Source organism: Hoplias malabaricus, chromosome Y (assembly GCF_029633855.1).
Source record: "Hoplias malabaricus isolate fHopMal1 chromosome Y, fHopMal1.hap1, whole genome shotgun sequence".
Classification (NCBI taxonomy): Eukaryota; Metazoa; Chordata; class Actinopteri; order Characiformes; family Erythrinidae; genus Hoplias; species Hoplias malabaricus.
In genome coordinates this window covers 70,175,174-70,463,531 of record NC_089820.1, presented here as the reverse complement: position 1 = coordinate 70,463,531, position 288,358 = coordinate 70,175,174, and the positions used below count along the sequence as shown (strand labels likewise).

At 40.0% G+C, this 288,358-nt stretch overlaps 6 protein-coding genes, 1 long non-coding RNA gene and 1 pseudogene across 10 annotated transcripts in view; 5 read left to right on the top strand and 3 right to left on the bottom strand.

Moving 5' to 3' along the window:
• LOC136678165 (bromodomain and WD repeat-containing protein 3-like) overlaps positions 1–4,263 on the bottom strand; it is a 61,151-nt gene extending 56,888 nt beyond the window's left edge. The window contains exons 1-3 of the mRNA XM_066656089.1: positions 4,157–4,263; positions 3,900–3,965; positions 3,760–3,818 (exon numbers count right to left, since the gene is read on the bottom strand). Of these exons, the coding sequence (XP_066512186.1) occupies positions 3,760–3,818; positions 3,900–3,936 (96 nt within the window). The 5' untranslated portion in view covers positions 3,937–3,965; positions 4,157–4,263. The remainder of the gene's footprint in view (positions 1–3,759; positions 3,819–3,899; positions 3,966–4,156) is intronic.
• A 12,272-nt stretch (positions 4,264–16,535) lies between these two features.
• LOC136679388 (guided entry of tail-anchored proteins factor 1-like) lies at positions 16,536–33,736 on the top strand. Its single transcript, XM_066657889.1, has 5 exons — positions 16,536–16,673; positions 25,650–25,815; positions 29,417–29,484; positions 32,397–32,511; positions 33,095–33,736. The coding sequence occupies exons 1-5, from the start codon at positions 16,584–16,586 to the stop codon at positions 33,166–33,168; spliced, it is 513 nt and encodes a 170-aa protein (XP_066513986.1). The 5' UTR covers positions 16,536–16,583; the 3' UTR covers positions 33,169–33,736.
• Positions 33,737–70,596: 36,860 nt separating this feature from the next.
• Positions 70,597–79,643, top strand: LOC136678516 (myosin-6-like; annotated as a pseudogene).
• A 30,246-nt stretch (positions 79,644–109,889) lies between these two features.
• LOC136678515 (myosin-7-like) lies at positions 109,890–160,625 on the bottom strand. The gene is given in 25 exon segments (XM_066656563.1): positions 109,890–110,339; positions 110,434–110,524; positions 110,623–110,768; positions 110,841–111,017; positions 111,096–111,329; positions 111,414–111,669; positions 111,781–111,917; positions 112,007–112,130; positions 112,228–112,433; positions 117,844–117,923; positions 119,134–119,443; positions 119,594–119,764; positions 128,565–128,714; positions 128,795–128,915; positions 129,022–129,158; positions 129,353–129,456; positions 129,539–129,637; positions 129,952–130,015; positions 130,103–130,195; positions 130,335–130,440; positions 131,516–131,543; positions 155,717–155,873; positions 155,960–156,071; positions 156,073–156,098; positions 160,425–160,625. Coding segments are annotated over 25 exon segments (3,780 nt in total).
• On the top strand, positions 140,493–142,014 carry LOC136677776 (uncharacterized). Its single transcript, XR_010796428.1, has 4 exons — positions 140,493–140,744; positions 140,855–140,920; positions 141,019–141,094; positions 141,180–142,014. It is a non-coding gene; the product is annotated as an uncharacterized lncRNA (long non-coding RNA).
• Positions 160,626–186,734: 26,109 nt separating the features above from the next.
• On the top strand, positions 186,735–189,592 carry LOC136677732 (fat storage-inducing transmembrane protein 1-like). The gene is made up of 2 exons (XM_066655331.1): positions 186,735–186,913; positions 188,953–189,592. The coding sequence occupies exons 1-2, from the start codon at positions 186,735–186,737 to the stop codon at positions 189,590–189,592; spliced, it is 819 nt and encodes a 272-aa protein (XP_066511428.1).
• A 13,788-nt stretch (positions 189,593–203,380) lies between these two features.
• LOC136678598 (phosphatidylinositol 4,5-bisphosphate 3-kinase catalytic subunit beta isoform-like) lies at positions 203,381–253,705 on the bottom strand. 3 transcript variants are annotated; one of them, XM_066656643.1, is made up of 24 exons: positions 253,420–253,705; positions 240,135–240,196; positions 236,697–236,880; positions 234,347–234,575; positions 231,755–231,975; positions 231,444–231,626; positions 229,551–229,718; positions 229,042–229,131; positions 228,659–228,910; positions 228,467–228,563; positions 226,788–226,918; positions 221,582–221,632; positions 219,216–219,404; positions 218,566–218,687; positions 218,063–218,206; positions 216,282–216,381; positions 214,534–214,724; positions 214,321–214,430; positions 214,107–214,185; positions 212,876–213,043; positions 211,330–211,453; positions 211,097–211,242; positions 209,203–209,335; positions 203,381–208,432 (listed from the first exon to the last, which is right to left on the bottom strand). In XM_066656643.1, exons 3-24 carry the CDS (start codon positions 236,844–236,846, stop codon positions 208,301–208,303), a joined length of 3,210 nt encoding a protein of 1,069 aa, XP_066512740.1. In that variant the 5' UTR covers positions 236,847–236,880; positions 240,135–240,196; positions 253,420–253,705; the 3' UTR covers positions 203,381–208,300. The 3 variants fall into 3 exon arrangements, with proteins under 3 accessions (XP_066512740.1, XP_066512742.1, XP_066512741.1); XM_066656645.1 differs by having other exon boundaries at positions 211,348–211,453; XM_066656644.1 differs by having other exon boundaries at positions 228,659–228,904.
• A 21,330-nt stretch (positions 253,706–275,035) lies between these two features.
• LOC136679106 (ribonuclease P protein subunit p40-like) lies at positions 275,036–280,743 on the top strand. Of its 2 annotated transcripts, XM_066657408.1 has the most exons (9): positions 275,112–275,235; positions 275,323–275,392; positions 275,800–275,944; positions 276,034–276,102; positions 276,333–276,428; positions 277,807–277,932; positions 279,837–280,032; positions 280,126–280,260; positions 280,347–280,742. In XM_066657408.1, the coding sequence occupies exons 3-9, from the start codon at positions 275,842–275,844 to the stop codon at positions 280,543–280,545; spliced, it is 924 nt and encodes a 307-aa protein (XP_066513505.1). In that variant the 5' UTR covers positions 275,112–275,235; positions 275,323–275,392; positions 275,800–275,841; the 3' UTR covers positions 280,546–280,742. The 2 variants fall into 2 exon arrangements, with proteins under 2 accessions (XP_066513504.1, XP_066513505.1); XM_066657407.1 differs by lacking the exon at positions 275,323–275,392 and having other exon boundaries at positions 275,036–275,235; positions 280,347–280,743.
• Positions 280,744–288,358: the final 7,615 nt, after the last annotated feature.

Here is a 288,358-nt window from a genome sequence, read left to right as displayed (position 1 = left end):
AACACACACCCCCTACACCTTAATCACACACATACCTACACCTTAATCACACACACACACCTACACCTTAATCACACACACACACACACACCCTACACCTTAATCACACACACACACACACACACACCCCTACACCTTAATCACACACACACACACAACCTACTCCTTAATACACACACACACACCCCTACACCTTAATCACACACACACACACCCCTACACCTTAATCACACACACACCCACACCTACACCTTATCACACACACACACACCCCTACACCTTAATCACAACACACACACACACCCCTACACCTTAATCACACACACACACACACACACACCCTACACCTTAATCACACACACACACCACCACCCTACACCTTAATCACACACACACACACCCCTACACCTTAATCACACACACACACACACCTACCTATCACACATATACACTACACACCCCCACACCTTAATCACACATACACCTTAATCACACACACCTACACCTTAATCACACATACACCTTAATCTCACACACACCTACACCTTAATCACACACACACACACCTACACCTTAATCACACACACACACACCTACACCTTAATCACACACACACACACCTACACCTTAATCACACACACACACACCTACACCTTAATCACACACACCTACACCTTAATCACACACACACACACACCCCTACACCTTAATCACACACACACACACACACCTACACCTTAATCACACACACACACACAGCACACCTTAATCACACACACACACCTTAATCACACACACACACACCCCTACACCTTAATCACACACACACACACCTACACCTTAATCACACAAAAACACACACCTACACCTTAATCACACATATACACACACCCCTACGAACTTAATCACACATACACCTTAATCTCACACACACCTACACCTTATCACACATATACACACCCCTACACCTTAATCACACATACACCTTAATCTCACACACACACCTTAATCACACACACACACACCCCTACACCTTAATCACACACACACACACACACCTACACCTTAATCACACACACACACACACCTACACCTTAATCACACACACACCTTAATCACACATATACACACCCCTACACCTTAATCACACATATATACACACACACCTACACCTTAATTACACACACACACCTACATCTTAATCACACACACACACACCCCTACACCTTAATCACACACACACACCTTAATCACACACACACACCCCTACACCTTAATCACACACACCTACACCTTAATCACACACACACACACACCTACACCTTAATCACACATATACACACCCCTACACCTTAATGACACATATATACACACACACCTACACCTTAATTACACACACACACCTACACCTTAATCACACACACACACACACCCCTACACCTTAATCACACACACACACCCCTACACCTTAATCACACACACACACCCCTACACCTTAATCACACACACCTACACCTTAATCAACACACACCTACACATTAATCACACACACACACACACCTACACCTTAATCACACACACACCTTAATCACACATATACACACCCCTACACCTTAATCACACATATATACACACACACCTACACCTTAATTACACACACACACCTACACCTTAATCACACACACACACACCCCTACACCTTAATCACACACACACACCTTAATCACACACACACACCCCTACACCTTAATCACACACACCTACACCTTAATCACACACACCTACACCTTAATCACACACACCTACACCTTAATCACACATACCTACACCTTAATCACACACACACACCCCTACACCTTAATCACACACACCTTAATCAGCACACACCTACACCTTAATCACACATACCTACACCTTAATCACACACACACACCCCTACACCTTAATCACACACACCTTAATCACACACACACCCCTACACCTTAATCACACACACACCTTAATCACACACACACACCTACACCTTAATCACACACACCTACACCTTAATCACACACACCTACACCTTAATCACACACACACCTTAATCACACATATACACACCCCTACACCTTAATCACACATATATACACACACACCTACACCTTAATTACACACACACACCTACACCTTAATCACACACACACACACCCCTACACCTTAATCAACACACACCTTAATCACACACACACACCCCTACACCTTAATCACACACACACCTTAATCACACATATACACACCCCTACACCTTAATCACACATATATACACACACACCTACACCTTAATTACACACACACACCTACACCTTAATCACACACACACACACCCCTACACCTTAATCACACACACACACACCTACACCTTAATCACACACACCTACACCTTAATCACACACACACACTACACCTTAATCACACACACCTTAATCACACATATACACACACCTACACCTTAATCACACACACACACACACCTACACCTTAATCACACACACCCCTACACCTTAATCACACACACACCTTAATCACACACACACACCCCTACACCTTAATCACACACACCTACACCTTAATCACACACACCTACACCTTAATCACACACACCTACACCTTAATCACACATACCTACACCTTAATCACACACACACACCTACACCTTAATCACACATATACACACACCCCTACAGCTTAATCACACATACACCTTAATCTCACACACACCTACACTTAATCACACATATACACACCCCTACACCTTAATCACACATATACACACCCCTACACCTTAATCACACACACACACACCCCTACACCTTAATCACACACACACACACCCCTACACCTTAATCACACACACACACACACCCCTACACCTTAATCACACATATATACACACAGACCTACACCTTAATTACACACACACACACCTACACCTTAATCACACATATACACACACCCCCTACAGCTTAATCACACATACACCTTAATCTCACACACACCTACACTTTAATCACACATATACACACCCCTACACCTTAATCACACACACACACACCCCTACACCTTAATCACACATATATACACACACACCTACACCTTAATTACACACACACACACCTACACCTTAATCACACACACACACCTTAATCACACACACACACACCTACACCTTAATCACACATATATACACACACACACCTACACCTTAATCACACACACACACACCTTAATCACACACACACACACCTACACCTTAATCACACACACACACCTACACCTTAATCACACACACACACACACACCTACACCTTAATCACACACACACACACCTACACCTTAATCACACACACACACCTACACCTTAATCACACACACACACACACACACACACACACACACACCTACACCTTAATCACACATACACACACACACCTACACCTTAATCACACATACACACCTACACCTTAATCACTGTCTCTCTCTCTCACACACACACACACACACACCTACACCTTAATCTCTTACACACACCCCTACACCTTAATCACACACCTATCTAAATCACACACACACACACACATTAATAACACACCTGCCTACACATTAATCACACACACTCACTCGAAAAAAAAAAACCACACACACACACCTTAATCACACACAGTCCAGCACCAAACACACAATAAACAATTTAATGAAACCTACACAGACACAACCCACCTGTGCCGCGGTCCGGCAGGGTCCGGTGCTCAGGAACCGAGAGATGAGAAAATACAGCTCTACACAAGCAACACAAACACGGGATTTAAACCGGGTTTATTAAACACCGTCGATTTATCTCTGAAACAACCTGAACTCACCCGACTCCAGCGGAGAAACCGCCCTACTCCTGTCCATATTCTCGGCTGCGGCTCGGGAAATTATTCCTGTAAAACCGAGTTTATTTCAGAGAGATTTCGGCAGAAAAGTGAAATTCTGTTCAGTTTGGTCTCGGCCTTGGAGCAGGCCTCAGCTACACACAACACAGGAAACAGGGGGTGGGGAAATAAAAGTCCCCAAACAAAGACAATACACAATAAATACCGTGGTGTAAAAATCTACATCCTTAACAATTCACCTTCGCTCTCAGGAACAGAACCGCCGCGTCGGCCTCCATCTCTCCGATTTAAATCCGAATTCAGCTCCGAATCTCACAAGGTCGAACAGCGAGCAAGTCGATGACGTCACAGGCCCGTCAATGTGCGGGACTCCGGGTCTGACCAGTTTTATACCCCCAACACCCACAAATACACAGTCTTTCTCACACACTTCCAGCTCTTTTCAAGCATAATGTATTTCCTTCAGAAAATGCAAATCCATTTATAGTGCTTGAGAAGCAATATATTGTTATTCCTAATCTTATATTTTATTATAGTTCTTGAAAAGCACTATGTTGTCATTACTCTTCTGATTATATTTTAATATTATTATTATTATTCCTCATCTTCTTATATATTATTATTATTATTATATTACTTGAAAAACAGTTTTTATTCATCTTATATATTATTATTAATTTGGCTTGTCAAAGCCAAAGTTACTGTTCTTCGAAATCTTATTATTATTCTGTTTTTTCTTTTCTTCTTCTTATGTTCTGCGCTCAAAATGTAAAATGCTGCTGCTCCTATATTATTCAACCTAGAACCACAAAACTATACCAACTTGAGTTGCTTGCGATCCAACTTATGTATTTCAAATACGATCCCATGGTGTTACGTTTATAGAACAATCTATCTAATACTACCTTTAAAATACCACAAGCTTAAAAAGCCAATATATTTTGACTGCCACCTTAATAAAAATAATCCACATTAAAAATGCCCATTTTATTTAGACTTTCACCTAAAAAAAATGACCATTTCATATAATCCTTAAAACCTTAAAATGATCATTATTCTGACTGAAATTTAAAAATAAATCAACATTTTAAAAAATCCACCTTGGAAAAATGGTCATTTAAATGTTTTAATGTGACTGGCAAAATATAATGGTAAACTTTTTAAGGTGGTATTTATTTTAATGTGACTGTTTTATTCAGTCTAATAAAAACTATTGTTTAAAAAAATTATAATTTAAACGCAGTCATTTAAGAGATGTTCATGTTTCCTCTCAGGTGGACAGCAAACGTTTGGCCATTCAGCACAAATTACTTGGGGAAATGCACTATAGAGGTATTATTGTGATTGTTGGTGATGTAGCATGTATAAAGTTCACATGGAACTGGTGGCACTGAGCATGCATTAACAGTGCCAGTGGGGCTAGATACAGCCTTAGTCACCAGTGAGGCCAGTGTGGATTATGGTTGTTCATGTTAAAGGGTAAGGTAGGACTGTAAAGCGGATTGGAGTGGGGGTGCGTCTGGGAGCCATACTTCAATGTTGAGCCTTCTGGAGTTGTCGTGGGCTTAATTCAACAAAACACTGATGAGGGGATATGCTTACCTGATGACCCCTGTGAAAAGCTAGTGATAAAGTGGGTGGTTTGGGTACTCATGGGCTGGGCTCAATGACTAACCGTAATTGTTAAGGATAGCTTGTTGCTGATCAGATCTTAAATGGCCACAACAAACTTAGTGTTGAGATGTAGGATTCAAACAGCAGAAATTTTGTGGCTGCAGATAGGAAGAGAGTGTGGTGGGCCCTATGTGAAACTATTGGATTGGCATAGGATATTTTACATCTTTTCCTGTGTATAATTATAATGATTAATTATTCAGCCCTAATCCTCAGGATTGAACAGCCGTGTCCAAGATCTTCAGGCCATCGAGCGCTCTCTCCAGGCCACGGTGTTCAGGAACAGATCAGAACTGACTCTTCACAAACACATGGTCTTCTCCGTTATTACAGGTTTATTATAAAAACCAATCACAAAAACACAGCTCAAATACAACATTCAAAGAAGAAAAAAGCAAAACCAACAAAAACGTTTATTTTCTCAGTAAAGAAATTATTCCAAAGCTCACTGAGCCCTTTATATAGACAACACAAAAAAACTGCTTTATTTGCCACATTCATCAAAACACTGCCTTTACAGCTGAGCAAATTACTGCATATTCTAATTACAGAAAATGTTACTGCAGTGTTTCAGAAAAATTAAATGGATGTATCAGGGAAATAAACCCAGTGACACTGAAGTGAGTGAAGCTCCAGCTTCAGCCTGAAACAGAACTGATAAGGTTAATAGTCGATTAAGGGTAGCACAGATCATTAACAGCTGATCATCAGAAACACTGCATGATTATGGCAAGATTTCTGTTACGTCACATTAACAATCCGCTCATACATCCATTAAAGTTCAGCTCATGCTTAGACATAGACACGGTAACTTCCGGAACATAGTGAACCAGCAGATAATGTTAAACACACTTTAGGAATCAGACAAACCTTCTTTCTGACTGACAATTTTTGTTAAACACATGAAATTTTATTCAACTTAACTGAACATCAAATGTATTGTTTTATGTCCAATCAGAGCAGGATATATATATATATATATTTCTCTGATATGTTAAAAAAAAAGTCACTTAAAAAAAAGTCACACCTAAGAACATATCAGAGAAATTGTGACTGAAAACAGTATCAGAAGAAAAAAAATATCTGCAAAGTAAAGCTCATTTTGAACTGTGTACAATTAAAAAACATAATACAAGTCCAGGGGCGGCACGGTGTATGACTTACGTTGTGCGCTGCCCATCGCTTTTCATCGGAGAAAAAGAAAAAAAAAGAAGAAAAAACCGAACAAAAACAATAGGGCTCCAGCACTTGCAGTGCTTGGACCCCTAATAAAACATTAAAAACTAGTCGCGGCTCTTATTCTATAGCCCCGAGCTCACAGATCATTTGCGTCTTCCGAAGCCAATCAGCAGCCAGGAACGCTCTCCGACTCACCTCCAGTATCTGATTGGATCAAATAGTCAAGCGACAAAATTTTAAACCGAAACATATCAACGAGTGGTGAAGCTGGCTGTCAATCACAGATCCCACGGCCGCTATTGGCGAAAACGTTTCCATTTGCCGTTTGAAACTCCCGAGCGACAAAGTTGTTTATTTGCAATTGCTCCTACAGTTCAGTTCAAAGCGCCCTCCAGCAATTGACACTTTTCCACATTTTTACAGCTACTGGAAAAAAAAAAACATCTTCTGACCAGTTATTGAACATATATTTACCCTCACCAGCCTTAAATATACTTTTCTTTTGCATATTGCAGTTACGTCATCTGACGGTATGTTAGTGACCATGTAAATCACACTAAATTTATCTGTACCTTATTTACAAACAACATTTGATCTTAAAACAATACATTTTACATATATGCACACAATGTCTTAGGTATCATATTGGTAACCGTTTCATGTAATAAATTTCTGAGACCATGCAGAACTTGAAAAATCATGTGAACTCTCGTTGAAAGTGATGGGTGATTTTTCTTCACCTTACTGCTACAGATACAGCAGCATTTGACAGCAGTATATATATATATATATATATATATATATATATATATATATGAAATATTAACTGTTAAACATATATATATATATATGTTTAACAGTTAATATTTCCTATTTTTTCCACATCAAAAATAATTCAACTGAGGTTCCAGATAAAATAATCAGTTTACCTAGACAAATCAGTGTGTTTATTAGGGCACACCACATTGTGTTATTTTAAAAGATAGTGAGCTGAAATATTTGTATGCCCGGTTATGGATAAAATATTGTTTTCTGTATTTAAAATAACACAATGACACCAATGTTTAAAACGTCTTGTCTTATTTAAAGCAATACTATGTATAGTTTTACCTAAAAATAACAGCTTCAAAATTGTTATGATACACTGATGTGTAGTAAGGAGAGCTGCTTATTGAAAATGTAATAAGTGTAAAGAAGAGTGATGAAAGTAAGAAGAGTGATGAAAGTAAGAAAGGAGAGCATATTTTAAGGAAAGAATGTATCTATACATACAATCTTTAAACAGTGACATGACTCTTTTGTGGAAACTGAACCAAAGCCAGGTTTTCATGCTTATAAGTTGGGAAACATTGTCAGATTTAGGTCAGGTCAGACAGATTCCTGTGTCACAAGGCTACACACAGAACTGCAGAGCTTTGGACACCAACACATTTAACACAAATCTGAATCAGCTAATTTGGGCTGTGTTTCCCAACAGATTCCTAAGTAAGTTTGTGTCTACTTACTCAAAAATGAACAACTCACCCAACCCAATATTATATAATAATATATATAATAATATTGAGTTGGAGCCCCTAAAGTCTTATTGTGGAAAAATATTATTTACAGATTTAATTTGTTCCCTCAATTTTATAATCCATACCCTCAATTTAAAAATTATTTTCAGACAGACATGACATAGGCTTGACACAAGCATTTGATCTCCTGTTCATTCCTTATTTACACGTTACAACTATGTGTTTATAAACTAAAACAATGATAGTTCAGGTGACATGATATGTCATTCTCAAACAAATTATTCAATAAAATCCAATTTATCTGCTATTGTCATTACTTATCAATTACCACATGAAAATAAAATAAAACCTAACGGGGCTTCTCAACTGAGGAAAATGACAATATCATGCAATACTTTTTATCGTCCACAAGAGGGTCCTAAGATTGAATTTGACACCTCATTCAATATTTGACACTTCGGGGTTTTGTGACCTTGCAAGTCCATTATTGCTTTTCAGAACCTACTATTGCCCAATATGTCATGTCCATAACACAATGCATGCAATGTATGTTTGTAATTAATTAATATTCACATTATACTACTCCAATTGAAAGTGGATAGTTCCAGCTTTCATATTTTTTTATGTTTTTATTCATTTTATAAAACATTCATTCTTGGAAAAAAATGACAATAGCAGATTAATTGGATTTCATTGAATAGTTTGTTTGAGAATGAGATTTTGGCTGTGTCTATGTGCCGCACAACAGGAGCCCACTGTCCCACCTCCAGCTGAATGTGCTGCTCCAAACTCACTCAGCTAAAACAAATGGAGTTTTGTCTGATTAAAAATATTCACTCCCTCCTCTAACTATTAATGTTTAGCATGGTCGTAATGTGTAAATAAAGAGGAAACAGGAGAGATCAAATGCATAGCCTCTATCATGTCTGTCTGAAAAGGATGTATATATTGTTACGCTGTGCTGTATATGTGTGTGTGTGTGTTCTCTCTCTTTCTCTCACTATCTCTGAAAATGTATAGGTTCTGCAATCTGTTCCAGTCCATGTTTGTTCACCCGTCTAGAGTTCATTCCATGTTCCAGTTCGTGTGTTTGTTCATCGTCCTGAGTCCGGTCCACTATCCAGTCCATGTGTTGTCTGTCACCATTTCCGTCTACGTCATCCCGGCGGGAATCATAAATACGTCTCTGTGTACACTGTTAGAGAGCTTTGTTCTGTGCTGTGATTTGTATTGTGTATTTTGAATTCTGTTTGCCTGGTTTTGACTTTGATCCATTTCTATTTCGACTACGAGTTTGTTTTTGCCCTTTTTGATTAACTGATGCTAGAGCTATCTTTTGTAAATTATTGTAACACTGTGTATATATTCCACCAGAGTAGGGTTGGCTGCCGTTTGTTTTGGGAGTGGGTTTTGTGTGTGTTTTTGTGGATAGACAGGGAGGAAGGTAAGGTGTTGTCTTTTGTTTCCTTTTGTTTACACTTAGGTAAGTTAGAGCTGTTTGTGGGTCAGTTAGGAGGGGTGTTTGTTTGTTGTTTTTGTCGGCTACAGGCCACCCTGAAGTTCACTGGTGTTTGGTTTCATTGTAAATATCCCATCTACGATATATATATTCTATTCATTATACATTCTGTGTTTCCGTTTGTGTCCTTTTGCTTACCCATCCCTCATTCTGTTACGGCTCAACCCTAGACTGGGTCGTAACAATATATATATATATATATATATATATATATATATATATATAAAATGGACTGTCATTTTAAGGTTTTAAGAGTTATTTGAAGTGGTCATTTATTTAAGGTGGAAGTCTCATTTAAATGGGCATTTTTTAAGTGGAATTTTTTTAAGGATGAATTTTTAAAAGGGAGGGTCCCAGGCCCCATAGACTTCAATGTATTTTTTGATCGGGTGAGCACAACATTATTTAAAATGCTTTTATGTTTTTACACTGCCATAAAACAAACAATTCTTGCTCAATCTGCAAAGTTGCACCAAATAAATTGCCAAAGGGTTCTCTCTTGTACCATGTGATTAGTTTTTTAATGTGGGGTATGGTTTTCATATAACGCTTGTTCAAACAGGACATCGTCTTCTTGTAGGAAATCTATAGCAGAACTTTCCGAAACACTGACATTTAACTGTCAGTCACACTCAGACAATACACACAGACTCATAGAGCCTAATGAATAGGAATAACAGTATATCCCACTGACAAAAGGAAGCCCCAGATATATGTGGCTGGATTCTTAAGGTGGAATGTAAATTTCCAGCAGCAGTTTATTGAACAAAATAGGTTCACTGGAAAGAACCAAGGTTCCAAGAATCAGGAACGAAACTGATTCAAGAACCAGAGTTCATTTGTTGGAAAAGCGCTATGGCTGACAGCAACAAATTAGTGTTCCGATTGGTTAAATAAACCTCATGATCTGATTGGTCCAGCTAAAGCTTTCCTATTGGTCCATCAATTGGCAAACAAAATAGGGTCTTAAATCCGCAACTGCAAAAAGAGATTCACACACGCAGAGAAGGCGAATGTGTGGATTTTTCCACCACATTCAAAAACATTTGGAACCTTAAAAAGGTTTGCTCTTGCACATTTTAAGCCATTTGAGAGGTACTGATTCACACATTCACGACATTTGATTTACAAATGCAAATCTTTTTTTCATATTTGTGAATTTAAATTATTATTGTTGTTGTTGTTGTTTTAAATTTGTGCATTCCAATACATTTATGGATTTTAGTTTTACGTGTATGTAGTTGCTCAAATGCAGTTACAAAGTCCGTTAAATTTGTGAGTATTGTTTTACAAAATCTTTTTGACCATTTTTTGACACCGTAGGAATGAGCTAGCACCATGAGGAAGTTAGCTACATTGCCACAATGTATTTATTATTATTATTATTATTATTATTATTATTATTATTATTATTATTATTATTTCATTACTATTATTTCAAACAGAAGTTGAATTGATATTTGGTTAAAAAAATATTTGGTTGCATTTACAGATTAGATTATGTTTTTAGTGTAATTAATGAACACTGTTTTTGTGTGTGGGGTGGCATTTTTCTATGTTTGTTAGGACAAGATGTCCTTGCAAAGATAAGAGTTTCTTACCTTTTGTTTTACTGTCTGGACACTTTTTGGTCCTCTCAACTTTTTTACAATTGGTATTTTCATGTGAAAAATAAGAGTAAACAGGTCTATTTTTGGTTACTGAAGTTAATGTTAGGTAGTGTTATTTAGCATCATTTATCATTAGGGGTAAATAAAATTTAGAAGCGACATATAGAATTGCTGGGTGTGACTGTGCATGCACCTGGATCGATACACAGACTCTCACAAATATTGTAAGTACGAAAATAACATATTTTAAAACATTGGACTTTGAATACAATGTATTCAATGTACAGGGTGGGCCATTTATATGGATACACCTTAATAAAATGGGAATGGGGATCCAAAATGGCCGACTTCAAAATGGCCACCATGGTCACCACCCATCTTGAAAAGTTTCCCCCCTCCCATATACTAATGTGCCACAAACAGAAAGTTAATATCACCAACCATTCCCATTTTATTAAGGTGTATCCATATAAATGGCCCACCCTGTATTTAATTAATACTTTGATTATTAATTGTGATTTATAATCATAGTTAAACCTTAGTTGCTCTTTCAGTTAGCATGCTAGGTTAGTGATAGCTAGCCAGTAACGTTACCTCAGAACTTAAATGTCATCCATATCCCCTTGCGATTAATAATAATAATAATAAACATATGTCCATATGGCTGTGTCATATAGCTTCAGGGACCTGGAGGATGTGGGTTCAAGTCCCGCTCCAGGTGACTGTCTGTAAGGAGTTTGGTTTGTTCTCCCCGTGTCCAGGTGGGTTTCCTCTAGGTGCTCTGGCTTTCTCCTGCTGTCCAAAAACACGTTAGTAAGTGGATTGGTGACTCAAAATATGTTCGTGGGTGTGTGTGTGAGTGAACGTATGTTTGTCTGTGACATGCTGCCCCCTCCAGAGTGTGTTCCTGCCTTGTGCCCAATGATTCCGGGTAGGCTCAGGACCCACCGCGACTCTGAACTGGATAAGCAGTTACAGGCAATGAATGAATGATATTATAATTTTACACAAGATAAGATGTAAAATATCCTATGCCAATACATTAGAGCTTCACATAGGGCCCACCACACCCTCTTCCTATCTGCAGTCACCAAAATTCCTGTTGAATCCTAAACCTCAACACTATGGTTGTTGTGGCTGTTTATGATCTGATCAGCAACCAGCTGTCCGTAACAATTACAGTTACTCATTGAGCCCACTAGCTCTTCACAGGGGTCATCAGGTAGGCACCTCCTCTCTTTGGTGTTTTCCTGAATTAAGCCCACAACCTCCAGAAGGCTCAACAGTGAAGTTTGGTGTCCCAGACCCACCCCAATCCAAGCCAGTTTTACAATCCTACCTTACCCTTTACCATCAACAACCGTAAATCCACACTTGCCTCCCTGGTGACTAAGGCTGTACCTAGCCCCACTGACACTGTTAATGCGTGCTCAGCGCCACCAGTTCCATGTAAACTTTACATGCAACATCACCAACAATCCCAATAGCATCTCTACAGTGCATTTCCCCATGTAATCTGTGCTCTCCTTATCCACAACCACTGACTAGACCTTTCAGCTGTTTCTGATAACTCTTCCACAGCTGCCCTTATTTCCCCGCCCCTGATGCAGAACTGCTCAAGCAGGGATGTAGACGTTTTGGCTACAAATCCCCTAACACCTATCTCCACCGGTCTTACATGTGAGTGCCATTCATGTTCCCTCACCTCAGCCACCAAGTCTGCATACTTCGGCTTCTTCCTTTCGAATGTTTCATCTACTGCATCTTCAAATGGAACTGTTAACTCTATGAAATAAACTATCCATTTACTTTCAGAATAGCACACCATGTCTGGCCTCAGTGTAGTTAATGCAATGCACTCTGGGACCTGCAGCTTTTTTCCATCAGCCATTTCTAATCTTGTGCTTCACCCCATTTACCAATACTTGTAGTCTGCACATGTTCTCGAAAACATTCCCCCTTACACACAAACCTAACTATTTTATTACTACAGCTACTCGTCAATACATTAACCTCTAGTTGTTTGCTGTCCAAAAAACATGCTAAAACCCTTAGCACATGATTATGTCTCCATGTATACCGACCCTGTGTCAAACTAACTTTACAAGCTGATAGAATATGCTTCAGTGTGCCAACCCCTGTACATAATCCACAATTAGGGTCTTCACCTACCCACTGTCCAAGATTTTGCAGTGTTAGAAGCACGTCATAAGTTGCTCCCAGCAAAAACTTAATATGACATCACCCACAATTCTTGCCAAGAAATCTTCCGCTTCTCTGGATTCTCCCATCAAAGCCACTGGCCTTGTTTTGCCTGTGATGCTGCTTTTGCACACCGTGCTTCCTCTTCCTGCTCGCAAATTAAACTAGTTATCATTTGTCTTCTCTCTGGTGATGTGGCCTCACTAAAAGCTTTCCAAGAATCACAATTTACATAAACTCTTCACTGGTCTCTCCAGTACTGTAGCAATCATTTCTCCTTCCATCAAACATTTTCTAAAAATTTGTACATTCAGACATTATACCCATTTCTAATCACTGCCTTGATGTAACAAATTCCCGTGTACTAAAGCAAAACTGTATTTTCTCAAAGTATGCTTTAACTAGCCTATTAACCTTATCTGGCACCTGGAAGAATTCAAAAGCTTTCTACATGTGTTTATGTGGCACTGAGCCAAATGCATTAGCTAAATCTACTACTAAAGTTACTAGATTCACACTGTAATATACCATGAAAAATAGTTTATTGTACTATGATAATTTGTTTATTACCAGTATTGATAAAATGCAACCCAAGGGGGGATGCGACTCTCTTGCATATTTTCCTTTCGTTATGGACTGCCTTTAAGACATGGATGGCATCACACACAGCAAAGAACATGGAAAAGAAAAGCAAGACTGATAAGACCAATCTCGATCCATGAAAAATAATTTTTAATGTTATTTATTACTTTGGATATTACAAAAACAAACAACTTTTTGTGACTTTTCAACGACAGACAACCCCTCTTTTCACACTTTTATTTGACCTTTATGAGTCATTGTAACTGATTGCAATCTTAGTCGTAAAATACACTCATCTTCTCTCAAAACATGTTACATTAAAAATACTCATGAATCCAGTTTAGGTAGTTAAGTAGTGTTTCACAACAGGAATTAATTATTGTTACATTTTCCCCACATCAATTTACCCTGTTTTCCCATAAGTATATTTTATTTGTTTTCACAAAATGCAAAGGAATGTGGCTTAACCATGGGTGGGAAGTTGCCACTAAACCTATGCTATGTGTTCTTTATTTCATATTGCTACATTTTTTTTTACCTGTTTGCTGGTGGGGGTGTGTTGCAGTGTGTTGTGGGGGTTAATGGCGTTATAGGCTGTAGCTGATCTGTGATTCATATGATTTGACATGTGTGTTAATGTGTGAATAATTCTGAAACCTTAACTACAACAGTGTTGAACACAGTTTTACAGCCACTGGGACTGTTTAAAATAATTCCCTAAACCTTGATACAGAATTACAGTGAAAAGATGCATACAACATATTTATGTATCATAAAGGGAGTATGTGAAAAAACCTGTTACGTTATGTAGGCATAAAGTGCCATGAGACCCATATTAGATGGATTGTTCAGTTTTGATAAAAGTAAAATTACACAAACCCAAATATTTTTGACTAACCAAGATGTGGTACCAGTTTTAACAGAAACCTGCCAATTATATTTCAGCTATCACCCACAAATTTAAAACTTGCCCCACTCAGAATCATGAACAAAAACTGGGAAAGTAAATGAGCAAATGTACAGAGATCAACATTCTTCCTGACAACCTTGTTGGTTGATGATGCCACACCAGAGAAAGAGAGCAGGCTTACCTCCAAAATGATGGGAAGAAAAAGAACATAGACAAGGTATTCAAGAATGGAAAATACAATCTCACTCTGGAGAAATGTAGTAGTCAAGGAGCCGGTTCTTGTCTGTTGTAAAGAAGTCTCTTTTTTGGGAGAGTAAGTAAATGTTAATTTAGATTTACTTGTGTGATATTAAGTGCAAATTTAACACTTTTGATAGTGTAATGTAATATTCAATCAATACTGTAAATGTGTTCTTCGTTTTGTCTCTCTATCTTTCTCTCTCTTTCTGTCTTCTTCTCTAACGCCTCTTCAGGTTTAAGCTGAGTGCCAAAGAGATCTCCTGTATGGATCTGAAAAAAAATCCTCCTTTACGACATCTCTTGATACACATATAGCCATACTAATCAAAATGTACAGTGTACAGACCAGAGACAAGATAATAATTCTTAGACAATTTGATGATCAGGTGATTATGGGTAGATGTAATTCAGTATAGTTAGACCTGGAATATCTTTATGAACAAAACTGTTAATAAAACATTGTTTGCAGATTATACTGAAAATAAATACACGATTATAAAAGGCTATACATAATTTGTAAAAGTATTCATTAAATATCCAACAATGCTGGACACAAGCTCTTCAGGATCTGAGGTGAACATCCTTGGTTTACAGTAAACAGTTGTTGTTTACTGTTAGCTATTAAACAACAGAGTTGTACTGTTATTCTGTAGTTGTGCACTTAATATATGATTCTCATTCCATCTCCTGCATAGATTCTTGTTACAACTTCATTGGTCTCACAATGTACTTTCTTAACAAAGCTCCAAACACATAATGTCATTCTCAGATTCATTGTGAATTGGTTTTCCAGATGCTGTTACATGACAACATGTTAGGGAATGTATACTATAAAAAATGGTCGAAACCAAAGGTAATGTAAGATACGTGGTGATATAGTAATTACATTTTTGTATATTATTTATAAACAAATAGAGTACTGTTTCTAAAAAAACTTTATTTTAACCAATCTGGCAACTCAGTACCGTCTACGCTGACTGAAAAAAACTGTTTTAATAAAAGTCTTCGTCGTGGCTTGAATTAAAATTTAAAACAGGCTTTAATCGCTATTAAACAATCACAGTACTTCTGAAATTAAATATTAATCCACAGATTGCTGAACTGCTTAGAAACCATTCAGCTATAAACTCGAAACACGGTTCTTGTTTGAATTTTCCGTTCCACCTTAAGAGCCATTGCAGTTGCGGCGTTATTTAAGGTGCAAGGGATAATTTGATCAGAGGTGGCTGAACAATGGCTGCTGGCTACAACTGGCTCCTGGTGCTATGCTCTGTGTTTCTGTGTAATCTCGTTAAAACATGTTTACCGTCTATCTCCTCGTTTGTAAGTACAATAATTAAATGAAGGGTTTGAGGTTAAATGTCTCTCGTGAACGCTGACAGATGAAATCTGCGCGGTTCGATAGAGAAATGCTCATTCATAGCGGAGTCAATGGGTTCAGAAACCGGGCTCAGAACTGCAGGGTTCTTTTCCGCTGCAGCTGGCATTATCGCTTTATCCACAGAACCGGCTTCTTTGTTCTATACATTTACACGTAAACAGACACTGACAAAAAAGCAGCTAACGGCTATCTGGGGGTTCAATTACGACCTGGCTTACTATGGCAACAAAATCAAATCTGGCAACTTCTGTAGTATACGTTGTTTGGGAAAGATGTATTGACAGTAGTTGCTTTGGCAAGACTGTTAGACACTGAGCCGATCAGATTCTGTGTGGTGTGTGTAGCGTGTGATGTATCTGATTTAATGCGTGAGGTTTAGGTGATTGTGTTTGTGGTGGGTGTCTGTGAGGTGTGTCTGTTTCTATGAGATGTCAGAGGGTCTTTTTGCGATTATATGTAATGTGTGAGCCGTGCTCTTAAAATCGGACAGGCTTCTTCGGAGTAGTAATATATGTATTATCTTGATGCCCCTTACTTTGCTTGAGTTTTAACACAAAAAGTTTCATTTCTTTAGACCTCATTATATTAGTTTGTGTAATTTATTTTATGGCAGAGAACGACTGGTAAAAATAAACTGTAATATAGCCGAGTAGGTCTGTGCCATGTCAGATTGTTTGTGATGTGAGTAGCGTGTGATGTGTCTGACAGTCTGTGAGGTATTTTGGTTTCTGTGTGATGTGTGTAATGATAGGATATATGTGTGTGATATTAGTCATGTGTGAGCAACACTCTTAAAATCAGGCTCCTTCAGATTAGTAATATATATAATATCTTGATCTAAATGCCCCTATATCTCCTGGTCTCTTCTGCACTTTAAAATTATTGGTGTATAATACAACAAAAACTATACACTCCATCCTCTGTACTTAATCTCCCCAACTAGTGTATCTTCAGTATCTTCTCTCACCTGCCTTTGCTACTTTGCCACTGCTGCAGTATAAATGCTGCAACCTGTATGAGATAGTATTTTATTTTAAATTTTGCACTGCTGTGAAATTATGTGCACTGTGAGCTACAGTAACCTAAACCAAATTCCTTTTATGTGTGAGCATACATGGCCAATAAAACTTGATTTTGATTAATTTGCTTGTGTTTTAGTGCATATAGTTTATGCTGATCCACCTACGTAGACTGATTGACATGTTGCAGCAACAATTCAGCAACAATGGCCTTCACTGGAGCATCACTTGAAGCCCATTGGGCTTAGTAACAGTAGAAAGTACCAACAGTACAAAGTACCAGTAGTTGAGCAAGTTTCATTTCTTTAGACCTTATTATTTTTGTTTGTGTAATTTATTCATGGCAGAGAAAGATTGGCACAATAAACTGTAATATAGCCGAGTAGGTCTGTGCAAAGTCAGATTGTTTGTGATGTGTGTCTGACAGTCTGTGATGTGTGTCAGTGTCTGTGTGATGTGTGTACTCTCAGAGGGTCTGTGTGTGATATTAGTAATGTGTGAGCAGTGCTCTTAAAATTGGACAGGCTACTATAGAGTAGTTATATATATTCTGATCTAAATGCACCTTAATTTACTCGAGTTTTATCACAAATTGTTTATACAGATCCACCTACGTAGACTGATTGACATGTTGAAGGAACAATTCTGCAACATTGGCCTTCACTGTAGCATCAGTTGAGGTCCATTGGCTTAGTAATAGGAGAAAGTACCAACAGTAGAAAGTAGCAATAGTAGACCAAGTTTCACTTTAAACCTTATTTTCTGTGTACACAAATATCTTTCCTCTACTTCGCGGAAATTCGTTTTTCGCGGGTGGTCTTGGAATGCATCCCCCATGAAAAACGAATTTCTGCAAAGTAGAGGAAAGATATTTTTTTATGTATTTAACGCGTATTTGGACTTTTAAAACCCTCCCTTTGCATTAAACAGTCATTCTATGATGTTTTTCAGTTGGAACTACATGTGATATCCTATCAGTTTCTTTAATAGAGTCATTCCTAAGCTGTGATTTAGCGTAAGTAAATTTCACTCGGATGTGGAAAGATGCTATTCATCTTTCACGGTTTTCCTAGATTTTCCCTCAATATCTGCGATATAGCGGCCCCTTGAAAAATCTCGCAAAGTAGCGAATCCGCGAAAGATGAACCGTGAATTAGCGAGGAATTACTGTAATTCATTTTATGGCAGAGAAAGGTTAGTAAAATGAACTGTAATACAATTTGAAGAATAAAATAACTTTTTCATAAGCATGCCAAAATTATGCCCAATGGACTGGTAAGAGATCAAACAATCTTTCATATAAAAAATTAATTAATGTTGTCACAATACAAAATTATGACTTTCGATATTATGAAATACAAAATTATGAAATACAAAATTATGAAATACGATACCTGCCTAAATATCTCGATACAGATACTGAAACGATACCATTGTAAAGATCCTAAAACATTAGGAAATTTAATGTACTTTATCTACAAGCTGAGGGTGGTCGACAAAAGCTCTATCTGTTAAATGTGACGTCACACGTGACATTTCGCCATTTCTGGGTCCAATCTCGTCTTTGGCCCATGTCATACATTCATAAGATGCGTTTACTGTTTGAATAAAGCCGGATGCCTCAATCAATTATGTGACCTCAGTTCAGCAGTTCAGAAAAAGGAATACATTTAGCATAAAAGTAAGCAAACGTGACTTTGGCAGCACTTTTTGCACATTAGTTGCACATTCGATTTGCCGTCCAGACAGACTGTGCGGTTCCGTCTCTGGAGCAGACGAGCCACTTCGAGGGAGCTGGGTCTCCAGCGATGCTGGCACACACCGCCCCCCTGTGGTACTCATTGGAAATACCACTCTAATAAAAAAAAAAACTCCTTCTGGTTAAAGTACCGGTACTAACTATATGGGGTATTGTACCGTTTTTAATGACGAAGTATTGAGATACTTTTCTAGCACAATGTAGCACAATCTGGTGTCCTTACTACTGTCACATTTAAACATAATATTTCATTTGACTAAAAGCGATTTAATAATTATTGCATAGTCTGCTGAACAGTTATAGGCATTCTGTTTAGAAATGTAAATGAATGTAAACCAGTATCTGTATATTCACCTAACATGAGCATATGTGATATCATTACACTTCTAAGGACCTGAACTTTAACAATTATCAATAAAATGTTGGACTTTCATTACTGTGTGGCTACCAAGCCTCTTCAAATAACAGGGGTGGAGCATGAATTCCACACATCACACAAATACAGCTGTAACTCAGACATGCTTTCCCCAAAAACTCCAAAGCTTCACATGCATGACTAATATGAGGATCAGATGACATGATAATTTGATTAATTCAGAAAACACACTTAAAAATGTCTGTATATGCATTTTTGCCTCATAGAAAAAAGATCAATACTTAATTAAGTGGAAAGAAGTAAAATACACCTTAAAACTAATATATATGTTAATGTCAAATATACTGTTTTTCTATTAATTGATTTTGGCAGTGGAGATAAACCGTTCTTATATAATATAAAGCACTATTATACGTTTTTGAGTAAGTGTGAACATATCATACACCAATTGAACGGGCAGACTCTCAGGATCACAAGGATACTCTAAAATGTAGCACTAAGTTATTAAAGCTAAAATAATATTCCAAATTTCAGGTTTCTTCCTCCCCAAAAACAAAACCGCGGTGTCTCGAAACCTGAAGAGCCCACAAGCAGCTCACACACAAAGTTAACATAGCAGCGCTTACGTTAGGTTGTCACCTTCAAAGGAGTCCAAATTTGAGTCTCTCCATCAGACCGCTCATGAGTAATTCTCATGTTTGTGTCAAGTGAACTGATAAAAAAAAAAAAAAAAAAAGTACACATTTTTTAAAAAGATACAACATGATGCCCATGGTGCTTCACATAGCGTAGACTCTTGGCTTTCTAACGACATGTCAATCAAGTCTGTAGACGAATAAGAGGCAGAGTTATGGCGATGCGCGCCCAAGGAGGAGGGACAGACATTCAGTGGAACGCATACGTTTTCAGCGAACAGACCCAGACACCGCGAGAGAGACTCAAACGGTTCTATTTGGCAGCCACAAGATCCACAAACAATAATCAGGTCAATAAACATGTTTTAAAAGCTTAGATTTGCCCACTGAGGGCATTTAAATGTAAGAGGGGGTGTGTGGAAAGTTGCTTCGATCTATAGCCAATCAGCCTGCAGCTCTTGCCTTTTAACATGTCAGTAAAATTCCAGGGACTAGTTAGAAAAGTTCAAATTTAAACTTCCCACTGAGAAAATACGATGCATTTTTTGACAACATTTGCAATTACAAAGTTGTAAGGCCCTATGCAGAGTATACAGAGAATCAAATTGCATGTCGATATGCTTAATTTTCCCTAAGATGCCCATATTTTCTTGTTATTGCGCCCTCTAGTGGCTATCATTACAAATCTTTTTATAGACTTAGGAAGAGCCTCCAGGGACATACTATTCAAATCTCAGGATGATTGGACCTTGTTAAGGCTGTCAGACAGCTGCTGACATCTAATTGGCAGATGACGGTCACAATTTTGCTCATATCTTAATTGTCCTTTTATAGCCTTGCGAAGAGAAGCAGCATGCCAAATGGCAGTCCGATCTGCCTTGTGGATAATGAGATATAAACTTTTAGCATTTACAGCGCTCCCTATATGAATTTTAGCTCCATCTTTGACGTGCTACCTCAAAATCATGTCAATAAGTAGAAAATGAAATTTGAACACATTTGAGTAAAGTATGAAATTGTTATAGATGTTTAAGTAAAACATACGATAAGCCGAAGAGGTTCATTTGCATATGGTGGCCATTTTAAATAGAAATTTCAACAGGTTTTTATTTTTATAATTATTAAGCTCTCCTCCGAACTCCTGTGAACATTTTAACACTAAGCTCAAGGGAATTGGAGAAAAATCCACAGACTAGTTTGCAAAAGTAGGTTTTGCAAATCAGCTCAAAATCAAAGTGGGTGGAGCTTAATTTTGACTAATTCAGGGGAAAAAAGATTTTGCCTCTACACCTCATGGTGTAGGAGATATGGACCAAAAAGGCATTTTGCTTCACTATAATGCCAGCCTTCACTGCTTGAAGGTGTTTGGAAATGTTCCCGAGGTTAGTGAAGAATTGATTACATGAGTGGCTGCGGACACAATGAACAGAGCTATGTTTTGCAGTAGGGTGGTAGGAATGGGATCCAGTGGACAGAATGTAGGACGGCCACCTCTAAGAAGATTTGATACCTCGTCTTCTGTGAGAGGAGTGAATGAAGGGAAGGAAGCAGTAGGTTTAGGAGGATTCGAAGGGAGAGCTGGAGGCTGTGTAGAAGGGTCAGAAAACCAGCTGCTGATTGCAGCAACTTTGCTGGTGAAGAAGTCAGCAAATGCATCAGCAGTGAGGTTGGTTGCAGGGGGTGGAGGTGGAGGGTTCAGTAGAGACGCGAAGGTTGAAAACAGCTTCTGGGTGTCGGTAGCGTTGTTGATTTTGTCTTGGTAGAATTTCTTTTTTGCAGGGGTGACGTTTGATGAGAAGGCTGAGAGCAGAGATTGCAGTTGTGTCAGGTGTGATGGGTCTTTTGTTTTTCGCCATCTCCTCTCGGCAGCTCTAAGGTTAGTTCGCATTGATCGAAAGGAGTCAGTAAACCACGGGTGGGGCTGTATGGGTCTTGCATGTCTGGTAGTCAGAGGGCCCAGGTGATCCAAGCAGGAGCTCAGTGTTGTGCGGAGTGACTCTGTGGCGTCATTGACCTCAAGAGATGAGGAGGTGCTGGGGGGTGGGAAAGCAGAAGTCACAAGGGCAGAGGGTTGCTGAGGGATACAAGCATTGAGCTGAATAAAGTAATGGTCAAAGAGATGTAGAGGAGCAACTTTTACAGAGTTAATTAAGCAGTGTTTGGTGAGAATGAGATCAAGTGTATTACCTGCTTTGTGAGTTGAAGGGGTGCATACCTGCTGTAGCTCAAAGGAGTGGGTCAGAGAGAAGAAGTCAGCAGCGGCCGGAGTGTCTAGGTGGATGTTCATGTCACAGAGAATGAGCATGGGACAGTCATGTTCAGGGATGGATGAAAGCAGGGTGTCTAGTTCTTCTAGGAAATCGCCCAGTTGCCCTGGGGGACGATATACAACAACCACATACATTTTTACAGGTGCAGTCATCAGGATGGCATGGAATTCGAAGGAGCTGTACGAGACTGATGATTTGATCTGGGTATATTTCCAAGTGTTGGAAATCAACAGCCCCGTACCACCACCTCGTTTACCAGGCCGTGGGGTATGTGAGAATCTGTAGTTGATGGAGAGAGCAGTGGGGGTAGCGCTGGTTTCCGGTTTGATCCAAGTCTCAGTGAGGGCTAGGATGTCTAGCGAATGTTTGCATAGGCAGAGATTAAGTCTGCTTTGTTTACCGCAGACTGACATAGACCTATTGAGAAGGAATTGGTAATGGGTGGGGATGTGTGATATAGAGAGCGAAGGTTATCAAGGTTGCGTTTCCGTCTGTGGAAGTAAAAGCACCTGTGAGTTCCAGAGAGAACAGAGATGGGGTAGAGACACATTGTGCAAAGAGAAAAATTAGGCTTTGTTTGGTGGCCATGCTTGGGGAACATGATTGGTAGACAAGTTATGTCTTTACCCTAGAAAGGCTGAACACAAAGGCTGATGCTTCAGAGATCACTCTTTTTGTAATGGAGATCTCACACAGCTGTTCTGTGTTGGTGATTGATTGTCCCGGCTGAGACCGCCCACTGACAGTTTGGTAGAGGACAAAAGGCCTGAGGGAGTGGTCACAGCTGAAACTCCCTCGAGCTGATTGTTTCCCTAATTGAGGCAGTAGTGGTACTTAACACCTTTAGAATGGGTTTCAGTTGAGACTTAGTCAGGTGACTGGAGCCACAACACAGGAAGTCCACAAGATCAGTTAAGTTGGTAAATAAATACAGAATGCACAAGCATGCACTTACTCAGGTTTTTCCTTAAATCCCCTGCATTGTTGTAGTGCATGTGGTTTGTTATGCACAGGACACCATTTGTCTGGTCCATTGGTGGGTGTAGCTGTTATGTTTTGTTCACTGAGACAATTCTGTGATTTTTGTGATTCTCTCCAAACCTGTCCTTTTTTCTCCATTGATGGATAGTGACTGGATATTGAAGCTTGGGTCATTGTGTGCCTTTGCTTGTGTTTGAATAAACTGCAGAAAGACAGTAAATGGGGGGAAAATTTACTTTAAATTCCTGCTTGTAGAGTAAGCCTTCCATCATCCATCTGTCCTGTAGTCCATACGGCAGCTTTTCCACTATTGGACCAATGCCCCTTGCTGTATCGCGATAGGACAGTCCATGCAAGTATCCCTTTTCTTTAAAACTAATGTAGGAGCCAGAAGAAATACAGAATATATGAGGGGTTTCTTTAAAGTCATGTTAAACCAAGCATCTAGGAATGTATCAATTCATAGGATTCAGAATATAAGTCAAATGTTTTAGAGTACTTATTATTTGAAGTTGCATGGTCATATTTTTGTTCCAAGTGAGGGCACAGTTATCAGTGTTTCAAGTTTCGTTCTTAAGATAAGCTTTTTGAAGGATTTCTCACATGTTCCTTTTTAAACTTTTATTTGAAGTCCCAGTGTTTGGTTGTAATATCCATTCCATATTGAACATAGTAAAAGACATTTTTTAAAGTTGAAATTCCATGGTTTGACTTGATCAGTAAGACAGTCTATCTTGATAAGTCTTTGATAACAATGGTGAGTATGGTAGCCTTTGGCTCCCTCTGCTGATGAGATTATCTCAAGGTGTGAAAGAGGAGCTCTGTGTCTCTTGTCATGAATTTTAATTACAAAGGTGCTGACTGCAAGGTTGGGATGGCTAGGCCTGTTCCCCAATCTTCTTTGATTTTTAGAGAAACCAGACAGACCCGCTAACAAAGGCGTCTCTTTTGTGGCCTTAAGTAAGCACATATTACTTATAACTAAGTCTAGGTGTTCCCTACCCGTTTTAAGTACAGTTACATTATAAGGCTGATCAGATTTGCTCTCTTGCAGAAATTAACATGTTTTTCATCAACTGTGAGTGGTTTTAATGTTATGGTTGATCTGCTTATAACATACTAAATAAACTCTCTTTGTTCCTCACTTACTTGCACACTCATCTTTACACAAATATTTATAATCTGTTCGGGTCAAAGCATGTTTTTTCTTGAAAACATCATAACTGCATTTTAATCACCAGGCATTATATAATACTGTACATTATTATAATATATGTAAGTTCTCAGTGGACTCTCACTTAGGGTTAGATTTCTCCAGTGTTTTGATTTGAACAGCCTTGTGAGCCGCTGACCTCCAACGCTTTTTACCCCACAGCAGTAGCCATGTATGATTTACAGATCTCAAGATCTGCTGCCTTGGTTTAAGTGAGGCATTTGAGGAGTTGAAAATGGCAAACAATGAATAAAATAGCTGTGGCAAAGCCAGGAGATGTTTAGGAATATGTTAATGGAAATGCTGTAAACAAGAACTGGATCCAAACTTTTAGCAAAATTTGAGTTGCAACCCCAACGTTCAACATACTGCTTAAAATGTCTACATATTCAAGTTGCATTTCAATGTTATGTCAACATCATATTTCCAACCAAAAGTTTTTAATGTTGAAAATTGTTTGTGTTTAGGTTATGTGACCAAAATGTAACCTAAAAAGACGTCACATCAACATTTTGTGCCCACTGGGGTAACATTCTGCTATTAACACAGGACCCACACAGTCAAGTTTCCTTATTCATCTCAAGGTTTTCTCACAATTTCTGGTAGGTAACTTTGCCCTGTTTTTTATTTTTTATTTATTTTTTTACATTTTTTTTTTATAAAAGCTGTCCAGAGTCCTCCAGAAAGACGCAGCACAGGAAATGGAGATGCGAACTGAAATCCAGAACATGAGGCTGGAATTGTCTACCATCAACATGATGGACGAGTTTGCCCGGTATGCCAGGTTGGAGCGCAAGATCAACAAAACCACAGACAAGTTAAAGACCCATGGTATGAGGGAGTTTTATTGAATTCATTACACAGCAGTCTCTGAGCACATCTGAAATGGGAGGATGGGGAAAATAATTCCTTAAATAAAAATTCTGCTAGGAAATTATTTGGTACCAATTTAGAATAAGACCACTTATTAAGGTATATAAATATTTTACAGTCTGTTTATTAATGGTTATTGTTATTTCACATCTTTATATATATATATATATATATATATATATATATATTTATATATATATATATATATATATATATATATATATATATATATATATTATTATTAGGGCGGCACGGTGGCACAGCAGGTAGGGTTGCAGTCACACAGCTCCAGGTGCCTGGAGGTTGTGGGTTCGATTCCCGCTCCTGGTGACTGTCTGTGAGGAGTTGGTGTGTTCTCCCCGTGTCTGCGTGGGTTTCCTCCGGGTGCTCCGGTTTCCTCCCACTGTCCAAAAACACATGCACATTGGTAGGTGGATTGGCGACTCAAAAGTGTCCGTAGGTGTGAGTGTGTGAGTGAATGTGTGTGTGTCTGTGTTGCCCTGTGAAGGACTGGCGCCCCCTCCAGGGTGTATTCCCGCCTTGCGCACAATGATTCCAGGTAGGCTCTGGACCCACCGCGACCCTGAACTGGATAAGTGGTTACAGATAATGAATTAATTATTATTATTATTTATTATTATTATTATTCTCCAGGTTTCTGCAGTTAATACAGCCCGAATCGCTTAATGTATAGACTCCATTCAAACTGAGTTTCAAAGCTCTCAGCTCTGAGAGGTGTGCTGTGTATTTTTGGAGTTGATCTGATTTGTTGTTTTTAATATAATTGTGTTTAAAGATAAAAAAGTCCCCCATTAAAATGAAAGGGCAGAATATTCAGATTCAAATCTTAACTGCCATCTATGATGTCACAGTCACTCTCTGACTGCCACTGAGTCTCACAAACACAGCACAAATGCACGGCCCCTCTCCTCTCTCACAGACACACATTCACCTCTCCCAATACACTCACTCATACCCTGCCCCCAAACACACATACACAGGCAGAAACAATCACAGACACACATACACTGATCAACCATAACATACTGACCACCTTATCGTTTCTACACTCCCTGCCTCCTCTCTCAGCTCCACTGGCCTGACAGGAGAACTTTGTAGTTCTACAATTTCAACCTGTAGTCCATCTATTGCTTTAAATTTTTGTTTTTCAATGGTCAGGACCCCCAGAGGACCACCACAGTGCAGGCATGATTTGGGTGGTGGATCATTCTCAGCGCTGAGGACATTGACATGGTGGTGTGTTAGTGTGTGTTGTGCTGGTACAAGTGAATCAGACACAGACTCTTCCAGCTCTTATCAAACACAATTTATTTCAAATCTATGCACTAAAAACTATGGATTTTCAAATCTGATGATGTCACAGTCACTCCCAAAGTGCCACTGAGTCTCATAGACACAGCACACATGCACGGCACAGCCCCTCTCCTCTCTCACTAACACACAAATCAAATCAAATTTATTTGTATAGCGCTTTTTAGAACTGATGTTGTCACAAAACAGCTTCACAGAATTCCAGTTAGACAAAGATTTCACATGAAATGTAAAAAAACATTTCATGTCAACTTACCTCTCTCCACACACACACACACACACACACACACACTCAGGCAGAAACAGACACACACATACACTGATCATATTATGACCATCTCCTTATTTCTACACTCACTGTCGCCTCTCTCAGCTTAGAAAGTAGACTAGAAAGTAGAACTTTGTAGTTCTACAATTACAAAGTGTAGTCCATCTTTTCCAGAAACACTCACAGTTACACACACTCACACCCACAGTAACAGACACACATTGACACACACGCACAAATTTTCAGCTCTTTTCTATGGTTTTATTTTTGTACCACAATTCTGCCTGCGGGCGGATATTTTGAGCGAGCAAGGACGTTTCTGTGCGCGCGAGCGAATATCTTGAGTGAGCAAGAAGGTTTCTGCATGCACGCATAGATATCTTAAGAGAGCAAGAAGCTTTCTGTGCACCATAACCTCCCACTCACCCCCTGATAGCAAGGAGACGGCGGACCACTGTTGGCCCACTGAGGGCAAAGTTCGAGGTCCACTAGTGTTTTGCACAGCGTTTTCTGGGCGGACCGCTGGTGATTAAACAGAATTTTAGACAAAATGCCACATATTGTAGTACTTTTCCATTCACAGTTCGACTTACATTTTTTCCTTCATTAGTTTCTTTTGTTATCCTTTATAAATAAGATTAGTAAATAATTTTAATCCAGCACAGTGTCAACATTTTTAGCATAATCATTTTATATCAGGCTTATACTCATTTTTATATCGCTCATAGTTAATATTTGTATTAGTTTGTTTTCCAGAATAAATGTTTCTGTGAATGTAAAATCTGTTTGAGGAGATTAAAAATTCCTGTACAGGACAGTAATCTGAGTGGTCCGATGGTGGACCAGCAGTGGTCTACAGTCAGTGGTGTGCCAGGATTTTTGTGCCAATGGACCGATATATGCTCGCTTACTGGGTGCTGGAGACCGGTTTCCGGCCCCCCAGTCAGCGAGCATATATTGTATGTCCCTCCCACTTGGCAGTCAAGCCTTCCAATCAGAAATTACATTTGTCATTTGCTGTTTCTTATTGGGTGAAACTGAGGCACATTGTAATGGCTGTAAGTGTGGAGCGAGCGCGCAGGTCAGTGACATCGCACAAGCGGCAATATCCCTGCGCAGTAGCCTTCTTACTCGCTCAAGATATCCATGAGAATGCGCAGAATTGTGGCAAAAAAATAAAACCATACTTTTAAAGCACTACATATTTCATACATAACACAGACAAGGCAAAGGTGTTGTTGTTTGCCAAATAGTGGACCGTCATCCATCTACAGGTAAACCTCAGATCTTGCCCAATACTGATCTTACGTTGTCTTCTGCATCAGTCGACATGTTGGCTTCATCACATATTTGTTAATAGGTTTAACCATTTAATGAATTACGCATCAGCAGAGTGTCTTTATTCATTAATGAGAATGTGGTGTACCTTAACATGTGAAATGACTCCCATTCTCAGGTCTGAGCTTATTGATATATTGAGTAAGTTCTCTGACAGTTTCTGTATTACACAAAAACTATGTCACTGTCACACTTCCTATTTCTGTGTTACAAATGAATATTAATGACTTTTAAAGTGTTTACAATCTAATGTATAACTATGTAATAAACAGGCTTTAAAACCATTTATAAAACTTTGTAAGTGTAGTCTTACATTAAAGTGGTACCAATTATTCATATAAATCTGTAATAACACCAGATAACATCTGGTTTTATATTTAATATTTAATATTTAATATTACAACATATTAAGACTGTTCAGTTTGTTGGTTGTAAATAGAAGAGTGAGTTTTGTGTTCCCTGATGTAGGTTTTTTGTAAAGCTTCAGATGAAAAACACATCAGTCTTGTATCAGCTCATTTTACAAATTGTCTATTGTTTATAGAAGTTTTTGTCTGAAATCTTTTGAGCCAAAGGCTGTGAGAATGAAGGAGAATCATGTCTTTGTCTTTTTCTTTGCAGTGAAGTCGAGAACTGCTCAACAGGCTAAAATGAAATGGGTTGTTAACATTGTTTTCTACATTCTTCAGGTAAGTCCTAAATGTTCTGTTGTTTATTCAAAATTTTGTAATAATTAATTTGGGATATGCTGTGGTCTACCACTAGGTAAATGCACGCCGCTGGATGCAGCTCAAATTTAAAGTTGGGGTAGATTATAATCAGACTGGGTGTTTCACACAACACGACTGTTTTTGTTGATTTTTATAGATTGTAGTGTAGTAACAGTATTTGAGTTGGTTACGTTTAATGGTGATTATGACTTATAATAATAATAATTATTATTATTATTGAATTGAATGACAAAATTATTAACAATTTAATAGAGATGGAAATACTGTCAACGCTAGGCGAGTTCTCAGGATTTTCAGACTCTTAAGGAACAAACTCCACACACTGTATTATTTCAAATAATGGAAATGCTTTATTAAAAGGAATGATAACAGGTTGATAAACATAGCACAATCATCAAAATATCATGGAATCAATGCAGGTGAAACCAGTTCGAATTTAATAGTTGGCTAGGCTATATGACTTGTGAATAATGTGTTGCTAAATGATTTAATTAGGGTATGATTTTATCAAGAGACTTAATTCGACATCAGCTCTGAAGATGAGGAATTTGCTTACTTTTTTTCATGATTCAACCACTCGATGGGTACAGCAGCTCTTTTGAGGTGATTGGAGAGAGGTCCAGCCTGGCTCCGGCAGTTCTTTTTCGTTGGAGCGTTGAAGCTGGGTTTCGTGGGAGGTTGAGGCGTAGGCGTTGTCTCTTGCGAGGAGGGCCGCTTCAGGCGCCGTCAGAGCGTGGTGACGTCAGTTGAAGGATTTCCTCTGACTCGCTGTCCTGAGTGGGAGTCTCCTTCCAGATGGAAGGGGCGTCAGAATAAAAGTTCGCGGTTTTCCTCCTATCTTCAGAAGCTGCTTTACGAATTAATTAGCTAATACTTATTTTACGATTTCAGCGGTGGCCCTTATTCTGGCCAAAATAAGTTTCACCTGCTTTGATCAGTCGTAAAATTAAACTTGGATTGGGCTACAAACAACGAACACAAATGAGAAAAGAAAAAATTACTGACAATTAATCGACCGTTTACTCTTTTAGTTTCTGTATTGCACTGCTAACTGACACAGGGCGTCCCCTGTAAGTTGCATGAAGGTCTTTTTCTTTAAGAGTCCTTTTGGAAGAGTCGGCTTGTCAGCGTAGACGAGAAGAGAAAAAGTACAAGAGAAAATGCGAAGAAGGATAATGCGAAAAAGTCAAGAGAGTTCAAGAAGAGTATGAGACCTCCCAAATGAGCGTGACCACGCCACCTATAAAAAAGGGAGCTGCGAAAAATCGTTCATTTTACTGATGGTAATAAAGCTGGGATTCTTTAATCCTGGTCTCTAAGGCTTTGGTTGATCTTTTAGGCTTAATTGGGTCATAAACTTGGGGGTTCCACTTTACTGTCCAGAAGAAGAAGGGGGAGTAGTCATCTGGTGTCGTAAGTTTGAAGATGACCCCTCCCTGTCATCCTGGGGGTCACTGAAAAGTGTTCTGCTTAGCCTTTGCTATCAGATATAGGTGTGTGCGTGAGTTTGTGTGTGGAATGTAGTTCTTATCCACTTCTGGAGTGGAGAGTCAGAGTCCTAATTTTTCATTTCTTGATCTGGGTCCATACTCCACTACAAGAGACTGGAACACTACACGACTGGGAATAACACACTACACGACTGGGGATAACACACTACACAACCCCAAAATCCCCAACCAAACACACAAATCGTGTTTCCTAGGAGACACAGATAAATACGGACGTACAATGCTGCTATTTGTGTATATACACAAAGCTATGCACACAAAAAAAAATGGATGGGTACTGGAGATTTGTAGAAAAGCACATAGTTCCACCTTAAATGGGTCAGAAATATTAGCGGTAGCTGGGGTGCTGCATCATTTAAGGTGGAATTTAAATTTAGAATAAAATTGGAATAAAGGCTGTAACAGTGTGCTTTGTGGCTCACTATGTTCTCCTACAGGTAATACTCATTATTTGGGGAAGTGCTTCCAGCTCTATGTAATGTTTTGTAGTTTTTCATGGTTTTACAGTTTAATCTGTCCTCCACCTTCTGTGCTCTATTGTCATTGCCTGCTGAAGGGACTTGTTCAGAGTTGATTTTGTCGTGTTTACACTACGCAGCTACTTCCAAAGATGAGTCAAAATATCAAACATTTGATATGCTACAATTGGTCTAAGATTTTGAGGCAAAATTTTTTTAATTAGTTTAAAAGTCGTGTAATGTAAACCCAGCATGCCAAAGAACACTGACTGTATTCAAGCAACAAAGAAACACACTAACACAGGTCAGCAGGTGTTCTTGGAAAGTGCATTTATATGACAAATCGTGGCAAATATCCTCATGACGGTATAAAAAGCTGTTCAGTCAGGCTTAGTAAGATTATACCTTCCTACATGTACTTGTTACTCCATTGTGGATATTTTTTTTGTTCATGGCTCTGAAATTAAATAAAAAAATAAAATGTTTTAATGTGCAGTTAATAAAGAAGTAAATGTTGTTCATTCAAGCTTATTATATCTTATTAGCGATACAGAAAACTGCTTTAACAAAATAAAATATGTAGCAATATAAATATCTCAATTTATAGGCACTTATCTAGTAGTTAAGATATATAGAGTTGTAATCGGTACTCTGTATCAGCACATAATTCAACATGAAATATCGGTATCAGTATCGGAAGGGAAAAAATGGTATCGGTGCATTCCTACTCGCCACACTTTACGTGAACTTTAGTTTATTTCTTTATTGAGTGACAGTATGAAAAAAAGCAGATGAATGATAATGACCTGAGTGTGCTTTTATTTTCTATGCTGTATTACTGCAGTAAACTCAGAGTGATCTGTCTGAGCTTTACATTAATGCTGACACTTTCCCTTTCCAGGCAGCTCTTATGGTGTCTCTGATTTGGAAATATTACGCCGATCCAGTCACTGTGCTGCCTAGTAAGTGGATTTCTCCCCTGGAGAGACTGGTGGCCTTTCCTTCCGGAGTCACAGGTAAAGAGATCCCGAAGATGAATCAGAGTTCAGGTCTCACCTTGTATCTCAGCGGAGCACAGATATCATACTTTAAATACACACACACACAATCACATAGATATAATATTTAGAAACTGAAACTAAATACTGTTAAATCTACCTGGATTAAAGTGTGTGTGTGTGTGATTATATCCCTCCGCTCAGAAGCTGTCTGTGTGTGTGTGTGAGAGAGAGGGAGAGGGGTAGAGAAATGTGCATGCGTATTTGTCTGTGAGAGAGAGAGACAGGGAGTGAGTGTGTTAGCAGAAGCCCCATGTGTGTGTGAGACTTAATTTTATGAAAGTACTGTAAACGTGAATTACACTCAGCAGCAGGTAGGGGGAGCTCAGGAGACAAATACATTAGATTTTCAGTTATTAACAAATCCTTAATAAGTAGTAAAATTTTCAAGGTCATTCTTGCTATTTCATGTACAACCAGTGGTACGCGTATCACAGTTTGAGAACCACTGTAATAAACTATCAATCATCTGCTGTGTTTTTCAGGAACTGACTGTAACTGAATGCCATTTTAAGCTGGTGTCATATTTGTGTTTCTGTAGGTGGAGTTGGAATAACGTGTTGGCTGGTTGTCTGCAACAAAGTGGTGGCCATTGGTCTTCATTCCATCACCTAATTCCCGTTTGAAAAATGTCTGTCTCACAGAGAACGCACCTCTTTGTTTTAATGCAGTCGCTGCTCTCGGATCAGTGGAACATCTCAGGGAAGTGTGAACTGAGTTGGAAGTTACGGCACATTTCGGCATCTGTGTTTTTTCCTAAAATGTTAAACAGAAAGTGTGTGTTAAAATATTCCGAAGTTTGTTTTCATTTAGAAGATCATGATAACACAGAAAATGTGACTCGAGCAGCGATGTCTAGGCTTTAACTGATGGTCAGTAAACTGTGGGACACCAGTGAGGAGTAGAGGAGTGTTTATTCTTTTTGTTATTTGATGGGATGTAAACCTGCAGAGAGTCAATCTTGCTCTCTTTTCTCATGTAAATCAGTTAAGTTGTTTTTGTTTGTGGTTTCATGGTGATAAATAAAATTCTGTAACAGACACTGAAAATGTTGCACTGTGCTGAGGTAGGTTGTTCACGTGTGTGTGTGTGTGTGTGTGTGTGTGTCGATATAATGCATGAGCTTAGTGTATTTAATCAGTTGACGCCTGTTTCAGAAATATGAAATTGTTTGCTGCTTTACAAGTATATACGAGCTAATGATGTAACAGTATGTGAGTGATGTCCAGTTCATTCTCAGTAAACACAAATGAAAGGAAAGACAGTGTGAGTATATTCAAAAATATTCCTCATAGATCAACAATAATCTCTGTAGCTGGATGTTCATGACTCTTTGACCTGGTCTCAGTCTTTGAGTCAGGATTAATACAGGACTAAGACCAGTATAAACTAGCAAGGGCCCATGGTGTTACACATCACACTCTTCTTGTTTATTAATACTGGAAAACGAAATGAATGCTGTGAAAAATTTGTGCGTGTAAAATTTAAATGAAACAAAATGATGCCAGGACTCCCTTTGCCCCCGTTCTGTGCCCAATGGGCATTGCACCACACCCCTACTCTGGAAATTGTGAGTGGAGAGCCCACTTGATCCTCTAATGTTGCCCTTTTGAACTGAGCCCACCTGGGTCATGTGGGCTGCCCGGCCACCAGGCGCTCGCCATCAGACACTAACCCCAGGCTTGGCTCCAGGGGTAGGTCCCGGTAACCCTCTTCCGGGCAGGGTACACTTAGTTTTAAATGTTGTAGTCATAGGGATGCTTCTTGGATCGTGTTTATCACTCCAGACCTGTTCACCATGGGAGCCCCTACAGGGAGCTAACAGCTCCCGACAACGTAGCCCTGGAAATCATTAGAACACAAAAGCCATGACAAGGCCCAGATCTAGGAAATGTAAACAAGATACATTTTTCATCTAATAACATACTTAAACATATCATAAGCTGCGATTGCACTACCCATAAAGAGAATGCTACAAACAGTTATACAGAACCTTTTTTGTGTTAATCATAATTTATTTGTGGTAATCATATATAAAGGCAAATAAGAACCTCAAATTAAAAATAAAAATCCAGGTATCCAATATCCAAGTCAAATATAAAAACAATTTTGGTAAGTTATATTTACAAATATTTGTGATTGGCCCAGAAATGTGACATATTCTTCTTCTCAAATGTATATGTGTGTGTTAAAAAAAATCTATGCATAAAATAATCATCATATAAAATAATTATTTAATAAATGATAAAATATATTATGTACTGAACTACACATGTGAATGAAATAAATATATTATCCTGTTAAGGTACAATACACTATAGTATACTATACTATAAGTATACTTTTCCAAGTCCAAGTCCTTTTGTGTACTATTAGGTGGCTGTTATGGTGAACAGAATTGAGTCAAAACATGTACACTTTCAGTAATCAGTTATAACATTTAAATATCTTACTAATCCTTGTTCAACAAATGTTTTGCACTGCCCCAAATGTGTAACTTGTTCTCTTTGGATATTCCAAGTCCAATGCATACAACACTTCAAAAAGCATCATGAGGGCAAAGACTCTGTTACCACTATTCACTTGATGACAGTGGCCACGTTCATGTCTGTGGTGTTGCCTAAGCGAGGTCATCTTCCATCACGTCGATGATAATTTTTTTCTCCTCTTGATTGCTATCCTAAGTAAAAAAAATGCTCACTTAAAATTTTAATGACATTTTTTCTAAATCATGTTAGAGTAAACATGTAAAAAAATATCTTGGTGCTACAGTACTTTCTGGTTCATTTCATATTGGTCACTAACCTTGCACATTTGATAACAAAAACCATTGAGGGGGATTACAATCCTAAAATGATCACTTCCAACATTACACACAAACACTCATACTTACAGAACATTCATAATATTGATCTACTATACCATGCAAAAATCACAAACCACACATTTGTTATTTATTATTATTATTACTATTACTGAAAATGTTGTGCTCCAACACAGAGCATTAGTTGACAGATTAGTAGGTATATATATATGGAAGTACTTCAGAAAACAGGTTGAATAAAAATAATTGTATGAATATTTACTGAAGTACAAATGGCTTATATTTGTTGTGTGTGCAATTTTCAAACAGTGAAAATTTTGAGCTATACAAATAATGACATACAAATAATGTCACTGTGGAGACATTCAATCAAAATATATTAAACAACCCATATTTATTTCCAAAGCATTGTTAAAAAAAATCATATTTATTATTTAGTGGATATTATTTCAGTCTCATAATTTCACTTTAGGACTTCTGATGGTTGAGTTCAGATTGAAAATTTGCTTTTCTGGGCCCCAGAGGAACAGCAGAAGACAGCCGCGTGTCCAGCGGATAAGATTTTGTCAGAGATTGAAGTGTGTGCAAAATGTAAATAAAAATTCAAATACATGCAAATTACTTAAAACCTATATTTAATTTCAAATACATTAAATTTGTAGTGTAGAAACATTATTTGGATTATGTATGCTTAATTGTAGTTAATTATAGATTATTATTGTTATTATTAACACTCTGAAAAAAAAACTATTAGAAATTTGATTACAATCCCCATTAGAATGTGGGTTTATTCTAGGATTTTCAGAATCTTCTCAATGAACAAACTTTACACACCCAATATCACTTCATATTATAAAGGATACTATATTGGTATAAACAATAATCACTTAATCCACATAGTACTATTATTAAATGTCATAGACTAAATCAGCAGATGAAACCCCTCTTATGAGTCTCAATAATAATATGAAGGTGATATCGGTTATGTGTGACTAAATATGACCTAACTCTAGGTTAACTAGTGATTATATTTATGTTTATCAAGGGACTCGTTAGGCACCAACTCGTAAAATGAGATTTGAGGCTTACTTTGACATTGTCTCACCAGCCTACGAACCAGCGAATCTGTTGAGTAGAGATGATCCAGACCTTGACTGGTCCTGCACCGCCATGGGTACGTGAGAGTGGTGTAGTCAAGGAGGGATTCCCTCCAGGATAGGTGGGCCGCTTCTGTGCCATTCTCCTAAGCAGTAGTGATGTAGTCTGTGTTCTTTATCTGGGTGAGCAGATGATGTCGCTGTTCTGGTTGGGAGTCTGCACTACAGCTGGCAGGTCATTAATCCGCTTCAGAATGTGTGTCTGGAGTCCATGGAAATAAGTTTTCAAATGCTTTGATCGGCCTTTAGTAGAAGGCTTTACTGGGTAATAAAAGAAAACCAAACAACTAAACTCAAATCAAATCAAATCAAATCAAATTTATTTATATAGCGCTTTTCACAACTGATGTTGTCACAAAGCAGCTTCACAGAATTCCAGTAAGACAAAGATTTGACATGAAATGTAAAAACAAATGTAAACCCTCAAGTGAGCAAGCCAGGGGCGACAGTGGCAAGGAAAAACTCCCCCAGCTGAGGAAGAAACCTTGGGAGGAACCAAGGCTCACAAGGGGTGACCCATCCTCCTCTGGTCAATCTACTGGTGATGATAGTTAGTAGTCCATGAGAACTTCAGTAGGGACAGCTTCAAGGCACTTGGTGGTTGCTGGAGCGTGGGCAGCTGGTCTGAAGCGTGGAGGAGGGTCTCGACAGTCATCCATCAGTGTCCAGACAGACAGGTGGGCAGTCGTTTACTCGGAAAGATGTAAAGGGATGGAATTAGTTTTGAACTGTTTTGTGTTTGTAAAGTAGAAAATATGAAAATTTCCAGAGTGTGGCTAATGACTCCAGCAGATCTGACTATGACAGCTTTAACTAAAAGGAGAGAACCAGGAGGACACACAGACATGGGAGCATCCTGAAACACTGGCATCCCTCCGCTCCACCGTCAACAAACCTGAGTGATCGCGAGAAGCGGCGGGACGACAGCACCAGCGTCTCAGTTTACTATAATTCCCTGTGTCCATGGACCCCCCAGATCTGCCGCCTTTATCTATGGGGGAGCATTAGCTACCAAAAGATAAACTAAACAAATGTGTTTTTAGCCTAGATTTGAAGATTGCGACTGTGTCTGAGTCCCGAACATTTTCTGGAAGATTGTAAATATAATGAAAGGGCGCTTAAATATTAATATGTGACTGTCATCTGATTTGGGTCTTGAGTTCCACATTAATTTAATTTACTCATTTTGCTTAGGATGATAGTAGTGGATAAAACCTCTTTTATATTTTAGTGTCGGTTTCTTTCCTGGATTAATAAATTGAGTGCATTAATATGAGTATACAAAGACTATTCTAGTTATTACAGATTAATTCATACACACTTAGGTTGAGGAAGGAATTAATCTACTTCTTGTTACGGACGTTCATTCAAAATCATTCACACACGGTTACATACACTTTAGATTGGAATAAATACATGTAAAGATCTCTATAGATATGTATTTAGGGAAGAGAGAGAGAGAGAGAGAGAGAGAGAGAGAGAGAGAGAGAGAACAAAGCAAGTTTTGTGAAGTAATGTTTTCCAAATGTCCAACAAATGACATCATTGCTGGTCCATGTTGTTTTTCTCCCAGTTTTTATTACCAATGTCTGATTTCAACTACACATTAAAAAAAAAGGTCCTTACCATTGAGTGTAGTATCAGTTTGATTGTCACATAAAGTCCTGTCGATTGATGTAGGTGCTTTCTTAGTAGGTGTTTTCTTAGTAGGAAAGAAGATTTTTAATATTAAGATCACAACAGCTCTCTTTTAGAAAAGGGCTGAGAGAGAGGTCATTTTAACTTCTCATTTGACTCGTCTGCTGGTTCCTTTGAGACTGGGCCTGACAGTTAGGGTGAGAAACTGTTTTGGGAAAGCCCTGGGCTTCATCATGTGACATGTTTATGAGTTAGTTATCAGGATATGGTCGAAGAGAATGGGTGATAATGTTGGATCACATGATTGACTCCTCTGTAGAAAGAGATATTTGATGGGCTATGGTTAACAGCCTAACAGCTAATGATCATAACTCCGGAACAGACCACTTAGTGTGAGGGCAGCCCTTCTTATGCACATCACATGGTTAAACTAGGAGGGGGATTTTCTGGTCTCCAAAAAGACAATGTGTGTGGCGGTTGTTTTATTGCAGTCCTTGAGTTGAGGAGCATAGGATTCCGGTGTGATTTGGAGGGCAGAGGGAGAACCTTGGATGTCTTGATCAAATCATTTGAATAATCCATAATCCTGCAGATGACAGGCCTATTTTGTCCTCTTTCCACTACACATTCAAAATTTTGAAGTTGAGAAAGTTTGTTTTTTGAAAAATATTTGGTCATTTTGAATATGATGCCAGGAACCTGTTCCAAAAAAGTAAGGACGGGGTGTTTATCACTCTGTTGCATCATCTCTTATTTTAACCACACACTGTAAGCATCTGGGAACTGAGGAGACTAGTTGTGTTAGTTCTGAAAATGAACTATTTTCCTGATTCTTGCATGTTACAGGATTTCAGCTGCACATTTTTTATCTCATAATGCACCAGTTGTTTTCAGTGGGGACTGGATTAGTTTAGCTCCATGACAAGCAGTCTAAGCAGTCATGTTGTTGTAATGCATGCAGAATAGATTGGGCTTATCTTACAAACAAGGCGTTTTCCAGAAATCAATGCCTTGATGGCAGCTTGTAGCTTCAAAACTTTCAGAATTAATGTGCCTTCACAGATTTGCAAGTCACCCATGCCATGTGCACTAATGTATCCTCATACCATCATGGAAACTGTGTGTTCATAAAAAGCCACTCACCATCTGCCTCTCTGAGCTGACCTGTTACCTGTTAACATTTAAAAAAGAAAAAAAAATTGTATAACCCCTTTCCCGATACTCACACTTGGACCCTCGTTGCCCTCATTTTGTGCATGCCCACCTAAATGTGCAAGGCTTTAGGGTGTCCCAAATCTTTTAGATTCTTCAGCAAGGATGCTCACGAGTGCCTTCTATGTGAAGTTGATGTGCCCCTCCTGTAAGACTGGAGCTGATGACATTTTCATGAAGGGAATTACCCATGTTCTATTACAAGCATGTGATATTCCTCACAGAAACACCAAAACCAATGTGGTTTGTCATGTTTTTAAAATGTTAAGGTAAAAGCTCTGTTTAACTGTACTGATATAAACATAACACCAAGTAGTTCAGTTCATAATAATAGTTTATTTTAAATTTAGTAGATGCAAGTTCCTTTAGATTTGATCAAATAGAAGTAATACTTGATAAAATAACAGGGCATTGCTGTAAACACTTGAAGGGTGCTAGTGTCCCATTCTTTCCTTAACACTCCAACCCCTTGAATACTTGAAACCTTAGACCCCTTTCACTTACCCTTCAACACCCTCATCAAACTGCACACTTTCATGAAGGCCTTAGGGTAAAAAATTGGGACTGAGGGCATCCCGTGATTTTTACAGAACAAAATTTCAACTTGAATTTAATTAGGGTTGCACCAATACCACTTTTCCCCTTTCGATCCCGATACAGAGATTTCATGTTCAAGTGTCTGCCGATACAGAGTACCGCAACCAACTCTATCTACTATCTATAACTCTATCTATCTATATCTTAACTACTAGACAGATGCTAAATACAGATATTTATATTGTTATACTTACAGATTGTATTTTGTTAAAGCAGTGGTCTGCATCTGTAATAAAATATAATAAGCTTGAATAAACAACATTTACGATTGTTTTACATTACAAAAAGGTAAAAGTTTCAGAGCCATGAAAAAATAAATATTTCGACAGTGCAGTAACAAGTACAAATAGGAATACATAGTATAAACTGACTGAAAAGATTTTTACACTCTCATGGAGATATTTGTCACGACTGTGAAATGCACTTTAAGGCCTGCTGCAGACCTGTGTTAACGTGCTTCTTTGAGGTTGTTTGAAAGAAGTCAGTGTTCTTTGTCATGCCTTAAGCTGCGGTTACACTACACGACTTTTAGCCGATTCTAAATATTTTTGCCTCGTAATTGCGTTTCAGACCAGTTGCAACATATCAAACGTTTGATTCCTTTGACCCGACTTTGGACGTAGTCGTGTCGTTTAAACTCTCCACCAACTCAAGGCTGAACGAGTCCCTTCAATGGTCAATGAGAACAGAGCACAGAAAGTAAACACAGGCACGTGAAGTGGAGCTGTACAGTGAGGACAGATTAAACGGTAAAACAATGAAAAACTACCCCTTTCTTCCAACTGCATTCAAAATTTCCATTTCACCTTAAATGACACAAAACTGGCACGTGCTACCTTTAGCGCTGTTTCTGAACCTTTTAAGGTGGAATGTAAGGTGACCAGACGTCCTCTTTTCACCGGACATGTCCTCTTTTTGGGACCTAAAAAATTATAATTCACTTTAAGCCGAGCTCCACTCCATATCACAGTAGTTTACTGGAAGCTCGAACAGAAATGTGTTGAAAGTTGTTAAGGTAATTTATCATAGTTTCTTTTTCGTATTTGGAAGTGCTTCAGTGTCACACTAGCTTTTCACTTTCTCCTCTCTACAGGTGCTGGTCACAAAATTAGAATATCATGAAAAATTTGATTTATTTCAGTAATTCCATTCAAAAAGTGAAACTTGTATATTATACTCATTTAATTTTACACACAGACCAATAAATTGCAAGTGTTTATTTTTTTAATTTGATGATTATAACTGACAACTAATGAAAACCCCAAATTCAGTATCCAGTATTCAAGTCAAGTCAAGTGAGTTTTATTGTCAATTCTGCATAGGTACAGGACATACAAAGGATTGAAATTACTCTCCTCTCCAAGATGCAGTATCATTTAACAAAAATTAGACTAAATTCAACTGAGCTAAGTATATAAATATATGAAAGTGAACAAACAGAAGACAAGTGCAGAACAAACAATTCAGTATTCAGTATTACTTAAGACCAATTCAAAAAAGGATTTTTAGAAACGCTGGCCAACTGAAAATTGTGAATATGAAAAGTACGAGCATGAACAGCACTCAGTACTTAGTTGGGGCTCCTTTTGCCTGAATTACTGCAGCAACGTGGCGTGGCATGGAGTGGATCAGTCTGTGGCATTGCTCAGGTGTTATGAGAGCCCAGGTTGCTCTGATAGTGGCCTTCAGCTCTTCTGCATTGTTAGGTCTGGCGTATTGCGTCTTACTCTTCACAATACTGGGCCTCAAGCAACATGGATTCTGTGCCTCTCCCCTATTCCTCCAGACTCTGGGACCTCGATTTCCAAAGGAAATGCAAAATGTACTTTCATCAGAGAACATAACTTTGGACCACTCAGCCCTAGGTGAGACACTTCTGATGCTGTCTCTTGTTTAAGAGTGGCTTGACACAAGGAATGCGTGTCAATCTGCGTGAATCTCCCCCACATTTTTGAATGGGTTCTGTTTCACAATCCTCTCCATGGTGTGGTAATCCCTATTGCTTGTATACTTTTTTCTACATCTTTTCCTTCCCTTCGCCTCTCTATTAATGTGCTTGGACACAGAGCTCTGTGAACAGCCAGCCTCTTTAGCAAAGACCTTTTGTGTCTTGCCCTGCTTGTGTAAGGTGTCAGTGGTCATCTTTTGTACAGCTGTCAAGTGAGCAGTCTTCCCCATGATTGTGTAGCCTACAGAACTAGACTGAGAGACCATTTAAAGGCCCTTGCAGGCGTTTTGAGTTAATTAGCTGATTAGAGTGTGGCACCAGGTGTCTTCAATATTGAACCTTTTCACAATATTCAAATTTTCTGAGATACTGAATTTGGGGTTTTCATTAGTTGTCAGTTATAATCATCAAATTAAAAGAAATAAACACTTGAAATATATCAGTCTGTGTGTAATGAATAAGTAGAATATCACATTTGTAATAAAATCACCATACACATGGGCTTAGTAATATAACAGTATGAAACAGTATCAATAAACACATTTATATGTCTAAGGGCAGCATGTTGGTGCACACAGCTCCAGGGTCCTGGGGTTGTGAGTTTGAGTTCCACTCCAGGTGTCTGTCTGTGTGGAGTTTGGTTTGTTCTCAGCTGTAGTTGTTTCTCCACAGTCCAAAAACGCACATTGGTAGGTGGATTGGCAACTCAAAAGTGTCCCTAGGTGTGAGTAAGTGAATGTGTGAGACCCACCGTGACCTGAACTGGATAAGCGGTTATCATTCAATGAATGAATGACTGAATGAATATATCTGTCTACATGTGAAAGAGGATACAAATGTAGGCTTGGAGCAAGGCCTCAGTCTTATAAACCTGACAGTATAAACATGCAAGTTATTAGGCTTTTAAGGTAGATAAAGTAGGCTTAAGACAATGTCCTTTAACCCTTTTGCCCCTGTTCTTTCGCTATAAACCATCCTCCCTTAGACTTAGATTTAGACTTGACTTTATTGATCCCACATCGGGGAAATTCACTTGTTACAGCAGCACACAATCTTAGGCATTGGACAAGAAGTGGGAAAAACAGTAACGCAATAAAAATCAATGGAGAAAAAGACTTAAAAACTTACATAATCACAAACATATAACCCCTACAACCATACAGAGATGGTTGCACATGAGAAGTTATTGCACATGATTATTCACATTGTTGGGAAAAGGGCAGAAGTAGTAAAACTGGTAGTGCAAAGACAAATATATGCAAGATAATAGTATATATTATATATTGTGAGTGTATAATCTAACAGCAGTAGGTATGAATAACCTTCGGTATCTCTCCTTCCTACACTGTGGGTGTAACAGTTGTCTGCTAAAGGAGCTGCTCAAGGCCCCCACTGTCGCATATAGGTGGTGAGAGGGGTTATCCACAATCAGTTATCAGTTATTAGATATCAGTTTTGCTAGCATTCTCCTCTCCCCCACCTCCTCTATGGACTCCAGAGGACAGTCTAAGACTGAGCCAGCCCTTCTGACCAGTTTATTTAGCCTCTTCCTGTCCCTATCAGAGCTTCCACAGCCCCAACAGACCACAGCGTAGAAAATCACTGAAGCCACCGCAGTGTCATAAAAAGTCCTTAGCAGTGCCCTGCACACTCCAAAGGACTTCAGCCTCATCAGCAAGTGGAGACGACATTGACCCTTCTTGTACAAGACATCTGTTGGTAACGTAATCAGTGATCCATGCAGCCAGATGACAGTCGACACCAGCTCCCTCCAATTTCCCCCTAAGTAGTGATGGCTGGATTGTATTGAAAGCACTGGAAAAGTCAAAGAACAATACTCTTACATCACTCCCCGTGCCCTCTAAGTGCGAAAGTGATCGGTGTAGCAGGTAAGATGACAGCGTCCTCCACACCAATGCCTGGTCGATATGCGAACTGCAGGGGGTCCATCCCTCTATTTACCAGGTGTCGAGGGTGAATAAGGACAATTCTCTCCATGGTCTTCATTAGGTGAGAGGTTAGAGCTACTGGCCTGAAGTGGTTAGTCTCCCTAGGGTGCACAGTCTTTGGAACTGTTCCAGAAGTGGAACTCTTCTCAGACTGAGGCTCAGGTTAAAGATGTGTAGGAGTACCCCACAGAGCTGATCTGCACAGTCCTTAAGCAGCCTGGGGTTGATGCCATCAGGGCCAGCCGCCTTCCTCGTCTTTATTCTCCTAAGTTCCCTCTCTACCTGATCAGCTGTAATGGAGAAACGGCGGGGCGGGGGGTCTGTCTCCTGTTGAGTAAGGTCAGGGTTAAGGTGTGTGGATCAGTTCTGCCAGGAACACAGTGGGGTGGTGTACTGTGAGAGGGGAGCCATTGGTGACAGGGGCATTTGGGTGGAGGGGAGATTTAGGTGTTGAAAAAAAGATTCAACTCATTTGCCCAGTCCTGTCCTTCCGATTCAGGACCCCTCCCACCATTTTTTGCTTGGCCAGCCATGGTTTTCAGGCCTTTCCAGACCTCTCTAGTGTTGCACCCCTTGAGGCTCTCCTCCAGCTTCCTTCTGTATTTGTCCTTCCCCTTCCTTATCCCCATCTTCAGCTCCTTCTGCACTCTTCTAAGCTCCTCCTTGTCACCGGACTTAAAAAACCCTGTTCTTCTCATTTAACAGGGCTTTTAATTCAGGGGTCACTCATGGTTTATTGTTGGAAAAACACTGTACCTTCATGGTAGGCACAGTATTTTCTACACAGAAGTTAATGTAGTTTGTGATGCATACAGTCAAGCTGTCAATGTCTTCCTCGTGAGGTTCACATAACACATCCCAGTCCGTGGTGTCAAAACAGTCCCTCAGTGCGCTACTGGTTTCTTCAGATCAGATCCTTACATACCTCTTGATGGGTGGTTGTCTATTCACCACCGGTATGTATACAGGGGACAGAAGAACCAGGTTGTGATCAGAACGACCCAACGGGGGAAGGGGTGATGAACAATAAGCATCCTTAGTATTCACATACATTAGATCCAGGGTTTTATTGTCTGGTCTAACACTTAACATACTGAGTGAATGTTGGGAGAGTGGAGGACAGTGAAGCATGATTAAAGTCAGCAGAAATTAAAAGCAGGGATGTGACGTCTGAAGTTTTGACACTACAGTGTGTAAGCACTCGCAGGCTGTCACAGCATCGGCCGACGGGGGGATGTATACAATTATCGCGATAACATGCGATAATTCCCTCCGGAGATAATATGGCCGAATGCTAACTGCTAGCAGTTCAATGTCCTTACTGCAGTACTGCTCTTTCACCTAAGCGTGCCCCGAATTACACCATTTATGGTTCACAAACATTGCTAATCCTCCTTCTTTCCTCTTACCACTTTCCTTTACTTTCCTGTCCGCTCTCACACGTTGAAAACCTTCCAAAGTGACGTGTGAGTCCGGTGTGAATTCATTCAGCCAGGTCTCTGTGAAGCACATAATGCTGAAATCCCTGGCATTCCCTATGCAGCCTGGTTAGTGCCGTTGGCTCATCCATCTTATTAGGGAGAGATCTCACGTTCCCCATGATGACAGATGGTATACACGATTTATACCGTCTTTTCTTCTCCTGGAACTTCGTTCCAGCTCTGCACCCCTGTCTCCTTCTCCTTAGTTCCTCAGGGATCACCTGTCTCATCTCAGGGAGTACCTTGGTGCTACACAGTGCTAACAGCTGTTCTCGAGCGTAAACTATGGAGCCATGGCTGAAAAGGTCAGCTAATGCCAATTTAAGAATTCCCAACAAGAGAAAAATACAAATCTACAGTCTCATGAGTTGTCCATCCTTAAGTGTATATTTCTGACTAAGACTTGTGCCGGAAAAAACAAGAAAAAGGTGCAACAACATGCAAGAGCACATAAACATGCACGGAGCTACTGTAACTAGCTGCCATCCAAGCGGCGCCATCTTGCTTAATTTTAATGTTAATTTTTCAGCCTTAACATCTTAATCTTTCGTCCTCTAGTTTTCTCCCTTGTTCTTTCGCCCTTGTTCTTTCGCACTTGTTCTTTTGCCCTCTAGTGTTCGCCCTTGTTCTTTTGCTCTTGTTCTTTCGCACTTGTTCGTTTGCTCTTGTTCTCTTGGCCTTGTTCTTTCACCCTCTAGTGTTCGCTCCTGTTATTTTGTTTTCGTTCTTTCCCCCTTGTTCTTTCGCACTTGTTCTTTCGCCCTCTAGTGTTCGCCCTTGTTCTTTCACCCTAGTCTTTAGCCCTCTAGTGTTCGCCCTCGTTCTTTTGCTCTCCTTCCTTCGCCCTTGTTCTTTGGCCCTCTAGTGTTTGGCCCTCTAGTGTTTGGCCTTATTCTTTTGCCCTCTAGTGTTCGCACTTGTTATTTCGCCCTTTAATGTTCACCCTTGTTATTTCGCCCTTGTTCTTTCACTCTCATTCTTTTGCCCTCTAGTGCTCGCCCTTATTCATTCACCTTTGTTCTTTCGCCTTCATTCTTTCACTGTCTAGTGTTCGCCTTTGTTCTTTTGCTCATGTTCTTTTGCTCTCGTTCTTTCGCCCTCTAGTGTTCGCCCTTGTTCTTTTGCCCTTGTTCTCTTGCCCTTGTTCTTTCGCCCTCTAGTGTTCGCACTTTTTCTTTCGCCCTTTAGTGTTCACCCTTGTTATTTCGCCCTTGTTCTTTGGCCCTCTAGTGTTTGGCCTTATTCTTTCGCCCTCTAGTGTTCGCACTTGTTCTTTCGCCCTTTAGTGTTCACCCTTGTTATTTCGCCCTTGTTCTTTGGCCCTCTAGTGTTTGGCCTTGTTCTTTTGCTCTCATTCTTTTGCCCTCTAGTGCTCGCTCTTGTTTTTTTGCCCTTGTTCATTCACCTTTGTTCTTTCGTCTTCATTCTTTCACTGTCTAGTGTTCGCCTTTGTTCTTTTGCTCATGTTCTTTTTCACCCTTGTTCTTTCGCTTTTGGTCTTTTGCCCTTGTTCTTTTTCTCTCAACTGTTTCCATATTTATTTTTTGGACCCTAGGGTTTAGAGTTAGGGTTAAAGGTTAGGGTTAAGGTGTGCAAAAAGGGTTGGGTGGGCGGGGCTTAACTTCAGCAGTCAATGACTGTCTAAAACCATCAAAAATCAGAAGCAAGTGAGAAAAGGCGGAATGAAAGCTAAAACGGATTCTTTAAGAATAGATGATTATATACAAAAATATGCTCATTACAAACCTGTTTTTATAACTTTCAATATTAATGAATAATTTTCTCAATTACAAAATGTAATTCATTGATTATGGATTCTGTTTTTTGGTTTAGTACTTTAGAACCTATTTTGATGCCATACTTTGTTCACATAAAAGTGTATGTATAATGTTTACCAGATTCTGCTGAACTACAATGGGCTTCTTCAGTGTCACTAATAAGCTTTCTCAGGTCTAATAAAGCACACAGACCAACTGTCTCAGAGAGAACCAGCTTTACAATTCCATCATTATTAATTATAGTATTTTACTTTAAAAAATATTATTCTTTTATGTAATTCCATAAGATAATAAAGTCAATGTTTTAGTCATTTAGATCCATCAGTATTGAAACTGGTGGAGTCTGTGAGTGTGTGTGTGTGTGTGTGTGTGTGCCCGGAGGCAAGATGAATATATTAAGTTGCAGGGCAGAATTAGGACGATTAATATCCGTTAATAAATATCCAAAAAAGTGCCCTATGTTTCTGAGCAGTAAAAAGAGAATACAGACTGGAAATATATCTCCTCAGGGTCAGAGACCCTGTAGTTGTGCTACCTTGTCAAAATGTGCTTCCATGATGTGCTTTTATACATACAGTTGTTTAAATAAAATAGTAGATAAGCTAAATGTAGTGTATCAGGAGATGCTGCCTACAGACGTATAAGCAGGAGATATGCACAGCACAAATCCCCTTATTGAAGATATTATAAGAAATTGTTTCATAAGTTTTTACATTCAGTTTACAGTTTTGGAAATCTCAAGCATATAATAACAGTGAACTATGATTGTGTAATGCACAGGAGAAAAACATATTTTACACAAAAAACACTTGGAGACATTAAAAATTTTGGTCTGAGCATGCGCAGAGCAGCAAAGTAGCACATTTTGACAAGGCAGCAACTTGTCAGCACACTGGCTCAGTGACCACAGCCTGGCCATAGAGAAGGTATAAACAGTCCTGGTGGCCCAGAGATGAGAGAGTGTGTATTCTCTATGAGATGGAGACAGAGATGCACTTCCTCCTTCACTGTCAAAAATTCAAAACAACATGAGAACACTTCACAGACAGGTTTAAACAACTGATCCCCAACTATCACACAGACATGGAGAAATTAGTGTTAGTCCTGGAAGAGGGGCACACAGCCCCCCTAGCTGCACAGTGTGTATCAGCCTGTCAGCCAGTTTTTTGTTGTAATGCATGACAGTCATGCCAATAAAGCTATTTGAATCTGAATCTATATCACATTTCACATATAAATGTTAGGGGCGTGGGGTGCAGACTGACGGAGGGTGGACGCAAACGCTAATAACACAGACTTTATTTACCAAAGATAAATGAGACAAACATTAACAGACTAGGGGGCATGAAGTGGGCATGAAACGAGCATGAGAAACGAGGCAAACAACACGAAGAACAACTAACATAGCAAACCATACGAAGACCAACGCTAATGAAACAAGGAACAACTGACTTAGCAAAGAACAATGAACGACACCAGGAAGTGAGGGAAGGGGACTTAAATAACACAACAAACAAGAAACACCTGAAACGCATAACAAGGGTAAAGACGAGGAGGCGGAATAAAGGCGGGGCACGAACATAACCAAAACAAAGCCATGTGCGGAGAAAAGGAAAACAGACTAGACGAGACGAGGGCGTGACAATAAAAGTGTGTGCGTTTTTTTGTATGTTTGTGTGTGAGAGAGGGGTGCGCATGTGTATGGTTGTTTACATGTGTAAAGGCAGAGATGTTACAAATATTAATAAATAAACAGTCTGTAAAGGACTTCAGTTGAGGGTAAATAAGTAATGAGGACATGGCCCCTTCAAATAAGCCAGATTAAACCAGTGCCAGCCATGGAGCATTCCAGTTGGAGCTGGCTTAAACGGAGTCATTGAAACATGGACAGTCACAAACTCTAAGTATGACAATAAATTCTTTAAATATCATTTGATTTGAAAACAACATTTTATATGCGTTTAATGAAAATATTTTTGATAAATATGGGTTTTAATCAACATTTGCTTTGTCAGTTAGCAAAATAAGTGTTAGCCAGTAATGTTTAATCAATCACTACTTCAGGATGTAAACGTCTTCTATGTCTTAGCAAATTACACAATTAAAATAAAGGTTTTGCAGTTACTGAAAGACATCTATGATGAAAGATACTGCTTAAATTTGAATTGTAAAATGTTTTTAAATTTTTTTGTATGTTAGCAATTGCTAATGTTAGCTAGCATCCAGTTAAAATTTCTTCTGTTCCTCTTTAAACAGAGTGACAGTTATTTTCTGGTGAAAATTAATAGCTTCAACATTTAACACAGAACAGAAAAATCTAGTATGTTGCTTGTAAATATGGATTAACATTTAGTGCTAGTTTTGCTATGACCGATTGTATACATTTGTGTGTATGTTTTGAAAATAATATTGTAATAATGGGGGTGCATAGGAGTGGTCAAGGAGTGAGGGACGGAGGTAAGTGCAGGAGATTTTAATAACAATAACCAAACAGAAACTAGAAAGCGGGAAGCTAAACACAAGGGCAAAACACAAAGGAAGGCTAAACACAGAGCAAGTCTAAGGAACAGAGACATCAATCACAGAAAGCAAACATACTTACAATGACCCACCAACAGGAAACACTGACAAGGACTATATAAAGACAACACCAACAAGAAACACCTGGGCACTATTTAAGACACATGAAACTAGAAACACAAGGGAAGGGTATCACATGACCAGGGAACAAGCAGGAAGCAGACACAAGACGGGGAACAGTCACATGACAAGGGGAACACAAACAAGAAACAATATAGAACACAAAACTAAGCACATTATATATGTGCTTATATATATATATATTATAAGCACATATATAATGCTTATATAAGCTTTATATATTATGAAATCTAAATGTTTAAGTTTGATTTCAATATGCAGACTTTTAACTTTTGATGAAATAAATGGATTGTGACTGGAGTTGTAAGTTTTTGCAGTATAACGCATTATCATAGTAATTACCGCATCCTTGTTCCAAGTTGTGTGCATTCAATAACCTGTGACCTACAGACTCTCACTGATCCTGATCTAAACCCAAAAATAAACACACAACCACAAACTTTCCTGGTGTAAAGGCTAACATGAATATATGTGAAAATACGGCATAACGCTAGTGGTTGAGACAAACATGAACCTATGATATGTGTTCTATTTTGTGTGTTCTTGCTGTCTGATATGTTAATTAAACCTTTGGCTCATTTTGACATTGCCCCACTCAGAATTTTTAACAAATCATAAAAACTGAGAAACAGAAAATGAGCGAAAGATCAGATATTAACTTTCTTCCTGACAACCATGTTGGTTTAAATTATACCACAATGGAGAGAGTGAGGACATACCTCCTAAATGAAAGGTAGAAAAAGAATATGGACAAGAGTGTAAGGACTAAAATACAACCTTAATTCAAAAAAAAAAAAAAGTGGTTGACAAGCAGCTGCTATTCTCTGTTTTGAAAGAAAGATGGCCCTGCCTCTTCTTGAAAGAATATGTAAAGTGTTCCTTTAGATTTAGCTTACAGGTCTGTTTATTGAGAGCAAATTTAACACTGTATAGTGATATTCGATTGTAATATACTGATATTGTAAATGTGACCCCCCCACCCCCCTCCACACCCCCTCAAACACACACCTCTTTTGAGAATTCGCTTTGACAAACATGATGACCAGGTGATTATAGCTACATATAGATATTGATTATAGCTACATATAGATCTTTATTAACTAATTTGTTAGACTGGTTGTATGTTTTCTTTAAAATTATATGGAAAATAAACACACGGCTATAATAAAAAGGCTGCATTAAGCTTGTATTCATTGTATATATAGTCCATATCAAGGATGTTTAGCTCCCATCCTAGAGAATTGGTGTCCAGCAAATTTTCACGATTTCCTTGGTCAAACACAGAGTTCTACTCTTCTGTTAATTGTCTGGTTTATTTGGTCTTTTTAAGTGGGGAAATTTCCCAGCAGTGCTGGACACCGGCTCTTGATAGCTCTTGATAGAAATTAAAGCCCCAGATATGTGAATATTGGATGATGAAAATTAAATAGATAATTGGATTTAATAATATAAAAAATATTGTGCAAAATCAGAGAACACCATTTCATATATTTCATATATTTCTTGAGTCCAAAAGACCATTAAGTTTAAGTCATATACACTTTTAGAATTTTAGCTTACACAAATGCATCAATAACTAAATATAACATCAAATATATCAGTGTTTAGTGTGTAGTTGCATGTTATTTGTTTCAAAACATGGCGCTTGTCTTATAATACTGGCATAAATTAAATAACTTTTTTTTAGGGGGGTGGAACCATTTTAACAGTTATTTTTCAGAGGGCACTGTGTTTCAAGTGGTTGCTGGTGAATAAATTGATGGTTTATTAACCCTTTGGGGTCTAAGGACATTTTCTAAATTTTCTGAAATTTGCCTTTAAAGTAGTTGTATTATAATTATATTGCCCACATGTTTTATATCAAAATGTTCAGAACAATCTCAGCTCTCCCGTTATGAGATGCCCTAGAGATGTGACCTAGAGCATTTTATGAAGAGGTAAAAAAAATCTCTAACCCTGAAAACTTAAATCTTTAGAAAATCTTTATATTTCTTATGAAAACATACCTTTACTCATGTGGATGAATGGTTTTGGTTCAGTCACCTTTAATAAGGTGTTAAAATTAATGGTTAGGATGGTCTTCCATTAATTCCATTAATGGTCTTCTGGCCATTAAATGGTATTGCATGATAAATTACTTTTATAAAACATAAGATGAAAACTGCACATTGTTTGCTTGAGGCAGATTTCCAATTATCTGTCTTTAGTTACATAAATTACACTCCAATGGAAAGATCACAGTTCCAGCTTTCATATGACACCTTCATGCAAATATCTTAAAAAATAAAAGTTATAAAGCAGAGAATGTGACAATTACTTATCTGAAACCACTGGTGATTTCATGGAGCTGATGGACCCAAGACACATCTCGGATGGGGCACCAGTCAATCAAACAACACTTCATTCTTTCAAAAATTTACAACAATTTAAACAAACATGAAAATACTACATTTGTCCAGAGCATTCCGTGACAAGTTCAGGGATACCAAATTGAAGCAGATCGGACTTTTTGATCAAGAGATATTCAAGAAAAAAACACCCAATAAGAATCTGTCCATTTAAATATGCAAATTTACAGCCAATAGGGATCCAAGATTTATGCATGCTAATAAGCCTCAAAAAATATGCATGCCACTCATGTTTCCAACTGTATACCCTAACCCCTAATTATGCTCGAACTGGGGCTATATAAGGGGTCGCCTTCTCTCAGAGCCGTCAGTCTCTCACCATGGATAGCTGCCCGCTCTGCGAACAAGCCATTGCCACGGAGCTGACTTTCCACCAACTCGGACCGGACGACGTAGCCTTCCTCTGAGAACTGGACCGAAGCGGGGAGAATTTGTCACAGCTCGACTGCCCTCTCTGCGGCTTGCCGTCTCTCTCTTCGCCGGCTGATCACCTGGGCTCGGCGCATTCCCTCAAAGGCCTGACCCTTTGGATCGCTCTTTCTGCCGCTCGACGCCTTAGGACCATCCACCTTTTTCGTCGCCATCAGGAGGCTAAGCCGTTGAACTCTCCACCGCCCTCGGTATCCTGTTCCCCGAATTCAGCCTCGCCGGACCCACCGACGCCGGGCCAAGCCACGCCGGAGCGGGTCGACAGCGACTACCAACCAAGCGAGCCTTCCCCTGCCGAATCCACCTCGGACATGGATTCGGAGTGCGAACGTGCCACGGCAAACCTCCCAGGGGAGGCAGCTCGTGATCCCGCATCGGTTTCGGGACACCTACGCCAGCCGTTCGGTAGATGACTTCCAGAAGTTCTACCTCCGGGCCGACGCGTCACCGAAGGACATCGAAAATTCTCGCCAGCGACGGGGCCACGTTATCCGGTTCCTGCTTCACTGCGCCCCGGCTGGCTGCGAAATCACAGACCTGTCTTTCGTCCATCACACCACCGTTTCGACTTGGGTACAGAGCCTTCAGAAATTGGGTTACGCTTCGACCACTGTGAAGTGTTACCTGCACAGCGCCAAGGCATTCGTCTCGCACGTCACTGCCTTCGACCCAGAGACCGCCGGAGTCAGCCCTGAAGAGCTCCAGAGGCTGAAGCAGACCTTTGCCAAGGCTCATCGGGACATCGCACGCACGATTCTGGGCCATCGTCAGCGCGTGAAGAGAGTGAAGCTGAGTCGCTTGCCACCTCGATCGGATTTCAGGGTCTTCCTAAGCTGCGCTAAGATCCGAATCCCTGAGCTCATTGACGCAGCCCGAACGGGGGACACCGCCCGCCGCTCGACCCTACGGATGCTCCAGGGGTACCTACTCAGCATTTTGTCCGTCTTAACCGGCCACCGGTCCGTTGTATTTCTCAACCTCAGGTTGGAGAGTTGAGGCAAGCCAGCACCACGGATGGTGCCGGCTTCGTGGTTTACGTCCATCAGCATAAGACCAGCGCCTCGTTCAGTGACGCTCTCGTCTGCCAAAGAGCTGGCCTGGTTGACCGCCCTCAGCGACTTACACGGGGCCCGGGATGGGTTCATGTTCTTGGACCGGGGGAACCAGCTGCGCAAGCCAAACTCACTGCTTTGGATCGCGTGGACGGATGCAGGCCTCGGAGACGCGGTGGCCTTCAACCTGATCCGCACGGCTGTTTCAAATCAGGTGAGTGTTGAACTTAATCCGACTTATGTGGCTCTTGACCCGGCCTTCCTACTTCTGACACCTCGCCCCTCTGTTCCAGTTTTCGACTCTGCCAGCCGAAGATACAGATCAAGTGACGACAAGCATGTGTCAACTCCAACATCACCGCCCAGGCCTTCTACCGAGCCGGCCTCTCTGCGGCCGATGTGATGCGGGCTCGTGAGAAAGGGTCTTTCCACCCTCGAAGCGCCCTGAACCGGACCTCTCACCACTTCCTTGGGCTTTGCTATTCGCATCACCGGGGTCCATGGAAGTCTCGACTTAGAGGTTTTTAGACATCCAGAGGGGAGGCCACACAAACCATCCCCTTAGCCCAGAGGTGTGCCACTCCTCAGGCTTGAAATATGCATCACCGGGGTCTACGGAAGGCTGGACTTAGGTTTTGAAAACTTCCAGAGGGGAGGCCAGGCTTACATCCACCTAAGCCCGGAGGGCGTCACTCCTCGGGCTTTAAATTCGCATCACCGGGGTCTACGGAAGTCTCGACTTAGTTTTTTTTTAAACCTCCAGAGGGGAGGCCGGGCTTATCACCACCTTAGCCCAGAGGTGAGTCACTCCTCGGGCTTGAATTTCGCATCACCAAGGTCTAATGGAAGGCTGGACTTAGTTTTTGGGTCACTTCCAGGGAGATTAGGCGTAAAACTCACAATATTCAAGCCCAGAGACAAACCAGAGCCTTGGGCATGTCATAGTTACATAGGGTGTACCCAAACTTTCATTGTTTCAAAAGTAACCCTAATGTCCTTACGGCACCAGACTGGAAACACCCGTGCCCTTCGAATTTTGGACTCTCGAAGGTGCTCCTTTTCGGGCTTGCTACCAGGAAGAGGAGGGTCAAAATTTTTTCTAAGTTCAACCTTAAAATGTCCTACTGGTAGATCTGGCTTTTTTCACTTCACCAAAAAATGATGGCTGAATTGCATTTTCACATCTTAGACCATTTGAACGTTTCAATTGAATAAAAAAAAGGAATTGACCCCCCTTTTTAACAATGCCTTCCCGAATTTAGTTCACTATTCCCGGGGTGGAGAATTTCATTTTATGGGTGGTTCTCATCAGCCAATACAAAACTACACCTTCGGGGCTTAATTCAACACTGCCCGAAGCTCTGGTTCCCTAACTCGGCCTGGATTTCACTGTGGACCCCCACTCTGGAGCTTCCCATCGGCCAATACATTAAGAACACCTCTTCCTGGGCTTAGATAAGGCTTGCCCCTGGTCCCTACCTCCGGGGGCTTATTCCCCTAAATGCTCTGGTTCTCTGAGTCGGCCTGAATTTGAACGAACACCCCCCTAACTCCGGAGCTCCCTATCGGCCAATACATTAAGAACACCTCTTTCTGGGCTTAGGTAAGGCTTGCTCCTGGTCCCTATCTCCGGGGGCTTATTCCCCTAAATGCTCTGGTCCCCTGAGTCGGCCTAAATTTGAACGAAAACCCCCCTACCTCCGGAGCTTCCCATCGGCCAATACATAAAGAACACCTCTTTCTGGGCTTAGATAAAGCTTGCCCCCAGTCCCTACCTCCGGGGCCTTATTCCCCTAAATGCTCTGGTCCCCTGAGTCGGCCTAAATTTGAACGAAAACCCCCCTACCTCCGGAGCTTCCCATCGGCCAATACATTAAAACCACCTCTTCCTGGGCTAAGATAAGGCTTGCCCCCGGTCCCTACCTCCGGGGCCTTATTCACCCGAACGCCCTGGTCCCCTATCCCGGCCTGCATTTCAACGAACACCCCCTACCTCCGGAGGCTTCCCATCGGCCAATACATTAAGAACACCCCTTCCTGGGCTTAGATAAGGCTTGCGCCTGCTCCCTACCTCCGGGGCCTTATTCACCTAAATGCTCTGGTTCCCTGACCCGGCCTTATTCAAACCATCGCCCGCTCCTAACCTCCGGAGCTTCCTATCAGCCAATACATGTAGTAGGTAGGGACAGTGGGAACCTCGTTAATCCATTCATGCAGGTCACTAATTAGAAGACGAGGCATTTTGCTAGCTACAGCAGAGCGGGCTACTCTATTTCGGAGGTTTTAACGCTGCCCCCTGCAGCGCCGTTGATGTCTTGATCCATCTCGGCCCATCCTAGAGACAGACCTGACCGGGCCGGCTTATCCACCTCAGTCGAGGCCAGGCTGGTGCTCCTACCCAGTGTATTGTCACTGCGGTAGGGACTTTAAACCATCCCATCGTGCCATCGACCAACAGGAGACTGGTAGGTTATATTCTCGTCCACACTCTATAAGGAATATCCATATGCCATTACCTCATGAATCCAGGGGTCGGTGACCACTCAATGACATGCCACCAGAACAGTTCGTCCATTCAGCCAGGGAACTTAACCTATTCACGCCTCTGTTCCCAGCCTCATGGATCGACCGTCACCTACCTACTATCTAGCAAAACCACAGCCAAGGGAACGGGCTTGGCAGAATCAGCGGGGAAAGAAGACCCTGTTGAGCTTGACTCTAGTCTGTCACTGAGAGGCGACTTAAGGGGTGTAGAATAAGTGGGGGGCCTGCCGGGATCCGCACCGGGGGACCGTCCGTGAAATACCACTGCTCTTACCTTTACCTTTCTAACCCGGTGAGGGTGCAAGTGGGGACCGCTTGACTCGGCAGGGGTCCCTTGCTTTAATTGCTAAGCCCTGGGTGGGTCGCTTGGCAGTGAGTCCAATCCCCTGTGGGTCGGAGGTACACTCATGTTGCAGGCTTCCCACCTCGAGGTGAGTTCCTCCAGGGACAGTGACAGGTGGGGAGTTTGACTGGGGCGGTACACCTGTCAAAGCATAACGCAGGTGTCCTAAGGCGGGCTCAGGGAACGACAGAAACCTCCCATAGAGCATAAGGACAAAAGCCGGCTTGATCCTGATTTTCAGTATGAATACGGACCGTGAAAGCGGGGACTAACGTTCCTTCCGTCTGCTTTTTGGGTTTTAAGCTGGAGGTGTCAGAAAAGTTACCACAGGGATAACTGGCTTGTGGCGGCCAAGCGTTCATAGCGACGTCGCTGTTTGATCCTTCGATTTTGGCTCTTCCTATCATTGCGAAGCAGAATTCGCAAAGCGTTGGATTGTTGGATTGTTTAGACCGTCATGAGACAGGTTGGTTTTACCCTACTGATGTGACCGATGCTCCGATAGTAATCCTGCCCAGTACGAGAGGAACCGCAGGTTCGGATACTTGGTATTCGTGCTTGGCTGTGGAGCCAATGGTGCAAGGCTACCATCCGAGGGCTTACGACTGAATGCCTCTAAGTCGGAATCCCGCCTAGAAGGAGCGATACGTCCGTGCCCAAGTTCGATACGGTTGGTCCGGGATAGCCGCGGTGGGGGGCGGGGGATACTCCACCCCACCGCCGGTGACCAGAGCCGCACAAGACTGGAACCAGGGCCGGGGATTACTAACGCCTCGGTCCACCCTCCAGTCCCTAAGCGCATGTCCCTTGATCCGGTGTGCGAAATGACTCGTAAACGACCTGCTTCTGAGTGCGGGTGTCATAAGTGGCAGAGCGGGTGCATATACCGCGATCCATTGAAAGTCATCCCGTCCAAGCAAAACATTTGTTGGGGGAAGGCGAATGCCTAACCCCCTCCGGAGCAGTCCAGGTCTCGCAGTGGGTGAAATTGGACTTGAAAAATTGGAAAATTTTCGGGAACTCTGGTTCTCTACCAGTTAGACCAGTCTCTAACACCAGTTAGAGGGAGCCGGTGGTACTCCCCTACATAATCCTGGATGTAATTCAGGTCTCACAGTGGGCAGAATGAACTTAAAGGAATATTGCAGGAGCCAGGGGGGCCTCACCCCGGAGGTCCCATGGCCGATAAAAGTGCCTCGTGCGTGGGGCAATCGAGAACCGTGAAAGCCGCGGTGTTAAATTGGCAGGTCTCGCAGTGGGCAGAATGAGACTTAAAGGAATATTGACGGAGCCAGGAGGGCCTCCCCTGGAGGTCCCATGGCCAATAAAAGTGCCTCGGGCACAGGGCAATAGTGTAGGCCGCAGAGGTTCGACCGGTGCGCTAGGTTCCTGGAGGTCTGGCCCCGGAGGTTAGGTCCGGGGCGATGGTGGGAGTGAGGCTGAGTTGGGGGACCAGGGGTCGGGCATGGGTGTGGGCGTAGGTGGGGGGGTTTGAATGAGGCCGATTTAGGGGACCAGGGCTTGGGCGAGGGTATGGGATGAGGTGGGAGGCTTGTCCCCAGAGGTGGAGGCCGGGGGAAGCCTCCGGAGGCAGGGGGAGTTAGGTGAAATGCAGGCCGGGTTAGGGGACCAGGGCGTTGGGGTGAATAAGTCCCCGGAGGTAGGGACCAGGGGCAAGCCTTATCTAAGCCCAGGAAGGGGTGGTTTTAATGTATTGGCTGATAGGAAGCTCCGGAGGTTAGGAGCGGGCGATGGTTTGAATAAGGCCGGGTCAGGGAACCAGAGCATTTAGGTGAATAAGGCCCCGGAGGTAGGGAGCAGGCGCAAGCCTTATCTAAGCCCAGGAAGGGGTGTTCTTAATGTATTGGCCGATGGGAAGCCTCCGGAGGTAGGGGGTGTTCGTTGAAATGCAGGCCGGGATAGGGGACCAGGGCGTTCGGGTGAATAAGGCCCCGGAGGTAGGGACCGGGGGCAAGCCTTATCTTAGCCCAGGAAGAGGTGGTTTTAATGTATTGGCCGATTGGAAGCTCCGGAGGTAGGGACCGGGGCGATGGTGTGAATAAGGCCGACTGAGGGGACGAGAGCATTTAGGGGAATAAGGCCCCGGAGGTAGGGACCGGGGGCAAACTTTATCTAAGCCCAGAAAGAGTTGTTCTTTATGTATTGGCCGATGGGAAGCTCCGGAGGTAGGGGGGTTTTCGTTCAAATTTAGGCCGACTCAGGGGACCAGAGCATTTAGGGGAATAAGCCCCCGGAGATAGGGACCAGGAGCAAGCCTTACCTAAGCCCAGAAAGAGGTGTTCTTAATGTATTGGCCGATAGGGAGCTCCGGAGTTAGGGGGGTGTTCGTTCAAATTCAGGCCGACTCAGAGAACCAGAGCATTTAGGGGAATAAGCCCCCGGAGGTAGGGACCAGGGGCAAGCCTTATCTAAGCCCAGGAAGAGGTGTTCTTAATGTATTGGCCGATGGGAAGCTCCAGAGTGGGGGTCCACAGTGAAATCCAGGCCGAGTTAGGGAACCAGAGCTTCGGGCAGTGTTGAATTAAGCCCCGGAGGTGTAGTTTTGTATTGGCTGATGAGAACCACCCATAAAATGAAATTCTCCACCCCGGGAATAGTGAACTAAATTCGGGAAGGCATTGTTAAAAAGGGGGGTCAATTCCTTTTTTTTATTCAATTGAAACGTTCAAATGGTCTAAGATGTGAAAATGCAATTCAGCCATCATTTTTTGGTGAAGTGAAAAAAGCCAGATCTACCAGTAGGACATTTTAAGGTTGAACTTAGAAAAAATTTTGACCCTCCTCTTCCTGGTAGCAAGCCCGAAAAGGAGCACCTTTGAGAGCCCAAAATTCGAAGGGCACGGGTGTTTCCAGTCTGGTGCCGTAAGGACATTAGGGTTACTTTTGAAACGATGAAAGTTTGGGTACACCCTATGTAACTATGACATGCCCAAGGCTCTGGTTTGTCTCTGGGCTTGAATATTGTGAGTTTTACGCCTAATCTCCCTGGAAGTGACCCAAAAACTAAGTCCAGCCTTCCATTAGACCCTGGTGATGCGAAATTCAAGCCTGAGGAGTGACTCACCTCTGGGCTAAGGTGGTGATAAGCCCGGCCTCCCCTCTGGAGGTTTAAAAAAAAACTAAGTCGAGACTTCCGTAGACCCCGGTGATGCGAATTTAAAGCCCGAGGAGTGACGCCCTCCGGGCTTAGGTGGATGTAAGCCTGGCCTCCCCTCTGGAAGTTTTCAAAACCTAAGTCCAGCCTTCCGTAGACCCCGGTGATGCATATTTCAAGCCTGAGGAGTGGCACACCTCTGGGCTAAGGGGATGGTTTGTGTGGCCTCCCCTCTGGATGTCTAAAAACCTCTAAGTCGAGACTTCCATGGACCCCGGTGATGCGAATAGCAAAGCCCAAGGAAGTGGTGAGAGGTCCGGTTCAGGGCGCTTCGAGGGTGGAAAGACCCTTTCTCACGAGCCCGCATCACATCGGCCGCAGAGAGGCCGGCTCGGTAGAAGGCCTGGGCGGTGATGTTGGAGTTGACACATGCTTGTCGTCACTTGATCTGTATCTTCGGCTGGCAGAGTCGAAAACTGGAACAGAGGGGCGAGGTGTCAGAAGTAGGAAGGCCGGGTCAAGAGCCACATAAGTCGGATTAAGTTCAACACTCACCTGATTTGAAACAGCCGTGCGGATCAGGTTGAAGGCCACCGCGTCTCCGAGGCCTGCATCCGTCCACGCGATCCAAAGCAGTGAGTTTGGCTTGCGCAGCTGGTTCCCCCGGTCCAAGAACATGAACCCATCCCGGGCCCCGTGTAAGTCGCTGAGGGCGGTCAACCAGGCCAGCTCTTTGGCAGACGAGAGCGTCACTGAACGAGGCGCTGGTCTTATGCTGATGGACGTAAACCACGAAGCCGGCACCATCCGTGGTGCTGGCTTGCCTCAACTCTCCAACCTGAGGTTGAGAAATACAACGGACCGGTGGCCGGTTAAGACGGACAAAATGCTGAGTAGGTACCCCTGGAGCATCCGTAGGGTCGAGCGGCGGGCGGTGTCCCCCGTTCGGGCTGCGTCAATGAGCTCAGGGATTCGGATCTTAGCGCAGCTTAGGAAGACCCTGAAATCCGATCGAGGTGGCAAGCGACTCAGCTTCACTCTCTTCACGCGCTGACGATGGCCCAGAATCGTGCGTGCGATGTCCCGATGAGCCTTGGCAAAGGTCTGCTTCAGCCTCTGGAGCTCTTCAGGGCTGACTCCGGCGGTCTCTGGGTCGAAGGCAGTGACGTGCGAGACGAATGCCTTGGCGCTGTGCAGGTAACACTTCACAGTGGTCGAAGCGTAACCCAATTTCTGAAGGCTCTGTACCCAAGTCGAAACGGTGGTGTGATGGACGAAAGACAGGTCTGTGATTTCGCAGCCAGCCGGGGCGCAGTGAAGCAGGAACCGGATAACGTGGCCCCGTCGCTGGCGAGAATTTTCGATGTCCTTCGGTGACGCGTCGGCCCGGAGGTAGAACTTCTGGAAGTCATCTACCGAACGGCTGGCGTAGGTGTCCCGAAACCGATGCGGGATCACGAGCTGCCTCCCCTGGGAGGTTTGCCGTGGCACGTTCGCACTCCGAATCCATGTCCGAGGTGGATTCGGCAGGGGAAGGCTCGCTTGGTTGGTAGTCGCTGTCGACCCGCTCCGGCGTGGCTTGGCCCGGCGTGGGTGGGTCCGGCGAGGCTGAATTCGGGGAACAGGATACCGAGGGCGGTGGAGAGTTCAACGGCTTAGCCTCCTGATGGCGACGAAAAAGGTGGATGGTCCTAAGGCGTCGAGCGGCAGAAAGAGCGATCCAAAGGGTCAGGCCTTTGAGGGAATGCGCCGAGCCCAGGTGATCAGCCGGCGAAGAGAGAGACGGCAAGCCGCAGAGAGGGCAGTCGAGCTGTGACAAATTCTCCCCGCTTCGGTCCAGTTCTCAGAGGAAGGCTACGTCGTCCGGTCCGAGTTGGTGGAAAGTCAGCTCCGTGGCAATGGCTTGTTCGCAGAGCGGGCAGCTATCCGTGGTGAGAGACTGACGGCTCTGAGAGAAGGCGACCCCTTATATAGCCCCGGTTCGAGCATAATTAGGGGTTAGGGTATACAGTTGGAAACATAAGTGGCATGCATATTTTTTGAGGCTTATTAGCATGCATAAATCTTGGATCCCTATTGGCTGTAAATTTGCATATTTAAATGGACAGATTCTTATTGGGTGTTTTTTTCTTGAATATCTCTTGATCAAAAAGTCCGATCTGCTTCAATTTGGTATCCCTGAACTTGTCACGGAATGCTCTGGACAAATGTAGTATTTTCATGTTTGTTTAAATTGTTGTAAATTTTTGAAAGAATGAAGTGTTGTTTGATTGACTGGTGCCCCATCCGAGATGTGTCTTGGGTCCATCAGCTCCATGAAATCACCAGTGGTTTCAGATAAGTAATTGTCACATTCTCTGCTTTATAACTTTTATTTTTTAAGATATTTGCATGAAGGTGTCATATGAAAGCTGGAACTGTGATCTTTCCATTGGAGTGTAATTTATGTAACTAAAGACAGATAATTGGAAATCTGCCTCAAGCAAACAATGTGCAGTCCCTTATTTAAAAAAGTTTTCATCTTATGTTTTATAAAAGTAATTTATCATGCAATACCATTTAATGGCCAGAAGACCATTAATGGAATTAATGGAAGACCATCCTAACCATTAATTTTAACACCTTATTAAAGGTAACTGAACCAAAACCATTCATCCACATGAGTAAAGGTATGTTTTCATAAGAAATATAAAGATTTTCTAAAGATTTAAGTTTTCAGGGTTAGAGATTTTTTTTACCTCTTCATAAAATGCTCTAGGTCACATCTCTAGGGCATCTCATAACGGGAGAGCTGAGATTGTTCTGAACATTTTGATATAAAACATGTGGGCAATATAATTATAATACAACTACTTTAAAGGCAAATTTCAGAAAATTTAGAAAATGTCCTTAGACCCCAAAGGGTTAATAAACCATCAATTTATTCACCAGCAACCACTTGAAACACAGTGCCCTCTGAAAAATAACTGTTAAAATGGTTCCACCCCCCTAAAAAAAAGTTATTTAATTTATGCCAGTATTATAAGACAAGCGCCATGTTTTGAAACAAATAACATGCAACTACACACTAAACACTGATATATTTGATGTTATATTTAGTTATTGATGCATTTGTGTAAGCTAAAATTCTAAAAGTGTATATGACTTAAACTTAATGGTCTTTTGGACTCAAGAAATATATGAAATATATGAAATGGTGTTCTCTGATTTTGCACAATATTTTTTATATTATTAAATCCAATTATCTATTTAATTTTCATCATCCAATATTCACATATCTGGGGCTTTAATTTCTATCAAGAGCTATCAAGAGCCGGTGTCCAGCACTGCTGGGAAATTTCCCCACTTAAAAAGACCAAATAAACCAGACAATTAACAGAAGAGTAGAACTCTGTGTTTGACCAAGGAAATCGTGAAAATTTGCTGGACACCAATTCTCTAGGATGGGAGCTAAACATCCTTGATATGGACTATATATACAATGAATACAAGCTTAATGCAGCCTTTTTATTATAGCCGTGTGTTTATTTTCCATATAATTTTAAAGAAAACATACAACCAGTCTAACAAATTAGTTAATAAAGATCTATATGTAGCTATAATCAATATCTATATGTAGCTATAATCACCTGGTCATCATGTTTGTCAAAGCGAATTCTCAAAAGAGGTGTGTGTTTGAGGGGGTGTGGAGGGGGGTGGGGGGGTCACATTTACAATATCAGTATATTACAATCGAATATCACTATACAGTGTTAAATTTGCTCTCAATAAACAGACCTGTAAGCTAAATCTAAAGGAACACTTTACATGTTCTTTCAAGAGGCAGGGCCATCTTTCTTTCAAAACAGAGAATAGCAGCTGTTATAATAGTCAGCCACTTTTTTTTTTTGAATTAAGGTTGTATTTTAGTCCTTACACTCTTGTCCATATTCTTTTTCTACCTTTCATTTAGGAGGTATGTCCTCACTCTCTCCATTGTGGTATAATTTAAACCAACATGGTTGTCAGGAAGAAAGTTAATCTCTGATCTTTTGCTCATTTTCTGTTTCTCAGTTTTTATGATTTGTTAAAAATTCTGAGTGGGGCAATGTCAAAATGAGCCAAAGGTTTAATTAACATATCAGACAGCAAGAACACACAAAATAGAACACATATCATAGGTTCATGTTTGTCTCAACCACTAGCGTTATGCCGTATTTTCACATATATTCATGTTAGCCTTTACACCAGGAAAGTTTGTGGTTGTGTGTTTATTTTTGGGTTTAGATCAGGATCAGTGAGAGTCTGTAGGTCACAGGTTATTGAATGCACACAACTTGGAACAAGGATGTGGTAATTACTATGATAATGCGTTATACTGCAAAAACTTACAACTCCAGTCACAATCCATTTATTTCATCAAAAGTTAAAAGTCTGCATATTGAAATCAAACTTAAACATTTAGATTTCATAATATATAAAGCTTATATAAGCATTATATATGTGCTTATAATATATATATATATATAAGCACATATATAATGTGCTTAGTTTTGTGTTCTATATTGTTTCTTGTTTGTGTTCCCCTTGTCATGTGACTGTTCCCCGTCTTGTGTCTGCTTCCTGCTTGTTCCCTGATCATGTGATACCCTTCCCTTGTGTTTCTAGTTTCATGTGTCTTAAATAGTGCCCAGGTGTTTCTTGTTGGTGTTGTCTTCATATAGTCCTTGTCAGTGTTTCCTGTTGGTGGGTCATTGTAAGTATGTTTGCTTTCTGTGATTGATGTCTCTGTTCCTTAGACTTGCTCTGTGTTTAGCCTTCCTTTGTGTTTTGCCCTTGTGTTTAGCTTCCCGCTTTCTAGTTTCTGTTTGGTTATTAGGGTTCAAGCACTCAGTGCGTAGAACCCTATTGTTTTTGTACCGGTTTTTTTAGGGTTCAAGCACTCAGTGCGTAGAACCCTATTGTTTTTGTACCGGTTTTTCTTACTATTCTTTTTCTCCTGTAAAAGTCATTGTGCGGAAGAGACCGTACGTCGTACAGACTTCCCACTTGGAGGGTAGATGTAGTTTGTGTGCATCTCGGAGGACAACAAAAATTACACTGATTGGCCTAATGGTGGCGTTATAGCAAAGTGAAACGCATTTAGGTTCATATCTCCTACACCGTGAGACATAGAGACAAAATCTTTTTTTCCACTTATTCTTTGGGTCCTGACAAATCAAAAACGGGTTAGTCAAAATTTAATTTTTCCAAGGTTATTATCATGCTAATTTGCATAGTTTGCAAAGCCTACTTTTGCAAACTAGTCCGGGGATGTTTGTCCAATTCTCTTGAGCTTGGTGCCAAAATGTTCGCAGGAGTCTGAAGGTTAATAATTATCAAAAAAAAGTTTAAATTTGGATTCAATATGGCCAACATATGCAAATGAACCTCTTCGGCTTATCGTATGTTTTACTTACAAATTTATAACAGTTTCATACTTTACTCCAATGTGTTCAAATTTCATATTCTACTTCCAGATATGATTCTGAGATAGCATGTCAAATGAGGAGCCAATATTCATATAGGGGGCGCTGTAAATACTACAAGTGTATATCTCAGCATCCGCAAGGCGGATCGGACCGCCGTTTGGCATGCTGCTTCTGTGGGCAAGGCTATAAGGGGAAAATTAAGGACAATTAGATTCGGGCAAAAATGTGATCAGTTGTTAGCATCTGTTTGACTACCTTAACAAGGTCCAATCATCATGGGATTTGACTGGTATGTTCCTGGGAGCCCTCTCTAAGAGCATAAAAATGTTCGTAACGATAGCCATTAGGGGGCGCTATATCAAGAAAATATGATATTTCTCAGCGAAAATTAAGCGTATCGACACGCAGTTTACTTCTCTGTATACTCTGCAGAGGGCCTCACAACTTTATAGTTGCAAGTGTTGTCAAAAAATGCATTGTATTTTCTCAATTGCCAGTTGTTTAAAATTGAACTTTTTCAAACTAGTCCGTGGAATTTTGCTCTATTCCCAAATAATTGACCTTGTTAGAATCTGTAGAGCCTGTAGGTCAATAATTATCAAAAAAAGTTCAACATTTGGACAAACTTTTGTTGTAATTAATCAATAAATTGAAGTGTGTGGAGCTTTAAATATTCTTTCAGCTGTAACTCAAACAAATTAAGCCCAATCAAGACTAAATTTGACATACGTATGTAGGGCCTTACTATGAAGAAGCATATACAATATGACTCCAATCCACCAAAAGGGGGCGCTACAATTGGACAATAACTGATAATATTAGCTTTTTTGTGTTATAGCACCATCTAGGATTGCAGTGGTACCACAATTTAATCATGTCATCTGATCCTTATACTGATCAAGCATGTGCAGTTTTGAAATTTTTGGGGAAAGCTTTTTTGAGTTATAGGTGCATTTGTGATTTCTAGAATTAATGCTGGAGCTCTATTATTTGGAGGGGTCTGTAAGCCACATAGTGATGAAAGTTCAACATTTTATTGATAGTTATTATATACCAGGTCTTTAGGATTCCACTGATACCACATATGTCCATGTTAGGAAAATATCCATAGAGTAGTACTCCCTTAAACAGTTCTAACATGAAAGACTGTAACTGCTTAGCAACACTATGTTACAGTAGTAAATTCTTTCACCACCAGATAGAACTACAAAACTAAATATTGTTTTGTTGATCTATATGGAGGTTAAGATCCTATTCACCTGCAAAGGTTAATGGTCATACCATAATTAAAAATTATAAAGTCTTCTATACCTCTTCAAGTGGCCATTTACCCTCACCAGTCAGGAAATACCGTTTGTTATTGTGTGTTTTATTCTGATGTACTGAGTTTCTGATGTTTACACTTTTTTCTCACAGAGTACGGTGTCCCATTTAATGCCTGACATGTTAAAAGGCAAGAGCTGCACTCTGACTGGCTGTAGTGCGAGGCAACCTCCTCCCCCACACCGCCTCCTGCATTTAAATATTTTACATTTATATATAACTATTCTATAGTAGCCTGTCCAGAGCACAGGTTGCTCTGATAGTGGCCTTCAGCTCTTCTGCATTGTTGGGTCTGGCGTATTGCATCTTACTCTTCACAATACCCTGTAGATTTTCAATGGGGTTAAGGTCAGGCGTGTTTGTTGGCCAATTAAGAACAGTGAGACCATGGTCCTTAAAGCGGGTACTGGTAGCTTTGGCACTGTTTGCAAGTACCAAGTCCTGTTGGAAAATGAAACCTGCATCTCTATAAAGTTGGTCAGAGCAGGAAGCATGAAATGCCCTAAAACATCCTGGTAGACGGCTGCATTGATCTTGGCCCTCAGAAAACACAGTGGACCAACTCGAGCAGATGACATGGCAACCCAAACCATCACCAACTGTGGAAACTTTACACTGGCCCAAGCCACACGCTTCTGATGCTGTCTCTTGTTCAAGAGTGGGTTCACACAAGGAATGTGACGCTGAAACCCATGTCTTGCATACATCTGTGCATGGTGGTTCTTGAAGCGCTGACTCCAGCTGCAGTCCAGTCTTTGAGAATCTCCCTGACATTTTTGAATGGGTTTTATTTAACAATCCTCTACCACATCTTTTCTTCCCTTCTCCTCTCTATTAATGTGCTTGGACACAGAGTTCTGTGAACAGCCAGCATTTTTAGTAATGACCATTTGTGTCTTGCTCTGCTGGTGTAAGGTGTCAATGGTCATCTTTTGGACAACTGTCAAGTCAGCAGTCTTCCCCTTGATTGTGGAGCCTACAGAACTAGACTGAGAGACCATTTAAAGGCCTTTGCAGGTGTTTGAGTTAATTCACTGATTAGAGTGTCGCACCAGTTGTCTTCAATATTGAACCTTTTCACAAAATTCCAATTATAAATTGTCATTTATAATCATCAAATTAAAAGAAATAAACACTTGACATATATCAGTCTGTGAGTAATGAATGAGTATAATATACAAGTTTAACTCTTTGAATAGAATTACGGAAATAAATCAACTTTTTCATGATATTCTAATTTTATGACCAACACCTGTAATATTCAACTTTAAAGTAAGCACTGCTCACACATTATATACCTTACACAAAGACCCTCTTACATCACACACATCACTCAGAAACAAACACACCTCAGAGACTGTAGAACACAAGTCACACACACGAGCACCTATTACAAAAATAATCTGACACTGCACATACCTACTTGGCTCAATTTCTAACAATTTTGCCATAGCCACAAATGTCAATACATCCTCTCCCGATCAATTCATACTACAGGAGTTGTCAGATTTGACTTGACTGCCATATTAGGCCAGTTAGTGCTTGAACCCGCAGATAGCCGCTAGCGGCTCTAGTTGTTATTAAAATCTCCTGCACTTACCTCCCTCCCTCACTCCTTGACCACTCCTATGCACCCCCATTATTACAATATTATTTTCAAAACATACACACAAATGTATACAATCGGTCATAGCAAAACTAGCACTAAATGTTAATCCATATTTACAAGCAACATACTAGGTTTTTCTGTTCTGTGTTAAATGTTGAAGCTATTAATTTTCACCAGAAAATAACTGTCACTCTGTTTAAAGAGGAACAGAAGAAATTTTAACTGGATGCTAGCTAACATTAGCAATTGCTAATGTATCTTTCATCATAGATGTCTTTCAGTAACTGCAAAACCTTTATTTTAATTGTGTAATTTGCTAAGACATAGAAGACGTTTACATCCTGAAGTAGTGATTGATTAAACATTACTGGCTAACACTTATTTTGCTAACTGACAAATCAAATGATATTTAAAGAATTTATTGTCATACTTAGAGTTTGTGACTGTCCATGTTTCAATGACTCCGTTTAAGCCAGCTCCAACTGGAATGCTCCATGGCTGGCACTGGTTTAATCTGGCTTATTTGAAGGGGCCATGTCCTCATTACTTATTTACCCTCAACTGAAGTCCTTTACAGACTGTTTATTTATTAATATTTGTAACATCTCTGCCTTTACACATGTAAACAACCATACACATGCGCACCCCTCTCTCACACACAAACATACAAAAAAACGCACACACTTTTATTGTCACGCCCTCGTCTCGTCTAGTCTGTTTTCCTTTTCTCCGCACATGGCTTTGTTTTGGTTATGTTCGTGCCCCGCCTTTGTTCCGCCTCCTCGTCTTTACCCTTGTTATGCGTTTCAGGTGTTTCTTGTTTGTTGTGTTATTTAAGTCCCCTTCCCTCACTTCCTGGTGTCGTTCATTGTTCTTTGCTAAGTCAGTTGTTCCTTGTTTCGTTATATATTTCCAGTCTGTACTCTCTTTTTACTGCTCAGAAACATAGGGCACTTTTTTGGATATTTATTAACGGATATTAATCGTCCTAATTCTGCCCTGCAACTTAATATATTCATCTTGCCTCTGGGCTCACAGGCGCACACACACACACACACACACTCACAGACTCCACCAGTTTCAATACTGATGGATCTAAATGACTAAAACATTGACTTTATTATCTTATGGATTTACATAAAAGAATAATGGTGTTTAAAGTAAAATACTATAATTAATAATGATGGAATTGTAAAGCTGGTTCTCTCTGAGACAGTTGGTCTGTGTGCTTTATTAGACCTGAGAAAGCTTATTAGTGACATTGAAGAAGCCCATTGTAGTTCAGCAGAATCTGGTAAACATTATACATACACTTTTATGTGAACAAAGTATGGCGTCAAAATAGGTTCTAAAGTACTAAACCAAAAAACAGAATCCATAATCAATGAATTACATTTTGTAATTGAGAAAATTATTCATTAATATTGAAAGTTATAAAAACAGGTTTGTAATGAGCATATTTTTGTATGTAATCATCTATTCTTAAAGAATCCGTTTTAGCTTTCATTCCGCCTTTTCTCACTTGCTTCTTGCTTTTGACTTTTGATGGTTTTAGACAGTCATTGACTGCTGAAGTTAAGCCCCGCCCACCCAGCCCTTTTTGCACACCTTAACCCTAACCTTTAACCCTAACTCTAAACCCTAGGGTCCAAAAAATAAATATGGAAACAGTTGAGAGAAAAAGAACAAGGGCAAAAGACCAAAAGCGAAAGAACAAGGGTGAAAAAGAACATGAGCAAAAGAACAAAGGCGAACACTAGACAGTGAAAAAATGAAGACGAAAGAACAAAGGTGAATGAACAAGGGCAAAAAAACAAGGGCGAGCACTAGAGGGCAAAAGAATGAAAGCAAAAGAACAAGGCCAAACACTAGAGGGCCAAAGAACAAGGGCGAAATAACAAGGGTGAACACTAAAGGGCGAAAGAACAAGTGCGAACACTAGAGGGCGAAAGAACAAGGGCAAGAGAACAAGGGCAAATGAACAAGGGCGAACACTAGAGGGCGAAAGAATGAGAGCAAAAGAACATAAGCAAAAGAACAAAGGCGAACACTAGACAGTGAAAAAATGAAGGCGAAAGAACAAAGGTGAATGAACAAGGGCAAAAAAACAAGGGCGAGCACTAGAGGGCAAAAGAATGAATGAAAGAACAAGGGCGAAATAACAAGGGTGAACACAAAAGGGCGAAATAACAGGTGATACCACGAGAAGGTGGAGGCACACGATGCTTGCCCCGGAGTCCCTGGAGCAGGGTCCCCCCCCTGCTCACCTTAATGAACTCCGGGGTTTAGTACTCCCGCCGTTAACCCGAGCTTGGATGAATTTCTTCACTTTGACATTCAGAGCACTGGGCAGGAATCACATTGTGTCAACACCCGGCCAAGAGCCTTCACAATGCTGTGTTTTTATTAAACAGTCGGATTCCCCTGGTCTGCAGCAGTTCTAATTCGGCTGTTAGGTGCCGGTCGAGAGAACCGCCCCGGAGGTGTCACCCCCTGAGGAGAGAATCACACCCGATAGATCCACGATGCCTCAGCTCGTCGCACCCGGCTCCAGACTCACCGCTCCGGGCCCCCCAAGTCCCTACGGTCAGCGACGCATCCGCACACAACTCCCAAGTCTTCCCCCCACGTCCGAACGGGAGAACGGAAGGCCGAGCGCGCGAGTGTGGCCGGGACCCAGCGATGGGCCATGGAGCCCGTCCGACTTCGGGAAGGAAGGGCCGAAGATGAAACGCGCCGGAGGTTAGTCCCGAAGGACGCACCCCCGCCGGAGTCCCACCGACGACCACCTCCCACCGTCACCGACCAAGTCCCTAAGCACCACCGGCAGGGAACACCGGCTTCTTCGCGCAGCTGCGACCCACGCCCTTTAACCAACAGACGAGGGAGTCAAACCGGGCGCCGTGCGCTTTTGCGCGCATGACCCTCGGTTCAAGGGAGAACCGGAACAGTTCCCTGGAGCCAGGCCGTTCCAGGCCCTCGGCCTATGCTTCAGCTACCGGACCCGACCGAGCCCAGCCATTAGAGCCAATCCTTATCCCGAAGTTACGGATCTGTTTTGCCGAATTCCCTTACCTACATTGTTCAACACGCCAGAGGCTGTTCACCTTGGAGACCTGATGCGGATATGGGTACGGCCTGGGGGGAAATTCACTATACCTCCCCCGGATTTTCAAGGGCCGATGGCGAACGTCCCGGACGCCTCACAAATGCATGTGGCACCTTTCAGAGCGTTGAGCGTTGACCTTTCTCGGGACGATCCCATTCCAGGGCGCTCCAGCTCTTTAGCAAGGAGACAGAATCCTCCCCGGGGTCTCCACTGGCGTCTCCGGGTTCGTTTGCGTTACCGCCATGAGAGTGCCTCTCGGCACTCAATCTCCACCAATCCCAGGTTCGGGGATATTGGCCCGATCCCCTTTCGGTCAGCGAGAGACAGACGATAACATCGCCCCAGCATTTCCGAACGGCGCTCGCCTATCCCTTAGGACCGACTAACCCACGGCCAAGCGCTGTTGACGTGGAACCCTTCTCCACTTCGGCCTACAAAGATCCCATCTGAATATTTGCTACTACCACCAAGATCTGCACCCGCGGCGGCTCAAACCAGGCTCACGCCAGAGGCTTCGGCGCCACCGCGGCGGCCTTCCTACTCATCGCGGCATACGGTCCGTGTTTCAAACGGTGGGATTGTGACGCCTGCGATGGCCGGGTATGGGCCCGATGCTCCAGCGCCATCCATTTTCAGGGTCGGTTGATTCGGCAGGTGAGTTGTTACACACTCCTTAGCGGATTCCGACTTCCATGGCCACCGCCTCGCTGTCTATTTCAACCGACACCTTTCATGGGGTCTGATGAGCGTCACGTCGGGCGCCTTAACCCGCGCGTTCAGTTCATCCCGCAGCACCAGTTCTGCTTACCAAAAGTGGCCCACTTGGCACTGTCATTCGATGCCCGGCTCTGAGCCTGCGAGCTGGGCCTCTTACCCACTCTTAAAGTTTGAGAGTAGGACGAGGCCGTTTCGGCCCCGCGTCCTGCAATCAATGCTTTACCGGATAAAACTGAGTTTGGTGCCAGCTATCCTGAGGGAAACTTCGGAGGGAACCAGCTACTAGATGGTTCGTTTAGTCTTTCGCCCCTATACCCAGGTTGGACGACCGATTTGCACGTCAGGACCGCTACGGGCCTCCACGCAGGGTTTCCCCTGGCTTTGCCCTGCCCAGGCATAGTTCATCATCTTTCGGGTACCACCGCGTATGCTCTTGCTCCACTCTCCACTCGGTGGAGAGCAGGCCGGTGGTGTGCTATCAACCCACAATGGACGGGGTGTCTTAGATCCCACCTCAGCCGACACGCGCCGGCCTTCACCTTTGTTGCGCCTCCGGGGTTCAAGCCCTTTGACTCGCATACACGTTAGACTCCTTGGTCCGTGTTTCAAGATGGGTCGGTCGGGGTCCGAACTTAGCCGCTGACCTTAGGCTCTCGCTGTTGCGGGCCTAGCCCAGGGCTGAGGACAGCCCAGCCGGCCCGCTTCGGGCGAACGAGGGGGGGCCTCATCCCCATCCGATAGAGGGGAGAACGTGGAAAGGACATTCCTCCGCGGCCCCGACGTTAACGGCGAAGTCGGAGCGAGGGGCTATATCAGAACGCCCGTGTCCGGGGCTGTGGGCCCCATCTCCGGACGCACCTACCTTCACCCTTGGGCCCTTCCAAGCCTAACCGGAGCCGGTCGCGACTCACCACCACACGGGGAAATTACACTTGGCGGGTAGAGTCTTCATACGCCCGAGAGGCCCGATGTCGGGAGGTGGAACACAGAGCCGAGCAGGGAGTGGGGTCGCCCCCTCTCTCGCCCGGATGCACTCGCCTCCCAGTCACAGAACCTCACGAGCACGGGCCGTCTGCCCCGCTGAATCCCCCGGGGTGGTCTTCACGGTCCCCCGACCGTTTACCTCTCAACAGTTTCACGCTCTCTTGAACTCTCTCTTCAGAGTACTATTTTCAACTTTCCCTCACGGTACTTTGTTCGCTAACGATCTCGTGCCGGTATTTAGCCTTAGATGGAGTTTACCACCCACTTTGAGCTGCATTCACAAGCAACCCGACTCCGGGAAGCCCGATCTACCCGGCGGGATGCGGGACTCACTACCGGGCCTTCACCATCTATGGGGGGGGGCACATCATTGAAAGTCTTGGTCCCACGTCCGCACCGAGACTGAACGTTGGACTTCCGTACGCTACATTTCCGGGCCCACCCTGGTCAGGGGAAAGAGGGATTCAGCGCTGGGCTCTTCCCTCTTCGCTACTAGGGGAATCCTTGTTAGTTTCTTTTCCTCCGCTTACTGATATGCTTAAGTTCAGCAGGTTGTCTCGTCTGATCAGAGGGCGCGCTACGAGGCTGTTTTGCGGCCGCTCCCCCCCGGCCACTCGCCGTATTTCGGTGCCCACCCTCCGACGGCGGGGAGCCCGGATGGGACCCGGACATAATGGCTCTCCCTCTGTCCGGAGCTCTCACAATATGGGGGTTTAAGAACTGAGTCTGTAGAGAGGTTGAAATATCACAGCACGGGAAGGTTAATATTTACTCTGCTCTAATAAGCATAATTCAATGTATAAAACGGTTTAGAAATATGGTTAATTTATAAATACATCTGATTTACATGTGTTAAGGCAGGGAGAACACACCACCGTACAGCAAAGGGATACCCATTATGCTGTTATATAAAGTAATAATGAAGAAGGCTGTGGTATGCAAACACGGCGTTTAACAAAACTGTGATTGCTTCTATTTTTACCGACCAACTCTTCTCCCCTATTTATTCATGGTCAATTAAATTCTTATTACATTCATTCTCAATATTTTACAGCATTCTCATTTAATTAATATTTATATTTTGGAATAATCTACAGCTCTGTTCATCACTGAAAAAGTAGTATGAGGCTTGGTTGGAAGTATCACATCATAATAATATGTTGTGTATTTGCAGAAGATACTGACCTTTTGAATGGTAATGTATGTGGGTAAGAGTTTACCTTTTTCTTTGTTCAGCTAAAGAACTGCCTCTCGTCTGCGCAAACATATCAAACTCTTCATCTTCTGCAGTAGAAGGGAGCAAAAGAGAAAGAGAGATACAGATAGAGACAAAGATAAAGATAGTGATTGAGATTATTAATAGACATCAGCTTGAAAAACCAGAAAAACTTCGAACTGAACTGCGTTGGGCTGCTCTGTTTTTTCAAGGCTGGCGCGGTCACGCCTTAACGGGAGGAGTCCTCTTTCTGATTGGACACAAATTCAGTCTCACGTGACTCTCGCTAGGGGGAGAGAGTCGAAGGGGGTTTGAATCATTGATTCACACATAAAGAATATAAATTTCTCGTATCAAAATTCTTATACCTGTTATCAACATATAACAATGAGTACATTGGACTATTAATATCAGACAGTTACATAAGGTTTCATCTTTACGTCCCATTTATGATGCTATGCTGGGAAAGAATATTAATTCGTTTAATCCTATTCAGAGGTAGGATTTCTCTTCATGATAGGAACAGTCCACAATATACAACATTTCATTAGGAGATAGGCATTCATCTGAGGGTACAGAAAGTGACATTAATACATGGGTTTAATACACAAATAATCAGAGTTTGATTATTTTCCGCTATTGTTTTCCGGCGACTCCGAGCGAGGCGTAGTTTCGCCAGTGTCCATTTGGTGTCGCTGTTGATCCATGCTTCGGTTGAGTCAATGGGGTTCAATTCGAGGTCGCCCCTTTCTGAACATCTGTTGATTCCCGCGGCGATAACGAGACATTGAGGTGCCATTTCGTCATAAACGGGATTATAACCCTTCCTTGTGTTTGAGGTTCCTGTCTCTTAAAAGCATTATAAAATAGGGTAGGGGTACCGCAGTGTTTAAGTAGTGTGGCCTGGTATGGGAGAGGGGTACTGGAGTTACCACTCACAAGTTTAGTTGAGGAATTTAAATGTGCATCGGTGAGTCCTGAGGGGATTTTGTCAGGATTGAAAGATGCAGTGGTAAAAGCAGCAGTGCCCGTCACAAAAACTTGAAGGAAGTGGAATCCGAATGTGGCCATGCAGGTAGCCAGGAGCTCATTAGAACTAAGGAATGTGATTGGCTAGGTAAAATGCAGAAGAGCAGGCCTTGGGTCAGGAGATTCGTGGAAAGCTTTTAGTAAGGCCACATCACCAGAGAGAAGTCAAATGATGACCTTAACCCTAGCTTAAAATTTCTCAGTTGAATTCTAAAAATGCTCAATAAAATTTGAAGCAGAATTTTTCGTTGCTAAAATATTGCTAAAATATAGAACATTAATATTTACACATTATGTATACATTCTTTTTTAACATAGGAAGAAACTGGCTCAGCGTTTGCAGGATGCCGAAGAGGCTGTGGAAGCAGTCAATGCTAAATATTCCTCACTTGACAAGACCAAACATAGGCTTCAGAATGAAATTGAAGATCTCATGGTAGATATGGAGCAATCAAATGCAGCAGCTGCAGCCTTGGACAAAAAACAAAAAAACTTTGATAAGGTAGTTCTAGGCAACTATCATGTCAGTTTTTAAACTTTTACTCTATATATTTTATAATCTTTTTTAATTCATGAATCATCAATTTTAGAGTGCGATTGATAAGTGAATTTGAAGAATTGATGAGTAATTAATCAATAAGATGAGTGAATTTGTTGAATTGCATTTTAACAGATACTCGCTGAGTGGAAGCAGAAATATGAGGAGTCTCACTGTGAGTTAGAAAGCTCCCAGAACGAAGCCAGATCTCTGAGCACTGAGCTTTTCAAGCTGAAAAACTTGTATGAAGAATCTTTGGATCATTTAGAGACTCTCAAAAGGGAGAACAATATTGTCCAAGGTTTAATAATTTTATCACATCATAATTGTGCTTAATACGTATTAAGGAATCATTTGGGAATATCACACATTCTTAATGTTATGTCTTTTTCTCAGAGGAAATAACTGATTTAACCGAACAAGTTGGTGACAGTGGGAAGAGAGTGCATGAATTAGAGAAGATTCAAAAACAGCTGGAGCAAGAAAAATCAGAAATCCAAGCTGCCCTAGAGGAAGCAGAGGTAAGAACATAAGATGCAATTCAACCATGTATTACTACAAAGTAAATATGACTAAATATATTATACTTGTTTTATACCAGGGCTCTTTAGAGCATGAAGAAGGTAAAATCCTTAGAGCTCAGCTGGAATTTTACCAGATAAAGGCTGATATGGAACGCAAGTTAAATGAAAATGATGAGGAAATGGAACAGTCAAAAAGAAACTTTTTGAGGACAATTGACACACTGCAAAGCTCTTTGGAAGCAGAGACTCGCAGCAGGAATGAGGCTCTAAGAGTAAAGAAGAAGATGGAAGGAGATCTGAATGAGATGGAGATTCAGCTAAGTCAGGCCAACAGACATGCAACAGAGGCCCAAAAACAGCTGAAATGCCTCCATTCTAATCTCAAGGGAAGAAACAATACATATAAATGGGAATATATATGCATTATAACAAGTAAATAATAACAAATTTTCATTGTTTAGGAATGTCAGCTCCAGCTGGATGACTCTCTACATGCTAATGATGATCTGAAGGAGAATATTGCTTTAATAGAAAGACGTAATGTTCTGCTACAGGCAGAACTGGAGGAGCTCCGAAACATATTAGAGCAAACTGAGAGAGGTCGCAAACTTGCTGAGCAAGAACTTATTGATGTCAATGAGAGAGTGCAGCTTTTGCACTCACAGGTTCTGCATACATTTTTACAAATATTTATTTTTAATTGTGCCCTCTTCTATAAAGAATATCAATCATAACAATGGCTCTTTAATTTATAGAATACTAGCCTACTAAATCAAAAGAAGAAATTAGAAGCAGATGTTGCCCAGTTTCAGATTGAGATGGAGGAGGCAATACAAGAATGTAGGAATGCTGAGGAAAAAGCTAAAAAGGCCATTACTGATGCTGCCATGATGGCAGAGGAACTTAAGAAAGAGCAGGATACCAGTGCCCACCTGGAGCGTATGAAGAAGAACATGGAGCAAACAATTAATGACCTGCAGCACCGTTTAGATGAGGCAGAACAAATTGCTATGAAGGGGGGCAAGAAACAAATGCAGAATTTGGTGGCCAGGGTGAGTGTTTAAAGATCTACAGAGCCACTGAAAATACCAAAATATATATAAATGTGTATGTCAGTATACAAACCGGATTCCAAAAAAGTTGGGACACTAAAAAAATTTTGAATAAAAACTGAATGCAATGATGTGTAGATGGAAAATGTCAATATTTTATTCGTAATAGAACATAGATGACAGATCAAAAGTTTAATCTGAGTAAATGTAACATTTTAAAGGAAAAATATGTTGATTCAAAATTTCACAGTGTCAACAAAAAAAAGGAAGACCAATTAACACTAATTAGGTCAATTGACAACATGATTGGGTATAAAAAGAGCTTCTCAGAGTGTCAGTGTCTCTCTGAAGCCAAGATGGTAAGAGGATCACCAATTCCAGCATTGTTGTGCAGAAAGATAGTGCAGCAATACCAGAATGGTGTTACCCAGCGTAAAATAGCAAAGAATTTTAAGTTATCGTCATCAACCGTGCATAACATCATCAAAAGATTCCGAGAATCTGGAACAATTGCTGTGCGTAAGGGTCAAGGGCGTAAAACTCTACTGGATGATCATGATCTCCGGGCCCTTAAACATCACTGCACCTCAAACAGGAATGCCACTGTCAAGGAAATAACAGAATGGGCTCAGGAATACTTCCAGAAAGCATTGTCAGTGAACACAATCCACCTTGCCATCCGCCGTTACCAGCTGAAACTCTACAGTGCAAAGAGGAAGCTATTTCTAAGCAAGCTCCACAAGCTCAGACGTTTGCACTGGGCCAGGGGTCTTTTAAAATGGAGTGTGGCAAAATGGAAGACTGTTCTGTGGTCAGATGAGTCACGATTTGAAGTTCTTTATGGAACACTGGGACGCCATGGCATCCGGACCAGAGAGGACAAGGATAACCCAAGTTGTTATCAAGTTGTTATCAACGCATGAGTGCTTGTGGCATGGGCAGCTTGCATGTCTGGAAAGGCACCATTAATACAGAGAACTATGTTCAGGTTCTAGAACAACATATGCTCCCATCTAGACGTCATCTCTTTCAGGGAAGACCCTGCATTTTTCAACAAGATAATGCCAGACCACATTCTGCAGCAATCACAACATCATGGCTACGTGGGAGAAGGATTCGGGTACTGAAATGGCAGCCTGCAGTCCAGATCTTTCACCTGTAGAGAACATTTGGCGCATCATGAAGAGGAAGGTGTGATAAAGAAGGCCCAAGACGATTGAACAGTTAGAGGCCTGTATTAGACATGAATGGGAGAGCATTCCTATTTCTAAACTTGAGAAACTGGTCTCCTCTGTCCCCAGATGTCTGTTGAGTGTTGTAAGAAGAAGGGGGGATGCCACACAGTGGTAAAAAATGGCCTTGTCCCAAGTTTGAGATTTGTTGACGCCATGAAATTTTGAAACAACATATTTTTCCTTTAAAATGATACATTCTCTCACTTTAAACTTTTGATCTGTGATTTATGTTCTATTCTGAATATAATATTAGATGTTGGCACCTCCACATCATTGCATTCAGATTTTATTCACAATTTGTTTAGTGTCGCAACTTTTTTGGAATCCGATTTGTATATATATATATATATATATATATATATATATATATATATATATATATATATATATATATATATATTGTGAGTGTGTGTTCGCAGGGCATCACACACTCACACACTCACTAACACATAGGGACAAATGGAGGAAACCCATCTACAATTGTACACATGTTTGAGTTTCTCTAGCCATTTACATTTATTAAATTTAATGTCTGTTAGGTAAAAGAGCTGGAGAGTGAACTTGACACAGAGCAGAAAAAAAGCAGTGAATCTCTAAAGGGAATGCGTAAATATGAACGTCGTATAAAGGAGCTTTCCTACCAGGTTTGACTTAAATCTGTTACTAGAAGGACTAGACTAATATAAACATATTGCTGTAGTTTAATGTTGAATTTGTTTGACCTATAGACTGAAGAGGACCACAAGAATATATCCCGGCTTCAAGATTTGTTGGACAAGCTGCAACTTAAAGTTAAGGCCTACAAGAGAGCTGCTGAAGATGCTGTAAGTACACTTAATCAAACAATCTTACTGAGGTGCTCCTTGCTACATTTAACATATTTTTATTTTGAACCACTGAGACAGGAGGAACAGGCTAGTCTTCATCTTAGAAAGTTCCACAAATTGCAGCATGAGCTAGATGAAGCTGTGGAGAGGGCTGACATTGCTGAGTCCCAGGTCAACAAAATGCAGGCAAAGAGTCATGAAACAGGTTTAAAGGTGTGTATTTTTAATCAATAAAAAACAAATTACTTTATAGATATAATGCATATTGTTACTGAGATCATGTAGTTACTGACACTCTCCTCAACAATCTCTTTAAACAGAAAGGGTTTGATGAAGAATGAAGCAGTGGACTTTCTCAGAATCACTTGTTCCTTTAAATTAGTGCAGCCTTTAATCACTAATATCACCTTCTACTATTTTTGCATGTCTCATAAAATAAAGTAATACAAACATGTTATTTTCTATTAGTTGTTTAATTGTGAAGTTGAAGTTTTATCAGATGTCTATGGAGCATGAACTCAAAAAGAACATTTAATCTGGGAATTTTTAACATATAAACCATTTTTTTAATTGTTTGGCCTGGAGCTCCAAAAAAGCAGATAATTTCCTTACATATTCTAAAGAATAAATTTTTCTGAGAGATATGAGTGGGCTAATACATAAGAAGCCCAAATGGTTGCAAACTTATAAGAAACAACCAGCATATCTAAGGAACCATAGAGCCATAGATTATAGAAGTCTTCCTACATGTCCTAAAGTCTCCTTATTTCTGATTTGACCTCACTACTACTTCTATGTTACCTCTACATCTCCTATCTTCCCACTATGTCTGCTAAGCCTTCCTACATGTCCCAAAGACTGCCTGTAGCATTGTTCAAAAATATAACACATGACAGAGTATATTAAATGTAAAATGTTAAATAAATTATGCACTGCTCAAAATGGTTTACTTGTGTAAATTTTCCAATTTGGAGCCACATGCATATTCACCATCAACATGATTATAATGCTTTGGAATAGGTAAAGAAGCTTTCTGCTGTATTGGAACTGCAGCCAACAACTGTCTGCGAGGCGATGTATCGCATGAGACCTACCTATTAGGGCTGATTGGAAGCTTAACATTTCAGGGTCATTTGAATGTATGCAACTTGTGTTTGTACCTGGCACCTTGGGTCTGGGTTTGCTCCAGCTTCCCAATTTGGAACAGAGCACATGATTATACAGAATACAAGCCACAAATCATCCAAAGATCAGTGCAAGGAATCTAGCAGATGGTGTATGTTACAGGGATGCTGGGAAATAATTTGCATATTCACATCTGGCCTCAAACACAACTGAGAATTCACCATCAATGTGATTATTAGGAAGTTATATATCAGGCCTGTCTGGCCCTTGTTCAGAATATAGAGAGCTGGTGATATTTGTTTAATGAACTTTGCTGAGCTCTCTGGTTCTAAAGACATTGTGTGCTATCTGATTGCAAACATTTGGGATTCCAATGTAGTATGAGTGTCATTTGAATGAGTGCAAAATATGTTTTCAAGTTAAAACCTAATATTGAAATATTTTCCCCTGACTGATTGGGCCTGGGTTTGCTCACACCTGTTCCTTTATGAACAGAGCACACAATCATACAGAAAACAAGCCACAGGTCAGTACAAGAAGTCTGTTGTATGAACTAAAACACAGCAATGCTGGGAAATAATTTGCATATCCCCATCTTGCCTCAAACACAACAGAATATTCACCATTAACATGATTATTATAAAGTTAGATATCTGGCCTGTATGGCCTCTGTTCAGATCAGAAACAAAATGGCCAGGAGCTCTCTGATTCTAGACATATGGCACTTGTCTGCTATCAGTTTGCAACCATTTGGGGTTCCAGTGTTGAATAGGAAAGGTAAGGAAGCTATCTGCTTGATTGGAGCTACAGCCCAAATGACCTGGCAGGGCTGATCAATAATATAATTTCTGTGGGTTATTTCATTGGGTGCAACTTATGTTTTCATGTACTTACCTGACATTTAGCCACTTGCCCCTAACTGATAGGGGTTTGCTCCCACCTCCTCCTATTTTTTTGAACAAAGCCAACAATCATACAAGTAAAATAGCACAAATCAGTACAAGGACTTGTAGATGGCGTATGCATCTTTGAGGGGTTTCAAAATGTCTTTGGTATTGCAGTGATAAGGAACTGCTATTTCATATTTAAGGTTGCTGGTTCAAACCCAGCTCAATACAAATTGTTCATGAGCAGAGGTGTTTTACCTTTAGAAAAAAGGGTAATAAAACAAAGTAATGAAATAAAATGAACTAAAAACATTACAAAATAAACATAACAACAGCTCTGAGCTTGGGTCTACAACCCAACCACAGATCAGTACAAGGAATCTGGTGGATGGTGTATTAACTAAAACACAGGGATGCTGGGGCATAATTAGCATATCCATATCTAATATAAGTATTCACCATCAGTGCAATTATTATGAAGTGAAATATCAGGCCTGTCAAAGGTTGCTGGTCCAACCTCTCCTCAATACACCTTACACATAAGCACAGTAGTATTATGATGTTCCTTTGAAGAGGAGGATAATAAAACAAACTAATGAAAAAAAAAAAAACTAAAGACACAACACAATAAACAAAACAAGAGGTCTGCACTCAGGTCCACAACCCCCTTCCTGTCATGTAACAACATGTCTGATATGTTCTCACTAGTTACTCTGCAACCCCAGCCCAAAATATGTAGCAGGTCTGATCAGAATTTTAATACATGAAGGTCATTTTAATGAGTGCATGTTTTTATATTCAAACCTGACATTGATTGATTAATTGATTGAGCCACTTGTCCCTAACTCCTTGGGTCTGGGTTTGCTCCCATCTACTCAATTTGGAACAGAGCATTCAAACCTCCCAGCGCTGGGATCTTGGGTTCAAGTCCCATCTGGGTTGAGTTTCCATGTTCTCCCCGTGTCTGCATGGGTTTCCTCCGGGGGCTCCGGTTTCCTCTCACAGTCAAAAACATGGAGGGTAGGTAATAATAACTGTAATAACTGTCCTGGTTTGTGAGTTAATGAGTGTGAATGTGTGTGTGCCCAGATATGGATTGGCGCTCTGTCCTGGGTGAAATCCTCGTGCCCGATGCAGTCCTCCAGGTGGACGGTCGTTTCTGGTTGAGAGTACGCTGTGCGCGTTTGGCTGCCGCTTCTCGCCAGTGTTTGTGTGAATTGAGCGTTCTGAGCAGTGTAGATTGTAAAGCGTCCTTGGGTGTCTAGAAAGGCGCTATGTAAGTGTAACGATAATAATAATAATAATAACAATAACAGAACAGTACAAGGATTCTGGTGGATGGTGTATGAACTAAAACACAGGGATGCTGGGAAATAATTTGCATATCCACTTGTGGCCCACACACACACACACAAAACAACAACGTTTAGGGGTTTCAAAGCAGTTCTGGTAGTGCAGTGGTAAGAAACTACTCCATCATACTAAAGGTTGATGCATAAAACATTACAAAAACTAAAACACTACAAAATAAACATAACAACAACTCTGAGCCTGGGTCCACAACCCAAGCCACAGATCAGTACAAAGAATATGGTGGATGGTGTATTAACTAAAACACAGGGGTGCTGGGAAAAAAGTAGCATATCCACATCTGGCCTCAAACACAACAAAGTGTCAAAAGTTGCTGGTCCCAACTCTGCTCAATACAAATTGCACCACATAAGCACACTAGTATTTTGATGTTCCTTTGAAGAAAAGGATTAAAAAAAACACAACACAATAAATAAAACAAGAGCTCCGCACTCAGGTCTACAACTCCCTTCCCATCATGTAATAACATGTTTTGGAACAGAGCATACAACCCTACAGAAATCAAGCCTCAGATCATCCACAGACCTATACAAGGATTCTGGTGGATGGTGTACGACCAAAAACACAGGGATGCTGGGAAATAATTTGCATATCCACAGCTGGTCTCAAACACACACTCACACACACAAAAAAACAACAACTTTGAGTGGTTTCAAAGTGGCTCTGGTAGTGCAGTGGTAAGTCTCTATTCTATCATACTAAAGGTTGCTGGTTAAAACCCAGCTCAGTACAACTTGCTCATGAGTGCACTGTATTTTTGATGTTCCTTTTGAACACAACTTGGGTCCACAATCCAGGCCACAGACCAGTACAAGGTATCTGGTGGATGGTGTATTAATTAAAACAAAAGGGGAATGGTTAGTGAGCTGAAGGCCTAAGTGGAAGTGTTTTACTGAGGGGAGGGTGAAGACCTATGGGGAAGTGTTAAGGGTTAGTGAGGTGAAAGGCCTAAGGAGAAGGGCTTACTGAGCGGAGGGTGAAGAGTTAATGAGCTGAAGGCCTAAGGGGAAGGGTGAAGGGTTAGTGAGCCGAAGGCCTATATCTCAATGTTCTGTGTTAACACTAATGTGCGTCCAATATGTCCAATGTGTGTTTGCATTGATGAGTGGGCCCAATAACATTCTGAGTGAACCCTAGCGCATCCAAAATTGATTCAAATGCAATTTTAAGTGGATCATGATCCTTCTCAACGTGAATATTGAAATCACCAACAATTAAGGCCTTTTCTGAAACGATAACTTCACTTGAGAGAAAATCAGCACATTCACAAAGAAATTCTGTATAAGGGCCAGGAGGACGACAGATTGTGATGAGCATAAGAGTGCTGCTTTTTGATGCAGTAACTTTAAGAGTAAGCACTCCAAAGGATTGGAGCACCAGATTTTTGTGTTGTGTCTATGGGGGGGGGCATAAATTGTGACTACACCACCACCACGACCAGATGTTTGTGAGCAACTGTAATAGCTGAAGCCAGGGGGAGGGAACTCATTCAGGGCAATATATTCATTGGGTTTAGCCCATTTTTTGCAGAAACATAATGCATAAAGTTTGTTATTAGTAATATCACTGACAATGAGTGCTTTAGATGCTACAGATTGTATATTTAAAAATCCTAATTTAAAGCTGGAAGTGCTGAAATATTGCGTTCACTGCAGTGCCTTGGTGTTAATTCTAATTAGGCTGTTAAAACTGTTTTTTGGGCATCTGTTATATGTTTTGCAGGGAACAGACACAGTCTCAATGCTGAAGAATTTATTAGTGTTAATCAGAGTGGGTGATATGGACATGCTACTCATTATACTAACAGCAGAGAGATGGTCAGGTGGAACATTAGGAACTTTAATAGTACTTACCTGCTCGCTATCCAGTCCTACCTGACTGATGTGACTGGGAAGGACCTGATGGAGAATTCACTTATTCATAGATCAGGCATGGGACATTTCCCCAGCGGCAAAAATATACAGACATGTGACTGCAATAAACAAATAATATAGAAAACATGTGACTGTAATAAACAAATAATATAAAGACATGAGAATTATTTTAAACAAATGAGTTTTATGGCAAAAAATATTAAAATGGTCAAAAGGATACTTGAGTTTAAAAGGCCTGAACTCTGTGGCGAATGGTAGCATGAGATTGTTTGGTACAGCATGATAAGACATCCTTAGTAGATAAGGATACATTTTTAATTGGGCTCCTATGATACACTACTGCATACCTAGAAGATGAGGGTACCGTTTTAATTGGGGTTCTATGGAATGCAAATTAATTTAAAAAAATAGGAGGGGCGAGATGATCTCACCCCAAAAAGTGTATGTAAACTGTAGTTTTCAGTATGTCATTGTGAGTGAGTCTGCAGGAGGCCTTCTGTGATTGCTCTCCAAATAAAAAGCCTGCTGATCTTCCAAGAGGTCGTCTTCATTTTTCAAGAATTTTTTTAAGAACTAGAAACTTTTATTAGAATATTTTATTTTATAAATATTTATATTTTATTCTTTTAAGTATTATAGTTAGACTAGATACAAGATTAACATGTCGTGGTAACGACATTTTGGTGGCCCGTCCTAAGGGGACTCTCAGAGACCCCGACCAGTGGCAAAAGATTTTTATCAGCACCAGAAATTTTTGCATTTCGTTTTGGGGGTGAGAAAACCAACCTCATCGTAGCGCATACCTTAAAACGGGTAAGCAGAGCCTTTTTTCATATAAATTCTGCATATTGATGAGCTTGTCTCTCTCTGCCACAAAAAGTTGTAATGCAGTTTGATATGTAAAGAAGGCTTATTGGAAGAGAGGCATGATTAAAAAAAAAACTTTTGAGAAAAAGGAGTAAAAGAAAAAAAACAGCCAGAGAAAAGTCCAAAATGCAAAAATACAGTTGTTGGTCCTTTAAAAAGCTGCTGAGACTTACACAACAGAGTGGAAGCTCAGGAAAAAGGCCGCAAGCATAAAAAGACAAAAATAGTTAAAAAACCTTTGGCTGAATAAAAAGTAATAATAAGAAAAAGAAAGAGCTCAGAAAAGAATAGAGAAAAGAGAAGGAAAAATAAAAGTGCAAAGAAAGAGAGAGAAAAATGCGCATGGAAGGTACCAAGAGTTAAGTATTGTGTGTTTGTTTGTCTATGGATTAAGTAAGAAAATGCAACCAGCAGGAAGGCCTGTTTTGATTAGTATTATTGTGTTTTATGAAATAACAATAACACAGTTGAGAAATTTCAGAAGAATTTTGATTAATTTGGTAATTTACAGAAGAATAGGACCAAAAATTACAAGAACGAGTAAACAACTGGAGGGCTACAATTAAGAGACCGTCAATAATACTGTTGTTGTAGCAAGAACAGATGAAAAACTATGGAATTGTAGAATTAAGAGATTATTGGTATTAAAGAATTAATAGAAAATATGATGGGAATAGAATATGTTCAGCCTAGAAATTGCATTGATTATAAGTCTTTGAAAATATCAGTTATTTCTGTAGGAGCAGTCTATGTTAAACATAAAGCTTCAGGCAAGTCATTTAGTATTTGGCAGACAAGTGTGTGGAGACTGATTGAACTTTGGAATGGTGAGTGTTTAATTTACTCAAGCAAACCGTGGTTGAGCAAAATAGTGATAGGAAGTGATTTGTCAGTAAGGCTTATTGGTGTGAAATTTAATGTAAAATGTCCACTGTGGATGAGAACCTTGACTTACTAGTAGAAAGGCAAGGAATAAGGACTCATTTCTGGCTTGAAAAAACTTACAGGGACAGAACAGGTAAAGAGTGTTGGCAGTCTACAGAGTTGATAAATAACAAATTGTGGAAGCTTACAGACTTTCGTAATCTATATTTGTCACATGCTATGGTTCCATATTTGAGGTTGCCAGAAAAAAATAAGAATGATCTGGACTAAAAGTTTGTTAATGCCTTAATGAATGTTTTACTGTAGTGGAGTACAGACCAGATAACCAGATCGAAATGAAAAGTTTTGAATTAAACTTTTCCAGTCTGAATAAGACCTCTCGTCTGTGACAACATCCAACCTTCCACAGGACTGTTTGTGCCCGCGGGGGTGCAAAGCCCCACACACACGCACACACATAAGCTAAAACATCAAAGGACTTGAGAAGGACACTTTCAACACATGGCCCCAACGACCCCCTCTCTTCAGGAGATAACCTATTTTATAATGCTTTTAAGAGACAGGAACCTCAAACACAAGGAAGGGTTATAATCCCGTTTATGACGAAATGGCACCTCAATGTCTCGTTATCGCCGCGGGAATCAACAGATGTTCAGAAAGGGGCGACCTCGAATTGAACCCCATTGACTCAACCGAAGCATGGATCAACAGCGACACCAAATGGACACTGGCGAAACTACGCCTCGCTCGGAGTCGCCGGAAAACAATAGCGGAAAATAATCAAACTCTGATTATTTGTGTATTAAACCCATGTATTAATGTCACTTTCTGTACCCTCAGATGAATGCCTATCTCCTAATGAAATGTTGTATATTGTGGACTGTTCCTATCATGAAGAGAAATCCTACCTCTGAATAGGATTAAACGAATTAATATTCTTTCCCAGCATAGCATCATAAATGGGACGTAAAGATGAAACCTTATGTAACTGTCTGATATTAATAGTCCAATGTACTCATTGTTATATGTTGATAACAGGTATAAGAATTTTGATACGAGAAATTTATATTCTTTATGTGTGAATCAATGATTCAAACCCCCTTCGACTCTCTCCCCCTAGCGAGAGTCACGTGAGACTGAATTTGTGTCCAATCAGAAAGAGGACTCCTCCCGTTAAGGCGTGACCGCGCCAGCCTTGAAAAAACAGAGCAGCCCAACGCAGTTCAGTTTGAAGTTCTGAAGAGTTACGAGGGCTCGACAGAAGTAACGGACCACGAAAGAAAGCTGGAAAGAGAGGACGCCGACGAAAAACTTTGAACAACAAAGAAACACTTTCTTATCCACGACGACGACGAAACAAAAGAAAAACTCAGAGACTTCATTTAAAGCTTACGAGAGACGTCTCGAAATTAGCTAAGAGTATGAAGTTTTACTAATACGTCGAGTAATTTGAATATCTTTCTTTTCTTTTAATCTTGGTTATGTTTATTACCTATCGAAGTGTGATCTCACGAGTGATCAAAGCGGGTGAAACTTATTTGTGGCCAAAGTAAGGTATCAACCGTTTGAGTAATCGATAACAGATATATTAACGTTATAAGCTGATTCCTGAAGACATCAATCCTGGAAAGCTGAACAACGAGACTAGCTAATACTAGAGACTACGAGACTACGAGACTAGCTGAAAAAGCCTTTCCACTACGGTGGAAAACCAGCCACGCCTGTGAAAACCCAAAGGAGGGAAATCTCGATCGACGCAGCTCAGCTCGGAATCTAAAGTCTTCAACTCGACTGTAAAGAGATCCTCTATGAGCGGGCGAACGAGTAAGCTAGCTTATTTAACACCTTTTCAGTAGCTGATGTCTAGATAAACCCTCTTTATAATTTACCATTTATTAACCTTAGTTAGCAACAATTTAATCACAAGACAGTAGTGCCTAGCCCACCTTAAGGTCAAAATCGGTTTTCCCTGCTGTGATACCGTGAGAGGTTGTGCTATGTTAATTAAATACTTCTCTTTATTAATATAACTCTCATTATTTGAAATCACGGTGTTTGCAATTTGTTCGTTATTTTCCTGAAAATCCTGACGGACTCATTTAGCATGATTATTATTCATTCTCAAACTAATTATTAATGTTTTAATTGCTTAAGCCAATTATAAATCTTAATTAATTTCACTAAGTCAAATATCAGAGGTTGGAGGAGTTTGAATAAGGTCAAGGCTATAAAACAATTTATAAAAATTATATGTATGTATTTGTGGTGTACCTTACTACACTACATATACAACCAAATTATTTATTTATGGCGCCCACGCGAGGCCAGGAAAAAGGCTTTTAATGAACAAACTGTAAAAACACTGAAACAATATCAGCTTGGGTTTATGAAATACTTTCCGCTGTTTGTGTTGCTGAATAACGATTGAGATTCAAAGCTTGATGTGGGTAATTTCGTGTTGTGTTTGTTACTGCTGAAAAACTGTTCTGTGATATATACCGGTTAGAAAATAAGCTTGGTTGTTTTTGAAAGTGCACGCCTGCGCCATTTTGCATGCATTAAATTGAGGCCTGGGCACGTCTAAATTGCGCGAATCTCCGCTCTTAAGATTTTGCCTTCGGTTCGACCCCTTAGCCGCGAATCCCGGCAAGAGACCACCGAACCGAATACCCCCGTTCGTTTTAAACTGGGTCGCTACCAGCGTTAATAACGAGATCGCGCGCTAGGCGATTGGGAGGTTATTAAACAGCCGAAAATACGGCTTGTGTGAAGAGCAGTCTGCTCTCGTCAGCTGTTCCTGAAGGAGCTGAAACTAATGAGGGAAATTCAAAACGCCCCCAAAACAGAGGAAGACAAATTCCCTCTTGTGGTATAAGTGCGTAATTGCAGGGAAAAATACTTCATAACTAGGGTCTATTGAAGCGTGTCCTCCCGTGCTCCTCCTTGTGGTCAAGTGGTGCTACCCTTGACGTTTGATTCCCGTACACCCTCTAGTGGTTGGGAGGTTGTCCGCCGAGACAACATAAGTGTTAGCAGCCCTCTGGTGTTTAAAAGTTGTCATTACAGATGAAATTCTTTTAAAATACCTTAGTGTAAAATCTCTGTTCCCCTTTTAAAATTTTAAGTTTTATTTTTTTTGATAGAGTATCTGAGCGTTTAAAATCTTTATCCCATTTTAGATTTTAACTTGATAACACCCTCTAGTGTTGAAACTTCCCGCTACAGTGGAAAGTCCCATTTGTGTTATTGTGTCTGCTGGTGCCGTGTTGATTGGGATTCCCACCAGCGCCGACTGGTGTCCATTGCTGCTATTGCATTGTAACTTGCTTGTCGCCCTCTGGTGTCCTAGTCTGGTATTACAGTTTAAGTTCAACTTAAACACTGAAGCTCGCTGTTGCCATTCAGACTTACCTTCAGTACCCTCTGGTGGAGAAAACTTGCTATCGCAATTGAAATTGTTGACCAGTTCACACTAATAAGACCTGGTATCACAGCTCTAGTGGCTGTCTCTAAACTCTGCACATCTGAATAATTACAAGTAAAGGCTTGGAAGCATAATAAGTTGATACAACTACAGCAGACAGTGTGCAGTAATTAGAGATTGACACTCTGACCAGCATCACCAGTGATGTGATGCCTGGACTCGCAGAAACTGTACAGAGAACCTCACAGGCCCATCGTGACCACATGGTGGCTAAGTGGGTAGAGAACCACTTAACCGACATCCTCAAGGGCAAGCCCCGAACTGAGGCATTAGGTCAGATAGCCCTCCTCGCTGTAGTACAGCTCAGAGCCAGCGAACGTGAGCTTGAGGTAGCACGGCGACAGCAGGCAAAGGTAGAGGCAGAGTTAAGTCAACTTCAAAGCGAAATAGCTGAAGGGAACACACTGCCCCAGGTCACTCCTGTCGTGCCACCTAGTGCCGCTGTAGGAAGACAGGACCAGCAGGAAGATAGTGAGGATCAGGAACCAGACTCAGGGACCGTAACCTTTAGAGCTGCTGCAGCACCTCCTCTGGTATCAACGGGTATTTCACCTTCCCCTGTGTCTCCTGTCAGTCGTCCCTTACACCGCCCTGCTAGACCCAGAGCACTGCAACCCAGTGTCTGGTCCCCTCAACCTTTACCCTCTCATGGTCCCTCATATAAGGACCTAGATAAAATCGCGCGTAATATAACCCGCTTTGATCCCAAACCTGACGGTTCTAATGATATCTTTTCCTACCTAAAAGATATTGACTTCTACCTCCAAAGGTTCCCCGGGATCACCATAGATGACAGACTATATGTGATTAAACTGACCTCCAACCGAGACGTCAGCAACTTCATTGAACGTCAGCCAGACTATGTAAAAGCGCGATATGATGTGCTGTGCCAAGCATTGGAGGAAGAATTCTCCAATCACCTGTCACAGACCGGACTGGCCGCTGCTTTGAACATAAAACAGCAACGCCAGGAATCCCCTCAGCAATATTATAACCGACTCAGACAGGCGTACTTCGGACCTAGAAATGACTCCGGAATGGAGGAAGAGTTAAATTTCAAATCACTATTTATCCAAAACCTCCATCCCCACACCAGTCATCAGTTGGGAGTCTCAGCTTGCCCTCGCACCCTGTCTAGCAGACAGCTGCGCAATTTAGCACTCAGAGGTTTCCTAAAATCCCAACAAATTCCCAACAGGCGGTCCGAAACACCCCAAGTCTTCAATGTCGACTCCAACTCCCCACATTTAGAGTTAGAAGGTGCCACCCAGGCCGATCCACAAAGATCCGCCCTGGACCCTTCCTCCACTCCGTGGACTAGTGAGGGCCCGAAGCCTCATCCGCCCTCACACCAATACAAGCGCTACCCTCCTCGCAGGCCAGACAGAAATCACGACAAAGATTTCTGGAACCCTCGGGACAGGGCTGGGTATAGTCGTGACTATTACCCTGTAGAAAACCGCGGTGCGGGCCGTGGAAAACCATCACATCCCCATAAGGGATATGAGCGAACAGCTCCGAACCAGCTTTCTGATTCCTATAGAGAAAAGAAAGAAATACTGGTATCAAAATAAAGAAAATCACGCTAAAGACAAGCTTAAAGGCAAGGAACTCAGCTCTAAAGAGTTAGAGGACATCCGCCGAATGCTTGCAATGATTTGCAAAGAGAAAAAGAAAAAACCTGACGTTCTTTCTATCACCTCTTCGCGGTCTAACCCAAAGCCATCCTCTAACACCCCAGAAATGTTAGAGAGTTATGTAGGAGAAGTGACAAGCAAAGCTCCGTCTTGCAGCGCACCGTGCGATCTCCTCGTGACCCAAACAAACACTGAAAACCCGATGATACAGGGGGGTGACTTGCAACCACCCTCCAGTGCTGTTTTAGTTGTTCAGTTAGACGGTAAAGAAGGTTTAACGCCAAATGACCCTTCAGTCATTGAAGGCGACACACCCGTCCAACAATTCATGGGACACTTGACTGAGAAAGGGGTTGCACGCAAATTCTACTTGTCCACCATTGTGGAGAGAAGGCTAGTACATGAGGCCCTGTTGGACACTGCATCAGATGTCACGCTCATGTCTTCCGCCTTGTTCCACCAGGTTCGAGCCATTGCGCGGCGTGAAAATCGCGAGATACAGCTCCAAAACTGCTCTCTTAAAATTCAGCCGTATTCACATGCAGGCCTCACTATCCAATCTATGGCACTAATACACTTAGCCATTGGACCAATGACTTTAGTGCATCCTTCCTCATCGGCAAAGATCTCCTTAATCTCTTCGAACCACTGATTGACTTCAAAAGGTCAAAGATCTGGGCACAAGTGCGTGAGCCTTTACCCATCTGCACCCCACACCACCGGGAAGCTCAGTGTTGCCGTCTCGAAATCCGGCCTGAATCAATAGGAGATCCACCAAGTCAGATCCCTCACTTCGAGGAAGAGGAAACTGAGCCCATGGCAGCCACGCCAGAGACAGCAGTCTCTCCCTGGCCCCCTAGTGCCATGTTAGAACAACGGAACACATTCCTGTGCACTTTCACACAGCCGTCCACAACAGACGCTCCCGGCCTTCCCATCGTGAATGGTCTCACAATGCAGGACTATCATGTAGACAATGCAGTTCTGGCTCTATGGACCGACCAGTCCGCCATAAGCCAAACCCTCTTTAACACTCTGCGCCTCACTCAACCAAATATTCCTTTGGTGAGCAGTCCTTGTCGCTTTCCTCTTAACCTGACATCAAAAGCAATGTCACCCACTGATGGAATTTGCGCTTTAACCGTCCAGTGGAACAAAAGGGTAATCACCCATTATTTCTTGGTCGTCCCTAACTTGCCGCACGACGCTTACATTGGAAGTGACTTCTTGGTGCGCCTCGACGTCCACGTAGACACTCTCAATAGTGTACTGTGGTCTTTGACTGATGTTTCAACGGAAACCTGGTCCTCTGATCTCAGCAACCTAGGCTCGGGACAAACTATCCCCGAGGTATGTCAGGTCACTAACCAAGGTTCACTTGTGGTACCTGCGAATGCAGCAAATGTACCCATCCGCTTAGTCATGCGACCTGGCCAACACTTAAGCCACGCGCATGCACTTTTCCAACCATCACCTCAGTTCTTCGAACTAGGCCTCACCCTCGAAGCCACACCTTTGGTGGAGACGCGAGCAAGATCCACCTATCTATTCGTACGGAACGAAACCACTCAACCCTTAACAATCCCTCACTCATCCCCTCTGGGTTGGTTAATCAGTACAAAATTCCATGACTTCGAGTTGCGAATTCCGATCATAGGACCAATGCCTGAATCCCTGCTTCTTGACCATGCAGAATCAAAGGTGTTCTACACTCATCCGACACGAGCTGTTGCTCTCTTCTCAGCTCTGGACATGAGTAACGACGCCATTTGCAGGATAGATCTCGCTGACGACAATCAAATGACGATCACGGTTCTTTCCATAGATTCATCCCCGGAATCCTCCTGGGAACCATCTCTTCTTCCCGAAGCGGGAGAAAACACTTCAAATCCACGTACTTCAAAAGAACTATCTGACTCCGAATTTCGTATCCAAGTCGAACAAGTTCTAAAGGAGGCCGACGCCCTCCAAAGCAAAGAAGAATGTGAGAAACTCTGTGAAGCGCTCCTTAAATATCAAAAATCTTTTTCCAAAGATTCAACGGACTGTGGTCTCACTGACATTCATTCAGTACGCATTCCCACTCGTCCAGGAGCACCACCCACATTTGTCCGCCAATACAAAATTCCATTGGCATCCTATGAACCGGTACAAGAAATCATTGATGACTTGCTGGAAAAGGGCATAATTCGACCCTGTAACAGCACGTATTCGGCACCATTATGGCCCGTCATAAAACCAAATGGTAAATGGCGCTTAACCATCGACTATCGGAAACTAAATCAACAGGTTCCCTTGTCTCGATGGCCGATGACACAATTGGAGCAAGAACTTCCCTCGGTCCGAAACGCTAAATACTTTTCCACCATCGATGTAGCCTCTGGCTTCTGGACCATCCCGGTGCAAGCAGAAGACCAACACAAGCTCGCTTTCACTTTCGCAAACCGACAGTACACATTCACTCGGTGCCCTTTTGGATATGCCAACTCACCCGCGGAGTTTAATATTTTCTTAAAAAAAGCATGCCCTGATGCCCGCGAGCGAGGCACCCTCATATATGTGGACGACATACTCATGCGTAACCACTCCCTACAGGCACACATTGACGAGATTGATCATGTTCTTGACCAGCTTACAACAGCAGGTGCGAAAATATCACTCTCCAAATGTCAGTGGTGCAGAACAAAAGTGAATTACGTCGGTCTGCTCGTAAGCACTGATGGTGTTGAACCACAAGTGAGTCGAGTGCAAGGGGTAACAAACCTCGCAGCACCCACCAATCTTAAGGAACTCCGCAGTTTCTTAGGAGTATGCAACTACTCACGACAATTCATAGAGAACTATGCGGACCTAGCTCGTCCACTTTATGACCTCCTGAAAAAGGACACTTCGTTCATCTGGGGCGAAGCCCAGGAACATGCCATGCAGGCACTAAAATCGAAACTGTGCACGGCTCCATGCCTTGCCTATCCTGACAGTAGCAAAGAATTCTACCTAGAAGTAGGGTTCTCGGACCACTGTCTCAGCTCCGGTCTGTACCAATTACACGACAGAGACAAACGTGTCATAGCCTATGCTAGTAAAACTATGCTGGCTGCCGAAAACAAATACAGTGACTGCGAAAAAGCACTACTAGCAACAGTGTGGGCAGTCAAACATTTCTCCAACTACCTAGGTGGTCAGAAGGTGATTCTTGAAACTCATCATCAACCAGTCACTTTCCTAAACAGCCAACGAATTCGAGAGGGTGTAGTAACTAACGCTCGAGTAGCATCCTGGCTAATGGCTCTCCAAAGCTTTGACTTAGAGGTGCGTTACGCGCAAAACTACAAGAGCCCCCTAGGCACAGGCCTTGCTTCCTGCAGGCGATGCGAAGGAAACATTCCTTCCCAAGTGCCACAATCTCCAGAAACCCTCGTACCCACCATGGCTAACCACCACTATTTCGATCCTAACACATGCAAAGACCTTGTCACTGCGTATGTAGATGGTTGTTCGTTCCGCTGAGAACACACCCTGATGGCAGGGGTGGGTATTATCGGAATAAACGGATGGCCTCACGAACCCCTAAGTTTCAAATTGGGTGCTCAGTCCTCCCAATATGCTGAAATAGCAGGAATTCTCATCACAATCCAGTCTGCAGTCCAGAAAAGCGTAAAAACGTTGGTGATCTGCACAGACTCCAACTACGCGCGCCTAAGTTTCACATGCCACTTGAGACTGGAAAACCAACAACTACACCACGTCAAACAAAAAGCCAGTTAAACACAAAGAGCTATTCGCGGCATGCGAACACTTGGTAGACACACATGACCTGCAGATCTACTGGAAGAAAGTGAAGGGTCACTCCTGAGTCCCGGGAGATGACAAAGAATTCAATGATCAAGCAGATAGCTTAGCCAAACAAGGGGCCCGCGAAGGCACATCGTGGACATTCGATCCCTCCCTTTTTCCAAACCCACCCGACATCGAAGTCCTAGCTGTCACACGGTCTCGAACTGTAACGAAGGCGTCGCCTGACAATGCCAAAACTACCATTGTCTCTATTAACCCTGCTTTTTCAGACGCCGACTTAGTTACTCTCCAAGCTCGAGACCCATCAATTTCTAAAATGCTTAGCCATGTCTCTGACCCATCTACTAATCCAATCGCAGCACAGGATCTTGACACCATACCAGGCCTTAAAGACCTATACGGCGCCAGAGCGTCCCTCCAAGTCGTCAAAGGCTTGCTAGTTCATGCCACTGACTCGCACACTTCACCTACGTTCGTGGTTCCTCAGTGCCACAGGGGGGTGATGCTGATGCACGCCCATGACTCCCCATCTGCGGGACACAAAGGGGTCAAAGCAACACACCATGCGCTCAGGCAGGTGGCATATTGGCCCCACATGGTAAAAGATGTGGCTGACTACATTAAAGGCTGTCTGGTATGTTGCCAATTTCAACCCTCGAATCCTCTTCATAGAGCCCCTCTGCAAAAGAAAGGAGTATCCTTCCCTTGGTCAAACCTCCAGATAGACTGGGTTGGACCACTCACTCGAACAGTAAGAGGTAACAAGTACTTCCTCACAGTCACGTGTGCATTCACTAAATGGGTAGAATGCCTCCCCGCACCGAATGACACAGCGCTAACCACTGCATACTTACTGATGAACCATGTCTTCTCACGGTTTGGCCTACCCAGCCGTGTCGACTCTGACAGAGGGACACATTTCACAGCTGAGGTCATGCAGCAGCTCTGGCAACTCTTAGGAGTAAAAGCCAGCCTTCACATTAGCTACCATCCTCAAAGCTCAGGTCAGGTAGAGCGAGCCAACCGAACTGTTGTTAGCATACTGAAAAAGTACGTAGCAGCAAACCAACGAGACTGGGATGTCAAACTCCCCCTCGTACTGATGGCCATACGGGCGACCCCACACGACGCGGTCGGGGTCTCACCCTTTGAGTTGATGACAGGGTGACAAATGACTCTGCCTCTACATCTGTTATATCAGCCAGGTGAAGCTAGCATAGCCGTAGCCTACACCACTCATCAGTATATGGAGGACCTGCAGAAACACCTCAAAGCTACTTTCGCCTTTGCCCAGCAGAAACTGGAAAGAAGTGCAGAGGGTCGCAAAGCGTACTACGATCACAAAGCATCCCACGATGAACTCCAAACAGGGGACAAAGTATGGTACTACATCTTTGTCCAACCTGTTGGAAGGTCGCGAAAAACAGGGGGGAATTTGGCCCGCAAATTCCTACCCCGATGGTCCGGTCCCTATAAGATAACAGACAAACTGTCCCCCGTTGTTTACAGGATCAAAATAAACAAAGCTCGGGGCAGTACCGAATTCAAATGGGTCCACCGCAACCAAATCCGACCACACATAACCCCCATGGGACTTGTAGGGGATACTAACGCTTGTGTTAGATCATAAACGACAGAACCAAAGGCAGGAAGGGTGTTAGTTAACAAACAACTATAACCTTCTACTCACACCTTAGTTCTCCTATCCCTTTTCCCTTTTTCTCTCACTCTTTAGCAGGCAACGAGCTTCTAACCAGACTGAGGACACTCAGGGTGCAAGACCCTAGTCCCTCATCGTCAATTATTATAAAGTGTTTACCCTAGGAAAATTTTATCAAAAGGGGGGTATCGTGAAAATTTTATAATTTGTCTAAACGACTCGCCGTAAATACCCTAAATCTAACCATGAGCATCTCTTCCGGTAGGATGGCCCCGCTGCTCATTCTCCTGATCGTCGGCTCCCTAGGAACCGCCGTGCTCCCTGAAGTGATCGAACCAGGTCCTGACTCAGGAATAATACTGAAAGACCAGCCGGGACTGCTAATCACTAATTGCCGCCTCCATACCCAGAGAGTATTTGTACGGTTGAATCCCGCCGAAGCGTGTAGCAAAAACCTACCGATAACCACTCTGCAGACTGGCCGGAATGGAGTTAGATGGACTGAGGAAGCTATCAGCCATGCTGAAGCAGACGTAACTCACATGCTCCGCCAGCTACAAAAGTTTACCGTGACGCAATCAGAACTAAATGGTTTTAATAAACGACCTAAAGGCTTCATAGGCGGATTGCTAATGGCAGCTGCAACTGTGGGATCACTACTGAGTCTCAGAACGTCCGCCGTCAATGCCGTCAATGTAGCCACTGTTAAACGTCAAGTAGGGGAATTACAAACGGAAATTCCGAACATTAAAACCCAATTAGATAAACAGCAGCAGCACCTGCAAACCATTGGGCAAACCCTACGTGGCACCGTCGTAGTGCTCAACGCTCACAGTGTCGCCTTGAACAAAACGCTCCAGACAGTTAACTCCATGCTTTCAGTAGTACAACTTGACCTTGCCCACATCCAGCTTGTGAATATGTTATTGTCTGATATGCTACAAGAAATCAGCTCCTCGGTAGATAGCCTAGCCATGGGGAGAATTCCTCCCTACCTGGTGCCTCTATCCTTACTTATGGCCTTGTTAATAACCCTTTCCATCCTTTTTACTTCTGTGATTGAAACATCAAAAACTGTCAATGGCCACCTAATACGAGGCAGTAAGCCAAACTGCAGACACCACAATTTCATCTTCCCTGGCAAACATGATCTATCAATGCTATTAACAGCCTTCACCAGTTCAGCTTTTAGTCCCACAACTTGTTTTGTATCGTTTAGCGCTGCACTTTACCATCTACCTAAACTCCTCACTGCTCTTTCCAGTACTGTAGGGATCATCTAGTTACTCTTCCCGTGCTTGTCTCCACTGCTTAATAAGAGCCCTTAACTCCTGAATTAGTTTATCTATTTTTACTTGCTGTCTTGACCTTACTCTGTCTTGTCCCCTTTACTTTCTCTGCAACATACCAAACCTTGCCATTCTATATTCACAAATAACTATACCTAAACTATTCAATTTCTTCTCTGCTGATCCCTTCAAACCAGCCAATATACCTTTCAAATCATCATTGATACACTTCCACCCTACCTTATCTACTGCAGCTGGCCATTTTACCTTTATTCTCTGCCCAATTCCTTTCTCTTTCACCACTTGTTTCACCCTCTCCTGCTCTCCACCATCCTTCTGGTTAATATTAGATTCACTTTCCTGTAAATTTGTGCTGGTATTCTAGTAGTAGCAGAGGTGTTGATATCCTATGAACTGCTGGGAGTAACCTGTCGCTGGATTTCAGCCAACTGATTTGAACAACACCATAACAAATATTGATCAATGTGGAACCCCTGTACTCGTTTATCCAAGCACCTTCTCTTTCCTTGATGAATCCTTAGTCCTCTTATTGATGTCACCTTTTCCCATCTGCACACACAAACCTGCAACCTCTTTCCATTTCCTACCACCCCAGTTGCCTCTATGTTTCTCTCCTCTCTCATAGTGAAAGTCGTTCCATTGTTTGTAGCCATGTAATCCTCCTGTAAGTCTTCTTACACCCCTGCTCTTGCAGACTCAATGGGTATTGAATCTACCGGTGCTGGTCATAAAATTAGAATATCACGAAATAGTTGACTCATTTCAGTAATTCTATTCAAAAAGGGAAAGTTGTATAATTTACTCATTCTAACTGACAACTAATAAAAACCCCAAATTCAGTATCTCAGAGAATTAGAATATTGTGAAAAGGTTCAATATTGAAGACACTTGATGTCAGTCTAGTTCTGTAGGCTACACAATCATGGGGAAGACTGCTGACTTGACAGTTGTCCAAAAGATGACCATTGACACTTTACATAAGCAGGGCAAGTCACAAAAGGTCATTGCTAAAGAGGCTGGCTGTTCACAGAGCTCTGTGTCCAAGTGCATTAACACAGAGGTGAAGGGAAGGAAAAGATGTGGTAGAAAAAAAAGTGTACAAGCAATAGGGATCACCGCACCCTGGAGAGGATTGTGAAAAAAATAAAAAAAACTTTCAAAAATGTGGGAGAGATTCACAAAGACTGGACTGCAGCTGGAGTCAGTACTTCAAGAACCACCAAGCACAGATGCAAGACATGGGTTTCAGCTGTCACATTCCTTGTGTCAAGCCACACTTGAACAAGAGACAGCATCAGAAGCGTCTTGCTTCCAAAAAAGACTGGACTGCTGCTGAGTGGTCCAAAGTTATGTTCTCTGATGAAAGTAAATCTTGCCCAGAGTCTGGAAGAAGAAAGGAGAGGCACAGAATCCACATTGCTTGAGGTCCAGTGTAAAGTTTCCACAGTCAGTGATGGTTTGGGGGTGCCATGTCATGTAGAAAATCTATGGGGTATTGTGAAGAGTAAGATGCAATATGCCAGACCCAACAATGCAGAAGAGCTGAATACCACTATCAGAGCCACCTGGGCTCTCATAACACCTGAAAAGTGCCATAGACTGATCGACTCCATGCTACGATTCATTGCTGTAGTAATTCAGGCAAAAGGAGCCCCAACTAAGTATTGAGTGCTGTACATGCTCATACCTTTCATGTTCATACTTCAGTTGGCCAGCATTTCTAAAAATCCTTTTTTTGTATTGGTCTTAAGTAATATTCTAATTTTCTGAGATACTGAATTTGGGGATTTCATTAGTTGTCAATTATAATCATCAAATTAAAGAAATAAACACTTGAAATATATCAGTCTGTGTGTAATGAATGAGTATAATATACAAGTTTCACTTTTTTAATGGAATTACTGAAATAAATAAATTTTTTGATGATATTCTAATTTTCTAATCAGCACCTGTATATGTCTCATCGTAGCATTTATTGATTGCATCCACATGATTGATCACACCATGGCTGCTACTGCCATGGGTTACAAGCCCATGGCAGCACCACAAGGGTCTATTCCCCTATGTCAGCTGTCTCTCCAAGCTGCCACAATGTCTTTCCCCTGTTGTCAGCTGCTCTGTTCACAGCGGTCACTAGGTAACCTAGACAAGTGATTATAATCGTACACAAGATAAGATGTAAAATATTCTATGCCAATCCATTAGAGCTTCGCATAGGGCCCACCACACTCTCTTCCCTGAATATCTTGATTTGATTTATGAGTTTATAAAAATATACAGATTTACCGATATACCAAATTTTATTATTAGAAATTTAGATTGTTTATAATTAGAATTTAGATTGTAGGTCTTACTTGGCTTCTTCTAGTTCCTCTGTCCTCTGGATAGCATCAGTTTCATACTTTGTCCTCCACTGAGCCACTTCAGCATTAGCTTTAAAAAGACTCCGTTGCAGTTCTGCCTTTGCCTCTTGTTATATACACATGAAGACAACACGCCATGGCTTATGAATGGTAGAAAAACACTGCATAAATTTGGACAATATTGTTTAATCATTACTTTATTTTAAATAGAGGATGCCAGATATGTTATAGGTTTTCAAGTTTCAATATTCAAGATTTTTATTTTCATATGCACAGAGAAAAAAGCAGTTACACTGTACAATTAAATCCTTACTGTGCACTACCACCATGCAAATTAACTGACTTAATGTTCTAGTGTTTATTTTGAGAATGTGCATGATCTGCATTACTGGTCAGGTGCTAGAGTGAGTGGAGTATAAGGTGCAATGGTGGCTGGAGGAATTAAAACATTCTTACAAATAAATACATTTTCATGAAACTGTTCCATAACACTAAACTAAGACGTAAAATAAACATTCATCTCTGTTATGTCTCTTTCTAAAAAATCTTTAGATAATATGATTTTATGTTTAATTTTAAAAAGGACACAGATAAAAATAATTCAAAGGAAAAGAATATTTACAAACGAATTAATAACTGAAATGGCTGTACACTGAAAACCTTAGTGTTCAAAGTAATCAACTGGATTGAGAGATTCTAACTTATAATGTACTGAAAAGTTAAACTCAATTTAACAATTCAAATATGAATTCAATTTCTACATTTTGAGTGACCATGTAAAGTTTTGATCAAGCTGAGTCCTGTTTGGTTTTAAGTAAAAATAGCTGTATATGGGAGACTTAACTAAACTTAAATGTTATGAGTTTATGCAGCATGATGTCTGAATTCACAGAATTAGAACTAGTATGCTGAAATTTTCAGAAAGGATGGCTGATGGTCAGGGGATCGCTGCTTTTAGTGAATTCGGACAGGTTAATGAGTTTATTTCAATGCAAGGAGCAGTAGCCCAACAGGTAGAATTGCTGTCAAACAGCTTAACATTAACAACAGAGTTTAGTAAATTAAATTATATAATTGAATTAAATAAAAGTAATCAACAGCTAAATGGAGACCATAAGAGAAAAAAATTCTCAGGTGCCCTGTCTTTTCATTCAGTACCTGTTCAATTAACCAGACAAATCTCGAGTTACATTTCTGGTGGCCACTGAATTAAAATATATATATATACATATGGAAAGAAGATTATGCAGCTGCTGAACCATAGAAAATCTCTTTATAAAATTGGACAAAATGGTTTTGCAACAACCTAATTTTAAATAGAAGACAATTTTATGGGTGTGTGATAAAGCTCACCCCTTCACCATCGCAAAGTGAAATGGTGGGAGGTGTTCTCTATGGGTAGAGTCGGGCGAGAGGCCTGAGATGTTATAAGGTTGACTCGAAATAACACCGAGAGGTTCGATTTTTGGTTCCCTTCCACCTTTATTTACACACCAGACTTTATATTTCTATATACAATATATACATGCGCGCTCCTTGAGGACAAAAAAAAATAACAAAACAAAATTCTCTATTAGCAGAGACAAAAAGGATAAAGACAACTAAATCATGAGTCTTATTATGCCCTTAGGTTATGCTCCTCTCGCTATGGTCTAGCAGAGTCTCTCCTCTTTTACCCTTGTGTGGTATATATATATAGGTAGCCCCACCCCTTAGAATATACCATTCCCTTAAGAGGTAAAAGTTATTGTATCTTGGATACACAAGTTTCATAAACAATAAAAATAACAATGAACTAACAACTGTACCAAGATTCAATTACGACCATGGCATGTTTAACATTCATTCATAATATCACTATTTATTAGATAATATATTTTCCCTCTTCTAGATGCTAGTTCCCCCTTCCCTCTGTGGAGAATGGATTCAACCAGGTAAGTAAAACTCAGCATCAAGAGATAGTACTCTTTTCCCTCTCACATGACCCGTATGCAGGTGAGTAAGTACAGGTAAGCATACATAATGGTTTCTCTTGGTGATGTGTCACAGGTACTGTACATCATCACACACCCCCCTCCTTAAGCTCAACGCCTTCCCAGCGGCGGGACACGTAGTCAGCTGTTACATTTTGGGTACCTTTTTTATACCTTATAGTAAAACTTTAGAGCTGTAATGACAAGTACCATCGTGTGATTCTAGCATTAGAGTCTTTCATCCTTTGGATCCACTGCAAAGCTTTGTGGTCTGTCTCTAGAACAAAGTCATGTCCAAGCAAATAATACTTTAAAGAGTCAAGAGCCCATTTGATAGCGAGAGCCTCCTTCTCGATGGTAGAGTAGTTAGTCTCACGTGGAAACAGTTTCCTGCTTATATACAGGATAGGTTTTCTCTCATCGTCCTCCCCCTGTAATAAGACAGCACCCAACCCTGTACCTGATGCATCAGTTTGCACAATAAAAGGTTTCGAAAAATCAGGGCTAGCTAAAACTGGTTCCTGGCATAATGCATTTTTGAGGTCTTTAAAAGCATACTCACAGGTCTCTGTCCATTTAACCCTTTGAGGCATGTCCTTCTTGGTTAAATCCATCAGTGCTGCTGCTTTAGTTGAAAAATTAGGGATGAACCTGCGGTACCATCCCACAAGACCTAAAAATGAACGTACCCTCCTCTTTGTATTAGGTTGGGGTGTTGCCCTCACGGCCTCTACTTTGTCCACTTGAGGTCTAATTTGACCTCCGCCAAGGATGTAACCTAGATATGAGACCTCCTCACGAGCGAGATGACATTTGCTGGGGTTTGCTGTTAGACCTGCATCTGCGATCTTCCTCAGGACAATGCCTAGATGTTGTAGATGTTCTTCCCATGATGAACTGTAGATCACCACATCATCAATGTAAGCTGCCGCGAAGTCCTCCGTACCTCTGAGAACGTCGTCCATTAACCTCTGGAAGGTTGCAGCTGCACCGTGTAATCCGAATGGCATTGTACGGAAATGGTATAGTCCTGATGGTGTTCTAAATGCAGTCAGTTCTTTAGCGGACTGGCTGAGTGGAACTTGCCAGTATCCCTTGCATAAATCCACCGTGGACAGAACTTTAGCCTTCCCTAGCCTCTTTATTAGGTCATCTGCTCTTGGCATGGGATATGGGTCAAAAGCGGACACGGCGTTTAGCTTTGAAAAGTCAATGCAAAACCGTAAGCCTCCGTCTTTCTTGGGGACCAAGACGACAGGGCTGCACTATTCGCTCTTCGACGGTTCTATTACTCCCATTTTGATCATTGCTTCAACTTCTTTATTCAACTCTGGGACAAGTCGTGCTGGAACTCTGCAGTTGAACTGTCTAATCGGTTCATCTTTGATGAGTCTGATGTTATGCTGGGTCACGTCTGTTAATCCTGGTTCATCTGAGAAAAGCTTAGGTGGGACCACGTGTAGTAGTTCATTTTGTTGCTGTGATGTTAAGTGGGGCACCTTTGGAAGAACGGTACCTTCTTTTCTTGTGGGGAAATACTGTTCGGCCACCTCGTCTTCATCATGAACAGCCCTTATCCATAGCTGCTCCGAACTCTTATTCTCAGGCTCCTTCCAGGGTCTCAACATGTTAATGTGGAAGCTCTGAAATTTCTTCCGTCTGTCAGGCAGGTGGAGTTCATATGTAGTTTCTCCGACTTGTCTTTGCACTTTATATGGCCTCTGCCATTTGGCTAAAAGCCCAGTGTCACTGGTGGGTAGTAGAATAAGTACTTTCTGCCCGATTTGCAGAACTCTCTTCCTTGCCACTTTATCATACCAGTGTTTTTGCTGTTCTTGAGCCTTCTCCATGTTTTCATGGACAGTACTTGTCAATTGACTCAACTTGTCTCTGATCTTCAAGACATACGTTAAGATGTTCAGTTTCTGTTCACTCTTTTCACCTTCCCAAGCTTCTTTCTAGATGCTAGTTCCCCCTTCCCTCTGTGGAGAATGGATTCAACCAGGTAAGTAAAACTCAGCATCAAGAGATAGTACTCTTTTCCCTCTCACATGACCCGTATGCAGGTGAGTAAGTACAGGTAAGCATACATAATGGTTTCTCTTGGTGAAGTGTCACAGGTACTGTACATCATCACACACCCCCCTCCTTAAGCTCAACGCCTTCCCAGCGGCGGGACACGTAGTCAGCTGTTACATTTTGGGTACCTTTTTTATACCTTATAGTAAAACTTTAGAGCTGTAATGACAAGTACCATCGTGTGATTCTAGCATTAGAGTCTTTCATCCTTTGGATCCACTGCAAAGCTTTGTGGTCTGTCTCTAGAACAAAGTCATGTCCAAGCAAATAATACTTTAAAGAGTCAAGAGCCCATTTGATAGCGAGAGCCTCCTTCTCGATGGTAGAGTAGTTAGTCTCACGTGGAAACAGTTTCCTGCTTATATACAGGATAGGTTTTCTCTCATCGTCCTCCCCCTGTAATAAGACAGCACCCAACCCTGTACCTGATGCATCAGTTTGCACAATAAAAGGTTTCGAAAAATCAGGGCTAGCTAAAACTGGTTCCTGGCATAATGCATTTTTGAGGTCTTTAAAAGCATACTCACAGGTCTCTGTCCATTTAACCCTTTGAGGCATGTCCTTCTTGGTTAAATCCATCAGTGCTGCTGCTTTAGTTGAAAAATTAGGGATGAACCTGCGGTACCATCCCACAAGACCTAAAAATGAACGTACCCTCCTCTTTGTATTAGGTTGGGGTGTTGCCCTCACGGCCTCTACTTTGTCCACTTGAGGTCTAATTTGACCTCCGCCAAGGATGTAACCTAGATATGAGACCTCCTCACGAGTGAGATGACATTTGCTGGGGTTTGCTGTTAGACTTGCATCTGCTATCTTCCTCAGGACAATGCCTAGATGTTGTAGATGTTCTTCCCATGATGAACTGTAGATCACCACATCATCAATGTAAGCTGCCGCGAAGTCCTCCGTACCTCTGAGAACGTCGTCCATTAACCTCTGGAAGGTTGCAGCTGCACCGTGTAATCCGAATGGCATTGTACGGAAATGGTATAGTCCTGATGGTGTTCTAAATGCAGTCAGTTCTTTAGCGGACTGGCTGAGTGGAACTTGCCAGTATCCCTTGCATAAATCCACCGTGGACAGAACTTTAGCCTTCCCTAGCCTCTTTATTAGGTCATCTGCTCCATCGGACCTCTCACCTGTCTTCCGTAAAGGAGTTCAAACGGGGAAAAGCCGGTGGAAGCTTGAGGTACTTCACGATACGCGAACAGCACATAGGGTAACCACATGTCCCAATCTGTACCGTTGTTGTTCGTCACCTTCTGTAAAGCTTGTTTCAGAGTCTTATTGAAACGTTCCGTTAGCCCATCAGTTTGAGGGTGATATGGTGTGGTGTGAATACGTTTAATGCCTAATAGACCGTACACTTGCTTTATCTGTTTTGAAGTGAAGTTTGTGCCCCTGTCTGTCAATATCTCTTTCGGGATCCCTACTCTTGAAATAAGTTGTATCAGAGCATTGACAATTTGACGAGTTTTAATGTTTTTGAGGGCAAAAGCCTCTGGATATTTTGTCGCATAGTCGCATATTACTAAAATGTAACGGTTTCCGTTTTTTGTTCTAGGTAACGGCCCTACTACGTCCATTGCTATGCGAGAGAATGGTATGTCTATTATAGGCATGCTCACCATAGGCACCTTGTCTGACTTTTTTAGAGTTGCAGTGAGTTGACATTCCGGGCAATTATTGCAGTATTTAATCACATCTGCATACTGACCTGGCCAGTAAAATCTGTATGCTATGCGGCTGAATGTTTTAGCTTGCCCGAAGTGGCCTGCCCAGGGATCTGAATGTCCCATTTTAAGCACTTTCTCCCTAAGGCTTACCGGGAGTACTAGTTGCTCACCTTTATCAGTGATTCTATATAGTTTGTTATCTTTAATCGCTAAGTGGCAACCTTTATCAGAGATGTCACTATAGTGTTTGCTTTTTTCAAATAGTGGTTTAAAAGTTTCATCTAAATTTTGGAGTTGTTCAAAGTTAAAGGGTAAACTAATGTTATCTGTATCTGGCAGTTCTATTTTCTCCAGACATTTGGTTCCCATAACTTTAGCTTTTCTTACATCTCTCCTTGTCTTTTTTTTTAGTTTCTGCAGCATAAGGCAATTCCTTAAAATGTTCTGTGGTTTCTTTGGCTAAATTTTTTCTGCTTTGCCTGGTCACTACCATAGCCTCTGCCATTTTTATATTTTTATAGCTCAATAAATCAATCAAAATAGGAATGTCTCTGCCTAATATGATGGGATATGGAGCGTTTTGTACCACGCCTACGCGTACCAGGTAGGATTGCCCTTTAATGGATATATTAATAACCATGGTGCCATTTAGAATCATTTTCTAAACTGTGCTATATAGAACCATCTGTAGCACATTCTCCATCAATCTGAAGAACGCTTTCACAATGACACCCAGGCTCTTTTACCTGTGGGGAGGGGGAATTGTCAATGTCAAAACTGTTTTTTTTTGGGATGATCAATGTTTGGGATAATGTTGATTTGTGCCAATAAGAAGAACCTCAGTTTTGTCACTGTATAGTTTAAGAAGATTTGAAGAAAACCAAGATTTTATTTCTACCAAACAGTCAGTAAAGAAAAATAGGCAAGGTAGAGCTGGTAGCTGGTAGAGTCATCTGTGTACTAATGGAAATTAATATTTCATTTATTAGAAATATGGTCAAGGGTAAGGAGATTAATAATGAAGAGGAGAGGCCCCAGGACAGGCCCCTAGGGCACACCTGAAGTGACAGAAGAAGGCTGAGAAGTGAAAGCTAAGCTGAATGAACTGAGTGCAGGAGGAGAGGTATAATTTGAACCAATTTAGTGGTGTCTGAATAATACCAATGGAGAATAGTCTATTAAGTGTGGTGTGACAAATCATGTCAAATGCTGCACTCAGGTCAAGGAGGATGAGGATAGAGGGTAAGCCAGAATCAGATGCCATAAGGAGATCATTGGTCATTTTTATGGGAACAGTTTCTGTGCTATGGAGGGGCCAGAAACCAGATTGGAATTGTTCATACAGGTTGTTATAAGATAGTTAAGTGTTGAGTTGAGTTGTTACTATTGTCTCAAGAATTTTGGAAATGAAAGGTAGATTAGAAATTGGACCTGTTTTTTTTTTTTCAAGATTGGAATTATTACAGTGGTTTTAAATGATGCAGGAACAGTTCCAGTGGAAAGAGAGGAGTGAATAAGGGCAGAAATGAGAGGGACCAAAGAAGGGAGACCAGAAGTTTGGGAAGTGGGTCCAGCTGACAGGTGGATAGATTGAACTTATGGATGATAGCTGCAATTTCCGTGGTGATAGAGAGCTGGAAGAAATAAAAAGAATGGGCAGGAGGAGAAAGTTCAAAGATAATAGCAGATGTATGATGTGGCCAGAGATACTAGTGAATCCTCTGAATATTTTCTTCAAAAAATGACATGAGAGAGTTACAAAAATCTGTTGGATACAAGTAGAGAGCCTGGGGCTTAAGTGATAGTTTTATATAATGAAAACAGTGATTTGGTGTTACCTTCATTAGAACAGATTATACCAGTGTAGTAATTAGATTTGGTTTGAGCAATACAGTCTTTGTAGTGTAACATACGATTTTTGTAAACATCGTTGGGAAAAACTAATCCAGTTTTCCAGTGAGGCCACTCAAGTTGCCCTCCTTTGTCTTTCGTGAGCCGAAGTTCAGACCAGGGGTCAGAACGGGAAAAGACCTGGTTTTTAGCAGAGCAAGGGAGTTCAGTATACAAAGAAAGTCCAGTATTATAATGTGAAACATGCTCTTCAGGGGTGGCTAAATTATGAATTTCCACGAGGGAGTAAATACTGGAGGAGAGAGAATGCAAATTTATATCCTTAAAATTATGGAAAGAAATTAAGCATGGTGCTTGGTAATAGAGAAAGGGAGTCTGACATTAAATGAGAGGAAGTTATAGGGAGTTCATCTGCTGTATGGTCAAAAGGGGAGACACCAGAGCAGCAGATTATATCAAAGATGTGACCCTTAGAATGAGTGGGAACATCAGTGTATTGCTGAATTCCAAAGCCCTCAAGACAAGATGTAAAGTCTTTGATAAGATGGTTATTGATATGATCTACATGAATGTTAAAATCTCCCAGCACTATATTGTTTGGTGAGAGGGTGTACAGGTGAGTAAGCAGAGCGGCAAAATCATTTAGAAAGTTAATATTAGGTATTGGGGGATAATAAACAGTTGTAATGATGGGGGAAATAGATCCAGGCAGTTGACACACGATCTATTCAAAGGAGGAGAAGGCAGGAACAGACACTGGTGAAACTTTCCACTTATCGAAGTAAATTATTGCGAGACCTCCTTGCCATCTGGTGCCATGGCAGCTGTAAACAAACCCCGGAGGTCAGTGAGGAGATCCTGGATGTGATGTCCCTTGCTCGTAAATGAGTTAATGTTGAGCAGATCGAAATTGACAGTGGGGTTGCCACATTTGGCAGGAGTGTTAGCTAGGCAGGCTAGCACACTGTGGTCAGCAACCCGACCAATGTTGCATGGGGGACGACAAGAGACCAGATGGATTTTATTGATTTCGGCATGTCTTCTTGAACATTCCAGTAAGACCCATGGTGGATATATCTCCGGTGGGGCTGGAAGGTTATATCCGAGTGGAGGAGTAATGAAGCCGGCGGAAATGTGGACAGGTGGAAATGCATCCGAAGGAGCTAAACAGCAGAGTATTGGAGCAAACCTTTCATGGGTTGGTGAATAAATGGCAAAAGAAACCAGAGAAGCACAGACCAGCAGTGTAAACCTATCCAAACCAAAAAACTTACCAAAAACATGCTGAACCTTAGACACAATGCAACATGCCAGTCAGTCCATATGGATGTGATTGATACAAATTTTGAGGTACCATATAAAAGTTGTTAAATAATGATCTAAAGTGGTACACATGTTGCATTATGTTACCCTAAGAAATCATATATGAAAGCGATTCTTGCAAACATGGCCTTTAGTTCCAATAAAATAATTAGATGCCTTCATCCTCTGACATATATTCTGCGGCTGAGACCTTAGAGGAAGAAGCAGTTACACATGCTTTATATCTGTTTTCCTGCAAATCATACTTGTCGTTGTTCCTCAATCACTGTTACAAACAAGAGCTGCAATATAATGTGCAAAATTAATTTGAATATTGCTACTCCCAATGACATTTAAATATCACACCAGCCATTCATACTTCTTTTACTGTTGTAGAATTGTGATGTTTTTTTCCCTGCAGACTAGCAGAAATATAAAAACATGCTGCTTACTCAAGACAACACTCTAACAAAGTGTAGCAGTCAGTACATAGTAACTTAATGCATACCTTGGATTTGACAATTTGTTCCATACTGGAGACTACATCATCAAGTTCCAGTTTAAGCTCACTTTTCTCTTTCTCCAGTTTCTGTTTGATACTCTGCAGGTGGTCTATCTGCTCTCCAAGTTCAGCCACACTATCAGCATGTTTCTTTCTCAAAGTAGAAGCTGTGGCTTCATGTTGCAGAGTGGCCTCTTCAAGATCTCTGCGTAATTTCTGAAACTCAGCCTCCCGTTTCTTGTTCATCTCAATCTGGATAGCTGTAGCTCCTCCAGCCTCTTCCAGTCTCTCACTTATCTCCTCCAGCTCCCTAGCTAAGTCTGCCCTCTGTTTCTCTACCTTGCCCCTGGAAGCTCTTTCTGCCTCAAGTTCTTCTTCGAGCTCTTCAATTCGTGCCTAATACAAAGTAGGATGTTTTGAATTTGAAATTTCACATGTTAATTGACAAATATAGCCATTATATTTTACCATGATATATAATTTAATGCACCTGCAGCTCTTTTATTTTTTTCTGTAGTTGGACAATCATTGCTTGTTCGTCCTCATATTTAGAGTTAAGCTGGGTGATTTCAAAATCTTTCCTTAAAAAAACCCCACAAAAAACAGCTCGTCTCATAAAATACTGTTAAAATGTACTATTATTTAAGTGAGATTAAACATCTTTTCATTTTCATCTTACTTCTTAAGTCGCTCCTCCAACTGTTGTTTGTCATTTTCCAAGTCTATTATGCTTTCTTGAGTAAGCTTTAAGTCACCCTCAAGCTTTCTTTTTGCCCTTTCAAGATCTATACGAACCTTCTTTTCTTGCTCAAGGGATCTCTCCAACTATTGAAAAAAAATGTATTAAACTTTCTGATTTGTGAAGCAATCAATATAATGTTTTGTCATTGTACTTACATCATCTACTTGCTGCTCTAGTTTAACTTTGATTTTGGTGAGGGTACTGACTTTGTCCTCCTCACTCTGTAGGTCATCCAATGTTTGCTGATGAGCCTCTTGCAGGGCTTTTTTCTCCTTTGTTAGCTTAGTAATTATTTCATCCATTTCAGCCATTTCATCTGTCAGATTTTTTACCTATAATATAGTACATTTTTCTAAAAAATCTGCATTTCTTTATTAATATAATTTAAAAAGTTTATGATGTACAAAGACCTTATTTTCTGTGGCATGCTTCTCCTTCTCTACTTTAGCCAATGTCAGCTCAAGATCATCAATGTCTTTCTTGAACTCAGAACACTCATCTTCCAACGTCCTCTTTTTAGCAGTTAGCTCTGCATTAATCTCCTCCAGTCTCTCAGTGAGCTCTTTTATTTTGGCTTCCATTTGGATGTTGTTTTTTATTAGCCTTTCACACCTTTCCTCAGCATCACAGAGATTGTCTTGCTCCTGTTTAAATATCAAGAGAATATCAAGAAAATTTAAGCATTAATATTTTAAAGTAGTGTATTTTCCTTAAGTTAAAAAACTCACTGCCTGAACTTGAAGCTGGAGATCATTCTTTTCTTGGAGTAGAGAGACCATTTTCTCTTCAAGCTCCTTCTTACGGGATTCAGACTTGGCAAAAGCTTCTTTAAGCTTTAAAAACTCTTCTTTCATATTGGCCATTTCCTTTTCTGCCTCAGCAGACCTCAGTAAAGGTTTAATCTTGAAAAATAGCTTCATCCATGGCCAATTCTTGACACTCATGAATGCACGCACATTCCACTGGATAACAAGTAAGGCATCCCTTTGAGGATTAAAAAAACAATGCATAAGGGAAAGCACTTAGCATCATTATACTTCACAACAAACCTAATTTTAAAAATACATGAAAAAAATTGCTGAAAAAACGTGTTACCTGCGTTCCACCATCTTCATGTATTCAAGTCTTGAGAGAAGTCCACGTGCTCTAGCTTGGATTCCAGTGATAATTTTTGATAATCGCTCATCTTGCATTTCCTCCAACTGACCCAAAAGACCTGCTTTGAAGAACACCTGATAGAGGTGGAAAAAAGAAGGGAATACTTTGTTTTCAAAATGATTTTTCTTCTATGATTATTTTTCTTCAAATGACAATTTCTTACCTTAGTATGCCCAAACCTATATTGCTGAATATCTATATCAATTGAAGCTAACAACTTCTCAGCGCCCTTCCTGCTATCTATAAACTGACCTTCTGGGATGGCAGATGGATTCAGTATACGATATCTGTAAAGAATTGAAAACATAAATTGATCTTTTAATTCTATTTCAAAGACTTATGTTAGTGACTAGTAGCCTATGTCTTTTGGATAAATTCATATACCTTTGTTTGAAATCTCCATATAAGATTCTGTTGGGGAAACCCTTCCTGCATATTCTGATGCCCTCCAGCACACCATTGCACCGTAATTGATGCATAACCAGGGGTTTGTCCATGACACCAGGAGTCTTGGTTTCATTTGGAATGATACAGCGCACAAAATGTGGATGGGTTGAAAGCAGGTTTGTCATTAGCTTATTGAGATTTTCCTGTCAGTTAACAACATTATTATAATCAACAAGGGCTGTGCAATCATTAGAATGAATTCAATGAGTATTCATTTTGAACTTTTGTACTCTTGAATATTATGGAAGCCAGTCAATCTCAAAATAAAAATGAAAATGTAATATGTAAAATGGCAATTCATTAGAATAAAAAAATAAATTTATAACAAAAATGTATACCTTTGTAATAATAGTGAATAAACACAGTGAACATTGCACAGGACAGTAAATTTCAAATTAGTCTTTAGAAATGTTCCACAAAATAATTCCATTTGACATTAGATTAAATAATATTGACATTTGATTAACACATACAGTCAGACATTTTATGAGTAAAAAAATTTAAATTAAAATATATTTTTAGACTAAAATATTTTATGTCTTTTTTTAATAATGGTGCCAAAATTATAATTAATATGTTATTCATATCATTTCAATTGGTGTTTAGTAAAACTGTGGTATAATAATCTGCATTATACGCCTACCATCAAGCTAGAAAAATCTAATTTTAAATGTTAAAATGGAAAAAAACACCTCCTATTTTTGTATTTCCACATGCATGCATGTACAGCATGCCATTTGTGGCAACATATGGATATGGTGGTGAAACAGCTCCACACAGAACCTTTCTGAGGTATGTATAAGCATTGCACCAGTTTAAACAATCCCCTGACTTTTCAAATTAAATAATTTTTATTAAATTGAAGTGACATGAATTTGCAGGGTATATATAGGGCTGAGAGGAGGAGTTCAGGCGTGGTCCTACTCCCAAAATTATGTTATTACATAACTTCACTTTGCTAGTACGGACCACACCTGTAGAGGCTGAAATGGGGAGGTGAACTCAGAAGTCTTTTGGGGAAGAGTTCAGGGCGGCTTATGAATGCCGGACCCCCAAAAATTTACAGTAATGCTGGTCATTAAGTGCTACAGTATTCTGGTCAAGGGTTTGATTGGTGTCCTTATTGTGTGTAGGTGAATGAAAGGGGTTAGTGAGTCTTTGAATTAACTACCTTTAATAAACTGGTGCATGACTGAGTGTCATGTGAGACTGTAGAGAAATAGCATGAGTAAGTTGAATGTCCTTTATTGATAATGATAACGGAAATTCTAGTGTGACTGGTAATTTGAGTATTCAGATGCTGCAGCGGTAAAGGCGTGATGATTGCGAAATGTGATAGAGTCAGAGTTGGTCTTAAGATGGACAAGATCATCGCGTCGGCAGAAATCAAATAGATCAACAATAATAGAATTTTAAAGTATAACCAGCTAGATGTCATTAAGCTACGGTGTAACAATTAAAGTGACATTTATCTGGGGCCACCATGATAGTGCATCATGCTGGATGCACTGGACAAAGTGTTGCTACTTCAGTGTAATTGATGGTGATTGGGTAATAGTGAGGGGTCTGAGGCTGGCAAAAATAGGTGGAAAGTGGATTAGTGGCAGCGTTTAAGTACTACAGAGGGGCAGCATTAATAAAGCGAGATGTGCTTCGTTGGCAGGTGTGCCCTGGTGGTGCCTTTCCAATGGCATAGAGGGAATTGAGAATGGAATGGAGATCTAGAGGGATGAAAGATGAGGCCAGTTAAGAACCCCAAATAGGTCAGCACCGCAGGAAAGGCGAGATAGAGAGAAGGCAGTGTGTCACAAGGGAGAAAACTCTGAAAAGAGAAAAATCTAAAAGGTGCTGAGGAGCTCAACCAAGGAGGCAAGGTAGAAAGTTGACTCAAAGATAACGAAGATGCCTAGAGGGTGATGACAAACAGGTGCCAGAGGTGGTGTCAAGTGCCTGAGTGCTGGTCCAAGGTAACCTGGGGAGAGAGCATACGCTGGAACTTAGGGGCTAGATAGCAGCGTGGTTGTGGAGATAGGAGGACAGGTTGAAGGTCCACAGCGCCTGGAGGAATCCGTGTGAACAGTACCATAGGAGGCAGGGTGAGGTGCTGTCACTAGCCGAGAGATGAAAGATTAAGGTCCTCGCTGGCACGAGCTGGAAAGTTAGAAGCTGAGAGCGACAAGCATGTGAGAGGGTGAATTTCAGGTTGAAAGCCCGCAGCTGCTGGAAGAATTAGTACGAACAGTACCATAAGAGGCAGTGTGAGGTGCAGTCGCTAGGAGAAGCTTAGCTGCAAGCAGAAGCAGAAGGTAAGGTACAGTAGGAGAGAGTGCAAGCCGTACAGTGGACACAGGGCGCCATTTGTTTGTGAGGGGAAGGCATAGGGATGAGCGTACACAGCAGTTTCTGAGGAGAGTGCAAGCTGAGAAGTTGGAGGTGGGCGATGCGGCCGCAAAACTATGGGGTTGGGACAAAGGTCTGTGGCATGAGAGAGGAGGGCTGTAAAGGAAGAGGCAGGATGCAGCAAAACCACACGGGGAAGGGGATTAGGATGAAGGTCCACATCAGGAGAGAGGGTGTGCTGTAAAGGAAGAGGCGGGGTGCGGGACAGCCGCAAAGGAGAGGATTAGGACATGGCCCGTAACGGCACCCGAGAAGTCTATGAGACTTGGAGTAGTGCAGCAGCAAAGTCAGAGACTCGGAGTAGTGCAGCAGCAAAAAGTGGGGGACAAATGTCCAACGAAGCACCTGAAGACAGAGCAGGAGCTAGAAGCTGTAGAGTGTGAGCAGCAAGGCAGCACAGAGGAGGGTCCTGTACGAAAGTCCACAGCAGCATCTGAAAAGAGAGTATAAACTGGAAGCCGGAAGGTGGGAGAAGCACAGCAGCAGAGGAGTCAGGATGATGATTGTAATGTTAGAGGCAGGGTATGGCACGGCCGCAAATTGAAGAGGTTGGGATGAGCGTCCATGAAGAATGCAAGCTGTTGATGTAGAGGCTGGGAGAATGAGATGATAGGATGAGAGCGAATCTAGGGTGAGGAAGCTGTGCAGCAAGGAGACTGCATAGAATGCTCAGAGCGCCAGGCAGGAGGCAGGCCCGCAACAGCAACCTGTAGAGGGGGTGCGAGCTGGAAAGTATGATGCATAGAGCAGCAGCAGGGGTAGAGGGTGGGATGAAGAAACAGGGGGTGGGTGGGTGTAAAGAAAATGAATCAGCAATGAGCAAGCCATGCAGTGAGAAGACTGCATCGAGTGCCCAGAGTGCTGGAGGGGTGTGGGCTGGAAGGTCTGAGGCATGCAGCTGTGGCTGAAACGGGGGAAGAGGTGGGATGATGCGTAGAGTAGACCGCGTCAAGTGCTCAGAGTGCTGGACAGGAGACAGGCCCGCCGCAGCATCTATAGAGGGGTGCGGGCTAGAAGGTCTGAAGCATGCAGCTGCAACGGGGGAAGAGGTGGGATGGGATGAAAAGGGGAGGGGTGGGATGATGTGTAGAGACAGATGTAGAGGAAGAGAAAGGGAGGGGTGGGATGATGCGTAGAGACAGATGTAGTGGGAGAGAAAGGGAGGGGTGGAATGATGCGTAGAGACAGATGTAGAGGGAGAGAAAGGGAGGGGTGGGATGATGCGTAGAGACAGATGTAGAGGGAGAGAAAGGGAGGGGTGGGATGATGCGTAGAGACAGATGTAGAGGGAGAGAAAGGGAGGGGTGGGATGATGCATAGAGACAGATGTAGAAGGAGAGAAAGGAAGGGGTGGGATGATGCTTAGAGACAGATGTAGAGGGAGAGAAAGAGAGGGGTTACATCACTTTCTCTTAGTGATGGAAATTTCGGCTCTTTTTGGGGAGCCGGCTCTTTCGGCTCCTAAATGGCTCTTTGTTTTACCACTTATTTCCACTGGTACAGAACAATATTACCTACATTTTACAAAACTATATGGACAAAATATTATTGTTCAATGTTAAAAATAATTAGTGTTGCAATGGCCAATTGTTATGGCTGTTTTGTAATAACTCACTGATTGCACTCACATTCAATCGTATAGATAATTCAAGTATTTCTTGGAAGGCAGATTGGCATTCAGGAAAACCAAGTGTCTCAGCTCGGAGGGTTGGAGGTTTGGAGCTTGCTTGTTGTTCTCTGATTGGTTGAATGACAAGCCTTAGAAAAAAATGGCTCGGTCTTAAACGGGAACCGGCTTTCATTGTTCACTTACAAGAGCCGGCTCTTTGAACCGGTTCGTTCGCGATCGACACATCACTAGTTTCTCTCTTTAGCTGAGTGAACGAAGGGAACGCCACTGTTTCGGAGCACGTTACTGGAACGCCGAGGCTGTTCTACCGGAGAGGAGGAAATGGGAGTCTCAAGGCGCTGTAGAACTCGTAGCTGTGGAGCAGCAGCCGTGACGACGGTAGACTCGCGTTCCCCAAAACACGAGGCAGTCCCGTAGCACCGTAGCCGGAGATGAAGATAAGGGGAGGCTCGAAACCTTGCGCCAGCTTCGGAGGCAGATGCGGGCGGTCACACGGGAGGCCGAATGCAGCGGGAGGAGAAGCAGGAGAACAGAGCACCGATCCAGAGCGGGTAAGACAGCAGAGCATAGAATAGTTGAAGCGGTTGCAGGCGCGACAACGGCTGTACGTAACTTCGGATACCGGGCAGTCCCATAGCTGTTTAGCCGGAGCAAATTTAAAACAGGAGGCTCAGCGGGCTTGATAAAGGCCGAACACGGCTCCGAATATGGGGATCAGCAGGAATGACCCAGCGCGGAGGAGCGAGCTGACCTCGTAAAGCAGTCGAGATCCATCTCCTGAACTAAATGAGGCGGGTTTGTCCGACGCGGAAATGACGTGAATTTGCAGGGTGTGTATATATATATATATATATATATGGCTGAGAGGAGGAGTTCGGGCGTGGTCCTACTCCCAAAATTATGTTATTACATAACTTCACTTAATGTCACTTTTAGCCATTTCTCAAAACTAGTTTCACATATCAGATATATTACCCCTGCTGAGTTAAACATACAGATAATAAATAATTTAATTATTATAATTAATCTATTTTAAGAAATACATTTAATTTAAATAAAGATTAATTAAGCCTTTGAATAAGTCAGGGAAATGTAACAGTTCAAACTGCAAATGAAAACATTCATTCATTCATTATCTGTAACCGCTTATCCAGTTCAGGGTCGCGGTGGGTCCAGAGCCTACCTGGAATCATTGGGCACAAGGCAGGAATACACCCTGGAGGGCAAGGCAACACATTCACTCACACCTACGGACACTTTTCAGTCACCAATCCACCTACTGACGTGTGTTTTTGGACTGTAGGAGGAAACCGGAGCACCCAGAGGAAACCCACGCGGACACAGAGAGAACACACCAAGTCCTCACAGGCAGTCACCCGGAGCGGGAATCTAACCCACAACGTCCAGGCCCCTGGAGCTGTGTGACTGCGACACTACCTGCTGCGTCACCGTGCCGCCAAATGCAAACAGAATTATTGAATTGATATTTCAGCTTTGAGACTTGGATTCTTACTAACACATACCCTGTGAAGTGCAGATACAGTCTGGAAAGATGATCCTTTCTTTTTCTTTTCTTTTTTCCCACTAGCAGCATCAGTCATAGCTGAAATATAACATTGTTTGTAAGATAAGTATATTTTATTTTCTGCACTTTGAAACATGAGTTTTACTCCTAACATGGAACAGGGTGAAAAAGATAAATGTGTTCTGTTTTGTAGGTACCCCTTGTGAATTCCAAGTATTTTACTCCCTTCTGCCAAAAGATGTCCAGCTCTACTCAAAATTGTTTATTCATTCAAACTCTGTAACAGTTTATCCTGTTCAGGGTTGCAGTGGTTCTGAAGCCTACCCTTCCTTGGCAGGAACACATCCTGGATTAGGCATCACAGGACACAACAGTCCATCACGGGACACAACAGACACACCCACATTAGAAAATATTCTCATAGTGACCCAAGTCAGGGTTTGAACCCACAACCCCAGAACACTACAACTGTGTAAAAGTGACAATACCTGTTGCACCTTCCACACACAAAACATTTTTTTTCTGGCATTCATACCAAAAACATACTGTATTTAGCACTGCCAAACAGCCTCATTTAGTTAATACACCAATCAACCATAACATTAATACCACCACCTTGCTTCCACATTCATTGTGCATCTCCACATATAATACAGATGCACTGTAGTTCTACAATAACAGAGGGTAGTCTATCCATTGCTCTGCATATTTTGTTAGCCCCCCTTTCATCCTGTGCTTCAATGGTCAGGAACCCACATAGGTAGCAAGTCATTCTCAGAACTGCAATGACCCTGAAATGGTGGTGTTAGTGTGTTATACACATCAGTGCTGCTGATGTTTTTATACCTCTTAGGGACTTCTGTTGTGAGAAAAAACCCACCAGCCAAAAATACATACTACCAAAATAATACCTGCTCTGTGGTAGTCCTGAGGTGGAGCAACAGAGGTTCTACAATAAGCACATATACAATCAGTGTAGAAGGGAGTCATAGGAATATTATGGCTTATCTGTTTATTTACACTGAGCTGCCAAGGTATATTGGCCATTTTACATACCTAAAATACCCATACACTTCAGTGATTTAGAGTTACAGAATGTAGCCCAATTAATGCCTGCACTGTTATTTTCACTTTTTAATACTAATTAAACAATCAGAAACTAATGTGAATACTGTTTTTAGTGATTTTTAATATGGTCAGTTTCAATTCTTTTGGAAAAATAATAGGCACATGAACAATTTTTAGCCTGTATTACCCAATTCAAATAGAAACATTTCATTTAACATACCTGCGTCTGCACCAGCATAGTTTGCAAACAAGTGAGCTAGTAGCTTCAGTGAAGATTTTTGATATAGTCCAACGACAGTTTCATTTAATGGATCCTTGTTTTTTACGAGCCAGTTGTCAATGTTGTAGTCTACTGTGCCAGCATAATGAACCAAAGCAAAGTGAGCCTCTGCCTTGCCCTTGACAATCCTTGGTTTCTGGAAGTTGCTGGATTTCCCAAGATGGTTATCATAAAGCTTTGCTTTGAAGGTAGCATCTGTGGCTTTTGGGAACATGCATTCCTCTTCGAGAATTGACATTATACCCATGGGCTAAAAATATGAACTGAGTATGTCAGTAATGAGCTTAAACAGAATGTCACCAAGCAAAACATTAGCAAGCAAGCAAACAAACAAATGGGTGGATGGATGAATGTGTGAATGAATGGCTGCTACAAGCCATTAAAAAGAGCTATTACAAACCTTCTCAATCAGGTCAATACAGGCTTGCAAATCCATGCCAAAGTCTATGAATTCCCACTCTATACCTTCTTTCTTGTACTCCTCTTGTTCCAGGACAAACATGTGATGGTTGAAAAACTGTTGAAGTTTTTCATTTGTAAAGTTAATGCAGAGCTGCTCAAAAGTGTTAAACTGTAAATTAGAGAATATATGACATAATTTTAAAATTTATTTAACACAAGAGCACAATCTGACAATTTTTATAGACAGTACAAATTAGTACCAGAACCACAACCACACGTAAGTGAACAAGCTTTTGCTTCTTATGGGTCAAATTAAAATAGGCATTGTCACTATAATAATTTTATATAAATTAAATCAAGTAAATATGTATATTGTTGTAAAAACAATTTTATTACTTTGTGTTAGTGGACAAATATCCTTAAATGATTAGTTAAAATTAAGCATTTATAATTGTGTGAAATCTTGTATCTTATATGTACTCAGATGAATGATTAACCAGTATTTTAACCATGCATTTAAACAGTTTAGAATCTGCACACCTTCTGACATGCTGACTCAGTGTTTACACCTTTCTAAATTCTTAGACCTCTAACATTGAACAGATCTGCACTTAGGCTTGTAGTATAAATTACAAGTGTTAGTTAGGACAGTTGAACTTTAGGGCATCTCAGTGACCTTAAGTCCATTAGTGACCCCTCTGAATCTTGGTGACAGAAAAGGAATGTGGGAAATAAAACCTACAGTGTCAGAAGGGCATGATGAGTGTTTTGGGGTCATAGGTGCATGTGAAACTTGCACGCGAGAAACCTAACATGTACTAACATGTCTAATTATGCATATTAATATATGTTAATCAGCCAGAAACGCCTTGCCAGCAGGGTATACGTCATTTGGGGTATAAAACTGTGGAGTCAGATGCAATGAGTCAGAACTTTGCGTGGAAGGGCACTATGTTGCGTTTCTTATGTATTAGTTCTCCTGGATCCAGTATTAAAATAAATACTTTGATTTGCTTTGAACTTCACTCGACTGGTCTTTGTAAAACTTCCGGAACGAGCACGCCTCCCTCAGGAGAGAGGGTGTATTTTGGATCTTTTGGAGATCTTCTAAATTTTAATTACTTTGGGAACGGTCTAAAAAGACCATTAATTCTTCAATTGGTGACCCCGGACGTGCGGAAGTTTGAGAACAAGACCGACTTCGGACTCCTTTCCACTCGCGGCCGCAATTTATTGAGGTGGGTGAGCAGACCCTGTTTTATTCAAATTCTGCATATTGGAATTTCTAAATCAGAGTGGTGCGGAGGCCTGAAGGCGGTCTGGAGTGAGGTAATGAGCAAATCAATTTATTTTAAATATGTTTTTATAATTTGTTATTGGTTTATACTTTTGGGGTTGCTTGGTTATGGAATTTGAAATAGAATAGGTGGATGCTGTACCCATCATGGTATTTAAAATGGAATAGATGGATGTTGTACCCATCATGGAATTTAGAATAGAATAGATGGATGTTGTACCCATCATGGAATTTAGAATAGAATAGATGGATGCTGTACCCATCATGGTATTTAAAATGGAATAGATGGATGTTGTGCCCATCTGAGACAGAGTGGTGGCGTCCTCAGCTCGGAACCTGACGAGGATTCGTGTTAATTGCCTGGTCTAAGGGTAGGCCGTGAGAGTTTGTCTCCTCAGAAGTATATTAATATTCGCGGATGCTGTCCCCGCGTATTTATTAATTAATAATAGCAGCGGAAGTTGTCCCCGCGAAAAATAAAAAGAGCGGATGTTGTTCCCGCCACAATTTGTTGTATATTTTAATGAAATTTGATTGTGTATTCATGTTTTATGTCTGTTTGGAATTGCCTGTTATTCTTACAGGCTGTTATGTGACTGTCGTGTATGTTTTTGCTCGCTAGAGGGCGATAGAGGAGTGTCTTGCTGTGTATGTGTATGTGTGTGTGTCAGCTGAAACAATTTTTTTTTGGGAGAAAATGGAGAAAGTGGGGGACTGATCAACCCCCTTTTCTTCTGCGGTTGCTTTTGAGTGTGTGTGTGTGTGGAGAACTCTCCATGTGCTTTTTTATGTGAGTGTGTTTAGAGAAAAGGGGGGAAAGGACATCGCTGCCTAGAGAGTGTCAGAGAGAGAGTGTGTTTAAAGAGAACGGAAAGTGTCAGAAAGAGAGATTTAGAAATTAATAGGGAAAGAAATTTGTAATGGTATAAATTATGAGCTTCGTTCAAGGACAGTTATTTAAAGTATATGAACCTCAATAAAATGAGGGGTTTGTTTATCTATGACAATGAGCCTGAACGGAAGACGTTTTAAAACAAAATATATAAAGTAAAAATAAATGCGCTTTCTTGGAGACTATACATTAAGAAAATATAGACAATGATCTCCAGAAAGACGTTTTTAGAGGTTGAGAATAGGAGAAAGGTGAGCAAGGTGTAAAGCTGAGTAATTAATAGGATACATTGGGGTAACTGTAAGGTTTAAACATGGGAATTAAAGGGAAAATTGTTAATTGAACACTTGCTCTAATTTTGAATCTGGTTTCTTTTATATTGTTAATTTAGACTTGTGGTGGATAAAATATATTTTGTATTTTGTTTACTGCTTATTGTCCTGTACTGCAAAGAATATTATTTTTCAGGTTTAGTTTGCATTTTTTAACTATGGTAGTTCGTCTAAAAAAATATTTTCTGCCTCGGTTTCAATTTTTCGTTCATCATAACATATTTTGTAACTTGCTTGCTAAATTCAGTAGTTCATAAAATTTTGTTTTTGCTTGTTATAATATATCTTGTGATTTCACTGTGGCCTGTGGACTGTTGAGTGTGTCTGGAAATTTGTTTTCGTACCTTAAATATAGTCTTTTGTTTAATTCTGTGTTGTGAGCTCACTGTCCTGTCTTCCTAGCTTTTTTGTTGAGTACAAATTCTATTTCATATATTGGCGTGTTATTTGCTTATGACTTATAAGCTTTTTCGGTCAGTGGGTCGGTTTCATACTTCATGTAAATTAGGCTTGACTTGCTTTTAAATTCAATACTGTGTTTGAAGACAAGCTTATGTTTTCTATCCACCTGTGAAATTCTACACAGGGCTGAGGTGGTCATGCTTTTCTTGGCTGAGTTTCTAAACTTGACTATAAAACTTTGGACTTTTTCTTTTATATAAACTAAGGCGGACTGTGCTGAGAGCAGCGGCGGCTGCGTGGGCGATTTGCGTGGGTGCTGGGAAACTGTTTTAATTCACTCTGAATTGCAATGAAACCTAGCGGTGATAATTGATTTGCAATTAAAGGGTGAACTAGAACGAAGACCAATTTAGGTAAGGTCCAATTTTTTAATCAGCTTCTTACAGACACTATGGCTACTACTAGAGACTTACATAATGAATTAAAAGGCATTTACGGCGTGGGGAATTGGGAATGGAAACCGTTTGTACAACAAATTGAAATAATAAATGAGAGGATTAAAACAGGGAGAAATATATTTTAAAAAGCGGGATATTGTGCACAAAAGTGTGCTCCAGAGATTTGAAATATGGGCTAAATTACACACAGGGGAGAAAACTTCTTTAATCACCGGTATTAATCAGTTGAAAAGAGAGCAGGAGGAAAGATAATGTCAGGCTGAAGCAGAGGTTAGTAAGGCTAGCCTTTTCCAAAGACCTAAGGCAAATACAAGTTTAAAAATAGCTAAAACAGACATTGCGGAGCTTCTAAATTTTAAAATGGCATTCCTCAGTCTCATTCCGCAGCTCTTACTTTGAAAACAACAGGTCAGTCACACTCGAACGCCGTTTAACTCACTGCCGAGAACACGGAAGTGGACACTGAGTATATGAAGCACAAGGGGGAGGAGCCTACAGCTCCGCCTCCGCCATACAACCTAGGCCTCGTCACAACAGTTGATAATATCCTACCAGTCTTCAGTGTAGAATCGGGTAGAGTGAGTGTTTGGATGGACATCAAGGGTGGGGCTTTACTTCTGAGCAGCCAGCTCACAGAGTCAGAAACACAAACGTACACACATATGATCCATTCCAATTGCGAAAGCTACAAGTCAATTTTGAATCAACAAAAAGATATTAACACCGACTGTTCTGACATTATAGATGACAAGGGAAAGCATATAGAACAGGATAAACCGCGCCTTGTCGATAAATAAACACTGACAACACCATTTAAGAACCCGATGCCACGTAAAATTAAACAAAACATCAGGATTAAAGCAGATTTAGAGGGACATGTCATAACGGCTGACTATGATCAGGATGACGGACATATAGCAGATGATGAGGACACTGCGAATGGACGACGTGGTGGTAGACGGATTACTGATTTGAACAAAACATTGCGTGCCATGGAAAAATTCATATTAGAAGAACAGAGACAATTGGACTTAAAACAACAGACTTTAGAATGAGACATGCACACCTCAGACAAAACGGACATTTTGAGACGAAGCACCAGACCCCGACACCCGCCTGACAGGTATAGGACTGACACTAACGTCGACATTATGTTTCCATTAGTGGCCACTAGTATAGGAACATATAAATATGTACCATTATCATTGACTGATGCACAGACTTTGGCCGACCAGCTTACGCCTTTATGTAGTGGAGCGACTGCTTGGATTAGGAAGCTGGACAGTCTGACAGGTGGCATGACTTTAGCACTTGGGGATTTTAGAAACATTATTAAAAGATCGACTACTTCCATGGAAGCAGCTGAAATAGAGAAACAGGCTCAGACATTTACTCAACCTAACTATGATCTTTTCTATATGAACAAATATAAGGAAAAATTAGATAACAAAGACAAGGAGATACTTAAGTTACAAAGAGACCTACTAACTGTTCAACTAGCAGAAGCCAGGAAATCTATAAATGATAATAAAAAGCAAACAAAGTCTGACACCATGATGCCTATGACTGCACTGCCACATATGCAATCACCACAAACATTTATGAACACAAACACATACATGCCTACCCAATCAGGGCCACCACAAAACCCACCGTATAATTATGGATCAAGTCTATATTTCCCATATCAGCCCTACTAATGGGGCAGGGGGCGTGGTAATGGCAGGTGGAGGGGCAGGGTCCGCCGTCGGACAGGGGCGTGCCTAAGATGTGGAGCTTTGGACCACTGGGTAGCACAATGTGAGGCACCACACCCACAGGTGGCACCAAAATCGGAGCCATCACATCTTCCTGCTGGCCAATACAGCATGGAGCCGTGGGGTGGACATTGACGGGGTCAAGAGGAGCACCAGGACAGCAGGGCCAGGGCAGAACCCATGCTGTCTTTAACTGTGGGGGCCTCAGAAATCGTTTTTCTGGTAGACACGGGAGCCACATGGTCAGCCATCAACACAGTATTACCTGCACATCTGATGAGCGAACACACTGTGCAAGTAAGGGGCTTCTCGGGGACATCTACATCACTGCCAAAAACAAGACATTTGCCAGTCAGTACTGGTACACAGACTGTGTCACATTCATTTTTAATTGCATCACAAGCACCCTTGAACATTTGTGGTAGAGAATTGTTGATGAAAATGGGAGTTACTATTTTATGCCAACCTGATGGGATCACACTTACGTGGTTGGACAGACATAAAACTGTGGCAGTGGTGGGGTACACTGACGGTATGTACCTGATGAGACCTCAGCAGGATGAGTCGGTAGACATTTATTGGGGTTTAGTGACTGGACAGACAGACCCGTCACCACGACTCATTGCCTTGTTCCACCAGTGGTCGCCTTGGATTACAGCCATGGTACCCTACGTCTCTCCATTCGACCCATTCCATGTCACCCTGTTCTATGATGTAGGGGGAGATTTAACTTACTATGAAGCTTTTCAAACAGAATTAGAGGGTACACAGTGGTCGGTTGACACCACAGGGATTTATGTGGGTCCTGAAGGGGTGGCATCTCCTGTTTCACTAACACCACAACAACATTATTGGTATAAACTGTCTGACACGGCGGCACCACAAATTTCACTAGCTCTCCATCAGAGAAACGAGGCCAAGCAGTTGGGCCGTATGGTAAAAAGAGCAAATGAGGCCACGGATTGGGTCTGGACCCAGCTGCCTGGTGTCATGTTTTGCAGTCCACAAAGACATATCACATCACTGATAACTCACCCATCCTAGTCACATTGCACCATCAATTGCTGCCTAGACACCATGGTTGTGAGGACACTGATCATCCACAGACGGAGGTATTATTAGCATCTCTACCTGACACATTGTGGTCCATAGGGCCAGATGATGTAGGATAAACTAATCAGACACCTGTCTCTTTTTGTATGAATATTACACAACCAATTTGGATTGCCCAATATAACCACAAAACCAGAGACTGTGTAAGACATGTTAGCATTTTTAGAACTGACTGGTTACAGCAGACAATAAATTTCTGACTTTGTCGGACGAACATAACCTTTTAGGGACATGGTGAAATCTCTAGGGATGAGAAATTTGTCTGGTAAGCTCAATTGGACGGTGGAGTCTGAACAGGCGTTTATAGATGTTAAACAAACCTTATCTGTTGCAGTTGACTTACCCAGACCTGACTATTCATTACTTTTTACATGGATGTTTCTGAAACAGACACTGTGATTAATGGTGTACTGTTTCAGAAAAAGGGGGAATGCAGAACTGCTAGCAGTAATTTCAGCATTAGAAGTGGCACATATAGGAAAACAACAAAACACTGGAAAATCTAAAACAATGGTGGCACCCACACATGTCAGCATTAGTAGTTGATTACATCACTAAATGTCAGATTTGTAACACTCAGAACGTAACAAAAGCATTTAAAGTAGCTCCAGGAAGGTTTCCATTGCCAGATTCTCATGGACATGAGATTAAAATGGATTACACAGATATGGTTGACCCCATTAGGAGATATAGATATCTCCTGGTCGTTGTAGATAGATTCTCGGGGTGGGTGGAGGCATTCCCCACTCTGAGGGAAGATGCAAAATCAGTCTGTAAGTTTCTGATTAATTGTTGGATTTCGAACCATGAGTTTCCTAGGAAATTTTTATTTTATTTTATATTTTTTCAGATAACGGGAGTCATTTCACGAGTAAAACACTGCAGTGGGTGGAGCAGTCGTTGGGGCTGTGCCATGGCTATGGTTGTGTGTATCATCCTGCCTCACAAGGTCAGGTGGAGAGGATGAATCAAAATTTGAAAACCAAATTAACAAAAATCAAACTGACCACGGGCATGAATTGGCTTGATGCCCTTCAAATTGCTTTAATTAGTGTCTGTAGTTCAGTAAATAGAACTATAGGATTTACTCATTTTGAATTAGTGAGAGGCATGCCATTTCCGGGCCCCAACAATGCGCTTGCGTCCCCACAGAAACCACCTCAAGCAGAGTACCGACACCTATATGAAGAACTAAAAGCTGTTTGTAAAGATTTCTCTATACAGGTGCAAGAAACGGAGGAGAAGGATCCAGAAGTGACAGTCTCACCCTGGGTCCTCCTGAAGGTCATCAAGCGGAAGTGGTACGAACCTCGCTGGACAGGACCCTACCAGGTGACAGAGAGAACCAGTTGGGCAGTCCGGTTGAAGGGTAAAGGCTTATAGTGTTACCACCTCACACAGTGCAGAGCCGCACAGACACCTAACATTAAACATTCACTGAAGGAAAACAACACCTCAGAAGAGGCTGATCAAGCAGCCTCAACCAACATAGGGGCAGAATAATCCCCTGAGGCAGGGGCACGACAAGGAAAGTCTATCCTTGCCCCGAGCGCAGATCCCTACCAGCGGATGAAGAATACACTTTAACACATACACATATAGGGCTCATTGTAATCTCTTAGTCCAGAGAGTGAGTGGTAGGACAGAGGTGTCCACTCCTAACAGGAGCGGTGTAATTGCCCGCTACCACCACAATCTGCCATCACGCTCTACCTAAGTCACTCGCCAAGCCGGGGGTGACCTAGGCAGACCAATTTAACATTAATTGCTTACCATTTATATAAATGTATTGACCTGTCAGTTGGACAGGTCAAAAGGGGGAATTGTTGTAAAAACAATTTTATTACTTTGTGTTAGTGGACAAATATCCTTAAATGATTAGTTAAAATTAAGCATTTATAATTGTGTGAAATCTTGTATCTTATATGTACTCAGATGAATGATTAACCAGTATTTTAACCATGCATTTAAACAGTTTAGAATCTGCACACTAACTGGCATGCCGACTCAGTATTTACACCTTTCTAAATTCTTAGACCTCTAACATTGAACAGATCTGCACTTAGGCTTGTAGTATAAATTACAAGTGTTAGTTAGGACAGTTGAACTTTAGGGCATCTCAGTGACCTTAAGTCCATTAGTGACCCCTCTGAATCTTGGTGACAGAAAAGGAGTGTGGGAAATAAAACCTACAGTGTCAGAAGGGCATGATGAGTGTTTTGGGGTCATAGGTGCATGTGAAACTTGCACGCGAGAAACCTGAGTACTAACATGTCTAATTATGCATATTAATATATGTTAATCAGCCAGAAATGCCTTGCCAGCAGGGTATACGTCATTTGGGGTATAAAACTGTGGAGTCAGATGCAATGAGTCAGAACTTTGCGTGGAAGGGCACTAGGTTGCGTTTCTTATGTATTAGTTCTCCTGGATCCAGTATTAAAATAAATACTTTGATTTGCTTTGAACTTCACTCGACTGGTCTTTGTAAAACTTCCAGAACGAGCACGCCTCCCTCAGGAGAGAGGGTGTATTTTGGATCTTTTGGAGATCTTCTAAATTTTAATTACTTTGGGAACGGTCTAAAAAGACCATTAATTCTTCAATATGTTAGGTAAAATAATATGGCTACTCTGTACAGAAGGCAGTAATATAATAATAAAAAAACTATATAATGAAATTATACCAGTGAGCTTTTTTATGTTTTCTGGTACATACATCAAAAATCTCAAAGCCAGCAATGTCCAGTACACCAATGAAATACTGCCGTGGCTGCTTCGTCTCCAGAGTTTGGTTGATTCTCGCCACCATCCAGAGGAACATTCTTTCATACACTGCTTTGGATAGGGCCCCTACAGCATAATTCACCTGACAGAGGTGAGTGAGGTTTAATTTTATACAGTGTTAAACTTATTGCTATTTTTTTTTTTGGTCTGTTTTCTTTTTACCTGTTGGACATTTTGTCCTTTTGTCACCCACTCATTTCCTACTTTGACTCGTGGATGGCACAAACCTTTTATTAGATCAGCAGAGTTTAAACACATAAGATAAGCAGCTTTATCCGCATCTGGAGAAAAAATCATATTTTAATACTTACAAAGTTATAGTAAAAGTAAAATAGTTAGATTGTCTGTCATTGCAGGTATTTTTCATGTTAAATGCTTTATACAAATCTTCAGTTCCATCAGCTTCTGCCTGTTCTTCGCGCTGTTTATGCTTGAACTTCATGTTGCCATAGGGCATAATGGCTCCTGTCAACTTATACACAGAGTTTTTTTCTTCTTGATTGAAACCCAATACATCAAATGCATTCTGTGAAATCAGAAATTGAATGTTTATTATTCTTCTTGCTATGGGATAGTGTTAGTGTTGGGGATTAGATAAATGTAATGTGTATTACATAACAGAATGTATTTATACATTTTTTATTAGGTAATATGTATCTTCAACCAAATTATTGTGGTTATCAGTCTACATATAGTATGCAAATACTGCTCCGAACTTACATCTGTTGCAAGTAACTCATCAGCATCATCAATAGAAGGAACTGTAGTTTCTCCCTGAGAGATGAATGCATAATCATAGGGGTTTGGTGTCACTAGTAACATTTCTATTGGACAGAAAGAGGGAATGTACATTTGTGTGGAAAATAGACATATTTAAATGTTTTTAAGATTATTCTACGTACTTACCAAGAATCTCTGGTTTCTTGTTTGACAAGATTTGATAAAAAATATGATAGTCTCGTTCTGCCTTTAGCTGAAAGATCACACGTGACTTTTCTAGAAGATCTTAATAGAAAAAAATATATATAAATATCCAAATAAAATGTTACAGAAACTGTACTATGCAGATATAACATTGTGCCCATACTTTACTTAATATCCTTTGGCCATTTTTCAGGAGATATTTTGTTGAGATTACAGACAAAGAATTTGTTTGTCAGTAAATCATTAGATTATATCTAATATACAGTTTCTGACATTTTTCTTTTTTTTAATTAATATAATAAATATATGGAAGCAAGTATGGGTGGATGGCTTTAAATGATTCTAAATATTTAAAAAATTTGAGAGAAGTTGAAAAGGAGTGAGATATAACACACATGTTTCAATATCAGCTGATGCCAGTTTCCCTCTTGTATCAAAGTGGATTCTGATAAATTTACCCTGAAGGGAAAGATATAAAAACAGATAAAAATAATGAAATTAAATAATTTATAGATAACTGCGTTATATTAATAAACATTTACTTACAAATCTTGAAGAATTATCATTTCGGATAGTCTTGGCATTGCCAAAAGCTTCCAATGCAGGGTTGGCTTGGATAATTTGATCTTCCAATGTTCCCTGGAAAATGTACATCAAATTTTGAAATTACTTTAACCTTGAAATTTAATAGATAATAAATAGATTGTATTTTATTATTTTTGTATTACTTGTCAGAGTAGTTTAACTACTATTTTGTGAAAATTATGTAATTGAAAACCTTATTCTGAGCTACTGAATCCTTCTTTGTGCCACTTGCCGCAATGCTGGCAAAGTACTGAATCACTCTCTTAGTGTTTACAGTCTTCCCAGCACCTGATTCTCTACTGTAAATTCAAGAAAAATTAGGGATGCGTTATAACCCACCTATATTAATGAGCACTTTTACTGTATACAGTATTTTTTTTATTATTTTGTTGAACCATTAAATGTAAGTATATCTACAAGTGGAAGCCTAAAGAAAAATTACATGCACACTACAACAATATCTATTTGGTTCTATTCTAAGAGCCATTCTATTACAGATTTTTTGGAGTGATTACATATCAAAATACTGAGTATATAATATGAACATTTTGTACAGTAAATCCCTGTTTAATCCCAGAACATATTATTTAAAACAAGGGAAAACTGTCCCTTCCCCTAATCTCATCCAGTCTACAGCTGCTGTTCGATAGCTCTTTCCAAAGTTGGGCCTGACAATATACCTGGATAAGTACACTGGTATGGAAAATGCACTGTATTGGATCATAGGACCCTGCAGAGGATTGTGAAAATGGCAGGGGTGATCATCAGGCTCTTTTTACCCACCATTAAAACCACCGACTCCAAGTGCTGCATTTTTATATTGTCTTTCTGTCTTGTCTACAATACATTTGTAAATGTATCCCCTACATTTATTGATGAGTATGTTTTCTATTCGATGTATTTATTGTAAATTTGTAAAGGCCCAAGACGATTGAACAGTTAGAGGCCTGTATTAGACATGAATGGGAGAGCATTCCTATTTCTAAACTTGAGAAACTGGTCTCCTCTGTCCCCAGACGTCTGTTGAGTGTTGTAAGAAGAAGGGGGGATGCCACACAGTGGTAAAAAATGGCCTTGTCCCAACTTTTTTGGGATTGGTTGACGACATGAAATTTTGAATCAACATATTTTTCTCTTAAAATGATACATTCTCTCAGTTTAAACTTTTGATCTGTGATTTGTGTTCTATTCTGAATATAATATTAGATGTTGGCACCTCCACATCATTGCATTCAGTTTTTATTCACTGTTTGTTTAGTGTCTAGTGAACTTTTTTGGAATCCGGTTTGTAGGGCATAGATCTTAAAAACCTCAGAACTGTAATATCAACCAATAGAATATATTAATTTAAAAGAGATTTTATTAATAGCTTATGTAATCAGTATTGACTGGTTTTCGCGGTCTGAAAAAAAAAATTCATACATTATACATGCTTGACATGACAAATAATTTCAATAATGGAGCAGTTTTAACAAATGAAAATAACCATTTGCTTTTAGCAATATTTTAATGCCAAAATATCATATATGAATTCACTATTCAAAACGTAATCACAGAATTCTATTGTCTTTATGCAAAATATATAAATGCACCCTCAGACTTGCTTGGCTCAAACACAGATTCACTGTGCTTTCACTGGCTATGTTTACATGCAAATATTTTCCCCAATTGGACTGAATTCATTCAGATTATAGATTCTGTTTGAGGTGTTTATATGTACAGTCCACTCACTTCATTAAAATCACAGTTTATATGTATTCTACAAGTAATCAGAGCTGAAATGATGAACATGGACAGAGTAGCACTTAATATACACATTACTGTGGTTTGCTGTCTTTGAGGCTGCAGGCTACCTGAGTACTTTGAGACATTGGAAGAGAGAGAAAGGTCTTGTGCATGGACAGGCAGTGAGAGCTGGAGAGTTTCTTCTGAAAATAGTTAAAATAGTTTCCCTTGATTTTATAAAAATGTGAGTTGATGGAAGGATTTTTTTTTGCCATAGCCACCCCCGTCCAGCCTCCATGGAATCTTAAATGCTCAGTGCCATCTTTGGACAGATTAGATGTTTCCTGTAGCACTGTCAGGTAGCGCTGAGCATTTAGGATTTGGTTAATCCTGTAACAAACTGTAGCATGATATGATGAATGTGTATTAATTCCTAATAAGAAATTGTGACTTTCTGAGAGTTTTATTTTTTAAATACCCAAACTTTAGCTCGTTTCAGAGACATCTCCACACAAGCAGATGGAAGGTGAGATAAACCTCCAGAGCAGGCTCGTAAAACCCCCTCCAAGGACCCCTTTTTATAACTTAAGGACCCACAGGGTCAAGAAAAAATGCAGAGAGACACACAGACCCACCTTTATTCCATGTCCTCTTACACCTTTTTAAAGACTGTTAACTCTAAAAGACTCAAACATCCCAAAGTTCTTACCTGGAAAACAAGTGTATATGGGCACAAGGGGCAACAAGGGGCCTGGAGGTTGTGGGTTCGATTCCCGCTCCGGGTGACTGTCTGTGAGGAGTTGGTGTGTTCTCCCCGTGTCCGCGTGGGTTTCCTCCGGGTGCTCCGGTTTCCTCCCACAGTCCAAAAACACACGTTGCAGGTGGATTGGCGATTCGAAAGTGTCCGTAGGTGTGAGTGTGTGAGTGAATGTGTTGCCCTGTGAAGGACTTGCGTCCCCTCCAGGGTGTATTCCCGCCTTGCGCCCGATGATTCCAGGTAGGCTCTGGACCCCCCGCGACCCTAAATTGGATAAGCGGTTACAGATAATGGATGGATTATGTAGAACATGGTTGTCTTAATGATATTACTTTGTGTTAACATCTAATCTTTTATATTGCAAAAGTAGCCTTTTTCAAGGCTAAAGAGTAAAATGACTTGGGTTTATGAAATGACGTCAGGCGTCAGACTCATGGCTTTCTTAAACAGTCTTGGGCCCTTAAAGCGTGGTCCAGATAGAAACTACAGATTAAGAAAAGCTATTGTTTAACCCTAGCGAAATTTCAACGCCACACCCAGAGCCTGAAGGAAACCTTAGAACTCTGACCCTCAAATGGACGACAACGCCTCCAGACCAGCAATGACAAAGAAGACGGCCGCACGCACCCTCAAAATGATCTTCTGAGCTGAGGCCCCAGGAGAGACCTGCTTGGACTGTCTCTCACAAGGCGGCAGATCAACGATGATGAAGAATCCCCACAGAGACCTTCTGAATGCCACCAGCTCCGACAGCTGCGTCTGAAAGCCTCGGGAGAAAAGGAACGCCCGCGGCTGCCACCTCCAAGGCCTGCGTCTGCAATTCTCCAGGAAGTTGTGCTGGAAAGCACCGTCATCCATCTCCGGATACGTAGGGTCACATGGTCTCATGTCTCTCATGGCTCATGGGTTGGTACTGAAAGTTAGCTGGGATAAACAATAGCCTTTCTTAGAACTTAGGGTAATAATTATCATAGAGAAATTCCCTCATATATTAATCTCCCTGTTCCCTCATATATCGCTGTAATTCATTTCATTATCTGAATGTCTAATTAATATTCATTATTTGATATTACAATTAATAAACCAGTTGTATGATAAAACCAATCCTTGGTTATTTGTTTGTGTGTGCACCTTTCTTGTATGGAATTATAACTTCTAGTTCAGATTCAATTTCAGAGTCAAGAACCCACGGCAGGTCAATGAGCATAATTCATTAATAATAGTTAATTCTAGCTAATTCTGCTGTATATGTGAAGATGGCCTACTTGTCTAAGCTAAAATTAAGACAGGTAAGGACACTACATATTATCTAATGGCTCCCAAACATGGAGTTTAGCAAAATGAATTAAATAATTCATTATTAATAAAATAATAATTAATTATCATTGACTCCGCTATGTAGTGCTTATGCCACCGCAACGTGTGCATAACTATTTCCGCTACAAAACAAACAACAAAAGTTTTAAACTTTCTGTGCTGACAACACAATATATTTCTCATCTTCTTTGATATGCTACATGACCACCTTCCCTTTGGAAAAACTTGCCCTTGATCTGAAATAAAATAATGTTCTGAAATAAAATAGTGTTCTGTGACTTTTAAAAAGGAATAAGTATTTTGACACAGTTCTGAAATATACTGGCACTGACTTGGAGAGATATTAACTTTTGCCTAGTTTCTTCAGTGGTCTGCAGTGCTGCCCAGCCTGTGTATCACTTGCTATCAGCCCAGATATCCACTAGTTCTGGCGATGGCACATTTTGGGATTCATCCGGGACAGAGAACCACCCAGTCATGAAAGTGTGACCTACAGTGAGCTGACAGTGCCCGAAATTTTGAGGAAGGCTGCAGCACTTAGCATCATCTTGAAAGTAAATGTTACTGGTGTCCAGTCATTATGGCCACTCCTACACCAAGCCACACACAACTTTCACGTTTAAATGTGGACCAGTTACAGACTGTTATACAAGCAATTGATGATGGTGAATATGGACTAAGTTAGGCTGACTCATGTGAACTGTGACTTTATGAAATGATTGTAGATTATTTTAGAAATGAGAGACTGAGAGGCCTAGAAGATGAAGGCATGGCACAGCTTCTGTCCATCAATGACCTGCTCACTGACATTTTAACTAGCAATGTGAGTCTAACTACAAATACCCCAGGAACATCAAATGGCCACTTATCAAACAGGGTATGCCACTCTACCGCATCGCTCTGATGTCCCTCCAGCTTCACCTCCTTCGGAAGATACTGCGTCCATACACACACATCACAAACAAAGGACAAAGACATTCATCTATTACCCAGGTATCCTAGCTCACTGCAATCAGCCAGGCCTGCTATAATGTTGGTGGTGTTTTTTGGGTGTTTTTTGGGTGGTTTCTGAGGGTTGGGCAAAACTATCTTCCTACATTACTGATCAGTACAGTTCACAGATGTAGCTGCTCTGTTACCATGTTGCGAATTTAAGTTCCATGGTGTTCAAATCTCTGATGCAGTGTCTGAAATCTCTTGTAGTACCCTTTGAAAAGAACTGGAAGAAAGGTTTATGGAGTCTATTCATTTGTAAAGTGCTGCAGTTTTAAGGTCTTTGAAGATCTGTAACATTTGAACTCTGACGATCTGATTTTCGGCCTTTTGTGATTCTGTTTCAGATTTATATGAAAACATTGCAATACTATACACTTAGAATTATGTGTCTCAATGGGGCATCTTCATCATGACGGGTGCTCTATATGTCCAGTCAATAAATGGTTTTTATTTATTCCCTCTTCATAGGTGAGTAATTCTCTTCCTGCGCCATAGGTGAGTAATATAGACTTATTTTTTCTGTTTCATTTTTTCCCTTCAAACACGCTGTTCCACCTTAAAAGGCCAAAATTCCAAAATTCATTTGAAAAGCTTCAAAAATGGGAAAATATGTTTAAAAAAAAAAATAACACATTGAAAACAATAGGGCTGCTGGTGCAGGCTTTGTCTCCACTTCCATCTAATAATAACTTCCACCTAATAATAACAGTAAACACAGAAAACAATAGGGCTCAGGCTGTATTAAATACTCCAAAAAGCATAGGACTTTGCACCTCCTATGCTTACCTTGCTTGCATCTCCTGTGTTCAGGGTCTAATTATAAAGACACAGAACACTAAGGCCTTAACCGCGACCATGAAATGGGCAAGCGGAAAAGATGATGATGAGTAGGCGTTACCTACACCTCCAGTGCTTGGGCCCTAATTAGTCATTTTATTTTTCTGAGTGGTTTATGCGAATTTTGTTCCACTAAATATCCATGTGCAATCAGAAAGTAGCACATATTTTAGCATATTTGAGTAAATATGAGTGTAAGCCATGAAAATCTGAAGGTGAGCAGATTAAGTCTGAATATAAACTGTTAATCTGATTGAGCACATATCTATTTTGCATGAATGCTGTCATGAATAATGAGTGCTATATCAATAGCGCTTTCACATTTTAAAAATATGCTCCTGACATTTGGCATTAAAATAATGCCACTTGTGATCTGATAATAGAAGTATGCATTGATGAAATTGATCTTGATGTGTTCATTTTTGATGTGTTGATCCTGATGTGTTACACGTTTTACCCATTTTAACTGTCACTGAATTCCCTAAAATTTATACATTGATTTATTTGCTTGATAGAAGCACTAATGTTTAAGGTAATGTTTACTGATATTTTAATACTATGGAACTATAGTAAAATTTCTGTAAAGTGCTACACAGTAAGATACTTTATACTGACAGTATTTAACGGTAGCTAAAACGGTAGCAGGTTATGGTAAATTTTAAAGAACCTTTTTGCACTAAATGAAGCCACCCCCCTAGGCTATAATTATGCACATAGCCCAAGAATATCAGGCAAAGGAGGTGGAGTATGTGTAATTTACCAAAACACCCTAGAAATTAGTCTTAAACAATGTGACACCTTCTCTTCTTTTGAGGTTCTCTCCACTATTATTACAAATCCGGTCACAAAAAAGGACGCATTTTTATTATGCAACATTTACAGACCACCAGGGCCTTACTTAGAATTTCTGAAAGAATTCAGCGATTTTGCTACAAACCTAGCGGTGTGCAATCATAAAGTTATAATTGTAGGAGATTTCAATATCCATTTTGAGAAGGAAAGTGACCCACTAAAAAGGCATTTACCTCAATCTTAGACTCTATTGGTATTACTCAAAATGTAACAGGGCCTACACACTACTGCAGCCACACTTTAGACTTAGTTCTGACACTAGGTCTTAACATTGACAAAATTAATATCTTACCGCAATCCTCAGCAATCTCCGATCATTACTTAATTTCATATGAGCTACCTTTTAGCCATAATATATGTAAGAACCCTCGCTATTCTACAAGGCGTATAATAAAACCATCTACCGCCCTACAATTTATAGAAAACCTACCAGAACTATCGACCCCAGTTCCAACTCCATCAGACCCAATGGACCTAGATGTACTAACTGATTACCTAGAAAATACCTGTCGATCTACTTTAGAAAAGGTAGCACCACTTAAACATAAAAGTATAAGACAGAAAAAGCTCGCACCATGGTATAACGATAAGACCCGTACTTTAAAACAAACATTACAAAAACTAGAGCGGAAATGGCGATCAACCAAGCTTGAAGTGTTCCATTCTGCCTGGAAGGACAGCCTTATAGAGTATAGAAATGCCCTCACTAAAGCTCGCTCAGCATATCTGGCCTCACTGATCTCCAATAATAAAAATAATCCGAGAGCACTGTTTAGTGTGTTTTCTAGAATTACAAAAAATCAAGCAGGTTCTGAACAACTAATTCCAGCAACTCTCACCAGTAAAGATTTTATGGACTTTTTTAATAATAAAATTGAGAATATTAGACAACAAACTCAAGCCACAGGATCAAATCCATCCTGGCTGCCACCCGATGTGAATGATATAAAACATAATATAACTGTAAAAGAAAGACTTCAAACCTTTTACCCACTCCCACAATTAGAGAAGATTATCACCTCCGCAAACTGTACAACTTGCACACTTGATGCAATTCCCAAAAAGTTGCTTAAAGAAGTACTACCAACTATTATTGATCCTCTTTTAACTATAGTAAACTCATCCCTTAGTCTGGGACATGTACCCAAAGCTTTTAAAGTAGCAGTTATTAAACCTATGATCAAGAAACCAAATCTTGATGCTAGTACACTGTCTAATTACAGGCCTATTTCTAATTTGCCATTTCTGTCCAAGATCTTAGAAAGAGCTGTGGCCCAACAACTTAGTTCATATCTACATAAGAATCATATATATGAAAAATTCCAATCTGGATTCAGGCAACATCATAGTACAGAGACAGCTCTAGTCAAGATAACAAATGTTCTTCTTCTTGCCTCTGATCAAGGCCACATATCCCTGTTGGTGCTTCTTGACCTAAGTGCAGCCTTCGATACAATAGACCACAATATTCTCATAGAAAGGTTAGAAAACATGGTTGGAATCACAGGGACAGCCCTATTATGGTTCAAATCTTACTTAACGGAACGTTATCAATTCGTAAAAGTAAACAATCTAAATTCAAATTATTCTAAAGTAAGATTTGGAATTCCACAAGGCTCTATTTTAGGACCATTATTATTTACATTATACATGTTACCGCTAGGCACAGTTATAAGAAACCATGACATTAACTTTCACTGTTACGCAGACGACGCACAATTGTATATTTCAGCCAAGCCCGATGACAAACACAGATTAAAGAAAATAGAGGACTGTGTAAAAGACGTGAAAGGCTGGATGTTGCGTAACTTCCTCCTTCTAAACAGCAACAAAACAGAGGTCCTGCTTTTGGGTCCAAAAGTGGCAAGAAATAAATTATCAGATTTAATTTTAAATCTAGCTGACTTTCCAGTTAAACCTGGTTCAGCAGCAAAAAATCTTGGTGTCATAATTGACCCGGATTTATCATTTGATCAACACATAGGTAGTATCACTAGGACAGCTTTTTTACATCTTCGCAATATTGCTAAGATTAGAAATGCCTTATCCCTCCAGGACGCAGAAACATTAGTACATGCCTTTATTACTTCAAGGCTTGACTACTGTAACACACTACTGTCAGGATGCACCAGCAGCAATTTAAGAAAACTTCAACTAGTTCAAAATGCTGCAGCTAGGGTCCTCACTAAAACTAGAAAATTTGAACATATCAGCCCAGATTTATCATCACTTCATTGGCTGCCTGTTAAATTCCGCATTGACTACAAAATTTTGTTATTAACATATAAAGCTCTACATGGGCTTGCTCCTGAATATCTTCAAGATACAATTTCCTATTATGAGCCCCCACGTTCACTCAGATCACAAAATACTGGATTTTTAATTGTTCCCAGAATTCAGAAGGCCTCAGCTGGGGGAAGAGCCTTTCTTATAAAGCCCCCAGACTCTGGAATGATCTTCCAGAAAATGTTCAGGACTCAGACACAGTCGCAATCTTCAAATCTAGGCTAAAAACACATTTGTTTAGTTTATCTTTTGGTAGCTAATGCTCCCCCATAGATAAAGGCGGCAGATCCGGGGGGTCCATGGACACAGGGAATTATAGTAAACTGAGACGCTGGTGCTGTCGTTCCGCCGCTTCTCGCGATCACTCAGGTTTGTTGACGGTGGAGCGGAGGGATGCCAGTGTTTCAGGATGCTCCCGTGTCTGTGTGTCCTCCTGGTTCTCTCCTTTTAGTTAAAGCTGTCATAGTCAGATCTGCCGGAGTCATTAGCCACACTCTGGAAATTTTCATATTTTCTACTTTACAAACACAAAACAGTTCAAAACTAATTCCATCCCTTTACATCTTTCCGAGTAAACGACTGCCCACCTGTCTGTCTGGACACTGATGGATGACTGTCGAGACCCTCCTCCACGCTTCAGACCAGCTGCCCACGCTCCAGCAACCACCAAGTGCCTTGAAGCTGTCCCTTCACTGAAGTTCTCATGGACTACTAACTATCATCACCAGTAGATTGACCAGAGGAGGATGGGTCACCAGAGAGAGATATATGAGGCACTTTTTGTAACTTCGTTTTGACAGGTCATTTGGGCCAATCAGAGCGTGCCACGTCATCAAGCCCCGCCCCCTTTTGGGAGGGGAGTCCCGCCCCCTTGTCCAATCAGAAGCGTGTATTTGACAGGAAGTCCCGCCCTCTCGTCCAATCAGAAGCGTTTATTTGCTCGGAAGTCCCGCCCTGTCATCGACCAATCATAAGTGTGTATTTTCCCGCCCTTGTTCAAAAGTCCCGCCCTCGCTTCGTCCAATCGCAAGCGTGTATTTTACCCCCGGATTTCCCGCCCTCCCCTCAACCAATCATAAACGTGTATTTTAACCGTAATTCCCGCCCTTCGCTCTGTTTTATTATAGATATCTACGACCCCCCACGATGAACCCCTTTATCGCGCGCGCACATACGCGAGCCCCCCACCCCTTTATCGCGCACACACGCGCGCACAGGCTCTGTTTCATCACAGGTGTCAAGTCACGAGCTACGCTTTATCAGTCGCACACTCGCTACCGTAATCGCTAACGATCAACCACCCCACCCCTTTTATCGCGCGCACACACATAAGTGAACCCCCCACCCCTTTTATCGCGCGCACACACATAAGTGAACCCCCCACCCCTTTTATCGCGCGCACACACATAAGTGAACCCCCCACCACTTTGGAATTACAGGAATCGTCCAACGGTCTCAAACCCCCCCCCTCAAACGGTTATGACACACGCACGTACCCCCCACACACACACATACAGGGTATACATAAGTAAATTTTTTATTTTCTAACTCCAAGTTCTAAATGATTAATGGTGTTTTAGTGATTAAAGATTGTTTTAAAATCGTTCATTTTCTCCCCCGGTCTATGACCCACACCCCAAAACATACTGTTTTCATACGATAAAAAATGACATTTGAAGATGTCTTAACGCTGCCCCTCCTAAACCCTCCTCCTCGCTGTACGTCAGAAAAGTTTACGATAAGTGACTCAGTATATCTAGGAGCTCAAAAATCTACGCATTACACGCTGACATTCAACTTTGGATGATATACTGCTCGGACTGGAACCAAAAGGTAAGAACTGACATTTATAACGTAAAATAAGAATAATTTAAGAATATTACTTTATATTTCATTTTAAAAATTTTATATATTTATTTATTTATTTTATTTTTATTTTTTAGATTAAGAACAAACAAGAACAGACGTGATGGCTAATATTTTACAAGCTCCAAGACTAAGTCCTTAGGGTAAGTAAATATATATATATATTTATATATAAATGTGTATATATATATGTAATATGTATTTTATAATGTTATTCATGAAAATTTTCGTATCTCTTTAGTCAAACGTCCTAAACAGTTATGAACTGGAGACACCTCCTACTTGAACACATCCACTTATGATGAAGCTCTTCCCCTGTAAGTAAAGTACAATATGTTATTCATAATTTTGTGTGTATTTCCTAGTCCTAATTGAAGCTTTTTGTATTTTTTTCATCCTTAGATTTCAGTAAAAACAATCTGAAACTATTATGATGCTACTTTCTACGAATGCTGTCGTCTGTGAAGAGCCATCGACTGTTGACTCAAGAATGTAAAACTTATTTTATTTAATGTTTATTTATTCATTTGCTTTATTGTATTAGTCAAATGGCGCAAAAACGCCCTAACAACGAGGTTTTAAACAATGAAGCTAAGAAGCCTAACATCAGTCCTTTTTCACATGATTTAAATAGCACTCAGATAATCTGCGAACTAAAACGCAGTATTTCAAAATTAGAAACTAAATTGAATGAATACGAAACGTACACAACTCTGAATCCTTTTCTGTTAGAAGCTGTAAATCAGCTTAATGACAGTTTGTCAGTAAATCCAACCCAAAACTTTGAATGTTTAAAGTCTCCTGTTAATACCTCAGAAAATACAGCTAAAAGTTTGCATGATGTTTTCTTTGAACTGGAGCACAGCTTATCGAAATTACAAAACACACTCAATGAATACGACACGTGTACAACTCTGAATCCTTTTCTGTTAGATGCTGTAAAACAGCTTAATGACAGTTTGTCAGAACCTTCTAAGCCAACCACAGACTTTGAATGTTTAACGTCTCCTGTTAATACCTCAGAAAATAATCCTGAAATTTTGTCAGATTTTTTCTATGAACTAAATCAAAGTCTTTTGAGATTAAATGATAATCTGATAAACTTAAGTCAAAATTCATTAACCAGTCCTGATTATCATGACAATTCTCCTCCTTCACCTAATATTGAGAATAACCCCAATGACAATTCTCCTCCTCCATCACCTAATATTGAGAATAACCCCAATGACAATTCTCCTCCTCCTTCACCTAATATTGAGAATAACCCCAATGACAATTCTCCTCCTCCTTCACCTAATACTGAGAATAACCCCAATGACAATCCACCTGACGATGGTGATGTACAAACGGGAGGTGATCTTGACCCAAATATCAATATAAATCGCTTAGACAGATTCCGCACCACAGAAATTAGAAGAAGGATAAACTTTTTTTCTCTCGGTAACGTCGACAGCTTTGCAGAATTTTACAATTATGTTCTTGAGATTTTAAATGAAATGCTCAATGTTGCCAATGGTGAAATAGTTGGACCGAGTGATGGTGTGTTTGTAGAAATTCAGGGTGATTCGCTCAATGTTTCGTCGCGTGTTCAGATAAATGATGGGGGTATCGATCTGAATTCCTTTCTGATGTTGTTTGAAAACTCCATCCAGAGTAAATTTGAAATACTTTCCGATGAAACTTTACAATTAGTTATTCGGATTGTGCACGCTCCTCAGGGTGGAGGGAAAAAAAAGCTATCGGGTATCTTCAGCACAGATTTTATTCAGAAAAAGATGAAACATCTGTATGTTTTTCACAACAAAGATAACCTCTGTTTTGCCTTATGCGTTTCTCAAATATTGAATCCTGAGAAAAACATTTTCGAAGTAGAACAAATAGCGAGGCAACTGCAAAATGATGTAGGTTTATCCATAGATGAAATGGTTAGCTTTGCACATATCGCACGCTTTGAGCAACATTTGAACTGCAAAATCATAGTGTTGTACCGAAGTGATGAAAAGAAGGGGTATAGTTTGTTTCAGAACACTAACATGCCTCATGACAAAACCGTTTACCTGTTCTTGCAAGATAACCATTATTACGGCGTCAAAAATCTTAAAGGTGTTTTAGGTACATCCTATGTCTGCCCCTACTGTTCCACCGGCTTTAACAATCAGAAACATCACAAATGCGATTTTCATTGCAACGTATGTCTTGACAAAGACTGTCCTAAACGGTCTAAAAAGACTGTACAATGTGAAGATTGTCTAAGGGTTTGCAGATCGCAGTATTGTTATGATAAACATAAAACAGTGATCGATCCAAGCGGTGATCAAACTTTATGCAAAACTAGATTCTACTGCCCTAAATGCAATACCGTGCAGGATCAGAGTAAAGGATCGAAAAAGCATCAGTGTCAAACCAATCGTTGTAAAAACTGTGGAGCCAAAGTTGATTCAGAAATCACACATGAATGTTTTATGCAACCTATAATATTTGAAATTCCCGATGAAAAGTACGTCTTTTACGATTTTGAGACGAATCAAGAAACAGGTTACCACGTAGCTAATTATATATGTTGCATTGATTTCAAAGGTAGGGAGTGGACAGCAAAAGGGGACAATTGCGTGGCATCATTCTTTAGAAAGTATCGCAAGGAAAAGTATAAAAGTTATACATTCATAGCGCACAACGCTAGAGGGTATGATTCATACCTTTTGTTGAACCATTTAGTGAAGGAAGGTATCACCCCTAACATCATAGCGCAAGGTGGTAAAATCTTGTGTTTTCAAGATGTTGAGTATAAACAGAGATACATCGATAGTCTCTCTTTTCTCCCTATGAGACTGAGCGCTATTCCAAAGGCTATGGGGTTCACATCAGACAAAAAAGGTTATTTCCCACATTTTTGGAATACTGTGGAAAATCAGAATTATGTAGGACCTTATCCGAAACCCGAGTTCTACGGGGTAGACACCATGATGACCAAAGAAAGAGAAGAATTTTTTGAATGGTACAATACATGTACAGGAAAGCTCTTTCACTTTAAGGAAGAAATGGCTCAATATTGTAAGAACGACGTCCACATTCTGAGAAAAGGTTGTATAGCTTTCAGGGATGAGATACTTAGCAGTACAATGGTTGACCCGTTCAAATGCATCACCATAGCTAGTGTCTGTTTACAAATATTCAGAATCAACTTTCTGTCTGAAAACATTTTAGCTATCCCGCCATTAGATAATTACATCGACAGTCAGAAATCTTTCTCAACACCTTCCATACAATGGCTCGAGTACATCTCTGAGAGAGACAAGATCCCCATCCGACATGCCCTCAATGAAGGTGAGGTCAAATTCGGAAACTATTTTGTGGATGGTTATTATGACGACGGTAGTGAACGTAAGGCTTTTGAGTTTTTAGGATGTTTTTATCACGGATGTGATAAATGTTTTCCTTCAAATTTACCACATCCTCTAAGTAAGAGTTCACAATCCTTTGGGGATGTTTATCAAAATTCTATGGATAGAATTCAGACTTTACAAAACACTTTCAAACTGAACGTAACTATGATGTGGGAGCATACCTGGAATGAGATGAAAAGATCAAACCAGGATGTTAAATTGTTTATGTCCCGCTTTGACTTCCCTGAGCGCATAAAACCGCGAGATGCTCTGTTTGGTGGTCGAACAAACGCATTACATCTCCATTATGTAGCACAGCCCGGTGAAAGGATTGATTACTATGATTTCACGTCCCTCTATCCTTATGTAAATAAAACAAAGAGGTACCCCGTGGGTCACCCCACTATCATCTTTCGTGATTTCCAACCGTTGGAAAAATATTTTGGGCTTATTAGAGCAAAAGTTCTCCCCCCTAAGGGCTTGTGGGCCCCTGTTCTCCCTTATAGAGTGAAAAGCAAACTCTTGTTTCCTTTGTGTCGGACGTGTGCTGAACAACAAATGCAAAACTGTAAACACTCGGATGAGGAGAGGGCCCTGACAGGTAGTTGGTGTAGCGTTGAGGTGATGAAAGCCATTGAGAAGGGGTACAGAGTGTTGAAGGTGTTTGAAATATGGCACTTCCCTAATCATTCGAAATATTTGTTTACAGAATACATCGACAGGTTTCTGCAGACAAAACAGGAGAGTTCAGGTTATCCCTCCTGGGTGGTGAATGAGGCCGATAAAAAAGAGTACATTCAAAAGTATGAGGAGAATGAAGGGATCAAACTAGAACAATCACGCATTGAAGTTAATCCTGCGCAGAGATCTGTGGCTAAACTGGCTTTGAATTCTTTATGGGGAAAAATGTGTCAGAGAACAGACAGGACAAACACTACACTGATCAAAGACCCTAGTGAGTTTTTACAATTCATATTCTCGGATATGTATAACGTAAGTCATTTCTCCTTTCTGAATCAGGAGGTGGCATTGGTGCAGTGGCGTTACGCAGACGATAGATGTCTCAAACCGGGTAACGCTAATGTATTTATAGGTATTTTCACCACAGCCTATGCTAGACTTGAATTATACAATGTGATAGATCAACTACAGCAGAGATGCTTATACACGGATACTGACAGCGTCATTTTCAAAAGTAAAGAAGGTGACTGGATGCCTCCTCTAAGTGATTACTTAGGAGGCCTTACGAGTGAATTGGACACAGGTGATCAAATAGTAGAATTTGTCAGCGGGGGTCCGAAAACCTATGGTTACCGCACTCTCAAAGGGAAGACTACGATGAAAGTTAAGGGTATTACTTTAAACTACACCAATGGTGAAATTGTTAACTTGAAATCCTTGACAGAACTGGTTAATGAACATGTGAAAAATCCTAATTCTAACGCTGAAATTATGACTACCCACAATCAAATTGTGAGAGATAAAAGAGGCTTTCACTTAAAAAACAAATCACTGATGAAAAGGTTCAGAGTTGTGTACGATAAACGTGTTCTCTTACCCGATTTCACAACATTACCATACGGATATTAAATAACTAACTAAAAATGATTCATCCAAGGGGATTTGATTCTAGACTTCAGCTTCCTTTTTCTTGTATAGTGTGTGGACCAAGCAATAGTGGAAAATCTTTTTTTATCAAAATGTTGTTGGAAAATTGTAAGGATTCCATGTCAAAAACCCCGGATCAAATTGTATGGTGTTATACGTGCTGGCAACCTCTCTATGATGAACTGCTGAACAAAATAAACATACGTTTTGTTCAAGGAATACCCGACTCTTTGTGTGATGATGAACTCTTTCCACCGCACAAAACAAATTTATTGGTAATCGATGATCTGATGGAAACAGCTAGCAAGAACGAGGAGGTAGAGAAGGCTTTTACAAAATATACACACCACAGAAACCTGAGCGTCATCTACTTGGTTCAAAATCTGTTTTTTCAAGGAAAAAGTAGCAGAACCATCAACTTAAACACCAACTATATGGTGCTTTTTAAAAATCCTAGAGATAAACTACAGATAAGCATACTGGCACGTCAAATGTATCCGGGAAACAACAAATACTTTTTAGAATGTTACCAAGAAGCAACTGCTAGACCTTATGGGTATTTATTTGTAGATTTAAAAGCATCAACGCCAGATGAACTTCGTCTCAGGTCAGGATTGTTTGCGTGGGAGAATCCTGCAGTGTATATTCCAAAGAAAAAATTTGTAAAGTACTGAAAAATGTCTGCGCGTCTAAAGAGAAATGTTCAGATGTTGACATCTCTATTTCATGATACCCCTGGAGAAAGGAAGGTTATATTACGTAAAGCTTCCTCAGATCTCATATTAGCCATCTGCGAATTAGCCCTAAATCTATTGAGAGGAAACATACCTTTAACGTCTCGTCAATATCATCAGTTTAAAAGACAGAAAAAATTAATTCAACTATTTGCTAATAAAAAAACATCTGTGGAGACTAAAAGAAAATCTGTTAACCAATCCGGAGGATTTCTTCTCCCTTTATTAAGTGTCGCAATCCCCTTCATCAGCAGTTTAATAACATCTGGTCAGAGATAACATGGAAACCGCTGATAAGATGTATTTGGTGCCTCAACACCAGTTAGATAAACTTAAAAACATGACGAGTGGAAAAGAAACTGTTAGAAAAATGGTGGAAAATGATATAGACGATGTGATGCGTCATATATTGAACAGATCTGATTTGATTCCTTATGAAAAGGCTAAACTTTATGCATCAGCCTTGCAACGATTTTTAAACATCGTCAAACAGGGGGAAGAGGAAACGTCTCAAATAACCCTTTCCCTACCTACTGAAAATAAGCCGTCGACGGAGGCGACTGAAAATAAACCTTTGACTGAGGATTTACAAACAACCAAAGATGAAATTATTAAAGAGGTTATAGCAAATGTTCCAGCCAGAACCAGAAAAAATGCTTCTTACATCATGGAGAAAATATTAAAGTCTGATGATGTAGCTTCATGGAATGATGAAGGTGAATTTATTTTCAATGGTCAAACAGTAAAAGGATCACACATGTTGGATTTGATTAAAAATCTCACAGCTCCTCAAAAAGTATCTGATGACCGGAGACCTTTAGGCTGGGGTGAACTGTTACAAACTGTCGCTAACTTAAACATTCCATTTTCAACCATTCCTAATGCAGGGGTTAGACGAAAAATATCTGATGTTAAAAAATCCAAAACGTTGTATTCTACCCCTGCTTCCTCCCCTACAAGTTATGATTCCTCTAATCTTGAACCTGCTTTTAAATCTCCTAGATTTACCGCTTCAAACTGGTTGAATTTTTAATTATTCATATTGTAATTTTATTTCATAAATGATGAATCTTTGTAACAATTAATCATGTAATGTTTATCTTTATTTAAATAAAATGCAATTTCAATGATTTTACATGTGTCATCGTTATTATTTTATTTCAAATACAATGTAAATCTTTCACCAGAGTTAACACATTGAATACAATTCTTAACGTGTGTGTTATTTTTTCTAGGGTACATTTTTTTAACAAAAGCTACAACCATATCATCATTTCTTTTTAAATCATCACTATACATAGACATAATTTCATTTAAAGTATAACCTTTAGCTTTATGATATAAAAAGAATACACAATGTTGTCCGCAACAAACAGATTCGAACCTCTGCACTTGTTTAGAGTTATGTATTATTTCCAGACAGTTCCTTTTTAAAAAATAATAAATAGATTCAGGAAAGATGGGGGAATTTGGTCGATTTCCGTATGAATCGAAAAAATATCCTGTGGTTTCATTGATTATATATAAAGCCAGCCAGTGACCCCCTGGCATGTGGCTCGGGTCGGTATTTACGATGAACAAAGCAGGAAACTGCGTCAATCTGTTCTCGGGTAACTCATCACTAGCAAAAACACCGTAAAAGACTTTCTTAGAGACGGACAACTTCTCATCAACTCTGTAAGTTCTTCGGTATCCATGGTTATTGATAATCTATGAGAACGTTTCGACGACTATTGATTTCCAAAATTGAATCAAAACTGGCATACACAATTAGATTCACAGTCCTCGGAAGAGGGTTTCGAAATCTGAGTTCCAGTCTCATATTACCTGACTTTATTAAAGATAGATGCTGCCCACAGTCATCATCGGGTGTCAGGTTGAATGCGACCAGAGTGTAACCTTGGGTGTAGTCTTGTCTGTTTATAGACAACCCCTGATCTTTAAGTTGTTTTCCTGAAGCTAAAATTAAGGAATGAAACTCACGGACCACATTCCCGTTTTGAAAATCCGGCTGGAATGGCTTTGCAGGGTGTTGTGTCCCATCTACATACAGAGCTATAAACTCTGTATCGTAATGTTTAAAATTAAACGGATTTTTATTGTATACACCGCTGAAAGCGTCATTATCGACCATTCCGAAAATTAATGTTTTAGGAAGGGGTCCGAGGAACAGGTTCTCTTGGGTACAGATACGACTGCCTGCGGGTAGACTGAAGGTTTTCATAGAGACCCTCTCTAACGGATATTTAGCTGTAGCGTTAAGTAACGCCTGCGCATGACCCAGTTTCACAGCTGGAGAAACTGTTACTTTTTTCACAAACAGCGATGCTGAGAGTAATTTGAGATTGTAATCCCTCGGTCCTTCTTTCATTAGACAAAATTCCTCTTTACTTCGAACCATTTTAATTTTTAAATCAACTCCGTTTAGTAAAAGTTTATCTTGAAAAAATATATCAGAATGGATGTGCCCGATCAAATCAAAGGTTTTACTTTCTGAGCTAAAAAGAGCCCTGTTTTTTAATCCATTATTACGACCTTGAGGGTCGGTTACATCCATCTGACCGGCTGTATCTTTATAAAACAACCCGGTTGAAAATTGCGTTTGCAAGGCGTCTGCGCCATAATTCATGATACACTCCATTATTGATCTGTATGGGTAAGTATTGCTTGATTGACTGATGAGGCGATCCCCAAGCATAACATCTACTTGTGAAAATAGAGATGCTATGGGATAGTTAATCATTCCGACCTTGGCATCGTTAGCAATATTTGACCCGTCAGGATTTGTAATCTTACATCTTAGATGTAAAAAGGTGTTGTTCAAGTCCAGGTAGTCTTCTCCATTTCCTGCTACGTAAAACTCCAAGGGTCCGTTATCAGTCAAGGCGGAAAGTGGCGGTATTTCGACATAAGTATATTTTTCAATACTTGTTTGAGTGTAAGGTAACGTAAAAATGTCTAGCTCAGATTTGGTGCATTCAGTTGAAAGACTGTGTAAGAAAGCCATTGTATTAGAAAATGTTCAATCTTCTGCGTTTGATAGAAGAGGAGGAGGACGAAGCACGCTTGTTGTCTCTTCGTTTGTTCTTTTTCACTCTGCCTTTACTCTCTGCAAGCTTTCGCTTTTTATCTGTAATTACAACTCGCCTCCCAGGAGGCCTCTTAACATTCTTGCGCGCAATCGCAGCAATTCCTGATCCATCCTGTTTTTGATTCCTGTTAATAATGTTGCTCACAACGTCACTTACTATGCCTTGCGCGGCTGTTTTAAAATGCGGTTTTACAATAGATATACCCCTTTTAATAACAGGCACAGCCATCCTAAAAAGCGCTTTGAAGATTCCGCCTAACCCGGAACCATACATAGTCGGTGTTCCTTGATACCCCGGAAGACCACTTCCTGCTTGATTTGTATAATATTCTATAAGATTTCTGGGGTCCGTGTAGCTTATACCGGTCATTTTCAAACGCGAAATGAATGTTTTGCGGGTCTAAAGTGAAGTTTAGCGATGAATTTTCCGTAGAGAAAAGGAATATGTTGATTCTGGTCTGATTTAATTTCAATAACTATATCGTTTATAAAACTCTTGCTCACAGGTACGTAGTGTGGCTTGTCGTAAGTTATTGTGACAATTTCGTTGTTCTCACCGGTTATATGTACACATCTCAACAATGGTACAAAACTATCCCCTACCCTTTGATAATGAATAATATCTGTATACACGTACAGGGTGTAAAATCCTGCGCGGACGTCTACCGGATAGCGAGCCTCAGGTTCATCACGTGTAAGATTTTTCTTTGGTTCCAGACCTAATATAATTGATAGAATACCTTGAGCCCCCAGCGAATAACTTTTATCAGTTACCATACGTATTTTGTATGTATTAATATTATAATGGATTTTTATTTCAAGGCCTAACTTTTTTATAGATCTATTCATTTCCTGAACCAGAGCATCTATGTTGCTGTAATACCCCGGACTCATCTGACAGTTATAAAATTCTTTTTTCATTCCGTCATCGAATCGAACAAAAAATATGCTTTCCCACGCTGTCAACGAGTACCATGAATGAGGATATTGTACTTCAGTGAGAGACACCTCCCAGTCACCCGTCAATTCAATAGGCTTGGCAAATTTGGTCGTGTAACATGAAATCTTGTTTTCAGGATAGATGTCTTTGGATGCGTTGCTCGGGAGAGTCACGTAGAACCCTGTCTCTTCCATGACTATATGATTATGATTTTCATGGCGTTCCTATCAAATCTTTTTAAACTTTGATGTCAATCACATCCTTTGCAGGGATCCAAGAGTTAAACTTTTCAGGCCACCCCACCCATTTAACTAAACACATCTTTCTCCTATTTTGTATTTTTTCATCTAAAATGTTCTCAATTTTATAGGTTTTATTTTTTCCGACTATAATTTTTTGTAGCTCCTGTTCATAAAATGCCCCGTCAATGTTTTCACCGTCCATATCTTGCAGCTTGTAAACCGGAGGATCTCTCGGTATCTGTTCCAAAACGGTGAAATTTTCGGTCGTATAATTTTGCTCATATCCTTTTTCGAAATATCTTTTCACACGAGAAATCTTTACAATGTCCCCGATCTTAAACTTAAAACGTAGTTTCTTGGTTCTTGAAGGAATCAACCCGTACAAGTTTTTAAAAGCTTTGAATGAATTTGATTCATTAACATCAACAGGTTTCATTTTGATAGAGCTGTGGTAATTACTATTGTAAGCAAGGACCATATCCTGTACCACATCAACGTATTTTCTCGTATTAACAGCTGTGAAATATTTCCACATTTTATTTTTAAGCGTCTTGTTAAAACGTTCACAGACCGAAGCTTTCTGCCCTGTGCCTGTTGCAAAATGTACGATATTATATCTGTTCATTAATCCTTGAAAGCTTTTGTTAAAAAATTCTTTTCCTTGGTCAGTTTGTAGTTTTTTAGGAACTCTCCCATCCATCAGAATAGACTCAAAAGCTTTTGTCACCTCAGCTCCTGATTTGTTCCGTAATACACATACCCAAGCATATTTAGATAAAATATCTATACAAGTTAACATAAATTTCATATTCTCATTATTCTCTGACAAACTAGTCATATCCACTAAATCGGCTTGCCATTGTTCATCCATGTTTTTCACAAAAACTCTGTTTTTCTTAAATTTAACAGAAACAGGTTTATGCAGAGTGTATGCATCCTGCTCTGCTAGCCAGGTTTTAAGTTCACCATCGTTTACCCGTTTACCAATTTTCTCAACAATAGCTCTTTGCAAACTCTCAACCCCTCCGTAAGATCCTGGGTCTGAGGGCGTGTAATAGATGTGTCTCATTAACTGCTTCGTCATTTTTGTAATAATGAGTCAAATATGTGTGATCTCAATATTTTATTGATTTATATTCAGAAATCTTGGGGTCTAAAATAAAAGTGTTAGATAAATAATATACTTTGGTTTAAGAATTAAACAAGACACCGCAGAGTCAAAACACACACTGTATGAAATAAATTTATATTATTACTTTTCAAAAAATCACACATTGTTTAAGATACATTAAATAAATAATTTTATTATTAGTTTTTCAAAATCACACACAATTGGTTACATACTTTTTAAAAGAATAAAAAAAACATATATATATATACACAAGAAAATAAAATAAAAATATATACATTAAATAAAATTAAAAAATAAAAAAGTTCAGAGGTGTTAGTGACACATTTCAGACGTTTTATTGAGTAGGTGAGGTGAAATTGTCCATGAGATGTTGAATTTGGTAGCCCCAGTAATCTACATTGTCATTATTGACATGTTCTGAGTACACGGGGGGAGCTTTGTCTTTGATCTCTTTTAGAGCAGTTGCGATATTAATCTCGTTTCGCAAATCGCACACAATCGTTTCAAACGACCCCAACAATTTTTCTAAAGATGGGAGATGCATGTACCCACAGAGATGCAATACTCTCGCTAAGAGAAATTTAAGACACGGGCGATAGAGTTTCTTGAGAAGCCTTTTAGCATTGATGTGTAGGTAAAATTCTTCCGGATCGTAGAGGCATGAATGTTGGTGTTGCGACGGGTGGTCAACGACGCATCCGTTGCAGTTTTCAAGCATATCCTTCTGAATCACCTTCTCAAGGAGGTCCGCTGTGAAAGCCCGAATGATGGAGAGCATAGACGGGGTCACAAACTCGTCATCCTGAGCCTTGAAAGATTCTGAAGTTCCATCCTCACCAGTAGTTTGAAAAAGTTCTGAAGTGGCGTTGTCACAGTTTTGAGCATAGTACAGGTTGACATATTCCTGAGCCATTTTCAGCAGACGTTGCGTTGTCACTTTCTGAGACACGAGTGACTTGTTGAGAGAGAGAGAGTGTTGCTTGTTTTTATCTCTCAAAAGTTTTGGGTGTGTACTTTGGCACCTCCCCCAACAACCCCTACAAGGAAAACTGACGTCAGATTCAAAAATGGTCGTCTAATCTTATTTTTAACCTCTGAAGACTTTTAATCAATTCGTTTTCTTCAAACAATTGTTCAATGTTTTCAAACCATTCTTTATATATTTCTTTCCAATCTTCCCATTCTATTTTCACGCAGGAATCACGATGTGAAGAAAATCCCATATCAGGTGCATTTCTTTTGTGACTGTATAACATCCACAAGCAGACAAAACACGTTCCTTTAACATTCTTTACGATTTGGAGAGCAAAAGTGTGCAATGTCACAGCTCTTGTTGAATTCCAAGGTTTGATGAGGATCTTGAATTGTTGCGATGAATACAAATTACCAGACATAAGTTTAGTGTTGAGATCGTAGCAATGGTTAGTGAAACTGCCCCAATCGTTTCGATGTAGCGTAAAAACTTCTGTGGCATCTTTACAACTCTCTGTTGAGCTGTTGAAAAATGATACGCTGTCTCTCTCATGATCAAAATTAAATCCCAAGTACAATCCATTTCTTAATTGAAATGTTTTAACCTTGTCTGATTCAGAGATCCGTGAAGATGTACGGCTAAGAGATGAGGGTAACTTTCTTGGAGCTTGTAAAATATTAGCCATCACGTCTGTTCTTGTTTGTTCTTAATCTAAAAAATAAAAATAAAATAAATAAATAAATATATAAAATTTTTAAAATGAAATATAAAGTAATATTCTTAAATTATTCTTATTTTACGTTATAAATGTCAGTTCTTACCTTTTGGTTCCAGTCCGAGCAGTATATCATCCAAAGTTGAATGTCAGCGTGTAATGCGTAGATTTTTGAGCTCCTAGATATACTGAGTCACTTATCGTAAACTTTTCTGACGTACAGCGAGGAGGAGGGTTTAGGAGGGGCAGCGTTAAGACATCTTCAAATGTCATTTTTTATCGTATGAAAACAGTATGTTTTGGGGTGTGGGTCATAGACCGGGGGAGAAAATGAACGATTTTAAAACAATCTTTAATCACTAAAACACCATTAATCATTTAGAACTTGGAGTTAGAAAATTAAAAATTTACTTATGTATACCCTGTATGTGTGTGTGTGGGGGGTACGTGCGTGTGTCATAACCGTTTGATGGGGGGGGGGGGGGGGGCGTTTGACGATTCCTGTAATTCCAAAGTGGTGGGGGGTTCACTTATGTGTGTGCGCGCGATAAAAGGGGTGGGGGGTTCACTTATGTGTGTGCGCGCGATAAAAGGGGTGGGGTGGTTGATCGTTAGCGATTACGGTAGCGAGTGTGCGACTGATAAAGCGTAGCTCGTGACTTGACACCTGTGATGAAACAGAGCCTGTGCGCGCGTGTGTGCGCGATAAAGGGGTGGGGGGCTCGCGTATGTGCGCGCGCGATAAAGGGGTTCATCGTGGGGGGTCGTAGATATCTATAATAAAACAGAGCGAAGGGCGGGAATTACGGTTAAAATACACGTTTATGATTGGTTGAGGGGAGGGCGGGAAATCCGGGGGTAAAATACACGCTTGCGATTGGACGAAGCGAGGGCGGGACTTTTGAACAAGGGCGGGAAAATACACACTTATGATTGGTCGATGACAGGGCGGGACTTCCGAGCAAATAAACGCTTCTGATTGGACGAGAGGGCGGGACTTCCTGTCAAATACACGCTTCTGATTGGACAAGGGGGCGGGACTTCCCTCCCAAAAGGGGGCGGGGCTTGATGACGTGGCACGCTCTGATTGGCCCAAATGACCTGTCAAAACGAAGTTACAAAAAGTGCCTCATATATCTCTCTCTGTCACCCCTTGTGAGCCTTGGTTCCTCCCAAGGTTTCTTCCTCAGCTGGGGGAGTTTTTCCTTGCCACTGTCGCCCCTGGCTCACTCACTTGAGGGTTTTACATTTGTTTTTACATTTCATGTCAAATCTTTGTCTTACTGGAATTCTGTGAAGCTGCTTTGTGACAACATCAGTTGTGAAAAGCGCTATATAAATAAATTTGATTTGATTTGATTTAAGATTTATACAGTTAATTTGCTAATCACACATTAGAATAATTAGTAGTACATTGAAAGACAGTGTTTTTAATGGCAACATATTTTGAATATGCAAAACGACTGACTGAGTGGATCAGACACCACAGTGTTGCTGGAGTTTTTAAAGACTGTGTCCATTCATTGTCCACTCTACTGGATACACCTAAGTCTTTGGTCCAAGTTGTAGATGTAAATGCAGAGACAGTACTTGTTGCTGCACAGTTTGTGCGGGTTGTCCTCAAGTCCTTCATCACTGGACACAGGATGGTGCCCAAAGGACATTGTCGGCTGGATATTTTTGGTTGGTGGACTATTCTCAATCCAGCAGGTCTTTAAAAACTGTAACAGCCCTGTTGTGTCTCATCCACTTGTAACAATACATCACCACCATGTCTGTTTCACGGCAGTGCACTAACGACTGGACAACTAGAGCTTAAATTGTTAATACTTTATAATAGCTAATAAATTGTAGACACTTATCATTGATGAATTATTTACATATATTCAAATGTAATGTAATATTTGTAATGAAGAACAACGTTTGCAGTTTTCAAATGCAGGTTATCCAAATAATTTCATCATTATTTTGCATTTTTCTATACAATAGATAATTTCTATGATAAAATATATCAATGTATATATAATGTATATATAAATGTAGTTATAAATATTAAAGTTTGTCAGTGCATCACCAGTCATCTGTGTAAATGACCTACTTGTGTAATTGTTTAGCATTTACCTGCTAACATGTACTGGTAGGCATTATCAGAAATGGAGAATATGTGAGGAGGAGCTTCACTTCTCTTTTTGCCCCTGTAGGCTATAACCACTGCCTGATTATACACTGGCAGCCACTTGTAGGGGTTGACAGTTACACAGAACAACCCTGAATAGGTCTTTGAGAGAAAGGTATGCTCATTGTTATGTATTGAATATAATAATAGAAAGGTTTAGTTCATTTGAAGCAAATTTTTGTACTCACATAGATCATCCATGCAGCATAACGCTCTTTGAGATTAAACAGCACAGCTGGCTCATGAAGAAAAGTCAACATAGCCATGTCCTCAATTTTGTCAAATTTTGGAGGATTCTGTTGCAGAGCCTTCTTTAAAAGTGAGTGTCTGGAGAATTACAGAGAATTCAGAATATTATTAAACTAGAAAGGTGATCTTCATAATCTAGTATTGTGTAATCATGCAGAGACAACTTTCAGTTATAATTCCTTCCTTTTCTGTAATTACTTATACAGTTCATGTTCATGGTGACTCCAGAGCTTACTTTGAATCAGTGGGTGCAATGCAGATGGCATCACACTTTCACAACTACAGACACTTCAATTCATGGCAATCCACATATCAACATGTGTGGAACTATGTGAGCAACAATACCTGTTGCACCACTGCATTGCCGGTAGGAGATTTGATTAAGAAATGTATACAGAGCCCTAGCCTGATTCCTGGACTGCCTTTCTGTTCTGAATATAAGACTAATAAATTACACTAAAATTATATTAATATTAATATAGTGTAGAAGCAAGGAGGTGGTCATGATCAATCATAAAATTATCACCACCTCCTTGTTTCTACACTAAGGGTCCATTTTCTATGGTTAGGTTTACAGACTGTAGTCCATCTATTGCTCTTACAGAAGCTTTGGACCTATGAGCTAATGGAGCAGAGCAAAGATTTTTTTTAATAAAAAAAAACTGGAACTGTATATTCAAATCTTCAGATTAAACTTTGAAAAATATATCAATGTATTTAAATTTAAAATAAGCAAGAATTTTTATTAAACTCTACAATCATTTTGAATGGATATTTTATTCATTTCAGTTGCAGATTTTGTTCAGATTCACATTATTATTATTATTTTTTGTTTTATGTTTTTTCACTGTCAGATTCTTCTTTTTCAGTTTCAAACTTTTCGCCCTTATCTGGCATGAGAGGTGTGACATCAGCTGAGAGAGTTGTGGCATAATGACTGAGAGCATAATAAAAAAAAGGACGGATGTTGTCTGTTTTCACAATTATAAATTAATCAACCCCTCCTTGGATCACCACCTTAACGTGGTGGAGGGGTTTGCGTGCCTGCGTGAGCCTAGAAGCTATGTTGTCAGGGGCAATAGCGCCTGGTTGGGTCTCCCAAGGCAAAATGGTCCTGGTGATGGGCCAGACAAAGAGTGATCCATAAAGACCAAGATGAACAGATCAAGAACTGGGACACAGCCTCCCTTGCCCGGAGTAAGGTTACCGGGGCCTCACTGTGGAGCCAGGCCGAGGGGAGGGGCTCCTTGGCGAGCGCCTGGTGGCCTGACTTTCACTCATGGGGTCCGGCTGGGCTCAGCCCGAAGGAGTAACATGGGTCCACTCTCCCATGGGCCCGAAATGTGGGAGAGGTAGTAATCAGGGTCTGGTTCACTGTGGATTGGGTGGCAGCCGGGGTCGGGGGCCCTGGCGTTCTGACCCTTGGTTACAGAAACTGACTTTTGGAGCATGGAACATAACCTCTCTGGTGAGAAAAGAGCCTGAGCTGGTGCGCGAGGTTAAGCGGTACCAGCCAGATATAGTTGGGCTCACCTCGACACACAGCATGGGCTCTGGAACCAATCTCCTTGAGAGGGGCTGGATGCTCTTTCACTCTGGAGATGCCCAGGGTGAAAGGCGTAAGGCAGAAGTGGGCTTACCCATAGCCTCCCGGCTTAGCGCCCGTACGTTGGGGTTTACCCCAGTGGACGAGAGGGTAACTTCCCGGCCCCCTTCCCGGCCCCCCGGCTCTGACGGTTGTTTGTGCTCATGCACCGAACAGCAGTTCAGAGTACTATGTCTTCTTGGGGACCCTAGAGGGGGTGCTGGAGAACACTCATTCTGGGGACTCCATTGTTCTGTCCACAAGTACACCTGGCATCAGGATACCCTAGGCCGCATTTCAATGATCAACTTTATAGTCGTATCATCGGACCTGCGGCCATATGTTCAGGACACTCGGGTGAAGAGAGGTGTTGAGGTGTCAACTGATCACCACCTGGTGGTGAGTTGGATCAGATGGTGGGGGAGGATGCCGGACAGACCTGGCAGGCCTAAACATGTGCTGCGGGTTTGCTGGGAATGTTTGGCAGAGGAACCTGTCAGAAAGATCTTCAACTCCTACATCCGGCAGAGCTTCGACTGCATCCCGAGGGAGGCCGGTGATATTGAGTCTGAATGGGTCATGTTCCGGACCTCCATTGTTGAGGCGGCTGAACGGAGCTGTGGCTGCAAGGTTGTCGGTGCCTGTCGGGGTGGCAATCCCCACACTCGGTGGTGAAGGAGGCTGTCAAGCTGAAGAAAGTGTCCTATCGAGCCTGGTTGGCTCGGGGGACTCTGGAGGCAGCCGACAGGTACCGAGGAGCCAAGCGGCTCGAGACTTCGGCTGTCACTGAGGCAAAAACTTGGGTGTGGGAGGAGTTCGGTCAGAACATGAAAACGATTTTCGGTCGGCTCCGAGAAGTTTCTGGCAAACCATCAGGCGACACATGAGGGGAAAGCGGTTTTCCACCAACACTGTATATGGTGGGGGTGGGGAACTGTTGACATCGACTGGGGACATCATTAAGCAGTGGAAGGAATACTTTGAGGATCTTCTCAATCCCACCAGCACGTCTTCCGCAGAGGAAGCAGAGTTTGGGGACCCGGGGGGGCGGGGCTCGTCTATCACTGGGGCTGAGGTGGCCGAGGAGGTAGGAAAACTCCTTGGCGGTAGGGCCCCAGGGGCGGATGAAGTTCACCCCGGGTTTCTCAAGGCTCTGGATGTTGTGGGGCTGTCCTGGCTGACATGCAACATCGCATGGACATCAGGGGCAATGCCTCTGGACTGGCAGACTGGGGTGGTGGTTCCCCTTTTTAAAGGGGGATCGGAGGGTGTGTTCCAACTATAGGGTGCATGGGAGTTTGCTCAACCAGTCTACATGTGGATCTGGAGAAGGCATTCAACCGTGTCCCTCGGGGTATTCTGTGGGGGATGCTCGGGGAGTATGGGGTACTGGGCTCTTTGCTACAAGCCATCCAGTCCCTGTATAAACAGAGCAGGAGTCTGGTTCGTATGGCTGGCAGTAAGTTGGACTCCATCAGGGCTGCCCATTGTCACCAGTTCTGTTCATAATTTTTATGGACAGAATTTCTCAGTGTAGCCAAGTGGCGGAGGGTGTCCAGTTTGGTCTCAGGATTCCATGTCTGCTTTTTGCGGATGATGTGGTCTTATTGGTTTCATCGAGCCAGGACCTCCAGCTCTTGCTGGACCAGTTTGCAGCCGAGTGTGAAGTGGTAGGGATGAGGATCAGCACCTCCAAGCCCGAGTCCATGGTACTCAATCAGAAAAGGGTGGAGTGCTCTCTCCAGGTTGGAAGTGAGATCCTGCCTCAAGTGGAGGAGTTTAAATACCTCGGGGTCTTGTTCACGAGTGAGGGAAGGATGGAGCGAGAGATTGACAGGCGGATCGGTGCAGCGTCAGCAGTAATGCAGGCTCTGTACCGGTCCGTTAATGACAGACAGTGCATAATGACAGACAGTGCATCAGCTTCTTGCCTGATTATAGATCTGTGACTCTGTGCAAATGATTATCTTCAACTATAACCAGCCTATAATAATGAACGTATATGGCATGTTTCAAGACAGAATTTGTGAGATAAAATAACATAGATTTAAATAATTTAAATGAAAAAAAACCTGAATAAAATACAGAGTGAAATAAAGTAAAGCGAGAATAAAACAATATTACAAATAAAGTAGAATGAGATACAGCAAGCAGTGTATCAAGTGAGTGTCAATCTTCCTTAATTTTTCTTTAATCTTCGTGCATTAATTTTAATTTTTATGCATTATGGACTGATATGTGTGAGGGTAGTTTGCACGTTTACTTGCAATTCTCTATTTTACCACACGATAATGTGTGCTCTGCCTGCAAAGTTTTCTTGGTATGCATGTGTCAAATCTTGCTTAAAAATATGTTCATTTTTACACAAAAGCTTTCTTTTTAAATCATAATTTCGGCGTGAGATGTTGTGTACTCACATTTTCCTGTTTTTGTGCATACGCACCCTTTATGAATGAGGCCCCTGGACGTTTTAACAGTTTTCAGGCAATAATTGTCTTACTTTATTTGAAGAGTCAGATTGTTACAGTTTAGATTTTTTGTTTTGCTTAAAGATAAAATGCTGCTGAACATTTTAATTTAAAAGAGACACACACAATTCACCAGTGCTTGACTGGTTTAATTAACAAATTCTTGATTTTTTAATTCAGTCCATGTTGGAGCAGCCCACCCTCTATTTGTTATTGCATACTTACAGATATTACTCCATAACCTAATCATTCACTTATATACATTTAAAAATTTTCTTGCTTTTCTTGTCTCTAAAATCATATCTTATAAGACTCACTGCAACATAAAAAGCATGTAGTTATTTAACTGACCTTCCCCGCCTCTGTCTTCACAGTCACTTTGTCTCCTTCACGATTGGTGATGGTGGCCATAACAAATTCTTCTATAGGATCAGGCATAAAAACTTCTTTCTTCATATCAAATGGACGAGTCTGTGCCTCCAAGCGCTCCTTTTTAGACTTCCGCAGATAGGAAGCTGCAGCCCCAAACACTGCAATTTCAGCATCTCCCATAGGTGTGCTTGCAATAAACTACTGAAAAAGATAAATACAATATAATATGAGAAATTTTCACTATGATTAAATAAATATTTTACAGTTTCACTAACAGTTGGCAACAAATCAATATTGCAGCTTTAATATTAATTTAAAAATGCCTTAATACCTTACTGGAAACAACTAGAATAGGTCTCAGGTATACATAAGAGAAACCTAAAACGTGCATTATGATTTTTGCAAGTATATATATATAAACACCTCTATTATTCTAAACCTATTAGGTCATTGCTCATTACTCTCACCTCCACCCCCACTTCCCAAAAAAGCATCTGTATACTAGCATTCTGATATCCTGCAGCATTTCAATGTAACATATCTCATGTTTGAGCTCCCAGTCAGTAATGACAGCAAGATATCTGTTTTGTGTTTCTAGCACTTACTACCCCTTCACTCTTCACTCGCTTTATTCTACACCAAGCCACCTACAGCCTGCAAGGTCATGGCTTGTTTTTTGACGGAACAATTTACGCATTTTATATTTAAGAATCCAAGCAAGATGCTTAAGTTTTATTATCATGGTAACTTTTATAAACAAATGACACTATAGCTTCTAGGGTTAGAGGTAGGATTCATTTTAATAGAGAACCACTAAAGGTACTGATTTCATCATAGCTCTAGCTTTCAAAGTAAATGTTCTAAATGTACAACCAAAAAAGTTGGGATGCTGTGTAAAATGTACTTAAATGTAAATTAAAAGAGAATGGAATTATTTGGGGCGTCACGGTGGCGAAGCAGGGAGTGTCGTAGTCACACAGCTCCAGGGACCTGGAAATTATGGGTTCAAGTCCCACTCCAGGCGACTGTCTGTGAGAAGTTTTGTGTGTTCTCCGCATGTACACATGGGTTTCCTATGGGTGCTCCAGTTTCCACCCTTGGTCCAAAATCACACATTGGTAGGTGCATTGGCGACTCAAAGTGTGTGTGTGTGTGTGTGTGTGTGTGTGTTTGTGAGTGAATATGTTGCCCTGTGAAGGACTGGTGCCCCGAATGAATGAAATTAAGGAAGCCAAAATGGTAGAAGGAAAAATGATACGAATACCTGGTCAGTTTTTATTCAATTGTTTGGTCCACATTAAATAATGCAGGCTCATAAACATGTTATGTTATGATTTTAAGGTGGAACAGGCAAATGCTTAAAGATGGAAAGGACTCCATTAAAGTTATTAAATAAATGAGGCCCAAAAATGGGAAGCTTCTTATTTAAAGTTTCTGTTTCACCTCAAAGGGGACAGCAGTTATGTTTTGGTACCTGAACCATTTAAAGTGAAGAAAAATTTTCAAACAAAAAAGCACAGGAATTTGAAGAGCAGTTCATTAATATTCAGCCTAAGGAAGGTCTTTAGAGTTGTTTCCTGACATAATATTTTGGTAATGTTTGCTTAAATAATGAACCCAAAGCAGAACCTGTGGCTCATATAGACACTAGAGCTACATGTGGGAATATTTTGGCCTTATCTGTGATTTGTTTATGTGCTGCGAAGTTAGAAACCTGGGTGAAAGTGTGGTGATTTAATACATTTTTGTGTATTTTCAGCCTATATATAAAATTTTAATTGTTTGTGAAGAATCAATGTGAAGTGGAATGAAATTTATTGGATGTGTCAGACCTTTTTAAAAAATAAAAAACTGAAAAGTGGGGCGTGCGATATTATTCGGCCCATTTACTTTCAGTGCAGTAAACTCACTCCAGAAGTTCAGTGAGGATCTCTGAATGATCCAGTGTTGTCCCAAATGACTGATGATGATAAATAGAATTCACCTGTGTGTAATCAAGACTCCCTATAAATGCACCTTCTCTGTGATAGTCTCAGGGTTCTGTTCAAAGCGCAGAGAGCATCATGAAGACCAAGGAACACACCAGGCAGGTCCGAGATACTGTTGTGGAGAAGTTTAAAGCCGGATTTGGATACAAGAAGATTTGTAGCTTTAAACATCCCAAGGAGCACTGTGCAAGCAATCATATTGAAATGGAAGTAGTATCAGACCACTGCAAATCTACCAAGACCCGGCCGTCCCTCTAAACTTTCATCTCGAACAAGGAGAAGACTGATCAGAAATGCAGCCAAGAGGCCCATGATCACTCTGTATGAACTGCAGAGATCTACAGCTGAGGTGGGAGAGTCTGTCCATAGGACAACTATCAGTCGTACACTGCACAAATCTGGCTTTTATGGAAGAGTGGCAAGAAGAAAGCCATTTCTCAAAGATACCCATAAAAAATCTCGTTTAAAGTTTGCCACAAGCCACCTGGGAGACTCACCAAACATGTGGAAGAAGGTGCTCTGGTCAAATGACACGAAAATCGAACTATTTGGCGTAAAAGCAGCACAGCTCATCACCCTGAACACACCATCCCCAATGTCAAACATTGTGGTGGCAGCATCATGGTTTGGGCCTGCTTTTCGTCAGCAGGGACAGGGAAGATGGTCAAAATTGATGGGAAGGTGGGTGGGGCCAAATATAGGACCATTCTGGAAGAAAACCTGTTGGAGTCTGCAAGAGACCTGAGACTGGGACGGAGATTTATCTTCCAATAAGACAATGATCCAAAACATAAAGCCAAATCTACAATGGAATGGTTCACAAATAAACGTATCCAGGTGTTGGAATGGACAAGTCAAAGTCCAGACCTAAATCCAATCGAAAATCTGTGGAAAGAGCTGAAGACTGCGGTTCACAAACTCTCTCCATCCAACCTCACTGAGCTTGAGCTGTTTTGCAAGGAAGAATGGGCAAGAATTTCAGTCTCTCGATGTGTAAAACTGATAGAGACATACCCCAAGCAACTTGCAGCTGTAATTGTAGCAAAAGGTGGCACTACAAAGTATTAACGCAAGGGGGCTGAATAATATTGCACGCCCCACTTTTTAGTCTTTTATTTGTTAAAAGTTTGACACATGCAATAAATTTCACTTCATGATTGTGTCCCACTTGTTGATTCTTCACAAAAAATTAAAATTGTATCTCTTTGTTTGAAGCCTGAATTGTGGCAAATGGTTGAAAAGTTCAAGGGGGCCGAATACTTTCGCAAAGCACTGTGTGTGTGTGTATATATATATATATATATATATATATATATATATATATATATATATCCATCACATTTCTCTGCTGATTGCAGTGTACAATTTTAAATAGGATCCTTCCTTACAAGCCCATGCTGTGAGGCATGCATAACATCCTGGCATTTATGAGTGCTGATAGTTCCTATCAAGCTTTTAGAGAGGCCATTCAACACACTTTATATGCCTGTGTTTTTGACAACACTAAGTGGAGACAGATACTATGATACTACCGTGTTTCCCCGAAAGTAAGACAGTGTCTTACATTCTTTTTACCCCCGAAAGTCCCACTATGTCTTACTTTCGGGGTATGTCTTATATTGGTAAAAAATGTCGATTTTTGTTTTAACCATAAAATTAACATTTATTAACAACCTGAACAGTATGGTATTCACCATAAACCAGTTTTATAAAAGCAAGTGCCAAGAATGTCTTGTTACAACCGTATCATGACGGTATTTCCATGTATAACATGTAAAACAATGAAAAACGGTAAGAACGAACAGTTTGAATATGTTATACTGGAAGATAAAACAGATTTATTCCATGACAACCATGGCTGCGTGTTGGACCACGGACAACATTACTGCTGCTCCCGCGGCCTCCACATCCCTCCGCTCATTCGGCTCCAGATCCGTCCGCATCCCGCAGTTAATGCAGCAAAAGGTACCGGTACTATGGCTTATATTTTTCCAACGTACAGTTTACTATGTCTTACTTTCGGGGTACGTCTTACATTAGCCGACCCCCCTAAAACCCACACTGCGTCTTACTATCGGGGGTGTCTTACTATCGGGGAAACACGGTATTTACAGCATCTGGGTAACAGATTATGACAGATGAGAATGAGCTTATTCTGCTTACATGACTTAATCCTTTAGGTCAAGCTAAATGCTTTTTCCACCTCCAATTTCTGTGATTGATCTCACTGAAAACATGAATAAAACTATTGTTAGGTAAAACGTTTACAGAGATATTCAAATCAGTCACAGAAGAAACAGCACAAAAATTAGTTATTAAAATTGAATAATGTAATTGCCATATTTTCACTGTAAACACCTAATGTTACATATGCAAAAATCTATTTAGTAATCTTAACTTGAAAGCTTATATTTTGTAAATATCACAAAATTTAGCTAGTTTCACAAGGAGCAATCTGTAATACAAGCATTTACAATAAATTTTGTACCATGGCAGGTATGTCTGCCTCCAGGTTGCCAGCTTAAGGAAAAGGCTCCGGTTTCCTCCTGTGGTCCAAAAACACACATTGGTAGATGGATTGTTTACTCAAAAATGTCCATAGGTGTGAGTGCATGAGTGAATGTGTGAGTTTGTCTTGCCCTGCAAAGGACTGGTACCTCCTCCAGGGTGTGTCCCCATCTTGCTGCAAACCCACCGCGACCCTGAACTGGATAAGCAATTGACAATGAATGAATGAATGAATATATGATCTCTAGCTGGGTTTGTCTACTGCCTTGAGGCAATGGCTTTAACTTCCTGGCAGGAAGTAGATTCATCCTTGGGAGAATCTTTAATTCTCCTTTCTGGTGCTACACTACAACTCCCAAGATTTCACAGAGGATCATGTGCAGGGGACATCCGCTCCCCAGCCAATAACAACAGGAGACTGATTGGAAACACCTGTTGCTGGGACTACTTAAAGGTTTCCATGAAGCACTTAAGTTCTTAGTAATGCCACTATATTTGTGTCATTAATAAGTGCATGCACAACAAATGCAACGGCAAACTAAAGTCATTAATTTTCATTGAGAGTCAGCATAACTGGGCAGTGTTGAGAGATGTGACTGTAAGAGAGTATGTAAATAAGTAAAATTTATTTATATGCAACCAAAGTTGCACCCAAGTACTTTACACAACCAAGAATACAATTAAGAACAAGCAAAACTCGTGAAAGACACTAAGAAAGCATTGCTTGAAACACTACAACGAGCCATTTTCAAAAGCCAAAAGATATAGATGCATCTTTAGTTTTGACTTAAACCCCAGTAGAGAGGGAGCACACCAGAGGTCAATACGGAGTTCATTCAAGAGCCTTGGAGCTGCCACTGAGAATGTTCAGTCAAACTTTAGCTTTGCCTTTAAAAAGTTTCAAAAGATGCTGGTCAAGCAGGACCATGAGGATGTGACCATGAATGATGTGACGTGATGAAGTTCAGCTCCTCTCAACTCTGTAAAAAATGAGTGGTGACACATGGCAAAGACTACCAATCAGAAAACAGGCCCCATGTTCCTTCAAAACCACTCCATTGACTTTGGTTCCTGCTGAACGTCTGTTCTATTCTCAAACTGAAAAGAGATTCACTTACAGTCTATACTTGATTAAAGTTTAAGAATACAGGTTTTATGGTTTGTTGTTTATTACAACTAATTTGTTCTTATTTAAACTGAAAATGTAAAAAATATTTAGCTTTATTTGTTCAGGGCGGCACGTGGCATAGTAGGTAGTGTCGCAGTCACACAGCTCCAGGGACCTGGAGGTTGTGGGTTCGATTCCCGCTCCGGGTGACTGTCTGTGAGGAGTTGGTGTGTTCTCCCCGTGTCCGCATGGGTTTCCTCCGGGTGCTCCGGTTTCCTCCCACAGTCCAAAAACACACGTTGGTAGGTGGATTGGCGACTCAAAAGTGTCCGTAGGTATGAGTGTGTGTGTGTGTTGCCCTGTGAAGGCCTGGCGCCCCCTCCAGGGTGTAATCCTGCCTTGCGCCCAGTGATTCCAGGTAGGCTCTGGACCCACCGCGACCCTGAATTGGATAAAGGTTACAGATAATGTGTGTATGTGTGTGTTCAGGTAGAGGGCAGCAGGGTGGCCCAGCAGGTTGTGTCAAAACCGTTACAAACCGTTGCCTTATCCTCATTATTGTGAACACTTCACTCCAGGGAGTATGACACCAATCACTTAAACCACTTCAGGAGGGCGTCTGAGATGTATTTGAGCCACATTTTATATCAGTTTAAACACATCAGTTTCCTCTACTAGTCACATGGAGTGACCAGGTGTAAACGGGGTCTGAGTCTCACCTGCAATATATTATATGAACACAGGGGGGCATACCTGCTCTAGGGCCTGGAAGGTTCAACAGTCATGCTGTGCATAGTGTGTTAAATGTTTTTTGATGATTAGTCCCAAACTGCGGAGAGGGAGACTTGGGGGATAAATGGCTCCTCTTGAAACTGGTCAGCAAAAATTAAAATATGGTTGCATGACACTGGCCGCAGGGTGAGAGGAGCCACGTATTGTTGATCTTATTGCAGTTTTTTGTGCTTTTGGATTATTTGGTGTCTGTGTGTGCAATAAAAGTGTACTAGAACTTGACTATTGCATTCTCCCATAAATTGACTCAATCCTCAGTGACCTTGAGGCCACACCTCCAAAAAGGCAACCACATGTTATATTTTGTTCCTGGCTTGGTATTTTCTGCAAACACTGAATTTGCTATGCATGAGATTCTTGAGCTACACAGTCAGTGAGTACCAAGAATATATCTTGTAGCGCAGATAAAAAAGTAGCTCAAATATTGTTAAAATGACTAGGTTTGATACATAAATTACAGTACTGTACATGCTTTAAATTCATAAGAAATTCATCATTCAGAATAGTGTTATGGGTGGCACGGTGGCGCAGCAGGTAGTGTCACACAGCTCCAGGGACCTAGAAGGTTGTGGGTTCGATTCCTGCTTTGGGTGACTGTCTGTGAGGAGTTGGTGTGTTCTCCCCGTGTCCGCGTGGCTTTTCTCCGGGTGCTCCGGTTTTCTCCCACAGTCCAAAAACACACGTTGGTAGGTGGATTGGCGACTCAAAAAGTGTCCTTAGGTGTGAGTGTTCGCTGTTTTGATCGCTCGGGTTTTCCTGTTTACTCGTTTCCACTGTTATTTCTATATTTATATCTGTTTTTATAACCTACTAACCATCCATAGATCTATCTTTTAGATTGTCTCCGCAGGAATATTCATTACAGAGGCACTTAAACTGCCACCGGACCCTGGAGTAACGTTCTTGGTGTAAGTTACTAAAATTCACTAAAAGCGGTAAGTACCTGCAATTCCATGGCTACTACTGGCTGTTTTGCCTGCTCAGAGTGTGGCATGTTTAGTTTAACCCCCTTTTCCACCTCTAGCGATAAAGATAGTGGTTGTATTTGTACTAAGTGTCAGCTAGTTAGCTCTCTGGTGCATAAAGTGGACCAGTTAGAAGTGCGCATCCGGAGCTTATTATTGTTGAGGGATAAACAGCGAGATTCAGTGTTAGCAACTCCGGGTGCCTTAGGGAGAGTTAGCACCCCCACGACTCCGGCGTTAGAGCCCTCACAGCGGGGTGAATGGGTGACGTCTCGGCGTCATAGCCGGAAAGCTAAGGCTGATGCTAACGCTGAGGCCAAAGCTAGCCCACCGGGACACCACGCTCCTCCGATTCGCGTGTCAAACAGGTTTGCCCTGCTCAGCGAAGCACCCGCTGAGGAGCCTGTTAAGAGTGCTCTGGTTATAGGAGACTCTATTGTTCGGCACGTGAAATTAGCTACTCCTTTAGGGGCGCCGGCAGTAACAGTTAGCTGTTTATCGGGAGCCAGAGCGCCGGATATTAGTGGCAACCTTAGACTGTTAGCTAATAGGAGATATTCGAGGGTAGTCATTCATGTAGGGGCCAATGATATTCGTCTGAGGTAACTAAGGGTAATATTACAGAGGTGATTAAACTGGCCCAGACGATGTCCGATGCCGTAATCTGCTCTGGCCCCATACCAATGCGGCGTGGCGACGAAGCTTACAGCAGACTTTGGGCATTAAACTGCTGGATGTCCAAGTGGTGTTCCGAAAATCAAGTGGGCTTTATAGACAATTGGTTACGTTTTGAGGGCAAGCCTGGTCTTATAGGTAGGGATGGTATCCACTCCACGCGGGAGGGTGCTGCCTTACTTTCTTGCAGCATAGCACATAGTCTTTTAGTTAGTCAGCAGAGTAGTGTAGATAGCTGCTGACAATCCAGAGCCGGGACCAGGCCGCAGACAGACAGGCTAAACCGACCGTCTGCAAACTGTCTTGAGGCGTCACCCAGGTTCAACTGTATTGAGACTGTGTCTCTCCCCCGAACTAAATGTAAAAGTAGAAAAACAAAATCAGCCTGTTTCAGCAACCTAATCAATATTAAATCATACACAACACCTAGCAGCAACACCTCAGAACTAAAATTTGGGTTACTCAACATAAGATCACTAAACTCAAAAGCACTCATCGTAAATGATATTATAAGTGATCATAAATTCAATGTTTTCTGTCTCACGGAAACGTGGGTTAAACCAAATTAATATTTAGCACTAAATGAAGCCACCCCCTAGGCTATAATTATGCACATAGCCCAAGAATATCAGGCAAAGGAGGTGGAGTATGTGTAATTTACCAAAATACCCTAGAAATTAGTCTTAAACAATGTGACACCTTCTCTTCTTTTGAGGTTCTCTCCACTATTATTACAAATCCGGTCACAAAAAAGGACGCATTTTTATTATGCAACATTTACAGACCACCAGGGCCTTACTTAGAATTTCTGAAAGAATTCAGCGATTTTGCTACAAACCTAGCGGTGTGCAATCATAAAGTTATAATTGTAGGAGATTTCAATATCCATTTTGAGAAGGAAAGTGACCCACTAAAAAAGGCATTTACCTCAATCTTAGACTCTATTGGTATTACTCAAAATGTAACAGGGCCTACACACTACTGCAGCCACACTTTAGACTTAGTTCTGACACAAGGTCTTAACATTGACAAAATTAATATCTTACCGCAATCCTCAGCAATCTCCGATCATTACTTAATTTCATATGAGCTACCTTTTAGCCATAATATATGTAAGAACCCTCGCTATTCTACAAGGCGTATAATAAAACCATCTACCGCCCTACAATTTATAGAAAACCTACCAGAACTATCGACCTCAGTTCCAACTCCATCAGACCCAATGGACCTAGATGTACTAACTGATTACCTAGAAAATACCTGTCGATCTACTTTAGAAAAGGTAGCACCACTTAAACATAAAAGTATAAGACAGAAAAAGCTCGCACCATGGTATAACGATAAGACCCGTACTTTAAAACAAACATTACGAAAACTAGAGCGGAAATGGCGATCAACCAAGCTTGAAGTGTTCCATTCTGCCTGGAAGGACAGCCTTATAGAGTATAGAAATGCCCTCACTAAAGCTCGCTCAGCATATCTGGCCTTAATATTTTTATTATGGTCTCCCATAATAAAAATAATCCGAGAGCACTGTTTAGTGTGTTTTCTAGAATTACAAAAAATCAAGCAGGTTCTGAACAACTAATTCCAGCAACTCTCACCAATAAAGATTTTATGGACTTTTTTAATAATAAAATTGAGAATATTAGACAATAAACTCAGGCCACAGGATCAAATCCATCCTGGCTGCCACCCGATGTGAATGATATAAAACATAATATAACTGTAAAAGGAAGACTTGAAACCTTTTACCCACTCCCAAAATTAGAGAAGATTATCACCTCCGCAAACTGTACAACTTGCACACTTGATGCAATTCCCACAAAGTTGCTCAAAGAAGTACTACCAGCTATTATTGATTCTCTTTTAACTATAGTTAACTCATCGCTTAGTCTGGGCCATGTACCCAAAGCTTTTAAACTAGCAGTTATTAAACCTATGATCAAGAAACCAAATCTTGATGCTAGTACACTGTCTAATTACAGGCCTATTTCTAATTTGCCATTTCTGTCTAAGATCTTAGAAAGAGCTGTGGCCCAACAACATAGTTCATATCTACGTAAGAATCATATATATGAAAAATTCCAATCTGGATTCAGGCAACATCATAGTACAGAGACAGCTCTAGTCAAGATAACAAATGATCTTCTTCTTGCCTCTGATCAAGGCCACATATCCCTGTTGGTGCTTCTTGACCTAAGCGCAGCCTTCGATACAATAGACCACAATATTCTCATAGAAAGGTTAGAAAACATGGTTGGAATCACAGGGACAGCCCTATTATGGTTCAAATCTTACTTAACGGAACGTTATCAATTCGTAAAAGTAAACAATCTAAATTCAAATTATTCTAAAGTAAGATTTGGAATTCCACAAGGCTCTATTTTAGGACCATTATTATTTACATTATACATGTTACCGCTAGGCACAGTTATAAGAAACCATGACATTAACTTTCACTGTTACGCAGACGACACACAATTGTATATTTCAGCCAAGCCCGATGACAAACACAGATTAAAGAAAATAGAGGACTGTGTAAAAGACGTGAAAGGCTGGATGTTGCGTAACTTCCTCCTCCTAAACAGCAACAAAACAGAGGTCCTGCTTTTGGGTCCAAAAGTGGCAAGAAATAAATTATCAGATTTAATTTTAAATCTAGCTGACTTTCCAGTTAAACCTGGTTCAGCAGCAAAAAATCTTGGTGTCATAATTGACCCGGATTTATCATTTGATCAACACATAGGTAGTATCACTAAGACAGCTTTTTTACATCTTCGCAATATTGCTAAGATTAGAAATACCTTATCCCTCCAGGACGCAGAAACATTAGTACATGCCTTTATTACTTCAAGGCTTGACTACTGTAACACACTACTGTCAGGATGCACCAGCAGCAATTTAAGAAAACTTCAACTAGTTCAAAATGCTGCAGCTAGGGTCCTCACTAAAACTAGAAAATTTGAACATATCAGCCCAGTTTAATCATCACTTCATTGGCTGCCTGTTAAATTCCGCATTGACTACAAAATTTTGTTATTAACATATAAAGTTCTACATGGGCTTGCTCCTGAATATCTTCAAGATACAATTTCCTATTATGAGCCCCCACGTTCACTCAGATCACAGAATACTGGATTTTTAAATGTTCCCAGAATTCAGAAGGCCTCAGCTGGGGGAAGAGCCTTTTCTTATAAAGCCCCCAGACTCTGGAATGATCTTCCAGAAAATGTTCGGGACTCAGACACAGTCGCAATCTTCAAATCTAGGCTAAAAACACATTTGTTTAGTTTATCTTTTGGTAGCTAATGCTCCCCCATAGATAAAGGCGGCAGATCCAGGGGGTCCATGGACACAGGGAATTATAGTAAACTGAGACGCTGGTGCTGTCGTCCCGCCGCTTCTCGCGATCACTCAGGTTTGTTGACGGTGGAGCGGAGGGATGCCAGTGTTTCAGGATGCTCCCGTGTCTGTGTGTCCTCCTGGTTCTCTCCTTTTAGTTAAAGCTGTCATAGTCAGATCTGCTGGAGTCATTAGCCACACTCTGGAAATTTTCATATTTTCTACTTTACAAACACAAAACAGTTCAAAACTAATTCCATCCCTTTACATCTTTCCGAGTAAACGACTGCCCACCTGTCTGTCTGGACACTGATGGATGACTGTCGAGACCCTCCTCCACGCTTCAGACCAGCTGCCCACGCTCCAGCAACCACCAAGTGCCTTGAAGCTGTCCCTTCACTGAAGTTCTCATGGACTACTAACTATCATCACCAGTAGATTGACCAGAGGAGGATGGGTCACCCCTTGTGAGCCTTGGTTCCTCCCAAAGTTTCTTCCTCAGCTGGGGGAGTTTTTCCTTGCCACTGTCGCCCCTGGCTTGCTCACTTGAGGGTTTTACATTTGTTTTTACATTTCATGTCAAATCTTTGTCTTACTGGAATTCTGTGAAGCTGCTTTGTGACAACATCAGTTGTGAAAAGCGCTATATAAATAAATTTGATTTGATTTGATTTGATTTGAGTGTGTGTGTGAGTTGTCCTGTGAAGGACTGGCGCCCCTTCTAGGGTGTATTCGTGCCTTGCGCCCATTGATTCCAGGTAGGCTCTGGACTCACCGTGACCCTGAACTGGATAAGCGGTTACAGATAATGGAAAAAAAAAAAAAAAGAATAGTGTTATGGGCTGGACCGGGTGGCATTCATGCTTTTCAACCATAAGAGACTTGAAACTCAACTTGGACTTTTGATGAATTATTGAGACTTGAAAATGACTGAATCTATAAGAAATTCAATTTTGAAAAGAAGCAGACTGTTATTAAAATTGAAAGTTTTAAAAATAGATTTATAAAATAAAATCTGTATTTACTCATTTATTTTGTATTTGCACTGCAATTCTCTTTTATTACTTTTTTTGGTTTGTTTGTTTGTTTTACATTAGATTTTTTAGAATTCCAGACCCAGACAGATAAAACTGTAATTGAAATTGTTGTATGCCTCTGTCCCAGCTTATTGGCATGTGCTCTGTGTGTCAAGTATTTAATTGAAAATATTGTAAATCATTTCTTTGGGCTGATGCCAGTACAGCAATCAGTAATCTTGACACAAATCAGAACTGTAATGCAGTTTCAAAACAGTGAAGAGAGCTGTCTGCCTCGACCCCCTCCTCCCCAGACGTGAAGTGAGACCGGGTTGCAGGTTTGAGGAACATGCAAGAGACGGGTTTAAGAACTTGGGCCGTAATCGCTAAGAAGAATTTGCCATAATCAGCGTTTTTATGCAGTAAACATCACTAAAACATCTACCTACTAGTGAAATGCTTATATTTGCTGTGTACTACCAAGGTTGATTTCTCTGTTCCACCTTTAAATAGGTGAATATGTGAGGCTTTTCAAACACAATTCTAACTTAATTTGTTTAAAAAACACACCACAGAGAAACACACATGAATCTGCCTCAGTTTCTTTAAAACAAACAAACAATTGTATTTAGCCCTTTCAATCATGTTGTTATTCACCTTCTTCGTATAAAATACACAAAACTCAGTCAGATTCTGTTATTGTTCAGAAGAAAATTAGCCAGTTCTGGCTCTGTTCTGTAGTGTTGCTGCTTCTAAACTGCCTCCGACTTTCAAACACAAGACCAATATTTCCTCTCATTTTTTACTTTGTCTCTGGTCATGTAGATTTTTGGAAGGGCAATGGGGCTTTTTGGTTTCCAGTAAAATATAACACAGTGGGTTTGGACTGTAACGTGATCGGACAGAGGGCAGGATCTGAGGCTGAAATTCCAGTAGAGCCCCGTCGGACTGTGCACTTCTCAAAGAGAATATACTGCTCCAGCACTGCTCTCAAGGACACTAGTGCTTCAATCTAGCTTGTTTTCCTTAATCCATTACCACCTTCACATTTTATGACCAAGTACAGTAAATATATTACAGATTGCCCCTTTAAGGGGAACTTCACCTTATTTTCACATGCAAAACAAAATGTATGTTGTTCTATGTTGTGGAATAACTGTATCGAGAGCATGTCAGTGTAAATGTATCACTAATTTATGGCCATACTGGCAATTCTGGAATTGACGTTGTAATGGACACTGTGTTTAAAAATTGTGTTGTCAGATATTTAATGTAGACAAATAAGTGTACAGTAATGGGTTAACCCTGGCATGCCCAGTAAGGCGTGCTCTGTTAAAGCGTAATCCCACCATTTTTTTCAGCGGCTCTAAATTTATACAGTTAAATATTCACTGACAATTTAACAAAGCAAATCAGAATGTTTTTGAAATGATGTGCTGCAGAGAAACATAAACAAATTCTGAAAAATTAAACTTTCATTCAGTTGGCCATATACAGGGGTTGGACAATGAAACTGAAACACCTGGTTTTAGACCACATTAAACACCTGGTTTTAGACCACATCCTTTTGCAACAGTCTGGGTGGTACGCTTCTTTGGTGCTTCTCCACACTGTAACTCTACAGTATGTGGGAAAAACAGTAAAGGTGGACTCATCAGAGAACAATAAATGTTTCACATTGTCCACAGCCCAAGATTTGCGCTCCTTGCACCATTGAAACCGACGTTTGGCATTGGCATGAGTGACCAAAGGTTTGGCTATAGCAGCCCGGCCGTGTATATTGACCCTGTGGAGTTCCTGAGGGACAGTTCTGGTGGAAACAGGAGAGTTGAGGTGCACATTTAATTCTGCCGTGATTTGGGCAGCCGTGTTTTTTGGATACAATCCGGGTTAGCACCCCAACATTCCTTTCAGACAGCTTCCTCTTGTGTCCACAGTTAATCCTGTTGGATGTGTTTCGTCTTTCTTGGTGGTATGCTGACATTACCCTGGATACCGTGGCTCTTGATACATCACAAAGACTTGCTGTCTTGGTCACAGATGCACCAGCAAGATGTACACCAACAATTTGTCCTCTTTTGAACTCTGGTATGTCACCCATAATGTTGTGTGTATTGCAATATTTTGAGCAAAACTGTGCTCTTACCCTCTGCTAATGGAACCTTCACACTCTGCCCTTACTGGTGCAATGTGCAATTAATGAAGACTGGCCACCAGGCTGGTCCAATTTAGCCATGAAACCTCAAACACTAAAATGACAGGTGTTTCAGTTTCATTGTCCAACCCCTGTACATGTCCACTGGGCCCATGGCTGGAACACACTCTGGAGGAGGCACCAGAGTGACACATACACATTTACACTCACACCAATGGACACTTCAGGTTGCCAATCCACCTACCAACATGGGTTTTTGGACCATGAGAGGAAACCGGAGCACCCGGAGGAAACCCACGCTGACACGGGGAAAACACAACAAACTCAAATGTGACTGTGGGAATGTGTCATGCACTGTGATGGTCTAGTGCACTGTCCTGGGTGTGTTCCTGCTTTGCATTCAGTGATTGGGGGTAGGCTGTGGACACACTTTGACCCTAAAGAGGTTGAAGAGGCTACAGAAGATTCCTCAAGTATGCACGTTAGGACATGTAGTATCAATAAAATATGCTGAAATGTTAAATCATGTCAATAATCCAATACATAGATATCCACAAATTATTTGCTTTCTTGCTTTTAGATATTTTCTCATAAATATACATTACATTCTCTGTTATGCAGTTTGGGTTGGTACCATGCTACACCATAACCTGGGGTTGCAGTTGATACTTGCAGCTCTCTGGACAAGGATACTCACAGCACATCCCCATAGGACAGGAGAATTATTATTATTTTTTTTTTATTATTTTATTTTTTTTATTACATAATTCAATGTTCAGAGTCTTTCAGAATCAGTCTACAGTTTGGTTCCAGCAGCTCACAGTTCACAAAAAAAATATTTCGATGGTAGTAAAAGAAAAAACAACAAAAAAAAAACCAACACATTCTACCATATGTACATATTATATCTAATTACCACACACACACACACACACAAATAAAGGTGCTACAAAAGATTCTTTGAAGAAACATTTTTGCAAATATGTTTATATGGGTAAAGAACCTTAAGATCAAATGATTTTTAAACCTTGAAAAGGTTCTTCACACTCACACATTGCTTTAACAAACACACATTAAAGTTCTGAGGGCAGTGTTTAGGTGCTGTCGTGGAAAAGTCTTAATCACATGAGAGTGATAAACCAGTAGAAGCGCTCGTCAGAGTGTTCAGGCTTTGTTTTTTTTTAAGTCTTGAGGTGTGTATCTTCCTGACTGGTGTAGCAAAAATATTACTCCAGTAAAAGTAGATGTCCTTGAGTTAAGCATGAGTCTTGTTACAAAAATGATAATAGGATAGAGCCTTAATTTAGAGCCTTAATACATCATAGTTGTAGGGTATTCTAAACAAATCTTTTTAGGTTGGAGCTTTGTGGCTGACGCGTGTTTCAGGATCCAAAAAAGACAAAACGATATCCTCAACCAAAGTCACGTTTTGTATTTTTATTTAAAACAAAAAAGATAACAAAAAAACGAATACAAACGAAATTGTGCCTCTTAAGCTTCCACTAATGTAAATTATAATCACTCCACAGCATGACTACGGACACAACACGACACGGCACGGTCAGAAAACCGTGAGGCACCAACCTTCCTTCTCCCGTGTCAATCTAACTACACTGTTCCCTGTGCACTGTGCACCTTGCGTGATTAAAGGTCAACTATGTAACTTCCTGTAATTATTCTAAATCCACATTTTAACCTTTTACATATGTTTTTAACTTAAATTATTAAATATATCAAGCATGAATTTAAATCAAATATTTTATCAATATGACATTATACTATAAAATATGAAATACACATAATATGGGGCAAATTCAAAACTAGGCACAAAATAGGCATCTGGCGCCTACATTACCGGCCCCTAATTGTTCTAATAACAAAGTAACATAGAACAATTACCAAACTTCTTCTTACTAAGTAAAATATGAATCATATCCACATATAAGAAATATGCAAATTTCTGTCCCATAACCAAGATACTACTAATAATGTACACTAAATGTCTATTGTTCTATTGTCAAAACTTTCAAGGATATAAAGTCCATAATCACTCCATCTGCAATAAAGAAAGAAAAGAAAGAGAGAGAAAGGTAAAGAAATAAAGAGAGAAAGTAGAGCCAGAGGTTGCTAGCACATGGCTCATCGTAGGGGCTTAGTCTTTACCACTGGCCCAGTCAGACTCCACAAGCAGACAGATCTTCGTAATGGGTCTGTCCAAGATGTTAGTCTTTGTCTTTATCTTGACTCTGCGGACCAGACCATTCTTGTCTGGAATTGCTTCGATGATCTTGCCCATAATCCAGGAGTTTCTAGGCGCACAGTCATTCACAAGAAGTACAACGTCTCCTTCCTCAAAGTTCTTGGATGCTGTGGCCCAGCGCTGGCGCTCCTGTAGTTGAGGTAGGTACTCCTTAGTCCATCTCTTCCAAAACAAGTTGGACAGATATTGCACCTGTTTCCACCTGCGCCTAGAGTAGAGGTCGTCCTGGTCAAACAATCCTGGAGGCAATGAGGGCGTTGTCTTCAGCAACAACAAATGATTAGGCGTCAAAGCCTCTAAATCATTCGGATCGTTGGATGCCTTGGTGATCGGACGGCTGTTGATGATCGACTCTGCCTCACACAGGACCGTAAGAAGGCCTTCCTCATCAAGGATCTGTTCTCTCACAGTTGAATTTAGCACTTTTCGGATTGATCGTATCAGCCTCTCCCATGCTCCACCGTGATGCGATGCGGTGGGAGGGTTGAACGTCCACTTGATCCCATGCTGGTGGAACAGATGCTGAAAATCTGAGGAGTTCCAATCAGCAATGGCTGCCTTCAGCTCACGATTGGCAGCTACAAAATTTGTCCCATTATCCGAGCTAATCTCTTTCACTTGTCCTCTGCGCGCTATAAAGCGCCGAATCGCGTTAATGCACGAATCAGTGTCCAATGACGAGGCCAACTCAATGTGCACTGCGCGAATGGCTAAACAAGTGAATATGACTCCATACTTCTTCAAGATGGTTCTTCCACGCTTGACCTCCAGTGGTCCAAAATAATCCACGCCAACACGCGTGAAAGGTGGGTCATCAGGGATCACTCGCTCTTGTGGAAGATCAGCCATAAGTTGGTGTCCAACTTTCCCATGCAAGCGGCGGCACATCACACACTTCCCAATCACTTTCCTAATGGCCATGTTGGCGCTTGGAATCCAAAATCTTTGACGCAGCTCAGAGAGCATATGATTGCGCCCTCCATGTCCAGTCTTTAAGTGAATCTGTTGAAGGAGTAAGTCTGTTATGTGAAAGTCTCTGGACAGGATGACTGGCTGCTTGCTACTTTCTGGCATAGCTGCCCGACTCAGTCTTCCGCCAACTCGCAACAGGTCATCTTGAAGTACTGGGTTTAGCTTGTACACATGACTACTGCGCTTCACGCTCTGACCTTTGTGCAAAGCCGCAATCTCCTCTGAGTATTTCTCTTTCTGACAGAATTTGATTATGTCAAGTTCTGCTTGCTCCAAGTCTTCCACTGAAAGCTGAGTAGGTCTAATGCTCACCTTAAAGCGGTCAATCTGGCTTCGGATCAGCTGTTCACATTGAACTGTACTGTTCTCAGTGTCAACTGCACGCAGCTCTTTGCGTTTTTGACAGAGGCTTCGCAGAATGGCCTTCAACTTTAGGAACCACGCCATAATTCTTTTCAATTTGATCCAGGATGAGAAGTGATTGATTAGTCTTTTGAATGGAGTTACATTCTCTTCCACTTCCACTCGATTCACTATGACCTTTTTGATCTCAGGATCATCTGATGGAAGTTGTGTGTGGCTCAATGGAGTGTTGGGCCAATTCTCTTCGGGACCATGGAGAAACTCAGGACCAAACACCCATGTGGTGTTCTTCAAGAATTGATCCACTCTTTGCCCTCTAGAGGCGCAGTCGGCTGGATTCACGTCAGTGCTGACATGTCTCCACTGCTCCACATCAGAGTTTTTTAAGATAGCCGAAACTCTGTTTGCCACAAATGTGCGGAAACGTGTGTTCTCATTCTGCAGATACCGGAGTACCACCGTACTGTCAGTCCAAAATATTGATTCTGCAAGATCCAGTTGAAGCTCTCTTCTTAGAACACCATCCATCTTAATGGCCAACATAGCCGCAATCAATTCCATCCGGGGAATGGTAGGAGGCCTAAGAGGCGCTACTCTGGACTTGCCCATCATGAATGTGCAGTGCGTCTTATTGTCTGCATTGCGCAGGAGAAGGTAACTAACCGACCCATACGCACTCTCACTCGCGTCCGCAAAGTGATGTAATTGCGCGAATACGCAACTTCCAAACTCTTCGGGCTTGAAACATCTGGCCACTGAGAAATCCTCCAAGGCAGGAAGACTAGCTAGCCAGTCCGTCCACTGCTTCTTCACATGCTCAGGTAAGTCGTCGTCCCATCCAATCTTCAATCTGCATAATTCTTGCAGGATAGCTTTCGCTGGCAAGACTACGGGTGTCAAAAAGCCTAATGGATCATAAACTGAACCAATGACTGAGAGAAATCCTCTCCTAGTGAATGGGCGATCTCTTATGTTGATCTTGAATTTGAATACGTCTGACTCAACACACCAGTTGAGACCGAGAGCCCTCTCCATAGGTAGTTCGTCATGATCCAGATCCAACGTTTTTATTTCTGTTGCCAATTCAGACTTGGGAATGGAGTCAAGCACTTTCCGTCGGTTGCTCACCCATTTGGTGAGACGGAAGCCTCCTTTGGCACAGATCTTCATGAGGTCTTGACATATGGATACAGCTGCCTCCTCTGTAGCGACAGACTTGAGGCAGTCATCTACGTAAAAGTTCTGTAAGACAGTTTGAACTACTTCGGGTCTGAACTGCCCACTCTGATCTTCAGCACACCTCCTCAAAGCGAAGCTGGCGCAACTCGGTGAGGATGAGGCCCCAAATAGATGTACAGTCATCTTGTGCTCCGTCAACGTCCGGTTGCAGTCACCGTCTGTCCACCAGAGGAACCTGAGCAGGTCAGAGTCTTCCTCAGACACCTTAACTTGGTGGAACATTGCTTCCACGTCTGCCATAATCGCAACATGCTCTTGTCTGAATCGTATCACAACGCCAATCAGACTGCTGGTCAAATCTGGACCCTGAAGGAGTTGGTTGTTCAGGGATGTGCCTTGATACGATGCTGCACAATCGAACACAACCCTTAGTGTCTGTTTCACAGGGTGGTATACGGCGTGATGTGGTATATACCACACCTTCCCTTCTTTGTGTATCAGTTCGTCCTCTGAAAGTTGCACTGCATAGCCCTTTTTTATCAGGTCTTCCATAAAGTCTGTATACTCCTGTCTGTAGCTGTCGTTTCGGAGAAACTTCCGCTTTAGGTTTTGTGCTCGCTGTTCAGCTATTGGTCGATTGTTTGGCATGTGAACCAATCTGTTCTTGAGTGGTAGACATAAGGAGTAATGACCATCAATCAGTGTAGCAGATTCCGTGACCATGTCCATGAACTGATGGTCTTCCCTGGACATCTCCACTTCTTCATGTTTTCCACATTCCGGAAAATCCACCTTGAACTGTTGTAGCCACAGGTTCTCCAAACTGCTGACTGATATGCGGTTTGCTGTTGTCCTCTTTAGCCTTCCTTTGTTTTCAGCGCTACATGTTTCCCTCAAAGGCCCATTTACAGTCCAGCCTAGCTTGGTTCGCACGGCGTATGGCTGTTCACCGACACTGTTCACCAACTCCCATGGCTCCATAGCTTTGGGCACATTTGCTCCTATGAGCAATCCAATGTCGGCTTCGATATGAGGTAAGTGTATTCCTTTAAGGTAGGTCCACCTTTCAAGATCCTTTTGTTTCGGTATGTTTTCTTTTCCAACAGGTATGGCTTTCTGCGAGAAAACGTCTGGAAGATCGATGAACTCCTCACCGGACAAACTGCTGACTTCCAAGCCTGACACTATGTGAGTACAAACAGGTTTCTCTTCGTTCATAGTTCTCAGCAGTATGTCGGTCTTTCTTCCAGTGAGCTTCAACTTCTTCATCAATGCTTCGGTACAGAATGTGGCGGAGCTTCCTGGGTCCAAGAAGGCGTACGTCCGCACCACTGCATTTCTCCTCTTGGCTTTGACCTGGACAGGAACGATAGCCAGCGTACAGTCGTCTTCCCCGGCCCCAATCAGCTCACCACCTTCATACTCTGCAGCAATGAAGGCACTGAGGATAGTTTGTGTTTCACAACTCTGTGTCTCCCTTTTTGTTTCAGCACCGATGCCCCTTTTCTTTATGTGCAGTAACGTTGGATGCGTTAGCGAACACACCTGACAGCTGACTTTTGCCTTGCAGGATTTACTCATGTGGCCTTGCTTTAAGCAGCCAAAACAACATCCTTTGCTCTTCAGGAAGTCTATCTTCTCGTTGTGTGGCTTGCTTTTAAGCTTAGTACACGAGTCCATGTTGTGTTCACCGTCACAAAAGAGACACGTATTTGTGGCAGTCATCTCTGAATCCATGTTTTCCTTTGACTTTGTGTTTTCCTCCTGTTTGTCCAACTGTTTAGCACTTATAGTGAATGACTTCTTAATTATGCCTTTCTTCTGCTCTTTGTTATTGTTTTGCTTAGGTGTAGGTGCTTTAAATGTTGTGCTATCTCTTATGTCTCCGAAGACTGGGTGCAGTGCGATCTTGGCTTGTTTGTTAATAAACTCCACCAAATCCTTGAACTTGATTCTCTTGTCAGCCTGCTCTTGCACACCAAATACAACACCCCTCCACCTTTCACGTAGCTTATAAGGAAGCTTCAAAACAATGGCCTTTAAATTCGCAACATTATCAAGCTCCTCCATGTAACTCACTTCAGTCATGGTGTTGAGGCATGCTGTCAGAAAGAGTGAAAAGGCGTTCAGTGAGTCAACATCCTCCGGCTTGATAGGCGTCCAGTTTACTACCTTGTTCATGTAGGCTACAGCAATCTTGTAATCGTTGCCGAAGTGTTCCTTCAGTAACCTCTTTGCTTTCGGGTAGCCTTCGTCTGGCTTCATATGAAGGCAGCTCTTTATCAACTCTTTAGGTTGACCACACGTAAACTGCTCTAAAAAATAGAGACGATCCTTAGGGCTTTCAGTGCGTGATTCTACACCATGTTCAAATGCCCTTACAAATGCGTTGTACTCAAGGGGGTCACCACTAAAGATGGGAATGTCTAATGGTGGCAGGGTCATCATTTTCTGTTGCTTCACCATCAACTCAGTTATTGTATTCTGACGAGTCATAACACTGCAGAGTGTCTCAACTGCATGGTCATCTGCTACAGGTGTAGCTGTAGGCTGCCGTGTGCCAATAAGCTTTGGCTGCTGTGCACCAATGGACTGAATGTGCTGTGCAGCAATAGGCTGAGGCTGCAGTGGGATGTACTGATCATGTGCACCTGTATTGTCAGTGACTGGATTTCGACTTACGGGCAGTTGAATATATCCAGACTCAATTGTTAATGAATGACGTGATGAATGGCGTGATGCATGGCTCACTTGTGAAAAGCGTTCATTTTCATAATTTTCTAAAACTTTTATTTTTGCATCCATTGCTGCAATAAGTGTTTGCAGATCTAATTGTTCCCTTTTAACTTTTATTTCAGCTTCTTGGCGTTTTAATTCAGCTTCTAATTGTTCCCTTTTTGCTTTTAATTCAGCTTCTTGCAACTGTAAATCTTGTTTTTGTTGCAAAGTTGTTGCCTCTGCGAGCAATGTAGCTTTCTCCATCTCTGCTTTAAGCTTAAGTTTTGAAGAAGTGGTGGATACTCTGCTTCCAGCTATTGTCTCGCGCCCTTTACTCCTCTTGCTCGAGGCAACCGATACAGCAGACGCGCTGTCAGAAGGACGAATTTCGGCGTCACAGCGTCTTGCTTGCTCAGCGCGAGCCGCAGCTGCTTTAATCCACACTTCCGTATGTTCAATGAACCCCTGCATTCGGCTCGCATTTGGGTTAAACCACGAATTTTGGTCCCTCTTAAACTCCTCCTCATTCATTAATTGTTGCAGACCATCGTTTATCTTACACAACTCACCGAATGAATCTTTAAAGTCCACGCGCAATTTCTGTTTAACTGTGTCCACGTTACCATCGAATTCCATTAGCGTTTCAATCCGGTTAATTTGGCTAGTTAGATGGCCTAGTTTAGCTTTCCTTGACTGTGTTAAGCGATGTAGCTTGTCTTCAACGGCTTTCTCTGTCATTTTCGATTCTCTTTTTCCACTAGTTAACTGTTCAGTAACTTCATGCATAATGGCAAACTTCCGAAATAGCACACAAGTTGCAGCTTACCAGCATGATCATCCACTCGTCTCGTGATTAGTTACTGTCCATCCAGTGTTCACAGCTACTCTTCTCGCTTTGATAAAACGTTGTCCAACGTTTCCACAGTTTCCACGAGTCCGTTGTCCTGTCCAATTCCTTCTCCACACGAAGCAGAAGGTTTTCTGACTAAAGTTGTAGGGTATTCTAAACAAATCTTTTTAGGTTGGAGCTTTGTGGCTGACGCGTGTTTCAGGATCCAAAAAAGACAAAACGATATCCTCAACCAAAGTCACGTTTTGTATTTTTATTTAAAACAAAAAAGATAACAAAAAACGAATACAAACGAAATTGTGCCTCTTAAGCTTCCACTAATGTAAATTATAATCACTCCACAGCATGACTACGGACACAACACGACACGGCACGGTCAGAAAACCGTGAGGCACCAACCTTCCTTCTCCCGTGTCAATCTAACTACACTGTTCCCTGTGCACTGTGCACCTTGCGTGATTAAAGGTCAACTATGTAACTTCCTGTAATTATTCTAAATCCACATTTTAACCTTTTACATATGTTTTTAACTTAAATTATTAAATATATCAAGCATGAATTTAAATCAAATATTTTATCAATATGACATTATACTATAAAATATGAAATACACATAATATGGGGCAAATTCAAAACTAGGCACAAAATAGGCATCTGGCGCCTACAATAGTAATTTTACTTTCAATACTTAAGTACATTTGAAAGTAAATGCTTATGGATTTCTACTCTAGTGGAGATTTAATCAACGCATTGTAGGTGAAAACACTCTTGGTTCCCCAGTCTTTTAATAGAATGTAATTAATTAGTTTGAAACTGAACACAGCAAAAACGGTCAAAGATTAAATACAATGGTTGTTATATCAACTGTCACATATGCCCAAGGTTTCCCCTCTAAACCAACAGAGGTTGATCCATCTTTCCAGAAATATTACTAACTATGTGTTGCATTGACACGGACTACCACAATGACTGTGATTGGTTCAGTCATTCGAACATGGATCAAGTTGAACTGAGGAAGTCCAAACATATGAACTCCTCCACACTACAGAGACTGCAGGTAGCAGCAAATTCACTACCAGACATTGGTTTGGAGGACACAGAATAAATAAGATGGTTAAACAAAGGAAAAATATGGACGTTGCAGAAAAAAAAAAAACTCGCAATGGGGAACACACAAGAAAAATGTGCCTACCCTCCTCTAAAAGTGCAGTTCCTGCAGTGCATTGACAGAAGCTCTGTTCTCCCTGTTACATCTCAGTGAAGCATCACAATTTGTAATTCCTAAGCTGTCATTTTAGGTAAAAAGTATTACATAGAGTTCCTTTAAACTCAGTTTTGTCTTGTCTTTTTTTGAGCTATTTTGCTATTTTGAGTTTTTATGAACTTTAGCCTGAAACTCTGCCTTGTATTTTGGATTTGCCTGTTGCACTTGTTTATAGTACTGATACTGAACTGATTTTCAGGTTTTGGAATATTTCTGGTTTTGACCTTGCTTCATATATTTTGGTAATTTACACTGTAAATTGTTAAACACTGTTAAATAAACCTGCAATCAATTCTCACCATCAGTTTGAAGTAATTAATTACATCTACAGATTTCTAAACCATGTATTATATGAATGAATAGTAGTCACTGCTGACTCTAAGTGGTACAAATCATTTTGTTAATTCATAACGGTTCTAAAAACCAAAACAAGGGATTACTTACAGTCTCAAATAGGCACAACATTTCAAATAAATAGTCTGCCTTCCTAGTTACTTGGTTTCAGGCAGAGAAACTTGAGGTTTACTTGTTAAAACACTCAGTGTATCTGTGTCTCTTTTGGCATCAGTGCCACACGGAGGGTGTGTTTTTATAATGTAGTGTAAAAAAAAGTAAGATATTTGACTTTGAAATGTAATGGAGTTAAAGTAAATAGTCACCCAAAATGGAAATTACAGTAAAGTACAGATACACCTGTAATGGAAATTTTTATATGTCTCTGTTGAAAGACCCTGTCTGCTTGTTTTGTTGTATATTCATTTCTAACCATTAACGCAACTCAGAAAAAGTGTATGTCAGGTCAGATTTGAGGTCAGTGATTTATCAGAAACAAAACATTTTGTCGTTCATCTTGTTTATCAAACTGGGATGTCTCTAAGGAAACTAATCTTGCAGAAATTTAGAGTGATTATCTTATGCTTATGACGTATAAACTACCTTTATAAACTCTCTGTGAAAACATCTTCTTTGTCCATATTTACATAGTGCTCTGTGCTATTGTGTGTTGACCACCTTAAGGTTAATAAACTACTTTCTGATTGCAAATGTTCTGTTAGATTTAAATTCTTAATACTTGTTTTTCTTATTTTCTTACTTATTATACTTATTTTCTCCAGCACAACACCAAAGAATATTTTACTTACATTTACTGCCCACCACTGGATCGGTGATGAGGCAGGTCATCACCACAGTTCTCTTGTTGTTTTATTGTTTTTCTCCTGTATCAGCCTTAACATATTTCCTCTTACGGTATTTTCCTCAAGTTGTGAGGGTTGTTTTTCTTTGCTGCAGTCACAATGATGGCACTCCCTCAGGGCTAAGACCAGGAGTTTTGCCACATAAAACACATCATTTAATATACAAAATATGTTTTATTGAGTGGTATTGAATATCATCGTTTTAAAAACACTTTTGAGGTTTGCTTCAATGGTAAATGAAGTAAATATAAGCAATCTGTAATTATTTTAAATGCATGTGTGTGGTATTCATCTGGCCAAGACAAAGACCAAGAATAAGAGAAGCACTGACTGACAGATCCATGTGCTGACACTAACAGCTGAACCTAAATATAGACAGCAGCGAAAGAATCAAAGAGAGTTCAACAGACAACTAGAGAGAAAAGTAACGATAAGTACTATGTTTACCATTGAACTAATGCAGAGTAACTGATACTATTTTCACTATATGAAACCAAGTTGCTATAAAATTGTGTGTGAGTGAGTGAGTGAGTGAGTGAGTGAGTGTGTGTGTGTGTGTGTGTGGTGGGGGAGGGAGCAAATATTTAAAGATGCTGATGTCATGGAGTGGGATGTGTAAAAAGCATGTCAAAGGGGGAAGGGATTATCTGTTGGAGCAGATGAGTTGTACCAGGGTATATGAGTAGAACATAGGAATAATAATAATTTTTAAAAAAAATTTAAATAATTTTTTAAAAGTTTTGTTTTGTTTTTATTTTTTGTTTCTTCTACATACGAGACTAGGTGAAGAAACAGATAAGAAGAATAATGTCGAGCATAAATTAGAATATATTTTGATTGTTATTTTTTATTACATTAATTAATATATACATTTTTACACAGTGCACAATCTGATGCCAAAAAAGACTGATTTGCCTGTGTTAACTTTGCTCCAAATGTTTCTGAACTATTTTCTTGTGGTTACCACAAACTTTGCAGCTGGACTGCTTGGAAATGCATTATTTCGACGCCATTTTCATTTGTTGTTATCAACCTTGGTCTTGTTTGGACCCTTTCTGAACTTGTGGGTGTCCCAGTATAGTATATTTGCAAAGAGGAGTCATTTTCTTTACAGGTAAGTTTCATATAACTTACAACATATGACCTTAAACCACCTTCAACATCGAGTCCATATGTGATCTCAAACCTAAATATTTAATATATTATTTCATATTAAACAATTCATGATATAAATAATGAAATAATAAGTCCTAAAGATAATAGTGGAATATACCAGTAACATACTAAATGAAGACTAATTTAAAAACGTCCAATGTGAATATTTATACTAACAGTATGAGGAGTAGACCTTTGAATAATGTACATGATAAAAATACACTTCTACATCTGGAGATAATATAAGATATTTCAGTGAATGTTCACAGCTTTGTAAGTAGTTTTTGAAATGCAGTGTTAAACAATGTAGATCAAAGTCAGGGACATCATTCAGCACCTTGGGTTCAGCTCAGATTTCCCTTAATTAATTTCCATTTTAGTTCAGACTTGAGATATAATATTGAAACATTACCTAGATTCCCAAACTTTATTGTCCTAAATAAAACCTTTCTTTTCCAGCTTTATGCATCAGTGTTTATGCAGTGCCATTCTCCAAATTTGATATAGCTTCAGATAGCAAACCTTGATGTTTAGGGAAAGTACAATACAACTTGAAATGGTTGACTAGTTTGAAGTTTGAATAGCAAAACTATCCCAATAGGTAATTTATCAGATGTTGACCAGTCTGTAAAACAGCAAACACCTGTTTTGGCTGTCATCAGCATAACATTTTCCCTTGCTGCTGAGCTCATACCGATCTAGGCTGTTTATTCTTGCAAGGCTAGAAACAGCTTTTTTCTGTTGATATACTTTTGTACAGTGCAATGCCTGTAGTTAATAAACTAAATTCTCAGTTCATACTTGAAACCCAAAGACTTAAATATACTTTGTGATCGATTTACTTATATGAATCTACATTACAGATGAAAGTATTACAATTTTACTCTGCATTCTGTACGATTTTGGTGTGTTTCCTCTGGGTGCTCTGGTTTCCACCTTCAGTCTAAAAACACATGTTGATAGGGGGACTGGCTATTCAAATATGTCCTTTTATGGACTGGCACCCTTCTAGTGTGTGTTCCTGTCATGCATCATGCACCCAGTGATTACGGGTTGGCTCAAGACCCCTGCAAACTGGATAAAGTGGTTATGAATGGATAAATGAGTGAAGAGTCAGACAAAAGTGAGCAAGAATAGGCAATAATTCCACCTGCAAAGCTTCAGTACTACAGTACTCAGTTCCCAAAATGTTAGTGTATTTTGCATTTGCATAATATAATCAAACAGACCAGAGAAAACATTTGAAGTCTTTTTGCATAGTTTTGTCAGTCAAAGGGAACACATTGTTTAAAATATCAGAGGTAAAATCATTGCATTGGCACATTCATTTGTGGATCTGGGGCTCAACCCACAAACTGTCAAATGAAACATTTCAGTTTTTGTGGGCTTCCTAAGACAGTAAACAAGTAAACAAAGGATAAGACAAGACTTTCTGATGTTATGTTGAGTGCATACAGGAGTGGTGTAACTCAGTGGTTCTTTAAAAAATTTTTTGTCTCCCCAAAATACTGGTCAAGCCTTGTGACACCAACCCCATGCCTTTCTTTCCCAACCTACTGTTTTGACAGGATAGTGGCATGGCTATTCTCCCTGATGCATTAACTATGTCACAGAACAAGCTTCATTAATCTTTATTTTTAACAACATGTGCAATATAAATAAATAGGTAAATAAGTAAATAAATGGCATCTACATGTCAGACATTCAGACTTTACATGGGCAACAGAAACATGGGCAGTCAAACCCTACTAAATTGGAAAAGGGAGGACAAACATGAATATTACTTTTAAAAAATGGAAGAGCTGCAAGAAAATGCACTTTGAGGCATTTTTGAAATATTAAATATGTCATGGTTATACTGGAAAACTCTGTAAACCATGCAATAATTCCATGTCCATTCCTGCACAACATGGAAATGATTTTAATATAACAATTTGAAAGAAACTGTCATGTAAATTAAAATGGGTTCTCAGTGTTGTTTCTGTTTTCAACTTTCAGGATATTTCTGCAATCAGGCTGGGGTTGGACCTGTGTATTTGGTGGCTCCTTCACCTTTCTTCTATCTTACTCTATTCGGCGCTCCCTTCCGCTTACACTGAGGCACCTCTCACGTCTGGCTGTAGCAGGAGGCCTGTGGCTGGGCTTCCGGAAAGTGCTCAGCCTTCTGGAAAATGCCACAGGAAGTTGCTATGAGCCCCTCAGTGTGGCTCCTGAGGTTGTTTCAGGAACTAATGAAGCAGGTCAGCCATTATTACTCTTAAGAGAAGGTGAGACAAAGGCTGTCTGCATCAAGTCTGGCATGCTGTGGCGTGGTTATGAAGTTTCTGAGGACATCTTTCTGCTATGCCTGTGTTGCCTGTTGTTAGCAGAGGAGACAGCTGTGTTTGGCCCTTATTTAAACTTGGGCGGGACCTCTGGAGCACCTCTACGCATTCTCTTTCTATTCTGTGTCCTACTGCTCAGTCTCTGGCTATTTCTGCTTTTCTGTCTGCTTGCTTATTTCCCTCAATTCCCAAACCAGCTACTTGGGGGGGCTCTCGGTTGTCTAAGTTGGAGGGCAACATACCAGAGCTGGTATCATTTGGGACCAAGCTGGTTCTGCCCTGGAAGGCCTGGGGTGGGGTTACTAGCAACATAGGAAGAAACATTTAAGGGAAAGCTAATGGCATTAAGAAGTAATAATTTTTTTCTGACAATGTTTTAAGTGTTTTAGGAAATGTATTTATTATTAAAATATAGTTAAAATGTTATCTTTTATCTGAGCATTTACTAGAAACTACCTCTGAAATATCTTTGAGCTTTCCTAAAAATATGATGTTTTAATATAGCCAATTAAAATGTCTCACATTCTCTGACAGATTATTTGATTCACTCATATCCTTTTAATATCAATATTCATGCAGGAAACAACATATACAGAGAATAAAATTAAAGTAAATGTGTGTGGATGCATAAATTATAAAAAGTGGCAATATGGGCTATTTGCTAACTTCCTGGTTCCTAGAGCATAACATAGTTAACATTGTTCTTTACACTTGTGTACCAGCTGGAATAACCTAGATTTTTTTAGCCCTACACGTATTTCCAGCTGGCAAGCAACAGTTCTACAGTTATAATACAAAAAAAAAAAAATTACAGAGAACTTCACCTTTAAACGTTCCACACTTTCCACCAAAAATACAGAATATGGGCAAATAGCAACTTCTTAAATCCTAAGGAATTTCTTATTTAATATGAAAGTATATATAAAATAGTGTCAATTTCTAAAGACAATGTAACAGATTGTATAAAATTTGAAAATGAATACAATTTACAGATATATGTACCTTGTCAACCCCGCATGTTTCAATAATTAACCCTATCACTGGCACTTCTTAATAGGTAATCCACTAAACCTAAAATAGTTTGTGCATCACAAATCCTAGAATGGGAAGAACCCTGGTTGTGTTTCTGCTGGAAACAGTTGTGTTTTTGTAGCGCCAACAGGGAACACTTGTGTGGATACCCTGGTATAGTGCCATCCTGATGTTTTGTGGTCTATAAATGTCCACATGAATTTATTAAAATTGATGTATCCAGGTGACCTAGTTCAAACTTCCTACTATGAAATCTTACGTATGGCGTTCCACATTTCATTTGGCATATTTTATGTCTTGCCACATGATGGATCTTCAAAGGGAATACTGCATGTGTCCAAGCTGTGGACTAATGTCATACACATCATTTTTGTTTTCTATAGAAGCACCATAATTTTCACATTTTAGAAAGATTGCAACAAACTTTCCATTTCCTTAAAAACATCTTATTGTAATTTTTATATTGTGATCAAGTCAATATATTGTGTTTTCTGCAAGGTTCACATAGCTTATACGTTAATTAAAATATCTCAATAATGTGTAATTGAGATTTGAGGAGTACTATGAACATTTAAAATCCTATAGTGTACACTGTAAATTTTAAACATAAATTTGTCTTTAAATAAGGCATGCTAGAGTATGTGTTGAGTGCTTTTAAGTCCAGAAACATTTGTATCAGACTTTTAATGATATTGTATTCAGATAGGCAGGTTCTCTGGCAACCTTTTGAAAAGAGATAAGAGAATATTATTAATAATAGTATTTAAACACACTATTAAAAAACGTTTTTACTGTAGTGGTAACTGAACTTTTGTGTGAAACAGTGTGATTTATTGATCCTTGTTTATTTTCTGTGGCCTTACATCTTGACCTTATATACATACACAGCCAAAATATATATAAAGACATTTTAGTTTTACATGGCTGAATAAGTATGTATAACATCTAAAATAAACTGAAAAATAACTGTAAATATATAGTAAAAATAAAATGATGCTCATTGTGTTTGTTTGAAATTGTTTTATATTCAAAATATTACAGTAATTAAAAAATGCTCATGTAACAATATATTTTTTAAAAATCAGGTGGGTGAAACTTCATTGTCAGTGCAGGGATGTGATTTCGGATGGAAATGGTAGGTACCGGTAGTATGTGAGAAAAACTGCATCAATACACCATGATAAAGCGTGCTTTCATTCTCTGATCAAAATGTATGTACGCAGTTCATGTAAATATATTTATTATTATATTTACAAACATAATTGATCAAAATTTAGATTTCTTGATGCATTTAACTGTTTAAGTGAACTGTAATCACTGTGCGGTTAGCAACCTATTACACACACACACAAAAACAAATTCATGTATAAAATGTGGTAAAACAGAAGAATCTGGAGAAGGAAAATAGCTCGTTTTCGAGAGACTACCTTGACCCAATTGATGCAAAGCATCCATATAATTAATGTAACAGAAGCCACGTGGGAAATTCCAGCCAGGTGAGATTCAAATACACAAACCAAGTACTGTGTGGCAAATGTGACACAAAATACTTATACTACCAGAATAATGGTAATAGTTGCCAAGAGCTCTAATTTGTCCTGGCTGAAGAGTCCTATTGAGACTTATGTAGGAATCTGTTCAAGGGGTCTAATTTGATTACAGATGAGTTTTTGGACCCACCGCGACCCTGAACCGCTGTAACTGCTTATCCAGTTCCAGTTCACAGGGCAACACAGACACAGACACACACACACACCTACGGACACTTTTGAGCCAATCCACCTACCAACGTGTGTTTTTGGACTGTGGGAGGAAAACCACAACACATCAACAGAGAACACATCAACTCCTCACAGACAGTCACCCGGAGCAGGAATCGAACCCACAACCTCCAGGTCCCTGGAGCTGTGTGACTGTGACACTACCTGCTGCGCCACCGTGCAGACCCAGTAAACAAGGAACGTCCCTGGATGTTCAAAATAGGTCTAAAAGTAGTCTGTCCGTCAAGGACATATTTTAAACTTCAATGGACGTCCAAAATCCATCTTAATGAGTTAGTTAAATGGTGACCAATCGATAACGTCAGTGGACGTCCAAAACGCGTTTTACACAAATAATTTATTTCGGGACCAATTAATAACGTCTATGGACGTCCAAAATACGTCTAACAGTCGTCATATTTTTGCAGTTTAATATCATTTAAGGTGGAAATGTCTCCAAACTCGGGAGACGTCTAACTGCATTACTGAAAGTGCGAAAAAACTAAACAACTCAAGTTACAAATGAGTTTCTGTGGGAATTCAAACAGTGAATGAAAACTTACAGACAAGTTACACTTAAGCCACCAACAAACAACCATATTTCTTCTTAAACACACAGATCCACATAAAAAAAATTATGGAGCTTTGGAACGTTAGCAAACTGTTTCCCCAAAATTTTAGAGGTTCCCTTTAAACCATTTATTAGGAACAAACTCTAAAGAAAGCACCAGTCTATCACATGGCATCACACATACATTAAATCTATGGACACTTTTGTATAGCCAGTGCACATAGTAATGAGTTTTTGGATTGGGGGAAGAATCACAGACGGGAGAAAACTCCAAACCCTAGCTCTTCATGTCTTACTGCTTACTCTAGTGACCCAAGGTGTCAGTGCCCTCTAGAGGCTGATTTGTGCCACAACATTTCTCTGCAAGTGTTAACTGCATAAAAACTCCATCAGCTCGTTTTACTTAATTAAGAAAACTTATAATCTCACAATTTGTAGCTGTATAATTTAGCATTAGATTGGCTAAAGGACAAAATAAAACACTGACACAAGGGCAAAATCAAAAGTAGTCTGTTCATTTAAAATAAATCTTTAGAATATGTCAAATGCATTTGAATACTTGAACTTGCTCTGGTGTGTTTTGGCACAGGATTACTTGGCTGAGTGCTTACCTCTCCTGCTATTGTCTGCTTTTCATCTTGTGTCTCTTCCAGCGGAGAGAGAATGCTGCTGCCCTTGCATCAGATCTTGCTTTAGACCTTGTAATGTGCAAAGGACCACCAACACAGATTTCTTGGTCTTGAGTTGAATAGGTTTTGATCCACTCCAATGTCTGTGTAGAGATGTTGACACTTATGTTAACTTGTTCCAAGTAGTGATGTGTCGGTCACGAACGAACCGGTTCAAAGAGCCGGCTCTTGTAAGTGAACGATGAGAGCCGGTTCCCGTCTAAGACCGAGCCATTTTTTTCTAAGGCTTGTCATTCAACCAATCAGAGAACAACAAGCAAGCTCCAACCATCCAACCCTCCGAGCTGAGACACTTGGTTTTCCTGAATGCCAATCTGCCTTCCAAAAAATAGTTGAAGAATATTTTAAATCATTTAAATGTCTGTTTTAATCACTACCGTTGAATGCTGCTGTTTTGCACTTTGGATAGTATTTGTTTATTTTATTTCCCAGAAATGGATGATTATTTAATTTAATACGCTATTTTGTAATACCTACCTTTTGGGTTCCATTGGCTATATTTCAGAGTTTACAAGTGATTTTTTATTGAGGTGTTTAAATAAAAATCCAGTTATTTATACAATTGAATGTGAGTGCAATCAGTGAGTTATTACAAGAAAGCCATAAAAACAATTGGCCATTGCAACACTATTTATTATTTTTAATATTGAACAATAATATTTTGTCCATATAGTCATGTAAAATGTAGGTAATATTGTTCTGTACCAGTGGAAATAAGTGGTAAATCAAAGAGCCATTTAGGAGCCGAAAGAGCCGGCTCCCCAAAAAGAGCCGAAATTCCCATCACTAGTTCCAAGTCTGATTGAGTAAAACTTATAGTACAGAATGTGGCTGGCATTAGCCTTTCTTTGTGCATTGACTCTGTTTGGGGCGTTATGGACACAAAGTCAGCTAAGTGTCGCCTTAATGGACTGCGCTCTGGGACAGTAACACCATTGCTTCATTAGAGTCACGGCTCTGGAGGTAACTGCAACAGGCTCTCCATTTTGCAGAAGAAGTGCACCAAGCCCTTGTGTGACCTCATCTTCAATATTGTCGTACACGAGGACTGATAGGTGGGGCACTCAGTGTTTAATTGTCTCTAGTGCTGTATTATGCTAAGTTAGGGTGACCAGGTCTGAGATGGTGAAAAAGAGGACAAGTCTCGGGGGGTGGGGGGCATTCAACGCTGCCGTTGTATGCTTAGTTGAACCTGTGTGTGTTTTAAGGTCCTTCACATCTTTATTTGCTACACAAAACATGGGAATTTCTTTTTTAATTCATCCGAGAATTTACATTTACGTTTCGTCATAGCTGCTCGAGATGAGGGTGGGTACATGATCTTTGCCTGACTTAAACAAGGACTACCGACGTACTGACTGACCAATTAAATGTTTACAGAGAAGTTTATCGACCAATAACGGTAGCTCTAGAGTCAGACCGTCCAATCCGAAGACTTTAGGCTATTTCACCACGCCCCCTTCTCACTCAAGCGAACCAATCGGAGTAGGGGAGGGCGGGACTAGTTTATGAACGAAACGCTTCTCGAAACTCTATGTAAGCTCTAGAAAAACAAAAGGAAGTTTGTGAAATTCCGCCCGGGTAAAAGAGGACATCTGGTCACCCTAGCTAAGTCCTTAATGCCAACTCAGTGCCTTTGTGTAATAGTCTTTTTCAGTGTTGCCTGGCCTGGTCAGGCATGCAGTCTAAATATTGACATTGTTGACATATAAATTAAACGATGGTTGCAAAACGTAGCATGAAAATGCTGGTATGAGAGCTTCAGGATTAAAGTCAGAACAGTGGCGTGGCCAGAAATAAAATGGCAGCTGGGCCTGAAATATATCAGCTCCACAGCATTTACAACCAGTGGCACAGGAACTGTGAGCCCAATTAATTTGTCAACCATGGGTGTGGGGCCGCAGTAATGTAATGTGAGCTTCAACCTCCTCCAATTGCCTCCATTGGGCAAAGCATAGAATCCAACTTGTGGGAATGTGCACGGAACTGCGAATGAGAATGTGCCAGTGTGACTTAATAATTAAAAGTGTGAATATTTTGAGAATAAATTTGAATATTTCTAGAAATTTGGATTTCATATACATACATACATACAAACGTGCATCTCAGTAAATTACAATGTCATCAAAAATACATTTATTTCAGTAATTTAATTTAAAATGTAAAACTCATTATATAGATACATTAAAAACTTCATTTATTTAATGTTGATATTTGTGGTTTACAGCCAATGAAAAGCCAAAAGAAAATTAGAATAATCAACACAAAACACCTGCAAAGGTTTCCTAAGCCTTTAAAATAGTTCCTTACTCTTGTTCAATAGACTAAACTATCATGAGGAAGACTGCTGACTTGACAGATGGCCAGAAGGAGGTCACTAACACCCTCCTGCTGTATCCAAGCAAATTAATGGAAAGCTATGTGGAAGGAAAAAGTGTGGTAAAAAAAAAAAAAAGGTGCACAAGCAACAAGGAAAACCTCATCATTGAAAGGAGTTTTAAGAAAGACCATTCACAAATTTGGGGGAGATTCACAAGTTGTGGACTGCTGCTGGAGTCAGTGCTTCAAGAGAAACCACACAGACATATCCAGGACACGGGCCACAACTGTCACATTCCTTGTGTCAAGCGGCTCATGACCCAGAGACAATACCAGAAATGTCATACCTAGGCCATGGAGAAAAAATGACTGGGCATTTGTCCTCTGTCCAAAGTCTTGTTTTTGGATGAAAGTAAATTTTACATTTCATTTGGAAATCAAGGTCCCAGAGTCTGGAGGAAAGTAGAGAGGCTCACAATCCAAGCTGCTTCTGAGGTCTAGTCTCCACAATCAGTGAAGGTCTGAGGAGCCATATCATTTGCTGGTGTTGGTACACTGTTTTATATCATGACATTTTAGAGCACTTCATGCTTCCCTCTGCTGACACACTTTATGGAGATGCGGATTTCATTTTCCAGCAGGACTTGGCAACTGTTCATACTGCCAAAAGTACCACTACCTGGTTTAATATCCACAGTATCACTGTGCTTGATTGGCCAACAAACCCGCCTGACCTAAACACCATAGGGAATCTATGGGATATTGACAAGAGGAAAATGAGAGACACCAGATGAGATGAAGGCCACTATCAAAGCAACCTGGTCTTCCATTACACCTCAGCAGTGCCACAGGCTTCTTGCCTCCATGCCACATTGATGCAGTAATTCATGCAAAAGGATCCCTGACCAAGTATTGAGTGCATTTACTGTACATACTTTTCAGAGAACAACATCTGTATAAAATGTATAAAAATTCATTTTTAAATTGGTCTTATATTCTAAGTTTCTGAGATGATGGGTTTTCATTGGCAGTAAGCCATAATTGTCAACATAAAACAAACACTTGTAATAGATCACTCTGCTTGTAATGAATCTATACAAGTTTCACTTTTTTTATTAATTAATTAATTGTCTGTAACTGCTAATCCAGATCAGGGCGGCGGTGAGTCCAGAGCATATTCGGAATGTTACGACCTGGTCTAGGGCAGACCGCAACACAAAAAAATGAAATAACGGAGTGTGATGAGTGCAAAAAAAACCCTACAATTTAGGACAGTTTTGTGAAGTATATTGAGGTGATTGATACAGTTTTGTGACCAGAAAAGTGACTTCAGGAGTGACCCAGGCCAAAACAACAAACAAACCCCACACTAACTACTTTTGATACACTAACTAACCTGTGAAAGATGACAAAAACAAAGACAATGTGCTAACCTTACTCCCTTGCTGTGTATAAACAGAGACAAACCCCAGTTCCCAAAACAAAACGACAGCCACTCCCTACAACTGGTACACGATACAAATATGTACAACAGACAGGCAACACTCACAAATAAACATTCAACAATTAACAATTCAAACACGAATCTAGTTTCAACAGCGAAAACGGTGACAATTGAGTGAGGAACCATTCCTCCCGGGTGTGACGTAACTCTCTCTTTTATCGCTGATGGTTGAAGCCAAACCATGGACACAGATTCCGGCATCCGGCATGCAGTCAGTCAGGAACCCAGGACTGGATCCTAGAACATATGGACAGGACAGGACAGAGATACGAGAGAAACATCCATGCCCATAACACCCCCTCCCACAAGAGTGAAACAGATAACTGGTTCACAACGAATGCACAAAACAACAAATAAAAATAATAAGCAACAAATAAAAATTAACACCTTGATAGGGCATCGGCTACAATATTTTCAGAACCCTTTTTGTGAATAATGTTGAGGTTAAAACCCTGACAGATTAGAGACCAGCGCATTAAACGCTGATTAGCATTACACATGCGCTGCAAAAACACAAGTGGGTTATGATCAGTGTATACAGTGATAGGCTTGGAACTGCTACCGAGGTAAACTTCAAAGTGCTGTAAGGCGAGGAGGAGAGCAAGGGCTTCCTTTTCAATAGTACTGTAAGTTAATTGGTGCTTGACAAACTTCTTTGAAAAATAACAAATTGGGTGTTCAATACCATGTGTGTCCTCCTGAATGAGAACAGCACCGGCTCCTGCATCACTTGCGTCTACCTCTAATTTAAAGGGTTTATCGAAGTCAGGTGCAGCGAGAACAGGGGAATTACTCAGCAAAGTCTTCACTGACTCAAATGCAGACTGACACACAGGAGACCAAACAAAGGGTACGGCGTTCTTAAGGAGAGTGGTGAGTGGCAAAACTACATTTGAAAAGTTTTTACAGAAACAGCGGTAATAACCAGCCATACCCAGGAAACGTTTCAGTTCCCGTTTTGTCTGTGGTGTAGGAAAGGAGCGGATGGCTTGAACTTTCACATCCAGGGGGCGGACAGTACCATTTCCAACAGACTTTCCAAGATATGTGATCACACTTTTTCAAAATTCACATTTCTCCAAGTTTAACACAAGAGAGGCATCTTGTAATCTTAAAAACACAACTTCCAGCAGCTTCACATGTTGTCCCCAAGTGTCAGAATAGAGCACCACATCATCTAAGTAGCATTCACAATTAGGCACATCACCCAAAACTATGTTCATGAGTCGTTGGAATGTTGCGGGTGCATTTCGTAAACCGAAAGCCATAACGGTGTATTGTAAAAACTTGTCAGGGGTAGCAAAAGCAGAAATGTCTGAGGCACGTGGTGTAAGGGGAACTTGCCAGTATCCTTTTAAGAGGTCGAGTTTACTAACGAATTTGGCAACGCCAATACGATCTATTAAGTCTTCCATCCGTGGAAGTGGGTATGAATCTGGGGTGGTGACGGCATTAACCTTACGAAAGTCAGTGCAAAACCTGTATGTATTATCTGGCTTTGGTACCAGAAGGCAAGGGGAACACCATGGGCTGCTGCTGGGAACCGCAAAACCATTTTCAAGCAAATAATCTGTTTCTTTGTTCAGAACAGAACGTTTGTATGGGTTTACACGATACGGATGCTGTCGAATAGGTTTGTGTCCACAAATATCAATATTGTGCTGCAATACAGAAGTGCGAGACGGAACGTCCGAGAAAAGCGAAGGAAACATTTTGATTACACGTGTAATATCTGACTGAGCGGCCAAAGGTAAATATGAAAGTTTTTCCGAGAGATGTTGTAAAGCCTCTGAATTTGGTAATCGAGCACACGGTAAACTATTTCGGCCCAAACATAGATTGTCGCTTTCAGGTGAGTAATCCATAATGGAGACTGTGGCTACAGCAGATTCTAAAGTAGGAGCGTGAGATGAGGCAGAAGATGAGGGCACATTAGCACAACGATCATGGTATGATTTTAAACGGTTAATATGACACACACGGCTCTTCCGACGGCGATTTGGAGTAGCGAGTACGTAGTTTGTGGGGGACAACTTCTCTATTATTTCATAGGGGCCTGAAAATCGTGTCTGGAGAGAAGAACCAACAGGTAACAGAGCGAGAACCTTATCTCCAACATTTAAAGAGCGACTAACGGCTTGGAGATCAAAACGAGTTTTCATGTTTTTCTGGGAGGTATCCACATTTTTTCTGGCCAAGCTACGTGCGGATTTTAAGCGTTCACAAAGTCTCGAAACAAAATTTAACACATTATCTTTCTTAGATATCGAGGGGGGAGACAACCACTGCTCATATAACAGTTTGAGCGGACCACGAACCGAACGTCCAAAAAGCAAGGCATTTGGGCTGAACCCAGTAGACTCCTGTACTGTGTCACGGATAGCAAACAGGAGCAAGGGGACACCTTCATCCCATTCTTTATCATGATCAAAACAGTATGTTCTCAGCATATTTTTAAAAGTTTGATGAAAACGCTCAAGAGCACCTTGGGACTCAGGGTGATACGCACTAGACACAACGTGTTTAATGTTTAATTCTTGCACAACCTGAGAAAAAAGTTTAGACATGAAGTTAGTACCTTGGTCAGACTGAATATATTTTGGTAAGCCAAAAGTAGTACAAAATTTAATCAATGCTTTAATTACAGATCGTGATTTCAAGGTGCGTAATGGAATGGCCTCAGGGAAACGAGTAGCAGCACACATAAGTGTCAGAAGATAACAATTTCCTGAGCGGGTTTTTGGCAATGGACCAACACAATCCACTATCAATTTTTCAAACGGCTCTCCTACAGCAGGTATGGGGCAGAGGGGGGCGACCGGAATCACCTGGTTTGGTTTTCCAACAACCTGACAGGTATGACAAGACCGGCAATGATGTGTGACGTTTGATCTAATGGAGGGCCAAAAAAAATGTTTTAAAATACGCTGCAATGTTTTCCTAATCCCTAGATGACCAGCAAGGGGGTGATCATGAGCTAATGATAAAACGTGTGCCCGGTAAGGATGGGGAACTACGATCTGATGAACCTCATCACATTCACCGTAGGAACTAGAGGGAACCCAGGACCTCATCAATACACCTTCCTCAATAAAATACAGATTTTTACCATTTAAACGGCATGTTTGGTCTGTGATTGTTCTAAAACATTTATCTAAAGTACCGTCTGCTTTTTGAGCGGCGATTAGTGCAGTTCGAGTTAGTGGGTCAGAATCACCTGTTATAAGGGAAGCAGAATTTGTGTGACCGTAATCAGATGGCGGAAGAATGACCTCAGCAGACTTGGAACAAATATCAGAGTCCATATTACACATAAAGGTTTCTGATAAATTAATATCAGAAAATTTACGAGCCTGAGCACGAGTCAAAACACAAGCGGGGAAAAGAGTAGAGAGCGCGTGATCCTCCACCGGATCATTAACTACCTCCGGTAGCGTGTATATTTCTCCACCAGCGAGGTCGTTACCCAAAATAAATGAAACACCATCAACAGGCAGCATAGAATGAACGGCAACCTTTACAAAACGTTCAAAGTTTTCTGTACTCAAAAGAACTGAATGCAAGGGAAACCTAAGCACTCCAAGTTCAATCCCTTGCACCAAAACGTCGCTGCCACAATAGGACTCCTTGGTAAACGGCAGAACGCTGTCCAGAATAAATGACTGAGCTGCACCAGTGTCTCTCAATATTGTTATAGGCTGTCTATCCTGGTTGTTTTCAGGCAAAGAAACAAACCCATTAAAAACGAAGGGCATAAAAACAGGCTCGATGGCGGAGGAGACCGAAATATAAGACTCATCCAGTATGTGGTTATGAGGGAACGTGCTTACGGCGCTAACTTTTTTTACAGGTGACACAGAGCGCGAGCCTTTACGCTGAAGCGCTGGGCATGTAGCAACAAGATGGCCTTGTTCATGACAGTAAAAACACTCACGAGTATCAGCAGGGACAGATGCTGTGGATATAGTGTCATCAACAGGTGTTCTTGGGGCAATGCGACTAGAAATCACATTAAGTTTAGATGGCGACGTAAAAACAGTCTTATGTGTCAATACAAACTCGTCTGCTAACGTAGCAGCGTCAGACAATCTGTTCACTTTCTGCTCGTTAAGATAAAGCACTATTTTCTCAGGAAGGTTATTTTTAAAATCTTCTAAGAGAATTAGTTCTTTGAGTTGTTCAAAGGTGGTAACCTTGCTAGCTGTACACCATTTCTCAAATAAAACAGTTTTCTCTCGGGCAAATTCAATGAACGTCTGGCTGGGGGTTTTCATTAAAGACCTAAACTTCTGTCGATAAGCCTCGGGGACCAGCTCATAAACTCTAAGAATAGTGGTTTTAACAACATCATAATCCAAACTCTGTTCTAATGAGAGGGTAGAACAAACGTCTTGGGCTTTCCCCACTAATTTACATTGTAACAACAATGACCATAGGTCTTTGGGCCAATTAAGCGTGGTGGCAATACGCTCAAAAATAGTGAAATAGGCATCAACTTCATTCTCCCTAAATACGGGAACAAGACTGATTTGCCGAGTAACATCAAATTGTTCTGAGTTACTTACGACTGTAGAGCGGGTGGGAGAGTGTACTGAAGAGCGGGGCATGGGTACCGGGGGAGCAATCGCTGTCTGACTACCAGAGTGAGCTCTGATTGCAGTGCTCCGAGGGAGGGGGACAGGCCTGACTCCCGCCAAACTTAACTTGGTCATCTCCCGATCGGCGTCAATCTGTAACGCTCGCAGACGAAGAGATTCTGCTTCACGCTCTTGAATTTTAATTTCCAACTCCAACTCCTTCAGCCGGATGGCTAGGCGGGGATCTAATCCAGGAGACGGGGAACTGCTGGGATCCATGCACGGCCGAGCGTCTGGGACGTCGGCGACCTCCGCCGCTTCCGCACCCAGAACAGCACTTGAAGCAACACCCAGGGAAGTGTCCCTTTCAGGTAAGATCCCCTTACCAATGAGTTCAATTTCCAAAACACGCTTTATGTGATATTTTGGAGCAGAACGAGAAACATTAATAGAAAAAAAATCAGCCACCAAAAGCAGGTCGTCTTTTCGACACAAATCAAAACTTTCTAAGGTAGGCTCGAGTGCAAACGCAACTAAGTCAAATTTAGCCATTCCAACCACTACCGTCCGCCCACCCACAAAAGAGAAAACCACTAGCCAGAACAAGAAAAGAAAAGGGACGAGCCCCCAAATGTTACGACCTGGTCTAGGGCAGACCGCAACACAAAAAAATGAAATAACGGAGTGTGATGAGTGCAAAAAAAACCCTACAATTTAGGACAGTTTTGTGAAGTATATTGAGGTGATTGATACAGTTTTGTGACCAGAAAAGTGACTTCAGGAGTGACCCAGGCCAAAACAACAAACAAACCCCACACTAACTACTTTTGGTACACTAACTAACCTGTGAAAAATGACAAAAACAAAGACAATGTGCTAACCTTACTCCCTTGCTGTGTATAAACAGAGACAAACCCCAGTTCCCAAAACAAAACGACAGCCACTCCCTACAACTGGTACACGATACAAATATGTACAACAGACAGGCAACACTCACAAATAAACATTCAACAATTAACAATTCAAACACGAATCTAGTTTCAACAGCGAAAACGGTGACAATTGAGTGAGGAACCATTCCTCCCGGGTGTGACGTAACTCTCTCTTTTATCGCTGATGGTTGAAGCCAAACCATGGACACAGATTCCGGCATCCGGCATGCAGTCAGTCAGGAACCCAGGACTGGATCCTAGAACATATGGACAGGACAGGACAGAGATACGAGAGAAACATCCATGCCCATAACAGGAATCACTGGGTGCAAGGCGGGAACACACCCTGGAGGGGGTACCAGTCCTTCACAAGGTGACACATCCACTCACACCTACGGACACTTGAGTCACCAATCCACCTACCAACCATCCAATCACCCCTCCCCCCCTCTCTTTCCTACCCCATATTTTGGGGCTTAAAGTAAAGACCAGCACTGGTTTCGAGGCTCACATTGAGAAAAACCAGCGTCTACTGCAATGGTCAGTCAGACCTGCGGACACTTGAGTCACCAATCTACCTACCAACGTGTGTTTTTGGACCGTGGGAGGAAACCAGAGCACACTTTTGAATCGAATTACTGAAATAAATTTACTTTTTGATGATTCAAATTTATTGAGATGCACCTGTGTCCATTCCTTGAAACAAAACCAGCTGAGAAACTAGACAAGATGAAGAGAAAAGTTTAATATTATTCCTAAGACATCACATGAGCAAGAAATCAGCTTCAGTGTGTTAGAAAACCTAAGGTCAGCAGTGTTTCATTCAGCAGCATTAGTGCCCAATTACAATGTTGAAGAATATTCGCCTTCTGAGAAAAATATATCTAGATATTGCACCAACACCAAATCTGGCAATAGACCTGCTCCTCTAATTTAGGAGCAACCTTGTATTAACCATCTGATAATGCTTTGTGTATCAGCTCTTTCAACAACATATTACTTTAATACACACACATTCCTGAAAACAAGTCCAGCAACACTAACTATACCAAGCAGGTTATCAAAAAATCATCCATTATTATATTAAAATCATCCATTATAAAACATCCATAACTGCTGTCTGTGTTTAAGGCTGTTTTCACACAAAAATTGTTTGTTAAAATCAGAAGCTCAGGTTTTCTTCCCACTTTTGGGAGAAAAAGAAGAAAGTAAAACAGAAAAGAAACAAAAAAAATAAATAAAAATAAAACCCCACACACCACCCACTGGTCCTGTTAAGTTTCAAATCTCTTCATTACAAATATACTGTACATACATTTCTTGAATGAAGCTCCATAACCCTCGATTATAAAGTAAAAACATCATATTACATCAAAGGTTAAGGCAAATGAAACATAGTGCATAAGATCTCAGAAATGGTGGCCTTGCTCAAACCTGACCCTGTGTGTTGTTTCTATGTATATTTTACTGTTTAAACTGTTCTAACACACTTTATTCAACTAATCTGCTATTTATTTAAAAAACATCCTGAGTTGGTGTGTGTGTGTGTGTGTTAAAGCAGATAAAATTCTTAAAATGTGCCCGTTACTTATTGTTGAGAACTACTGCATGTGCCTAATGGTGATTTCCGATAAGCATTATTGTATTAAACCAAAAATCAATTTACATAAAATACAGACGTTACAAGAGAACTGTGGTATGCTTATTGTATACTCAAGAATGGAATCAGTTTTCATAGGGCTAAAGGTGAAAATAACGGTGCCAAGTGGTATTCTTTGGACTGAATACATTAGAAAAAAATACTTCCCTGAACATATTTAAGAAGGTTTTTTTTTTTTATGTGAGTGAACCAAGAACCCTAAAGAAGTATACATTTAACATTCCATGGTGTTGATGGACTCCAGTAACTTTCAAAGATTTCTGTTTAATATGAACCTTTGCAGACAGGATAGTCACAGCTTGAAACTTCTTTAATTTTCACCCATTGGGACCAATTCAGGAGCAATAGTCGTACATAAGGTTTGAACAGTGCTAGCTCAAATTTCCACCAGTGTTCCTAAGTTAATTCCACTAGAAATGTTTCCTGGTCTCTACACGCCATAAATAATTTATAAACATGTTAAAAGCGGAAAAGAACATTTAAAATAGTAAAATATATTCACTATGAAACTTCCAGTGTTGTTTATTTTATTTTTTTTTTTTAAACCTATTCCTGAAGTAGTATGGCACATAAGTTAGATCTAATTTCTTTGCATCACATGAGGCACATTTTTTTCTAAAACAAAACTTTGAGCCAGAGCTGTAATTTATACATTTTCTAAAGGTGTGTCCCATTCAGGAACTTGAAATGAATGAAATGTTTTCCAAGAAAAAGCTAGTTTCTTGTTCCAGCATTGGAAGCATAGCTTCATGGATTGAATACACAAACATACATGCATGCACGCACGCACGCACGCACACACTATAAATGTGTGTATGCGCCTTGGGTACATTTTACATTATATAAACACATAAGCTGTAATTGACATTAAATTAAAAATGTTAATTAAAAAAAAAATAAAAAAATGATTTGCTCAATTCATCATATTGTGCTGTGATTAACCACAATTAATCACATTTTTCCCTCTTCTTAACATTGAAGTTTTAATAATGAATATGTGTATGTAAAATGAAATGGAGTTATTTTTATATTAGTGTTGTCAATCAATTAAATATGTAATCTTATTAATGGTAATATTTTGTTGTGAAAAAGTTAAAATCCTAGTATTTGCTAGTCTAGGGTGGAACAAATATTTGTAGTGAGATATTCATGACAGACTGGCTAGAGAAGTTTTCAAATATGATATCTCAGTATAATTTTGATGACTTTTGTTGAAATAGAATATTTGAATCAGAGTTAAAAAAGTTAGAGCTATAGCATCAAACATGGTGAAGTTTTAAAGCCTCTGGGAACCTAAATCTGAGCTTCCTTTGTAAATAAATTCATCTGGCTCCTCAAAGGAATAAAATGCAAACAAAATTATTTCTTAAAATATCTGCTGTTTTACCTTTATTTTACCAGTTTTGCTCTCCTCTCCATGTTATGGGCTGTCCTATGGCTAAATGGCTCCACCTTTTTCTATTCTGAACAATCTTGTGCTTGAGCTGGTAGCAATTACAAGCCTCACATAAGATTCATACTTAATACCAGTGGATATTTTAGGGCTCAAACTAAGTAAAAACCAGCACTGGTTTCGAGGCTCACACTGAGGAAAAAAAACAGCGTCTACTGCAATGGTCAACTAAGGCTCACACTGAGTAAAAGAAGTGCTCATTTCAGTGCCCTCACTGGCTCAAGAGGATCACACTGAGTAAACCATTAATTCATTCATTCATTGTCTGAAAATGCTTATCCAGTTCTGGGCAACAGTGGGTCCGGAGCCTACCCGGAATCACTGGGCGCAAGGCAGGAACCCACCCTGGAGGGGGAGCCAGTCCTTTAAAGGGGACTCACACCTACGGACACTTGAGTTGCCAATCCACCTTTTTGGTTTTTGTTTTTGGGCTGTGGGAGGAAAACTGAGCACCCGGAGGAAATCCCACACGGACACAAGGAGAACACACCACACTCCTCACAGACAGTCACCCGGAGCAGGGTTTGAACCCACAACCTCCAGGTCCCTGGAGCTGTCTGACAGCGACACTATCAGCTGCACCACCGTGCTGCCCTTGAGTAAATCAATGTATAAACTCAATTCTGACTGCGTGCACCATTCTGTTGTGTATCTATAAATGGGCAGGTAACTCAATTACTGATATCAAAACCTCAATAAACCCCAAAGGTCAGTGAAATGACAGCAGTAATTCAACATGAAAAGCTTAAAAAAATAATAAATAAAATAAAAATACTGTTTCTCTGTCTCATGTCAGTGCCCCTTACCATGGCAACATAAACAAATTGTTTGCCAGTGTCATGCACTCATAGGAATATTAAGACTACTCCCAGACTGTTGTTTCTGGTATTTGAGGAGAGTTTTGCTAAATTTCAGTTTTATGTTTTCAGATTTAATAATTATACAGATTTAATATTATACAAAAATGTCACTGTATGTAAATGTGTTCCCAGAGGTTTTAATTAAGGAAATTAACGCTACTGCAGCACAGCTCCTGGCTCAAAAAATAAAAATAATAAAAAATAAAATAATAATAATAATAACAACAACAACAAAACTTCCATATTCCAGCTCAAACAGTAAGAGATAAACTGATGGATTAAGGCGAGGTAGGAGACAAAATGTGCTGACATCTGCATTTTTTGTATGAGTTTGTGTGTGTGTGTGTGTGTGTGTTTGAGAGACAGTGTGTGTGTGGGGGGGGGGGGGGGGGGTTAAGAGAGTGAGAGAGTTAGTTATGAAATTTAATGCATATTTCAGCATAAATTAAATGTTATCTACATTCCATAACGGACACTGTATACATCGCTAAATAAAACTGCTAATACCTCACTAGGCTCTGTATAAAAATTATATATATAAAAAAACTGCAGTAAAAAAAAAACTAAAGGAGGTATTTGTGGGCAAATCTGATAAAATTTTATATTTCCAAAAGAAAAAAATGTAATTTGTTAAAGTGGGGGGCGTGGGTGGGGATGGGTTTTGAGAGAGTGAATTGTATTCTTGGCATCCCTGTATTTTTAGCGTCTATCAACAAAAACAAAAAAGTTCAAAAAAAGGTGCCAGATTAATATCAGGCATAACAGGACAAATTTTATATATTTTTTCTTGTTTCTACTCTCACTGTTAATTAGAATGTTCTGGCTGCGGTGAATATATACTATTAAAAGGAAAATGGAATTGATGCATGACTAGGCCTTATGTCAAACTACATTTTTTTGTCAAGTACAGAATTTACATATAGCCTGCAACATGCTAAATACACTGAAACACTTCAAACTGCATAGTCTATATTTTTCAAGCAGCAAAAGCAGAAGAAAAATACCTAAAGGGGAGGGTTTCTTAATGAAAATATATAAACATTTCTTAGTGATTTAAGGTTTAACTTGGAATGTAAGTAATATCCAGTGATGCACATATTTCTTCAATGCTATTTTCACACTGTATAACTTCAGACGCATTGGTTTCATGGAAAACAAATACCTTTTCAAATTATTTACCACTCCTCTTCCTAAATTCTAAAACCTGACCCTTATACATTAATGCTTTGTGAAGATTGTAACCTTTCACCAGCAAGAAGAAAGGACCGTGTTAACACTTTCTGGATGTAAACACTCAAACTGAAATGGAACTTCTGGGATAGTCCAGTGTATGCGCTTCTCAGTGTGGCAGGGAATGTTTTGAAATGAGAAAGATTGCTTTTTCATGTTTGTGGTGAACATTCTCCCAGTTTCTGTTCCCTTCTTTAAAGCTACCACAGTAACATATTGACCAGTTCTGGTCAAAAGTAGGCTTTGCTGTCTAAAAGAACAATAAGAGCAAGTAGATGAGATCTGTGCTTGTGCTCATCATTTAATCAGCATGCCTTTTAAAGTTGCAGAAATCAGCAACTTCTTGTCTCTGAACAGCGGTATTTGACAAACTATCAGTCACTGCAGCTTTTAAAAGGCCAATTCTGCATGTCCTTTCAAAGCTCCAGTCCTGATTTAGGAGCGGTGAGCCACATTGTGAGCCATCCAGTTTACTTTGGTAGTCCAGCTTTCCCTCAGAGCCTCATCAAACTTTTGTCGGAACTGTTTCAAAGCCTCATCATCTGTCTTACCCAATGCAAGAGAGTCCTGTAACACAGTACACATACAAACACAAAGAAAATCAAAAAATGTGAGAACACAATGGAAAAGCCATGATGAATGCTGTTAAAATTGTGCTTTTAAAGGAAACATCTATGATTGTGGGGAAACGCCGTTCTATTCAGAACCTCTGTCTTTAAAGGTGGAATAGTACATTTTAATTCATTTTTTTGAATTACCACAAAAACTCATTTGAGATTAAATGAAAATAAAAAGAAACGAGAGATTGTTTGTCACTGTACAACGATATATGTCTTTCGCATGTAACCCTTTTGTACACACACACACACACACACACACACACACGGGAGCAGCCAACCCTGGCACCCGGGGAGCAGTTGTGGGTTCGGCAGTGCTGTTAATTCACTCCCACTGACCCCAATTTTTCTGCTGCTCTTGGGAATCGAACCAATGACCTTTCAGTCCTAGGCCCTCTTCTCCCGTGCTGTTAGTGCTCTTCCAAATTTAGTCAGTTAAATTTACAGCAAAAAAAGTCAATATTACCCATCTATGAGCACTATCCTCAATTAGGTTAAAGCTTCAACATTCAGAGCCTCTCTGCTGTCTAAAAATACTACAGATGCCTCATTTACAGACACTGGGGCTTCATAAACACATGAGATCAGTTTCTAGCACAAAAGTGACTAGAGAGCAGCAAATGGCAACGAAACATCTTCTGAATATTTTTAAAAGTGTTTTTTCCCCCTCTTTATTCAGTGTCCTTAAACAGTCAAGTCCTCGAGAGGTGTGATTTGTACCTTTAAATATTGTATATCTTTGACAGAGGTGAGTTCTGGCAGGCCAGCAGTAAGCATCAGAGAAAATAGTGTGATGAACAAATTTCCATTCTTCCTTAGAATCAGATAAGCTTCTTCACAGTACTGCCTGAAACTACAGAAAACACACATATACAGATCTGATTGTGATTCAATTTAAATAGGTTTTAATTAAGAAACAGTATGTATACAGCAAAAAAAATCCATATTTTTATGATGTATTTTTCAAGCAATTTAGCATGCATGTAATATAATAATTTGTCATTCTATTTTACTTAAAGTGTGGTTAAAGGACATCAGTCTTCAGTGAATACTACATGTGAATGTTTCAAAACATCCAACACCATGTTAACCTGACCCTGTGCTTCTTATACAGTATTTGATTCTCGATGCCTTAGAAACGAGCCCAGAAATCTGTCCATACTGCATAACTGATCAATAACATTAAGGACAGCTATTTTTGTTAGGATTATATAAAAAGTGGCTGAATTTAAATTTCTGACTGAATTACAACAGAAACTCATTTGTAACTCGAGTTGTTTAGTTTTGTAGCTTTCATACAGTGTTTAGTTTAATTCAGTTAGCACTCTCCCAAATTATTATTCTGTTTTACTTTATGTAATTTGAAACAGCAAAAATAAGGCAATATTTTCCACATATGGAGCAGGAAGAAGATAGGGTTTGACCCTGTTTTGTGTGCAGGGGGTGTGGCTACAATTGAGATGTGCCTGAACATTTCATGTTATCTGCATTTCATCTCAAATACACTATTTGACCAAAAGCTTGTGGACACTTGCTCATCCAACATTTGTTCTAAAACAAAGTATCTTCTTGTGTTTGCCTTGTTGCTGAATGAATTGTAATACTTTTGTTTGCCACATTACCACAGTTTTAGACAAATATCACACTAAGTGTCTAGGAAAGAGTTTTTTTTAATACAGTAGTTTTCACAAAATGTAAAATGTGAATAACAGGAAAGCTCCGCATTTCCAACGTTCTTCTGTATTCTACACACAGGTTTTCAAACTTACTTTATTTCAGGTATACACTTTTAGTGCATTAGATCACAGCAAGTTATGATAAGTTGTAGAACCCATAACTTTCAGATATTTAACATCTGCACTAGCAGCTTACCCAACACAAAGATTCACAAATGAGCTCCGGTAACAAATGGTGTAGACATGCCCACAAACTTAAGATAAAGAAAAAGAGATATTTTAAAAGCACGTGACACGAATGGGGTTTTGTCTTGTGTGAGACTGAAAGAGTGCACTGCAGATAAGCAGGTGTCAACAACACGCTTTCACAACTACAGAAAAGAGGAGCAAAACACATACATCTTTACTAAGAGAAGTTATTTAGCCCATTTCGACCAAATTAAGTCTGGATCCTTAACTGATTCCATTCAGGATTCTTAGAACCTTCATAACATCTATTAATCATCCTGCATTTGCACCAGTTTCAACACAAAACAAGGAACCACTTCACAGAGTTTCTTCCAGGACAGTACCAGAGCAAAACAATGAGTGCTAGGAGAGATTTATGGTTTATCTGCTGTTCATCATAGCAAAAACTCGCTATGAAACTCGCTAGATAACTCTAAAATATCACTAACCATAGTGCCGGTGGGGAGGTTTAAATAACCTACTATTTTTCGGTTCCGGCTGGGAACAAACCTTTCGAGTCAAATGTGAAATGTTCCTTGCATTTCCATTAACATAAATAAAATGCATGAAATGGAATGGTACACGTTCCACATTGTTGTTAAATGGCTAATTTTTGCAATGTGCATTTTGAGAATCAAAAAAACTCAGTAGATGCTTTGTAATTTCAGAAGAATGCTTTAATAACTTTAACAAATGTGTGCTGTAAATACCTGCCAAATTTCTCTGTGTTGCCTGTTTTGCCTTGCTGAATGACATGGATGAAGTCATGAGTAAGGATAAAAGGAACCCGCTCTCTTTTGATCCCAAACTTTGACTTGAAGTTCCCCAGTATATGACCAAAGTCAATATGGAAAAGCTGAAAAACAGAAAAAAACAAACAAAAGTTCTCATACTTGGGCCAGAAAAAGTACTCCATCTCCTGGAAGCTGTTAGTAATACTGACCTGCCCTGTGCTGCGTACCATGATGTTGTCACTATGGCGGTCACCGATTCCCAGAACATAAGTAGCGACACAATAGCCAGCGCAAGACAGTGTGAACTCCTCAATTGCTTTCTCCAGAGCATCACTATAGGAACAAAAGACAGTTGTTTTGCTCATAAACGATACACTTTCTTCTCTCACCATTCATTCAGTCTCATCAAATTCTCAAACCGTCCCAACCATGAACCAAATATCATTAACTGAAATTATATACATTTACAACTGTAATATTTTGTGGGGTGAGTTAAGCACTGAACATCTGTTTTAATTGATAACAATCATGTTGGTTTATTTACAGCCTTTGATTCAGTGGTTCAGTAATGTGCAAAAATTAGGGACCATCATTTACTGCAGTGCATTTTAATTCATTGTTGCTGATGGGTTATTTATGATACTTATTTGACATATGATCATATCACACTATTTTAGGACTACTTTATATAATAATGATTAAAACTACGAAGGCAGTGTGCACAGTTTCTGTTTCATCATCAACATCATGTTATTATCATTACCCATATTATTATTATCATCAATTATAATAATATTTTCAAAAGGAAAAGGTAAAATGTGTTTTTGTGGCCTATTTTACCGGAGACTTCTTGTTTTCAATGTAAAGTCTTTCTGGATTTACATACATACAGACACAGCTACCAATTAAATTTTTTTTGTAGAATTCAATAAAATCCAGAATGTGTGGTGCTTTTTTTATTCTCTTTTTCTTACTTTTACTTTTTATATCTTTATTTAACTGAGAAAAGGAAATAACTGTATAAAAATTATAAAGAACTGTAAAAAAAATTTGCAATATTTTTCACTGACCATACATATTTTTTTTTAATATGAACAATTTTTTTTTTGTAATATGAACAATCTTTTGTGTGCCTATGTCAGTTAAAGGTTCAAGGGAATGAACAAAGCAAAGATCCGCCAGCCCCAGCAAAAAAAATAGAAAAATATCTAAATTCTAGAAACATGGTTGTCATTATTTAGTACTTCTCTCTTAGCTGCATGCAATTTTATTTATCTTTATACATATATTGTTGTACAACCTGTTTTTTTCCCTCACATGTAAGAACCCCCTTGAGAGTGGATGCAGCAATAAAGACATCTATTGTTTAAAGTAAAGCACAATTAGCAGAGTGTATTAAGATTGATTTTAATTTATGGGTGACACTGCCTGATACTGGCAACAGATGTGCTTTAGTTTATTAAAAATATAGATGTGTAATGTCTTTACTGCTGTGCCCATTTTCAGGGGATTTCTTACATGCACTGAACACCAGTCAGGCTGTACATCTGATATTTAGTTGAGTGGAGAGTATAAAGATATAAAAAAAAAGTATATATATATGAATAAATAAATAAATACAGCGTGACACTGCCTGATATTTGCACTTCATTTTTTTAGTGCCAACTTAATTACTTCTTCCTGCATTGATTTTTATTTGCAGTTTGTGTAGTTATTTTGAATTTTAAGTGCTATAACTGCTTTTAACTGTCTTACCCAGCATTTTTGTCTTTGAGCCAGTTGAGCAGAGCATCTTTGTTGAAGGCAGCAGCAGCTGCCATGTTAGTGCTGTTTTTTTGGATGTTGGCAATTGTGTCAGCAGATGATACCACTTCAATGAGCCCTGTGCGATCTCCTGTTGCTAGACAACCATAAGGCACAATTCTGAAAACAGAACATTTTGAAAATTACTTGTTTACCTTGAATTTTCAATTATCAGGCATTTGAAATCTTATTAGAAATTATACATTTCAACCAAGGTAAAGAAAAAACAATCCAAGTAAACAGCAGGCTTCTACAACATACACGCATGCATCCGGTTGAGTTCAAAACAGTCTTATAGCCACCAATTCATGCTCTTATGCTACTGTGTATAGCGTTAATATTTTTACAAATGATTGTTTATCAGTGTCTGAGAGGATCACAGTATGAGCATCAAAAACTAGCACACAATGAAAACACTTGCACAATATATAATTTTGAGTGAAAAAGGGGGATGTGTCTTTTGGGTAAAAGGGTGTTTGTGTTTATGGGAGAGGGGGTTGGTTGTCCCTGGATACAAATTCTATTTTCAGAAAAGCTGGGATATCTTTTGTAAAATACAATAAATAGGACAGTCTTTATTTTATTTATTCTCTTGAACTTTATTTAACAGACAAATTACAAAGAACTTGTATTTTTAAAATAGAAATTTTGTTTTGAATTTGAACTCGAACGGTTGGTACAAAGACATGTTTACCACTGGATTGCATCACTTTTCCTTGTAGTTAAATATGAAAAACTTTACATTTCCATGGAACAAATCATTTCACACATATGTAAGTCACCCCACTGCCTGAGAGTTGTTGCCTTTGGAACGTATTGCACTCAATCTGGGAGGTCCCTTTTACCTTTGGCACAGACAACTCAATGTCAATTTTAACCAATCCACAGCATGTTTACACTTGTTTGTTCTATCTGAGAAAACATGGTGGAATTTCTGCATAGAACTGATATACAACTTTCAAGTTGCATACTTGTTTTTTTAGGTGGCATTCCTTGATGCAGTGGCAAACTGTATTCACACTGGAAGTGGCAAGTTCTGGTCCTTTGACTGCTGAGATATTTATACTTGCTTTTTCCACTAGCAAAGCTCTCATACAAAATGGAGCTGGTGAATGAATTCATGTGCAATTCTGTTCTTACAGAATTAATTAATAGCACTTATAAATGCTGATATCCACACTACCTGAGGTCCAGGTTAGCCTCTTTCCACAGCATATCCATTAACCTCAGAATCTGTAGAGTCAACATGTCCTGCCTTAGGTCTGAGAAAGAAAATAATGGCTTTAGTTTCCAAGATGTGAAACTATTTTAGTACAATTATTTACACCCCTTCTTCCTCCCATACTCATGTCCATTTCTCTTCCTCTTTCTCCTCCCCTTTTTTTGTTCTCTCTCACCGTCTCCATTTTTGAAGATGATTCCCAGTGTGTCTCCTGACAGCAGCTTGTTATGATAAACAATCCACAGAGGCTTCATTTTAGAGTCCATGTATCTGCACTTCTCCACACTGAGAATAAGAGAGTGTGAGTGAGATAGAGAGGCAACGGGTGAAAGAACGCAGCAGTCAAATAACTTTTTGTCAGTGTGTCAATGATAAATTACAATCTTACTTGACACCAGCAAGGAGTACTTGGGGATTAAGTGGTGAGTGTAGGTCAGACAGAGTCTCAATGAACCCAGTCTGTCTAAGGCATTTCATCATGGCCTCTTTCAGCTGAGCCTCCTTCGTCTTATTCTTTGTTTTTATTGTGCCCAGTTTGATCAACTCATTTACTGCTTTCAGCTTACTGAGTGCCTCGACCTGCGTTCAAACATGACATTATAATATTACAATCATACTTATACCACATATATAGTTGTTCAGTACATGGAGAACCTCCATTTTAATAAGATTTGTAAAAGGAAGCGTATTTATTTTAAAAACAATTGATTTATTTTTCTTACAATGCCAAACGGAAGAACAATAGATGGATTGAACCTTAAGTATTTTAAAACCTAGTGGTAGTTTATTGCTGTGTTTTGATGTGTGTGGAAAAATGTCTTTATATACGGGCATTAAATTAATGTTTGTGAATAAGTACAGCATGAAAGATCATTTTTGATTGTAACAAGAAGTTAATGATTGTTCTTTTGGGGATGAAATTGCAACCTTCAACCTGATCCTGATCAGGTTAACTGTCTACTGCAGCTAAATTACAGGTTGCCAAGTTTTCTTGAGCAAAAAATGTTAATGGCTACATTAAACCAGAGCCACATGGTAAAATATTTTTTGTGTGTGCAAACATATGCGGTTTAATGTCCTAGCTGGATATGATATTTTAATATACATTTTTTATTTGCAGATTTCTACACATGCAAACAAAGTTTGGCACTTCCTTCTGTCCAACCTGATATCACAGATTTCACAGTAGTCATTAAGATTAGGTCAATATACAATTACTGAAACCACATGTACAAGTTTAAAAAGCAGTAATTATAATTTAAAAATTATTTAAAACTATCAACAACAGAAACATGCTTGTAACTGAGTCATCAATCTAAAAATATGCCTGCAGGGCAAGTAACGTGATTTTCACAGTAATCCTGAAATTGTGGTGCCTTTTTTTTTTTTTTTGTTAAAGGCATATATATATATATATATATATATATATATATATATATATATATATAAACAATGCATTTCTTGAAGACTAATGACCAAATATGCACAGTTTCTTTCTCTCTGACTCTATGCATTTAAATTGGCTGCCTAGAGCTATTTGAAGTTTGCATGAGTCACGAGACCATTTGGGACTTCCATTGACACCCATCTTTACTCTACATGGCTCTGCCTTACACTACTAAATGAACCATAGAACATTTTTTAAACTTTTGTTTAAATAGCTCACACATTTATCTACATAAGAAAAATGATTTATAATAACTACATAAGTTGTTCATGTCTGAAATAAGGGACTAGATTCCACTTCTGTATCATAGTATCTTATACAGGTATCATTCAATGCAGCTACAAACAGAAAATAATGATCAAAATATCAAAGTTTCTTTGGCACTTATCAAGGCATGTCTGAGTAGGGGGCTTGAAAATATTTATCTACAAAGGGGATTCCCCTGCACAATAAGGCAAATCTGAATTCCTAAATTTCATATTAACCTCTAATATCTGTAGCTGTGATCATTCTTTTAACATTTTAATACTTGATCAACTATGATATGTGCAAGCATTTTTCCTTCAACCAGTAAGTAATGTACAATACACAAAGTATTTTTGAGGAAGACAGCACATGCTGTGGCATGTCAAAGTAGCAAAACTAAATGATCATGAAATTATTATATATTCAACAGAGAAGCAGAGCACCTGTTTTTTTAATACTTCAATGTGGGGTATGCAGCCTCTGCAGTATGCCTCCAGTATTAGTGCAAACTGAACAGATACTGCTGACATGTGCATCTCTGATCTGGAAGCACAAAAAATTGAATAAATGAATTAAATAAATTAATGAATCCAGTTTTATGTACAACTTCAAAAACATATTTAAATTTTCTTGAATCTTTATTTAAAAGGTGTGCTGTGACTATTTTTTTTAAATGTAAACACATTTTGAATGTGGTGCTTGCAACATACTAGGACAGGACAAAGAAAAAGTGAATGTTTGTAGAATATCCAATTTACCCCTTCTGAAACATTTAAATATAAGCAGCTCTATATTAAGGATATAAAAACAGCATCCACAAAAAGCCATCTCTTTGAGACCAAAGATGGTTCATGGCTTACTACATTGTGCCAAGCTTCATGAGATGATTCAAAAAGTTCAGTGTAGTGCAAGGCCTGAAATCAGGAACATATATGATCTGAGCGCTCAGGTGTCATTTCATGAGAAACCATTACACTACTGTGACAAATAAAACCACATGGATTTAGGATTATTTTGGAAGACTCATGACTTCACCAAGTAATGCCACCTGAAACACTGTCACACAAGGAGAAAGTACATCAACTTTATGCAGCGACACTGCTCTGTTCTGTTCTCTTTGGCCCAAGAGAACTCAGCGGTGTCTTTCTGATCTTAGACAATCAGAAAGACATTGGAAATATGTTCTTTGAAAGTTTGAATTGTATTGCATACATCAAATTCTGAATTTGTTTTAAAATATGAACACAATATAAAAGACAATAAAGTTTTTCCTGCATGTCACTTAAATAAAGGTTCTAAATAACGAACAAGTTATAGATTCTTCATTATCTGTAACCCTTCAGTTCAGGGTCACGGTCGGTCCAGAGCCTACCTGGAAACATTGGGAGCAAGGCAGGAGTACACCCTGAACGCGCATGGGAGGAAACCGGTGCGCCCGGAATAAGCAGTTCCTGTAATCAACTTCCAAACAACTTTGAACAATGGCAGCACAATGTGTCCATTATTTTTATGCATTGGGTTTTCATGGCAGAGGAGCTACACTCAAGGTTAAAATCACGACTCTCAATGTCAAGCTTTGGCCAGAGTGGTCTAATGTTCTACTTGGAAAGAGTGGACAAATCACAACTTTCCTCCGAATTCTGGAAAGCATTTCCAGAACAGTGGAAGCTGTTATTATTGGACTTAAGCTGGTATAACTGGACTGGTATGATTTCATTACAAATAAAATGTATTATTACTATGATTGAATTCAGACATAAATTGTGAATAATATGCCAGGTTCTGGTTTAAAAGGCATGTCTGGTTTCCCAATACCTGGCATCTGACTTTTAATGGATTATAATGTTTAAATTGGCACACTGGACACCCTCAAATTGTTGCCAGCATAGATAAAGCTTTTATGGACATCCACACAATGTTCACAGACATCCTTAAGAACTAAGTACATAGGAAATATTTAAAAAGTTACAGAAGAAGAACAAGTTCACAATATGGTTATGCTACTTTGCCATTTTTGCAGACAAGGAACTTACATCCTTTGTCGTCTAATACACAAAAACAAAAAATACACTGGCTGACATTATCTGCTTAATTCAGTTCTGTGTAATGTTTTGCCTTTGTAGTCACAGTGCTGTCACAGAGGACACTTTACAAGAAGGAAATGGGAAAGAAAAAGGACAGTTAAGAACAGAGGTTTCATTAACATTTCTACACAAACACTTGCCTAAGATGCCAGAAGAGGAAATGTCCAATCTTGCGATTGTTCTGTGCACGCTCCAGTAGAAATCGAGTGAGGGCACAGTCGTAATATGGTTCATAACGCAACACTTGCACCAGCTGTAATAAATACTGTGACAGATCCTCATCACTGAGAGAGAGAGAGAGAGAGAGAGAAACATTTTTTCAGTCACATATTAATTAAAAAAAAAAAAACAATAATAATAATAATAATAATAATTACTACAGTATAAGTGATTTAACCTCAACTTTCATTCTCAGATCTTTTTACACAGTTGTTAGAGAAGGTTTGGGAAGCCAAAAATATGTAAATTAGCCAAGGTCACCCACAATTTTGCAATAATTGCATTCATTTTTTCCATACTGAATAATCAAAAAGCAGTATACAGGTTTGCAGTTTTGCATTGCAATTAGTCATTAAACATTATGCACAGAAACCAGAACTGTTTTGCATAATAAATAAATGGATGTGGACCGTAGAGTAGTTACCTCATGTCCTGCAGGCAACGGACAGCATACTCCCTGACATACTGATCGGGGTAATTAAAATCCAGCAGCTCTAAAGCATCTCGTGGACTTAGCTTGGGCCAGATCTGCAGCAGAGCTTGTAACTACAGAGCAATAAGAATGAGATAAGAATTTATTGGTCTCAATGGAAACTGCAGCATTTCTGTAGCAGAACATATTGCACATAAATAATTCTTTAAGTTGTGGAAAATTTATATTATATATATAATTTTTCTTTATTATTGTGGAATGTTTCAAACGTGTATTATTTGTCTAAAGCATATTCTCTTATCTTGCCTATTAGTCCCAGAGTTGCAGGAAACAATCAAAATCAAATTTGTCAGTGATAAAACTTTTGCTTTGTTAGTTAGATATAGGTTCAATGGATATAGGTTCAAAGGTTGGTGGTTTTATTGCATTTATAAGAATAAAATCCAAAAAGGATTTGGACTTTATTTACTTGATAAGGTGTAGCTGGTAACTGCACTAATAAAAACATGAGGTAGCTTTAACCGACAATCATTATTACCAAGAGAAGAAGGATTTGTCACAGTACTTCTGTCTAATTTCAGTCTTAGTAATGAGGAAGAATAACAAAAGCTGATTGTGTGTACAATTGTTGATGTACATACTTGAGCCATATCTTCATGCTTACTCCATTTGACGGATAATAATAATTTGGGAAGAGACTGTGGGAAATTCTCTCTGCAATCATACCGCAGAGTCCATATCAGGTCCTTCTCATTTTCACATAACTGTGAAAGTGAATCCCGTTCCATGATTTCTTTCAATTCAATGTGGAATTTCTTTCCTCCACGTCCCTATGCACACAGAGAGGCACACATTTCTGAAATAAAGTTGACACATATAACATCATATTTATATTATAAAGAGACTTTTCTTTGGCCTGCTCAAAAGACATAAAGATTTCTTTGAATAAACACAGCCCAACTCTTCTATGATTATTTTACTTTATATAATAGAAAACGTTTATATTACTTTTATTGGATATATAAACAGAATAATACAATAGAAAAAATATATAATGTATTATAGATAATATGACATTTTAGAATATGGCTTTTGACATTTTTTGTTTGTTGTTATTTTTTGTGGCAAACAATGGTTTTAACTGTTGAAATAGGATGACAAAGATGTACACAATCAACTGTGGTATATTTATGGTTTCCAAATAGAAAGAGCCTATAATAAAATATAAACTCCACCAAAACTCAGAGTGTGTTAATTTTGATGTCGGACATATTTACAAAAACAATCACTGGATTAGGAATACCTGCATTATATCTACACTCAGTGTCCATTTTATCAGCTCTGCTGACCACACAGGAGTACATTGTAGTTCTACAATTACAGACTTTAGTCCATCTGTTTCTGACTATTGAAGAGCAGGGAGAATGTATGCAGAGAAACAGATGGACTACGGTGTGTAATTGTACAACTCCAAAGTGCTCCTGTATGGTCAGTGTAGCTGCAAGGTACAAGGTTTAGTGTGAGAGTGTGACCGTCTGTAATTCAAAATTCATGAGACTGAGTCAAAAGACTTAAAAATACAAAGTAAATGGTCATTCGCATCTGGCAAGTAATCCTGGGCTTGCATTTTGAAAGAGAATTACTGTAAAATTAAAATAATGGCCAAATATTTTAAATGTAAATTTAACTTACAATTTTACAGCCCTATATCTATATGTAACCCATCATGAAACCAGGCATGAAAATGTAAATGAACTAAATGCTAAGCATAAGCCAAAGCACAACATCAGAAGGTTTTGGGAAGTACCGGAAGGGCCACACTATTAAAAATATATTAATTAATGAATTTATTTATTTATTTATTAAAAAAAAAAGACAACAATGATCTACTTTGTTAGATGTCCATTATTTACACAAACTTACACCAAGTTTTATTTTCAGAAAATTGTCAATCTCAGACAATGTGCCTAAAAAACTGTGTCAGTTTGTGTCCAAGAAAAGAACCTCAATACACACACCATAGAAGTGCAAGATTATACTCTGCAAAAGAGCATGAAACCAATCCAGCTGAACACTTGTTACCTAAAGTTTGACTTATTTGGATAAGGTGGGGTTCAGGGAGATTGGCATCAAGACTACAGTGACTTAAAACTGGTAACTTTGAATATGGGGGATGTAGTGTGTTATAGGTCTGTATGAGTTCAGGAGGCATAGAACAGATTACTTTTTTTAAATGGCATCATAAGTGGTCTTATGTAAATCAATATTAAATAAAAAAGTATCACAATTATCAATATACTTGGCACAAATTAATGACAAAGATAATAACCATACAGCAAAAAGCACAAAAGAGTAAAAGACAAAAGTAAAGGCTGTTGTCAGTGTTACGTGACTTAAATTTCTAAAATGCCTTCGGAGAATCTTAAAATTCAAGGAGTGTCCAAGAATACAACTTGTGCTACTCTGGTATTGTCTATAGTAAGGTGGCTTGAAGTTGTCACATAAAAGAACCAAAAAAAAATAAAATTAATTAGTAGATTTTGTTACAGTTCCTATAACGCATAAACCTTTAATTATAGCTTAACTTATTAAATCATATTTTATATTTTTACCTATATTTATTCTTCCAAGAATAAATAGTATTTAATTGGAATAATGTGTTATATCCATTTATTACTTACACATATTAGCATTATTTTGGGGGTGTATTTCTTTCCCTTATTTTGGATTTGACATTTATAATGTAAACTGACAGTATAGCACTACTGAGCATGGATTGCTTTTGTCAGGTTATATATCGCAGACACATTGCAAGCAACATACAATAATGCTGAATTACGGTTTTCTGGTTATGGTTTATTGCCTGTGCCAGGTATTGTAAGGATACATATAAGGTGTTTCTTAAGAATATTTTAAGAATACAGGATTCTTAGGAAAAGAAACATTTAATTTATTTAAGGTTGTTAAAACAATTAATATGCTTGTGTGTCTGTGCATGTAAACTAACCATTGATATTGAATCACTGGCTCCAGCAATTTCTGCAGCTTTCTCTAGGATCTACAATACAAACAAAAACAACAACAAAACAAACAAAAATGCAACATGCAATATCAAATCTTAACAATAAACGCCATTTTCAAAAAAAGTTGTGTCTGCCAAATGTAAATAAAATCAGAATTCATAAGCAGAATGTGCAAATCATTTAAACCATGTATTTGAAGGTAGAAGTTCATTATAGGGTTAGTCAACTCTAATCCAGGGAAATCCCTATACAGAGGGCAAATGGCTCAAAACCAATTCTGGCTGGCTGTGATCATAGGGCCCTCAGGGGACACTGCATTGGAAACTGGCATAAGTCTTTAATGAAAATCACATTATTGGCTCAAAAACACTTGGGAAATCACATTGCTGCATCCACATATAAACCATATAAAGAAACCATATAAACAGGATCCAAAAATGCCACCACCTTTTCTGGGCTTGAGCACATTTAAGGCGAACTGAGGCAAACAGAAAAAAGTGTGCTGTGGTCCAATGAGCGAAAAGAGGAGAGGGAACATCCAGCTTGTTAAAAGCACACAGGTCATAACACAGCATCTATAATCTATGAAGGCATGGTTAATCCTGAACAACACATACACGTTTTAGAGAAACATGCTGCCATTGTTTAGGGATGACCTTGCTTTGTAGCCCTCAGGAGTCATGGCAATTTGTATATTTCTGGTATTGCCTTTATATTTTTTTAACCGTCTCTCTCTTGCACACTCTCTCTCTTTCAGCACGTTTGCCCCTCCCATACACTTCTTACATATATTTAGCTTGCAGTAATGTGTCAATGTGTCACAATCACACAGCTCCAGGAAACTGGAGGTTGTGGGGTTGATTCCTGCTCCGGGTGACTGTCTGTGAGGAGTTGGTGTGTTCTCTCCATGTCCGCGTGGGTTTCCTCCGGGTGCTCCGGTTTCCTCCCACAGTAAAAAAAGTGTGTGAGTGAATGTGAGTGTGTGTGTTGCCCTGTGAAAGACTGGCGCCCCATCCTTAGTGTATTCCCGCCTTGCGCCCAATGATTCCAGGTAGGCTCTGGACCCACCGTGACCCTGAACTCGATAAGGGTTACAGATAATGAATGAATAATGTGTCAGTTAATTCCAAACTTTTTCTTTTAATAAGACCATTTTGTGCACTTTCACTTTTCACTTTCACAAAGAAGCATGATTTTACAATTTCAATGATGATACCTGTTTCTACTTTGTGCATTATGCTCTTTTTAGTTTTATGAGGATAGACAAAGACTTTTGACTGAAATTGGCAACAGAGCTCAGTGGGACCCAGATGTTTTGTAATGTGTTACTGGCATCAAATTCAAATAGGCGTATGTTTTCAAACAAAAATAACATAAATGTTTTTTTTTTATTTACACCTCTATTGGTTATATTCCTAAGCTTGCTTAGAATAGGAAATTTTACCTTAATTTGTAATTCATTCTTTATTTGGCTATTTTCTTGCAGCACTTTGGTTGACACTTGTCTTTTAAATGTGCTATATATATGTGTGTGTCTTGTTTCAACATGTGCAATAATGCCTTATTTAATATAGTATATGTAAAATGTTTAATTAAATATAATCTTTAACTTTATTCCAGGTGCTCCGGTTTCTTCCCATGGTCCAAAAACACATGTTGGTAGGTAGGTGAATCCAAAATTAAAAACTAAATATAGCCGCAAGCGACAATTCCCGGGGTCCAAGCTGGTATTCGCTGGTAGAAGAACAATGTGCTAGCATATGAGCTGTCCTGAGATAGTAGGGGCTTTTGGGGAAGTTTGTGTAGTGTTTATAAGGTGTTCCATGCTGTTCTGGCATCTCTTTGGAGGTGTAGCATGAGCTGGAGGTGTAGCATGAGCTGGAGGAGTAGCGGATGACAGAGACAGCATAGAGCACAGAAGTCACTCTGGAGTTGCACTCTGGTTTCTCACCCTAATGTTCAGGACCCCCAAACAGCAGATATGATGTGGAGTAGCTTGTACTCGAGTCTGTCATCAGTGGACACAGGACACTCTCTGCTGGCTGTGTTTGGCTGTGGACTATTCTCTGTCCAGCAGTGATGCTGAGGGATTTACAACTCCAACACCTGAGTTATACCTGCTGAATAGGTGTCCAGACCATTGAAGAGCAGGTTGAAAGTGAGCAGTCTTTGCAGAGCAAGAAAGTAGCATATAACATTTCCTGATACAGGAGCCACACTTTAAGATAGATTTTGTAGTGCTTTAAAATGTGATCCTTGGTGCTCTGACTTCTAAGAAGAAAGGGTAGTAGATGAGTGAGTGAATTTCTGGTCTGCAGACAGGTGAACGTGGGGCTTGGGTTACAGAGACAGCCCAGAGCACAGAACTGAATCTGGAATTTCACCCTGGATTCTGACCCAATGTTCAGGACCTCCACAAAGCAGATATTATTTGGGTAGTGGATAATTCGCAGCACTGCAGTGATACTGACATTGTGGTGATATGGCAGTGTGTGTAGTGCTCTTATGAGTGGATAAGACACAGCAGTGCTGCTAGAGATTTTAACATTTGTGTCAACTCACTGTCCACACTGAGATACATATATTTTATTGGTCAAACTTATAGACATAAATTCAGACAGTATCTCATACATTCTCAGCACTGTAGTGACACTGACATTGTGGTACTATCTCAGTTTGTATTGTGCTCTTATGAGTGGATCAGAAAGAGCAGTGCTGTTGGATAATTTTAAAACCTGTGTCCACTCACTGTCTACACACATACTCTGTTGGTCCACATTATAGATAAAAAAGGCAGAGACAGTAGGTCATACATTTTCAGCATATCTGCTCTGTATGTGTCCTGACCATTGAAGAACATGTGAAAGGGAGCAATGAAAGTATGCAGAGCAAGAGGTGCACCCCTCTCTGTAATGTTAGATCTACAAAGTGCTACTTTGGACAGTGGAGCTGAAAACATGGATACTGAAACTAAAATAAGGAGGTGGTCATTATGTTACTGTTGATTTGTTTAAAACTGCTTTCAATTGTCTGTGTCCTCTGGCCCTCTCTGACTGGCAGGGGGGAGGGGAGGGGGAGAGGTGACAGTCTGTGTGTGAGAAGGAGAAGGAGGGGCTGAGGGGGGATTCAGCAAAAAAGAGAAGGCTCCAGGCAGGTGAGTGGGAACAGACATGTATTTGAGCATGAACTAGTGCTTGGATCAAAAGCCAATATGGACATATGTGTTATCATGAGATTCATAAGAACCTGAACTTTAATAATTATCAACAAAATGTGGAACTTTCATTACTGTGTGATAGCAGGATCTGCTTAAAAAGAGCAGTACAGCTTGTATTCAAAACTTCACATAACTAACAGCTGAAACTGAAAAATGCTTTAGCCAAATGATATGAAAACGCACAAGCTCCTTTCCCATGGTCATCAGAATATAACTGTCTCATCTTGCTGGTACTGCATCTCTAGGTGGCAGTGTAATCAATTATGAACCTATGCAACCAGTTGTTGTCTAATTGTAGCGCCCCCTTTCTGTGCAATGCGGGCATATTTAGCAGACTGCTTCAGAGTAATGATGTACATATGTGCACCAAGTTGTGTTTGATTTGGGTGAAGTTTGTTGTAGTTATAGCTCAAAGAGTGCATGGAGCCCCGCCCATGCACATTTGTTAAATTACTGCCACAACAGCATGTCAAAAGTTCAAACTTTTGTGAATAATTATTGACCTACAGTCTATACAGATTGCAAAAATACCAGTTGTTTATTGATAAGACAAATTTCCAGGGAGGAGTACGAAAAGCTCCATTTTCACATACCTGACTATTGTGGATAAACTATGCATTTTTTGACAATAGTTGGAATTGCAAAGTTGTAAGACACTATGCAGAGTATGCAATAAAGCAAACTGCTTGTCAATATGTTTATATTTCGCTGAGATATTCCATATTTTCATGTAGAAAATTTGAAATGCGCCCCCTAGTGGCTATCGTAATGAAAATTGTTATGTGCTTAGGAAGTGCTGCCATGGACATACCATGCAAGTGTCATGATGATAGGACCTTGTTAAGGTCATGAAACAGCTGCTGAAATTTGATTGGTCGATGGCGGCCATGTTTTTTCGAATATGACATCATCGTCATAGAATCTAAGTCAGCTCATCACCCACTACACGCATACCAATCGGCATGTCAATCGGACAATCCTGTGAAGCGTAACAATTTTTTTGCTTTTACAGCGCCCCCTAGGCTTGCAGTTGCACAGCCAAGTACTTATGGCTTCCATCCCTTATAGGGATCAAGCATGTGAAGTATCGTAACATTCGGAGAAAGCGTTTGTGAGTTATAGCTGTATTTGTGTGATTTTTGGAACTCGAGCTCCACCCCTGTATTTGGGCGGAGTCTGGAAGCCGACCAGTGATGAAATTCCAACTTTTTTTGAATAATTATTAAAGTTCAGGTTCTTAGGATTCTGCTGATACCACATATGTCCATATTGGTTATATTTCCAGAGACAAGTTCGCGCTCAAAAATTTGTGCAATTTTGCATATTATGCAAATTAGCTCAAAATCTAAGTAGGCGGAGCTTATGGGTTCTTGAGGCTTTTTTGTAGGGTCTGACCTGAGGAATCAGGGGAAAAAAGAATTTCGTCTCTACGCTACACGGGGCAGGAGATATAGGGAGCAACGCGTTCCGCGTCGCTATAGCGCCACCATCAGGCTGATCGGGCTGATTCTTTGCGCCTGAGTAGCGGGAGGGTTTACTACCAGTTGACCAAATGACAAGTCTGTAGGACCTATGGTTTGGGCTGCCCATCGCGTTTCATCGGAGAAAAAGAAGAAGAAGAAGAAGAAGAAGAGGAAACAGAGCAAAAACAATAGGGCTCCAGCACTTGCAGTGCTTGGACCCCTAAAAAATGTCCCTAGGTGTGAGGGGTGTGAGTATGTGTCGTTCTGTGAAGGACAGGCGCCTCCTCTAGGGTGTGTTCCCGCCTTGCACCCAGTGATTTCATTTAGGCTGCGGACCCAACACCACCCTGAACTGAATGAGGATTACAGACAATGAAAGAATGAATGCAAGATAATCTTTAACTGATTTGCACATTATTGCTTTCTGTTTCTACTTACATTTCGCAGAGCATCCCAACATTCCTGGAAATGAGGCATGTATATATTTTATTTTGTACTGTATATACATACTTTGTCAAAAGGTGGAAACACGACAGGATGCACAGAGTATTCTGGAAAGCAGATGTGAAGTGCTGTGGCATTCTCTGTGTATGGATTTGTTTGGACTGTTCCAATAGGGTTCAACATCTCCTCCAGCTCATCTAATAAGGATATAAATTTTAAAAAAAACAACCAACTAATAACACAACTTTGTCTTCTCAATCTGACATTAATAAAACTTTTAAACATACACTACACACAGTATATACAGTGCCTTGCGAAAGTATTCGGCCCCCTTGAACTTTTCAACCTTTTGCCACATTTCAGGCTTCAAACAAAGATATAAAATTTTAATTTTTTGTGAAGAATCATCAAGTGGGACACAATCGTGAAGTGGAATTAAATTTATTGGGTGTGTCAAACTTTAACAAATAAAAAAACTGAAAAGTGGGGTATGCAATATTATTCTGCCCCTTTACTTTCAGTGCAGCAAACTCACTCCAGAAGTTCAGTGAGGAAGTTTAAAGCCGGATTTGGATACAAGAAGATTACCCAAGCTTTAAACATCCCAAGTAGCACTGTGCAAGCAATCATATTGAAATGGAAGGAGTATCAGACCACTGCAAATCTACCAAGACCCGGCCGTCCTTCTAAACTTTCATCTTGAACAAGGAGAAGACTGATCAGAGATGCAGCCAAGAGGCCCATGATCACTCTGTATGAACTGCAGAGATTTACAGCTGAGGTGGGAGAGTCTGTCCATAGGACAACAATCAGTCGTACACTGCACAAATCTGGCCTTCATGGAAGAGTGGCAAGAAGAAAGCCATTTCTCGTTTAAAGTTTGCCACAAGCCACCTGGGAGACACACCAAACATGTGGAAGAAGGTGCTCTGGTCAGATGACACCAAAATCGAATTGTTTGGCGTAAAAGCAGCACAGCTCATCACCCTGAACACACCATACCCACTGTCAAATATTGTGGTGGCAGCATCATGGTTTGGGCCTGCTTTTCTTCAGCAGGGACAGGGGAGATGCTCAAAATTGATGGGAAGATGGATGGGACCGAATACAGGATCATTCTGGAAGAAAACCTGATGGAGTCTGCAAGAGACCTGAGACTGGGACGGAGATTTATCTTCCAACAAGACAATGATCCAAAACATAAAGCCAAATCTACAATGGAATGGTTCACAAATAAACATATCCAGGTGTTGGACTGGCCAAGTCAAAGTCCAGACCTGAATCCAATCGAGAATCTGTGGAACAAGCTGAAGACTGCTGTTCCTCTGTGCTCTGCTCTGCTGTGCTCTCCATCCAACCTCACTGAGCTCGAGCTGTTTTGCAAGGAAGAATGGGCAAGTATTTCAGTCTCTCGATGTGCAAAACTGATAGAGACATACCCCAAGTGACTTGCAGCTGTAATTGCAGCAAAAGGTGGCACTACAAAGTATTAACGCAAGGGGCTGAATAATATTGCACGCCCCACTTTTCAGTTTTTTATTTTATTTTTTTTAAAAGTTTGACACATCCAATAAATTTCATTCCACTTTACAATTGTGTCCCCTGAAATGTGGCAAAAGATTGAAAAGTTCAAGGGGGCCAAAAACTTTCGAAAGGCACTGTAGAGTCCCCTGTAAAATTCATATTTACCCAACCCTCAGCAGAAGTAATTATACAAATTCCCACATGAGTTTAAGCTGTCTCACCAGGAAAAGAGGACCAGGTATGTAAGATGATGTCACCAGTCTTCAGCTGTCCTTTGTAGTCAAACACCATTGTATTCACCCATGCAATTGGATAATGCTATATATAAAAAGAAGAGATGAAATAGAATAAAATCTTTGTTTCTTCCCCATCTAATTCAGAACTCCTCAAAGATGTGCTTGCAAAATTCTCACCACTTTTCCTGCTTTTCGGATAGTCTGATATTTGTTAATTTGTGGGTTTTTGGTAGATTTCTGCTTTTTGACTTTGTCCATCACGGCATAGATGGTAAAACAGAGCCGAGCCATGCGTGGCAGGTCACAGATGGAGATGTCGAACTCCAAAGTCCTGTTCCATACATACTCAGAACGGCCACTGATCTCGTTGCTTACTGCTGTCTTACACAGCATCTCCGTACCATGGAACAGCCCAGCACGGACCTGCACCTGGGAAAGAGACAGACAATTGCTCAAATCTTTAAATCTTATATATTATTATACTTATTTGGCTTTTATTATATATCATACATTATTATTATAATAATGACCAAATGTAACCAACAAGCACTGAGACTTACCTTTGCCGTCTCTTCTGCATTAACCTTAATGCCCTTCACTAAAGTAATTTTAAACAGAGACTGGACATCCCAAACACATATATGCATTTGCTGCAAAGAAACAACATAGAAAGTGTTTGTTTGTTTACACACACGCCACTCCCTGGAGTAGGGAAAAAAGGCACTTTGCGAATCATTGTGAAATTAAACCAAAGGAACAACAAGTAAAATGCCAGGGAAGGTACCCACGAAATCTGGCCAAACATTGAGTCACCTACATCAAGAAACTAATCCTTGGCTAGTTAATGCCAAAATGACTGACAACAGTTGTTTGTGCTTTTGGAGGTACTACATGCTATTAATGGGTAACTTTTTTCCACCAGGGAAAAATGCTATGTAAAAAATAAAATAAAATAGCTACCCAGTCACAAGAAATGATACTATATGTGCATTAAATGGCTATTTAATTGAGTACAGTGATTCAAGTTCAGGGTTATTTATAGATAAAGTCTTCTAAAAATGTTACTTACTGACTGCCCTCTCCGCTTAGGGGGAAGTGGGAGAGGAGGATTAGAGGACTTCCATGTAAGCACAGATCCAATGGTGCTGATTTCGTGTTCAAACATGGTCTTCACCTCATTGCAATGAACCATTGTCAAGTGGGGGATCTCCTGAGCTAGCAAACATGATCTGATATACTGCAGATAAACAAACAAACAATTTGATTTGAGGTAAAACTTAAGTTCTGATAACTGATGAAATTTTTTGCTGATATGTGAGTGGTGGCATCACTGGCATTTGGTTGACAATACTGCTTATATCAAGCCTTGATACTTTTTTTTTTTCCTTTGCCGTTGTCACCTTTAATTGCTTGCTCGGGTTTAGGATTTAATTCTGTAAAACTGGTTGTATCATCATCTGTTGTGAAAAGCACTCTGTAAATAAAACTGGATAGAATAGATAAGTTGACTGAACAAAACTTTACATTACTAGACATGGACCCTCTCCTGGTAATACAAGTTCCTGCAGAATTTGGATCCAATCCTAGCTCACTCCACCTGATACATCTAAGATCTAATAGCTACCAGACCTACCCAGGCAACTTGTTTTAATAATTTTTTTTATATTATTGTTTAAATTTATGTACTGAAATATTTGAGGGAAAAAAATGTCCAAACAGTTTTCAGTGTATGACTAAGTAGAATAAAAGACATTGAGAGAAATTCAAAGAACAAATGTCTATGAAGACTCCAAGAACAGACGTTATTAAAGGTGGGGGATGTTGATGTGAGTTTCCCAGTGTTCTGAGATGTTTTAAAGCATAACACTGATGAGAGGATGCCAAATTTAAATCAGACATATATTTTCAAGGATAAGGCAGCAGTATGTAACATGTAGCCAACTAATGTTATGTTGCAGGATACAGTTTCATTTTGTTCAGATGTGATCAAATGACAAATGTATTTGAAAAGTTTCAGAAACTTTACTACTATTAACTTTTTGAACACGAGTGGTAATTTATTTAATTACTAAAGCATTTACTGAGTAAAACTCTTTAGTTTTTGACTTTATGTTGTGTTCCAGATGTGCTTGAAAAGAGCCTGAGTTTCCAAATATCTGAGTTTAAAGGCTCATAGGCTACACAGTTTCCAGAAAAAGTCTGATTTAAAATCAATTCCGATTCAGCACAACCTTTACAATCCAAAACCTGTTCAGAGTTTCTGAAAGAATTCTTAGAACATTTTTTTTTCTAAATTTGTCTACATTTTTATGTATACCTCCAGTGGGAGAGGTCCAGGAGGCATCCTTATCAGATGCCCGAACCACCTCAACCAGCTCCTCTCAACACGAAGGAGCAGTGACTCTACTCCGAGCTCCTCACATGATCACGGAGAGTTCGCCCAACAACCTAAATTTCCATTCTGTGCCCAATGGGCATTGCACCACACCCCTACTCTGGATCTTGCAGGTGGTGAGTCCACATGATCTTCCCATGCTGCCTTTTCAGGCTGAGCCTGGCTGGGTCACGTGGACTGCCTGGCCACCAGGCGCTTGCTGTCGGACACTACCCCAAGGCCTGGATCCAGGGATAGGTTCTAGGTTTATATATGTATATAAAATGTACCTTGTAAACTATATGGAGTCAAGTGTTTGGGACTACAATCTACAATGTACCGCTACACGAGATTATGACATCCCATTCAAAATCCATAGGCATTAAATGTGGACTTCATCCACCCTTTGCAGCTATAAGAGCTTCCAATATCCTGGGAAGGATTTGCACAAGATTAAGTAAATATTTCAACTGTATGAATTTAACTGTGAATTCATAAAGAATTTTAATGTTACCTTTAAACAATGTATACATTTTGTGAATATATTGATACCCCACTTATTGGCTTCAGCTTCCTTTTAATTCTTACTTTGTAGTGAATAAGTGCATGTTCTCTGAACAAGAATTCCAGCTTGCCACTGACTCTCAGGACATATTCAGCAAGGCAACCTTTGTTTTCCTCTGAGCTATGAGTGGTCAGCCATTTTCGGAGAGCCTGCTCCATCAGCTCTGCTACAGTACAGCTCAATGGCACTTTAAGACTTGCAGTGTCCTGTGGAATATGGGGGCAGGGAGGATAAGAATGTAAGGAATGTAAGGAATATAAATAATAATTGCACGATCCACATTTATTTTGTGTTTGACTGTATTGTATGTGTGCACAATAAAGTAAGTTTGTACCTGGGACTGGTTGTAGTGCATAGTGATTTTGATGTCACCCTCATTCCGGTCATTGAACCCATTAAGTGGCCCCACCTCTATCTTAGGAGAGAAGCAGCTCTGAAGCCATTCCATCCATGACATCATCTGCACACTCTGCATTTTCTCTTCACTGATTCGTTGCATCTTGGACCTAAAATCCTTTACTTCCTGTTCCTGCAAGCCATCCAGCTCATGCAGCCCTGAATACAAAAGGTGAGATGACATTCAGTAAAAGCTTTGTAATAGTTAAGCACAGACATACACTATATGACCAGGGACAAAATTTAAGGTCACCTGATCATCACACCTATATGAACTTTGTTGGATATCAGGTCTAAAGCCATGGGTATCTTTATGGGTCTGTCCCCCTTTTAGCAGCTATAATAGTCAGCACATTTTTTGGAAGGGTTTCACAGAATTTTGGAATGCACCAGTGGGAATTTATCCTAATAAACAACATTTATGAGATGATGTTGCACTAGGTTTGGCCTGGCTTGCAAATGACATTCCAATTCATCCCAGGAGGTTGAGTCAAACAAAGATTTTATTGACCTTACTTTGTGCACAAGGGCAAAGTCATTCTGTGGGACAGGAATAAGCTTTGCCGAAATTATCCACAACTTTCAGAATGGTTTGCCCATTGACAAAAGGTGCTTTTGTATACACTAAAGTGCCTATACCAAAGTGAATCAGGAAACCATACACTCTAGACATCATAGAAATGCTTGAAATAACATGTATCAGAATTTTAAATTTTAATTTTTTTTTATTCATTTGCGAACAGGGGATACTAACTGAACTAGTGTTTCAGGTGGAATATTTGCCCAGTCCAGATTTAAGTCTTCAGCTATTCAAAGGTTATTGCCATTGTCTGTTTCTCATCATTATGATCCAAAGGAAATGAATGGATCTAGATTGCAGGGAGGCCAATCAAGCACAAACACTGTTTTTAAAAATATGCTGTTTTAGAATGTGCTGAAAGAGGCTTGGCATTGTCCTGTTTAAAATCACAATGAATACTGATATTTTTGAACAGAACTGTGTGGATGATTCCTTCAGAGATCCTGGCACAGGGAACCTGTTTCCCTTCTTCCTAAAAATAAGCCCTGATATGTGGCCTCATCTGACCACTATAACGTATACTGTCTTTTGGCCCAGAGAAGATGATCTCAGGCTGAGAGTATGTCTTTGCATAGAATTGATATATGGCTTTCTTCGTGCGTACTAGAAGAAGCGTTTTCCCCTGCAGTGAAAAACAGGCTGATATTTTCTGGATAGCATCATATTGCTTCAAAATCAAATTATCCATGTGGTGTGCACTAATGTCCCCCCGCTTTCCACAGGGACAGAGAGGACCCTGCTAATTGCTAATTTGTTTATTGTTCAGTAATGACCATGGTAAGTTTTCAGTTTCCCAGAACTGATGGACTGGTAAGTGCATGTCTGTTTTGTACATCACCCTCATCAATTATTAATAAAAGACCAGTCTCATGTTACTTTTCCCAGTATGCACTGGGAATTTTATTTATTTATTTTATTATTATTATTTTTTTTTTTTTTTGATACAAGGACCTGAGATTCTGCCTTAATTTACTGAGGAGTTTACTGACAAGATATGCATATGCACTGCATATGACTTGTGCTTATAAAGTGCTTTTGGTTAGGTATCAAAAGATAGCAAAAACCTACTTCTTCCCATTCAGAATCACCACAGAGTTGTCACCTGCTTAAAAGTTTACTGTGCACTGTAAAAAGTAGACAGCTGTGTCACTGATATATTGAATACAAGCGAACCTAGTACCGAGTCTCGTTTAAATTCATTTTACACTGACAGTAGAAATTACTGGTGGCCCGTGGCCAAAATTTTAATTAATGTCTGCAACACACTCCATAAAATTTAAGACAGAGGCATGTTTACAACTGTATTTAATAATTTAGGAACTCTGGATACTAGTTTCGCAAATGGAAATTCTGTCCATTCTTGCTTGTTACAAGACTTCAGCTGCTCAACTGTCTAATTTTACTTTTTATTGTGGATCACAAGAAAAATCTGGACAGCAGACATTTCAGTCGTAATTTATCTGTGAATATGAAGCTACACTGCTGAAGCAGGGGCAGAATTAGGTCTGGCAATGACTTACTAAAATAAAATTAAATTAAGAAAACACCTTAATGGCAGCATGTGTCTCGAAAATCTGAATGCACTTCTCCACATCAAAAGATATGTTCTTACCCATACTATGACAGAATTTGGCTTTGCATATGTTGTTGAGAACAGTCTGCTAGGTCCACTTCTTTTTGGTAATGAGAAATTTAAGTAACTTTTTCCTTGAAAACAAGATGAAACTCATTTGATACAGTTTAGATCTAGTGTTTCATTCCTTGATGCAGAGGTGGACTGTGTTTAGTTCTCGCAGTTTTCAGAAGTACTCCAGGGCCCAGTTGGCTAATTTACCACGAATATTTTGTGATTTAATTCTGAAAGGCAGGTATGTATTTCTCAACATATTACATCTGAGATGTGACCATGTTTAAAATTTGCCAACAAAGTTTTCAAACAATGCATAGTACCTTTTCCAATGAGCACACCAATCTTGGAGTCAAGCAGGCGTTCAGCACGTCCACAGTTGCGAGTGATGAGTTTGAGAACAGGTAAAAATGGTCGAACATCACATAGCCGCCTGCTCTCATCCTCCAGCTCTTCATGAACTGCGGCCTGGTTCACACATTCAAAGATGTGACCATTTATCTCCCCAAGCAGAGAGAAGAGGGGGTATTCCTGTGCTTGTTTCCATAACATCTGTAGAAGAATAAAAAAATAAAGCACTTTCACTAGTGTAATGGTAAATTTGAGGAACAATAGAGGTCCATAAGCCAAAAGGTGTAGGCGTTTTTTGTTTAAGTGGTGAATTCAACTAAATTAAGATGCATGTAGACAAAGATATACATTTATCTATAATGTCTATAGAAGAGCATGGAATTGGACACTCTGGAGAACCTGTACATGCGCTCAAGGTCGCTTTACCAGTGTCAAGTGTGGGATATAAGAGTATAAAACTTCCAAGCTTAAAGGAGTTACAATCTTTAAGCCAAGTTCAGACAAACTGGAGTGGGTTTAATGAAACAGTACTAATTACAGTGTCAGATCTTATTAGTTTGCTAGTTGCTCAGTGCAATCAATTTATATTAATCAAAAATATTGCTATAGGATGATATGGATGATTTCTTTTGGTTACATAGACTTCCTGCATATTTAAATCAATACAATGTAAACAAAGTCAGAATAATCTGTTATATGATAGAAATGAGTTATGCAAATAGTTTAATGCCTCAGATTTCCAGTAAATATTCATTGTGGATATGTAAATAATGGGTGATTTAAAGTAAAAATATTCAATGAGAAACACTAATGCAAATTAACACTAGAAGCGCCGGTGCTGTTAGCACCAAACCCAAGCACTGTGCTATTGTTCAGCTGTCAATCAAATTATATTTATATAGCGCATTTCACAACAGAAAGTTGTCACAAAGCAGCTTTACAGAGATCCGGGTCCAAGCCTCCTATGAGCGAGCCAAGGGCAACAGTGGCAAAGAAAAACTGGGAAGTTTTTGAAGTGACCTGGGAAGGAACCAAGACTCATATGGGGACCCATCCTCTTCGGATCGACACCAGAGACACAGAACAGAAGTAAAAGTTAACTGATGACAGATAAATGGGTTATAGTAATGTGAAGGTAGAATATTAGTGATATGAGTCTGAGGAAGGAGGAGGTGGTCAGTGATTCTGTGGGAGGGTAAAAGTAGATGCAGAGTTAATTTAAGACAAAACAGCATGGCCAAGCATGATAGTGTATATTAGCTTGTTTGAAAAGGTAGGTTTTTAATCTAGATTTAAAGATTGAGAGTGTGTCTGAGCCCCAAACAGTAAAAAGAAAGCTATTCCAGAGTTGAGGAGCTTTGTGAGAAAATGCTCTTCCTCCTGCAGTGTTTTTCTTAATACAAGGAACTAAGAGTAGACGGCCAAACTTTATAAACCTTCTAAGATCTAAGAGCACTAAATAATATAGGTACTTTTAAAATCCATCAGTTCCCTTTAGCTGTTCGTTTTTTTAATTATCGTTTACTATAAGCTCAGTTAACTACAGCCTAATTACTAATACTAATTTTAACTACAGCCTTTTTCCTTTACACAGTGGATCTACTAGGAACTAGGTAGGTGTGTCTAATAGAGTGGCTGCAGTTTAAAAAAACTCCAATTGATTGCTATTAGATCCACTCATATCAGCGTGACATACTTCCTACCACCGCCCCAGTGACTCCATGCATCCAAATAATATCTGCACTGTTTTTTTTTCACTATTAAAGAACACTGTGAAAGATTTTTTTTTTTTTTAAGTTGGATAGAGCAACTATCTAGTAACTAACTAACTAGTCTTGTAATTATCCTAGCAGAATACTACAGATGTAAATAGTTCCATAAATGTAAGGAATTTAGATAACATGTTTCAGCAGGAAATCTAAAAGTGTTCCTGGCTCTTCAACAGTTCCCAAGTATGTAAGGCACTTGTAGGGCAGTACTGCTTTCACTCTTCACTCACATTCATCTCATATAAGTCTGGACATGTTGCACCAATAGTATGAGTTTCCTTCATTTTTGTGTTCTGAACAATTTTGATAATCCTGAAGGCATAACATATATACACAGGTGCAGCAATGGGTGCTCCAGGTGTGTTTTCACTGACCCTATTTCACTAGTGTGGTGTCTGTGTATTCACTGCAAGTGATGCGTTAAAATGTGCAATGAATATATATATAATATGTATTCATTATATATATATAATGAATGAATGAGTGTGTGTATGTGTGCATGCACCCACCCCAAGTTGTTTTCTAATTCATTCATTCTTTCAAGGCCACTCACTTGTTTGATCTGTTGGATCGTGCCCTCTCTGGGAACATCCATCTGAATGTATAATCCAGTAGGCAACAGGAAATCCACAGTCACCTGGTCGCCTCCCTCCAGCCCTGGATCCGCCCACACATCCAGCTGATCCATCATGGTGGGAGGCATGGCAAAGAGCCCACCACAGCTGAACCATGGGACCCTAAACATAGCACATCAACCATCACATGCCCATATAGGAAAGGATGGGGAAGAACCACCTCATGGTTAAAAATGTTCCATCCATTCTGACTTTCATTTCTTGACCACTAATTTGGTTTAGCTCAAACTGAAATCATAAAGTTTTTTTTTATAAATATATATTTTCATTGTAATATGGTGTCTAATATATGTTGTGATGGCCCACCAGGTATATCCGCTTTCAGATTCAGGCACATTTTGGATGCATTTGGTTAGTATGTTATAATCTGTCATGTCCAAAGAAAAACGAGTACCTAATAAATACATTTTTTTAAAAATCTTGTTTACTTGAAAGTGAAAATATAAAGAGATTATTCCAAGTCATTCTGGAGTATTTGTACTGGATCACTGGACAATAAAAATCCACAAACATCTATGTTGAAATTATGGACTTCATTCATGAAACCTTCATAAAAGACATTCCCAAAAACTTTCCGCTAGATTCATGAATGCTGCGTAAACACCAAATCTTTTAGCAGAACTTGTGTATGTTAGGGAATACCAAATGTTCTCAAATTGGGTGGGTGTGCAGGTTTCTTCACAATTAACATCCAATTACCATAATCCCCACCCATGAATTTCAAATAATTATAAGGAAGTGCTTGGACTGAGGAGACAACAAGTGTTTCGAGCAGAAACCAATTTTATTGAAATGCATTTAAATCTGCACTTTTTAAATTCATTCTATGTATGTTTTTCTCACTTACTGGGAAAGTATAGCAAAGCATACTTTCATACTTTAATACTGTACAAAAGTTTTTAGGCACTTGGAAAAAAATGAGTAGTAATAGATAAGCAGTAAGAGATTATGTGCTCAAATAAAAATAAAAACAAATAACGTTATTGCAGTAGTGATATTCTGGTTGTTAATGTATCGGTTTAACCTTTAACTTCTCTCCTTGTGGCAGAGTGGCAGTTTTATTTGAGGTTATCATTATGCTAAATAAAGTGTGCTGTTGATTTCAAAAATTCATACGATCAAGAAAATCTCAAGAAAAGAATATGCTATTTTTATTTATTTATTTGTTTATTTTAAACAAAATCCTTCCATGAGTTTTGGGCCATTTGACTCCCTCAGAGTGATAAATGCCTGTGGATTTGTTCATAATTTGCAAGAGCTCCTTTAAACGTGTTTTTAATGAAGCATGAAGCAAGCATTGGAGGTGTGAGACGGGGCGCAGAGTAAATGCACGAGACTCAAAACACTGCGATTGTGTCATTTTGGCCCAGCTTAAAATTCCTGGGATGATGCTTGGATGATTGAGGGCTTATAAATTAATGCTTTAAGCCTTCCAGTGTTCAAGTCCTTGAAGCCAAACACGGACAGCTCCTGCACAGGTTCGGGAGCAGGGGTTCTAAAATGATGTACAAATACAAAAGAATGGATCTCGATAGTGAACTGACCAGAGAGACATCACTCAGATAATAAACCATAAACCTGTATCAGCTCCAAAGACGTTAATGTTCTCTGTGCCGAGCTGTCGGTTAAATCCAGCAGCGCAGCATCAGCCATTAACACCGGTTCAAACTTTAAAGGCAGGGTTTCCTGCAGAAAATTAGTTAGTCAAGGTGGTACCGTTGTTGACGGGGGTGGGGATGGTCAAGTCGACTCATTGAGTGAATCAGTTCATGAATCAAGTACAAATTCAAATCAATGATTCAAAACATTGCTTACAAGCATCGGAAACTCAGACGACACACAGCTCACCTTAAAAACAGGGTTATACTTCAGAGCGTATGTTTGTCACTGGACATAGCAGAAAGCCACGCACAAACACATTGGAAGCCTTGACAAACAAATTGTGGGGGTGGACGACGTTGTGAAGGCATCCGCCCTAACCGTAAAGCACAGAGGGAAACCCTGTAAGGGGACATATTATACCTCTTTTTAAACAGGTTAGAGTAGGTCTATAGGCGACAAAACTTTTGGCTCTGTCACTTTTATGCAAATAAGCTGTTGCTGGCCAGGCCCTACACATCCCATGTTTAAGCCAAGCATTTACCACATGTGAAAATGACAGAAAACAGAGGCTCTATCTATATGTTCGATCCTGAGTCGGACCCAGAGCAAGAAGAAAAAGAGCCACCTGCACAGAGAGCCGGTCCAGACTTTCTTGGACCCTAAGCATGAGCCAAAATGTGACCATTTTTTGACAGTTGCACCTGACCCTCCACTAGTCCACTTCATTTTTTGGCTTAAGAATTAACAACCAGTCATAAACAGAACACAATGCGGTGTAGACAAACAATATTTATTAAAAAACAATATATAAACAAAACATAAAATAATTATCAGAACATAATTAACAATTATCTTTGTGATCAGCCCTCCAGGGTCCAAGTCAGCATTTGTCTGGTTTTGTAACAGCTTAAGTCCTTAAGGTCAAATAGAAGAAAAAGGAAACGAAACTTCAAAAACTTCAAATATGCTAGGGTTAGTAAGAGTGTGTTAATATAGCGGCAGCATTTAAGGTGGAACTGAAACTTTAAAGAACTCAACTTAGCACTTGGAAATAACTGTCATTTTAAGGTGGTATGAAATAGTAAGCAACTTTTAGACTGTACTGGTGTGTTTTTGGGAAGTTTAAACATCAGTATAAGTTCACTTTGAGCTATTGCTGTGAATAACAGGCTGGATTATGAAGAGGACTATTATGTGAAATTTCATTTGATTATTAAATCATTTGTTGTTTATTTATTTAGCTTATGCATTTTAATTACTTTTTATTAACATTTATTTAAATGTTCAGTCAGGTCAGATGATACTTTCAGCATTTTTCATTACATTTATGCACACTTTACGCATTTTCAGGAGCAGGTGTAAATTTCGTTCGTACCTACGAACATTTTGATGAATCCAGATATTTACGAAAACATTGCTCACGTTTCATGAATGAGGCCCAATGTTCAAAAAAGGAACAAATATATATTTTGGGTTTTTGACAGCAACAATATGAAATTTATTCACAAGTCACACAATGGCACCAAATTCATCTCCCTTCTTGTGTTCATGCATGCATTTGAGGGAAGGCTACGCAAGGAATTTATTATAAACTAGATAGAGACCAAATATACATAGCACCCCTTTTAGAGCCAAGGCCTTCAAAACGCATTTGGACAAGCACCAATTAGTTGTAGTTCATTGCAGAATGAGTTGCACAATTTTCCACAAATATCAAACACGTATACATTGTGCACATTTATGCACAAATTTACCTGCTATATCCAGAGGCTATCTGCTAACCATCTCTTTGAAAGATATGAAGGAAATGCTTCATCTGAAACAGAGAAAAATTCACATTAAAATAAGTGACAACTGAGAAAACATATTCAGAAGAATAGAAAACAAATGTTTGGTGTTATGATTTTACAAATATTCACATGCAGTTTGCAACTAACCCAATAAAGAGAGGTTGGAGTCTTTCCGAACATTAATGCTAACCTTTATTTCTGTCAAATTAAAGCGGGTTAAGCAAAGAATATTATTAAAGGAGAGATTTGAAATGAGTCAAAGGTGTTACAACTGAAGAAATGTGTAGGGTTTTTTTTATATAGAAAATGCAATAAAAACAAGAATCTGTGAAATGTTTTTTGTATTCGGTAAATATAAATACATTTACATTTGAAGCTTGAAACACACTTTAAAATATGCTTCTTAATCATTTGGGAAACTTGCAGATTTGACAAGTTGAATTTTTGCCCATTCTTTCTCAGTACATGTCTTCAGTTGCTCAAGAGTCTTTCAGCTCTGGGGGGAGGGGGAGAGAAAAAAAAAATTGGATACCACCAAGGAGCACCTTTTATAAACAAACCCTTGTTCGCTTGGACAATAATTAAACTTCACAGAAAAATCAATTAAAGATACAGATAATTTCCATTTACAAAAAGAGTGTAAATGAAAAACAAAGTGGATGAGTACCAACATGATGGATGGATAATAATAATAATCCTACAGTACCCTGCAATTACTCTGTAGTATTTTACAGTTAAGCACAATATTATATCCCATGATGAATTCTGATTTGTAGTGAATTTCCATTTGAGCAATATGTTTCTTCTGGCTGAAAATGACAAAAAGACTAATGTTCCTTGCAAAAACAGAAAAATAACTTCACCTGTTAACATCACTTTTTGAGCAACTCGGGAGAACAAAGGAAACACTAGTTAGACCTACACTAATATGTACAAAAGTATTGGGACACCTACTAATCACTGAATTCAAGTGCTTCATTCAGTCTCGTTGCCACAGGTTTATAAAATCAAGCACTGAGCCATGTAATCTGCCTTTACAATCATTTGTGAAAGAATGGGTCATTCTAAAGAGCTCACTAAATTTAAGCATGGTACTGTAATAAGATGTCGCTGTTACATCATGTGTTCTCATGACATTTCTTCGCTCCTAGCTATTCCAAAATGAACTGTGAGTGGTATTACTGAAAAGTGCAAGTGTTTAGGGACCACAGCAACTCAGCCATGTTGTGGCAGACAACAGAGCGGGGTATGTAAACCTTAAATCTGGCTTGTTCACTTGAGGGTTTTACATTTGTTTTTACATTTCATGTCAAATCTTTGTCTTACTGGAATTCTGTGAAGCTGCTTTGTGACAACATCAGTTGTGAAAAGCGCTATATAAATAAATTTGATTTGATTTGATAAATCACCAAGCACCAGCCCGCTGGACACCAGAGTAGTGGAAACATGTTCATTCTAGTGATTAATCACACTTCTCTAGCTGGCAGTCTGATGGGCAGATATGGGTTTGGTGAATGCCAGGAGAATCTTACCTGCATAGTGGCATGATGCCAACTGTGAAGTTGGATGGACAAAGTATTATTCCATGGGATTGTTTCTCAGTCTGGCATAGGCCCCTTCATTCCAATGAAGGGAAATCTTAATCTAAGACTAAACCAAGACATTTTGGACAATTGTATGCTCCCAATATTGGGGGAACAGTTTGGGGACAGCCCCTTCCTGTTCCAACATGACTGTGCATCAGTGCACAAATCAAGGCCCATGCAGTTATGGTTTAAAAGAATTGAGAAAGGTTAAGGAAGAACTTGAATGGCCTTCACAGAGCCCTAACCTCAACCCCAATAAACTGCTTTGAGATGAACTAGAACAGAGGTTGTTAGCCAGGTCCTCTTGTCCAGCAGATTGGACGCTGTTACAGCTGTAAAAAAGGGGACTAACTCTACAGTAATGCTTATGGAGTTAGAACGGAATGTTATTAAAGTTCCTGTAGGTGTAACGAGAAAGTGTCCCTATACATTTACACAGCAAACAATTTATTTCTGCAGTTTCTATTGTACGGCAGTAAACTGACAGAAAAGGTATAACTGCTAGTATCTTGAACACAAAGCGTTAATTTATTCACTCATGTTTTGGCTGTTAAAAATACTGAAGCCGAAGTGAAAAAAGGTATATAATAATAATAATAATAATAATAATAATAATAATAATAATAATAAAAGTGTCAAGTGCCTGGCATACCAGATATGCTCACCAATCAGATGTGGCCCAAGGCACCTTTGAATACGCCCAGCTCCAACAAACATGCAATGTGGTGTACATAAATGGCTTCTGTGGAGCCAGAAGTAATATTAGGCAATTAAGTCCTGAAGAAAACTACACTTCCTTGATGATGGGGTACTTCATCTTTGTGGCAACATATGGGAGAGGGGGGAAGAGAAAAAAAAAAGTATGGTGCAATTCTTGTCATGGAACAGTGTTCACATCATAAGGCAATACCACTTAAACCATCACATATCAACATGAGAAAGCTCCACAGGCAGCTACATGACAAAGGTATGGCCAAAACAATCGAGTAAATGTAGCAATCCTCCAGCCCAGTCCAATAAACAAACTACAAATTCACTTGTGAGTGTTACTCCATATGAAAAGAGCCCCCAAAGACACTGAGGTAATTAACATCATAACATACCACCTCACAAATGAACAAAGGTGGATTTCAAAAGCTCCTCCTTATGGTAAACAAAAGATATATAGTTGCCTCTCACACATACTACAGCTGCCCCACCCCCCAATCCCCTCCATTCATCTTGGATGAAGTTGTCCCACTAGAGATTATCAAATACAAATCAACACAAGCATTAGATGCAGCGTGTAAACAATACAGGTGGGGTAACATTTACTCCAGGATGTAAAGGGAAACATGTGCTATACAGTCTTTATAGAATGTCAAATGGATTAATATTGTTCACCTACCCGGATAAAAGATCACAGCAGGACAATAATGGTTTGGGGCATTGTCCTTGGCATATAGATATATTTGGATTCACTGTATCCATTAATTATTTGTACTGTACAGTTTAAGCCCTTAAGACCTTTACTATTTTAAGTTCAGAAATGTTAAACAAATTTGCCCATGCAGGGTTTCCCAGAGTGTTTCCCAAAGTGCCTGCTGTTTTAACATCCATTGTAATGCTTATGTAGTTCCCATAAACAAAAACAAATGTCATGAACATTGTTCATTTCCCATTTTTATAAATTACTTTTTAAAATCATTATTTATGTGTATGTCCCAAATTTTGTTTCTGCATATAATGTTGAAGTTTGTAGTGTTTGATATTTTTTTTCTAAACCAGAAGTATGTTGGACATTCTAGGAACTTGTCTTGCTGTGTGCACACATGCATGAAATTACATACAAAACAGACCAGTCGGGCACATAGTAAGTGAAAACACACGCATACAAAAATGCATGTCCCTGCAATGGACCGGCGCCCTGTGCTGGGCGTGTTCCTGCCTTGTGCCCAGTTATTCTGGGTAGGCTCCAGACACACCACGACACGGTTTTGTGAAGTTCATGCTTCTAGGGGTCAGAGTTTTTTTCATAAGGGGGACCTACACAATGTTAGGAAGTTGGTATTAATGTTCTGGGCACATGGCCTCCTCTAAAGACTGTATAGTGGGTTAGGTGGGTATATTAAAAAATATAATAATAAAATAAAATTTTCCTGCTTTTAACACAATTACACACAGTGATATCACATGACTAGGAGAATTGCTCTATTCATGGGCATTGTCAGCACTCTGACCTCTCCCCTAGCTCAGTGTGTGTGTGTGGCTGTGTGTTCCAGTTTGTTTGTATTCGCTAACAGATGACATCAGTTCACCACACTAGTCTCCCTGAAATAGTCTCATTCAGCTGCTCAAGCAACAAATCTCTTACCACAATACATACACAGGCTCAGCAAATTTACAATACATGATTACACTTTCTGAAAGCGTGCATATAATGTATACTGTCACTCACAGTGCAAGCTTGTGTCATGAACATGAAAAAACAATTATACTCAGTGAATTACATAGTTAAAGTCTAAGCACCAACGATATGAAAGTGTCAAACAAATAAATACAGTGGAATTTGAGTTCCTAACTTCAGTCAGAAAACATGTTATTTCTTACTAATTCAAGGAGTAAAGACCGTTGGTCCCCCCCCCTCTCCAACGGTGTTCGGAAACTCTAATAGGAGTCTTGCCTGTGACGTAGATGGTGGACAACAACTATAGAAGTTGCAATTAATTTAATGCAAAATGACGAAAGGGTGTGTTGTTTTTGGCTGCAATCATTCAATGTACAGTGGGACATCTGTGCACAAATGGCCCAAAGATCCCAAAATATCCAGAAAATGGACTAAATTTGTCAACTTTAAAACGGGCACTTTGGAAAGGACCATCCACTCACTCCGTTATCTGTAGCTCATTTCACTGGCACTTTTCCAACAATATGGGCATGTAAGGACACCAACGAAAGGTGTTCAAGAGCCTCTGTAACATGGAGGTAAACAGGGTAAGGACACTCACTTCGCCTGTTTTAGTTGGTGTTAGTTAACGTTAGCTTGACTCGCTAAACTCGGTGGCTCAGATTATACTCGGCTACGTAGCTGCATTACGGAGGTTTATAGTGTCGGATGAATTTGAGTTCGACTTCGATCACATTTACAAGAATAACGGTACCTATAAATTTGAGTTTAGCTTATTGCTAGGCTATTGTCATGAATAATGTTGGTTATTTAGCTAGCTAGATACTGTCATAACAGTCAGTCATAACGGTGTTTTACCGCGGCGTTGTTCGGCTGTTGTCCACCAGTGACGTCACGGTTGCGTTCAAGAATTTCCGTAGCGAGCTCGGGTTTTTCCGTCAATTTAATAAAATTGTCAGTTTTAAAGCAAATTAAGCTGCTATTTTCATTTTAATTCATACTTATATATGTCAGTAACTAAAATAATGTGAAATATTCATGGAGGTCCATTATGTGGTGCTTAGCCTTTAAGACAAAAGCCTCTCTAGGACAGAGTGCAGGCACTATAAACAACTTATAAACTCCTTTATGGCATATCCAATTTCATAAGCCAAATGGATTCAACAGGTGGCAGTAAATGTTGTATATTGTTAAACCTTAATGGTGCCATGTGCGATAATGAATAATGTACTACACTGTACACGCACAGCTCCTCGCTCCCTCTACAGTGAACTACATCAGTCAAACTACACTGTACACACACAGCTCCTCGCTCCCTCTACAGTGAACTACATCAGTCATAAACTACACTGTACACACACAGCTCCTCACTTCCTCTACAGTGAACTTCCTCAGTCACAAACTACACTGTACACACACAGCTCCTCACTCCCTCTACATGGAACTACATCAGTCATAAACTACACTGTACACACACAGCTCCTCGCTCCCTCTACAGTGAACTACATCAGTCATAAACTACACTGTACACACACAGCTCCTCGCTCCCTCTACAGTGAACTACATCAGTCATAAACTACACTGTACACGCACAGCTCCTCGCTCCCTCTACAGTGAACTACATCAGTCATAAACTACACTGTACACACACAGCTCCTCGCTCCCTCTACAGTGAACTACATCAGTCATAAACTACACTGTACACGCACAGCTCCTCGCTCCCTCTACAGTGAACTACATCAGTCATAAACTACACTGTACACACACAGCTCCTCGCTCCCTCTACAGTGAACTACATCAGTCATAAACTACACTGTACACACACAGCTCCTCGCTCCCTCTACAGTGAACTACATCAGTCAAACTACACTGTACACACACAGCTCCTCGCTCCCTCTACAGTGAACTACATCAGTCATAAACTACACTGTACACACACAGCTCCTCGCTCCCTCTACAGTGAACTACATCAGTCATAAACTACACTGTACACACACAGCTCCTCGCTCCCTCTACAGTGAACTACATCAGTCATAAACTACACTGTACACGCACAGCTCCTCGCTCCCTCTACAGTGAACTACATCAGTCATAAACTACACTGTACACACACAGCTCCTCGCTCCCTCTACAGTGAACTACATCAGTCATAAACTACACTGTACACGCACAGCTCCTCGCTCCCTCTACAGTGAACTACATCAGTCACAAACTACACTGTACACGCACAGCTCCTCGCTCCCTCTACAGTGAACTACATCTGTCATAAACTACACTGTACACACACAGCTCCTCGCTCCCTCTACAGTGAACTACATCAGTCATAAACTACACTGTACACACACAGCTCCTCGCTCCCTCTACAGTGAACTACATCAGTCAAACTACACTGTACACACACAGCTCCTCGCTCCCTCTACAGTGAACTACATCAGTCATAAACTACACTGTACACACACAGCTCCTCGCTCCCTCTACAGTGAACTACATCAGTCATAAACTTCACTGTACACACACAGCTCCTCGCTCCCTCTACAGTGAACTACATCAGTCAAACTACACTGTACACACACAGCTCCTCGCTCCCTCTACAGTGAACTACATCAGTCATAAACTACACTGTACACACACAGCTCCTCGCTCCCTCTACAGTGAACTACATCAGTCATAAACTACACTGTACACACACAGCTCCTCGCTCCCTCTACAGTGAACTACATCAGTCAAACTACACTGTACACACACAGCTCCTCGCTCCCTCTACAGTGAACTACATCAGTCATAAACTACACTGTACACACACAGCTCCTCGCTCCCTCTACAGTGAACTACATCAGTCATAAACTACACTGTACACACACAGCTCCTCGCTCCCTCTACAGTGAACTACATCAGTCATAAACTACACTGTACACACACAGCTCCTCGCTCCCTCTACAGTGAACTACATCAGTCAAACTACACTGTACACACACAGCTCCTCGCTCCCTCTACAGTGAACTACATCAGTCATAAACTACACTGTACACACACAGCTCCTCGCTCCCTCTACAGTGAACTACATCAGTCAAACTGCACTGTACACACACAGCTCCTCGCTCCCTCTACAGTGAACTACATCAGTCACAAACTACACTGTACACACACAGCTCCTCGCTCCCTCTACAGTGAACTACATCAGTCATAAACTACACTGTACACACACAGCTCCTCGCTCCCTCTACAGTGAACTACATCAGTCATAAACTACACTGTACACGCACAGCTCCTCGCTCCCTCTACAGTGAACTACATCAGTCATAAACTACACTGTACACGCACAGCTCCTCGCTCCCTCTACAGTGAACTACATCAGTCATAAACTACACTGTACACACACAGCTCCTCGCTCCCTCTACAGTGAACTACATCAGTCAAACTACACTGTACACACACAGCTCCTCGCTCCCTCTACAGTGAACTACATCAGTCATAAACTACACTGTACACGCACAGCTCCTCGCTCCCTCTACAGTGAACTACATCAGTCATAAACTTCACTGTACACACACAGCTCCTCGCTCCCTCTACAGTGAACTACATCAGTCATAAACTACACTGTACACACACAGCTCCTCGCTCCCTCTACAGTGAACTACATCAGTCAAACTACACTGTACACACACAGCTCCTCGCTCCCTCTACAGTGAACTACATCAGCTCCCTCTACAGTGAACTACATCAGTCATAAACTACACTGTACACACACAGCTCCTAGCTCCCTCTACAGTGAACTACATCAGTCATAAACTTCACTGTACACACACAGCTCCTCGCTCCCTCTACAGTGAACTACATCAGCCATAAACTACACTGTACACACACAGCTCCTCGCTCCCTCTACAGTGAACTACATCAGTCATAAACTACACTGTACACACACAGCTCCTCACTTCCTCTACAGTGAACTTCCTCAGTCACAAACTACACTGTACACACACAGCTCCTCACTCCCTCTACATGGAACTACATCAGTCATAAACTACACTGTACACACACAGCTCCTCGCTCCCTCTACAGTGAACTACATCAGTCATAAACTACACTGTACACACACAGCTCCTCACTCCCTCTACATGGAACTACATCAGTCATAAACTACACTGTACACACACAGCTCCTCACTTCCTCTACAGTGAACTACATCAGTCACAAATTACACTGTACACACACAGCTCCTCACTCCCTCTACAGTGAACTACATCAGTCACAAACTACACTGTACACACACAGCTCCTCACTCCCTCTACAGTGAACTACATCAGTCATAAACTACACTGTACACACACAGCTCCTCTCTACCTCTACACTGAACTACATCAGTCACAAACTACACTGTACACACACAGCTCCTCGCTCCCTCTACAGTGAACTACATCAGTCATAAACTACACTGTACACACACAGCTCCTCGCTCCCTCTACAGTGAACTACATCAGTCATAAACTACACTGTACACGCACAGCTCCTCGCTCCCTCTACAGTGAACTACATCAGTCATAAACTACACTGTACACGCACAGCTCCTCGCTCCCTCTACAGTGAACTACATCAGTCATAAACTACACTGTACACACACAGCTCCTCGCTCCCTCTACAGTGAACTACATCAGTCAAACTACACTGTACACACACAGCTCCTCGCTCCCTCTACAGTGAACTACATCAGTCATAAACTACACTGTACACGCACAGCTCCTCGCTCCCTCTACAGTGAACTACATCAGTCATAAACTTCACTGTACACACACAGCTCCTCGCTCCCTCTACAGTGAACTACATCAGTCATAAACTACACTGTACACACACAGCTCCTCGCTCCCTCTACAGTGAACTACATCAGTCAAACTACACTGTACACACACAGCTCCTCGCTCCCTCTACAGTGAACTACATCAGCTCCCTCTACAGTGAACTACATCAGTCATAAACTACACTGTACACACACAGCTCCTAGCTCCCTCTACAGTGAACTACATCAGTCATAAACTTCACTGTACACACACAGCTCCTCGCTCCCTCTACAGTGAACTACATCAGCCATAAACTACACTGTACACACACAGCTCCTCGCTCCCTCTACAGTGAACTACATCAGTCATAAACTACACTGTACACACACAGCTCCTCACTTCCTCTACAGTGAACTTCCTCAGTCACAAACTACACTGTACACACACAGCTCCTCACTCCCTCTACATGGAACTACATCAGTCATAAACTACACTGTACACACACAGCTCCTCGCTCCCTCTACAGTGAACTACATCAGTCATAAACTACACTGTACACACACAGCTCCTCACTCCCTCTACATGGAACTACATCAGTCATAAACTACACTGTACACACACAGCTCCTCACTTCCTCTACAGTGAACTACATCAGTCACAAATTACACTGTACACACACAGCTCCTCACTCCCTCTACAGTGAACTACATCAGTCACAAACTACACTGTACACACACAGCTCCTCACTCCCTCTACAGTGAACTACATCAGTCATAAACTACACTGTACACACACAGCTCCTCTCTACCTCTACACTGAACTACATCAGTCAAACTACACTATACACACACACAGCTCCTCACTCCCTCTACAGTGAACTACATCAGTCACAAACTACACTGTACACACACAGCTCCTCACTCCCTCTACAGTGAACTACATCAGTCATAAACTACACTGTACACACACAGCTCCTCTCTCCCTCTACGGTGAACTACATCAGTCATAAACTGCACTGTACACACAGCTCCTCCCTCCCTCTACAGTGAACTACATAAAACTGCACTGTACACACAGCTCCTCACTCCCCCTTCAGTGAACTACATCAGCCATAAACTGCACTGTACACACACAGCTCCTCACTCCCTGTACAGTGAACTACATCAGTCATAAACTACACTGTACACACACAGACAGCACTAGAGTTCAGATTCACACAGATGAATAAATATAACTAATGTGTGTTAGAAATATATACTGCAATGTTCAGTCATTTCAGTACGTGAAGCAAATTTACCCACAAGCAAATTTAATTGGCAAACAAGTCAACATCCCATTACCAAACATTAACAAGTGAGAGAAAAAAAAAAGCAACAACAAAAGAAAACAAACATAAGAGTCCTTTATGCCGTCTTTGCCCTATTATCTGAGTCATGGCTGCTGGAATAAAGCTGTCTTTGTATCATTTTGATTTACATTTTGAAGTGTTAAGTCTTTGCCCAGACAGAAGCAGTCTAAATTCAATATAGAAAAGGTGAGTGCAATCGGCCAAAATCAAATCCACTTTAACTGTTTTTAAATTACTTAACTTAAACAGTGTCAGATTTCCACACCACACCACCAACTTTAAGGATACTGACAACTGACAACATAAAATTCGGGTAAAAGGTCATCATGGTTTTATCAGTGTCAGCAAACACTGGTGACCCTTTCTGCACACAGCTTCAATATGAAATTCCGTTTAATTCTGAGTCAATTATTGTCTCAAGATATTTGTAAGAATGTACTCATTGCTCTGTCTGACCCTTAAAATGGAATCAAGTGTATGAAAATACTGTCTAAATCCATGATCATGTCATTATTCTTAGATAAGTTTCATTAAAGAAAGGACTCCACACACCATTTGACAAAGTCACATACAACTGTACCATGACAATCTCCTCATCCTGGAGCAGGCTAACCATGTATGTGCCAACCATGTGAGTGCCTTATTTCGTAGCAATTTGTATCTCAATTGCTGTTACTAATATCAAACACATTAAAACATTTATAAATAAGATTAAGAGCATTTTTAAGCCATCTATCATCACCTGCTCCTAATCTTTGATTTATGCCTGCTATATGCTTCATTCTAAACAAGAATTATTTGTCCATTTTAAATAGTAGTTTTACTCTCAAAATTTCTATTTTCAACTCAATATAGTAGCAATATTTAATTAACAGGTGTTTCTTAATATACAAACAAGTTTCTGGACCACTTTCTGTCATCCACCGTAATCACAGCCCTAAAAAAAAAACAATATATGAGCATGTTACAACAACATCATTATCCAACTCATCTAATCCTAGCTGAAGCATTCCTGCAGACAAAATGTAGATAACCCATCCAGTCTTTTATCCTTTATATGTGCTTTCCCTCTTTGGCATAATGTAATGAATGGGTAGTAAACTTATCATCCTCTGACCCATTGGGGGTAAAGTGGACCTTCAAGTGAATATACACTCTTGTTATAAAATGCTGTGGAAACTCATGTGGCTGCTGAACTCTATAATGAAGCAGCCTACCTCAGCATCAACTGACACGTCCAATGTGAGCTGGCACTGAAGGCATTCCTCAATACTTTTCCACAAGAAACACTTCCGAGCTGGGTGCAGCTGCCCAGACTTTATCCTGGGCATGGTAATATTACAGCGAGTGGCACCATGCGGTGTAGCAGACGAGAACAAATGCCAAATCACTAGTGGTCAGCGGTCAACACCTCACCCTGCCTACTGGTGCTGTAAGGAATGGGTGCACAAGACTAGCCAGTGTTGGGGAGTAGGGCAGGTGAGGCAACATTTACCATCACCACCTACACTCACCTCAGAACTGGTGGTGGGAAGGCTAGACCTCTGACATAGGTTGTGGCTTACTTGTACAATCATGGGCGCCCGTTTCACTATGCTGCTAGATACCAGCTTAAACTTGTCACTGCTGCAGCTAGGAATGCTGCCTGGTATGGCTGGAGGCACAGTACAGGGGTGGGACCAGATCAAAATGCAGCTTAATTCAGTCGACATAATCATTCTAGTGTTGCTACAGGGGAGGAGCTGAACAAGAAAACTACAGCTAGAGGAAGGAGCCCTGAAGACATGAAGTAATGCAAAACTGTAACTCCCATATGCGGCTGGGAAAAAAGCCGACCCCTTGTAAGAGCTAAACACAGGGCCAGGACAGTTTACCCTTGGGGCGGACGGGTGGGGGGATCTCGTGTGTCCTGCCACAGGCTGAGTTCTTTGGAGAGCTGGGGGGAGTAGCTCTTGGCCTGTTTTGTGGCCTCCACTGCTGAAAGGATTTTGTTTACTGCTCATTGTAGTAGTGTGTAATGGCAGTTTACTTTTGGGTTATGTTGTATTAGTTGTGTTTGTTTGTCACAGTGAATTTATAGGTTTGTGTGCATCCTACAATCCTCTTATTACGAGTGAAGACTGGGTTGGGAGATTTTTTTTAGCTTTTGTAAATGCAGTTGGAGAAATGCATGTTTAACCAAGTGCATTCTGGTTAATAGTGATATACTGTTCTCAACTACTTTGATACGGATGCCATATACATTCCCTAGATGTCCACAACCCTTTGTCCGATGGGTGTTAATAGGCAACAGACTGAGCCAACCATACATTTCATTAATTTAATAAAGAAACATTATGAGTAATGTACAGGAACATATCCGTTTGCTACAGACTTGTACCCAATTACCACCTGGAAATTTCATGAACTCATCACCCCCTTAACACACACACACATTATTTATTTATTTATTTATTTTTTTAAGTAGACTCCTCGGTGCATGTTCCTGTTTTGTCGTGTTTTCCGGACCGTTCACCTCTGGGTGCTGGTTGTGTTTTCGCTACAAACTGATAAAGCATCGATCAGCTACGGCCCATATTCACTGTGCGTTTGTTAAACGTCCAAATATTTGTTACGCTAACCTCAAACATTCGCCTATTTTAAACCATGAGGCCTGTCGTTTGCTCGACATTAACAGGAACTCTACAACGTGGACCAGCCTCAGTCTGAAAATACTTACACATTTATTATATGCACCCAGTATAAATATTTTGTTTTACGTGCCGTTCTAGACACTTGGTTTAAACGGTTGACACTCCGGGAAACAAACAAACAAACAAAACAAAAACAACAGAAAAGAGCACTGACCGACTCAGCCGATATGAGAGGCAGGTTCGGAAGACTTCTACTTCGAGGGTCACGAACATAGTAGTAGTCGGTACTGATGGATTGTTGTTGTAAATTAAAGTCAAACTTTAAAAATAGGGAAATTGTCAGTCTTTGCCGCTGGTGAGGCTAAGGAGCTAAACTCAATCTAAAAATGGCAACAACTACGTGTATTCGACTCATAACTTGGCTATAGACAATTTAGCTTGACAAATATTAGATTAAATGAAAGCGAATTATTCGACACAGCACCCGCATGTTTAGCGTGTTGTGGGGAAAAAATGCCACTCACCGCTTTTGGGTGTTCAACCGAGATGCAATGTCGGAAGCGTTAGTCCACTCGGTAACTACAAGGAAACAGAAAACTCTGGAGTTGTGCTGATTTCAATAGACCACATGCCTCTGCTGCTACGAAAAGATGAGAAAGTCGTAGGCCTGTGGTGTTCACGATCTCATTTCACTGCTCCCACTGCTGCTATTTCCTCTGAAACAGTGCTGCGCAGGTTAAAAAAATCGCTTCCTGGTTTTCAGGAGTCGAAATGGAATACACTTTTTTCCTGTAGTTTAGTTTCGTTTTGTTCGCCTGTTCCCTACTTTAGCGTTTTCGCAGCAGGACGCCGCTGACCTTTTCTACAAAGCAATTGCATTCTGTGCCGTGATTTAAGCCGGAAACCTAAACTTCTGAACCGCCCACGACGTGAAGCACGAAAAGGGCCACGTATTTATTTATTTATTTATTTATTTATTTATTTATTTATTTATTTTACCAAATATTCGTTCAATCCAAACCCAAAATGAAATCAGATCTTACTTTTAGGGACTTTTGTTTATTGTACTGAAACTGTAGTCACCTACTTTGCACAAACACATTTAACGACAGAGATTAAATACGTATTTCATCAGTTCATCAGTTTCATCAAAGAGTGAGCTAAACATCCATGATGTTAACACGTGACACATACATCCAGCTTATTTGCAGCAATCAGAAAAATACTGCAGTACTATTCATTTGTGCTAAAAACACAATGCAAAACTGCACCTGTTACCGTTATCTTTGACAAATTATAGATATTCCAGTACAATTTAAACAAGACAACAAACGTCCAATACTATTCATGTAAAACCCATATTATGGCAATCAGTTTCTACTTTGTACATGTCCTTTTGAATGACAACATACAATAACATGAATATTGCAGAAATCGGCTAAAAATAGCACATCTGAACTTACCTTGTACTTTCTAGAGTGTGATAAAAAGTAGCCAATGATAGTCAATGTTAGTCAACAATGATAGTCAACAGTCAATGATAGTCAAGTATCAATTTTTATATAAAGAGAACTTCTATGACTTTAAGACACCTTTGACCCATTGTGCACTGATTTGCATCTCAGTAACTGCTGCTGTTGTGCACTGATCACATCCCAGTTTACTGACAAAATGTTTCATGTCCACTAGGGTTTAATATTTTTAAAAAGATATATATGAATCAATTACAAATGTGTTTTCCCCCTTGCCCATCTGTATTTACTATTAAATATACTGGTGCATACATTGTTTTAAATATGGATGATGGATGATTATATCCACTAATGCCTCTAGCTGGCAGGAATTGATGGCCAATTTACCTTTATTCCAGATTAAAGTGGTCAGGGCTCTCACTTTAGCACTAGCTAAAGATAACTGTTATTATTATAACGTGGAGTAATGCAGAATTTTGACACTAGCCTGACTGATTGATTGATTGATTGATTGATTGATTGAATGATTGAGTCATTCATTAATTTCCTGTGCCTGCTTTATCTTGTTCAGGCATATTACAGTCTGGAGCCAACTCAGAATCATTGGGTGCAAGGCAGGAACGCACACTCAATGGATTCCAGTCAATCTGATCTCATATTCAGGCATGTGGACACTTGAATAGCCAATCAACCTACCAGCATGTGTTTTTAGACAGTGGGAAGAAACTGGAGAAAGTGCAGGAAACCCAAGCAGACACAAAAAAAAACTTCTCACCCAATAGTGTGTTTATATAGATTTTTTGAGAGCACCACAGTAAATACAACACATTTATTTTAACGAATACCTTTACCTTAACCAAACCTATTTGAGGGGATTCACCTGCACTGTAGTGCACACCTTCAGGACATCAGGACTGACATCTTACTGTTTGGTCTGGACCAATAATTTAGGTACAGAAATGAATGCCTAGAAAAACCTTAGAGTAAAACAGTAGAGTTCCAGTATCGTGTGCTTGGACTCTTTGAAAGCATGCAAAAGTTTGGCAACATACATGAAATTATTTAGAAAATCTATAAGTGATTATTAATAATTTATTATTGTAGATAAATCAATAAAAATGTATACATGACTGAACAACATTCATGAGAACACTGAGGAGAAATGACACACAAATCCGTATTAAATATTGTGATGATCAAATTAACAGGATGAGCAGTATAACCATCAAAACACCTAGAGCAGCAGGCAACCATTCCCAGCACACCCCACTCCCCAAACCAACCGCCAATATTCCTGCCAATACCACCAGCAACCATTCAGTTCCAATTCTGTTATAAACAAATACCGAATGTTTTGAAATGTGCAGTGTTGACATACATTATAAAAAAATTCAAAAACAAAAACCAGTATGTACATAAGTCTAGAATGTTTGCAATGTATAACTCTCCTTTTATTTCTTTAAATCCATAACGGTATATTAATAAAAAAAACTTTTCTAGGTTCTCAGTGTATGGTCTTTATACTGTGGGAATGTGGTGAAATGAGCTTTTAAAAGTTCAATATAAAAGATGTTTTCAGTGTATGATTGAGATTTTAATAGATATTTAGAGTTTATTGTCCTATTACTTCAGAATTCGTACAATAAAAATTAATTCTCTACATTCTTCAAAAATATAGTGGTGCTATGTGATCAATTATATAAAAAAAAACTAAATATCCATTTGCAGATGTGTAATTTCTCCATGTTCACACAGTAGTAATGTTTTGATAATATCTCTTATTTTTCTATAATATAGAAAAATAATTTAGTAAATTTTATTGAAATCATTTGGATTTTTGTTTTGAAAATTATTTAGACATTTTAACACATACCTTTTTTCCAGACAAATTGTTTAGTTGCATTTTATCACTAAGTAGCTATTAATAAAACTGTATAACAAATTTACATTTTCAATGTTTGCACTAAAAGTGCAAGTGTAGTTTTCTGCACCACACGGGGCAAATACAGAATGTTGTCATGCACATAAACTCAGAAAAGCAAGAGACCTGTTTAAAAGTGCAAGCTATGTGATATGGTTTGTGAATACTGCTGTGTTCTGTTGTAGTTTTATTGATAGGATCGATAAGTGTTCCTTCCTCACTTTTGCACTGTGTATGAATTTTCATATTTCCACTGTGTTTTCATTGTTGTAACATGGGTTTTTTCACTAATGTACAGATTAGAAATTCATTCATTCATTCATTATCTGTAACCCTTATCCAATTCAGGGTCACGGTGGGTCCAGAGCCTACCTGGAATCTTTGGGCGCATGGCAGGAATACACCCTGGAGGGGGCGCCAGTCCTTCACAGGGTAGATTAGAAATTAATTATTTTTTAAAGTGATATGTACTTTTATATTTTTGACTGATATAAATGCAGCTTATATTATGGGCTAATTAGAATCATAGATCTAGTATCATAAATTATTATTTACCCACTTTTTAAAATATAATATAATATTGTCAGCCCAATAAGTCAGATATCCAGTCCTGTGGCTGTGTTCTCGGCCCAGTGGGGCATGAGACAGTTTGATTTTCTAATCCAAGGAAGTCCCCAAATAAACCTGAGCTGGTTGTCACTGGTTCTAGGGTAAATTCATCTGAGCTCATTTCGTTTTTATTATTTTCAAATATATTCTTTTGGAAGTCAGAAAAAGGATCAATATTGGTTTTCTCAAGAGCAGTGGAGTGTGGATCAATTTCAGAATTGAAAAGGCCAAGAATCGCAGTTTGGTCTGAAGGACCTTTTTCTGGTGCAGATATGCTTTTGTCGGACATGTGCCATGCAGGTGTTAACATATGCTCAGGACTGAACCTGTCAAAGTTTTGAAATGGCAGACTCTGGTCTTGATCTGAAACCTCTTGGGCAAATTCATCAGAGGTATTTAACAGTGTTGATACCTGACTCTCTAAGCTACCCATTCCAAAGACTTCATTTTGAAATGGCTGATCATACACATGTCCTTCAGAATTTTGATTTGAATTGTTACTGTTTGTCTTTATGCCTGAGGTATCATTCTGAGTAAATGGTAAGTTGGAGGACACTAAAATGCATTCTTGTATGGAAGGTATATCCTCCACAGAAAATATATCAGGAACATCTAAGGTCATGCTATTGTTATTTTTATGAACTGACAATACTGTGTCTCTGGCATTATTTCCATTTTCTTCCATCCCTAATTCTGATGCTCCAAAAGAACCAGCACTGAGTTCTGCAGGTTCTGTGTTATAACAGAGCATATCATTTTTAAAATGTTCATCCTCTGCTGCTGATTCAAATAAATCCCTTTGACTGAAAACAGTTTTTGACTCATGTTCGTCAGGTAATGGTGCTTGTGAAGATTTCTCAACATTGAGAATTTCTTTCACATTTTCACTAAGTGTATTCAGGGAGGTTTTGTGTTCTGAAACAGTCATAGGATAAGTGGATTCTTGAGTTGATAAATCTGTCACCTGAATAGAAGATATCACACTTGCCTCTGTAGTTACTGGGGTTACAGAACTGCAGTCCACTTCCTCAAGATCACTTTGATTAGATGCTGTTTCCCTAAACATATCAGACTCTGACAATTGAACCAGTGTCAAAGGCAGAGACATGGAAACTCTGCTAGTGGTATCACTTATGGCATTGTCTCCGAAGGTATCTGTTCTATGATATCCTTCAGTTTTCATAATCATTATATACTCCTTTTCTATTGCTATCTTTTTTACTTCCTTTTCATTTGCTATATCACCTGTGCTTGTTGTAGCCTTTTCTGTTTCCTTCAGGCCTGTGTCTTTTTCTAAGCAAGAATTAAAGGGTTTACTTAACAGATTCTTCGGACTGGTGTCATTTAGTTTTTCTTCAGTCCCCTCATTGTCTTTTGGTGCACAAGTCAAGTTTTTCAACTGTGGGCTTTTCCTTTTAAAAAAGGATCCCATTTTAGAAGCCACTTTATCAGCTGTTTTTTTGTTGTAGTCTTTAGTACTAACATGTTTATCAGTGTTTTGTGAAGTACTTAGACCTTGACAGTCAATAATTTTCTTGTCATTTTCTAAAATATTCTCTTTGTTCTCAGTCTCGGATTTTACTGGTGGTGTTACTAAAGGTTGTACTTGAAGCACCTTAGAATGAATTTGATGTGAAATATCCTGTTTCGTCTCTACACCAGGAACAGAATAATTACTGGAGTCATCACATGGTTTAAGACTATTTTTACACTTTGTATTTGCTGAGACAATTTTTTCATCTTTGGCCAGGCTCCTCTCTCCATTATATTGATTGACTGTCAGCTTGCTATCTGCAGTACAATCACAGAAAGTCACATCTGCTTTGATTTCAAAAATGGTTTCTTCTTCTTTTGAATTCAATGTTGATGCAAAATGGACAGACCTTGTCATTGTTGTTTGAGATTTTTGATTTGAGGAAGAGTCTTGATGGCAGAAATCATTCTCCTTACTGCCTTGTATGTGTGTGCTTTCTTTAAGCAAAGAAGACTCTGGGAATATTTCTGAGTCTTCACATTGCACACGTTCATATGCAAATTGTGGGGGTGTATTCATGTGTTTTCTTGTAAAATGAGTGTATGATAGTTTTGACTTTTCTTGTATTGCAGATGATGTTGGTACTGTTCTGTCTATTTCATACAGACCAGATTTAAGCATTACTGTATTATGCATGTATCTGGATCCGCATTTTACCAGGGAATTTTCATGTTTTTTTTCCTTTGGATTAACCTGTAAATTGCCAATATATTTGGTTTCTTTGTCTTTTGGTGGCCAGCTAATTTTCAGTTTGTTTATAGTATTTGAGGAGGCTTTAGAGTTAGCAAGTCGGTCTCTGTTCTGTACACGTGAAACACTTAATTCACGATTAGACACTGGACTGATATTAGTATCAGATTTGGGGTTGTCTGTCATTTTATGCCAGGAATGTTTGTGTTGTTTGAATCCAAATACTTCATTGTAGTTTCCCTTTTGCTTGAATCGTTGCTGGTAGTGTGCTGTACAGTAGAACTCTCCATAGAGGGTAGAGTAATTGTGAATGCTGCAATGAAGCCAATAATGCAAAAAGTTCATTTATTGTGTAACCTTGGTTTATACACTGAACAATCACTGGATTAGGAACACTAACATTTCCTCTATGTTCATTGTCTGTTTTATCAGCTCCACTGACCACGCAGGAGCACATTGCAGCTCTAAAATTAGAGCTTTTGTCCATCTGTTTCTCTGCATACTTTCTTATCTCAATTTCACCTTCAAAGATCAGGGCACTCACAGGACCCCCACAGAGCAGGTGTGATGTGGTGGTGGATCATTCTCAGTGCTGCAGTGACACTGACGTGGTGGTGGTGTGTTAGTGTGTGTTGTGTTGGTGCAAGTGGATCAGACACAGCAGTGCAGCTGGAGTTTTTAAACCCCTAAGTGTCACTGCTGGACTGAGAATAGTCCACCAACCAAAAACATCCAGCCGACAGCGTCCTGTGTCACTGATGAAGGACTAGAGGACAAGCGACACACACTGTGCAGCTACTGTCTCTGACTTTACATCTACAAGGTGGACCAACGAGGGAGGAGTGTCTCACAGAGTGGACAGTGAGTGGACACAGGGTTTAAAAACTCCAGCAGCACTGCTGTGTCTGATCCACTCTACACCAGCACAACACACACTAACACACCACCACCACGTCAGTGTCACTGCAGCCCTGAGAATGATCCACCACCACATCACACCTGCTCTGTGGGGGTCCTGAGCACTGAGGAACAGGGAGAAAGGGGGGTGCAAAAGTATGGAGAGCAACAGATGGACTATAGTCTGTAAATGTAGAACTACAAAGTGCCTCTGTGTGATCAGTGGAGCTAATAATTAATACAAGGTAGGTGTTCCTAATTTAGTAATCGTTAACTGTATTTATAAAAGAAGAAAATCATTAATGTTTACTTCACAGTAACCTTAGCTGTTCATATATTAGGTTTCAACCATAACAGTCATATTCACATTTAGAACTGTTTAGTCATAATATCAACAATGTTTTAGATATTTTGACTGGATTAAACACTCACCTAAGTTTCTTTTTGCAGTGTTTACAGCAGAAACAGTCACTGTGGAATATGTATTTTTCAGCTACAATTCTCTCCATGGGATAAACTTGTGTCTGACATGAAGAGCAGAATTCTTTAGCACATAACAGGAACTGGAAATAAAATCACACATTACATATAAAAATGGATGTATATCTTAATAAGTAGCTAAAACCGGAATATTCAGAGTTTATAACAATGTCTGAAGTCAAAGTTTGAAGGGGCCATTCCAAGAGCAGCATACAATAATTACTTTGGCAAATTTGTCCTGTGGATTAAGTGGGTCCAAGAAGCCTAGGAGTCGATTAATCAAACGCAGAGGACTGGAGAACTATGGAGCTATGTTAGGGTCAAAAGTTTTGTTCATTTGAAAATAAATCTTAAACTGAAAGTTCAAACCTTCAACTTTGAAAAAAACAACAATGTATTCAAAATTAAAAGATCCTTGTTTTTCAGTTTCAGATCCTTGCTTTTCAGTTTCAGACTTCTGGCCCTTTTCTGTTTCATCTTTCCCTTCAAACAGACCATTCCATCTTAAAAAACACTGAGATTCTAAACATAAATAAATGAGAGAAGAGCGTTTCCCCACAACAGACAATGCCTTTGTTATAATATGCTCTAAAAAGCCAAAGGTTTAATAAACATAGCATGATTATGTATGAAGCCTAATGCACATGTGTGTAAACTGAGTGCGGGATGGAGTAATAACCAAGGAACAACCAAGGTGAGTGCAGTGATGGCTTTAAAACAAGAACCTTAGAACTAAAATTTCAGCCTGTGCTGAAGATACTTAGGTGGTTGGCACTTACTTGGTGTTTTGAGAGTCCTAGGGAGTCTGCAGTTTCTACTTTTGACAAATAGACAGCTGACCTGGCTTTCACAGTTGAAATAGAGACTGGTGAATAAATTGTTCCTTGACCAGATTTGTTATTATTCAGTCTTGATGGTAAAGATCTCCTTTGATCTACAACATTTAAGATTAAGTCACACTGTAAATCAAAATTAAATAACAAATTGAACACATCATTATAAGGAATATTTTGTTCATTACTGGAAATATCAGTAAAAAATATTTGGCTAACAGGTACAACTTTAATTCCAAAATATTTGGGACACTGTAAAATGTAAATAAATACAGAATGCAATGCAAGTCATATAGACTCATATTTTATTCACAATAGAACATAACACCTGTCAGATGTTCAAAGTGGAATATTTTACCATTTCATGAAAATTAAAAAGAATTTGATAGCAGCAACACATCTCAAAGAAACTGGCCATGTCTACCTCTGTGTAGCAACACCTCTTCTTTTAATAAATGCCTGTAAATGTCTGAGAAGTAAGAAGAGGAATTTCAGGGTTTTGGGAGGAAAATGTTTCTCATAAAGGTTGTAACATATTTCAAAAAAGTTGGGACAGGGGCAACAAAAGGCTGGAAGTGTGAATGGTACTAAAAACACATCAGCTGGAGAAGCAATTTGCAAGCAAAGTCACATGATGGGGTATAAAAATGGCATTTTAGAGAGGCAGAGTCTCTCAGAATATAGGCAAAGGTAATTAGCAAACGACTGCATATAAAAATTGTGGAACAATTTCAGAAAAATGTTGAATTGTGAAGTCTTTGATTATCCAACTATCGTCATAGTATCATCAACCGTTTTAGAGAATCTGGGGAAATTCCTGTGTGAAAGGGACAAGGCAGATGGTCAATATTAGATGCGTGTGATCTTCTGGTCTGCAGGTGGCAGTGCATTAAAAACAGGCATGATTCTGTACTGGAAATCACTGCATGGACATGGAACACTTCAAGAAATCATTGTAAACACAGTTAGCAATCCACTAATGCAAGTTAAAGGTGTATCATACAAAAAAGATGACACAAGTCAAAATGATCCAGAATGATCCAAAATGATCCTGCCCTCTTCTCTGGGTCAAAGCTAATTTAAAATGGACTGAGGCAAAATAGAACAGTTCCATGTTAAGATGATGGCCTCAGAAGGAGAGGGACCATCCAGCTAGTCATCAGTGCACAATTCAAAACCCTGTCTCTCTGATGGTATATGGTTGGTTGGGTGCTGGTGTTGTTGTCCCACTGCTCACAGACTGTTTGTTAATAGTGAAGCAGAGAGTTTCCACTGTTTCAGGGGGCCCTCAGGTCTGTGTTACCTGCTGGTTCACTTCTTTTAGTTTGGCTGTTGTAGTTAGATCTACCGCAGTCACTCACCACACTCTGACAATATTCATATTCTCTATAATCCATAAATACAAACTAAACTAATGTCACCTCTCTAATCCTTTGAGTTAAAGACTGCCCTCCTGTCTGGGGATGACTGATGGAAGACTGGCTGTCGGAGGCTCGTGATCACCTGCCTTGAGACCCATTATCTGCTACCATTCACATTATCTGCTCCACTCTAGACCTTCACTCCGCATCTGTGGCCCCTGCTGTCACCATGCAGCTGCTCCTGGATCTGTAATGGGTCTCATTTAGCACAGATCTTTACTAAAGAGCTTCACAATCTATACAGACTCCAAGGCTGCTTCAACCTGTAGTTTTAAATTAAATCTTCATTGTTTATAATTTGTTTGACCAGAAGAGGATGAGTCCCCCTTGTGAGTCTTGGTTTTTCCTCCAGTTTTGAGGAGATTTTCTTTGCCACTCTCACCTTTGGCTTGTTCACCTGAGGATATTAATTTCGATATTTGTTTAAATTTTGTGTAAAAATGTCTGTAAAGCTGCTTTGTGACACCAAAAGGTTGTAAAAATGCTACACAAATAAATTTGACTTGACTTTTCAGCAGTAGAAAACATGATAAATCCAGCAAAGAAGGCCCAGGATTATTGAGCAGCTAGAATCCCACATAAGACAAAAATGGGACAACATTCACTCCCAAAACTCCAGCAATTGGTCTTCTCACTTCTAATACATTTACAGAGTATGGTTAAATGTAGAAAGGTTCCTACGCCATGGTAGACATGGCCATCTCCCAAATGTTTTAGGATGTGTTGCTGCCATCAAGTTCTAAATTAGCTCATTTTTTCATGAAATGTTAAAATGTCTCAACTTTAATATCTGGTATGTGCTCTATGTTCTATAGTGAATATAATATGGGTCTTTTAGATTTGCAAATTGTTGAATTCTGTTTTATTCATTTATTCATTCATTATCTGTAACCCTTATCCAGTTCAGGGTCACAGTGTCCAGAGCCTACCTGGAATCATTGGGCGCAAGGTGGGAATACACCCTGGAGGGGGCGCCAGTCCTTCACAGGGTGACACACACTCACACATTCACTCACACCTACGGACACTTTTGAGTCTCCAGTCCACCTACCAACGTGTGTTTTTGGGGCGTGAGAGGAAACCGGAGCACCCGGAGGAAACCCACGCAGACACAGAGGGAACACACCACACTCCTCACAAACAGTCACCCGGAGGAAACCCACACAGACACAGGGAGAACACACCACACTCCTCACAGACAGTCACCCGGAGGAAACCCACACAGACACAGAGAGAGCACACCACACCCCAGACCGGGAATCGAACCCACAACCTCCAGGTCTCCGGAGATGTGTGACTGCGACTGTACCTGCTGCGGCATTCTGTTTTAATTTACATTAATTTACATTTTGCATTGCATTTCAAAGTTTGGGAAATATGGTTGTAGATAGATACATCGATACAATGTGTCATGTGCCATATGTTTATTATGATCATAAGATAGAGCTCAGGTCATAAATAGCAACTGATTTTTAACCATAATCCAGAAAGTTGTAAGGAGGTACATTCAAACGAAGTTACTATTACACCATTTAGCAAAACAATCAAACATAAAAATAAGTTGTGAAAAATTGTGAAAAATAGTTTTATTACAAAGACACAATGTTTAGAGTGTATAATTCATAAGCATGGTCGTTACTCACCACTCTGGAGAATGGAAGCTCTGTTCACAGGTTCTGGAGTACTCAGTCTCCACTTGTCTGTTTTAGATATTTTATCCCTCTGTGAAGTCAACCACAGGCAAAAGATTCGTGTCTGAAGCAAGATTAGTTTTGTTGTATTGTGTGATATCATACAACAGCCACCCTAAATTCTCCCTCACTTTCTCTTTCAAGTTATGTTTTCACATTTTCTAAAGCAGTATGTGTACCACTGATAGGGCACAAAGCATCCTGGAGTGGTATGTCAGATGACACCTGAAATTGTATTTGACTGAAAAAATCATGAAAATATGAAAAATCTAAAGTTTTCATGTGTAAGTTACACATTCAGTTTCAGAACAGTTGTGATTCTGTTGTAATGAATTAATTAATAATGAATTAATTTACATTAAAAAGAACCATGTGGCCAGATATCAAATATCTGATCTGTGGTACTTGGAGATTGTAAGAATTACATCAGAAGGCAAGAACAACATGCTTCAAATCATGAATCAGCCTCTCTCTCTCTCTCTGCATGGGAGAGATATGGCATCTGAAATATTTTAGACAACTCCAAATGTTGAAAAGCATGAAATGAGATGAGTATATTGCTCTATTCTTGATCCAAAAGTGAGCAACATTGGCTTATGTTTATGGTTTCGGATTTCAAAAGATCCAAAGGTGGAAATATCTCCAAATTCAGGAAATGGCTACAAAACTAAACCTCTTGAGTTACATATGAGGTTCTCTGTTAATTCAAACAATAAATAAGAACTCACAGACAAGTTAAAGTTCAGCCACATACAAACATTGTTCTATTCCTCAAACATACCATTCCACCTTAAACAACATGGAACTTCTGAACCCATTGATTTGTGATTATGTGGAAAAAAGTATGAAAATAAAGCAATCTATTAATAAAACATGTTTGTGGATACTTTTGCAATAGTGTTGGGAACAACTTAACACAAACATTTTATTAATTCTTTCATTTTCTGTAACTGCTTTAACATTTTGAGGGTCCCAGTGCATCTGGAATCACTGGGCACGAAGTACATGCCCTGGACAGGTGCCAAGCCGTCACATATTAACATATACACTCACACTTTTGGATGCTTTTGAATAGCCAATCCACCAACCAGCATGTTTCTTGGATTGTGGGGGAAAACCTGAGCACTTAGAGGAAACCTGCACAGACATGGGGGACACACCAGACTCCTCTCAGGCAGTGGCCTGAGAGTGACACTTCATGTTGCACCACTGTGCCACCCCAAAATAATTTTCACTGCCATAATTGAAATAATGCTTTGAGTGTGTTTGGCTGAAATATCTTCAAAAATATTTACTGTCTAATATTTTGAATTCTTGGTGTTACTTTTTTAGATTTTAAATTCATTTAAGTTTAGATTTTAGAATGTATTTTTCTATGAATTAATCTCAAGTAAATCAAGTCAAAATAAAAACTGCCATAAGGAAATAAAATATTTTTGATATGAAGCACAGTAGTACATTTTAGTGGAATAGGCCCTAAATGTGAGAGAATATATGTAAGCGAATGAATTAAAAGGCAGTTCCATGTGGTGCTTCACATCCAAAATGGTATTTTTTTTCTGAAATCATTTGAGTGATAGTGTCTTTAGAGTACATTATTTCTACCAGCTATAAGCATTCAAATAAAGATTACAGAGCCATTTAACTAGAAAAGCAAACCTCATAAATTGTGTCCTTTTTTGCTGGAGTGACAGTACATCCTTGGCCTCTGTCCCATTCCCTCGAAGTCACTGGATTTGAAGCAACGTTGGATAATTGTTTTTTGGCATCTGGGGTCACAATGCTGCTCCTGTAGGCCTGCTGCTGGGTGATCTTGGACTCAAACAGGGCTCTCAATGCACTGGTACCATGCAAATTTCTCTAAGGGAGCATGTTCATAGAATAACTTCTGGTTAGACAGGAAGTTTGCTTTCATCAGTCTGATCATGGTTTGTTCTAAACCCCGCTGGCACCTGCCCAACCTTGAACATTGAAATAATGCCAATTGTCACTGTTGAGTGTTCAATGTTTGTGAAAAGGTAACAATATACTTATAAATCAATGTTGAAATTTTTCCTATAAATCATAATATTTGCAGCATTACTGACTTATAATAATTAATATTGTATTGTTTATACTGTATTTGTATTTCATTTCATTCTAAATGTATATGTTAAAATAAAAAATAACTATAGAAGGTTTGGAAACTTTAGTAGCTTGCTAGGAAAACAAGTATTTCTCTGTTCCAGACCTGCACAGACCTAAATGGAGAGGTAATCTCACAAGATCATAATAGTTAAGGTGGAACATTTGATTAAGAACTTTTGAGTTTTATAATCTTTGTGAGATAATATGTTTACAGTGCCCAAAATCTGGTGAGGGGAGTTTTTTTTTTATTGACCTTATTCTAAAGATTCCTAAAACTACAGAATCAAAGATTCCTTTGATCAAAGATTTCCACAGACTTATTAATTAATCAATCTTCTTAAGTATTCAGTTGGTATAATGTAGTGCAAAAACAATTCCATTTGGACAAGGAAAATGAAATCATAGTTATGTGATTAAAATGACATTTTTATCATGAATCCCCAGCATCCCCATATGTCAGCTGTCTGTTATATTCTAGACACTATATGTGTGCCATTTGGGTTAGGCATTGTTTAGTCTGAATAATGATTCTTTGCGCTAACATATAATATTTTACAATGCATCTTAATGAATCTTTCTCAGATTTATTCAGTTTGTTCTAGGTAATCTTGAAATATCTACACTCATTGTGCGGGAGATGTGTAGGAAGATTATATAATTTAAATTATTTTGGTCATAATTGCAAAGCAATGGGATGATTTGTTGACATGAATATTTTGTCATTTTTGGAAATTCATTTTGTGTAGTCACTTCTTTTGCAATTTGCAATTTATATTTAAAAAGTTTACTCAGTTACTCTATCATACCTTTAAACTCTCATCTTCAGTGTGAAAACTGTTGAGTTCTGTACAGCTCTGATACCTGTCAAAAAGATATTACTTAAGAGTATTTTGCCTAAATAAATGTGTGCAACATACAGATATATATTAAAGATGGGATACAGTATTTAAAAAAAATATATATATATATATCATTCAATTCTTGACCGTCTATAAAAACTGCATCCTCATTTTTGCTATACCCTATAGAAAACTTGAGTCTTTTCACTAATGCTTGATCTAATATCTTAGGATTCTAAACAAAGTATAGACAGGATGTATACATTCTTGAGCTATTTTGTATAGTTTCAACTTACTTTTTAATAAGCTGAGAAACTGTCTTTCCTCTCTCCTGCAAGAAACCATCTGATGTGAGACATGACTTTTGACTCCCATGTAAGTTCTTCAAGGACTGACTTCTTGTCAGTGTGCTGCTCATCTTAATGATGATGTCATCTAAAAGACAGTCTTAAATTTGATCCTGAAAATCAAGAATGCATCCCATGAGCCAATCTGAATTGTTATGAAAGTTTATGAACATTATAGTTGCGATTGTATCCCAGGTAACTGTTAACACTAAAAGCTATTATTGCAAAGTTACTATGGTGTTGCTTTGTGGTGACATACATATATATTAATATATTTCCACAGCGCGAATAGCTTGACCCCAGTGAGACGCTGGATTGGACTGTTGGTCTAATCAGTACTTTTATATAATTAAACTTTTATAAGAAAATTTTTAAAAATTTCCAAGTAATGCTTTTATCTGTGTTTCTTTTTTCCGTTTGAGAATTTTTCCTAAAGGTATATTTTCTATTTTAAGTTCAAAATAGAAAATCAAATTAAAAGAAAGAACATGGACCCACTTTGTCACAACTGTGTCCTTGTATTATTAGTTCTCCTGCCCATTTCCCTTATCATTTTTAAATGCAACTTGTTTAAACACAGAATACAGGCTTGTTACCATCACCATGCATTCATACTGCACATTCATTTCCTGTTGAAGCAATACAAAAATTCATAATTGGATACATAAAATACAACTCAGTTATTCCATTTCTGTTAGATATTTTAAATTAGATTTTCTGATCAGGTTTTAAAACGGAGAAACAGCTGGTTTTTCAATTCCAGTTTTTCCAAAGAATTACTAAGGACCAAAGTACACCCTCTGTGCTGCCCCAGCGAGATGCCACCAATGCCTAAATCTGCCACTCCATATGGTCAATATTTGTGAACTACGGCTGATTTTTATAATATCTAAAATATAGTGATCATGAGAATCAGCTATAGGTATATTTTATTTAATTACTAATCTAGATGTAACAATTTAAACACATTTAGTTTTACAGATTACATATTTCTACACCTCAGAACTGTTATGCAGCCAACCATGTATGTATTTGTTCATATAACAATATAATAATAAATATATATAAAAAATAAATATAAAATATAATAAAATATATAATAAAAAATAATAAATATAATATTTATTATAATATAGTAAATATAATAAAAAATAAAAGACTTTCATGTATTGCTTACCTTCAGTGTTCTGTCATATGCTTCTCTTTGCTCTCATTATAATATAAGGTCACAGCACGTTAAATAGCCTGTTGTTTTAACTGACCAAAGTCCTGTTTTTGACGACACCCAGACCATAAGCTTGTGACAGGCAGCTGACTGTCACTTTCCTCCTAAAAGTTAAACTAGTGACTTATTCATGTGGAAAGACAGCATTCAAATTGATATAATCTTGGACAAAATCGGGGAATGTTAGTGAAGTCCGCAGTAAAACAGACCTGCGTTGTGTTGCTGTCCCTTAATATGGCCATAAATACTTTTTTTAATTAAACTTATTTTTTAATCATATTGCAGTTATGAATATATCTATAGCCACATGATGGAATTAGTTGTTGCAAGGGCCCATTATATATAAAAAAAAAAATAAAAAATTAGACAAGAAAATTAATCAAATTCCATTAACTCTGCATTCCACACAATTCCAACCAACTTCCTTAAAAAAGTACTACCAGTTATAATCGCACATCTTTTACCAGTAGTAAAATCTACCATTGATCTAAGTCACATACCTACAACCTTTACTTGATCCTACTGAACTGTCAAATAATAGAACCATTCATTGAATCATATAATCATTCAATCTGGATTCAGGCCATACCACAGCACAAAGGCAGCACTTGTTAAAATAACAAATGATTGTTTTTTTTAATCATTATTTATTTATTTATTTATTTTTTTAACTTCTGATCAAGAATGTGTCTTTGCTTCTCGACATAAATGAGGCTTGTTCTGTTGTAGTACTGTTCGTGTTATACCTGCTACCAGTGGGCACAGTTATAAAGGGTTAGTTAACTAAAGCTAGTTCAGAATTCTGTTAACTAGTTCTAGCTCAGCTTAAGTTAACTTAAGAATTCTGTAGCAAGGGTCCTTGCTAAAATTAGACAATATGATCCTATCAGCGTTACACTGGCTTCCAATTAAATTTCTTACTTATAATAAAATTCATTTATTGACATACAAAGTCCTCCATAGCCTTACCCCCCGAGTAACTGCAAGAACATTTTTCCTTTTACAAACAATCCCATCCACTAAGAACACTGGCTTTGTATCAGTTCCAAAAATTCAAAAGACTTCAGCAGAGAAAATAATTATAAAGGCTCCCCCTCCAAACTTTGGGATAAACTTCCAGTTTCCATTTCCTTTGGAATCTAACCAATTTGTACTAGCACACAGACTTGTATGAACACAAAGTACTTCTGCAAGCTGCTCTGTGTCTGCTAAATGCTTTCCTCCCACAGTCCAAACTACACGTTGGTACATGGATCTGCTAATCAAAAGATCTCTCCACAGGTGTGTGTGTGAGAGAGTGAGAGAGTGAGTGAGTGAGAGAGAATGACTGGGTGAGTATGTGATGGTGACAGTGTGTTTTCGACCAGCACCCTGTCCAGCATGTGTTTGTTCCTTGCTCCCTATGATTCAGTGTAAGCTCTGGACATTGTGATCGGGAACAGGATAAAAAAGTCACAAAATATGAATCACTTAATTGAAATTATTTCAATTAATATATTTTAATATATGTGTTTAGAAAAGACAGTTTTGGAATAACAGGCATTATATACTCTTTAGGGACTGGAGTTAGAAGTCTCATTCACACTCGGTAACTGTAGTCTGTTCAGAAAGAGTATGAGCCAGAAATAAATGCATGTATTATTTGTAGCAGAGATTTGTAGAATGCTTGTTTAAAAATGTGTTAATTCTGTTATTGATCATCATAACAGTAGCGGCATTCCAGAAGCAGCAATCCAGTGAATCTCTGTATCCAGATCAGTTTACACTGCATTAAAAGTCATCCAAACAGTGTCAATGTGTAAGAGATTTTCGTCCTTTAAGCATTCTGCGTAGGATGACCTCAATGCCGCCCTGTGTGCTGATTCTTTTGATCCAACCATGTGTCTTCTTTCGCTTGATGTTCTTTGGCTGATATTCAGTGCCTCTTTTGCCTGTGCGAACTTGCTGGTAGTGCCAGGATGGTAACGGATAAATCCCAACACCTGTCATCTTGACTGCTTCTGTTCTTTGCGCTAAGATCCAGGAGCTGAAAGGGTGCAGTTGAACGCAAGTAGGGGCACCATCATTCCTGGAAATTGGACATCATAACACAAATATTAATTAATGGCTTGCTCATTTTGACTTGTAGTTAATAAGCTTAATTAATGCAAAGTGCAGTGTCTGTGTTTTTAAAAAAATCATGAATGTATTTGTCACAGAGCTCCAGGATCTGAAGGTCCTGTGTTCAACCCTTGCCACTGGTGAATTTCTGTGAGAAGTCTGGTGTGTTCTAATCTGCATGTTCCTCCATTGCTCATGTTTCCTCCCAAAGTCTATGAAAAATTGTACATCTGAGTGCCTTGAAGTGTGTGTGCTGCCCTGTGATGGACTGCTCCCCGAACCAGCATATATTCCCACCTAGCAGCTGATGTTCCTGACTGGCTTTGTGTTTCGGTGTTTCCACATTCCTGATTCTTGCTCCAGCCTTATGCTGCATGAAGCACACAAGTGTAAAGCACATGGCGCTTGAGATTATTTTCAGACTTCCAATATTTTAGTGTTAAAAAATGTGTGGAGACAGGCAATAGATCAGTGAAGGAAGTTTAAATTCAGAGGTAAGAGATTTTAAATCTTTAAATGAGTTATACTGCTTCTGATAAAAATAAACCCATTCAGTATGAAACTTTTTTTGAAATAATTTCCTAATATGATACATTAGGTGAAAAGTATTTTTGCAAATAACATTTTTGTACAGTATGGTTTTAACTTTAAAATGGGTGTAATCTGACCAGGTTTGACTAGACAATTACATATGACATCAATTGTTAGACTGACAAATGACTCATTGATTCATTTTTGCTGTTGGCACCTAGACGTTAAACTAATCACACTAGAAGACTTGAAAAAGACTAAAGTCACAAACTATTAATTTACAGCCTGAGAATCTTGCAGGGTCACTAACAAAACTAGTATCCTTAGTATACTCTCAGAAAAATGGTCACTGTGGTGGTTCCTTTTGTCTTCACTCTGATGGTAGCCTCAGGGTAATATTCAGTACCACTAGTAAAGGAACTATACCATAGTCTAAATTAACTGAAGATTTTTATGTTGTGTTGTGTAACAGGATTACAGACAATGAATGAATTAATTAATAAAAAATTGTGTCTATATATTTTCAGGTAAACCAATTAATCAGAATATTAATCAACAGGATAATCATATAAAAATCTAACTAGCTGCAGCCCTAATCTCACACACACTAGATCTGTGCTTATTCAAAAAACTCTTTCCCGTATCCCTTTGTTGCATTTGCCAAATTGTTTTGTGATATTTGGGTTTTTTGTAAAAAAAATTCTGAGCTTTTTTTCTGCTCGGGATTTTCTTTGCACATTTTCAAAGTTTGCAAAAATTTGTGAATTTGGATTTTCCATCCAACTCTTCTGCTTTCCTGCTCCTTAATTTCCATTTGGGCCTCATTAGCTCCTCTTCAAAAGAACTCTATACTGCAAAGTCTCTTGTCTGCACCTTGAGTACCAAGATATCCTTTTATTTGGAGTGTGATTTGAATTGTATGTGACCTCTGCACTCATTTATCACATATAGGACACTTCACAGTCCCAAACAAGGAGCTTTAATATGAGTACTTTCTCACTATTCCAGATGTTGATAATCTAGTTTAAATCAGGTATATGTTATCATATATATCCTCGTATAACGTGCATTGAGCACTGCGGTTTTTCAGGGTTTCTGTTGTTTTGTCAGAAAGTAATGGGTGCTGACACATAAATGAGCAGACTGGCTAGTTATTGCTATCAACAAGAAAAGTGTGTTTATGTCATCTGTGGACGTTGTGAAAGAGGGTGAATAAAATATTGTCACATATTTGCTATCTGAAATGTAATTTTTGGTGTGCGAGATATCAGTTTTATACATGTTGAGTTCATATTAACTTAACGAAACTGCAAATACAACAGGTAAAAGAAGCTGCTGTGTAACCTTAAAACACTGATATGTTAAGGTAAAAATAAATACAGTCTGACTGGATAAATAGAAATAAATCCTTAGAAGTAGAAAGATGCCCAAGACTGTAGCACACAAACACATTTCGTTCACGGTGCAGGGTTAAAACAGCTCATAGTCTAAGTCTAAAAGCTGATAAAATCCCGGCACGTCCTGCGTTTAAGAAGGAGAAATAAATGTTTATAGCAGCAGGGAGTCTATTCTACTTTGCTTGTAGAATGAGGTGTGACAAACAATAAAATGAATAGTACACAGAATGTAATAAACCATAAAGCAGTTACCCATTCTCTAATGCACCTCATATTTCATATAGCTGATTTAAAGTAGTGATTTGTTGCTTTAAAATTCAAATGACATATTTTACCAAACTAAAGGTTGTAGTGTTTGGACAGATGTGTCTTTGTACACTAAAATAATATTAGATCTGTATATCATGTGAATGTTTTACAGTTGTTAATTGTTGCTTTAAAAAAATTGAAATGAGGCATGTAATGAGGCCATAACTAAAGGTTGTAGTGTGTAGTAAAGGTCTGTAGTACGTTAGACGGATATATCCACAACTGATTTTAGATATATAACTTAAATGGATGCTTCCCAGCAGCAATTATATAAGCTCCACATCACTGTATCACTAACATGCTCCTTGTCTATGTGAATGTTTGACTTTTTAAAGTAGGATCCGCACATTACGGGTGGTCCCTTAGTGCCTTGGGCGCCAGCTGCATCCATTCTCGCTATTTTCAATAAATGCAAATGGAAATGAAAAGATCTTGTATTCTGACAAAATATGACTACTGTAGGTTTCTTGTCTGTTCCTCCACGACTAAGAACATACAATTTCAGGGAATTTAATACTTATTAGTCAGCAAGTGGAGAAATCTGAATATCCAACCTCAACATAACTTAAATAAATAAATATGAGACGATAAACATGTAATTTCAGTTATAATTCATATCTAATAATTACGAGTAAGCGTCTCAATTTCCCGTAATGAAAGTGATTTTACTATTATTTTCAAGTGGCGAAAAGGGCTTCCAGACCTTGTTCAATGCATTAAGCAACGTGTATTTACAGACTATAACGGAAACATATGGAAGTCCGTACCAACGGGAGTCGAGACACTCTCCAGAAACGGGCCACAAAGCACAGACCGGACACGGACCACTTTAAAAACAAATGAATCCGCGCAGAAGGTCGTGCAAAATCTAGAAGAAAATCACATGAACACTTCACTTACCGATATAAAATATTCGCCTTCATAAAACGCAAGCCTGCTGAGCGTATAATATTCATTTCTCCCAATAAATATTTTCTTTTTAATGCAAAACGAATTCCTGGCTTTTAAAATAGTAATTAATTTCACCAGCAAGGACGTCTCTGTCGCAACGTGGAAGCAGGCGAGTCAAAATCATTTCAAAATAAAAGTAACTAAGATAACAAGATAACGTCTCTTTGTTAAACTTAACGTACTGTAGTAATTTAGGTTATTTAATCACTAAATCACTAATTGTGCTAATTTGTATTTTGTTGTTTCTGCCAATCGATTAATAAAATTCAGTTTTTATTCATCGATTAATATAATATCAATAAAATAGGCCAGAAAAAAACATGTTTATCAATATCTGAACCAGAATAATAAATTTTGCAAAGGATTTAACACCTGGGTATGTGTTCCTTATTTCATTCTCGTCAGTATTTTTGCAGGTGCTTTTAGATTAGTTGTCTGAAAGTTTTGTTGAGACAGAAAAATGTATATGCATTTTTGTATTTTATAATAATAATAATAATAATAATAATAATAATAATAATAATAATAACATTCATAATTTATTTATTATTTATTTATTTATTTATAATAATAATTATTATAATTATTATTGTTATTATTATTATAAAACAGCTGCCCATTTTTAAACATGCCGTTTTAGAAATGTTTTTCATTGTTTATTTCACAGTTCTTGGTCTTCCGTATTCATTCTAGGATGGATAAACATTCTCCTCCGGGGCAGCAGGTGGCGATAAGGCGCTGTTTTACTCACGTTTTCACGGCATGAAATAGTCTTTTGTGCGTCAAAACTTATTTCTTTAATTGTATGAAGTTCAGGGATTATACGCTTCCTCTGTTAATCATTCCACGATGTCCCAACATCTTGAAAAATGCGCAAGAAGCCTGATAACATGCGAAAAGTCTAACTTCATGAATGAAAAATCTCGTCATGAAATGCACGTGTCTAGACATAGTTTCAATTATAAGGTAAGTTTACAGTTTCATAACGTGTTTGCAAAGTAAACAGGCTCGTCGACTTATTACCATTTATTGTGGAATCTTATTACTATAAAGGAATTCTTCATCTGGAGTGCACGATAGGATTCTCTCTGATAGATTCCAGCGTTAGAACCAGGGATGCCAGGTTTGTTATAAAGTATTATATAATTTATATTTTTACTGTTATAATCATTCCAATGTGGATGCACTGACACAATAAAACCGTCTCAGTGTCCAAAATTATGACGTTGTGTGTAGAAATTGTATTTAGGAAAAATCGGACATGATCTCTGTTCGCTGTGTTTGTCTGACACTGTGTGGACAGGGCAGGGGGTGGGATCACGGGCCAAAACACAGAGTTGGTAAAGAACAGTAAAACGCACCTTTTCTGTTTGTATTTGTGTAGTGTGCTTTGTTTTATGGCGCAGTGTCTTAATCCACGTGTACAACTGTTACATTTAGTATCTTTTCTGTTAATACATAGTGCTCCTACAGTGAGGCTGCTAATTCAGTGTTAAAATTAATCCTAATTATGTTTTTTCTGATTTGCAGATTTCTTTTTTAATCCCTGAATGTGGAGTCCTACCAGCTCAGATGGAGAAAGTCATCAGAAATATCAGCTCATATTACCTTGTCAGAGATTTTCCGGTTCATAAATTCCTAGAAGAAAAATGGCTTGAAACTTTTGTCAAGAGAGGTAGGATTAAATATTTGGACGCTAAGCTATTTTACGTCTGCGCAGTTGCTTTTTATTCTGGCTCATGGTTTTATTTGTCATTATTACAGATGGTTTTTATGCACTGTCTTACAAACACAGAATTGATGAAGACAATGTTGTGGCAGTTTTGCCCAGGGGTAAGTATTATTAAGAATTTTGCTTTTCATGATTTTTTTTAAAACCCAGTGCCTGTGGGTAGCATGCTTTTTATATTTCAAGACCCTCTGCTCTCAAAAATAGGATGGTTACACTTCCAATTCCCAAAAGTTTAGTAGATTCTATATTTTGATTCTTGTGCACTTTACAATTGCAGAATAATTACAAATGTAAAATGGCCTTTTTCCCCTTTTCTCCCCCCCACCTTCAGGTCAGTTGATATTGTCACTAGACAAGGACACATATGAGCAACTTGGCTTGGAAGGAAAACCATCACTCTACAATCACAGAAAAGTCATGAGACATGGTAAATGCCTTTAACAACTATGGTTTCCAATACTTTATTAATGGCAGATGTTAATTATTTAGTAACTGATTCTCATAATATTTTGAGAGCTAAACAGACAATCTGGTCATTCAGAACTCTCCTGCAAACATGTCTGTGCCGTCACACTCCTTTCTGTAGAGCGTGATGTTTGTGAATCGGTCAAATATTGCTATCTACCGGTGAAATATTACCATTGCTGCGTTTTAAGGTGGAACGGAATATATAAATGCCCAACTTTACCTCGCTAATCCACTTAATGCAAAGATACATTGTCTTCTGTTTGCTGCCTTTCTGAGGTCGTCTGAAACAGAGTCCATATTGAACACTTAATAAGATTAAGCCCCACTGTTACTGAGAAACACAAAGCACCTTTATTCTGAAAAAGGTTGGTTTGAAACTACTTGGATTATATCACATTTAAAAAAGTGGATATAGACAAACATACTTAATTCTGTAGGTGAGAATTTTATGAAATACAATTAGAAAATATAGATAATCACAGAATATTATGACCACCTTCTTGTTTTTACACTCACTGTCTATGTCTCAGCTCCACTGACCACAGGAGCACTCTGTAGTTTTACAGTTACTGACTAGAGGACGACCAACCCACACTATGCAACAACAGATGAACTACTGTCTCTGATTTTACATCTACAAAGTGGACCAGCGAGGTAGGTGTGCTTAATGAAGAGGAGAGTGAGTTGACAAACTTATAAACTTCAGCGACAATACACCACCGCCACACCAGTGTTACTGCAGTGCTAAGATCTTTGAAATCATACTTGTTCTGTGGGGGTCCTGACCATTGAAGAACAGGGTGGAACAGAGCAAACAAGGTATGTAGAGCAATAGATGGATTATAATCTGTAATTGTGGAATTACAATGTGCTCCTCTGTGGTCAGTGGAGTTGAGAGGATTGTGGGTATTTGTGGTGCTGTGTTGGTATGTGTTAGGTTGGAGAACAGACACAACATTGACGCGAGAGCTACAGTCTGCTGTCTGTAAGTGTAGAACTACACAGTGCTCCTCTGTGGTCAGTGAAGCTGAGAGAATGGACAGTAAGTGTAGAAACAAAGAGCTAGTGTTATTGCTGGTCTGTGTTTATTTAACAGTTGAGGTACATATAAGCATTCATAAAGAAGTGTGTGTGTACAAAATGTACTTAGATTGGCAGTCGAGCAATAGTTTATTTACATTTATAATGTAATTATAACTATAATGTAGTTATAATGGTAATAATAACAACTAAAGGCATAGAGTGAAGACAATATACCACAGTAATCCAGTGTCATCAAAATATTTTGTTTGATCTAATCTTTACCTAATTGTGTACTGTCTCATCTCTTGTTTTAGTTGTTACTGTGAACTTAACAGATGAAACATTGGTCCCAGGCACAAAGCACTACCAGAAGGTCCTCCTCTGTTTGAAGGAAAGAGTGCCAATCAAATGTGACTTCCTTTTGTCATCATACAACCCAGGTATTTTGGGAACTGTGTATATGAATAAAATGTTGTGATATGGAATGATTTCATTTAGTGTCAAGTTGGGACACTGAAAAAAAAAATTAAATCATTTTTTATTGAATTTAAAATGGTACAGATATAACGCAGTGTTGAAGTTGAGAAATATATTTTTTTTGAATAATGTATATCTTTTTTAATTTGATGCCAGCCTTATGTTTCTATAAAATACAGATGGTCAGCAAAAGACAAGTTAAGATTTGTATTGCCAAAGACAAAAACACCTGCTGGAGAATCTCACTGTGTTTTAGGTGAATTGGCAACAGTTCTATCTATCTATCCATCTATCCATCCATCCATACACACACTTATGTAGCGCCTTTCTAGACACCCAAGGACGCTTTTATAACCCACACTGCTTAGAACGCTCAGAACACTCAATCCACACACACACTGATGAGAAGCGGCAGCCAAACGTGCACAGTACATACACACTCATTCACTCACACACCAGGACCAGGACACACCAGGGAGAACATGGAAACTCCAACCAGATGGGACTTGAACCCAAGATCCTAGCGCTGAGAGGCGAACGTGCTCACCACTAAGCCTCCGCGCCGCCAAGGCTTCATGGGCAAACAATGCAACAATTGAAGGATAATGTTTCTCAGAATAAGAAAGACCTTGGGTATGTCATTATAGATAGTTACTGAATGTCCAGTGAATCTAAGGGATCCGAAGATCCAGGGAAATCTCTGAAAGGAACAAAGCTGAAAGCCAGCATTGGGTGACTGCGCACTAAGGAAGTACTACATTAAAAACAGACAGGATTATGTTGTGGAAATCATCCCAGGGCCTTAGACACACTTAAAACCTTTGTTCATCATTGCATCCACAAATGCAAGTCAAAATCATGCAATAAATGTACCATATATAAACAAGATCCAGAAATGCTGCTGCTTTCTATAACCTGAGCTCATTTAAGATGGACTGAGGCAAAATAAAGGTGTCCTGTGGTCCAACAAAGCAAAATTTGTAATTCTGGTGTTGGATGTGACATTGTCTGCAAGAGGAGAGGAAACCTCCGGCTTGTCATCACAAGTCAAAAAGTGCACAGTTAAAAAGTCAGTGTACGTAACCCGACTGCCATTATGTGTTGTTATGTAGCAAACAACGTAATGGGTCATCCACATTTACCCCTTCCATGAACACACACATACACACACACACACACTCTCTCTCTCTAAGTACACCAGGGGCAGTGAACACACACCCGGAGAAGAGCATTTAGTAGTTAGGTGCCTTGCTCAAGGGCCCCTCAGCCGTGGATAGAGGGAGGAGGACAGTGCAACAGCAACCTTTCAGTCCCAAGCCCATTTTTCTGATAATTAGGCCACGGCTGCCATAGTATACTTAACATGGGTGACTTGTACATCTCTGAAGGCATGATTTAAAAAAAACAAAAAAAAAACCATAAATTTTGTTTCAAACAACAACTCTTTTTCACCACTACAGCAGTTTTTCTTCTCAGTTACTAAACAATTACAAATTGTTTAAAATGTGGTGCAATACATCAGTAAACATGCCCTTGTCCCAACTTTTTAGCAGCTGATAATGGCATTAGATTCAAAATTGACATATTTTAACAAAGCAAAAAGGTTTTTCAGCTTCAACTTTTGATATGATGCTTTTGTAGCATTTCAAATTCACTGCTGTAAATATAAGTGCACAAATATTTTTTATTATATTTTTCCAATTTTATTGTAATAATAAGACACTTTATAAGTTGCTTCTGTTGCATTGTTTACAAGTGTTTTCTAGTTATTGGTTTTGTAGTCTTTGAAGTCTGGGTAACTTTTGCTGAGTTGTATTCTATTTCATTTAAATGCCTTCTTAAGATGCGCTAATGTGTGCCTTTGTAGGAGACAAAGATGTAACAATATGCAGCCTACTGTCTCAGTACACCTATGAGAAATGTAGCCCTACTGTTTGCATCCGGACGCTGAAAAATCTGTTGTGCCCCTCACTTCATCCTGAAGACCTGCAGGGAAAAAGTCTTTCATGTACCACAGACCAATTCCTGGAATGGTTAGGGGCAGTCAACTTGAACATCTGCTGGTCAGTGGCTGCTGGAGACTAGTGTTCAGTGTTGTATTCACAGCTTGTGGACTGTACATTTTAATGTTTTTTGTGTGTTTGTTTTATTTCCAGTGATAACTCAGCTGCCGATTTCTTGTCAACATACGTGTGTCCTGAGCCTCATCTCACTGTGAGTAAAGCCCTGCTCTGCACAGTCACTGGGCTCATTCTTCCTGAGGATATCAATAGACTGCTTAAAGAACTTAAGTAGGTTCACATTTTTTTAACATTGTGTTTCTCTGAACAATGTTATAATTATTAATAATGACAAGCAAAACTCTTTGTACATACAGGCATTATTTTGATGAACCAAAGTTTACAGCCTGGGTCTCTCTCACTGTGCATGGTTTTGTGGACAGTCCAGTGTCTTGGGGAGTTGCAGAGCATGGATTTCTCAAAGGTGGAGAAAACTTTTACAATTTTGTTTGCTTCAATAACCAGGACTACTGGTTGCACAACGCTGTTGGTTCAAAGGATGCCTGCCCCCCATGATGTGCTTGATTTGGACATGTTAAGTAATAGCAGTGTTTGTTCATCTCCTCTTTGCACATAACTGTTATACAACTGTTTGAGGTTTTAATTTATGTACATACTAATTTTCTTCAGTTATAAAAAGAAAGCTGAGACATTTTGTAAAATGGAATAAAACTGAATATTTCAGTAACCAACCTCACTTGTTAATCCTCTTGAACCTGTTTTGACTGACAGTATAAGAATTTGAAATTTTTCTTTTACCAATTTGACTCTTATTTTGTATAATTTTATGCACTGAACACTGAGGAGCAGTGTGAAATAGGGAAAATAAAGTATGCAGAGGTGGATTAAAGTCTATAACTGTAGAACTACAAAGCGTTCCTATGTGGTCAGTAGAACTAATAAAATGGACGCAGTGTAGATACAAGTTGGTGGTGTGCTGGTTCGAGTGGATCAGGGTGGGGGCGGTGTATCACAGAGTTTGTTAATCTTATGAAATAATTTAATATAATTTTTATGTATATAGAATAACATTGATTGTAAAAGTCAGTCAGCTTTGTTGTCATCACAGATGTGTTGAGGGAGAGTGAAATTTTTCTAGGACACGGTTTTAACATTAGTTCTGTCTAAAAGCAGAGCTGCAGTTTTTCAGCACTGACCTGCAACTCTCCGCGCCCTCTGTAGGAGGGAGCGTGAATTCATTGTCTACAGCAATGAATAATGAACAGCTAATTCTGACTGTTGATTGGCTCAATAAAATTGATGACCAATGAGCAGCTCATTCTCAGTTTAGGAGCAGTGGGGTATCCCCTCCTTGCGGCTGAGGTAGAGAGCCGTCTGCCTCAAACAAGTCTTAATACTCTAACCTATGGAAACCCAGAATTGCAAGGTGAAAAACAAGTTTAAACTATGTTTCTGAAATTCCATCCATCCATCCATCCATTATCTGTAACCGCTTATCCAATTTAGGGTCGCGGGGGGTCCAGAGCCTACCTGGAATCATTGGGCGCAAGGCGGGAATACACCCTGGAGGGGGCGCCAGTCCTTCACAGGACAACACAGACACACACACATACACACACCTACGGACACTTTCGAGTCGCCAATCCACCTACCAACGTGTGTTTTTGGACTGTGGGAGGAAACTGGAGCACCCGGAGGAAACCCACGCGGACATGGGGAGAACACACCAGCTCCTCACAGACAGTCACCCGGAGGAAACCCACGCGGACATGGGGAGAACACTCCACACTCCTCACAGACAGTCACCCGGAGGAAACCCACGCAGACACGGAGAGAACACATCACACTCCTCACAGACAGTCACCCGGAGGAAACCCACGCAGACACGGGGAGAACACAGCACACTCCTCACAGACAGTCACCCGGAGGAAACCCACGCAGACACGGGGAGAACACACCACACTCTTCACAGACAGTCACCCGGAGGAAACCCACGCAGACACGGGGAGAACACACCACACTCCTCACAGACAGTCACCCAGAGGAAACCCACACAGACACAGGGAGAACACACCACACTCCTCACAGACAGTCACCCGGAGAAAAACCCACGCAGACACGGGGAGAACACACCACACTCTTCACAGACAGTCACCCGGAGGAAACCCACGCAGACACGGGGAGAACACACCACACTCTTCACAGACAGTCACCCGGAGGAAACCCACGCAGACACGGGGAGAACACACCACACTCTTCACAGACAGTCACCCGGAGGAAACCCACGCAGACACGGGGAGAACACACCACACTCTTCACAGACAGTCACCCGGAGGAAACCCACGCAGACACAGGGAGAACACACCACACTCCTCACAGACAGTCACCCGGAGGAAACCCACGCAGACACAGGGAGAACACACCACACTCCTCACAGACAGTCACCCGGAGGAAACCCACACAGACACAGGGAGAACACACCACACTCCTCACAGACAGTCACCCGGAGGAAACCCACGCAGACACAGGGAGAACACACCACACTCCTCACAGACAGTCACCCGGAGGAAACCCACACAGACACAGAGAGAACACACCACACTCCTCACAGACAGTCACCCGGAGGAAACCCACGCAGACACGGGGAGAACACACCAACTCCTCACAGACAGTCACCCGGAGCGGGAATCGAACCCACAACCAGGTCCGTGGAGCTGTGTGACTGCGACACCTACCTGCTGCGCCACCGTGCCGCCGTTTCTGAAATTCCACATAATTTATTTTTGTCTGCATCTTACACACACAACAACAGTTGAAAAAATATATATTTATAGGATTACTTGTACAATTTTAGCTGTCAAAAGTAGAATTTTTTTTCTTCCTCAATTTTGTACTATTATCTGCGCCTGGGGTTTATATATATATATATTATCTCATATTCTTCACCCTTATAGTTCGCCAAAACAGGGTGGGGGAGCTAGGTGCTGTGTCAGCTTTGACCACAAGGGAGCAGCCCAACTCAATACAGTGCCCATGGCCGAAACACGAGCAAACTCGTCGCCACAGAGCCACAAAAAAAGAGACAAGTTGTTATTTAAAAACAAAAACAAATGACATTTAATATATACATTTACTCAACTAATGAAGGAACAGTCATTGACCTTGTATCAAAACGGCCAAACGTGCAGCAATATGACTACGTATATGTCAAAAATATCTTATAAATCATTTACATCACATATGCATACTGAAGATAAACATAATCGTGTATGTTTTTATGCATGTCTGAAAAAGACAAGTAAACAAGCTCCTATTGAAAATTTGAAGCGTTTACAGAATGATTCCATGTGAAGAACTTTTAAAAAATGATACAAATTCAGAACCAGATTGAGTTATAAATTTCATGTGCCATTTTGTGAGCCACAGCCGTTGTGGGAAAGAAACAGCGGGAATTAACATTGTTGAAATTAGATGAACAAATATTACTTGAACCTGAACACAGGCAATTATAAACAAGAATGCTATTAAAGAATGATTTTAATATCTTTCTGCTAGTAATTAGTATGATCAGGGTCCACATTGGCTGTGGTAGACATATGGCTTATGCAATGTTGAAACAGTGCTTCCATGTCACGTTTTTGTTTATGTTTTAAATGATAACTCTATAGAGATTCACTCAAGTCATGCTGTATTCTAATCTATATTTAATTTAATAATTCACTAAAAGCTCTGTTGCTGCAGAATAACTTGTGCAGTGAAGTGTGTACTGTTGTCTGATACAGTGAAATAATAATAGATTAGGATGCCTATTATGCTACTTTTTTTCTTTCTTTCTTCCAATCACATTTACACCACTACCACCCCATCCCACAAAAAGAATCTCCCCGGGTCTCCTCTATCACATGATAGGAGAGGCAAGCATATGTTTCCCCTCAAACACATGTAGCCTGGGCACATACCTTTTCAAAATGTTGCTAATGCTGCATCATTAGGTTTGGAGGGAGAACATTATCTGTCCAACAGATGCCCTAGCATCATGATGAGTGATGCCATCCTACCCAGACAGGGAGAGGAAGGACAAATATGCTGTCTAGTACTCATGCCTGAGTACAGATGGCTGTGACGTCACTGGGGATCAAGGCTGTAGTCTCCTGAAGGTAGAGCCAACAGTTTGACCACTGCAGAAGTTCTTTGGCCCTATCTTTATTATACAAAGTGTTTATATGTATTATGATACTTACTCCAGAGACACTATATTAGCAGAAGTATTCACTCTTCTGCCTTCACATGCAGATCTTGAGTGACAGTCCATTATTCGTCACTGTTTTGAATTTGACACACCTTTAGCAGCTATAAGAGCTTCAGCTCTTCTGGGATGGCTTTCCCCACAAGGTTTATGAGTGTGTTTATGTGTAAGTGATGCGTCACTCCAGAGAACACATCTCCACTGCAGTGGTGGCATGCTTTACACCACTGCACACAACATTTTGCATTGGCTTGGATGCAGCTGCTCGGCCACGGAAACCCATTCCATGAAGCTCTCTATGCACGGTTCTTGAGTGAATCTGAAGGACACATGAAGTTTGGAGTTCTGTAGGGATTGACTTTGCAGAAAGTTTGTGACCTCTGCGCATCTGCTGACCTTGCAGTGTGGCGTATCACTTTGTGGCTGATTGCCCGTGGTTCCCAATCACTTCCAATTTGTTATAATACCACTGGCAGTTGACTATGGAATGTTTGGTAGTGAGGAAATATCATAAATACACTTTCACTGGTGGCATCCTCTCGTGGTCCCACTCTGGAATTCACTGAGCTCCTGAGAGTGACCCGTTCTTTCACAAATGTTTGCAGAAGCAGTCTGCACACCTAGGTGCTTGGTTTCATTCATCTATGATCATAGAAGTGACTGGAACGCCTGAATCCAGTGATTTGGATGGGTTAGTGAATACTTTTGGCAATATAATATATGTTTAGAAACCCGTATTACTGAAACTCAGGAGAAGTGCCTGTCCATATTGTGATCCAATAAACTGGTCACTACCTGTTTTCATTTTGTCTACACCCTCAGCCTTTGTTTTGACCTTTAACAACCTTTTATAATTCTTTGTGTCTCAGGTGAAGTCTGTAAACATTAAATGATAAAATGCTGCAATAAACAGCACTATAATTTAGAGTGATCACATGAAGAGTGTATGTTCTTTTAATAGATTTGTGTATCTATTGTAACCTTGTATGACCGAGACAGGTGGAACAGAACCTAAACCAACTAAATGAAACAAACAAGAGGACAAGAGTATGAACATGAGAGAGAGAGAGCGTAAGTGTGTGAGGGCATGTACCCAGATAACAGACTCATTTGGGCCTAACCTGTCTTAATTTTGATATTTACTGGTTAGAGCTATGTGGGCCAGCTGTCATGAGCCAGACTTGAATTTGTTCCATGATACACCTGACATCTGATATAAGGTACACTTGTGGCTGAGTTGAGGCACGCTGTGTCAAAGTGATCATTTAAGGCCAAACATGGCCAATTAGACAGCTGCAGATGCACCACATTTGGGCCAAACATTCATTGCTATCTGGGTAGCTAAGGTTGTCAACAATGACTGGTGGAATTACATTTATCTACTTGGCCTTCACTGTCTCTGAGTCACAATGTCCAAAGATGTTCTCATTAACAGCCTGGAATATCAAAAAAATAAGCCCATTCCGAATGCTCTCAGAGTGGAAGAGAAATCTGAATTAACATTAGATCAGTCATTATACTGCAACTAGAGTAAGATGCAGGCTATAAACCTTCCAAGCGTCTTCTGGTGGTTCTTTTAGGGCCTGTTTACAAATGGCATTAGGATCCGTTTTGTATCTGGTACAAAAAAAACTGATCTGTATTCTTCCTGATCAGGGTCGCAAAGTGCCCACAGCCTACCTGGAATCACTGGGTGCAAGGCAGAAAAAGACCATGTCATTACACTCAAACAGAGGGCATTACATTTACTACTGTATGTGCACAGCCAAGCAAATGTCTTTTTGGATTGTGGCAGGAAACTTGAGCACTCACAGGAAACCCATGCAGACATTGGGAGAACACACTAAATCCTCACACACAGAGGTGAGGACAGAATGCTGAGACTATAAAGCTGTGTGGAAGTTACACTGCATTTAGTGCCAACATGCTGCCCTACATTAGAAATTTTACTAGTGACTTTTTCAAAAACATCTTGCAAGAAAATATTGAAAAGTTTGTGCTATGCAATATTTGGAGTCTCTCTGTTGTCTAAAAAACTACAGATAAAATTTCCCTGCTGTGTGCAGAGAGAGAAGGCCTAGCATACTGGACGGATTTACCTATTTAGACACTGGGGCTTCGTAAACACATTAGACTGGCTGTGAGTGTACAAACCAACGGGAGGACAGCAAATGGTGAGGAAACATCACAACAGAAGAATGTGCCTGAATTGCATAGAGGATGACACTTGAGATCCAGTCCTTTATATCTTGTTCACAGTTAAACTTACCATTTATTATGTGGTACCGTGTGTCATCTGCATAGCATTATATTAGAGCATTAATGCAGTGTTTACGGATAACATCCTTGTGGTAGCCCATATGCAAATAGTGTATGTCCTAACACAGAACCTTGTGGTACACCACGCTTTAACATTATGTGTACTGAAAATTCTCCATTTATACATTTAAACGTAGTCAAATATCTGAGGTGCCGTTGTGCTATTCTTGCCAATAGTACAAAAGGAAACACACCCAAACATAAGCTACAAGGGTTCTAGGATTTTTAGTCATCTAGAAGACTTCATATGTCCAGAACAATTGTGCACTGCATTATTATAAGAGTGTAACTGATGACCTAGGACACCCAAATAACTAGTCTGGAGCTGATTGTTTGCATCTTAATAAGTGTGTGTGTGTGTGGCTGTGTGGCTGGAGAGACTGATGCGTCTGGTAGATGAATCATCAGTGTGGGATATTTATAGCCACTCCTCAGAGGAAGAGGGTGCACAGGGGTAAAAGCGTTGAGCCAGACGTCATCACATAGCATCTAATTCACACACGCACAATCCTGTCTCCGTGGTTTCAGAAGACATTACATACACATCATTCACTTCATTTCTCACACACACATGATATGTAGCATATGATACCATATAGGTAGCAGTAGTGTTGCTAGCTCTCATGTCTGTTTGCATGCTAATGTGTTTACGAAGCCTCAGCATCTGTAAATGGTTAAAAAAACAAAGTGTCTGGGTCCGGTGCTAGGCTTTCTCTCTCTCTGCTCACGGCAGAGAAACGCCACCTGGAGGTTTTTAGACAACGGAGAGACTCCAAACGCTGAAAAGCACCAACCGAGATGAGGATGTTGCTTTATTCCTGCTCCATAGGGGGGTAAGACTGACTTATGTTTGATCACTTAAGGTGGAAATGTTTCCAAACTTGGGAGACTGCTAACTGCATTAGCGACAGTGCTAATAAACTAAACATTTCAGTTTCAAATTAGTTTCTGTGGGAATTCAAACAGTGAATAAAATTTACACTTCAGCCACCTACAAACAGTTGATCTTTCCCTTAAACACACAGTTCCAGCTTAAAAGCTGCATAGATTCTGAACATAAACAAACAAGAGAGAACAGAGTTTCCCTACAATCATAGACGTCCCCTTTAAAAGAACTAGGAAGTTTGACCATATTTGACACACTATCTGTAATTCATTAGATGCCAGTGATCTCCAGAACAGATTCGAAAGTCCTGCTGCCGACATGTAAAGCTCTAGATGGCCTCACCCCTCAGTAATTGAGTAAGATTATTTCACATGAACGATCGTGCCGACCTAGATCACAGGCTGCTAGCTATCTGTTTTTTGCATAGAATAATTAAATCCACAGCAGGGGAAGAGTCCTTTATGCACTAGCATTTGAGTAATATTTAATAAATGTTCAGGACTCAAGCACAGTCTCCATTTTTAAATGTTTTGTTTTGCTGAAATAACCGTGGACCGCCAAAGGAAAAGACAATATACATCTCTCTAGAAACCCAGTGTATGCCTTCACATCAGTGGAAATGCCGTACATATACAATCACCTATTCAATGGTCATTCACAAACCCCTACACCATTGATGTTGGCTTCTGCACATTCATAACAGTCTGTATGGTCCCGTTATTCACCAACGTGGAGAGTATTACAGTACACCAAAGTAAAATTATAGCTTGGAGCATACTCACCCTTTACTCAGTACTTCTGTCTTCATGGAGGCTTTGGTTGATAAACATTCTGTTTAATTTTTACTTTTACATTTTTCTTCTACTTCATTTTACAATATCACTCTATTCTCGATAGATCTTTGTTTATAAATCATA

Coding starts and splice junctions, on each gene's coding strand:
- LOC136679388 (XM_066657889.1), top strand. CDS start 16,584: ATGGCTGCTGGCTACAACTGGCTCCTGGTGCTATGCTCTGTGTTTCTG. Junction 29,485..32,396: donor TTGTTTTCTACATTCTTCAG/GTAAGTCCTAAA, acceptor TTCCCTTTCCAG/GCAGCTCTTATGGTGTCTCT. Junction 32,512..33,094: donor CTTTCCTTCCGGAGTCACAG/GTAAAGAGATCC, acceptor GTGTTTCTGTAG/GTGGAGTTGGAATAACGTGT.
- LOC136677732 (XM_066655331.1), top strand. CDS start 186,735: ATGTTTCTGAACTATTTTCTTGTGGTTACCACAAACTTTGCAGCTGGA. Junction 186,914..188,952: donor AGGAGTCATTTTCTTTACAG/GTAAGTTTCATA, acceptor TTCAACTTTCAG/GATATTTCTGCAATCAGGCT.
- LOC136678598 (XM_066656643.1), bottom strand. CDS start 236,846: ATGCCTCCCACCATGATGGATCAGCTGGATGTGTGGGCGGATCCAGGG. Junction 231,627..231,754: donor TGCACTACAACCAGTCCCAG/GTACAAACTTAC, acceptor CATATTCCACAG/GACACTGCAAGTCTTAAAGT. Junction 214,186..214,320: donor CATCTTCAAAAATGGAGACG/GTGAGAGAGAAC, acceptor TTTCTTTCTCAG/ACCTAAGGCAGGACATGTTG.
- LOC136679106 (XM_066657407.1), top strand. CDS start 275,119: ATGTCCCAACATCTTGAAAAATGCGCAAGAAGCCTGATAACATGCGAA. Junction 276,103..276,332: donor TGTGGCAGTTTTGCCCAGGG/GTAAGTATTATT, acceptor CCCCACCTTCAG/GTCAGTTGATATTGTCACTA. Junction 276,429..277,806: donor CAGAAAAGTCATGAGACATG/GTAAATGCCTTT, acceptor CTCTTGTTTTAG/TTGTTACTGTGAACTTAACA.